At 41.2% G+C, this 202,459-nt stretch overlaps 2 protein-coding genes across 3 annotated transcripts; both read right to left on the bottom strand.

Moving 5' to 3' along the window:
- Window positions 1-26,260: 26,260 nt before the first annotated feature.
- On the bottom strand, window positions 26,261-82,544 carry STON1 (stonin 1). The gene is made up of 4 exons (XM_019970123.2): window positions 82,391-82,544; window positions 41,498-43,465; window positions 31,474-31,676; window positions 26,261-29,287 (listed from the first exon to the last, which is right to left on the bottom strand). The coding sequence occupies exons 2-4, from the start codon at window positions 43,416-43,418 to the stop codon at window positions 29,213-29,215; spliced, it is 2,199 nt and encodes a 732-aa protein (XP_019825682.1). The 5' UTR covers window positions 43,419-43,465; window positions 82,391-82,544; the 3' UTR covers window positions 26,261-29,212.
- A 6,819-nt stretch (window positions 82,545-89,363) lies between these two features.
- Window positions 89,364-167,061, bottom strand: PPP1R21 (protein phosphatase 1 regulatory subunit 21). Of its 2 annotated transcripts, none has more exons than XM_070798615.1 (22): window positions 166,862-167,061; window positions 154,071-154,139; window positions 150,870-151,016; window positions 143,923-144,024; window positions 142,502-142,666; window positions 141,883-141,941; window positions 140,608-140,702; window positions 137,930-137,982; window positions 137,301-137,450; window positions 134,860-134,961; window positions 134,684-134,772; window positions 132,030-132,166; window positions 122,312-122,404; window positions 118,155-118,282; window positions 114,311-114,463; window positions 111,567-111,659; window positions 104,765-105,007; window positions 102,488-102,520; window positions 101,225-101,341; window positions 98,910-99,008; window positions 97,745-97,873; window positions 89,364-95,327 (listed from the first exon to the last, which is right to left on the bottom strand). In XM_070798615.1, the coding sequence occupies exons 1-22, from the start codon at window positions 166,916-166,918 to the stop codon at window positions 95,298-95,300; spliced, it is 2,343 nt and encodes a 780-aa protein (XP_070654716.1). In that variant the 5' UTR covers window positions 166,919-167,061; the 3' UTR covers window positions 89,364-95,297. The 2 variants fall into 2 exon arrangements, with proteins under 2 accessions (XP_070654716.1, XP_070654717.1); XM_070798616.1 differs by lacking the exon at window positions 166,862-167,061 and adding an exon at window positions 166,539-166,822.
- Window positions 167,062-202,459: the final 35,398 nt, after the last annotated feature.

The raw sequence follows: 202,459 nt of genomic DNA, 5'->3' as shown, positions 1-202,459 counted from the left end.
TTCCTGAGTCTGAAACTCCAGAGGTGAGGATCTAGCCTTCTGTAAGTTTAACGTTCTCTCCAGGTGATTCTGATGGGCACTTAAATAAGACTTGGTGTCCCAAAACTAAGATTCTCAACTTTGTCTGCACACTGAAATCACCTGCAGATTATTAAAGGTTTGGCACCTGGGTCTCTCCCCCAGAGAATCTGATTCTATCTTATGCAGCCAAGGTGGAGAACCACTGCTAAAATAAAGTCAGCATCCCAATACCACCCAGCTCCTTTCCTCCTCAGGCAGAAATCACAGTCTCTTGACCTATAACAATTCCCTCCTTCCCTTGAAGGGTAAAGCATCCAGGGGCACAGCTTGCCTGGGGCTGAGGGCAGATGTAAGGACAGATAACCTGGAGGGTTAGATAACGCAAGAAGTCATCTTATTGCCAGTACTCTGTCTTTCAAAGAAGCCTTTCTGTCCTATCAGATAAGTCCTGACCTAACCAGAAGACTTAAATTAGTTAATGATTAAAAATCCTATCAGGTTTAAAATTGAGTATTTGTGCATGTAAATTCTGGAGAAGGAAATGGCAACCCACTCCAGTGTTCTTGCCTGGAGAATCCCAGGGACGGGGGAGCCTGGTGGGCTGCCGTCTATGGGGTCACACAGAGCCGGACACGACTGAAGTGACTTAGCAGCAGCAGCAGCATGTAAATTCAGTAGAGCTACTTATGCCCAACCATTCTGTATTTGCTTTGCCTGGGTCAGGTACCTTATGGTTGATGAGTTTCAAGAAGCTGATTTATATGAAGCTCTTTAGAAGATTTTCCTATATTGAAAACTATCTGAAATTTCTTTTTCAAAAAGTCAAGAATTTTATGTAATAATTTTTAATGATTGTGTCTCTACCTGGCAATTTACCACCAAAATTATTCAAAGTGACATCTTATACCTAAAACAGAAAAGCTAGAAACAGTTATTGATTCCTGCTGATATAAAAATATCCAATTAAATTATCCAACCTGGGAAATAAGCTGCAAGGTCTCGTTTATCATCTTTTTCATAGTCAAATTTTAAAACTTGATTCCTAAATGCATAGAATTGGTAATCACTTAACTTTCTGTGATAGCATACTGTTTTATATTCGGGCTTCCCTGATGATTCAGCAGGTAAAGAATCTGCCTACCATGCAAGAGGCTTCGTTATTTGTTCTATCCTTCTCAGATGAACATATGTACTTTTGAAATTAAATGTGGACCTTGGTACTCATCAGTTCAGTTTAGTCATTCAGTCGTGTCCGACTCTTTAAAACCCCATGTACCACAGCACGCCAGGCCTCCCTGTCCATCACCAACTCCCAGAGTTTACCCAAATTCATGTCCATTGAGTCAGTGATGCCATCCAACCATCTCATCCTCTGTCATCCCTTTCTCCTCCTGCCTTCAATATTTCCCAGCATCAGGGTCTTTTCCAAGTGGTCAGTTCTTCACATCAGGTGGCCAAAGTACTGGAGTTTCAGCTTCAGCATCAGTCCTTCCAATGAACACTCGGGACTAATCTCCTTTAGAACAGACTGGTTGGATCTCCTTACAGCCCAAGGGACTCTCAAGAGTCCTCTCCAACACCACAGTTCGAAACCATCAATTCTTTGGTGCTGAGCTTTCTTTATAATCCAACTCTCACATCCATACATGATTACTGGAAAAACCATAGCCTTAACTAGATGGACCTTTGTTGACAAAGTAATGTCTCTGTTTTTTATTATGCTGTCTAGGTTGGTGATAACTTTCCTTCCAAGGAGTGTCTTTTCATTTCATGGCTACAGTAACCATCTACAGTAATTTTGGAGCCCGAAAAAACAAAGTCTGTCACTGTTTCCAATGTTTCCCCATCTATTTGCCATGAAGTGATGGGAATGGATGCCATAATCTTAGTTTTCTGAATGTTGAGCTTTAAGCCAACTTTTTCACTCTCCTCTTTCACTTTCATCAAGAGACTTTTTAGTTCCTCTTCACTTTCTGCCATAAGGGTGGTGTCATCTGCATATCTGAGGTTATTGATGTTTCTCCTGGCAATCTTGATTCCAGCTTGTGTTTCTTCCAGCCCAGTGTTTCTCATGATGTACTCTGCATATAAGTTAAATAAGCAGGGTGACAATATACAGTCTTGATGTACTCCTTTTCCTATTTGGAACCAGTCTGTTGTTCCATGTTCAGTTCTAACTGTTGCTTCCTGACCTGCATATAGGTTTCTCAAGAGGCAGGTCAGCTGGTCTGGTATTCCCATCTCTTGAAGAATTTTCCAGTTTATTGTGATCCACACAGTCAAAGGCTTTGGCATAGTCAAGAAAGCAGAAATAGATGTTTTTCTGGAACTCTCTTGCTTTTTCCATGATCCAGCAGATATTGGCAATTTGATCTCTGGTTCCTCTGCCTTTTCTAAAACCAGCTTGAACATCAGGAAGTTCACGGTTCACGTACTGCTGAAGCCTGGCTTGGAGAATTTTGAGCATTACTTTACTAGTGTGTGAGATGAGTTCAATTGTGCAGTAGTTTGAGCATTCTTTGGCATCGCCTTTCTTTGGGATTGGAATGAAAACTGACCTTTTCCAGTCCTGTGGTCACTGCTGAGTTTTCCAAATTTGCTGGCATATTGAGTGGAGCACTTTCACAGCATCATCTTTCAGGATTTGAAAGAGCTCCACTGGAATTCCATCACCTCCACTAGCTTTGTTCATAGTGATGCTTCCTAAGGCCCACTTGACTTCACATTCCAGGATGTCTGGCTCTAGGTGAGTGAGCACACCATCATGATTATCTGGGTCATGAAGATCTTTTTTGTACAGTTCTTCTGTGTATTCTTGCCACCTCTTCTTAGTATCTTTTGCTTCTGTTAGGTCCATACCATTTCTGTCCTTTATCAAGCCCATCTTTGCATGAAATGTTCCCTTGGTATCTCTAATTTTCTTGAAGAGATCTCTAGTCGTTCCCATTCTATTGTTTTCCTCTATTTCTTTGCACTGATCACTGAGGAAGGCTTTCTTATCTCTCCTTGCTATTCTTTGGAACTCTGCATTCAAATGGGTATATCTTTCCTTTTCTCCTTTGCTTTTTGCTTCCCTTCTTTTCACAGATATTTGTAAGGCCTCGTCATACAACCATTTTGCCTTTGCATTTCTTTTTCTTGGGGATGGTCTTGATCCCTGTCTCCTGTACAATGTCATGAACCTCCGTCCATAGTTCATCAGTCCCTCTATCAGATATAGTCTCTTAAATATATTTGTCACTTCCACTGTATAATCGTAAGCAATTTGAAGTTGGTAATGGACAGGGAGACCTGGCGTGCCGCGGTTCATGGGGTCGCAAAGAGTCGGACACAACTGAGTGACTGAAGTGAACTGAACTGATACCTGAATGGTCTAGTGATTTTCTCTACTTTCTTCAATTTAAGTCTGATTTTGGCAATAAGGAGTTCATGCTCTGAGCCACAGTCTTGTTCCCGGTCTTGTTTTTGCTGACTGTATAGAGCATCTCCATCTTTGGCTGCAAAGAATATAATCAGTCTGATTTTGGTATTGACCATCTGGTGATGTCCATGTGTAGGGTCTTCTCTTGTGTTGTTGGAAGAGGGTGTTTGCTATGACCAGTACATTCTCTTGGCAAAACTCTATTAGCGTTTGCCCTGCTCCATTCTGTACTCCAAGGCCAAATTTGCCTGTTACTCCAGGTGTTTCTTGACTTCCTACTTTTGCATTCAAGTCCCCTATAATGAAAAGGACATATTTTTTTTTTTTTTTTTTTGACATTCAGAACATGTCCTGGCACATATCCAGGAGCTCCAACATCAAATTTGTGAGCCTACAAACTACTGTGTATAAAATAAATAGGCTACAAGGATATGTTGTATAGTATAGGGAACATAGCCAATACATAATAATATTTATAAGTGGAATATAATCTACAAAATTGTGAATCACCATGTTGTACACCTGAAATACTGTAAATAATCTACACCTCAATTTAAAAATTAATTAAAAAAAAACTTGTGAGAGATGCTCCTGATTTTATTAGCACCCTTGTCCAGTAACAAAAGATCAGAGCTTGCCAAGCCAGCAGAACTGGCTTAGTTGATGAAACAATACAATTCTCTAATAACTGCAAGAAAAAGCTTGTGCTATGAAGGCTTCCAGTGCAGAAGAAACAACCTTACATTAAGTAAAAATGAACACACGCAGGACAAAGACTCCTCTCTCCCCAGAACCAGGTCAAAGAACTAAAGCCATTTAACATCTGTGTTTCACAAGGGTAATACTGGAAGTCTACCCGCACTACTTGGTCAGGCCACTTAACAGCCTGAGCAGAGAAATCTTTAGATTTCGTACTCTGGTGCCCTTCATACTCATAAGAATTCCCTTAATAATTCTGCCCAACTCCCATTGTCTAACAGACCCTTCTCTAAAGGTTCGCTGATTATTCAATGAAGAAGACTGCAAAGGACACCAATTCAGCCTCAGGAAAGAATTGAGTCCTAATTTTTCTTTTAGAGAAATTCTTATTGTTCTTTAATAGTTGCTAAACACCTATCTAGAGAAAATAGTCTAATACAGACTACAGCTACTTTTGAAGTCATTTAAAAATAATCACTAGTTAGGGACTACCTTGGTGGTCCAGTGGTTAAGAATTTGCCTTGCAATACAGAGGACGCAAGTTCAATCCCTGGTTGAGGAACTAAGATCCCATTTGTCAAGGAGCAACTAAGCTCATGTGACACAGCTAGAGAATCTGTGCTAGATTCTGTGTAGTGCAATTAAGACCCGATGCAATCAACTAAATACATATTTAAAAAATCACTAATTAAAAAAAAAAAGCTCAACACACACACACATATATATTAAATATAGTTACAAGCAAAAAGGACTGCATGTGGCTTTATTGGCCCAACAGGAGGGGATCACCAAGCAGTCAACTGAGACACTTGACAAAATACAAATTTCCAGATCCACCCCACCTCTGCTGAACCAGAATCTGCATATAGGATTCATAAACGTGCAAGGTAAACAAGCCACCCCAGGCGATGATGCTCACTGTGAACTTACTTACAGATCTTTTAAAATGATAACATGTTAAAAGAAACAGGAATTCAGGCAATTTCAGGGAAGAACTGAAAAACAGATCCTAAGATCTGCTGCTAAAGTTGTCTCTCTACTGGTTTTAATTTCACTCAAATCCTATTCAACTCTATTACATAAGGCACCAAAAACAGGGCAGAAGGAATTACTCTGTGGCTTTAGGAAGCTCCACCAAGTCTGGTTTCCCGCCTTCTGCCCACTTGGAATGTCAGCCTTCCCTTCTGATTACCTGCTTAATCCCTGCTTATCTCAATGCCTCCCCACACCCATGTATTCAAGGGCTATCAATCTAAAGACCACCAGGAAGAACAAATACAATCACTCCACCACTAGCACAGGATGAGGCATCGCTCTCCACTGTTCATCTTTGATTCATCTTGTAAGCCATCAGGCAGTTGCCATCACTTTGGGTAGCAGAGAATCAAAGAAGTTCGAGAGTTTGCCCTTAACACGCTTTGGGCTTTAAGCTTAACTAATATTTCAAAGGACAAAACTGACTCAATTGTGTAGAACCCATTTTCAGGCTTGAATTTACAGAAGAGATGTGTAGTGGTGTGGGCTTGCTGTAAAGTGTCTTGAAAAAGTCTAGAAATAATCTAGAAACACTTTTGGATTGACTTAACTAAAGTTATCAAACAGTTTAGAGGAATAATTCTCAAAGATACAAGAAGTAGGGCTGTCTGTCACTTTGGTATTAAGAATGCAGAAGTTAATTGGTGGATCTACTCTAATTCCCAACTCAGATCACCTATGAAAAGACAGCACAAAGCGAAGGCACCCACAGCTAATACTAAAGCCATTGCTTACTAGAAATTCGTTCAGATAAACAAGAAGTCAACCTTAAGGCTCTGAATGAGGTGGTCTCTTCAACTCAGGTGCTCATTAAATTACCTGACAGTGGGCAGGGTGGAACAACAGAACAATGATTAGCATTTGTGTCTCCTAGCAAGGTTAAACAGAGAAGGCAATGGCACTCCACTCCAGTACTTTTGCCTAGAAAATCCCATGGACGGAGAAGCTTGGTAAGCTGCAGTCCATGGGGTCGATAGAGTCAGACACGACTGAGCAACTTCCCTTTCACTTTTCACTTTCATGCATTGGAGAAGGAAATGGCAACCCACTCCAGTGTTCTTACCTGGAGAATCCCAGGGACGGGGGAGCCTGGTGGGCTGCCATCTATGGGGTGGCACAGAGTCGGACACACTGAAGCGACTTAGCAGCAGCAGCAGCAAGGTTAAAAAGTTTTCTCAGAAAAGTGAATTACACCTGAATTTGAGAATCAAAGTAGTAGGCACTATTTTTGCCTTCTAAAGTCTACCTTAATAGCGAAGGAAAAACAGCACCATTAAGCTGTAGGCTAATCTGGAAAGTTCAGGCAGATGCTAGCAATGCTGTCAGATTGAAAGACTTCTTGGTATTCTGGCTATACTGCTTACATCTCAGGAAGTTTCCACTGCTTGGTCTGTTGAGCTTTGTTATAAAGGTTGAAAGCCTTCTAAGGGCTTCCAATATACAGGTTTCTAGGATCCTCAGGTCCAACAGGAAAGTAAACAAAACAATAATGACCACTACAATTAGGTTGCCTTGTCAATTCAAAAACTTTCTGAGTTTCTTTCCCCAGAGGTTTAAGAGAAAAACTAAATTCAAATGTAAATTCCAAAGGCAGTTTCAAACTGTAGAGTTAGCAGCTATGGAATGAGCTAATTATAGTATCTCCTATTCTGCCAAAACACTATCCAGAACTTGCTTCATTTCCCAAGAGGTTTCCTTTCCCTGTTCCCTGGTGGTGGAAGGAACTCAAAAAGGACATACTTTTTGGATGTTAGTTCTAAAAGGTCTTGTAGGTCTTCATAGAACCATTCAACTTAGCTCCTTATAAAAAGTGACTATGTTGAACTGTTACTTCTTAGTATATTTAGTAGACTCAGGTTGCAGAGAGGTTATGTAACTTTAGCAGAGAGATGTCAGTAACTTTCCATTTGCCCCTGAGGGTCTGTTTGCCTGGTCACTAGACTGAGATGTAGTTTCTTCCCAACAGTAGACAATGGCTTTTAGAGAAGGTATACTTTAACATGGAAACTTACATTACCATATGTAGAATAGATAGCCAATGGGAATTTGCTGTATGGGTCAGGAAACTCAAACTGGTGCTCTATATCAATTTAGAGGGGTTGGATGGGGTGGGAGATGGGAGGGAGGCTCAAAAGGGAGGGGATATATGGATACCTATGGCTGATTCATGTAGACATTTGACAGAAAATAACAAAATTCTGTAGAGCAATTATCCTTCAATTAAAAAAATTTTTTTAAAGAAAGAAAAGAAAAAAAATAGAGGAGGTATACTTTAACCTACATTCCAGGTGAATCCAGGCTGCAAATCTGCTCTGAACCTGTGATAGCCAGCTTCCAAGATGGCCCCCAGAATTCCTTACTTCCTGGTATTCACGACCTTGTGTTTGCCCCTCCCACACTGTACCATGGTTTGTCTGGGTGACCCATAGAATAAAGCAGAAGTAATGACGTGTCACTTCTAAGATTATGTTATAAATGACTATGGCTTCCATCTATGGCTTCAGATTACTCACTTGGGAGAAGATAGCTGTCATGTTGTGAGGATAGTCAAACATTCAACCTGTGGAGAGGTCCATGTGGTAAAGAACCAAGACTCCAGTCCACAGCCAGCAGGGATCAGAAGCCTGTAGACAATCACAAAAGTAAGCTTGGGAATTGATCCCTCCCCATATGGGCTCTCAGATGACTGCGGCCCTGACTGATAGCCTGTCTGTATCCATTTGAGCAACTCTGAACGAGAAACACCCTCTAGGCATCTCCCAGATTCCCAATCCTCTGAAACTGTGCGAGATAATAAGTATTTGTCATTTAAGCAGTTAATATTGGGGATAATTTGTTACACAAAATGGGATAACTAATACAGGCCCCATTCTCGGATTGAACTGTGACTAGTGAAGACTTGGTTTTTTCTCATTGTAATCTCAGCATTTAAAGTTTCTTGAATATCCTCATCAGTCACAAGAGCATTTGAAAAGTATGTAAAGGAATCTGTACAGGCTGATATTTGATAGTGTTGACCCCAGGTTATCATCAAACAAGCAGACTGTTGTAGTCATGTAATGATCACATTTCTTTTGTCAATTTTTCAAACTCAGAAGGGAAGTGTGGTGCATACACAAAACACTTTTGATGCTAAAATTTAAATTTCCAGATCCCAAAGTCTCAGTGAGGCAATTTTACAGTGACTCTTTTTTATGTTAGTAAATAGAGAATAAAAAAGGAATGCTGAGCTTTGGTCCTTCTTTGAGTATGTAGTTCTTTGAAATTACACCTGTGGCAAAGCATAAAGCTCCTCCCCAATTGCCCATCACAGTTCAAAGCATCAGATTTTCATTTCCTCCTGCTTTGTTTAGAAGCTATAATATCTATTTAATATATCATTTGTAATCAACACTGGTTTTACAACATTTAAGCAAATCTTAATAATCAGATTAATTTCTCTGCCTTCTGTATGTTCTTATTACTTTTGCCTGGAGGTTTCAGTGATATTATTATAAAAGTAAAGAAATAATTTCTCTTTGCTTATTGTGAGAAAAGGCCATATCTATGAAGTCCTTTCTCTGAATAAGAATGTTTTTTAAAATGTATTTTAGAGACAGCCCATTATCTTTTACATATTAAATTTTATAGTCAAACACAGGGCATTTCAGTAACTCTAGATTCTAAATAATATATTTATCAGTAATGAAAAATACAAGTTAGTCTATGAGCATATGGCTTAAGGCAGCAAATATTTATAATTAGTTTCTGAACATTTTTTATGCAATGCAGTAAACCCAGCAGTATTGTGTTTCTCTGCTTCTGTTTCATCCTTCACATCATTCAGGAAATGAAAATTCAGATAATCACTGCCTTACCTTGTAACTTTGAAATGTTTGAAATGTTAGTAGTTCTGATTTATACTTTGCACTTTTATGACATTTTCCATTTTCTAATACAACTGTAAAATCAACTTACATTATTGGAACATCAGATACAATTCCACCATGCAGAATCCCTCCCCCAACCTCAACAGGAATTCAGCTAAAATGACCCTGTGACACAGTTCTATGGCCAACTGGTGACCTTATCACATGGTGGAACACTGTTCATGATCACATTACAACCTATTTTTTAAATGTTTATCTCATCTACTTAGCACAGCAGTATAGTGTTACAGTTAAGCACAAAGACTGGAGCCAGACTGAGTGGGTTCAAATCCCAGCTTTGCCCATTTATAGCAATGTAAACTGTGGTGTTTACATTTGAACTGTGGTGTTGGAGAAGATTCTTGAGTCCTTTGGACTGCAAGGAGATCCAACCAGTCCATCCTAAAGGAAATCAGTCCTGAATATTCATTGGAAGGACTGATGCTGAAGTTGAAACTCCAATACTTTGAGCACCTGATGGGAAAAACCGACTCATTGGAAAAGATCCTGATGCTAGGAAAGATTGAAGGTGGGAGGAGAAGGGGATGACAGAAGATGAGATGGTTGAATGGCATCACTGATGTGATGGATATGAGTTTGAGTAAGCTCCAGGAGTTGGTGATGGATGGGGAAGCCTGGCGTGCTGCAGTCCATGGGGTCACAAAAGTAGGACACGACTGAGCAACTGAACTGAACTGAACTGAGCATGTAAACTTGTGCAAATTTATTTGCTTCCCTTGTGGCTCAGATAGTAAAGAATCTGCCTGCAATGCTGGAGACATGGGTTCGATCCCTGGTTCAGGAAGATCCCCTGGAGAAGGGAATGGCTACCCACTCCAGTATTCTTGCCTGGAGAATTCCATGGACAGAGGAGCCTGGTGCATTATAGTCCATGGGGTCACATAAGACTGAGCGGCTAACACATTAATATTGAAGAGATGTACACATTGTGTACGTATGAAAATTAGTGACTATAATTAACTCATGGAAAGTGTGAAGGATGTCTCCAAACACAATTTTCTCTGTGGCTACTTTTCAACATTCATCAGGGTCTTGATAAGAATTCAGTAATTTCCAAGTTAACAAATGATTTCATTTTCATTACTTTAATCACAATATGTATAATCAAATATGAACATGAAATGTTAGCAAGAATAATGTCTGTCTCCAGTGAATTTTCCAACCTAAATTTCTACTTAGAGAAGACAGAAGTAAAAACTAATACATTGAACTTAAGGCTATGACCTGGAAAGAACCAACCAGCTTTGTTCCCACAATAACTGTACTTATCTTCTTTCATAATTGGTCTCATTTTATAAGGTGTAATGGTAGGATCTTAAATATTCTATGTTATCATAGGTGCTTCAAATATCAGGAGAGGCAGGGACAACATGAATTAGACACACTCCTGCCTGTTCTTTCTACTGTGCTATGCTGTGCTTAGTCGCTCAGTTGTGTCTGACTCTTTGTGACCCCATGGACTGTAGCCTTCGAGGCTCCTCTGTCCATTGGGATTCTCCAGGCGAGAATACTGGAGTGGGTTGCCATGCCCTCCTCCAGGGGATCTTCCCAACCCAGGGATTGAACCCAGGTCTCCTGCATGCAGGTGGATTCTTTACCAGCTGAGCCACCAGGGTAGCCCAAGAGTACTACCAAGTACAGCTTTAAAAAAGTACAGTTTAAAAAAACTCTGGATATTACACATAAAAGATGGAGAGAAGAGCACAGACCAGTTAGGAACCTCACACCCCAAAGAATGCACAGCAATAAATTCCCTTGTTTTCTTTTTACCTTGTCTATAACAGACTGGGTACTGCTGAAGCTGGCAATTCAGAGACATCAAAGGTCACAGACAAAAAAGAATAAAAAGTCTTTTTATACAGCCAAGGGCCAGAAAAATGGGCAGCAAGACAGAAAACTCTTATTAGACAAAAACTGCTCTACTTCACGGAGAAGGCAATGGCACCCCACTGGGATGGCCTGGAAAATCCCATGGATGGAGGAGCCTGGTAGGCTGCAGTCCAAGTGATCGCTAAACTGAGTGACTTCACTTTCACTTTTCACTTTCATGCATTGGAGAAAGAAATGGCAACCCACTCTAGTGTTCTTGCCTGGAGAATCCCAGGGATGGGGGAGCCTCGTGGGCTGCCGTATATGGGAGTCGCACAGAGTCAGACATGACTAAAGTGACTGAGCAGCAGCAGCAGCAGCAGCTCTACTTCAAACACCAAAGAAAAAAACTGACCCCAATTCACCCCTGTCAGCAAAGGCAGAGTAGAGTTTAGACTTCCACTCTTGCCCAGCTGCACTGAGGTGCAGCCCTCCCCATGATGTCACTGGAGGCCACGTGGGTTGCTTGGACTTGTCCCCCTACCCAACTATAATGAGTCATCCCCACCAACCACTAAGGTGGTGTCAAAGAAAACCAAGACTTTCATTCCTGCTAGGTGACAGTGAAACCTCCCTCTGAAGTGTCGGTAGAGGCCACCTAAGAAGGAGTTACAAGATTCCCCTCCCTGTGTCAACCAGCATGATGTCAGTGGAAGCCAAATGGGGAGCCTGAACATCCACTCTATCCAGCAGTCACTAGGAGATCCTCCTCCCCTAGGCTGTCAGCAGAGACTGAGCCAGAAAACAGGACCCTTCACTTCTACCTGCTACAGCAAGTGGGCACTTTCACCTTCCTCCACTGGCCCTGTGTCAGAGGAGACCTGCTAAGACAGAAGATTTAAATAAGATCCAGAGTCTAATAATGACCAAAATGTCCAGGATATAATTGAAAATCAGTTGTCATACCAATAACCAGGAAAATCTCTACTTAAATGAGAAAAGACAATCGACACCAACACAGAGATGACTTAAGATGTTGGAATTATCTGACGAGGACCCTAGAAGCAGCCTTCATAAAACTGCTTTGATGAGAAATTAAGCAAGTAATTTAAAGAGTGATTTAAACAAAAGTGGAAAATCTCAGCAAAAAACTAGATATAAGGAAGAACCAAATGGATATTTTGTAAATGAAAATACAATGACCAAAATAAAAGATTCAATGGATAGGTTTATTATGGGTTAAAATATGTTCTTCCCAAAAGGTATTTGAAGTCCTAACTCATTGCACCTCAGAATGTGACTGTATTTGGAAATAGAGTCATTGCAAATATAATTAGTTAAGATTGAGATCAGACTGGAGTAGGATGAGCCCCTAATCCAGTGTGTTGTTGTTGTTTAGTTGCTAAGTCGTGTCCAACTCTTTTGTGACCCCATAGCCTGTAGCCTGCAGCGTGCCAGGCTCCTCTGTCCATGGCATTTCCCAGGCAAGAATACTGGAATGAGGTGCCATCTCCTTCTCCAGGGGATCTTCCTGAACCAGGAATCGAACCTGCGTCTCCTGCATTGGCAGGCAGTTTCTTTACCACTGAGCCACCAGGGAAGCCCAATCCAATATGACTGATGCACTTATAAGAAAAGGACAAAGATACACAAAGAAGACAGCCATGTGACCACAGACAGAGATTGGAGTGATGCATCTTACAAGCCAAGCAACACCAAGGATAACTGGCAAACACCAGAAGCTAAAAGAAACATGGAAGAAATTCTCCCCTACAAGTTTCAGAGGCGGTATGGCTTTATCAACACATTGATTTCAAACTTCTGCTACTGCTGCTGCTAAGTTGCTTCAGTCGTATCCGACTCTGTGCGACCCCATAGATGGCAGCCCACCAGGCTCCCCGTCCCTGGGATTCTCCAGGCAAGAACACTGGAGTGGGTTGCCATTTCCTTCTCCAATGCATGAAAGTGAAAAGTGAAAGTGAAGTCGCTCAGTCGTGTCCAACTCCTAGCAACCCCATGGACTGCAGCCTACCAGGCTCCTCCATCCATGGGATTTTCCAGGCAAGAGTACTGGAGTGGGGTGCCATTGCCTTCTCCATTCAAACTTCTAGCCAAACTTTAAACTTAGGCCAATATATTTCTGTTATTTTTTAAGTTGCCCAGGTTATGGTAGTTTGTTATGGCAGCCCTGGTAAATATAGGGCTCAACAGCAGAATGAAGATGAGAAAGGAAAGACTCAATGAACTTGAAAAAAGAACAGTAGAAATAACCCAATTTGAATAATAGAAATGGTCAATTCAAATGCAAGTGGATTTCTTTATTAATTAAAAAAAGTTTAATAGTACTAAAATACATATAACATGAAATTTACTACCTTAAAGTTTTTTTAAATTTATTTATTTTTAGCTGAAAGATAATTGCTTTATAGTATTGCATTGGTTTCTACCAAATATCAACATGAATCAGAGATAGCTTTCCCCATGTCCCCTCCCACTTGAATCTCCCTCCCACGTCCCTCCCCACCCCAACCCTCTAGGTTGTTTTCAAGCCCCAGTTTGAATTCCCTAAGTCATACAGAAAATTCCCATTGGCTATCTATTTACATATGGTAATGTATGTTTCCATGTTGCTGTCTCCATACCTCCCACTCTCTCCTTCTTCCCCCACCAGCTGTGTCCATAAATCTCTTCTCAATGTCTGTGTCTCCATTGCTGCTTTGCAAATAGTTCATCAGTACCATCTTTCTAGATTCCATATATATGTGTTCAGTTCAGTTCAGTCGCTCAGTCATGTCTGACTCTTTGCAACCCCATGAATTGCAGCACGCCAGGCCTCCCTGTCCATCACCAACTCCCGGAGTTCACCCAAACTCATGTTCATAGAGTCGGTGATGCCATCCAGCCATCTCATCCTCTGTCATCCCCTTCTCCTCCTGCCCCTAATCCCTCCCAGCATCAGAGTCTTTTCCAATGAGTCAACTCTTCGCATGAGGTGGCCAAAGTACTGGAGTTTCAGCTTTAGCATCAGTCCTTCCAAAGAACACCCAGGACTGATCTCCTTTAGGATGGACTGGTTGGATCTCCTTGCAGTCCAAGGGACTCTCAAGAGTCTTCTCCAACACCACAGTTCAAAAGCATCAATTCTTCGGCGCTCAGCTTTCTTCACAGTCCAACTCTCACATCCATAACGACCACTGGAAAAACCATAGCCTTGACTAGACGGACCTTTGTTGGCAAAGTGTCTCTGCTTTTGAATATGCTATCTAGGTTGGTCATAACTTTCCTTCCAAGGAGTAAGTGTCTTTTAATTTCATGGCTGCAGTCACCATCTGCAGCGATTTTGGAGCCCAAAAAAATAAAGTCTGACACTGTTTCCACTGTTTCCCCATCTATTTCCCATGAAGTGATGGGACCAGATGCCATGATCTTCGTTTTCTGAATGTTGAGCTTTAAGCCGCCTTTTCACTCTCCTCTTTCACTTTCATGTGTTAGTATACGATAACTGCTTTTCTCTAACTCACTTCACTCTGTATAATAGGCTCTAGGTTCATCAACCTCATTAGGACTGACTCAAATGCATTCCTTTTTAGGGCTGAGTAACATTCAATTGAATATATGTACCACAGCTTCTTTATCCATTCATCTGATGATGGACATCTAGGTTGCTTCCATCTTCTAGCTATTGTAAATAGAGCTGCAATGAACTTTGGGTTACATGTGTCTTTTTCAGTTTTGGTTTCCTCAGGATATATGCTTAGTAGTGGGATTGCTGGGTCATATGGTAGTTTCACTGTCAATGGATTTTTTAAGAGAAACCACTGAGGCCAAAAGGAAGTGGCCTGGGAGAAAAGTGCTAAAAGAACTGTCAACTCAGAATCCCGTCAAAGTGTTGAAAGTGTTAGTCATTCAGTTGTGTCTGACTCTTTGTGACCCCATGGACTGTAGCCCACCAGGCTTCTCTGTCCATGGGGATTCTCCAGGCAAGAATACTTGAGTGGGTAGCCATTCCCTACTCCAGGGAATCTTCCCAACCCAGGGATCAGATGTTCTGCATTTCAGGCAGATTCTTTACTGTCTGAGCCACCAGGCATCCCATACCCAGGGGTAATACTCTTTGCGGGGAAAACAAGGAAGATTAAAATATTCTCAGATTAAAGAAAACTAAGACTACTTCTTACCAGCAAAACCACCATAAAGGGATGGCTAAAGGAAGTTTTTTAATAGAACAGAAATGATAAAAGGAGGAATATCAGGAAGATAGAACAATGAAAAGTAAAAGCATGAATAAATATAGTAGACTCTCCTTTTGAGTTTGCTGGTATGTTTGACAGTTGAAGCAAAAATTGTAATATTGCTTCATGTGGTTCTCAAATCCTATCATCAGTTCACTGGAACTGATAAAAATGTAGAAGATGATAAATTATACATATATGATACATAGAGCAACCACTAGAAAAAGATACACAAAGAAATATACCCCCAAATACTATTTTTTGTGTGTGTGCTCAGATGCTCATTCATGAAATAAATCAAAATGGAATTCTTAAAAAAATGTATAAAAGTAATCAGTGGGAAGGCAGAAAAAAAAGAAAGAACAGAGGAAACAAACAAAAAACAAAAAGGCACAAACCAGTGCTGGGAAGAATGTGAAAAAAGTATAAAATAGTACAACTATTTTGGAAAACAGTTTGGCAGTTTCTTGAAAAGTTAAAATATAAATTCCACTTATACCCAAGAGAAATGAAACATATATTGACACAAATACTTGAACATGAATGTGTGTAGCAGAGCTATTGATGACAGTGGGAAAGTGGGGAAAACCCAAAAGTCCACCAAGGGATGAATGGGTAAATAAAATGTGGTACAGTCATACAATGGAATACTATTTGACAATAAAAAGAAATAAACTACTGACACATGCATGAACCTGGATAATCAGAGCAGATGAACCTTAAAGTACTAAGTTAAAGAAGCTAGAGACAAAATGCCTATATTGTAAAATTCCATTTATATGAAATATCCAGAAAAGGCAAATACATAAAGACAGAAAATAAGATTAGTGGTTTCCTGGGACTGGGATCAGAACAAAGAGTAACTGAAAATGAGCTTAAGGGATTTTGGGGGATACGGAAAAGTTCTAAAATAATTGATTGTGGTGATGGTGGTGTAATTTTGTAAATATACCAAAAACCATGGAGCTGTAGAATTTAAACAGGTATATTTTATCATTTATAAATTAATCCTCAGCAAAACTTTTGAAAGATATTGGGGGGGGCGGGGTCCTTCTTTAGATTGGCCCTGTTTAATAGTAAAAAGTACAGCTTCTTTGAAAATATACAGAAGAATAAATCCCTACTCAAAGTAGTTAAAGTCTCTCACTTTTTAATGAAATAGGCTACTGTAGACTCACCGCCCACCCCACCCCCCCATTTCCCTTTCTGATCTCATTTCCTGTTATACTCCTAACTCATTTCATCCTACTCATGTCTCTTGCATCAAGCCATTTGTCCCCTTCTGGGGTAAGCTTCTCTTCTTTAAGTCTTCTCTTAAATAGCACCTTTTCAGTAAAAGTGTTAGTGATTCAGTCGTGCCTAACTCTTTGGGACTCCATGGACTATAGCCTGCCAGGCTCCTCTGTCCATGGAATTCTCCAGGCTAGAATACTGGCGTGGATAGCCATTCCTTTCTCCAGGGGATCTTCCAAACCAGGGGTCAAACCTGGGTCTCCTGCATTGCAGGCAGATTCTTTACTGTCTTTTCTTAAATGTCACCTTTTCAATGAAGCCCATCCTGAATACCTTCTAAACTAGCAATTTCCATCCCCATACTCCCATATCTTCTATCCCTGTTTATTTTTATTCTGTAGACATTAATTCCTTTAACTACTATATAATTTATTCATTATGTTTAGTGTTTATTGTCATTAGGATATAAATTCCAGGAGGAAAGCAATCTCTCTTTCATTCTCTCTTATACCTAGAATTGTGCCTGGCTCATACTCAGCCCTCAAAAAGTGCTGAATAAAAGAATGAATTAAATTACACTTAAAACTGAAGGCTGGGGACTTCCCTGGTGAGGACCTATATTTTTACATTGTGGTATTGATAAAATACACATAAAATTTGCCATCTTAACATTGTTAATGTGCAGTTCAGTGGCATTAAGTACATTCACATTGCTGGGCAGCCATCACCACCCTCCATCTCCATAACTGTTTTCATCTTGTCAAAGTGAAACTCTTTACCCTTAAAATAATAACCCCTTATTTTAATTTAAGGTTATATCTTATCCTTATATGGACAGGTCAAAGAAATTAAGTATCTGGTCTTGTTTCCAGTGCAGGAAAATACCTTCTCCAGCTACAGAATGGTTCCAAAATTCTTCTAACAAAAGACAGATACTCTTATTTCATAACCAGAAATTACCTTATAAGATATTCAGTATTAAATAAGAAAACCAGATCCGCAGCACACAGTAGGTGCTAGAAGTCTAAAGGTTCTTGTTGACTTTCCGCAGCTTTCACAAACAACTTTATGTCAAATTTTAAAATAAACATTTAAATCTTTCCAATCCCCTGAAGATACGTGTGTTTATTAAGAAAAAGTATATTTGTAATTAGAAGTGTGATAGATTTTGAATTTCTTGAGGACTGAGGCTATGTATTATTCATCCTTATATGCGTCCTGAGTTCCTAACATAGTACCTCCAATATGAAAGGCATGTATTAAATGTTACTGATTTAAATTTATTGTTAAATTTCTAGCTTGTTTGTAAGAGAAAATTAGGGACTAAAATCTATCTATGCTTAGGAGAAGTAGTACATTGATCTGGGGCTTCCCTGGTGGTTCAGTGGTAAAGAACCCACCTGCTAATGCTGAAGACACAGGTTCCATTCGTGGGTCAGGAAGATCCCCTGGAGGAGGGAACGGCAAGTCACTCCAATATTCTTCCCTGGAGAATCCCATGGACAGAGGAGCCTAGTGGGCTACAGTCCATAGAGTCACAAAGAGTCACACACGACTGAAGCAACTATGCATGCCAGCAAGCAGTACATTGATCTAAATTTGACCTATCATTCATTCATTCATTCAAAATTTAGGTCCTATGCCTTGGCTAAGCTTATGTGCAGCTGCCATTGATATCACCATCACCTACCACCACCCCTGTATTTGGGTCTCTTCCCCGAGAATGGGAAATCATGTGGACAGAGCCACACCCCAGTGAAAATCTCAGCTGGGGAAGAGGAAGAGAAATACATAAACTTTTACAATATAATGGGCCTACGTACTAAAAATTATTTATGAGGAGCAACTAACCTGAATGGGAGGAGTCAGGGGAGGCTTCCTGGAGTAGGACATCTAAACTTAGATCTGTGGAATGAATAAGGGACAAAGGAAGGGGGCAAGGAAGGATGTTCCAGCGGTAGGGCACTGTAAGCCAAAGCTCGGGGTGCAGAAGGAACGTGGTAGGTTTGTGGAAATGAGAGTAGTTCCAATGTTTGGCTGGAGGATAGACAGCAGGGGAAGTCTTGGCAAAGCTAAGGTTGGCTGGTAAATAAGGCCAGTTCACATGTTCTCCACTGACTGCAGCGTGGAGGTAGATTGTAAGACCACAGGAAGCAGAGAAGCTGTTATAAGTCTGCGAGGGTAAGGAAGAATGAGCCGCTCTGTTTGAAAAGCCTGCAGCGGGACCAATGTCCCTGGGAAGGAACAAGATCTAAGTTACCGATATATAGCCTTTCCTGGCACTCAATCATATAAAGCTAAGAGGAAGAGAGGGGGAAGACTCCAAGGGATTTTAGGGGGAAGGGATGGAGCATTTACTATGAGGGAAAAGGCAATAAAAAGAAGGCGATGAATATCATCCAGTTCAGTTTAACCCAAGGCCACTTCTGGCCCCAGTGTGAGTTTAATATAGAATTTGTCTTTTACCACAATGAATACTTAGCAAAGCCTTTGAAAAGTGTTTCAGTGTCTCAGATAATCCACTGGAGAGGCAGGTTCTTGGCATTTAACAATGCCACCATTCAGAGTTGCTCTTTCCTTGTCCTTTTCCAGGCACTTGATTCAGAGATGCTCTTTCCTTGTCCTTTTCCAGGCACTTGAGGACCTTTGGATGGAATTCTCTCTGAGCAGCGTGAAAAAAATCCAAACAAAACCCTACAGAAAAGGACAAGCACTGCAACTGGGAGCCATCTCCCACTCCCATGCAGCCACTCACAGGTCTGCAGTATCTGTCTCAGAGATGAGAAGCAGAAAGAGGCTAAATTCTACAATGATCACAATTGGGATTCCTAAATCAGAACATTTCTCTGTTAGGGGCTTCCCTGCTGGCTCAGCTGGTAAAGAATCCACCTGCAATGCAGCAGACCTGGGTTCGATCCCTGGGTTGGGAAGATCCACTGGAGAAGAGAATGGCTACCCACTCCATTATTCAGTCCGTAGGGTCACAAAGAGTCAGACATGACTGAGTGACTTTCACATTACAAAAATGTCCCCATTTGGGTCAGTATCATTGATATTCAGTCATTAATACCAGTAAAATGCAAATAAAGTGAAGGACATGACCAAAGTACTCAAGAAAATAAAATTGAAGTCAGTCATAAAAGGTCTTTAAAGGGAATTCATAAGACACCCACCCTCTGTAGGAGGGTGGAAACTCTCTGAATCCAATTCCATTTCTGTAAAAGAAACTAAGAAATAATACCTTGGATATAGGGGCCTGCCTGCAGCTGCATCCATAAACTCTGCCTTGCTTACAATTGCAATGGGTGAACTGTTCACGCTCTTACCTAAATCAGCCCTCTGCTGGCTGATCTCATCCCCTCTGGTCTACTCAGAGATATGGCCTGAGCAATTTTCTCCCTCTCTTCTTCTGCATCATCAGTTTTCCTTTCACTACTGGATCACTGCGAGCCTGCAGGGACACATATCCACCATCCGAGGTACACCAAGGATGGGGGAGAGAGTAGTCAGTCCTGGGTGCAGGCAATAACGGCAGACACCGTGTGGAGAAAATTGAAATACATAAGGAACGAGGAATGCATTTGAGTCAGTTCTAACGAGGCAGATGCACCCAGAGCCTATTATACAGAATGAAGTGAGTCGGAAAGAGAAAAGCAAATACAGTATATTAACATATATACATGGAATCCAGAAAGATGGCTACTGATGAACCTATTTACAGGGCAACAATGGAGACGCAGACATGGACAAGACGTGTGGACACAGTGGGGGAAGAAGAGGGTGGGACGAATTTAGAGAGTGGCACTGAAACATACACATTACAATATGTAAAATGGATAATCAGTGGGAATGCGCTGTACGACACAGAGCTCAAACCTGGTGCTCTGTGACAACCTAGAGAGGTGGGATGGGGTGGAGGGTGGGAGGGAGGGGCCATATATATACCTAAGGCTGATTCATGTTGATGTACGGCAGAAACCAATACAATATTGGAAATTAATTATCCTCCAATTAAAAGTAAATAATTATAAAAATACATGAGGAAATTGACTAAAAGTCTGCCTTTTTTTTCAGGGGCGGGGGGTGGTTTCTGCTGCAGAGGAAGCGCAGGCCCCTACTCATGACTGCCAGAGAATTCCCATAAAAATCTGCTTTCTATTATCACCGTGTGCTGACAATTCTAAGCAATGTCTGAGCTAAAATGCCCCCTCTCCAACTTTATTGGCAGGTGTGTCGCCCAGTCGTGTCCAACTCTTTGTGACCCCACAGACTGTAGCCTGCCAGGCTCCTCTGTCCATGGAATTTTTCCAGGCAAGGATACTGGAGTGGGTTGCCATTTCCTTCTCTAAGGGATCTTCCCAACCCAATTGCTACAATTACTGTTGAGTTTTAATAATGCACATGTAAGCTTCAAATCACCCCCTCCAGTGTTCTTGCCTGGAGAATCCCAGGGACGGGGGAGCCTGGTGGGCTGCCTATGGGGTCGCACAGAGTCAGACATGACTGAAGCGACTTAGCAGCAGTAGCAGCAGCAAGCTTCAAATCGGCACATTTTAATTTCTTAGCAATAAACAGTATTCTACACAGAAGTTAATTTAGAAAACTCCCTGTTATACAGTTGGACACTGGACACATGTGGACTTCAATATCTATATTCATTTTGGAATCCACACTGGTCCAGAATCATTCAAACTTGCTTCAGGCACTATTCTTATCCCCAGCCCCTTCAGTACTATGTACTCCCGGGTTTGAACCATAGACTCAAAATAAACAATGATCATAAAGATGAAGAAACAGAATTTGAGTTACTGCAATTTTGTCATTCTGTGTGACCACTTGGAGTTGCTATTTGTGTCTTTAAAAGTGTGCAATGAATGGCAAAAGGTAATAATTTTGCTTAGTAAGTTTTGTTTGGTTGTATACATGAAATACTGTATTTGAATACTAATATCTTTAAAATTGGCATTCTATTTTAATCGGTTTTAAAACTAAAGAATCAATAAAATTAAAATTACATCAGTAGTTACTTAAATTGTACTTTTTGCAAATGTTTTATTAAAATTCACTTCGTTACTAGAAAACTACAAAGTATTATTATATCAGAAAACCATAACAAAGAATCAAAGTACAAACTCTTATATAAAAACTACTAAATAAATAGTTGTGTATATTCCATTTTCTAGGAACTTGGAGGAGTCTGTAGGTATTCACAAGTTTACAATTATTCTAAATTTCATAATAAAATCTAAAATGAGATATCCAACCTGAAATGACATTGACCAGTAAAGTTCAATCAAGAATATTTAAAAGCAAAACAAGAGGTGATCAAAGCAATGGCTGAATTTATCTTGAAGTATGAATATATAACATTTTAACACCATACATACAGTTAATGAAAAACTGAAGAAATGGGCACATCCAAAGAGGGAAACATAAGATTCAGATGACATGGGATTGAAAGATGATAAGGAATCATTTTCTGTAAGTGTTGACAATGAGAAAAAGAGGAGGGAATTTTAGTAGTAGTCAACATCACTAAGATTTAAAAAATAACAACAAAGAAGACACATTAGTAAAGACCAACACCAAGACAGGTTTCAAGGGTGGAAGCGTGTAAGATCTCATCCTTACCAGCTACTGCCCCAAAGTTCATATCTGCAGCCAAGCTCCCCCCAAAAACCATCTACTCACTGTTTCCACATGCACCTGAGTTGTCTGTCAAGTTCACCAATGTCCTCCATGTTGCTAGATTCAGTGGTCAATTCTTTGTCCTCATCCAATCAGCAGCATGAGGCAACTGATGACACTTACTCTAGCAAGCTGCTCCTCCCCAGTCTCCTTAATTGGATCAACCACTTTCCTGACCTTGGAACTTTGGAGAATCCGAAGGTTCAGTCCTCAGACCATTTCTACTCTATATTCACTCCTAGGTAATTTCATATAGTCTCACATCTCTAAAAGTCATATTCCAAGCCCAGCCTTCTGTCCTTCCTTATACATCCAATTGTTGCTTACGGTCTCCATTTGAATGTCTAACAGGCATCTCAGAGTTAACACATCCAAACCCGAATTTCTGATCTTTCTCCCCAAACTTTCTCCTACAATAGTCTTCCCCTTCTCCATAAAAGACAGATCCATCTTACAGCTGCTCAGGCCAAAATTCTGGGAGTTATTTTTGGTTCTCTTCTTTCCCTCACTTAGGGAATTTGACCCAACCCATCAGCAAACACTATTAACTGTATTTCAAACATGTTTTCCCATCACAACTCAGAGTCACCTTTACTTCTCACCCGGGTTACTGCAGTAACCTCCTAACTGTTCTGCTTCTCTCATTGCTCTGCTTCCATTCCAAGGAACCATCTGAACACGTAACTCAGTTTATGTCACTCATCTGCACAAAGCCTCCTAGTGGTTTGCATTTCACTCAGCATAAAATTCAAAGTCCTTCCCATAACCCACAAAGCCTTGCTGATTTGCTTTCCCTCACCTACCCACAGTCTCTCTGATTCCTCCCCCAATCATCCTCCTTGCTCACTCTGCCCTGGCCACATTATAGCCACCTGCCTCCTTGGTGTTCCTCTGATAAGTTAAGTACACCTTTACTGCAGCACCTTTACACTAGGAGTTCCCTCTGCTGGATACACTCTTCTCGCTTCTTTCAGGTCTGCTAGAATGTCATCTCATCAGACAGGACCTTCCTGACCAACCTATCTGAAAGGGCATTCTCAGCTACTCTCTCGGTTTTTATCTCCTACATAGCAATGACCACAGCCTGATAACAATTTATTGTCTTACTTCCCCCACTATTATATATCCTCTACAAGAACAAGAATTTACAGTTTTTATTACTGTTTATCCCCAGTGCCTAGAAAAATGCAGTTACCTAGTAGAAATGCAATAAACATTAGAATCGGCAAGACAATTAATGGGATCCGTGGCCACACAGCATTTCGAGGCGATTCAAAGTCACCACTTAAGGCACCCAATGTCTTAAACAAGCCTTCTGCACTTCAGGGTGTGGAAGACAGGTTTAAGAAGGCCTCATGTGTTTAACCACATTCATAGACCTATTCATGCTCCACAACTTTTAGAAACACATTGTTTCAACAGGCTTTATAAGGGAATGATATCATCTACCCAGAAAGATTTCTGAGAGAAAAACAGAACCCATCTTGAAAAGACAATGATCATTCCTAATTTCGGAGGGCTGAACAGGGTAAAGGCTTGAGTCGAGGTGGCATGGAATATTCTCCTGAAAGCAAATATTTGTTTGTTCTTCCCTCAGAACCTGAAAGTACAATTCTGGGCTGGAGCTCTTTAGAGATCACATCAATCTTGATACATGTACCTGAAAGCTCAGAAGCCAAACATGATGGATTCATTACAATATGTTACACATTTTTTTAAAGTAAGCAGATTTAGAGTTTATTAATTCTCATTTTAAAAAAGTTTTTTTCAAATGTGTTAAGAAAGAAGACTTTTTTTTTGTCTCCTTAGTACTGAGAAATGTTTAGTGATAAATATGGTACTTAAATTTTCAGGATGTGTAAAATTGTATTCAACAGCATTTTTAGACAAGGCATTAAGAATACTTTAAAGTGTTTGTCTATTGCATTAATTTTAATCATACTCCACTGGATTCACAATGCTTTGAAATGCTTTACAAAATGGCCCCAGGATCTTTTATTAATCATAATATATACAAACACCACCAAATCAAAATACTGTTTCTCATTCTGACTAGCAGCGGCTTGCCTGAGAGTGCCCTCTTCTGTTTCAAGAGTATACCACAACTTACATTACAGAGAATTCACAGCAATTCTAGAGCACAAAAATGGGCTTTTCAGGAAAATGTCGACACACATAATTGTGTTATTTAAATGTGCTATCCTCCCACCTGAGGTTTTCACACCTCTTCTGGAGCAGATAGGTGTGGTGAAGATGAGGGAAACGCTGCAGTCTCTGAAGTGTAACTGTGATTTGCACTTCTTCCCTAGGCAGTAGCATAGAAATGAACTTTAATCTTTTAAAACATGGGGCAACTCGTCTAATCCATTTTCCTTACAGACAGGACATGATTTTAAGGCACTGTATCACCTGGAGCTTTAACCCAGGGTATTTTTTGTAACTCATCCTTTTGCTTTCTGACTACCAATTCTATCTTGCTTTAAAAATTGACAAATTCATATTTAGATGCCAGTTCTAAGTAGGAACTCATTAACATAATTATAAGAAAAATCTTATTTCATATAAACTGGGGAAACATGAAGGTAATTAGGTTTAGCACCATGAAATTGCCATCAAGAAAGGTTACATACTGTCAGCGTCATATGGCTCAATCAAATACACCCAGCCCTGTCCTTCAGGACTCTGCTGCTGCCAAGTTGCTTCAGTCATGACTCTGTGCGACCCCACAGACGGCAGCCCACCAGGCTCCCCCATCCCTGGGATTCTCCAGGCAAGAACACTGGAGTGGGTAGGTAAGGGCAAAAAATGGTCTTGGGAGTGGAGGAGCTGCTGAGAATGGGGAGGGGCTGGGACAGACGCAAGAAAATGCATTGGAACCACTATGCAACTACGCAGAGAAGGCAGGAGAGTCCAGGTGGAGTTGAAACAAAACAGGAAAGAAATGACTGATGGAATCTGAGGAATTCTGTTACAAATATGATCAGTTTATGTCACTGAATCTTTTTATTGTTCCTGTGGAACAAGAGTCAAGCCCTGTTAATTCCAGGAGTGGCTAAAACAGTTCCCAATGATCCAGCCTCTACGATGGTTTATTTCCTGATGCAATTTTGAAATTTAACTGCAACGGCTAGATAAAAATTGAATTTCAACACAGGCAGCTTGCTCATACAAAGAGCAGGTGGAGAGTTTCTTAGGTTGGTTTTCATTAGAACTGATTTATCTTCGTATCTTTAATACTCCATAAACATACAACTTACCTGAAATAGATTCTGTACAATTGGATAAAAGTAGTTTTCTAAACTTAAAAAAATCACTTTGAAAGCACATCATTTCTCTAATACTAGTTGCCAAAGTTTGAAAATTGCTTAGAATTCTCCTGTGGACAAAGTTCGTCCAGTTATTGGGAAAAATTGTGAAAGACTTTGTAAAGTGTCTTAACTAGTTCATTTATCCAAATTATCAACAGATTCTATGGTCCTTGAGTTATTTCCCAACTCTGTAAGTTTTAGAAAACTGATAATAACATATAAATTAACTGTGTGGGGGTAGAGGAAATTATTACTAATATTGCCCTATGGACCAATCCATTCTGCATCAGTTTGTAAATTCATTTCAGAATTCCTTATTTCCTGTACATGTCTCTGCTCTTTTGAATTTTTCTTAGAACCACTTGTAACAAACATCTTAACAGTAAAACTTGGGCACACACTCATATCATTTCTTCATGAGATAATGATTATATCCTCTTTCAAAAATAATTCTTTAACATCACAAATTGTACTTTGATGGTGATATTTTCCAGGATGTGTCAAAACACCATGTACACTAACTCCTTAATAGTGAAGCAGTATACATTTGTCTGGGGGCTTCCCAGGTGGCTCAGCAGTAAAGAATTCACCTCCCAATGCAGGAAAGGAGATATGGGTTCAATCGCTAGGTCGGAAAGATCCCCTGAAGAAGGAAGTGGCAACCCACTCCAGTATTCCTGCCTGGAGAATCCCGTGGACAGAGAAGCCTGGCAGGCTACAGTCCACGAGGTAGCAAAGAGTTATATACAACTGAGCATATACACATGTAAGCATGCATTTGTCTGACAGAGTCAATTGTTTAAGGTTATTGAAATGGATTTCATACCTTAAAAAAACAGCCCCAGACCTTGCAAAAGAAGATATAAGTCCATTGCATATCAAGAATCATTTGAAATACATCTTTAATTTTTAAAAAATCAATATGCAATCTACAAAATACTTTGTTACATGATTATTAAGGCTCAATATGTTTTATATTTGTATTGACGACATAAAATCATATTTTGAGTAAGATATAATAATACTTAGTCATTATTAAGGAAGGCCTCCTGACCGAATTTATAAGAGAAAAAGGTCTATATCAAAACACAAACCCAGAATGAAGGGAACTAAAACCCTACAATTACCTAACACAGAAATCAGGTCAAAATGCCAGCCTTTATTTATGTTAAGGAGGGCTTTTTTTTTTTCCATTCTTTTTAAATGGATAAACTATTTCTAGTCCCATTAAAAAAAAAGGAAATGTCCTTAAATTCAGATTTGTACAACTGATCAGGTAACCATCAAGCCATGGAATTCATTTACAGAGTTAATACGATCCTTTGACTGGTAAGGCAACTAGACCAGACCAATTAGAGCAGAGCAACCCATCCCAAACTGGCCAACTGCTTGGAAGTCTGCCATTGAGTCAATTATACAAAAGACCCCTAATGGGTCAAGCTCATAAAGCATTGATCTAAATAAATTACCTAAATTAAAATGCTAGTAAGGAGTAGTTCCTCCTTCATTCACTTCCTTCCTCCCTTCCTGACCTTAAAAGAAGGAGTTTTTGTCATTGTTGTTTTGAAGATCATCATTTACTTTCTGGAAAAGGAGATTCTACTTTTTAATTTGTAAGTCTAAGTGGACTCTACCTGATTTTTCACTTAGAGCACCAAGATCACATTTGACCTTCTGCCACAGCTCAGGTCAGAAGAACTGTATTAAAAATTCTCTCCACCCAACAAAGAATGTTAATTTAATGCTAAGTAATGAATATTTAAGGACCCTAATAGATGTGCAAATGAACAATTATGCTGCAGAACCCTGCTGTTCCTACCATCACCCTTTGCATTGCCACAAAAACTCAACTTGGGCTTCAGTCAGCTTTTTGTTATTATTTTCAGCACTGAATCTTGAGATGCGTCTGAAGGCTGGAGGGCTGGTGAATAAATGACTCCAGCAGTGAGGTGCCGGCACATGCTGGCAACCTGGAAAGCCTGAGGGGTGATTAATTGGACCCTATGCTGAAATTACTTTGAGGTGTAAATATTCATTAAGTTCATCCGAATAAGACTCTGAGTTCTTTATGGGCAGGATGCCATAAAACAGATCTGAAAGGACCAGCAGTAATTAACTCAGTTACCGTCCCTGGGACCATGGAGCAGCACCAAGTTCAGCCTGCCTCCATATTTGCTCTGAGCAGATTGAAGTCATTCCAGAATGTGCCACACCAGGTGAGTCAGGATGGTAGAATTTTTTTTATATGATGCACACACAGATTTGCTCTCGTATATATCTATAGCGAGTCTCAAGCATGTGATATTATGAGCAACACATCAAGTGAAGTTAAAAAGAGCAATACCAATTCATTTTAACAGTCAACTTTTGCATTCTTTGCCTTTACAGTAAAATAATGAAAAGCAGTAAATCTGCTGATTGATACAAACCATCATAAATGTTTGTTTTAATTTGCATTTTGAACAGATTAAAATGAATGTAATATAACATTAAATAAAATGTATGAGGGCCAACAGATAATGTTGTTTGGAAGAATACTGTCATATCAGTTTTGACTCAAAACAAATCCGGTAAATAGAGAAAAATATCTCCTAATCATATTTAAGGATCAACATAAATTGAAGGTGTATTAATATCATGTTTTTTTCCATGTTTTTCCTACTAAAAAAATATCTAGAACATAGATTTCCTAAATTTAAAAGTCTGACTTTTCACTGTAAACACTTAAAGGAAGTTATAAACAGAATTATAATTGCTAATGCCATTGACTTTTTTCATTAAAAAACAAACAAACATTTATCTGACTTTGAAAAATAGAAATATCACTTGTTAGAAATGTAGACAAAATAATCTAGTATCTTTCACTTTGCTCATCTTTTAAAGAAAATCACTCTAAATTAAGCAGAATTAGCATAAATAGCATGTTAGCAGGACTAGCATAAAATAATCATGATTCAGACTTCTACTTAAGAGGGGCTTGTGTTAATTACAAATAATACTTTATCAAAATACATTCTTAGAGTCTACACTTTTGAGAAGCAATATTCATGGACTATGAAAATTCATTTTTAACATACATTAATATTTTAACTAGTGTCCATACTAGGATTTCATTCTGAAAGGAATCTCTCCAAGCAAAAGGCAGTATGTCTCAGTGACTTGTACTAAAATATGCATAGTAACAGAACTAGTGTCTTTGCCGCACATATCAGCACACAAATACATTTTGAAAATAATAATACCACGGGGGAAAGAGAGGTACCAAATACAGCTGATGATTACTCACCAATGTGATAACAAGACAGGAAGATAAATAATTCAGAATCAGAGAGAGTTCCACATCTCCATTTTAGCCTGTGGTTTCCACATCATTCTACAATAGCCACGTTTCAGAGAAGAGCAAGAGGGAAAATTAAGTACTTTGGTTTATGTCTCCTTCAACTGCCTTCTCCTCTAGCACAGGTGCTAACTTAATAAGAAGAGATGGGGCTGGAGGATAATAAACATGGCATCAACCCAGAGTGGAAAACAATCAGCCCCCAAGTAATCAAAAATGCTTTGGCCAGTGGCTGTGAGGTCACACACTGGAGAAGAGTGCCTTTGAGTTCTACTAGGAAATAAAAATATCACAAAAATTCAAGACACATTTTAGATCAAACCCCTGGGGCACAAACATATCAAAAGCATAAAGGATAGCTGGTTCGCTTGCAGGTCTAAACTCCCCTAAACACGGCCAGTGGGTCTGTCATTCCCACTGCACAGCAGTAGAGGACTTGGTGTGGCTTCTGTCAATTATGTATTTGCAAAGTGGGTCATCATCACTGACTCCTGCTACTCCTACTGAGTTACACAGTCACCAGCTTTATCCGGGTCTTCTCCATCGATTTTAATCCACTTCTTTTCTATTTCAACCTGTTGCGCAAAAGCAAAACAGGAGGAAGCATTAATGAATGCAACATGGCATAACACTTCAGTTCTGTTTTGTAAACCAGCAAGCACTGTAGCTACCTCATCCTCTGCACACAAACACAGCCCCTCCACCCTGCCATGCCCGTTCCCAAGTGAGGCACAGTGCTCTCCTTCTGGACAAGTCTCCTAAATCCTTCCCTCTAGGGTCAAATCTTGAAGAGGACAAAGGTTCTTCTCAAACACAGGTGTACACAGAATACACATACTGATAAGACATTTACAAATCTAGCTAGACATGTGATCAGTTATATCCCCCAAGTATCATACATCCAGCTTCGGGCCTCCCTGAGCTTCAGAGTACACCCAAAATCATCCCTCTAACTAAAACAAACTAGTTTACAATAGTAACCCATCTGGGCCAAACCATCCACCTGTCCCTCACCTCTGTCATCTCACCCTTTCAAACGTTATCTCCTCACAGAGTCCCTCCGGGACCACTCTAGATGAGGAAGCCCTCTATCCCTCTCTATCCTGTGACCTTCTTTTATTCTCTTCTTAGAGTTTGTCAATACTTCAAATTATGGTACTTTTTGACTGATTACTTTTTGTTCTGTCACTAGAAGGTAGGCTTTACGAGGACAGGGACTTCACCTTTGTGTCTCAGCATCTACAGCAGCAGATGGCACTTTGAAACTGCTCAATAAATACTTGTTAAATGGAAGATAACATTTTGAAACCGACTGCCATTAAAGCTAAAGAGACTTTGGTATATAACTCTGAGTGGTCCTCTACAAACTATGTGAAATTGGCGCATCCCAGGAACGGCAGATGGTATGAAGTCTCCATGTGCACTCGACACACATTTCAGTCACACGTAACACTTAGATGCCTAGTGTTACAGGTCAGCTTCCCTAAGAAGCAGATGCTGAGATGGAGACTGGGGTGCAGAAAGTTTACTGTGGAGAGCTCCTGGGGTCAACACCTGACTGACACAGAAAGGGGAGGGGAGAGAAAGGGAGAAGGAGGGGAGGGAGGTGAGGGGAGGGAAAGGGGCAGAACAGGAAGGGAGAGAGGTTAGCCTACAAAGCAGTCACAGTAAAGGTTTTAGCCAATCCCCAGAGAGGGATGAAGCTAGGATGGCCCTGCAGGGTTATTGAAACTTGAGGCAGAAGGGCATTTAGACCCCTGATCCACCAGTCATTGGACACAGGCTGCCCCAGGAAGGAGATGTGACCTGGAGAGTGGCATATTGCATCATCCAGGGCAATTCCCAGCTGCCAAATCAGTCCTTCGGTTTTGAAGGGACGCACAGAATAGCACCCACTCATCATTGGTTTTACCAATACAGAAAACATTACTGGACCCGAACATACAGGCTTCTGAACAGACAGTCCAAAATAAAGAAAATTTCAGACTTAGATTACTATATTATAGAACCGCTAGTTGGTGCTAATGATATCATATAATCACACCATTTCAAGATACTATGGGAAATGTGTGACAGAGGTTATTTCTGTAACTACTAACTTTGAAGCTGAGAAGGAAAAGCAAGCTTAGGAACAAGTGCAAGTGTACATCACTCTCTAATTCAACCGGCTTAAGAATGCAGATGAGCTGATGGTGAACATTTAAAATTGTGGTGACACAGTAACTCAGCATTTCCCCAAACAGTGCACCACAAAATACTATTACAGAAGATACTGATAGGTGTTTTACAGGAGACAAGACTCCATAATTGGCAAGTAGGGAGAGACTGAGCTAAGTTTAGTAAGTTTCTTTACTGCAGGACTTCCTTGTTCAACATTAAGTGGATAGCATTCCCCAACTTATTTTTTTCTTAGATCATTATATGGGACATATGTCCCATAGAACACATCTTGGGAAATGTTATTCTGATAAAACCTTTATTACAAATATGCTTCTGAAATGTAAACTTATTTTTAATGCCCTGTTTTTCATTGAGATCTGAGTTAAGTACATGGCACTGTCCTCAGGTTCCTAATGTTCTCTAGAACTGAGGGGAAGAACTAGGCTCACTGGTGACCATCAAGTTTCCACAACTGGGCTCTTTTCTAGGTCTAATACATACATACACAGGAAGTTACTTAAGAGGGCAAACAAGAATCTAAAGCCAAATCAGGTCACAGCTTCAAAAGTCCAATCCTAACCCCAAGGGCTTTGGGATGTACCTGGATGTTGTAGCAAGCCCGATGATGAATGTGTTTTTGAGGCTGGACATCACTCTCCACCCCCAGAGACCTGACCTCTGTCCTTGAAGCAGTGGTATCAAGGATCCCAAACTGAATAGTAGCAAATGGATACCAATCGGAGGGAATTTCTTGGTCTGATCCAAGTTCTAGTTTGTAAGACAAACAATGGGGATGATCAGGACCTTGAAGAAAAAAAATCAAAAGGTCAGTCAAAGCATTTCAATGGGCAGTGCACATTTCTCATGAGTGTAAAAGGCACGCATCTCTCTCTTTAATAAACATTTCCATTAGCACTCTGGCTGTGAATTCCATTGAATTACATTTCTTCAAAATTCACAATCTTGCACTAATTGGGGAGGGGGGAATCTAACTGCATTTTTTAAAGTACTAGCTTTAAAGTAAGTGCAATTTATCATTATATAGTTACATATGTTAACTCCCAAAATATTTTCAAGTAGAAGTAGGCTGTTTCTTCTTTCAAAAAGAAAGTTAAATATTTCATTTAATTATTCAAATAAAACAATGACCAACAACAGTGACAAAAAATTCAGAGTTATATCAAGTTCATACGTACAAAAAAATATCTTCATGACCCAGATATTCACGATGGTGTGATCTCTCACCTAGAGATAGACATCCTGGAATGTGAAGTCAAGTGGGCCTTAGGAAGCGTCACTACGAACAAAGCTAGTGGAGGTGATGGAATTCCAGTTGAGCGCTTTCAAATCCTGAAAGATGATGCTGTGAAAGTGCTCCACTCAATATGCCAGCAAATTTGGAAAACTCAGCAGTGGCCACAGGACTGGAAAAGGTCAGTTTCATTCCAATCCCAAAGAAAGGCAATGCCAAAGAATGCTCAAACTACCACACAATTGCACTCATCTCACATGCTAGTAAGGTAATGCTTAAAATTCTCCAAGCCAGGCTTCAACGATATGTGAACCGTGAACTTCCAGATGTTCAAGCTGGTTTTAGAAAAGGCAGAGGAACCAGAGATCAAATTGCCAACATCTGCTGGATCATCGAAAAAGCAAGAGAGTTCCAGAAAAACATCTATTTCTGCTTTATTGACTATGCCAAAGCCTTTGACTGTGTGGATCACAATAAACTGGAAAATTCTGAAAGAGATGGGAATACCAGACCAGCTGACCTGCCTCTTGAGAAACCTATATGCAGGTCAGGAAGCAACAATTAGAACTGGACATGGAACCAGCAGACTGGTTCCAAATAGGAAAAGGAGTATGTCAAGGCTGTATATATTGTCACCCTGCTTATTTAACTTATATGCAGAGTACATCATGAGAAACGCTGGGCTGGACGAAGCACAAGCTGGAATCAAGATTGCCGGGAGAAATATCAATAACCTCAGATATGCAGATGACACCACCCTTATGGCAGAAAGCGAAGAAGAACTAAAGAGCCTCTTGATGAAAGTGAAAGAGGAGAGAGAAAAAGTTGGCTTAAAGCTCCACATTCAGAAAACTAAGATCATGGCATCTGGTCCCATCACTTCATAGCAAATAGATGGGGAAACAGTGGAAACAGTGACTGACTTTATTTTGGGGGGCTCTAAAATCACTGCAGATAGTGACTGCAGCCATGAACTTAAAAGACGCTTGCTCCTTAGAAGGAAAGTTATGACCAACCTAGATGGCATATTGAAAAGCAGAGACATTACTTTGTCAACAAAGGTCCGTCTAGTCAAGGTTATGGTTTTTCCAGTAGTCATGTATGGATTTGAGAGTTGGACTGTGAAGAAAGCTGAGCGCCAAAGAATTGATGCTTTTGAACTGTGGTGTTGGAGAAGACTCTTGAGAGTCCCTTAGACTGCAAGGAGATCCAACCAGTCCATCCTAAAGGAGATCAGTCCTGGGTGTTCATTGGAAGGACTAATGTTGAAGCTGAAACTCCAACTTTGGCTACCTGATGCAAAGAGCTGACTCATTTGAAAAGACCCTGATGCTGGGAAAGATTGAGGGCAGGAGGAGAAGGGGACAACAGAGGATGAGATGGTTGGATGGCATCACTGACTCAATGGACATGAGTTTGGGTGGACTCTGAGAGTTAGTGATGGACAGGGAGGCCTGGCATGCTGCAATTCATGGGGTCACAAAGAGTTGGACACAACTAAGCGACTGAACCGAACATATGTGAGTGCCTTCTATTGAGTGATTCTAATTCAGAATAATAGAATAACATAAGCATGCTAAGTTTTTTAAATTAAAAGATGAGTAATATTTAAATTAAGCATCATTGTTGGGCTACAATGCACATAAGACATATTTAAAAAGAAAACTTTCTGTTAAGTAGACTAAGATAATAATTCTTAATATTTTCTTACCATTCTATTTATTGATAATGCAAAGGAAAATTTCAGAGTAAATTAGGTCACTTTATAAAGAATTATGGTTTTTTTAAAGTTCAACTTAGTGAATTTTTTCTTGCATTTCAGAAAAGATTCTAAGCCAAGGATTCTTTTTTTTAGTGGGACATTATTTTTGAGTACATTAATTCCCACTTACCCTCCTCAAAGCTTTGACTGGAACAAATGTACAGTGTGGAGATGGGCATACTGACTTTCAATGTTTCCACGATTTTTTTCTTCACTTAGTTTGCTTTGCCATGTATTGAGCATCTAACTCTATACCAAACCAGACTCTCTGCCAGACCTTAGGATATCAGATATACACAAAAACTTTTAAGAGGGGTTATATACTGTGTGTTTATGTATGTATGTTACAGCGAAGTTAAAAATATTTTCAATGTAATCACTGCAGTAACTCTATGAATGTTCCATGATTCTGTTCCACCAGTCCACAGTGCCTGCATATTCCATGTAGCTGCGTGTGCTAAGTCGCTCTAGTCATGTCTGACTCTGTGTGACCCTATGGACAGCAGCCCACCAGGCTCCTCTGTCCATGAGGTTCTCCAGGCAAGCATACTAGAGTGCATTCCCATTTCCTCCTCCAGGGGATCTTCCCAACCCAGGGACCGAACGCTCGTTTCTTACGTCTCCTGCATTGGCATATTCCATCTACATATTCCTTGTAGCTACCTTTACTTATGCAAGAGATAACAATAATTTCAAAAGCCAGATTAAATTACTGTACCACTGACATGACGCAAGAAAGAACATTTCTATCAAAAGATAGCTTTAGGCACAAAAACAAGAATTTAAAGGATTTCACTTAATTCTTAAAAGATAAATTGCCTTTCATGCCTTACAACTGCTTCTTATAGAGAGACTAATAGCACTGTAAGGCTATAAAAGCCCTTGAGACGTCACCCATCAACAGATGCTGATTAGCGTCTCCACCACTCGTAGGGCAAGACAACAGCGGCCCCAGAGTTGCCTTACACTATCCAGATCACTGTAGTCAAGTGATAACTTTATTAACACACACACACACACACCCAGGGGAGATTCCACAATCCATTAGCTTTTCTAGCCTTCTGTCTACAGGATACAGTAAGTTTATTTAAACTTAATTCAGGCACTCTTGAGTCCTTTATGGCATGGTGGTTAAGCACATAAGCACTGACTCAGGATGCCCACGATCAGATCCCAGCTCTGCTACTTGAAAGATGTGTGAGACCCTTCGCAAGTTATTTGATTGCTGCGAGCCTCAGTTTCCCCATCTGAAAATGGGTGTGATGATGGTAACAGTATGAACCGTATGGGATTGCTGTGAGGACTAAAGAAGCCAGCTGGCACACACAGCTGTAGAGCCGTACCATGCACTTAGTTACTCAGTCATGTCCAACTCTTTGAGACCCCACGGACTTTAGCCTGCCAGGCTCCTCTGTCCATAGGGATTCTCCAGGCAAGAATACTGGAGTGGGCTGCCATGCCCTCCTCCAGGGGATCTTCCCAACCCAGGGATTGAAACCAGGTCTCTGCATTGCAGGCGGATTCTTTACCCTCTTGAGAGTTGTACTGATAGAAGTGCAAAGTGCTCTTTGATTATAAATTCAATATTATCATTTAATGACTGTAATTCTGCTAATGAAAGGACTGTGAATTCTACACTTTTAGAGCTGAAAATAATACTAAAGATTATCTAATTTGATACATTTTAAAGAAAAATTCTTTCGGAATTTTGCAATGAAAATAACCCAACTTTAAGACCTAGTAGTCCAAAAATAGGTTTAGGAAAAAAACCTTTCTATCCACTTTTCTAAAAAAAAAAAAAGAAGAAGAAGAAGAAGGTTTAAAGATAACATTTTTCTGACATATTTTTTCTTGGCTTTTAAAACTCTAAATACTCTACAATGTTTAGTAACTCACACTCCCTTTGAACTTTGATATCCATAAAGAAAAGTATCATGTCTATCCTTAGCGCAAGTCTGGCACATTTGGAGCTGAAAGGCTATTTGTGGAATTTACAAAAGAATAACTAATAGAGGAAAATCATGTTCTTTATCTCAGTACTGACCACCAGGGGGCACTCTCAGGCTTTGGTAATCAGTCTCACCGCTTTCTAAGGACTATGCATACAAATCACAAAATCTGTTCAGGTCTAGTAGATATCCAGTCCTTCTTGAAGCAAAATATTTTACATCTGAAACGGAATTGGTGAGAGTTGGAGGGAATGAATGGTAGGAGGGTGACACCAGTGGAGGAGGAGAGAAAAACCAATGTACTGAAGAGACAGCAAAGAAAAAAGTAATAGCAGGATATATTTTAAAATTGGTAAAACCAGGAGAGTGGAGATAGACGTATGTTAAGTGACCCTCCGTCATTCTCACCTCTCTCTCTAATCCTATGCTGCCATATGCACCCTCTATGGCTAACAAGGTTTTCCTGTCTTCATTCTCTCCCCCTCCTTTCTCCGTTTTCCTCTCTCTCCCTCCCCCTCTTTATCCACCGCCTTCTCCTCCTCCTCTTTGTCTTTCCCACCCCCAGCAAAATCTGTGCTCAAGAAAAGTCCTCTGTTGTCATTTACACCTTAGCCTGAATGAACTATCTGGGGCCAACCTTTGTTTAAAATGAAAGGCTCACTCACTGTTAAAGGTATATTAAGCACTGGCATGATGGCAGAAAAGACATTTAAGGAGCCAACATCCCACCTCCCCTAAAATCACGAGTGATTTCACCAACAGGAAAAGTCAATACTGATCTCACAAATCCCCAAGAAAGGGGCATTTTTTTTTTAATTTGTTTTTAATGAGTACAAGTAATTCGTATAGTCTTTTTAGTTTCCATTTTTCTAATTTTTTTTTCCCTAACAGTGTAGGTTTTTCAGAAGCTAGCTTGAAAGGGTAACGTTTTAAAGAACTTCTTTTAAAATCCTCTCTTCTCTAAATACCCAAGTGATTTTTAAAGTCGTATAGAAACATCAAGATGCATTCTAAGTCCTTGCTCCTCTGCATGAGGCCCATGGCCAGCGGACTTGGCATCACTGGAGCATGTGTGGGAGACACAGTATGGGGAGCCCCACCTGCCAAATCAGAGTCCACGTTCTAACAAGGCGATTCATGTGCACGCCAACACTTGAGAAGCACTGCCTCAGGATAAAGCCTTCCTCTCTACTCTAGCCTTACTCTTTCTATGCTTCTCAAGAAAAAAGTGGCAGGAAGCCTCTTAATCTTTGCATTACCACCCCTATCACCCCTGTGGTGGAGAAGCCTCCGTGACAAGTCCATGTGACCCCAGAAGTGTCCAGACCCAGCCTGGCTCAGAGCCCCCCCTTCCCCCAGACTCCACTGGTCACAGCTTCACTGCCTTCTCAATGGGCCTCCTCTTGGTGCACAGGCCTGATCTGAATGAAGCAGCTTTCATCCCAAGGGATTTATTTGGTCAGTGAGTTCTCACTATGTAGTTGGCTGGAATGCTGGTAAAACATCTATCTGCATGAGCCTCGTGCTAGGACAGTCCTCTACAAGAATTCCCAAAGGCCAGGACCAAGTCCAGAGAGCCTCTCTGGGAATGCATTCTTCTAATTGTCCTCAGTGAGCACAACTGCTGGTAAATGCAGATGGGAGGGTAGTACGGGAGCTCTAAAAGACACAGGATGCAGAGAGCAGGGAGGACTGATGCCTAGGAGGCCAGGACAGTTCTCCCAGGAGAGCTACCAGGCCAGCAGCGTGGAAGAGCCTCTCACAAGCACCAATACCTGGGCTTCAGGCCTGGAGTCTGCTTGGTGGGGATGAGGCCTATATGTGCTATTTTAAATATTATAACTCTAATGATTCTAAGGACTCTAACATGCAGCCAGGGCTGGAAGCAGATTTTAAAAGGAGTGAGGAGAGGCTATCTTAGCTAATGGCACCAGTGCCCATCTTTTTGTAAAAGCCATAGGCCCTGAACTCCTCCCAGCCCCTCCCTTCCCCCCGAGCCCACAGACCGCCCATCACTGTCTCGGGGTCACCCTTCACCTTTGTCTCAGTTCTCCCACTGCCCCTTCTTGTCTTATTCAGTCCCTCTCCCTTCTACCAGCCTCCCGTTACTTTAATCTACTTCTGAATCTCTCCTCCACAATGTACGCCTGACTTTCTAAAACAAGGTGTGCACAAATGTGCCTGAAAACATTCCAGAGGCCCTGTTGACAATCCCCACACCCCACAGCGTGGCTCACAACACTCTTCGCATCCTGGTTTCCTCTCCAACTCTCCCCTCAGTCCTGAAACTCAGGTAAGATCCCCCCATGGACGCGCCTGTGTTTCTGCTGTTTCTGTCTTGATGGAATCCCACTGATTCTTACAGGCCAAGCTGAAGCATCCCCTCTCCAGCAGAGCCTTCCCTACCCGCCCCCCCGCAGCTGATCGCCCCTTCCTCTGGGGTCCCCACCAGGTATGTAGTACACGCCTGCAAGAGAAGAAGTACAGTGCCATCGTGCCTTTGGATAGCTGCTTCTGCGTCTGCCTCACCCATCAGACATCTGTTTCCAGAAAGCAGGGAACATGTTTCTATCTGTGTCCCCCGAGCACCCAGCACAGAGCCTGTACCTACAGGAAATTTCGTGGGTGTTGGTGCAACAGATGCGTGAATGAGAGAGCCATCCCATTAAATTCTTGTTGAATGGATTGATTACCTATACCATTAATTCTGAGAAAATGCAGTATTCTGAACAGGATCATTTTTACAAGAAGCTTTATATATGTTGTTCCCCTTCTAAAATCAGAAAAGAATGATTTGCATGGGTTCTCAGGTTGAAAAAGAAATGTGGTTGCCCCGGCGGGTCTAGGCTGCACCAAGACAGAGCAGCTGGAGTGGGCTCCCTGCACACCTTGCCCGCCCTGAGCCCAGCCAGACAAGCCAGCAGGCTGAACCCTCAGTGCTCCTCTCTCAGAGGCATAATCATTCTTCACATCTGTGCAAAAGCTACACTTGACCTTCTGTTCTGGGTCCAGTGACCATCTCTAGGACTAAAGGAGAACAACAGGAGTCGGGTTATCACCCAGACCTCAGGGGACATCTCTGGGGACCGAGGAGATTACAGCCAGCGTTCCAGCCTGCCTCCCCATCTTTCCCTTTGTATTTAGCAAAATAAAAGTCACAAATAACTTTGAGAGCAGATCCCTTGGAATCACATACTCAAAACCTGACAATTTGTTTCCCTGGGAGGAAGATAATCTGAGAATAATTTTAACTTGTTCCTCATTATCAAGATGGCAGGAAACAGGCCCTAAATGGATCCTATCATGGAAGACAATCCCATCATGTTAAGAGTTGCCCAGGAGGTGCCCTTAGAGGCCACACCTGTGAGCATACTACCCCATCACTGCCTCCCCCCGCCTGCCTGGGCTCTCCTGGCTATTCCTTGGAACTAGGAAGTAACTACGAGCTACTGCGAGTCCAGAGAACACTGTGGAGGGGAACTGGGCATAAAAGGAGAAAAGCAAGTTCTGTCAGAAAGGGCTACTGAGCAGGGGCTTCCCTTCAGCACAGGGGCCTGGGACTTGTCAGCCACGAGCTGTGTCTCTCACCTGCCAGGCCCTCTCCATAATTCAAGCTGCAGTTAGTTGAGAGATGCTACACATTACGTTCACCTGGGCCCCTACCCAAGACATTCTGATTTAACTGGCATACAGTAGAGCCTGAATGGGCTTCTCTTGTGACTCAGTGGTAAAGAATCCTCCTGCCAATGCAGGAGACACGGGTTTGATTCCTGGGTGGGAAAAATTCCCTGGAGGAGGAAATGGCAACCCATTCCAGAATGCCTGCCTGGGAAATCACATGGACAGAGGAGCCTGGCAGGCTACAGTCCATGGGGTTGCAAAGAGTCACACATGACTGAGCATAGCACAGCAGGCTATTCTAACAGATAGCCCGTTTTGAAAAATGGGCTTTTTTGCTGGAGGTCTACCCCAAATAAAAACGCTTCCTCTGAAGTCTACAGCATGGAGGTCCTACGATGAAATTAAATTTCCCTGAAGGACTAGTCCAGCTGAGAGCTAGTTGAAAGTAGGAAACAATCTTACTTCTCTTGAGCCCCAGCACCTGATGTGGCACTTGGAATACAAAAAGTACTCAATAAAGGTTGGCTTAAATGATGAATGCATCAACTCAAATGCTCCAAACCTGCCCCCAACTTCGTTCCAAAGCCCAGTGTTCTGCTAGAAATAACTGAACTAAAACAGGGAGCAGCCCTAATTTCAAATTTTGCTTTTTTACTTTATGACGCTACACCCACACTAACATACTGTGCCTGCATGCTAAGTCGCTTGTCATATCCGACTCCATGCGACCCTATGGACTGTAGCCGGCCATGTTCCTCTGTTCAAGAGATTCTCCAGGCAAGAATACTGGAGTGAGTTGCCATGCCCTCCTCCAGGGGATCTTCCCAACCTAGAGATCAAACCCAGATCTCTTATGTCTCCTGCATTGGTAGGTGGGTTCTTTACCACTAGTGCCACCTGGGAAGCCCTCACTAACTCACTGCTGCTGCTGCTGCTGCTGCTGCTGCTGCTAAGTAGCTTTAGTCGTGTCCGACTCTGCTCGACCCCATAGACGGCAGCCCACCAGACTCCCCTGTCCCTGGGATTCTCCAGGCAAGAACAATGGAGTGGGTTGTCATTTCCTTCTCCAATCACTAACTCACTACTTTAAAATAAATGCAATGCTAGAACTGTCTGTTCAAATTTCTAAACTTCTAGATTCACTGTTTTCTTTGCAAAATAAAAAAAGTAACTGTTTCAATGCTTAATTAAAATTAAAACAACTTGTCAAGATGGTCAAATTGGTCAATTCAGCAAAAGAAATTAACTTGGGTAAAGATAAAAGGCAGTCTTATTTCAAAGTAAAAGTGAAACTGTAAGTCCTAAGTCGTGTTGACTCTTTGTGACCCCATGGATTGACTATACAGTCCATGGAATTCTCCAAGCCAGAATACTAGAGTGGGAGCCTTTCCTTCTCCAAGGGATCTTCCCAACCCAGGGATTGAACCCAGGTCTCCCACATTGCAGGTGGATTCTTTACCACCTAAGCCACAAGGGAAGCCAAAGAATACTGGAGTGGGTTAGCCTATCCCTTCTCCAGCGGATCTTCCTGACCCAGGAATCAAACCGGGGTCTCCTGCTTTGCAGGCGGATTCTTTACCAACTGAGCTATCACTTGAAACAAGGAGGAAGTCTTGGTACTGGCTGAGAATATAAAAGGTTCAGGTATATTCAAGGATGACAGATCTTAAAAGGTTAATTAGGAATCTAAGCTATATGAACAATAATTTTAATATCTGAGGTTGATGTGAAGAGATCCAACTAGAAATTTTCCCTCAGTATCACTATCCATAATAAAATCCTAGCTTCAGATGGTAGTTCTTACGCTATTAAAAAAAAAAAAATTCAGTTAAACTTATCTGGTAGAAATAGGTATAAAGGGACAAAATAAGTCAGTTGTTTGACTAAATGTTCCATCTCCCACCCACTGATGCACTGATGTAATAAGCATGGCCTTAGCTAACTGACATCATCTGCCTCAGTCTGGTTTCAACCCAAGGAGAAGGGTGAAAACATTTAAGAGATTTCGTATGAAAATCAGCTTAGTGTGTTGAATATTTACTTGAATTTTTATCAGGAAGCCGGTCTATCTTCCATACCACAGCCCGGTAGGCACTCTCATATTTTGCAGACCCCACCGTGACCTGTATGACAGGTTCAGATTCAAGTTCGTGTAAACTCCCCAGACACGCCCGGCGGTTCATTTTGGCTTTCAGGGACTTCTGCCTCTGGAGGTTCATGGTCCAGAGGGCCTTGATCCACTGAGACGGGACAGGAAAGTGTATCATTATGTTGTCACAGGACCTCAAGGAACCGGCATGGGATGGTCTCTGGACCAACGGGGCCATGTTGACAAAGGCCTGAAGCTCCACATACGCCCCCTGGACAACCACAACCGACTTCAGGGAAAAGGGAAGATCTTCCCCGCTGTGCGAAGTTTTGAAACGCATCAGCTCAAACCTGCAGGCATCCAGAGGTACAAACTTAATGATTCTTGATTGCTCAAATTCTTGTGCTTTCACACACTTATGAAAATGATAGTCAAGAATATCAATCCCCTTCTTTTCTGGATCTTTCTCAAAATAGCGTTCATTTCGCTTCTGTAGCTCATGGTCATTCAAGGTTAAAAAGCATTCAGTGTTGCCATTCACAAAGCAGAGGCAAGAGATTTGAGTTATCACAGCGCTTTCAACCAATTTTCCTTCTTCTTTAGTGATTTTACCCCAAAAATTGTCCACAATTTCCAGGAAAATTTCTTGCTCCTCATAGTTTTTCTTTGGTTTTGAAACAGCTGGCAGCCTTATCAGCTCCTCCTCCACAGTGGTCAGAAAGTCGAGGAAGTCATGGTACTCTGTGGACCCCAACTTCAGCATTTGTTCTATGTCTGGTTCATGAACTACTTCTGTCTTAGAATGATATTTCCTTTTTTCTGTGTAAGACACATGTTCAATCTTCACAGTATGGATTTTTCCTGCCATACTAAAGTTCTCAACTTTGGGTTCAGAAAGCCTGCAGTATGGATCGAGCTGTAACTCTTTAAATGGTTTTTCTAACCCCTTCTCATAATACATTTGTAAAATTCCTCCAGGTAAGACTTTTAGAAAAATTGGCCCCCACTGACGGGAAGACATCATGTTCTTCTTCTCTGGAATTCTCATCATGAAAGACCATCCAGCTTTTGGCTGACTCCTGAAGAGCATGTGGGGGACAAAGGAAGAGGCAGGGTCTTCAGCATACAGACACTGCATAGACAAATTTCCAAATGAGTCTTGGTTCTCAGCTGATTGGAGATATTCAAGCTTCTCACAGATGTAGTTGAGTGAACATTGATTTAAGCCTTTTTGATCCACAGGCACCTCTTTGTCTCTTGATGGGAAGATCTTTCTGCTTCCTGGAGGGTCAAAGGTGAGCTGGGAAGCACTGCCTTCATCTTTCCAAAACGGACTTGAAAAGGCACAGTCCTCCCGAAAATACTGAAATTGGGGAGTATCACTTTGGAACCCTTCAGCCTGGTGAGGGCTCATTTCATCTGCAAGACCCACTTTGGAGGCTGGATGTATACATGAGTGGTCGCTGGGTAAGGAAGCTTGGGAGAAACAGGTTGGCTTAGTAGCCAATGAGGAAGAACCTGTTGCTGTTGTAAGTGGACTGTTTGAAGATGATTCTGGAATAGGATAAAGCACATGAGTCCCTGCTTTGGGGATGCCAGGAAAACCTGGGAAGTCTTTGGTAGGTGTAGAAAGAGGAGAGTTACTTGGAGGTCCTGGACTGAAGTAAAAGTCTATGATGGGAGAGGAGAGAGGGGTGCTGCTGGTAGAGGAAGATCCACTGGGAAATTCCTTAGCGCCAGAAAGGTTCAGTTTAAGTCCATTTGGCCGACAAATGCCTTGATTCTCCAGAGGGAAATTCTTTGACTTTTGAGAAGACTGAAAAGTGGGGTCATCATCAAATGTGACCCAGTTGCCTGGGTTCGTGGAACACATCTTTGGGATCAGACTGTGGTCTTGCCAATGAATCAGATATGTTGTCTCTGTTAAAGGAGAAAGAGAAAATAATATAAAATGAGGGGGAAAAAATTCGAGTTACTAGAGGTCTTCATTCTGAGAAATACTTGGATTTTAAAATATCCAGATTTATAGATTAACTGAGTTTAAAGAAATGCTTGAAACAGTACAGTTTGATGGCTGAATGGATTAAAAAAAAACAAGATCTAAATGTACATGGTTTATAAGAGACCCACTTTAGATTTAAAAAATACACAGGCTGAAAGTGAAAAGATGGAAAAAGATATTCTATGGAAACAGAAACCAAAAGAGAGCAGGGGTGGCCATACTAATAGGGCAAAATAGACTTCAGGTCAAAACCTGTCACAAAAGCCAAAAAAGGGCATTATATAATGAAAAAAAGGTCAGCTCACCAGGAAGATATTACAAGTACATATAAACCCAACAACAACACACCCAAATATATGAAGCAAACATTAAAAAACTGAAGGGAGAAAAAGACAGCAACACAATAATAGTAACAGATTTCAATACTTCCATTTCAATAATGGATAGAACAACCAGATAGAAGATCAATAAAGACATGCTGCTGCTGCTGCTGCTGCTGCTGCTGCTGCTGCTGCTGCTGCTGCGTTGCTTCAGTAAAGACATAGAGGACTTGAACAACACTGTAGACCAAATGAACCTGACAGCTATATATACAAAATATTCCACATAATAGCATCAGAATACACATTCTTCTCAGACACACACATAACATTCTTCAGGATAGATCAGTTAGTTTACAAAAAAAGCCTCAACAAATTTAAAAAGATTGAAACCATATCAATTATCTTTTCCAATCACAACAGAATGAAACTGGAAAAAAAAAAAAACTGGAAAATTCACAAGCAAGCAGAAATTAAGCGATACACTTTGAACAATCAAGGAGTCAAAGAAGAAACTGAAAAGGAAATTAGAAAATAAGATAAGACAAATGAAAATACAACATACCAAAACTTATGGGATGCAGCAAAAGCAGTACTAAGAGGGGAGTTTACAATGATAAACACTTACATTAAAAAAGAAAAGTGAAAGTAATAGCTGCTCAGTTTTATCTGACTCTTTGTGACCCCATGAACTGTACTCCACCAGGCTCCTCTGTTCATGGAATTCTCCAGGCAAGAATACTGGAGTGGGTAGCCATTCTCTTCTCCAGGGATTAAAAAGAAGAAAAATCTCAAATAAATAACATGTTATATCTCAAGAAACTGGATGAGAAAACAAACTAAGCCCAAAGTTAGCAGAAGAAAGGAAAGAATAAATGTTAGAGCAGAAATAAATGAAACAGGGAACAAAAAAGTTTTAAAAATCAATGAACCAAGTGCTGATATTTTTGAAAAGATCAACGTTGACAAACTTTTAACTAGACTGAGAAAAAAAGAGAAAATAATCAAATCAGAAATCAAAGAGGAAAAAGAATAAATACACGTATAACTGAATTACTTTGCTGTACATCTGAAACTAACACAACAATGTTAATCAACTATACTCCAAAAATAATTTTTTTTAATAGTTAATCAATCCAAGAGGAGACATCACAGAAATAAAAACTTATTATAAGGGACTGTGTGTGTGTGCTCAGTCGTGTCCCACTCTGCAATCCCATGGACTGTAGCCCACCAGGCTCCCCTGTCCACGTAATTTTCCAGGCAAGAATACTGGAATGGGTTGCCATTTCCTACTCCAGGAGATCTCACGGACCCAGGGACTGAATCTGGGTCTCTTGCATCTCCTGCACTGGTAGGCAGTCTTTACCGCTGTGCCACCTGGGAAGTCCCTGTAAGGGACTACTACTATGAGCAATTCAGTTCAGTTCAGTTCAGTTCAGTCGCTCAGTCGTGTCCGACTCTTTGCGACCCCATGAATCGCAGCACGCCAGGCCTCCCTGTCCATCACCAACTACCGGAGTTCACTCAGACTCACGTCCATCGAGTCGGTGATGCCATCCAGCCATCTCATGCCAACAAAGTGGATAACCTAGAAGAAATGGGTAAATTCCTAGAAACATTCATCTACTAAGACTGAATCATAAAGAAATAGAAAATATGAACAGCCTATAATTAGTATGGAATTGAAACAGTAGTCAAAACCTTCTCCCAAAAGTAAAGCTCAGACACACATGGCTTCTCTTAAGAATTCTACCATTTAAAGAATTAGCAGCAACCCTTCTCAAACTCTTCCAAAAACTGAAGATGAGGGAAGACTTCCAAAATCACTTTATGAGGCCAGCATTATTCTTATACCAAAGCCAAAGATACTATAAGAAAACTAGAAGCCAAAAAAATCCTCAACAAAATACTAGCAAATCAAATTAAATAGCAGGTTAAAAGGATCATACACCATTATCAAGTGGGATTTATCCCTGGGATGCAAGAATAGTTCAACAAATGAAAATCAATCAATATGATATACCATATTAACAGAACAAAGAATGAATATCATATGATCATCTCAGTAGATGCAGAAAAAACATTTTACAAAACTCAATATCTTTTCATAATAAGAAATCACATAATAAACTAGGAGTTGAAGGAAATTACCTCAACACAATAAAGGCCACAAATGAAAAGCCCACGACTAATATATTCAATGGGAAAAAACTAAAAGTTTTTCCTCTAATGTTAGAAACAAAGCAAGAATGTCCACTCTTACCACTTCTATTCAACACAGTACTAGAACTCCTAACCAGAGCAATCAGGCAAGAAAAAGAAATAAAAGGCATCCAAATCAGAAAGCAAAGAGATACACTGTGTCTGTTTTTAGATGTTATGATCTTACATGTAGAAAACTCTAAAGATTACATTCACACACATACACACACAAACTTAGAATAAATGAATTCAGCAAAGTTGCAGGATACAAGAGCAACATACAAAATCAGCTGCATTTCCATACACAAACAATTAACAACCCAAAAATAAAACTGATAAAAATAATTTCATTTACAACAGCACAAAAAAACTTTAGGAATAAACTTAACTAAAGAGGCAAAAGACTTGTACACTGAAATCCACAAAGCATTATTGCAGAAAGAAACTAAAGAGACTCAAATAAATAGAAAGACACCCTATGTTCACAGATTGGAAGATTTAATTAATATTGTTAAGATGTCCATACCACCCAAGTGACCTAAGGATTTAATGCAAAATCCCAATGACCTTTTTTGCAGAAATTAAAAAAAAAAAAAAAGCAATCATAAAGTTTTTATGGAATCTCAAAGGCCTTTGAATAGCCAAAACAATCTTGAGAAAGATAAACAAAGTTGAAGGCTCCACACCTCCTGACATCAAAACATATACAAAGCTTCGGTAATCAAAGCAATATGGTACTGGTATAAAAACCAACAGACCAACAGAACAGAATCTAAAGCTCCCAAGTAAACTGATACATATATGGTCAAATGATCCTCTTTAAGGGTGCCAAGATAATACAATGGGAAAAGAACTGTCTCTTCAACAAATTGTGTGGGGAAAACTGGATATCCATAGGAAAGGAATTGATCCTCGTCCAAGCAAAAATAAAGCTCCTTGTTGGACCCTTATTCTACACCATATAGGAAATCAACTAAAAACGAATTAAAGACCTAAACACAAGTCCCTGAAGCTATAAAACTCCTGGAAGAAAATATAGGGAAAAAGCCTCATGACATTGGTCTCGGTAATGATTTCTTGCGTATGACACCAAAAAGAAAATAAAAGTGAAAAAAGACAAGTAAGACCACATCAAACTAAAAAGCTTCTGTACAACAAAACAAATAATCAACAGAGCGAAAAGGTTAATATATGGAATGGGAGAAAATATTTGCAATCTTACATGTGATGAGGAGTTTAATATCCAAAACATGTAAGGAACTCCTCCAACTTGATAGCAAAAAACAAACTAGTAATCCAATTTAAAAACGGGCAACATACTTCAATAGATACTTCTTCAAACAAGATATATAAATGGACAACAGGTATATAAAAGGTACCCAACATCACTAAATAGCCAGGGAGAGGCAAATCAAAGCCACAATAAGATCACCTTACACTTGGTAGGATGGCCATTACCAAAACAAAGAAAAATAACAGATGACAAAAACCCACACACTAAACACACAAAAAACAACAAATGTTGGCAAGGATGTGGAGAAGTTAGAACCCCTGTGCATTTCTGGTGGATTGTAAAATGCAAAACAGAAGTTCTCAAAATTAAAAAAAAAAAAAACAAAAAACAAAACTACCATATGATCCAGCAATCTTACTTCTGTGTATTTATTCAAAAGAATTGGAAATGGGCCCTCAGGTTCATGCACTCCCACATTCATTACAGCATATTCACAATAGAGGTGATAACAACCTAAATGTCCATCATCTGATGAATGGATTTTAAAAGTGTGGTATATACTTACAGTGGAATATTATTCAGCCTTAAGAAGAAGGAAATTCAGACACATGCTGACATGGATGAGCCTTAAGGATATAGTGTTGAGTGAAATAGGCCAATCACAAAAATACAAACATTGTATGATTCCACTTATGTGAGGCATCTCAGTTAGTAACAGGAAAGAGAATGGCGGTTACCTGGGGCACCAGGGAGAGGAAAAAGGGGTGTTTCTGCTCAATGGGTACAGAATTTTAGTCATTCAAGATGAACACGTTATAGAGATCTGTTGTCCAACAACGTGCAATAGTTAACAATACTGCACTGTACACTTAGATTTTTGATAAAAGATTTTAAGTGTTAATTTGTTAAGTTTTTAACTATGATTTTAAAAACTGCAACACCTTTGAATTCAAAAAGTCTTTATCTGAATGACTACTATGTAGTTAGACCTTGTCAGTGCTGTAGAAAATACAGGAGAATATAAAAACCCAATTTATAATGAACTATAACCCACTGACAGCTCCAAAGGTTTATAGTTTACAGCACTTTCAACTTCACAGTCTCATTTATCAAAATAACCTTGGGAGGTATACATCATTATTCCCATTTCATAGTTGAGATTGCTTGGATTTAGACTCATTGCCTGAAGTCACCCAACTGGTAAGAGACAGAACTAGGATTCTTTTTTTTTAATAATAGACTTATTGACATATAATTCACATACACAAAATGACAATTTACTGATGTTTCATTCAGCGATATCCAGAGTTGAATGAATGCTCTAATTCCAGAGCATTCTTATCAATTTAAAAATAAACTATGAGCAATCACTCCCCATTCCCCTCCTCCCCCAGGCCCTGGCAATCTACTTTCTTTTCCTATGAATTTGCCCAGTCTGGACATTTCGTCTCAATAGAATCTACAGCATGTGGCCTTTTGTGTCTGGCTTCTTTCACTCTGCATAATGTTTTCATTCAAAGTTCATCCATGTCATGGCATGTTTCAGAACTTCATTCCTTTTTGTAGCTGAGTAATAGTTCATCATGAGAATATCCCACATTTTGTTTATCCACTTATCGGTTGAGGGACATTTGGTTTGCTTCTATTTTTTGGCTATTATAAATAATCCTGCTATGAACATTCGTGTAGAAGCTTTAGTGTGATCATTTCTATATGCCTAAGCTTAGAAAGAATCAGAATTTGAACACGGGTCACCTCATCCTGATCTAGTACAGCAAAAATTATTCAAAGTATTCTAATGGTATCAGAGGAGAGAGGCATATAGGCCCCAGCATGGAACTAGGGGCTGAGTACCCAAATGCTGGTCACTGCTCTGCCACTCACAAACTTGTGTGTTAAGCCACTCCAGACATTCAGTGATTAGAGAAGAATAATCTATGAGGTCATTTCCAACTCTACAATAATGCTATGGTGGTTGACATCCAACTAAATTTTTTTTTAAGCAGAAGGTGTGTTACCACTGGGATTTTTGACCAAACTTCCAAACTGACAGAAAATAAAACTCTGATATGAAAAATATCAAAATCTGTTGGAGCAAAGCCCATGAGAAAGGCACATTTTTCTCCTTGTGCAGTCTGCTTCCTCATCTCTCCTTGTGGATAATGAAGGCTCAACCAATGCGATCATTCAAGCTTGGAAAAGAGCCAACACAAAGAGAGGAAGGGCCAGGGGCTCCACTGGGGACAGGCCCGCTCAGTGTTGTCATTTGCTAAATCTACACATTCTCAAGGGCACAGAAACACCCGGAGCAGCAGCAGCCAGGCCAGCTGGCTCTCTCTGGAGAGCATTCATTGTCACTGGCCTTGGGCTAAAGTTGCCATAAAGCACTTTCCCTCCGAAGCACGAACAGCAGTGTTTCCATGGGATGCAGCCAGGAGGCTCAGACGGAGGATATCGGCAACAATATCTCTTGATCCATCCCATCCAATGTTCTTCAGAAGGAATCCAGCCAAAATAATTCTTCATATAGGGTGAGAGTTTGGGTAAATATTTGCTTTAGTTGGGTTTATTAGAAATAAATAAAAAGAGAACACCAAGGGAAAAAATAGCTCAGCTTCAGACTGAACTCTATTTCTAACCTACACCAAACATTTTACTTCATTCATTTTCCATTGGGAGCTTCCACAAATTGAAGGTGATACTGGTTTCATCAGAGTTTTTGCTTATTATGGCAGGGGGTGGCGGGGGGGAGTGACTTCCATAAGCTAAATAAAGAAATCAGTCTCATTACTTTTTAAGTGACCCTTGAACTTCTTAAAAGCACACCTTGCCAAAAAATCTACCTTGAAGGCAAAATCTTTGCAAAGTGCTCTCTTAGCCCTCTGTAGGACTATTCCACAAGGAGGAACACAGCGAATATAATTTAAGTTTAATTCAACCAAACAGAATTGTGCCCAACAGGAACCCAACCTTTCATCCCTGTTGAAAAGAGCACTCAGATGGGCTCTGAGGTTCTGGCTCCCTGTGGTCCAGGACAGGTTTGCTTCCCACCTGCTCCTCTTTCTCCTCTTCTGTATCCCTCCACACCCTTCCTTATCAGTCCTTTCTACCTTTTGCCCTTTTCCTCTCTATATGACCTCATCTTTCTATTTTAGTGACAAAGTTCTAGTTCTCCACCCCAGGCAGTTTTGCTAAAGTCAACAACTAACCTGAATTCCATCCAGCACTTACCTTCTCTCCTGACCCATCCCCACTACCAGCAGGGAAAGGGGGCCACATCTTGTCCACAGCGCTGTCCAAGGCCCAGGGAGGGATGAGAAAGCTCAGAGTGGAGAGATCTAGAATGTATCTTCTTTTAATCATCTGCAACTTCTCCCCATCCAATGCCTTGGATTCAAGGCATTGGAATCCAAAAGTATTCAAGCAATAACACCTATTTAACCTCAGTATTTTTCTTCCTGACTTGCAAATGGAATAGGATCTAAATCTATGTCTCCCAGAGGGTCCAAGTTCTACCACTCCAGAGCCCTTTTAAGAGCAACATCTCAGCATCTCAGGGAAGGAGAGGGAAGCCTGGTATGCTGCAGTCCGTGGGGTTGCAAAGAGTCGGACATGACTGAGCAACTGAACAACAAAAAGTAACTGCTTTACAAAGTTGTGTTAGTTCTGCTGTACAACAAAGTATACAGCTACACGTAAATATGTGAATCAGCTATACATATATTCCCTCCCTCCTGAATCCCCCTCCTATCCCGCCCCTCTACCCTCTAGGTCATCATAGAGCACCAAGCTGAGCTCCCTGCACTATAGCTTCCCACTAGCTATCTATTTCACACATGGTAGTGTATATATGTCAACCCTACTCTCCTGATTCATCCCACTCTCCCCTTCCCACCATGCCCACATATCTACTCTGAGTCTCTATTCCTATCCTTCTAGTAGAAAAATGGTACAACATCTCATTTAAACTTTACAACAATCCCAAGATGACCAAAGCATTGGAGAGCCTTCTCCAAAGTCAAGATCTGGTTAGTGGAGAGCTGGGAATCCAGGACTCTGTGCACCAAGTCCCAGCTGCCTTCCTCTGAAGCAAAGATTCCCCTGGTTTGACTGCCTGGCTTTCTCCTCAGCATTCCATCCCACCCCACACGCCCTGATCCTTTCAGAGATCTGTTTTTCAGTCAATCTGGATTATCCTGAAATTCCTAGAAGACAATTCCAACCAAACTTCAGCAAACAGGGTAAGACACCAAGACTCCAAACGAGGCACAGATAGAAAAGGAAAATGCATCATGGTGAAAATTTCTAGCAGTCAGTCTCTGAGGTTTAAAGGTTTCCAGGGGAGCATGTTTGCTTCCTCTTTATTAGGGAACTATTAAGACTATTCTTTTCAGCTGCTTATTTTCAAAGCAGCATCAGAGTCCAGTGAACTTAAGAACAAATTAAAAGCCAATGCACATGCTTACTCACGCTGGGAACAGCAAGGTTGTAGGTAGGACAGTGGTTTTCAACCTCTTACCTCAACACATGGGGCAGGTGGACTCAGAAACCTAGCACACTCCCTTGGCTGTACCAGGCATTTAACAAGCTCTCAAAATGTCTAGGGAAGCCCTAAAATTATTAATTATCAGCACCATGATAAGTGTTAGGTCAGCAAAGGAGGGCCTCAGGCCACAACAAAAATGAAAAAAGCTGTATTTACATATAATTCTCGTACCCAACCCCTTCTTCCACCAAAGAAATTATACCAGGAGAAAGACAAATGTTATATGCTATCACATCTCTTAAAAAGTAATACAAATGAACTTATTTACAAAACAGAAACAGACTCACAGATACAGAAAACAAACTTAGAGTTACGAAAGGGTGAGGGAGGGAGAAACTGGGAGTATGGGATTAACAGATGCACACCAACATATTAAAATAGAACAAATAGTAGAAAAGAATTTACTGTATAGCACAGGGAACTATATTCAGTATCTTGTAAAAAACTATAATAGAAAAGAATCGAAAATATATAGAGATATATACACATATATGTGTAATTGCATTACTTTGCTATATTCCTGAAGCTAACACAATATTGTAAATCAACAATACTTCAGCTAAAAAAAATAAAAATTAAGAAGTCATACTGGAATTCTTATAAAAGTATTACGGAGATCCATAAAGTAAATCTCTACAATGCCCTCCCCAGTTCAAAGAAACACTGAATTTAGAGTTAGGCAGAAATGGGAGGTATTCTGTTCAATTAACTGCACCAAAAACATTTATCAAGTACCTAGTAAGTCTCCTTGGTCTCATGATCTCCTAAGGACTGTATGTAAATAATCTTATTTAATCCTTGAACACCATGAGGAGTTGATATAATAATATAATACAAATGTATATGGGATTCCCTGGTGGCTCAGCAGTGCAGAATCTGCTTGCAATGAAGGAGACACAGGTTCCATCTCTGAGTCAGGAAGATCCCCTGGAGAAGAAAATGGTAACCCACTATAGTATTCTTGCCTGGAGAATTCCATGGATAGAGGAGCCTGGTGGGCTAGAGTCCAAGGGGTTGCGAAGAGTCACACATGACTTAGCGACTGCTGGGGCTGCTGCTGCTAAGTCGCTTCAGTCGTGTCCAACTCTATGCGACCCCATAGACGGCAACCCACCAAGCTCCTCCGTCCCTGGGATTCTCCAGGCAAGAACACTGGAGTGGGTTGCCATTTCCTTCTCCAATGCATGAAAGTGAAAAGTGAAGTGAAGTCGCTCAGTCGTGCCCGACTCTTAGCGACCCCATGGACTGCAGCCTACCAGGCTCCTCTGTCCATGGGATTTTCCAGGCAAGAGTACTGGGGTGGGGTGCCATTGCCTTCTCCGGACTTAGCGACTAAACCACCACAAAATTATACATGTATATATATAATATTACCGTTTTTTTAGAAAAGGAAAACAAGCCTCAGAGAGGTTAAGCTACTTGCCGAAAGTCACCCAGCCAGGAAGAGGCAGACCTGAACTGTGACCTGGGCTGTCTGATTCCAAAGTCTATGCCTGATAGCATCCACCAGCCCAGAGATCCAAGGACTTGCCAGTGTCACCCTGTCCCTCTTCACTAAGGAGAAAGTTCTAGGTCAGGAGCTACCACTTCCTGGAGCCTGGAACTCTCTGACCTGAAGGATGCTGTTCTCACCTGAGAAGAGCCTGTTTCTCCACAAAGTGCATCCCAAGTGACTGCCCCGGGACATCAGGCTGTGGGAAAGACAAACTCTGAAACAGCTGTTCTAGACAAAAACAGCTGAGGAGCAATTTGGGTCAAATCTGAGAGCAGCTTTCACAACTCACTCTGCTCTACTTCTGGTCCCTTTCTGACTGCCTCAACTGGACATCCCACTCTTGGTGATGCAGACTGTTCAGACTTGCTGCCCAACACGTACACTGAGGTCCACCCTCTCCTCTGGTGACCATCTTGGTTCACTAAGTCCCCGCATTCATCCCTCCTCTCATGCCAGCCCCAACCCCTCTAGTCTCAAGGGTCTACTTCTGTGTTCTTGCCTGTTTTCCTTCGCTTTTCTTCAGAAACTATTGAAGTCAAGTGTAAATACAAACTTCTACCTTTCACTGCAGATGGTCAAACAAAACCAGATTAGCGGCACTTGGTTATTGAATCAGCACTCCAGGGGGTATGCAGCTGTACCCTCTGTCGAATGTCAGTGGGTCACCTGTGAAGGCCACCACCCTCCAGGACTATCTCTAGGGTCTGGCTTCTCTGTCTCTGCCAGGTGCTGAAGAGGTACCCAGCAGAGCTCAGGGAAGCGACCCCAGCACCTAGCAGTAGCCTCCTGCGCTCAGCCCCGCCCAAGCTGTCCTAGTCCGGCTGACTCCTACTCAAGCCCCATGAACACATCAGGACCCTAAGCAATGCCCTCGCCTCTGCAGGAGGTTGAATCTAGTCCTTTATGCCAGTGACTTCTTTGCTCTACAGCAATGCTGCATAATCAAGAGAAAGAATGTCTTCATGTCAATTTCTGTGTGGTTTCATTGGCTGCCTCCCAAATAAGGAATTCTTTCATTCTCCACAATGTCTGACTCCCCAACTGCAATAATGGAACCAGGCTGGAGCTGTGTTTGAAATAAAACAGTCTCCCTCTTGTTTTGTGTGGCTGGAGGTCTGCAATCTAGTTACTCTCTTTGCATTGGGGATTTACATCCCAGAAACAAAGCCAAAATCAGGGACAGCCCAGGGTGCAAAATGCATCTGTGAAGAATCTCTTTAAAAGTGTTTAAGAAAGAATTTAACAGAATTAAATTCTGTTCTTAAAAGAATTTTCTATGGAAGTGTTTACACTCTCAGCTTAAGTCACAGGAAAGGTGTCCACTGCATGTATTGAATATATTACTAGTACGTATGTTCTGCAGCCCATAATACTTAATCACAAACACATGCGGCATTTAGTTCAGCTGTGTGACAGGAAATACCATTTGTAAAATATTAAACTGCAGCAATATGTATCTGTGTCTTTCAATATTATCCATGCTGGCTCCCTTTCTACATGTGGATGGTGGTTGTAAGGTTAAAACCTAAAAACCTGGGACCCACAACCCAAGACTCAGTCACTCTGTACAAGTGGTTCTCAACTACAGGGATTTAGTTTTCCAAGGCACATGTGGCATTTTCTGAAGACATCTTCGGTCTTTATAACTAGGGAATGGGCAGGGGCTGCTGTCATTTAGTGAGAAGACGCTGTTCACAGATCCTCTAATGCACAGGACAGCCCCAAAGCAAAGAATTATCCAGCCCAACGTATCAATAGCACCGAGGATGAGAAATCCTGCCCTGTACTGAGGCCAGTGAGCTGAGTGTGGTGAGCAGGGTATCTACTCTCCCACATATGTCTACCTTATGGACAGTGAATCAGGGGCTTCAGTTCGGGGTCTGCCTGAGGTGGCACATCTGGAAAACAGTGCTGTCAGAACTGAACCCTGTGTTGGGCTCTAAATCTCCTGCTCTTTCTACTACATCACACTGTCTACCAGAGCAGGAATCGGGATAAGAGAGAGAGATTTACAACAGCCAAGACATCGAAGCAACCTAAGTATCTACTGGCAGATAAATAGATAAAGATATGGTACATACACACAATCCAATACTACTCAGCCCAAAAAAAGAAATGATATGCCACTTGCAGCAACAGGGAGGGACCCAGACACTATCATACCAAGCGAAGTCAAAGACAGATATCATATGACGTCACTTATATGTATAAGCTAAAAAATGACACGGATTTATTTACAAAACAGAAATAAACTTAGACATAGAAAACAAACTTAGAGTTATCAAAGGGAGAATGGGGGGGAAAGGGACAAATTAGGAGTTTGAGAGCAGTAGATACAAACTACTATATATAAAATAAACAAGGTTCTACTTTATAGCATAGGGAACTATATTCAATATCTTTCAATAAACTATAACAGCAAAGAAAAATAAATAACAGTGATATACACTCAGTTCAAAAAATAAAACAGTACAAAAATGCATAAAGAAAAGTTAATTCTTTTCCATTTATTTTCACTCCACTATTGTAATTCGGTGAAAAGCACAATACGTATCTTTCCACACTGTTTCCATGTTCATACACATATAAACACACATATATATACACATATGGAAGTTTCATTTTAGAACCATACTATACATGCTCGCTTTTTAAAATATCTGCTTAGTAGCAATATTGTGGGAAATTCCCTGGCAGTTGGTTAAGACTCTGCTTTTACTGTCCAAGGCCTAGGTTCGATCCCTGGTTTGGAAACCAAGATCCCACAAGATGTGCAGTACAGTAAAAAAAAAAACAAAAACAAAAACAGACATTCCTCTAGTTCAATAAATATAGATCTAACTTTAAAAAAAAAAAAAAAAACAGGAGGGCAATAAAGGGATATTTTAAAAGAATACTTGACAGGACTTGGACACCAAATGTGACCTAGAAAACAGGGGAATGGGGAAGTCTGACATCAAGAAGTAGAGACACAGGAGAGGCCAGAAGAGGAGCTGAGTTGCACACATTGGTGAGGCCTGAGGCAGATCCAAAAGGAAACACCTAGCAAGGAGCTAGAAACCCGGACAGTTCCTGGAGAGAAAACAGGGGACCAGACATGTAGATCTAAGGGTCTTTCTTGGATAGACGAGAGCTGAACGCAGGAGAGAAAGAGAGAGGCCCCGGGGTGCCCGAGGCTGAGTACTGGGTCACCTTATTGGAAGAAGAAAATAAAAGGAAAAAGGAAGATGCACCCAAAAGGCAAAAAAGCAGGAGGTGCAGGGACCCCCAAGGCAGAAAGTGTGTCTTCATGGGACCCTTGAAGGGCTGCAGGAGGCAGTATAATAGAGACAGACAATCTCTGTGATTAGGTCCAGGGTGACCGGGTAGGGCTGAGGCCAGGCTGCCAGTTAGGAAGCAAAGGGAGCATGAGTGCTGGGGGCCCATGGGCAGAGGCTGGGCTCTATCTTGACCACCTTCCCCATCTCAGTTCCTGGGTTTCTGCGGGCTGTGTTGTTTCCCTCGTGGACTGATTCCTGGCAGCCTGCCTCTTCATACCCTACCTACCTTCTGGGCTCAGGAACACAAAAAGGCCCAAGGCCTCCCACTCTCGGAAAAATCCAGCCCACCCCTGGCCATGGGGAGGCGGCAGACAAGTGAGCCCTCGAGCCTCTGAGGGCCTGTAAACAAGGCCTGCTTTCAGGGCTGCCTTCTGGTATTTATATGGCTGTGGGTCCCCCAGTGGGAAGAGCCAGGCTTATGAGCAAGGGTATTATCTTCATAGGGCCACCAGGGCAGGGCTGGGTGTGGGACCCCATGGTTATTAGATGGCCCCTCCTGGATTTGGATTCTGAGTTCTGAAAAAGATGTGGGCTAAAGTTAGCTGCAAGGGGCCTGGCTCAGATCACACATCTTAAACATGCAAATCTCCTCCTTCCCCTCTTCCCTGCAGGCTCAGTGGACCTCCTGAAGATAAGCAGAAAGTCCTGGAAGTTTAAAGAGCTACAAAAAGGATCTCTCTCTGGAATTCAGTATTTAGTGGTGGAAAACCCAAAGTCAATCACTTTACTATGAAACTTGGTCAAGTAATTTATCTTAATTACCATGTAATTGCTTTTTTAGTGGTTTGAAAGGAGGCAGGAGCTATATTGCCCAGAAAGGCTGTTTAATGCTTTTAAATGTGACTCCTACCCCCACATTCATCTCACTGCATTCAGACTGGAATCATCTTTATGAGAAGTAAAGAACCATCATCTAACAAAACTGATGCAGGATCTTGATCCTTGGATGCTGGGCTTTGGGGAGCATCTGCCAAATGTTCTGGTACAAATTCTCGTCCCACACATCCCCTGATCATTCATTCAGCTAAGAGGTTAATGGGCCTTCTGAGTGCTGGATCCTGGGAGAAGCACCCTGCATACCACAGGTTAAGACCTGAGTCCCTGGTCATCTGGTTGGGAAAGAAAGGTTTAGTAGTTAAGAGAGATTGTAAATCCCAGTCCTGCCACTGACTTCTGTGTGACCTCGAGCCTCAGTGACATTGATCATCAGCTCCCCTAGGTCTAAAACAGGGATAATAACAGTTAACCTTTAGGTCGGAGAAGGCAATGGCACCCCACTCCAGTACTCTTGCCTGGAGAATCCCATGGACGGACGAGCCTGGTAGGCTGCAGTCCATGGGGTCGCTATGAGTTGGACACGACTGTGCGACTTCACTTTCACTTTTCACTTTCATGCATTGGAGAAGGAAATGGCAACCCACCCCAGTGTTCTTGCCTGGAGAATCCCAGGGACAGAGGAGCCTGGTGGGCTGCCATCTCTGGGGTCGCACAGAGTCGGACACAACTGAAGCGACTTGGCAGCAGCAGGGGCTAAACTGCATCCACCCCAAATTCATTCCTAAACCCCAGGACCTCCAAATGTGACTGTATTTGGAGACAGGGCCTTTACAAAGGTGACTAAGTTAAAGTTAGGGTTAAACCCTGGGGCAATCTGAATGGTGTCCTTTAAAGAAAAGATTAGGACGTGGACTACCCAGATAGGTGATCCAGCGGTTGGGAAACTGCCTGCCAATGCAGGGGACACAGTCCCATCACTGGCCCAGGAAGATTCCACACGCCCTGGGGCAATTTACCCTGTGAGCCACAACTACTGAGCCCACGTGACCTAGTGCCCCTGTTCTGAAATGAAAGAGGCCACTGCAACAAGAAGCCCACGTACCACAACTGCAGAGTAACCCCTGATCACTGAAACTAGAGAAAGCCCATGCACAGGAAGGAAGATCCAGCACAGCTAAAAGTAAACAAACAACATTTTTTAAAGATTTTTTCAAAGGAAAGATTAGGATACATGACACCAGAGATTCAAACACACAAAGAAAAAAGTCATGTGAGGACACAGACAGTAACCATCCACAAGCCAAGGAGAGGAGCCTCAGACGAAACCCAACCTGCAGACCCCATGACCTTTGACTTCCAACCTCTGGAACTCTGGGAAATACCTTTCTGTTGTTGGTGCCACCCAGTTGTATAGTATTCTGTTATGGCAGGTGGGACAAACCAAGACAGGGTTCTTGCACATACTAAATAAAGTAACATCTCTAAAACGGTAGGTGCATGGGGGAAAAACATACGTAGAGGCTGTTATGACTACAGACTGCTGCTCCTAATGTAACCTGTGGTGACTCCTCACAACGGACCACCCCACCATGTTCTCTGTCTCTTGTCTATACAAAGGCTGTACTCTCCCAGACCTCCCCAGAGTCACAAAAGACTGGTTCAAGAATTAATGACTGAGAAAACATGAATATGTACTGATGAATGTAGCAGTTGGGCCAGGAGAACCAGTAACATTTTAAACAGTAAATCATTCATATGGCAGTCACAGAATCTCTAGTTCCTCCCTGAAGTACCTGATGCACACTTCCTGAGTTGTTTTACAGATGCTAAAACCCCTACCAAATGGAAGAAGTAATTACTTGATGACCATGAGTACATGGTCCCCAGAGAGCCCCTATAGAGCCTGAGGATTGATAATGGGAACCCCTGTGAACTGTCCTAATACTTCACCCCATCCACCAAAGAGAGAATTGTGTAAGAGCTGATCACATGTCTTATGACTTCCTCCCCTCAGCTTGCAACTTAAAAATGCTTCCCTGAAACCCATCAGGGCGTTCAGGCCTTTAGAGCATGAGCCACCCTGTTCTCGTTGTATGGCCCTTTCAATAAACCTTTCTCCATTCCAAATTCTAATGTTTCGGTTTATTTGGCTTCACTGTGCATTGGGCACATAAACTTGGGTTCAGCAACACTAAGGTGCTTATAACCTGGAAGGAAAGACCAGAGAAAGCCACTTCAAGTAACAGGCAGCATCTGTTCATCCTCCTGCACTAACGCAGACCAGGAGGTTCAGAGAAGAAAGTCTTAGCTCAGGGTCAAGAGGCTTCCCTCGGAGGGGGCATCTGCTTAGGCAGAGATGTGGGGTGGCAGATCAGACAGCGGTGATCATACCCATCTGCCCACGTGCCTGTGTATTTGGGTCCCACACCAGCTGACACCAGCATAAGAGAATTTCTCCTGCCTGACTGCATTCACTCCACTACGCAGACAGAAAATCCAGTTATACACACCCTGATCATTACTATGGCAGGTCTCCTCTCTGGCCACCCAAACTGGGGCACAAGCCATGGAGATGACCTCAGAGGTGAACAGGGCTGTGTTTGTTCTCCAATCAAATGTATTTTGGTTTATCCATGGCTACTCTGAGGCCGTTACTGACCACGAAGCTCACCTGGCAACGCCCACATCAGTGGGAATACAGAGGCAGGAAGAACTGACTGACAGAGGGCAAAGTATGTTTGCTTCAAGTCTCGCAACTGCCAGGAATTCCTTAAATGTACATGTGTATAAATATACAAAACTTAAGCAATTCTAAGAATAGGGAGAGATTTTTAAAAATCATTTAGTAAGGTCCTATTTACAAACCAAGCATAGATCATCACCAATTACCCTTGCTCTTAGTCTCAAATGCAGATATCACACACAAAAATAGTATTTGTGTCTCTAAGTCCACAGGGAGTACATGCAAAATATTCATGAATCTTAGCACATTATAAAGGCCATTAAAGGCTAAATGAAGAATTTTGCACTTTGAGCGAAGTATGATCAGAAATGTATAAGTGGCTGTGAACGAATGGATTTACCAACTGACACTTTGAGCAATGGGAGTTGCTTATATTTAAACTTAAGGATCTCTAACCTAAGGCAGTTGAGCTTCTAGCAGAGTGACTGCCTTCATCCTAACTTTGAGTCTTCATTTAAATAAGTAACTTATTTAACTTATATGCAGAGTACATCATGCGAAATGCTGGAATGGATGAAGCACAAACTGGAATGAAGATTGCCAGGAGAGGTATCAATCACTTCATATATGCATATGACACCATCCTCATGGCAGAAAGTGGAGAAGAACTAAAGAGCCTCTTGATGAAAGTGAAACAGGAGAGTGAAAAAGTTGGCTTAAAACTCAACATTCAGAAAACTAAGATCATGGCATCTGGTCCCATCACTTTACGGCAAATAGATGGGAAAACAATGAAAACAGTGACAGACTTTTATTTGGGGGGGGGGGCCTCCAAAATCACTGCAGATGGTGACTGCAGCCATGAAATTAAAAGACACTTGCTCTTTGGAAGAAAAGTTATGACCAACCTAGACAGCATATTAGAAAGCAGAGACATTACTTTGCCAACAAAGGTCCATCTAGTCAAAGCTACGGTTTTTCCAGTAGTTACGTACAGATGTGAGAGTTGAACAATAAAGAAAGCTGAGGGCTGAAGAACTAATGCTTTTGAACTGTGGTGTTGAAGAAGACCCTTGAGAGTCCCTTGGACAGCAAGGAGATCCAACCAGTCCATCCTAAAGGAGATCAGTCTTGAATATTCATTGGAAGCACTGATGCTGAAGCTGAAACTCCAATACTTTGGCCACCTGATGTGAAGAACTGACTCATTAGAAAAGACCCTGATGCTGGCAAAGATTAAAGGTGGGAGGAGAAGGAGACAACAGAGGATGAGATGGTTGGATGGCATCGCCAACTCAATGGACATGAGTTTGCATAAACTCCGGAAGTTGGTGATGGACAGGGAGGCCTGACATGCTGCAGTCCATGGGGTTGCAAAGAGTTGGACACAACTAAGTGACTGAACTGAACTGAATTGAACTTCCAGCCTCCTCACAAAGTGCCCCGGGTGTCCCTGCAGAGACCTGCCCAATGAAGTCCACATGCTCCAGTCAGAACCAGCCAGCAAGGGGCTCACCCAGCCTCTATGATGCTGGTTCTCCAGTGGACATCACCATCTCTGTTCTCCTGCTATACCCACCTCTCCACCAGACCCTTGTACTACTGCTCACAGTCCCCACAGCTGCTTGCCCAGCCGGGGAGCCAGGAGGCCAGTGTTTGGGAGGCTCTGTTCCTCTCTGCTCTGTAAGTTAAAACAAGTCACTGCTAGCAAGTGGTTTCCAAGGGCCCTTTAAACTCTTAACAATCTACAAAGATGAATTCTCCTAAAAAGAGGTCCACAGAGAAGTATGTGCCTCTCTACCAAGAATGTGTCTTCCTACCAAAATGTCTTAGGACTCCTGCAACTACACTTCAGGCTGGAAGTTTTCCAAAAATGGCCACAATAATGTCTCCCGTCTAATGTCCTTCTGAAAGGTCACTCTGTCCCTCCCCCAATGGAAGGAGGGTTCTTTCCCCTCTCCCTGAACCTGGGTGGGTCTTTCACTCCTCTAACCAATTCCATGTGGCAGAAGTGACAATGCTGGGCCTGAGCTGACCCAGAGGCTGCCATTTCCTGCTTGCTGGAGCCCTGAGGCACCACATAAGAATCCCAGGCTACGGAGAAGCCACACTGAGACACCATCTAGACATCAGCCACTCGAGTTTTCAGTGATTCTAGTCCCAGTCACCATCTGGCCACAACAACATGACAGAAAAATCCACCAGCTGAGCCCAGTCAACCCACAAACCAGGAGAGAGAACACTAAATCGTGGTTTTAAGCCTTTACATTTTTTATGTGGTAAGATACATATAGACAAAATTAGCCCTTTTAATCATTTTTAAGTGTACAGTTCTATGACATTAACTATATCCACATTGCTGAGCAACCACCATCCATCTGCAGAATGTTTTCATCTTCACAAACTGAAACTCTGTACCCATTAAACACTAACTCCCCATCCCCCCACATGGTTGCCCCTGGCAACCACTATACTTTCTGCTTCTATGAGTCTGATAAATCTATGTACCTCACATAGTGGAATCATATAGTATTTGTCCTTGTGTCACGAAAGGCTTATTTCACTTAGCCTTATGCCTTCAAGGTTAACTCATGTTGAAGCATGTGCCAGAACTTCCTTTCAAAGGCTGAAAAACATTCCATTGTACATGTATACCACATTCTGTTTATCCATTCATCCATCGATGAAAACCTCTATGCTTTAGAGTGGTTTTCTGCAACTACAGATAATTGGAGCAAGGACAATGCAGCCCTAGGACAGCAGAGCAAGGCTCCCAAGGAAGATGCTGAGGCCTGAAGAATGTGGCAGAAACAAAGAGCACCAGGGCACTAACCCCCTAGAGTAGGTGATTAGCCAGGAATCCAGACTGGCATTTCCAATAGCACTTGTCAGCATGGGCTGGGCACCTCATGGAGTCTCGATTTTAGGTGGGAGCAATCACAGGCTAAGGACTTGGCAGGATCTTATCTGGGGCTGGGTTCCTTGCCCTGACACAGGCTGATAGGCCAAATAAATGTTTGGTGAATGAGTGAAGAATGTACCTGACGCTGAAGCCAGGTTCTGACTCATCCCAGTTTCTTATAGGTTCCTGTAGGGCAAGAACTGTGCCAAGGAAAGCACAGTAGAACAGCTGCTTCTAGGTGGAAAGGAAAGAGGGTGAGGAGATGGGCAGGTGGGAAGATAGGACAGAACGACCTTCTGACAGGGGGAAAATTCATAGCCAGGCCCCAGGCTTCCCAGGAAGCTGAGTCTCCATCGAAGCATCCACCCTGATCTAGGTAGCCTTAGCAGGGGCTTCACCATCTGGAATCAGCCTTGCTCAGTTTGTTGTGCCCAATTTCCAGGGCTCAAGGCACCTTTACAGGGGCAGGCACAGGACTTAGAAAGGCTCAGCTCATGGTCAAAGTATAGGCCACAGGGGTAGGGAAGGGGACGTAAGCTGTGAGCTGAGTTGCATATTCTGGCCCTGGGAGCTTGGGAGTAGGGACCTTCCTTTACTGTAGGAGGACCCAGACTGCTGGCACAGTGACCCCAGCCCACTCACCCACAACCACTTTACCAAGGAAAGCAGCCTATTCTTCCTGTAGCATTTGGCCACTCAACTAGGGCGTCTGACACTAGGGCAGGATGAACTAGAACATGAATGCTAATTCCAAATCTAAGAAGATGACTTGTACCTGACTTGAACAGGGACTGCCATCCCTATAAATGCCCACATAAAGAATTTAAAGGGCTCAAATTGCATTTCAACTTTGCATTTAGGTTTTCCAGCCTCTCAAGATAAAATGAAACCTTGGTTAATAACCACAAAGGTGTTTTTCTCTATTTCTCTTCAAGCATACTAGAACTTTGAACGTTAGGAACTGCTTACCATGTGCAAAGCAGTTGTAAGTACTGTACCAGTAACAGAACTCAGAATACGTGGATTTGGGACTTGGCTCAGTTTCTAAGCAACTGTGGTGCTAAGTTACTTCAGTCGTGTCCAACTCTGTACAACCCAATGGACTATAGCCCACCAGGCTCCTCTGTCCATGGGGATTCTCCAGGCAAGAATACTGAAGTAAGTTGCCCTGCCCTCTTCCAGGGGATCTCCCCACCCCAGGGGTCAAACCCATGTCTCTTGCATTGGCAGGTGGGTTCTTTACCACTAGCACCACCTGAGAAGCTCCAAGTCACTGTAGGAATTTGAGCAAACCAGTGACCCTCTTGGACCTCAGTTTCCTAATTCATGAACAGAGGAAAAGACTATGTATCCCCATAGTTTGTTTATGTGCATTAATAAGAATAAACCTATGTGAGATATACAGAGATATACAGAAAAATATAGACATAAACACACACATATATGGGGTCTTCATAAGAAAAGCCATAACTATGTAAGAGATTTACTCATGTTTAGTAGGTGCTTGCTGATACCTGCTGAATAAATGGCAGAATAAAGCAAGGTTGCAACAAGACTCACATATGGTGTAAGCAGATAGTCCTTCACACTTTGGAATTGTCAGCACATTGACCAGATCCTAGAAAGCCACCTCTTTCCCTATGTCTCAACAACTGACACCCTAGCCTGTATGCTTCCTCCCAGCAGGCCTTATGACCTCCCAATCCACTTGGATGGACGTGGCCTGATCTCCAGGGCCAGAGTCTGCCCCCAGCCCCTTCCTCAGACCCCCGGGCCCAGATCTTACCTCCAAACATAGCATGAGCTATTTCTTATGCCAATTGAAAAACCCAGATCCCTAGGTTGCCATTACGGTCTCTACTGCCTTTGGTACTACATAGAAACAAATCACACCCTTTCTCTGATTTTCCAGGAGCATAAACATGAGGAAAATTCGTGGACCAGGAACGAGGGTGTCTGCTCAGAGCCTCCTCCCCACATCTTAGGCCTGGACTCCACCTGTGACCTTTACCTGCAAAGTAAGACTCACAGGTGGTCTCCCACCTCAAGGGACTTTGAGAAGCATCACATACCTGAAAATTTCTTTGAAAAAAACATGAAGCACTCCACAAGCTCTTTGGCTCTGGTCATGCTTAGTTTATTTCAGTGTGTTTGCAGACTATGAGTCTCTAGAGGCCCGAGATTAGTTCCCGGGTAAATTTCTTTTGGTACAGTGACCACACACACAGAAAAATCTGAAGCTCTTTGTGACTCCAGTGCTATTAGCAAATGCACTGTGATCTCTGGACAGTGGCTGGGGCTGGGACAGAAGTCAGGAAGCCCGGTTCCAGTAAATTAAGCGCATCACTTAACCTCTCTGGGCATTTTTCCTCATATGCACAATGGAGCTGACAAGCCATCCACATTCCTATTCACTAGGATACCAGGAGGCCAAAGAATTTGAAAAGGAAAACACTGCACAAATAGAAATGCCATAGTATACAGCAGGCATGGAGAGCTGAGAAAGAAGAGATGAAAAAGAAAGGGGAAGACAAACACCAGAAAGATAAAGCATCTAGGGCGAAATGTGAGGCTCTTGAGATGGCAAGGATGGAGTCCCGTGGAAGAGCCCAGTAAAGAAAGTTTCCCCCAAGCCTGAGATGAGAAGGTTAACCACAGAGACATCTGAAATGCATCTCTGGGTGGAAGGAAATGAAGTCTGTGCATTGTTTGAGGTGGTACAGGATACACCAGAAGCCGAGGCTCGCTGCTGCTCACTCTTACAGCTCAACACAGAGCGAAAAGGTAGATGAGAACTTAAGAGGCCTCCTACCTTTTATAATTGAGGAATGTCACCAGAGAGGTCCTGGCCAGGCCACATCCTGGCACAAGAGGTCCCATCCAGGGTGCTCATTTTAAGGAGGACATTCAAAAACGATCAGGCCAAAAGCTGGTCACCCACTAATAGGGATAGGGTGTGCTGAGACCAGGTCACAAAAAGAAGGGCTACGAAATCTGAAAGTGTCTCCCTAAATAAGACCTGGAGAAGACACAAAAAGCAAAGAGCTCTTAAAATCAGAAGAAAAAAAAAACAACAACTTTAAACATCTTCTAGTCCGATCTTCAGAAAAGAGAAATCTCTAGTACCACATCTCTGCTGAGGAATTATGCAGCTGCTGTGGAAACTTGCAGTAATGGAGACCTTATTACTTTATAAGTGAGTTCATCACATTATCATTTGGACAGAATTAAACTCTTCTCTCTCCTATTAACTCTAAATTAACCTCCTCCTGGCTTCCACTGATGCTCTGAGAGGGACACAGACTAAGTTTAAATACTTCTTCACCTACTCATTCTTCAAACAACTGAGGACAGCTGGTCTTGATGACCTCTACTAGGTTGTCCCACAGCCTCTCCAGCCAGGGGCACATTTTTAGCACACCCCTGAAAGCATGTCATTCAGCCTGTCAGTACTTCTTTCCTGGTTATCTCCAGCCAGCTGTGATCTCAGACTGCCATCGGACACTGACGGCTGCCCCTGCTTTGCTTAGGGCATCTCATCCCAGCCAGGAATGCTAGCTCTGTGTTGGCTTTACAACTAGGTTTTTTTCCTTCTGCCACTGGCCACCTCGTGGTCTCAGCTCCCTACCCAGTACCCAGGGCTTGTCATGAACATGTTCCACGATAAGGCCAAAAAATGTGAGTCCCAAATTCATGCCACTTAATGGAAAGCAACTGGTCATTTGATTTAGGCCTTCCAATAAAGACTGAATCTAGACTGTGCAATCGGCATTAAGTATCTTTTCTAACAACTCATTTGACAGATGAGGAAATATAGGCCCAACAAGGCAAAGTGATGCACTCATAGTCAAAAAGATGAACGTGAATTCTAATCTTTGGTTTTCCAGGCCTATGTTCTTTCTACTGCAATTGAGAGGAAGTGAGGCCACAGTGCAGCTCAGAGTACATTTTGGAGCAAATTTTCCATAATGTGTATCTGCATTCATTCTTTCTTTGATTCAACAGACATTTAGTGAGCACCTATGATGTACTCTGTAAATATCCCAGTAAGATCTGAAGTAAGCTTCCAAGGGCTTTACATCTCAGTGTGTGTGTACACAATGGTGTATGTGAATGAGTTCATTCTTTCATGCATGCACATATTCACTGAACAATATGATAACTAAGCACCCTTAACACTATGCTGCGTGCTGGTACAAGTAAAACAGTCACAGTACATTGCCCCAGGGCAGTCTCTGTCCAGCAGGGACAATTCTCAAATGTCTTGTCAATGTGATAAAGCCCAGTACAGGGTGTTACGGTATTTAATTAAGCCAGATGCTTCATTAAGATTGGTGCCAGAGATGGTGGCAGTGTCCATAACTGTGGTAGGAGGAATAAAGCTGCCGGTACTGGTGGTTTGAAAAGGCCTTAGGAAGAGTGGGGCTTCTGAACTGGGTCTTGAAGGAGGCTATGAATTTATCAGGCAGAACAGAACAGAGAGAGGTGAGGGTGTGTGCAAAGATGGAGAGGCAAGAGAGGACCTCATCCCATAGGTAGGTGGGCATGGCTGGGGTCAGGAGTTAATGTGGGTGATAGCGCAAAACAGGCAGGTAGGGAGTAAGGTACAAAAGCCCCACTGTATCATACTAAGGAGCTTGATTCTATCCTAAAGGCAACAGGATTCAGTGAAAGAATTGAGAGAGAATAAACAGGATCAGGTAAGAATTTTAGAAAGAAAGTTCTGACAGTAGAGGATGGACTGGAAGGTGTTGGGGCCAGAGACAGGGAAACCAGACAGGAAGCTATTGGCAGGAATCCAGGTCGAACCTGAGGGTTCCTGCCTACACACACATAATTTTAAAGGCTGAAACATTAGAAGATAGAAGAGACTGTTTTCATGTACATCTCTCTTGGCCACCAAAACTTTGCAGAACCACAGCACCTTCATCATTCTCCATAATGATGTGGTGACCCCAGAAGAGTGATGTCGGCCACAGCATCACCACCAATCCTGGTGTGTAGGAGCCTCCAAGAGAAGTAACTTATGGCTGCATGCATCAGCCACATCTACCAAAAGGGGGTGGGGATGGACCAGCCCTAAACAAAGTCAAATGAGGGTCCTAGAAGGAGGAGTAGGTCAGGTTAGAGGAATGCAACAAATCAGAAACAAGACAAACAAAAGTTCCAAGAGGGAAGGGGTTAAAGGAACCTCTCCATGGGAACAGGGAATGAAGAACAGAGAGGAGGAAATCAATACAAGAGCCAGCACCTGTCTCATCCGGTCTCCACAGGCAGGATGCAGTTCAGGGAGCCCACTCAGCCCCCTTGTGGGAATCTGGGAAAGGTGTCCCCTTTTTAGACCAACAAGAAGGCCACAAGCAGCAGCGCCTGCAGCCCTGTTCCCACCCTCAGCTGGTGAGAGCCTGCATGTGCACAGATGGGCACGCTGAACAGATAAGCAGGAACATCTGGGTGGAGAAGGGATCGTGCGGGGGGATGAGGCAGATCTTGACAAGCCGGGAGCTGTTTGAGTAGCTAAACCCCATCAGGTGCAGTACAGAGCCATCCTCACTGGGAGTTGAGTCAAAGATGAATGAGAAGAAGGTGAAAAACCTAAATAATTTCCTTCCTTATGAGGAAAAAAATGCTCATCTAGGCAAGTCTGAGCCTTCTTGGAGTTGGAAGATTCTGAGATGATCACCAAGTTTCTGTGCTAAGTCACTTCAGTTGTGTCTGACTTTGTGTGACCCCATGGACTACATGTAGCCTACCAGGCTCCTCTGTCCATGGAATTCTCCAGGCAAGAATACTAGAGTGGGTTGCCATTTCCTTCTCCAGAGGATCTTCCCAACCCTGGGATAGAACTTGCGTCTCTTATATCTCCTGCATTGGCAGGCAGTTACCACTAGTGCCACCTGGCAAGTCCTAGGAAAGTCCAATTGCTATTCCCCATGACCCCGGAAAATTTTTCTGAAAATCAGAACATCAGACCATTCCTGTGCTACTTAGAAAGAGCCCAACTAGTCACCTTCCAGTGAAGCCACGACGAGCAGCAGCACCAGGGATTTTCACAAAATTGATGGGGTTCTGCTTTAAGCCACAGACTAGCAACAGGCCTGGAGCTGCACAGATTAAAACATTTCTCTATGTTTGCATTAATGCTAAACTGAGGCCAACAAAAGCAACATTTGTCGCATCAATTACCATCTTCCACAGCCTCCAAGTTGGCCCTGAATATAAGTTACCATGAACTAGTGGGAAAAAGCCTTCAGAGGGGTGAAGAGAGGCCAATATGTCAGCCCCAACTCTGAATTTCTGGGCCACGGCTGTTTTAAATTAGATTCTCAGTGCTGCTTTCACCAGAGTCTTGGCTTAGCTCTGCAATGGAAAAGTTATTTTTGTGCTCTGAGCCACAAATATTTATATGGAAGCATATTCATAATTCCAATTATGTTGTTTTCATGATGCTCTTTTCTTCTACTTAAAAACAATCATAGCTATCATGATTATTATTTCTGATAAGACATATAAAAAAGCTCTGGGCCAAGTACAGATTCCACAGGACCCAGATAAATGATTGCAAACAGGCAACAATCATTTATAAGATTTTATATCTTATAAAATCCTTAAGAAATAATTTCGGTCCATCTATACACTGTGATGGCCTTCTTCTTTGTCCCTACTCCTCAATCACTCAGGGCCTTCATGATCTCTCTTGGGAAAACCTAGTCCCAGAAGTAGTTCTGATATTTATTCCTTATGTATGCTCTCTGAAGTCTTTGCATTTAAAATGTTATATTCAAAAATGAGATGAAGGGTTTTTATCTCTTTAAAGAACAGGAACACCAACAAGTAAAGGACAGAGATATTTCTGGTTAAGAGGGGCATAAGTCTTGGGTAGTAACATAGTTATTCTATAAAATGGTTGATCTAGGACTTCCCTGGTGGTCCAGCGCCTTAGACTCTGTGTTCTCAAGCAGGGTTTGATGCTTGATTAGGGAACCAGATCCCATGTGCAGCACAACTAAAGATCCTGCATGCCACAATGAAGATGGAAGATCCTACATGCCACAACTAAGATCCAATGTAGGCAAATACATGAATAAATAAAAATAATTTTTTAAAAAACCTAACCCCATTCCCTGCTACCCTACTACATAAATGTATATATATTTTTTAATAGGCTGGGCTATGAAGAGGTGGTATAGATGTAGAATAAAAATGGTGGAAATTCATCCAAGAGAAATCTAAACTGATTACCAAGAAAACACAATATATTAAGAGATGTAGCCATGGCCTCTGCCCAGAGGTCTCTGATCAGAACTACTGAAGCACAATCCTGGTTCAGTAGAACCAGTTCAGAAGGGAGATGATGGGAGGAGACTAACATGTGTGAGCATTAACATATCCCAAGTGCTTGGCCCATATTATTTCTTGTTTATCTCACTTAATCTTCAGAACCACTTTTTGAGGTAGGGTTTATTATCACCGTTTTAAGGAAAAGGAAACTTAGCCTCAGAGAAGCTAAGTACTCGCCCAAAGCAAGTTACTTTAGATAAGTTACTTAACATCTATGGTCTGAATGTTTGGGTGTCTCGGAGTTGGTGATGGACAGGGAGGCCTGGCATGCTGCAATTCATGAGGTCGCAAACAGTCGGACACAACTGAGCGACTGAACTGAACTGAACTGAACATTCATGTCAAAACCCTAACCTCCAAGATGATGGTATTAGGAGGTGGGGCCTTTGGGAGGTGTTTAGGTCACCAAAGTGGAGTCCTCATGATGAGCATTCTTATAAAAAAAGTCCTAAAGAGCAAGCTCACCCTTTCCACCATGTGATCACACAGACAGACGTTGGCTGTCTGCAAATTAACAATATTGAGAGTTTCAGGTGCACAGCAGAGCTACTCAGCCATACATATATATCTATCCGTTTTCCCCCACCTCCCCTCCCATCCTTGTTGGTTATCCATTTTAAATATAGCAGTATTTAATCTATTTTTTTAATGTAGTAATATTTGTCATTACAGTTTTGTTCACTGTTTTGAAGTGTTTGGATTGAAGGGGTAATTCAGGGAATTCTGCTCAACGTTATGTGGCAGCCTGGATGGGAGGGGAGGCGGGAGAAAATGCATATGTATGGATGAGCAGCTCTGCCACGCACCTGAAGCTATCACAACATTGTCAATTTGCTATACTCTAATAAGAAATAAAAAGTTTAAAAAAGAGATGAAAGAGAAATCTCCAGATAACAGAAATAAAGAGGGAAGTCAAAGTGGACCAAATAGTCGGAGCTGAAGCCAAGGGGCTTATGGAACAATCCAGACCAGTTAGAAGCCTGAATGGCTAGGGGCTGAGAGTTTAATGGCATGCGTGCAGTGAGGGGAGTCCTGTAATGGCCACCTGATGTCAGGAGCTGTCGCTGACACACTTACATAAAGCTGAAGTCAAAAACACCTGCTTCATAAGTGAAACAGTTCTAGAAGAACATTACTTGTCAATCTGAGGAAACCACAAGAAAGCTTGTCATGTGCTTGAGCAAAGAGTAGAAAATGAATGACCTTAAAAAAATCTGAAATCCACACTTACACCACAATGCAAGGACAAGTTTAAATGCATACTTTCAGGCTGTACAAGGTCTCTAGGCCAACATTAACAAAAAGGTAAATTTGGGAATGGGCAAATCCCAGATTAGACCAGCAGAAGCAAATGTCAAATTGCTTTATAAGGATATGCTAGCAATCCTGAGGTAGGTAGGATTTCTATGAAAAACAACTCTTGATGAAGATGTAACACACAAGAGAAAATAAATCATTTTTAAAAATTCAAAAGCAGAAATAACAAATAATCTAAAAATTTGCTTAAAATATTGAAACATAGAAAAAGGGCTAAAAATAAAAAAATTAAAAGGCAAAGAGATAATATTTTTAAAAACCAGTAGATACTAAGTACCAAATAGAAATTCTAGAAATAAAAACATATAGACATTAAATTTCAAGAAAGAAACAATGGGTGGATTGAACAATAGACCAAACGCAGTTAAAAAAATTAATAAACTAGAAAATGGAACTGAAAAAATTACTCAGAATAAGGTTAAGATAAAGAGATACAGTTAATCCTTAGGCAATATGGGTTTGAACTGTGAAGTCCACTTATACGCAGATTTGTTTTCAATAGTAAACACTACATTGTCCTCAGTTGGTTGAATCCAAGGGATGTGAAATCATGGATTTAGAGGAACTGCGGATATAAAAGAACTGCGTCTATGAAGGGCCAACTGTAAGTTAAACACAGATTTTCAATTTCACAGAGGGTCAGTACTTCTAATGCAAATTGTTCAAGGGTCAACTATAGTTAAGAAAGGAAAACTTCAGATGAAGAAAACATAGAAGGTAAAATTAGAAGGTTCAACACTCACCTAATGGGTATTTCAGGGAAGACTGGAGGTATAAGGGACTCAAAATCAGAGTACGGACTTTTGTCTCTTATGTTCATTTCTATATCTCTAGAACTTGAAAGCATTCCTGATACATGATAAGTGCTCACTAATTATTTTAAAATAAATTTGTAGAGGAAATAAGTGAGAAACCTTTAGATATAAAAACAGAGGCGTGACTTCAGATTAATAAGCATTCAGAATTCCAGGTAGAATACACAGAAACAGATTATATCTGGACACATAATGAAAGGGCACAACATGAGAGACAAAAAAGATAAGACTGAAAGGCTCCAAGAGAGAAAACAGATTACCTGCAAAAGGATGGCCAAAAAGAGACTTTTCATAAGGAACAATTGAGACAAAAAGACAGTGGAGTAATATTACAAAATGCGCAGGGCAAAATATCTACTTAGAATTCTATACCTTGACAAATTATTTCAAGAGGGACATGAATAAAGACATTTTCAAAACAATACCAAAGCTACCCACAAGATTGGCATATTACAACTCTAGACTTCAGCAGCAGCAGCAGACCTTCAGTGAAAAAATTATCAGTATGAAGAAAATGAATACAGGAGAAAGGAATGGTATGCAAGAGGCAATGTTGAAATAAGAAACTGGTAAAGTCAGGAGGGAGGGGGAGGGAGACTCAAGAGGGAGGGTATATGTGTATAATTATGGTTAGTTCACCTTGTTGTACAGTAGAAGCCAACACAACATTGTAAAGCATTATCCTCCAATTTAAAACAATAAAATAAAATCACACCAATGAAAAAAAGAAATGGGTGAAGTTAAATAAATTTTCACTATAAAAAAGGAAAAAAAGTAGGAATAACAATGATAACCAATTTCAGGAATGGGGAGAGGACCATAAATGATGTGGGATTAAACCAGTAGACCACAATAACCAGAAGATGGGAAGAGAGGCCGGTCAGATTTAAAGGCATCTAAGGCCACTGTACTGATGAGAGGAAATACAGAAATCAACTTCAGACTTTGTTAAATGGACACAATGTTAAAAATTTAAGAAATACAAGTAGAATTTTGTCTTTCAAAACAGTTGACAGAAGTAGAAATATACAAAACTTGACCAATCCAAAGAAAACTATGAAAAGAAGTATAAAAGAAGCAACCAAAAAATGCTAAATGGGAAAAACAAAAACTTAAGATGGCAGAACGAGGCCAAATGTATATTGATTAAAAAGAATGTAAAAGTTTACATTCTATTATTAAAAAGATTTCCAGGCTATCATAAAAAAAAAAAAAAATGAAGCAACACATAAAAACTATTTCTAAGATTAACAGTTAAGGCAAAATTATAGACAGAAGTTAATATAAAAGGACATATAAGACATAAAAAAATAATAACCAAGAGAAAGTAGGTACACCAACATTAATATCAGACAAAATAGAATTTCTGCCAAAAGCATCAATAAACATAACAAAGAACTGTACATAACATAATAAATTCACCCTGAAGAAATAACAATCATCAATTTGCATAAACATTAATGGATTACAAGGAAAAACTGACAAATCCACAGAGTGGAAGATTTTAACATTCCTTTCTCTGAGACTGAAGAGAACTCAGAAAACAGGCAAAAAAAAACCAGGAAGAACATGCGAAATTTGAAAAATACACTTAATAAATACACTTGATGCAGAATGCTGCATCCACCAAGCAGGGAATATATTTTTCTTTTAAACCATACATGATATATTTGGAAAAACTGTTCATGTAACTGGACACAAAGGATGGCTACTATACAAACCATGCTGTCTTTTCATGATGCAACTAGATTAGAAGTCAACAATAATTTAAACAAAGTTAAAAAAAAGGTTTTTTTTAAGTTGAAAATGGAAAATTAAATCCATACGTTCAAAAGAAAATTTAAAATGTACAAAAAATTTAGAGCCAAGTGATATTGAATGTACACATACCAAAACCTGCATGATGTGGCTAAAGCAATATGTAGAGCTAACTTTATAGCTTTAAAATACATGTTTGTTTGGTTTTTTTGCCATGCCAGTGGCTTGCGGGATCTCAGTTCTCTGCCCAGGGATTGAACTTGGCAGTCAGTCCAAGTTCAAGTCCTAACCACTTGAAAGCGCCACTAGCCTACCAGGGAATTCCATAAAATGGATGCATTGAAAACAAAAAATAAAAGAGCTAGGAGTCAACTTAAGTAGCTAGAAATGGAAAGAAGAAATAATACAAATAAGAGGAAATAAAAAGACATGAAAAATGAAAAGTATAGATAAGGAAGAAGCTGGTTATATCAAAAGATTAATTAAACATCTATATTAGCTTTTGAGATGGCACAAATAAACAGTATTAAGAACTAAGAAAGAAATATATCTTAAAACAGTCAACATTTAGAAAACAATAAAAGAAAATTACAAATAAATTTATGCTAGTAAATTTGAGAACACATGAAATGGATCATCTAAACAAATTATCAAAACTGAATCAAAAAGAAATAGATCAAACTTATCAAAATCATTTATGAAACTGAATTGTCAAAAACTTGACACACATACCCTGGCTAAGCAGTTATTTTACAATGAATTTTACCAAACTTTTAAGAAACAAGCCATCTTTACCTCTCACAAACTGCTTAAGAAAAATATATATGAAAAAGTTTCCCAACTTATTTCATGGAGCTAATATAAACTTGATACCAAACAATGTAAGAACAATGTTTTTTAAAAAAGAAAATTATAGACAATTGTTTCACTTAATAAACAATTGCAAAAATCTAAATAGGATACTAGCAAATGATATTCCATAGAATAAAAGAATATATCTGTATGTGTGTGTGTGTGTGTATATCTCTCTCTCTCTCTCTCTCAAAGTCATGGCATCATCGACTCAATGGACATGAATTTGAGCAGACTCCAGGAGCTAGAAAAGGACAGAGAAACCTGGTGTGCTGCATGCAGTTCATGGGGTCACAGAGAGTCATATATAACTGAGAGACTGAACAAAAAATCTCAAAGTAATTAAATATATTCATACTATCACATTATAATATGAAGAAAGAAAATTATATTACCTCATATAATTTACACAAAACATTAAGGCATTACATAAAATCAACACTCAGTCATGATAAAGTGTGTAAGTTGTTAAAAAAGTATCTATTGAAACCTTAAGCAAACTTCATGATTAATGGAGAAACATTAAGAGCACTCATTAAGGACAGTAAGAAGACAAGGGTGCTCACTGTCACTGTTACCATTAAATGCTGTCCTGGAGGGTCTACCCAATCCAGCAAGACAATAAAAAGATATGGTCAAAAGAAAAAAAACAAATCATTATTATTCTGTGATTGTCTACCTAGAAAATTCAAGAATACCTGCATAAGAAACAATCAGAGACTTCAACTGGGATGATCAATACAAGATCAAAATTCAAAAATCAGGAATGTTTCTATGGGACAGGAAATAACCAATTTTAAAGTATAATTCAAAAAAGATATCATTTATAATACACACTAAACCGATCAGAAATAGGAAATAGATAAAACAAAATCTGTGTAAAAACATTTACACATTTACAGAGGAAGTCACCTGAATAAAAGAAGAAGATGAATATTATAAAGGTATCAGTTCTCTTGAATAAAAATTAAATGAAATCAATAAAAATCCCAACATGATTTTCTGTGTTCAATGAGACAAACTAATATTTATATGAACTATTATAGTCCAAGAAAGCCAAGAAATACTGAAAAAATACAAAAGTAACTGTTCAGTTCAGTTCAGTAAGTAGCTCAGTCATGTCCGACTCTTTATGACCCCATGAATCGCAGCACGCCAGGCCTCCCTGTCCGTCACCAACTCCCGGAGTTCACTCAGACTCAGGTCCATTGAGTCAGTGAGGCCATCCAGTCATCTCATCCTCTGTCGTCCCCTTCTCCTCCTGCCCCCAATCCCTCCCAGCATCAGAGTCTTTTCCAATGAGTCAACTCTTCGCATGAGGCGGCCAAAGTACTGGGGTTTCAGCTTCAGCATCATTCCCTCCAAAGAAATCCCAGGGCTGATCTCCTTCAGAATGGACTGGTTGGATCTCCTTGCAGTCCAAGGGACTCTCAAGAGTCTTCTCCAACACCACACAGTTCAAAAGCATCAATTCTTTGGCACTCAGCTTTCTTCACAGTCCAACTCTCACATCCATACATGACTACTGGAAAAACCATAGCCTTGCCTAGACAGATCTTTGTTGGCAAAGTATTGTCTCTGCTTTTGAATATGTTATCTAGGTTGGTCATAACTTTCCTTCCAAGCAGTAAGCGTCTTTTAATTTCATGGCTGCAGTCACCATCTGCAGTGATTTTGGAGCCCCAAAAAATAAAATCTGACACTGTTTCCACTGTTTCGCCATCTATTTCCCATGAAGTGATGGGACCAGATGCCCTGATCTTTGTTTTCTGAATGTTGAGCTTTAAGCCAGCTTTTTCACTCTCCACTTTCACTTTCATCAAGAGGCTTTTGAGTTCCTCTTCACTTTCTGCCATAAGGGTGCTGTCATCTGCATATCTGAGGTGATTGATATTTCTCCCGGTAATCTTGATTCCAGCTTGTGCTTCTTCCAGCCCAGCATTTCTCATGATGTACTCTGCACAGAAGTTAAATAAGCAGGGTGACAATATACAGCCTTGACGTACTCCTTTTCCTATTTGGAACCAGTCTGCTGTTCCATGTCCAGTTTTAACTGTTGCTTCCTGACCTGCATATAGGTTTCTCAAGAGGCAGGTTAGCTGGTCTGGTATTCCCATCTCTTTCAGAATTTTCCACAGTTGATTGTGATCTACACAGTGAAAGGCTTTGGCATAGTCAATAAAGCAGAAATAGATGTTTTTCTGGAACTCTCTTGCTTTTTTGGTGATCCAGCAGATGTTGGCAATTTGATCTCTGGTTCCTCTGCCTTTTCTAAAACCAGCTTGAACATCAGGAAGTTCACGGTTCACATATTGCTGAAGCCTGACTTGGAGAATTTTGAGCATTACTTTACTAGTGTGTGAGATGAGTTCAATTGTGCAGTAGTGTGAGCATTCTTTGGCATTGCCTTTCTTTGGGATTGGAATGAAAACTGACCTTTTCTAGTCCTGTGGCCACTGCTGAGTTTTCCAAATTTGCTGGCATATTGAGTGGAGCACTTTCACAGCATCATCTTTCAGGATTTGAAAGCGCTCCACTGGAATTCCATCACCTCCACTAGCTTTGTTTTTAGTGATGCTTTCTAAAGCCCACTTGACTTCACATTCCAGGATGTCTGGCTCTAGGTGAGTGATCACACCATCATGATTATCTTGGTCATGAAGATCTTTTTGTACGGTTCTTCTGTGTATTCTTGCCACCTCTTCTTAATATCTTCTGCTTCTGTTAGGTCCATACCATTTCTGTCCTTTATCGAGCCCGTCTTTGCATGAAATGTTCCCTTGGTATCTCTAATTTTCTTGAAGAGATCTCTAGTCTTTCCCATTCTGTTGTTTTCCTCTATTAATAGCTAACAACTATTGTGTGCTTCCATATATGGCAGGCACGATTCTAACATTCTGCATACATTATCCTTAAAGTGAATACTATTATCTATTTTATAGACAAGGGAGACTGAGAGAAATTAGGAAACGTGCCCAAGGTTACTTGGTATTCTTAGGAGTAGCAACAGACAAGACAATGGTGTCATATATTCCAAATTCTGAAAGAAAATAATTGTGAGTCAAGAATTCCACACTCAGTCAAACTTTCATTTGTATGAGCAAAATAAAGATACTTTAAGGAATATAAATATTTTTAAGTTTATTAAAGACTTTCCATGAAAGAACATCTTAATTTCCATTGACATGAACTTAGAAGGAAGGAGTGGGTTACCAGAAATACAGAACAAAACAATATAAAGTAGATGAGAAAAGTGGAACTAAGTATCCATAGGTAACAGAAGGTATACAATAATGTTATTAGTTATTCAAAGTGCAGGCCATGAAGTCTGATGCCTATGCTACAACGAAGGCCACTAAGTGGGCTCTGTGCTTCTTTCTGGCCAAATCAGAAATTGAAAACATCAATGAAAGGGTTCACAGCATCCACAAGACAAAACAGACAAGTTGTTCACAAGAACTATTCCTAGCACTGAGACCACAAGGACATTTCTCCAGTGCTCAAATGGATACAAGATCTGGGACTTGTCCATCTTGGTCCAAGTATGATAATTTGGGAAAGAGTTCCTTGACTCTTACAATATTTTTTCAACAAGAAAATGATATAGAAGCCATCAGCCTGTCAGAAATCTCTTCCTGGAAAAATAAAGGAGTGAAAGCCTCCTACATAAGGTGTGCTATTTGAACAACTAGGTATTTTAGAAAAGCCCATCTTCAGGTACATTCCAGGAAGAGGATAGTAAGGTGACCTCTGGGAGCCTGGCTGCCTGTGAGGGACCATGATGATTCAGGATGTGGGCTTCTTTCCCAGAGCTATCCCCCAGAGTATTTCCATCTCCACTAAACCAGTTCATCTGCCAGTGCAAGGGAGCATTACCAGGCTTCCAAAAAATAGTTCTTTATTGTGTTTTCACAGTAATAAACATCAAGAAGCAATCCCAACATTCCATATAACACAAAGATAAATGGAAATCTGGCATCTGTCTCTGGGCCTTCCTACCCATCTTGCTCCCCTGACAATGCCAAGAAAAATGAATGCCAATCATTAATTTGTCAATTTTTAAAAATCCTGCCTTCTACCAGGCAGCATAGACATAATTTGCTGATTTTTAAAAATCCTGCCTTCTATCAGGACTGCTCTAGAATTCCATGGGGTTCCTGGATTCCCAGGCTGTTCAGAAAGCCTCAGAGGAATTCTGGATTATTTATCATAGATACATCTGGCTTCCAAGGGAAAATGAGAGACCCCAGGCTAAGTCAGGAGCAACTCCCAAAGACTTCCAAGACAAGCTATAGTGGGAAGTGGATGGGAGACAGGGGTATTTTCCAATTAATCAAAATATCAGTTCTTACTAAACCACAAATTATTTTGCCTTCCTTTTCTATTTTTTTCTTATAATTAAGATAACAATAATAATACAACAGTGACAGAGATTAAGACTTTGGTCACTGACCCGATTTCAAGATTTGATTCTAGCACATAGTGGCTATGCAACCTTGGCAAGTTTCCCCCCAGAATCTAGTTTCTGAGTCTTATATCATGAGAATAACAGTACTTACCTCAAAGCATTAATATGAAATACCATATGCATGCGCTTCATACTCAATAAATGTTAGCTATTACTATTGCAAAACAGTGGAGAAACACAGGCAAGCACAAAGAAAATCAAAAGTACCTGTAATCCCACCATCCATTTCCATGCATACCATTCCAGTATTTTGGGGGTGTATTTTCAGAGTGAGATACAAAGCTTTCATAACTTGAAATAAAATTTCTTTCAAAATTTAACAAAATACCCTGAGCATGTTAATATAATTTGGTATCCTTGTACACATGATTTTAAAACGTCACATCATATTCCTTTAGGTTATTTTTCTTAAATAAGAAGTAAAAATAACCCCTTCCCTTCTTCCTCCTCTGCAATTTCCACACTCCATCTATCTCCAACTCATCTGGTCAGTCAGATGACAAGTGGCTGCTTTCTATAGGCTAACTGGGGATGTAGCCTTCATCTTGCCATCCAGACCACCTGCTCCTTCAGTCTGGGACATGTTGCCAGCCTTCATTATATCCCCATCATTCAGAGCAGCCTCTCTGGGGCTGCACAACAAACAGTCGTAAACAATGGCAAACCACTCAGTTCAACAAGATTTCGTGAGTTGGTACAAAAGTTGAAGAAGGCAGAAAGGTGATTTCTCTCCAAACAGTATCAGGTTGACTTCTGGGGCATTAAATACACTATTAAAAATTCTCAGGAAGAGGAAGAAACTGAAGATTATTATCTAAGTGCATTGTTTTTAAGTACCAGGGTCAAACAAGTTCAAAACTTTCAAGGGTTTTCTTTTTGAATGGAAGTCACAATGCTTCCTTACCAATGACATTTTGAAATCACAGTAAAACCTTACTAATTCATACTAATGGGGAACTACCGCACTCAATCAGCACAGAAAAATGAATTACACCCTTTTCAAAACCAGTTTCTTCCTAATGAAATTCATTTTTTAAATCTTTCTGAATAGCTCAATACTAACCTGTTTTGATAGGTTGTTCTGAATCTGATCTAATACATTTGTTACAATCACATTTATTATCTGTACAGAAACAGGAATGGCTGAAGTTCTTGAGAAGTGCCTTCTCTCTAAAAACAATAAAAGTTCAACAGTCCCTACAGTCCTGTTTGTACAGTTCATTCCTTAGGAAAGCTTTTTCTTCTTGGTCTTGTGGTAGCAAACCCCAGCTCAGGCTGTTTCCCTCTCAGCCCCACGGCTCCAGTTCCAAGTGGGCAGAAGTTAGTAATATCAACCCAGATCAATCCCTTAAAAAAAATCTGAAAACCTCCGAATTCCAGGCTTGACCAGACCCATCTTAGAATTAACAAGTTCCCTTCTAAGCACCCAGAGAACTGAGCCTGTCATGGAAACACTGATTCAACCCTAATGAGAACAGACATAAAAACCACACAAATGAACTAAACATTCCTCTACCCGATCAGAGTCAAGTTGAAGCCAACAGCCTGAGGATTAAAAGAGGCGAGGTTGTTTTTCCTCTTTGAGGTCCTGCTCATTTTCACCTCTTCCATTGCCTTGTTTCCACAACTCCTGTTTATGAGAAGTTGGGAGCGGGACGCAGGGGAGGGAAGAAAAATGCAGGGTGAGTAGCCAGGCTGGGGAATGCCAACAGACAGTGTGGTTTTTGTCAGGCAAATTAAAACTTCTAGCCTGGGGGACGCTGTAAGAGTTTGTTTGGGGTAGTCTGAAAATAAGCGCCAGTGAACTCTCATCTCCCACTAAAACAGTCTAAGTACAGAATAAAGCCTTTACTTTCCAAAGACCAGGTTCTGCACAATATTTTTAGCAAGTACTCTTTTTCTCTATTTTCTTGTTTTATTATTTCTCCCGTTTCTTTCAGAAGTAGAAAGGTTAATTAAATGAAGTTATTATTGGGAGAAAAAAAACAGAGAGGTTAAAAAAAACAAAGGTGCCCAACAGAAACAGGAAAATTCCAAGAAGGAATATATTTTAATTTCCCTTTGGACATGCAACGCACAGTGTGCGGGGCCAGGGGACCCAAAATCAAACTCCAGTTAGTTTTTACTGCAGAAATTCTTCAAGCAAGAGTGAAGACCCCCGTGGCTGTGACTCCCTGGCCTGGGTAATCGCCTTCTGGGGCTGGAGGGGCCACTAGGCTGGCGCTACCAGCCTGTGGGCCAGGAGCCTCCCAGGGAAAGGTTAGGGGGCGGGGGGCGGCGGGGGAGAGAGTAGCTGCACCAGTAACAGGAGCCAGGAAAAAGAAAAGTGAGAGTTCTGGGGTTGGGGGGACGCTGAGCCCCTGGAGGGGTGGAGGACGGGGGCTGGTGACCGTGCGCTGAGAGGCTGCGACCGCACGGGTTTGTTTGGATGAACACCGTCCCTCCCTCCTCCCCCCCCACGCCCCCAGAAAGGAGTCGAGATTCTTTTCTTTGCTGCTTAAGTTTTCTTTCTCTTGAGAGCCGAACCTAGGTGTCCGCAGCCGCCTCAGAGCTGAGGTGCGGAGGGGAAGCCGGGTGGGGCCCAGTCAGTGCCGGCCCTGCGCTCTGGGGACAGCGAGAGCCGTGGCAGAGAGGAGAGGCACCCAGCGGGGCGCCGGACCAGCGCGGGAGATGCCCGCGTCCCGCGGCGCCGACTGCGCCCCCACTCCCAGCTCCCCGTCCTCAAACTTTCCGGGTAAACCGGGGCTAACCCGCCAGGGAGAGGGAGCTCCCCGTGCCTCCCTGTCGGTCCCCTGGGGGAGGTCACTCACCCGCAGCGCGGCTGGGGTTCCGACTCTGGCAGCGGCCATCCACCTCGGAGGGAGGAGCAGGAGGAGGAGGGAGTAGACAGAGGAGAAGGGCGAAGGGGGCGGCCGGGGCGGGGAGGGAGGCCCCCGAGCGGCCGGAGCGGAGGGGCGGGGGCGTGGCCACTCCGCCGACGCTCTCCCGCCCCGCCCCCTGCTCCGCCCCGCCCCCTGCTCCGCCCCGCTTCTCTCCTCACTCCTTTCCCGCCCTGGATCCCCCTAAGTTTTTCTCCATTCTCTTCCCCCAACCCGTCCCCGTATCTTTCTTCCAAGTCTCCAGCTCCCCACAAGTCGGGGAGAAGATGCTCCCTCCATCAAACGTGGGACGGGGTGCGAGAAGGTGTGTGAGTTACCTTTAGAAGTCCCTGGAAGCAGAAGCATGGAGCCCTTGGCTGTCTGAAACTATCCCTCGCCCTCTAGGATCTTGTCCTACATCTAGGATCTAGGATCTTGACCTTTGGGGTCGTGGGATGATTGGGGCTGGACATGAGGGGTTGGGGAGGGCGGCGGTGGGAGACAGGTGAGGTGACTTGGGGGTCATGCTTTCCACGTTGCTTCATTGCGCTTTGGGCTTTTGTTTTCTCTTGTGATTAGAACTGAAGATTTTTTTGCCGTCTTAAAAATTTTAAGTATAACTGATTTATGATGTTATTTTAGTTTCAGGTATATGGCATAGTGATTCAGTATTTTTACAGATTATACCCCATTAAAAGTTATTAGAAAATAATTTCTGTAATTTCCTGTGGAATACAGTATAACCTTGTTGCTTATCTATTTTTTACATAGTAGTTTGTCTCTTAATCCCACACCTTTAATTTACCCCTCCCTTCCCCCTTCCTCTCTGGTAATCACTAATTTGTTTTCATGAGTCTGTTTCTGATTTGCTATCTACATTCCTTTGCATTATTCTATAGATTCAACATGTAAGTGATATCATATAGTATTTGTCATTTTCTGACATTTCACTGTGTAAAATATTCCCTAGGTCCATCCATATTGCTGCAAATGGCAGATTTTCATTCTTATGTGTATACACTCACACATATGTTGTTGCTTTTCAGTCACTAAGTTGTGTCTGACACTGCAGCCCCATGAACTGCAGCATGCCAGGCTTCCCTGACCTTCACTATCTGCCAGAGTTTGCTCAGATTCATGTCCAGTGATTCAGTGATGCCATACAACCATCTCATCCCCTGTTGCTCCCTTCTCCTGACTTCAGTCTTTCCCAGCATCAGGGGCTTTTCCAATGAGTCAGTTCTTTGCATCAGGTGGCCAAAGTATAGGCCTTCTGATGAATATTCAGTGTTGATTTCCTTTAGGATTGACTGGTTTGTTCTCCCTGCAGTCCAAGGGATTCTCAAGAGTTTTCTCCAGCACTACAATTCAAAAGCATCAATTCTTCGGCATTCAGCCTTCTTTATGAGCCAACTCTCAGATCTGTACATGACTACTGGAAAAACCATAACTTTGACTATACGGACCTTTGTCGGCAAAGTGGTGTCTCCGCTTTTCAGTACACTGTCTAGGTTTGTCATAGTCTTCTTTCAAGGAGCAAGCATCTTTTAATTTTGTGGATACAGTCACTGTCCACAGTGATTTTGGAACCTAAGAAAATAAAATATGCCACTGTTTCCATTTTTTCCCCATCTATCTGGCAGAAGTGAGGGGATGATGACATCATCTTAGTTTTTGAATGTTAAGTTTGAAGCCAGTTTTTTCATTCTCCTTTCACCCTCATCAAGAGACTCTTTAGTTCCTCTTCACTTTCTGCCATTAAGAGTGGTATCATCTGCATATCTGAGGTTGCTGATATTTCTCCCTGCAATCTTGATTTCAGCTTGAGATTCATCCAGCCCAGCATTTCACATGATGTACTCCGCATAGAAGTTAAATAAGCAGGGTGACAAGATACAACCTGGATGTACTCCTTTCTCAATTTGGAACCAGTCCATTGTTCCATGTCCAGGTCTAACTGTTGCTTCTTGTCCTGCATAAAGGTTTCTCAGGAGGCACGTAAAGGTGGTCTGGTATTCCCATCTAACAATTTTTCAGTTTGTTGTGATCTTCACAGTCAAAGGCTTTAGTGTAGTCTGTATATTTATATCTCACCATATCTTTTTTATCCATTCGTCTGTTGATGGATACTGGGTTGCATCCATATCTTGACTAAGAATTATTTTTTAAGCCTCTGTTGAATGCCTCCTTCTTTTCCCCTAAGGTGAGACTAACCCTATTCAGAGGCTAAGATGGAACCCCACCTTCCAGGGCGCATCAATAGGCCCATTAAGAGAAAGAAGAGGACAGAGATGCCTAGTGAAGGGCCAGGCTGTATGGATGCAGCAGGAGGCCCCCTGCAGAATGTAGAAGAGGAGAGCTGTCCTCCGAGGAAAGGTTAGAGGCTGACATTTAGTCCCTGATCCATCAGTTGCAAGCAGATGACTCTGGGCAAGTCACTTGACATCTGAATCTCTTCCACAAGTGTAGCTACCTCGCTGGAAAAAGAAGGTTCACTGAAGAGACACCCAAATCCAGGATGGGAGACTTGGGTGGACTTTGAACAGGCTCAGAAGGCGAGAAAAGAGGGCATTCCAGGCCCTGGGATACGGACCTTTGGAGGCTGGCAAGACTGGAAATCTTAGGAAAGGTGGGATATGTTTGGATGAGAAGGTGGAACTATATATAAAGAAGGAAATGGGAAATTTGTGAAAGTTCTTAAGCAAAGGAATATTTTTATATATGTGTATATATACATATACATATATATAAAAATACAATTCACTTTTGTATCCCTAGAGCCTGGCACCCAGTAGGCACTCAGTAAATCTTTCCCCTCTGGGAAGAGAGGGCTTGGGTCCAAGGAGAGGAGTTAGGAGGCCCTAGTGAGTATCTTGACTTGAAGTGCAGTGCCTGGATGATAGACAGGAAATGAGGGAATTCTGATTGAACACTTCCTTGTGTTTGCACAGCAGTGTGATTTTCTTTTTAATGCTGTTTAAAGTGTAGTCTTGTGTTTGACCTTGGAATTCCTTGGTGAAATGGAAAAGACAATCAGTATCCTATTCAACCAGTAGCCAGTGGTTAGAACCTGTGTGAGGGCTTTGAGGAAGGAAGGAAATATTCAGAGAGGGCACAGGAGTACCTCAAGTCACACAGCTGGGATCTGTTTAGGAAACATTTAGTTTCAGATCAAATTTCTAACTGTGCTTAAGCTTAAGACACCCTAGGCAAACAGAAAAAGACATCAGGTCCTCCTTATAGTCCCTGTCCTCCAGCTACCATCCCTGTGATGATCAAGGGTTGAGGGAGAAAAAGGAGTCTAAAACATAGGAAGTCAAATGATTGGTAACTTTTCAGAGACTCTTCTATGGAATTAGACAGGTACTGGGCCCAAGCCAGCTATAGTACCGAGACAGGTACTGGGCCCAAGCCTTCTGGTAAGGAGCTGAGCAAAGTGCAGAACAAGGACAAAGGAAGAGGGAGGCAGAAGAAAAGAAAAGAGATGTTAACAGACCTGGGAAAAGTTACATGATGGCAATACAAAGCATAAAAAAACATGATAAAATATCATCATCCCTTTTGAATGCAAGAAAACTTCTGAGGGGAAGAGTGGGGATATGAAACAAGATTAAATAAGGAAGCTAAATGAAGAATTGATGCTTTCAAACCATGGTGTTGGGGAAGACTCTTGAGAGTCCCTTGGACTGCAAGGAGATCCAACCAGTCCATTCTGAAGGAGATCAGTCCTGGGTGTTCTTTGGAAGGAATGATGCTGAAGCTGAAACTCCAGTACTTTGGCCACCTCATGCGAAGAGTTGACTCACTGGAAAAGACTCTGATGCTGGGAGGGATTGGGGGCAGGAGGAGAAGGGGACGACAGAGGATGAGATGGCTGGATGGCATCACCAACTCGATGGACGTGAGTTTGAGTAAAATCCGGGAGTTGATGATGGACAGGGAGGCTTGGCGTGCTGCTATTCATGGGGTCGCAAAGAGTCGGACACGACTGAGCGACTGAACTGAACTGATGATTATTTCATGATCTGAGAAAAGATAATCTTAAGTATAAACAAGAGATGTCTTGACTCCAGGCATTCTGGCTGAAATCCCAAACTGAAATAACTGTGTCTAGCCACTGGGCCATCCAAAAGGCCAGCCCATCACAGAAAATGCCACAGGTAACTACAGAAAGGAAAGAACACATTGGACAAACCAGTAATTACCACTGGCTTAAACAGAGCCCTGAGTTCACCTTTTAAATTCCATCTTCTTTTTAATTCCAAGCATTATGATCTTGATTAGTAGGTAGCCCACCCAGTGAAAGAAATCTTTTTTGGAAACTTTGACACTTTTGCAAAGCAAACAGGCCCATAATCTTCTAAAGGCCAAATGCAGTTGACTGAAAACCATTTATCTTTTGCAAGGGACAAGCCCTCCTATTCTGTGTGACTCAGCATGGCCCCAAAGGTTGCCATTTTCACGAATGCAGATTTATTTCTTATAATACTTTCACCTATTTTCAAAGGACTCTTTCTGGCAGTGTCCGTTTGTATCAAAATCTGGTGGTAAACAGCTCAGTCTGGCCTAACTAGCCAGGCGACCACAGCTGTTCATGGCCAGCTGTGACCTCATTTTCCTCCAGTTCCTGTCCTTTTCTTTGCTCTTCAGTAAAGAGACCCTCAGGCTATATCATTCTTTTCATTAGCAGGTTTCCCTTTCCTGGCAGCCTTTTATAGAACCCATTTAGAATTTCCACACTCTTTAACAGTCCCCAAATTGTCTATTAGAGAAGGCGATGGCACCCCACTCCAGTACTCTTGCCTGGAAAATCCCATGGACGGAGGAGCCTGGTAGGCTGCAGTCCTTGGGGTCTCAAAGAGTCAGACATGACTGAGCGACTTCACTTTCACTTTTCACTTTCATGCATTGGAGAAGGAAATGGCAACCCACTCCAGTGTTCTTGCCTGGAGAATCCCAGGGACAGGGGAGCCTGGTGGGCTGCCCTCTATGGGGTTGCACAGAGTCGGACACGACTGAAGCGACTTAGCAGCAGCAGCAAGTTGTCTATAAATATGATCTAGAAGGTTAACTTGGAATTCCTCAAATCTCGAATTAGCTGAAGCTGTCAGGATCAATATAAATTCAAACCAGCTTTTGGAAATGCCCAATGTGAAAAGGGACTTTATTGGAAAGTGAGGACTTCAGATCTAGGACAATCTTAGCCCAAAATGCTTGATAAGAACATCCCTCTCTAAAAACTTTACAACAGTCTGTTTATATTACAACATTCATTTAAGATAAAGCCTTGTGGAAGACTGTATTAAACAAAAAATTAACCAGTGATGGCTTCAACAGCAGTGAAAAAGAAACAGGAAAAAAATAAAAACACACACCATTTTAGGTACATGATACATTCTGAACTGATGTTTTTAAACAACTTTATCCATGAGGAAACTAAAATACTCTTTCAAAAGCAATTTCCAGAGATAAATAAAAAGCGTACATCCTCACTGAGAATGCCAAATGAAATCAGTAATACATAGAGAAACGATCACTTAATCAACTCAGAATGGCCTGAGACTGGCTATCCTTTGTTTTGGAGATAGGACACCCCTAGGTATGGCTTGAGCTACAGTTGTGTATAGTACCTTGGCCTGCTTCCTAACATGTATCCAATTAGCATTAACTGAACACCTACTGTGTACAAGGCATTCTGCTAAGCACTGTCAGGGAGTCAGAATAAGGCACAGTCCCTGCTTCATGGCACCTGTAGTTGTGGAGGGAGACGGCATACGTGAAAATGACAACATGAGATGTGTCGACAACACAGCAGAAGAGGAAATATAGGAAAGCTGAAAAATTCAGAAATGTTTTTTCAATACGTTCTGAAAATTCCATCTCTTCCAGGAAGCAATGAATGATTAAAGTCCTTTTTCTTTTTTTTGCTCCTATGTGAACTTCAGCCAACTGAGTCCCTACTCTGCCTGGACTCTCTCATTTTTCACTTTCCATGTTTTAAGGGAAAATATTCTTCAGCCTCTAAGTGAGATAGTAAGCAACGTTGTTTTTTTTGTTGTTGTTAGTTAACTGAACCATGTTTTTTCTATTCTTGGACCTATGAGGTGTCACCACCCAGCTATCCCACTGGCGTTTGGGGAGCAGCGGGCCACTGAAGGAACAGAGATCATTTAAAACAATACAAAGGATTTAAGTGGGGGAGGTGCCTATTGAGGGGCCTAAACCTACAAGCCAGACAATAATAGCCTTCAGCATGTTTCTACCCAGGAGTCAATTCTTCTGATCCTCTCTTTACAAAAACAGTTATTCTAATCCTGCTCTATGACCTTTTCTTTCAAAGATTTGGAAGAAATGTAATGGGTTTTCCTGCTCTAATGCGCTGATTGCCAGTTAGTTTCCTATTTTGGAGCTAATTACCAAACTGCTTAAAAATGTATAGCACAGGCAAAAGTTACTGACAAGCTTTCCATTTATCACCACAGTGTCTGAGAAAGTGGCCCTTAGCTGAGAACAGAAGCTTCTCTTCTGTCCCAAGACAGCCTATTCCTTGTCAGTGTGGCCCTGCCAGATGGTTCCTTAGCCTTCATCAACCAAGTTGCTATCTCCAGCCTTTTAAGAGCTGGGAACAACTTCCAGGGTCAATGCTGCATAGAACAAAACTATAAACTGCTCATTCTTCTGTCTGAGGGTTTTTATGATGAAGAAAGCTTCAATTCATGATCATTTGGAGAGAGCCTTTTGCTCCAACATTGTTGGTGGCTTTCTCAGCTAATTGGTTCCTCATTTTGTTTTTTTCTCTCACATTTTTGTTTGGAAATAGTGCAGATGAATTTTTGTTTTGTTTTAGTGGCTAATGAACTTGGAAAATGGTTGTGTTGCTAAAAAGTATCTGTTAGCATAAGTGATGGAGTTAAGTCTTCCCAAAAGCAGTGGAGAATCCAGTTTTATTTATCAGCTTTGAAAAGTGAACAGTATTGCTTATAACAAGCATAGTAGGGGGTGGTATGTTAAATGACCTAACAAAATACATGCTATTTATCACAGTTGCTCAAGCTGAACCTGGAGCGTCTTCTCCCTTCACCCAGGCCTGCTATAGAACAGAATGTGAACAGTGCCCCCTGGAGTTGTGCAGCCAGCAAACCTACACCCCTCTCCCTGCTACTTCATATTAAAGAGCCTCTTTTTCTCACTTGGAATTTCTTATAATCCCAATTTTTACTGAAAACATGTATCATATATATGCATGAAAAAAGAACAGGAATAAACAAAAATATTAATAGCTGAATCTCCAAAAAGATGTGTATTCAACACTTTTCCTCATTTTCCAAATTTTCCACAATAAGCATATAGTATCTAATGAAGAAAAAGTCAGAAATATTGTTTCAGTAAGTTCTGAAAATTCCATCATCTCCAGGAAGCAATGAATGATTAAAGTCCTTTTTATTTGCTCCTATGTGAACTTCAGTCAACTGAGTCCCTATCTGTGCCTGGACTGAGAATTCTCTCTCATCTTTCACTTTCCATGTTTTAAGAGGCCTAGACAGAACAGATGATTCTTTGAGAGGGCACAGCAATGGCAAGTAGAAACAAAAGACGCTCACTGGAAAGGCTTGTGGAGAGAGTTATTTTAAGAGGAGACACAATGCCCAGGATGATAAGGGAGGAAGATCCCAAGAGAGTAGCAGTACCGCTGGCCTAGAGATCAACCAGGATAGCCTGGCACAGATCAAAGGACTCTCGGAGCGATTTCTTCCTTTCCTTCCTTTTTCTGGCTGCACCACATAGCTTGTGGGATCTTAGTTCTCAGAACAGGGATCAAACCCAGAACCCCAGCATTGAGAGCACGGAGTTCTAACCCTTGGACAGCCAGGGAATTCCCTAGGAGAGACTTCTTGAAGAAGATAAATTTAGCTAAACACCCAGTTGAATCTGATCACACTGAGATAAGAATTATGCACCTGGGCACCTGGGAGAGAATTTAGGAATAAATTAGTGATAAGCACCATGGAAGACAGATACAGTTATTAACTCCAGGGAAAACAAAAAAAGTTGTACAAGAAAGGAAAAGGCATCACAGTACATTACATGACTCAGTTACCAACAGCATTTAAATGATCATATTAAAATATACATGGAGCATCGATCTAATCAAAATGTTGATATAACTAGTCTGAAAGAGACAACACGAAAACAGAAAGCGTGTATATGTATGTGAACAGTAGGGAAAGGGAGGCAGATGAAACAGAGACAAATCCTCATCTTCTAACTGGGAAATCAACTGACACTGCCTAACAGGAAAAGTGAAAGTAGCATGTCATTTGGAAATAGGGAGCTGGATCTAGACAGTGAGTGAAAGTGCTTTTCTCTGGGGAGCATGAAATGAGGGTGAAAATCAGGAGACTGTCTCTTTTGCCTTGTTTTCTCTTTGTAATAAGTACTGTTTTTAAATATTTATTTGGCTGTGCCAGGTCTTAGTTTCAGCATGCAGGATCTTTAGCTGTGGCACTCAGACTCTTGGCTGCAACATGTGGGATCTAGTTCCTGACCAGGGATCAAACTGGGGTCCCTGCATTGGGAGCAAAGAGTCTTGGACCACCAGGGACATTCCTGTAATAAGTATTTTAGAACAGCTTGACGCAAATCGAGTTTATAATTTTGGTAAAAATACAGACATTTAATCAAGGAAGCAGCAGCCTCTATGTTTTCTCTCTCACTTGCCGCCTTGTCTGAGACAAGCCCAGGGCAAGACAGGACATATGGCAGTTTGTAATTGTGCGTTTACAGGATCACTGTTGCTTCACTAGCAGACTGTAAGCTCTCAAGGGCACCCAGCAGACTGCCTTGCTTATCACAGTCTCATCTGCACCAAGCACTCAGCAGGCACTGGGTGAGGCAGATTAAGAAGTTAGCACTCTCATCTTTACAAAAGATACGCATGACTCAAGTGTTCACAGGGGAAAGGGTCCAATGTCTGGGACTTGCCTTAAAACACTCCCAGAAAAGAAGCCATGTGGAAAAAAAGATGAAACAAGATTAACAAAATGTTTGTAAGAAGTGATGGAGACAAAAGGGTTCATACTAATCTCTAGTTTTGTGGTTACTAAATTCCTTTAAAAAAAAATAACAACAAAGTTTGTACAGAAAGTGGATTATAAGGGGCAGACTCATGGCATAAATTTATTAAATTCAGAATTTGGTAGCTGGGAAGGTTTATGTAACAAGGAATATGTAAATAAAAATAGGGGTCAGAGAAGAAAAAAAATGGTATCAAAGGCAAACCTTGTACCCAGCCCCATTAGCTCAAGAAGCTAAATAAATGCTGAAAGAAGGGGTAGGAATACTTACTGAAGACATGGAAAGGGAAAGTTGCATTAAGTACAGGAGTTACTGAGAAATTTAGTATTTTATCCTCCAAATATAAAGTACTTGTAGGAAGAGAACTGCATGTCCTCAATTCAAAAGGCTCATACTACAGTAGTGAATAAGCCAGGCTCTGGAATCAGACAAGCCTGGATCTGAATCCCAGCCCCACATGGACTAGCTGTGTGATATGGACAAACTGCTTACCCTCTCTAAGCCTTCGTTTTCTAACTGTAAAACAGGGACAGTATTAGCACCAATGAGATACAGTTATGGGAAGTTTAAAAGAAATAAGTCTTTACCGTGCCTGACTTAAATAAATGGTTACCCAGTGGTGGTCATTATATACTTTGCCAAGAGACTCCGCCTAAAGAACAAAGATCTTAGCAATTAAGTTAAAAAGGGACAATTTTACCAGGAAACCAACTGCACCCTCTACAGTCCTGCCCTGTTGCTCAGACCTAGGAAACCTCCCAGAGGCACTGACCCCTACACAAAGGTCAAGCCTTCCACAGGGACTGCCAGCAGGTCTGTGGGACCAGGCACCATGCTGGGCGATAGGGACCGCTGGTCTGGGAGCTCTGGCAGCTCTCAGTTGGGGAGAGATACAAGTCCCGGCCACCAAAGCAAAGAAGGACAACCCAAGATTCACATTTTCTCTATGAGAAAAGCAGGCCCATCTCTCAGGAGAAGTGACACTCTTCCTGACCCAGAGGTCTGAGGATTTTCATAAAGGTAGATAGAGACTTGGAGAAGGGATTGGCAACCCACTCCAGTACTCTTGCCTGGAAAATCCCATGGACAGAGGAGACTGGTAGGCTACAGTCCATGGGGTCTCAAAGAGTCCGACACAACTGAGCGACTTTACTTTCACTGCTGCTGCTGCTGCTGCTGCTAAGTCGCTTTAGTCATGTCCGACTCTGTGCGACCCTACAGACGGCAGCCCACCAGGCTCCCCTGTCCCTGGGATTCTCCAGGCAAGAACACTGGAGGGATTGCCATTTCCTTCTACAGAGACTATAGCAAGGGGGCAGGGGCAGGGGCAGGTGGAGGGGGGAGCGCTTGGAAGAGAATAAGGAAAAAGTGAGTGACAGTTAGTATACATGTCTCACATGTACACACTACAGCCAGAGCGCAATGAGGGGCCACTGTGAAGGCTTTCTTTCCATCCAGGAGATGGGCTCTGCAGAAATGTGCTAAGTGGAGAGAGAGATGTCTGAAGAACAGGAAGACGAGTGAGTCATCCAGGCAGCAGGGAGCCAGGGCTCAATTTAAGGCATCAGATAAGAAGTTAGAGCCGAGATATGTGAAAAGGCAGGAAGGTTCAGCAAGACAAGGTAAAAAACGAGATACGTGAGGTGAGGAGGAAGTCAAGGTGACTCCCAGATGTTCAGCTTAACTCATAGCCAGGTAGAAGCAAGATGCTACTCCCTCGATCTTCCCTTGCACTCAGGTGCATTCAGGTCAGAATCCCTGGCTTCCCCTTTGACTGACTCTTCTTTCTCTCACACTCCACGTTCCTGCCCAGGCAGCATTCCTTTGACAAACATTCACTGAATGCCAGGCAGTGTTTTAGGTACAGGGAAGACAACAGTGAGCAAACCAGACCAAAAACCTGCCCTTATGAAACTGTATCCTCTAAAGGGGAGAAACAGGCAATAAACAAGATTAATAAGCAAAACATATTGTACGTTAGATTATGGTAAGTATTAGGAGTAAAAGCAGAGAAGAGTAACAGAACTATAAAGAGTAATAGAAGTATAGAGAGGAAAGAGTTGGGATTTCAGCAATTCCTATCTACTCTCTTCAAAACAAATCCAGAAATAGCCTTCACACAACTTCCACTGCCATCAGCATGGTCCAGGCCACCATCATCTCTCAACAGCCTCCTGCTACTGAACAGCCTCCTAACTCTTCTGTTTACTTCCATCCTTGCTCCCCTACAATCGATTTTCAGCCAAGCAACCCATGATTCCATTAAAGCATAAGCCAGATGACATCACTCCTTAGTTCCAAACCCTCCAAAGGAGGAAGAGAAATGGACGAGAAATTCAGAACGCAGGGTCACAGAACACTGAGGGTCTAGCAGGGGTTGGAAACTCTAGGTTTACGGTGGAGCTAAGCAACATGGTGCTTGGGGGCTTAGGCGCAGCTACAGTGAACACTGCTGGTTCAGGTGACAGAGAATGAAAATGAACAGATCACACAAAACAGAAAGGGCCAAGGGGCTAGGGGAAATGGGACCGAGCTGGACTCACCCAGAGATCCCTGAGGCAGGATTCAAATACTTCCATTACTGTGAAGACTGGGCACAACGGCCAGTCTGTCTCTACAGCAGGCAGCCAAGAACAGGGGGCCAAGGAGTTGGCCTTTGTGCTGAGCACAGAGGGAAGCGGTGCTGAGCACTGAGGTGAAACAGAGTGCATTCTGGAGGGTGACTAGCAACTGCCCAGTGAAGAGGCTCAAAGGAGATGAAGCTGCAGGCAGGGAGGTGGGAAAGGAGGGGCTTCAGTCTGGGGATGTAGACATGGAGTGAAATGGGCATGTGCAGGAGACTCCGAGGAAAAGAGAAACTAACTAAAGACTTGGGGAGGGAGGTGCTGGGAGAGACACCTCTGAAATGTACACTAAAATGACACAATGTTTATGAAATAAACCAATAGGAGCCTGAAAGGGCTTAGCAACCTTGCCTGAAGTATAGTTACAAGTACCTTGAGAGGTACTCAAAGCCTTAATAAAGGATTAACTGTACAATTATTCCAATTTGAAGGATTAGAAAGATTATATCTAAATCAACTGGGATTTGGTAATTCTGTGAAGCCTACTTTAGTACGTTTCAGTTTCCTTCATCAGATTCTCAGAAGACTGAAAGTTTGATATATGTATGGATTTATTGACATCAATTTCCTTAAGCTATTATTCCAACACAGAGAAGGTACTGAAGAGCCGAAGACAATGATAATAAACCACAAGATCTGGAGTTTTCAAGGCCCAGTCCCTCCAGAACAGAGAAAGAGAGACAGAGAGAATGAATAAGTCTTCAAAAGGAATTGGAGACTGTTTTCAATTATAGCGAGAAGTAATGACAGTTTGACAATGTAAGCATTTTATCCAGAAACATATATCTATTCCATAGATACCAAATTGATTACCATATCATAGAGTTTGAAAATATACAAAATATTTGTTGTTCTTACATACTGAAATTAAAACCTAATTTTAAAAAGTGCACAGTAAAAACAGCATAAGGAAACCTACAATATCCACGGTATGTGTATTGTTTTCCATTTTACTGTCAACATCAAATTCTGTATTTGCCTTACTGATTACAAATATATTTTAAATATTTCAAGGCCATTTACAACACTGACTACTTCACTAGGCCCAACAACACTCCAGCTTCCTGAAGGCGGCCAGCACTGGACGTGGAGGGTCGGCCCCGCAGCTCCGCTCAGCAGTAGCAGCTCTGGAAAGAAGTCGCCAACCCGCTATCCGTAAACTATCGACTCTTGTTCTTTTTAGAATTTCCCTGTGCAAAGAAAAATATCAACAATAAGAATGCCAACTTCTAGAAAAATCATCCACACAGTTTAGAGACCAAGCTGTCTGGAAGCCATAGTTCACTGTGGAAAACTTTAGCTTCCAAGAAGGAGAAGAGCTGATAACCTTCCATCGCTAACTTTTATTTAGGAATCACAGAGCAGTTTGTTACTTTTCACTCTCCCCACTTTTCTCCATCTACCTTATTTCCCTGGTGTCTGAGCACAGGTAATAAAGAAAAGAAAGCATATCTTGGATTTATCAAACCTCATATATTCATTTTGTTTCAAAGACAAGGTACTTTATGATTTCATAAAGCTGAATAAAATATTTTAGCCTAAACTTGTTCCTTTGCTGTTAAAATGAACACCTTTTAAAAGGTCTTAATAAGAACTTATTTTTAATATGTGCCAACTAACATCTCAGTGGCAAAGATAATCTCAGGATAAAAGGAAGCTCAGATACCAGCTGAGAGCAACTTGGAAAATGTCTTAATTCCCGATTCCCTCATATACAGAGATTTGGACTTTCCAGTTTTATGTAACTTTTCTTTTTTCTGGAGAAGTTCACTTTTAGGGAAAGCATTCTAATTTAATTCCTACATTTAACTATTGCATATAAATGTGGGAAATGGTTACAAAACACAGACATTCAGAGCAAGATAACAGCAAACAAATGGCTTCAGGATGTTTACTTGGTATCCAATGGAGACCACGTCAACTCAGCTGTCTGATGCTATAGCAATTTAAATGACTAATAAATGGGGGGTGGTGTGGGGGGGACAAAATATAGGGACCACAGAAAGATCAAAGAAAGGTTAACAACAGAAACTAGAAAGTAAAGAAGGATCGCTAACTCTATGCTTTATTAATCACAGATATTCTAAGGACTAGATTAAAAATTTCCAAGAGGGCTTAAAAATTTCCTCACTTCCAAAGTGACTGCAATACAATTAATTACCTTTGGGACAATGAGCTTTGCTAGCTCACCAAGCTCCTCTGTCATTGGAATTCTCCAGACAAGAATACTGGAGTGGGTTGCCATTCACTTCTCCAGGGGATCTTCCAGACCCAGGGATCGAACCCAGGTCTCCTGATTGCCACCAGGGAAGCGCCTATCCCCAACATTAACCCTCCTCAATTCAGAACCAAATGCCCTCTGCAGCTCTGAGGTCTGAAAACTTTCCCTATAATGACTGCTACTTTTCTTCAAATGTTAGGTGCTAGAAGCAGGCTTTTTCCTGCTACTCCCACTAACGCATGTGCTTTCTACATGAGTCAGCTATTGCCCTGATGGAATACCAAGAGGCCAAAAGGGTTAAGGAGGCATTCTTCAAAAGGACCAATACCCTACCCTTTACCTACAAGCCCAAGTTTCCCCAAGCACCAGTAACCAGAGAACCCTAATCAGCACCACATAGGCCAGTCACAACCATCACAAAATGTCCCAGAAAAGCATCACAAACATTCTCCGAAGCAGCCAGAGGCCAATCAATACCACCAAACTACACTGAGAAACAAAATTCTGTAAGGCAAATTCTAGTGCATTAACATGATACACTTCCAAGGAGACATCAACTGAGCGGGATGCAGCTCTGCACCACCACTGGCAGATGCGAAAATGTTCATCTCTATGTCCTTCCCAGGGCCAGCACGCAACAGGAACTCAGCACATACCTGCAAGATCAGTGAGGGGCAGCGTGGACTGTAAAGAGCACAGGCTGGACACAGCAGATCCAAGCTGCTGGTGGCAGGGTGTTGTCTGAGTTATCAAAATATGCCAAGCATCTGAGATCATGCATGAAACCAGCTCTCTGGCCTCTTGAAGCCTACCTCTCATGGTAAGAGTGTGTGTGTGTGTGTGTGTGTGTATAATGATACAACAAAGATACATGATACATGGATATGCCCTTCAACACAAAAACACTACCCATATCTACTGACCCCAGCCTGGACAAGCAGAGGCTTTATTGGAAATGAAATTTAAGAAGTCTTTGGAATTAAAAGGACAAAATAGCCCTTGGTTATATGGATATGTTATGAGAATAAATTTGCTAAGAAGGTTACTTTTCAATGAGACCGTTTTAGATTCATATAAATAAAAGAGTAATCCCCATCATAAACCCTCTTAAGAGTGCTCCTAACTAACACAACAGTAGCAGAATTGCCCCAAATACCAAAAAGCAAGCAACACAGAGTTAGGACCTGGAGGTCAGACCTTCTCTCAACTTGTAACTCAATCAAACAATCTTCATTTTACTTTCGGATAAGAGGACAAGTGAAATGATTTATAAACACTTCAAATCTCTTAATCCTTTGCTCCTGAAACACTCAACAATGAAGTACCTTACATGAAACACATTAAATATTAACTATTACTCCTCAGAGAGGCCCGTCCCTCCCCTACCTTACTGGACATCTTTAGTGTGTCAATCTCCTCTCTTTGTTTAGATAGCGTCTCGTTCATGCTGCACAGGTGGTCGCTCATCATACTTAACTGATCCTCATAACTCCTCTTGGTAGTTGTCAGCTCATCCTGAATGGCCAGGGAAAAAAGAAAAGAGAAAGCAAAACTCCACCAGTTATACCACTTGAAAGTTCTTTTAATTTAAGAAAAAAAAAAAAATGTTGGAAAAGCAACCTATCAAGATGACCTATCTGATCAATTAAGAAGCAGGTTAAGCCACAGGTCTAACAAGAGAACAAGTACAAATGGGGAAGAAGTTTTTCTCAACCTTCAAAATGGGTTCTGAATTTCTTTGCAGAAATGAGTTTCCTTCTATGCCAGGTATAAAAGTGTCACAAAAAAAAAAACAAAAAACAAAAAAAACAAGAGGGCTTCATGCTCTTTCCCTCAGGTTTTCCTGAGCCTCTGGTGAGGCGGAGAAGGTGGTCTCTAGCACATTCCCACCATCCCACACTCGATGGGGATCCCACAGCCCTCTGGGCATGACTCTCCCTAGAAAAAGCACCTTCCTCTCTCCTCTCATCTCTCAGGCTCTCTTTGGCCTTTTAACATCTAATCTTGTGATTCTAGAAAATCTATATATGAATCTGAAACCAGAAGGAAGTGTGTATTGCTGTTAATGAGTTATTTCTTTGCCTGTAGCATGTTTATATTTACTAAAGGCTTCTGGAAACAAGGCTGTAAAACAAAGCAGTGAGTAAGAAGGAATATTATGAAGCCCTATCTTTCAGTTTATGTCAGTTTTATGAATCAATAAAGAGAAGGAATTGAGTCATATGAAGAAAATAAACTTCCAGCCAGCCATGACAGGGATTATCAACTGGGAGGAAGAGAAAAAGGAAGGACTATGGATAAATAAGTATTATTTAAAGAAATGCTGACTACAAAACTATTTATAATTAAAATCAAACTAGAGAAACAAATAATACAACCACTTCTTGCCTGCCATAAATGAGCTGTAACTTGAAAATGAGCTAGAAATAAAATGGTAAGAAAAGTATTATATCTAGAGGTCAAATGTCACCATTTTAGAAGGGAAATGCTGATTTTTCAGCCTAAGAACTTTCAATGAAAAAACACACTGTGTAGGTAACGTGAAACTCACCTGAAGTCGGCTAATGCTCTGACTGGCTACTTTCATCTCTTCTGTCAGTGCCTCTTTAGACTTTTCAGCCAAGGCCAGCCTTTTAGAGAGTGCTCGGCACTGCGAAATCAGAAAACACACCATAATCTCAGGAAGCATTTCCCCAGACCGAATTTACTTCAGGGAAGGTAACTAGAAAACAATCCCCAGGACCACACTTCCTCCCTTCATCCCACAAACATCTGCTGAATCTCCATCCATAGGCCCTCTGCCACACCCTGGAGCACATGTAAGAAATGTGAGTGGGCCTCACTCACGTCAGTTTAATGAGGGAAAAACATCTACTAACCCAAGTTCATCAGTATTTCTTTCCAAACTCTAGCCTGATGACCACAGGTTACAAAAAGTATAAGAAGTTTTCTATATTTACCCAAGATTCATGTTCACTGGATGAGAAAGGAAGTGGTTATTTCAAAAGTGATCAATGGCATCAAGCAGTATGAATTCTAAGATACTTTTCTTCTTGTGTTTTAAGCCCTTTATTGGAGACCATATCATAGGAACCAAAAGATCTTTACAGCCTCACTCTGTCGATGAGGGGAAAAAAAAGTGAGAGCGGTTTAAAGACCCCAGTTGGCTTTTATTTTTTGGGGGGCGCGGGGGCGGGGGGGTGCAGTCTACTAAACTGAGGCTATCTGGAGACAGTACATGAAGAAGAAAAAAGAAAAATTCTATTTCATGCTATTGTTAAAAGAAGGCGTGCCATTAAAAGGATCACTAAATTTTCTGATAAACCACGAGGTTGACACGGAGAATCTGTTGAGACACATTTGAATGCTGTGTCAACATCAAATGCTCAGACTGACCATTCCAGTAAAGTCATATTGAGGGTCACCACTTCCTGTTTACAGACAAGGAAAAACTAGAACAATTTTAAAATTCCTGTATCACAATTGTGCTAAAAGAATTTACTAAGATAAGCAAATCTCTTGGAAATCCTCAGAAATTCCCCAGTTACTTATTTCATTCCTCATAAGAGAATTTCAGGCAAGTTCAGCCAACCAAATCAACCACTCTCTATTAATTACACATTTATGTGCTCAGCCATTGAACCAGAGAAAGAGGGAGAGAGCTCTGCAAAACACAGGCCCTTGTGAGGAGGACAATCAACTCTGGGAGAGTAACTCAGAAGGTAGTTAGGGATCCAAAGCAGGACAAGATGATGTTCTGTGCCACATGGTTCAAACAGTAGGGTACTACAGCATCCAACTTGCTGTCCTCATTTTTCTACAATCCAACAGTTATCACTACTGATCATCTTCTCAAACAGGTATGCAACACTAAGCTATGCATATCATTTATTTCACCAAGAAGAGAGAAGCAAAGCCTCTCTTAACTTCTAGCACCTGGCTTCCTATCAACCTCCCTGTCTCTGCAGAACAGGAGAAAATCACAAAGTCACATTCTAGTAAAGGGTTTGATCTTTCCTTTGTCAATTTCCTTAACAGTTTAAAGGATTATACATCTCTGTCTGACATCTACAACTAACATTTTAAGAAAAAGTTTCTAATCAGAGACCTTACATGTATCCTTATATGTTGAGCAATTTCCATTCTATCTTATAATTTGTTTCTCACTTCTTGGTATCTGTAATTTCTTCTTTCATTTTCTCCTCTTCATCAAGGAATTTGTATAATTTTATTATCTTGCATAACCTTTTTCTAATCCTCTTAAGAAAATGAATTATATGGTGATGGAAGAATAAAATGTAACAAAAAGCAACATTTTATATTTTTTAAAAGTTGAAAAAGGTTACATTTTGCATTTTATCATTTATAAAAACTCATTACCACAAGTTGTCATTTAGTAACTAAAGAGTATACTAAAGAGAAACAAAGACATACTTTGCTTTGAATTCCCCTAAACGAAAATTCCTTCACCTATGAATGTTACCAGCTTATAACTCTCTAAAACAAGGAATCTATAATAATAATGTTCAAAACATGTTATATAACCCTAAGAAAGTCTACCGATAAAGATTTTTGGTTGGTGTGTGGACCAACCTACATGAACTCTAACCAAATCCACACTGCAGACACACTGACTCTGATCTCTCTTTTGTGGTGAACAGCAGGAGGAAATGGCAACCCACTCCAGTGTTCTTGCCTGGAGAATCCCAGGGATGGGGGAGCCTGGTGGGCTGCCGTCTCTGGGGTCACACAGAGTCAGACACGACTGAAGCGACTTAGCAGCAGCAGCAGCAGGAGGCCAAGACAGTGACCTAATTGCTGAAGAGGTTAGGAAAATCCACCTGATCCGATTGACTCTCCACTCACCTCAGCATAAAAGTGCACTGACTTGCTGTCAGCTAGCTGCAGCTGAGACGTCAGTTCCACTATCCTTGTCATGTAGTGATTTCTGATTAAGTCTTCCCGAGACTCCACATCTGGAGCCTAAAGAGAGCACACGTAACTGAGTGAATAAATGCCAGTGGGATGAAGCCGTTCTGAGAGGGAAAAAAAAAGATTACTATCACTTTAGCCAAATAAAAAGACGACGACATTTCCTACATTTTCATTTGAAATTTGATGGGAAATCATAGTTTTCCCACCTTTTGGAAAAACTTTAAACAAGACAGAAGCTTTTATTCAGCTCCCTGCCCATCTCACAGTGAAGGTGTGGCTTCAAGAGAAGAAAGCAGAAGTGAAGTCTTGGGAGGCCCCCCAGCCATGAGGCCATGTCTCTCAGTTAGGTGCCACATATCTAACTTTCAAAATCTCTATCTGCCTGTCTCCTATGTCTTCCACTAACTAGAGAACAGGGAGAAGGGGAGCATTTATTGGCATTCCTAAAAATATGAACATTCTTTTCCCCCACATTATCTTAAGATAGCTCTAATGCTTCTAAACATACTAACGAATTAAACTATTTCTATAATGAACAATTTATGGCCCTTGTCCCAGACTAGTTTTCTAATTACACTAGCATTGGCACCTACTCAGTTGAGTTTAGAAATATATGCGTAAGTTCAAGATTACCTGAAGTATAAGGCCAATAAGGAAACCAAAGAATCTACCAACCTACTTGAACTATGTTTGCCAGTTCACCATTCTGACTGTTAGGCTGAATGACTTCAGTGTTCTTTTAATGATTATTTGTAAGTTTACACTTGCAGTATTTCAAAACGAAAAGGTGCAAACCTATTTGACAGGCCAAATCTGACCTGGAGTCAGTCACTTGAGGGCTGGAAAGAACTACAAGCCCATTGATGGTCAAGCCCCTGAAAAGCCTTGCTCTGCCAGCTGGCCCACTGGAAGGTAATGGCTCGCAGCCTCCAGCCACATACCAGCAAGCTGATGGCCGAGCTCATGCCACACCCTGTCAAACTGCCAAGTCAAGTCATTCAAGAAGACAATTACAGAAACAGGCTGTGATTTGTTGGTGACAGTTAACACTGACCCAAGAGAAAAGCAACATGGATCCACATTGACTAGAATTGTCAGAAATGTATTAGATGAAGCTGACTTTTGCTGGACTTTGTCAACAAACATGTGGCCAGATATTTACTAACAAACAACTTGATGTTAAGCACATATTACCTCACTGTCAGATGTCCTGGTTAAAATTCCAATCTAGAACACAAGGGAGAAAAAGCTTTAGAACAGACTGTTTATACTTTAAACACAACAGCTTAAACCCTTGTAATATTTTTTTCTCTTCTCATTGTTCACATTGTTCACATTGTTTGAAAGCACACTAAGGAGAATTCCTTGGTGGGCCAGTGGTTAGGACTTGGTGTTTTCACTGCTGTGGGCCCAGTTTCAATCCCTGGTTGAGGAACTAACATCTCATAAGCCCTGTGGTGTTGCCAAAAAATAAAATGAAACAAGCAACATTGAAATAAATAAAACAAAAGCACACTAACAGTGGAATTCTGGAAGATCACCCTTCACCCTATCACCCTATCAATCACCCTATCAATCATTTTTTGATACAAATCATCTTTCAACACAAGCTGGCCCTTCAGATATATAACCACATTCATGATTTCTGTCATACGGCAATAATGGATATGACCATCACTATCTCCTCTATCCAAACGCTGTTAGCCATTTTTACTGAAACCCAACAAATGGTCTGAGAAGAAAGACAGGGAGAACAGATTTTAACTCTGAGTCATTTCTACGCTTATTTCCAAAGCAGGCAAGAAGACCTAAAGATAGTTTCATGGTTTCATGGTGACCCTAATAACTAAACATTTTCTCACTGCTGTGGGCATTTTCTCATATGCTGCTGATAAAGAGTATAAACTAATACAGCCCTTTAGAAAATAATTTAGCAATAAAGATCATGAAAACATTCAGTCTGATCTGATCAATGAGACGGACTCTGAAGGGAAGTCCACAGATAAGTACTGGCAATGTTGCACTTCCCCAAACGGTACCTAAACTGATGCCAGAATTCTGTTCTGTTGGTGAAATGTCCTGCTAGGCAGCCACCCTCCCTGTCAGGGGCAGAGGGCAACACCTGTGGCTAGGATTCAACCTCGCCATCGGGCTTCTAGGATCCTCCAGTGAGCATACTGGCCGTTCAGCTCACTGCTCTGGGAAGTTTGGTGTGCTTTCCACTTTTCTAAGAATTTTAATTCTTTTTTCCTCTCCTATATTTTATTATGAAAATAGGTAAATACATAGTAAATTTGGGCAAAAAAGGATAATAAACACCTGTGCACCCACAATGTATTTATACATTTATTGACGTATTATCAATACAATTATCAATACATTGATACATTTGATAATGAACAATGTTACATTTACTTTATTTACCTGTGTGTGTACATTTTCTGAAGTATCTGAAAGTAAGCTGCAAATATGATGATATCTTACTCTAAGTACTTTGGCATTTACCTCCAAAAAATAAAGATATTCTCCTAAATAATCAGAGTATCATTATCACATCTAAGAAAACTAACAATAATTCCAGGTTTCTGACACTGTTAAGGTGCAGTGAGGTCTGTATACATCTTGAAAATAAAAGTTAACTTGTATATGTTACTATTAAGTATGCTCTGAATCAGACAGAAGGTAGATGTGAAAGGGACCAGGACTTGCTCTTCAATAGCATCAGAAGCTATAAGGGGAATCGCACGCCTTAGGACAGGGCCATCAGCAAGTACCACGGCTCCCCTCAAGTTTCTCAAGAAAAAATGCTTACAAAAATACATTTAATGAGTTCCTTCTAATTTGAGGGTCTTTTTTCCCTTCCTTTCCTGATTTCTCATTTTTCTAGATTTTTAGTTATTTTTTTACGGTGGGCAAAATACTATAATCAGAAATTTTTTCTCCATATAACTCTGAATTCTGTAATTCCAGTAGAGATGTTTCCTTACCTTCTAAATCACTGCAATTAAATATAAGAAATACAAAACTGCAAAATAACTTGTCACTATATTGCCTTAGGAAGTCTAACTGTATTAATATGTAAATCATAAAGCTTTATATTACCTAGGAATATACCATACTATTGGTTTTAAAACGTATTTATGGTCATTTCTATAAAAAGTTAGGCATTTACTCCTTTGTCAGAAACATAAGCCCCATATCACAAACATTTCAATGGAAGAACAGAATCATCATAACTTGACTTAGTGTATCTTCACCAGAAACACAGCCCTTACCATGGGGAACTGTAGCAGGTAAAATCAAAGAGAATTGAATAAAGTTGTGTTTTGAAGGGAGCATCCTGCTCACCAACCTGAGTTTTCCAGAGCACATGGATTATTCCTGTTATAAATTCCTGTAATTTACATGGTAAACTCCGAACACTCAGGTGGATCCCCACTAGTTACCATTATAAAAAAAAAAGACACTTACCTCACTGGCACTGTGGACGGGTTCTGGCACAGCCTTAGCGGACGCTTCTTCCTGGCCCGTAGCAGTCGCCACAGCAGCCTTTTCCTGGGCCACCCCTACCACCTGCCCACTACTTGTACTCTTCAGTTTATCTGCAATTCGCTGGTTTTCTTTCTCCAGCTTGATTTTAGCTAACTGTGCTTCCAACATCCAATGTTCCTTTTCCTGCTCCAGTTTAGAAATCTTCTCCAAACTCTGCTGAACCTTGAAAGCAACAGAGAATTCTGAACCTTAGAGGATGATGTGGACAAAACTTAGTGGCCAAAAAAACACTTTATGAAATGCAAACCAAAACTACTTCACAGGTGTGAGAACAAAGCCACTTGATACAGGAAAATTTTTATTTTTCAGTTTTAGAAGATGCAAAAGGCACAACCATAAATTGAGAAATTCAACAAGAATAAAATTTTTTAAAAATTTTATTCATCACAAGGTATAAATAAAGAGTAAAAAGAAGCATGTATCCAAAGGAGGACTAATATCCAGAAAATATAAAGAACTTCTGTAAATCAATGACAAAAAGACAGACAACCCAACAGAGAAACAGCAGAAAAAAAGACTTGAATATGCACTTGAATAATACCATAAACATAAAAAAGAAGGTATTCAATGTCACTATTTATCAAAGAAAAGCAATTTAAGACCACCCAAATGACTAAAATGAAAGACAGGAAATACAAAGACGGACATATTTATGGAGCAATTGGAACTATCACACAGTGCCGGGAGAGGTGGAATTCGGGATGAACACTTTGAAAACAGTTTGGCAGGATTTTTGAAAATTGAACTTATATCCTGTGCATCATGCTAAGTTGCCTCAGCTGTGTCCGACTCTTTTCAACCCTATGGACTGTAGACCACCAGGCTCCTCCATCCATGGGATTCTCCAGGCAAGAATACTGGAGTGAGTTGACATGCCCTCCTCTAGAGGATCTTCCTGACCCAGGCATCGAATCTGAGTCTCTTCTGTCTCCTGCAATGGCAGGTGGGTTCTTTACCAGTAGCACCATGTGGACTCAGCAATTCCACTTCTAAATATATGCCCAACAGAAAAATATGCATGTTTATCAAAAAACAGGTATATGATGCCCATAGCAGCCCTATGATAACTAAACACTTGAAAATACTCATAAGCTATTGTTGTTCAGTCACTCAGTCATGCTGCGACCCCATGGACTGCAGCATGCCAGGCTTCCTCGTCCATCACCATCTCCCAGAGCTTGCTCAAACTCATGTCCATTGAGTCAGTGATGCCATCCAACCATCTCATCCTCTGTTGTCCCCTTTTCCTCCTGCCTTCTATCTTTCCCAGCATTAGGGACTTAGTCTGCTCTTTGCATCAGGTAGCCAAAGTATTGGAGCTTCAGTTTCAATCAGTCCCTCCAATGAATATTCAGGACTGATTTCCTTTAGGATGGACTGGCTGGATCTCCTTACAGTCCAAGGGACTCTCAAGAGTCTCCCCTAACACCACAGTTCAAAAGCATCAATTCTTTGGCACTCAGCTTTCTTTATGGTCCAACTTTTACATCCATACATGACTACTGGAAAAACCAAAGCTTTGATGAGACAGACCTTTGTTGACAAAGAAATGTCTCTGCTTTTTAATATGCTGTCTAGGTTGGTCATACCTCTCTTTCCAAGGAGTAAGCGTCTTTTAATTTCATGGCTGCAGTCACCATCTACAGTGATTTTGGAGCCCCCCAAAAAATAAAGTCTGACACTGTTTCCCCATCTATTTGCCATGAAGTGATGGGACCAGATGCCATGATCTTAGTTTTCTGAATGATGAGTTTTAAACCAACTTTTTCACTCTCCTCTTTCACTTTCATCAAGAAGCTCTTTAGTTCTTCGCTTTCTGCCGTAAGAGTGTTGTCATCTGCATATCTAAGGTTATTGATACTTCTCCCGGCAATCTTGATTCCAGCTTGTGCTACATCCAGCCCAGCATTTTTCATGATGTACTCTGCATAGAAGTTAAATAAGCAGGGTGACAATATACAATCTTGACACAGTCCTTTCCCAATTTGGTACTAGTCTGTTGTTCCATGTTCTAACTGCTGCTTCCTGTCCTGCATACAGGTTTCTCAGGAGGCAGGTAAGGTGGCTTCATATTCCTATCTCTTTAAATATTTTCCACAGTTTGCTGTGATCCACATTCAAAGGCTTTGGCATAGTCAATGAAGCAGAAGTAGATGCTTTTCTGGAATTCTCTTGCTTTTTCTATGACCTAATGTATGTTGGCAGTTTGATATCTGGTTCCTCTGCCTTTTCTAGAACCAGCTTGAACATGCGGAAGTTCTCGGTTCACGTACCATTGAAGCCTGGCTTGGAGAATTTTGACCATTACTTTGCTAGCGTGTGAAATGAGTGCAATTGTACGGTAGTTTGAACATTCTCTGGCATTGTCTTTCTTTGGGACTGGAATAAAAACGGACCTTTTCCATAAGCTATAAGAATGGATAAATTATGTAATTCACACAGTAGAATACTCAACATGAATGAAAATGGACCAAACACAACAACATGTAACATGGATGGAATATCACATACATAATGTTGAACAAAAGAAGCCAGATCTGAAAGAGATGCAGCATAGTTCTCTTTTAATATAAAGTTCAGTATCATGTAACAAAACAAAGAATGCAGGATTATAGTTATCTTTGGAAAAGAGGAGAGCAGCAACTGGAGAGGGGCATGAGGGAGGTTTCTGGGGTCCCAGCAATATTTTTTTAAATACATTTCTTCATGTAAGATTATATCTTTTCCAAAACTTTCATCTAGCTACTGGTTAAAGTGTTTACTTGTGAAAATTCACTGGAATATATTAATAATTTATATACTTTTCTTTATGTTGTACTTAAATAAGGAGTTTTTAAAAAGCTAATTCTCAAGGCAAATGAAAGCTTGAGAATTAAATAAAAATAAAAGCGATCTTTCAGTGAATTCCAAATGCTTTACCAAATGATTGAACAATTACCACGTAGCAGACACTGTTCATATATTTTCCTGCCGGTATCCCACGGAAGCCTCCTAACAGTCCTACAATTCTCACTTTTCAAAGAGGAGACCTGAAGTTCCAGGAGCTGAATCCTTGCTAAGCTAAAGGCTGAGCCAGGATTGGGGACCTCACATGTCTGGTTCATTAGTCTGATTCTTTTCACCATGTTACACTGCCTCCTACTGGCTCAATTCAATTAATCCTTATGAGACCCTACAGGGTAGATCAGATCAGATCAGATCAGTCGCTCAGTCGTGTCCGACTATTTGCGACCCCATGAATCAACCCCATGAATCGCAGCACGCCAGGCCTCCCTGTCCATCACCAACTCCCGGAGTTCACTCAGACTCACGTCCATCGAGTCAGTGATGCCATCCAGCCATCTCATCCTCTGTCGTCCCCTTCTCCTCTTGCCCCCAATCCCTCCCAGCATCAGAGTCTTTTCCAATGAGTCAACTCTTCGCATGAGGTGGCCAAAGTACTGGGGTTTCAGCTTTAGCATCATTCCTTCCAAAGAAATCCCAGGGCTGATCTCCTTCAGAATGGACTGGTTGGATCTCCTTGCAGTCCAAGGGACTCTCAAGAGTCTTCTCCAATACCACACTTCAGAAGCATCAATTCTTCGGTGCTCAGCCTTCTTCACAATCCAACTCTCACATCCATATATAACCACAGGAAAAACCATAGCCTTGACTAGACGAACCTTTGTTGGCAAAGGAATGTCTCTGCTTTTGAATATGCTATCTAGGTTGGTCATAACTTTCCTTCCAAGGAGTAAGCATCTTTTAATTTCATGGCTGCAGTCACCATCTGCAGTGATTTTGGAGCCCAGAAAAATAAAGTCTGACACTGTTTCCACTGTTTCCCCATCTATTTGCCATGAAGTGATGGGACCGGATGCCATGATCTTCGTTTTCTGAATGTTGAGCTTTAAGCCAACTTTTTCACTCTCCACTTTCACTTTCATCAAGAGACTTTTTAGTTCCTCTTCCCTTTCTGCCATGAGGGTGGTGTCATCTGCATATCTGGGATTATTGATATTTCTCCCAGCAATCTTGATTCCAGTTTGTGTTTCTTCCAGTCCAGCATTTCTCATGATGTACTCTGCACAGAAGTTAAATAAACAGGGTGACAATATACAGCCTTGACGTACTCCCTTTCCTATCTGGAACCAGCCTGTTGTTCCATGTCCAGTTCTAACTGTTGCTTCCTGACCTGCATACAAATTTCTCAAGAGGCAGATCAGGTGGTCTGGTATTCCCATCTCTTTCAGAATTTTCCACAGTTTATTGTGATCCACACAGTCAAAGGCTTTGGCATAGTCAATAAAGCAGAAATAGATGTTTTTCTGGAACTCTCTTGCTTTTTCCATGATCCAGTGGATGTTGGCAATTTGATCTCTGGTTCCTCTGCCTTTTCTAAAACCAGCTTGAACATCAGGAAGTTCACGGTTCACATATTGTTGAAGCCTGGCTTGGAGAATTTTAAGCATTACTTTACTAGCGAGTGAGATGAGTGCAATTGTGTGGTAGTTTGAGCATTCTTTGGCATTGCCTTTCTTTGGGATTGGAATGAAAACTGATCTTTTCCAGTCCTGTGGCCACTGCTGAGTTTTCCAAATTTGCTGGCATGTTGAGTGCAGCACTTTCACAGCATCATCTTTCAGGACCTGGAACAGCTCCACTGGAATTCCATCACCTCCACTAGCTTTGTTCGTAGTGATGCTTTCTAAGGCCCACTTGACTTCACGTTCCAGGATGTCTGGCTCTACGTCAGTGATCACACCATCATGATTATCTGGGTCATGAAAATCTTTTTTGTACAGTTCTTCTGTGTATTCTTGCCACCTCTTCTTAATATCTTCTGCTTCTGTTAGGTCCATACCATTTCTGTCCTTTATCGAGCCCATCTTTGTATGAAATGTTCCTTTGGTATCTCTGGTGTTCTTGAAGAGATTCCCTAGTCTTTCCCATTCTGTTGCTTTCCTCTATTTCTTTGCATTGATCGCTGAAGAAGGCTTTCTTATCTCTTCTTGCTATTCTTTGGAACTCTGCATTCAGAACTCTGCATTCAGATGCTTTTCACTTCTCTTCTTTTCACAGCTATTTGTAAGGCCTCCCCAGACAGCCATTTGGCTTTTTTGCACTTCTTTTCCTCGGGGATGGTCTTGATCCCTGTCTCCTGTACAATGTCACAAACCTCATTCCATAGTTCATCAGGCACTCTATCTATCAGATCTAGGCCCTTAAATCTATTTCTCACTTCCACTGTATAATCATAAGGGATTTGATTTAGGTCATACCTGAATGGTCTAGTGGTTTTCCCTACTTTCTTCAATTTAAGTCTGAATTTGGCAATAAGGAGTTCATGGTCTGAGCCACAGTCAGCTCCTGGTCTTGTTTTTGCTGACTGTATAGAGCTTCTCCATCTTTGGCTGCAAAGAATATAATCAGTCTGATTTCGGTGTTGACCATCTGGTGATGTCCATGTATAGAGTCTTCTCTTGTGTTGTTCGAAGAGGGTGTTTATTATGACGAGTGCATTTTCTTGGCAAAACTCTATTAGTCTTTGCCCTGCTTCATTCTGTATTTCAAGGCCAAATTTGCCTGTTACCCCAGGTGTTTCTTGACTTCCTACTTTTGCATTCCAGTCCCCTATAATGAAAAGGACATCTTTTTGGGGTGTTAGTTCTAAAAGGTCTTGTAGGTCTTCATAGAACCGTTCAACTTCAGCTTCTTCAGCATTACTGGTTGGGGCATAGACTTGGATTACTGTGATATTGAATGGTTTGCCTTGGAAACGAACAGAGATCATTCTGTCGTTTTTGAGATTGCATCCAAGTACCGCATTTAGGACCCTTTTGTTCTCAGTTTAGACAGGCAGGTGTGAGACTGGAGTTCTTATCAGATTAGCCTGCAGCTGGTCTGTGCCAGAGTGGGAAAAGCAATAGCTCTGATGTCAGACCATTCTGCCACTTATTAGTTATTAATCCTTTGGATAAAAACTTCTTAATTGCTTCAAGCCTTAACCTTCCTCACATAAAATAAGACAAAAATCCAAAATAAATTAAGATACTCCACATTTCACTGTCTCAGGAATTTTGTTTTTTAGGAATTATTATGTGGATTAAATTTTCAGTTTCAACATCCTCTCGGATTAATGTTGAAAAGATAAGTGATACATATCCAAAAATGAAAACAAGGTCAGCTTAGGCAAAACACTCTCACATAAATCTGTGCCCTCTTTATAAGAAATATTTCTAAAACTAAAAGCAAGCCTGGTAAAGTAAATAAATTTAAAGTAAATAAACTGCTGGCAAATGCTAAACTGGTGTCAGATTGTACCAACTTCTGAAAAAACCAGTACTGCCTACCTCCACCTACCTCCAAATTCAACTGACCAATACAGTACTGGAAATTTTTCATTCCTGCTCCTTTAAGAAATAAAAATAACTCACTGACTCTCTAGCCTTCTCCACTTTTTGCCTTATTACTTCAGACATTTAAATCTAGCCTAAATTATTAATCAGCATGGCAAAAGTATACTGATATTTCTTTATTGGCAATTTTAACACCAACTGAATCAGGATGACTTAGAGTATCAACAAGTGTTTTTCAATGAATTACGCTTATGGTACATGTGTTAATTTTAGACGTTTACTTACATAGCCTTTTAAATCTCTCAATGTATGTTAAAAACCTTCCACAGGGGATTTAACGTTCATCATCTTTAGCAAGCATCATGATTTTCCCAACGCCATACCTGTTGCGCAAGGCCTTCTCGACTTTCAGTAGAGCTGAGAAGGACCCGGCGGTTTGCCAGAGCTTCTTCATAAGGCACAGATTCCAAGAGGGGCTATGGAGAAAGCATCATAAGAATTAAAGAAAAAAGCGGCATGATTTCCCTGACCTTACAAATAAAAGTGCTAAATGAAGTTTAATAATCAAATTCAGGTGTGTGTCTATACAGACTAGTTCCTTTAATACATGTGAAAAAGAAACTTAAAAAAACAAACAATGAAGGGGAACATGTCATACCAGTTATAAGCAACACTGTCTAAAATCATAGGACTTACACCAAAATAGACAGATAAAAGAATGACACAGAAAATCTAGAAACAGATAAAAGCACATACAAAAATGTATTATGTGACAAATGTTGCATTTTTACATCAATTGAGAAAAGATAAACTGGATAAATCATGCAAGGACAACCAGCTAATAATTCAGAAAATTTAGACCCTGATTTCATACTGTATATCAAAATAAATAAATTCAAGATGGGTTGAAGATTTCAATCTAAAAAGTTTAGACCACAAAAATACTGGAAGAAAAAAACAGGTGCCCTGGAGTAGGAAATGACAACCCACCCCAGTATTCTAGCCTGGAAAATTCCATGGACAGAGAAGCCTGGCGGGCTACAGGGCACAGCGTCATAAAGAGCTGGACATGACTGAATCACTGAGCGCACACACACGTGTGCATATAAAATATTCAAGAGTGATCAAAATGATTAATATAATTTATGTTTATGTCTAAAGAAAACTCTTTTGGTAATTATAAAATAAAAAATCTAAATATTAAAGAAAAAAAAAATACAGGTGAACACATCTATAATGTTGAAAAGTACCCTGACTTTCCAAGATTGCCCTGAGAATCATCACCATAAAGGAAAAAGAATGGCTTGATGATAAAAAAAATTGAAACTTCTAAACTTTGAAAAATTACTGCAGCAAACTGAGGGGAAAATATTTCCAACATAAACAAAGGACTAGAATCCTTAACACAAAGAGAGCTCTTTTCAAACCTAATTAGGAACATTTATTTAAAAATAGGTGAACAATTTAAGCAGGAACTGATAGAATAATATAAACAGTAATTTATGAAAGGACGTTCCATTTCAATAATAAGCAGAGAAATGCAAGTTAAAACAATAACAAGAAAGCTCTTATCTCTGAGATTGACAAATGAAATTTACGGGTTAGATTTATACCTCTATTGCTGGTAAATTATAAACAGGTAACCTTCTCGAAGTGTAGACAGGAAAAAAACATCAAAATGTGAAACATTTACACACTCTGAACAAACAATTCCATCTTTAGGAATTAATAATTAAAACATTTAGGTCACCTTATACGTTACTAGGAGTATACAACTGCCCTTAAAGGTAATCTGGCAGTAAATATTAAAATTTAAAATAGGCAAATCACATCATCAGAATGTTCCACCTCTCAGTATTCCACACATACGCCCAAGGAGGCATTTACAAAGTTATCCATTGAAGTATAATTCTAACAGTGAAAAACTGGAATCAATCTAAATGCCCTCCGAAAGGAGAATACCTAAATGAACCATGGAACGTTTACATTATAGAATTCCATGCTGTGTTTAAAATGAATATAGTAGCCATCATATGTATTGATATAGATCTCTAAAACTTACTTTAAATGAAGAAAGCTACACAATGAAACATGCATACAAGTTTTTTTTTAAAAAACAAATTTAGAAAAGTCTTTATATTATGTATAGTTCAAAATTTATACAGATGAGTATAAATATTCCAAAAGAGTCTGGAAAGTTACACATCAAACTGATAACTACAACTACCACTGAAAAGGAACTGGAATTAGGAATTGTAATTTACCTATAATGTTGTCATGTAATTTTATGCATTATGTGTAACTAAAAGTTAAAAAGAAATGAGAAGGTAAAAACAAATACACAAAGTTCCATGTGCAAGAATATGCCATGTAGTGTTGCATGTAACAGTGAAAAATAGGAAGCAACCTAAAACTCCATGAGCAATGATGGCTTGGCTTAACTAAATTATTACACATTTACAGAGTGAAATACTATATATAAAATACTAGATGCATTAAAATGATAGCAATTTATAAGTATAGATACATATTTTTGATACATAAAAATATCCACAATGCATTAAAAGGAAAAAAAACAATTCTAAAACAGTGTATGTATCCAGAATTACTGCTTTTATAGTGTGTGTGCACATGCATGAATGTATATACTTTAAAATTTTAGGGAGCTAGAGATATACTGTAACAAAGTTAACAGTAGCTACCTTTGGATGGTGAAATTTGATGTACCATAATTTTCTTCTTGTACAGAAATATTTCTTCTGATTTCTTTTTGTAATGATCATGTATTTGCATTATATTGAGAAAAAATTATAAATGTACTTCAATTTTTTTGTTTTTTCTACAAACTTAAGATTTCCTGAAGTTTGACACTTATTGGCTGCCTGGCTGTCTCACCCTAAACTCTGTCAGGCGCTGGAAACGGAAATCTAACACAGCCTAAGAGGTGAGGTTTGGGTCTCCGTCATATCCTACTTTCCAAAGTCCTTCCACCCTTGTAACACCCACCAAGCACCTGCTCCTCAAAATTGAATAAAGCATAAATATCAACTGTGGGGAAACTACTTCCATTCTCTGGAATTATTTCAGATTTTCCCTCTGATTTAAATGTTAACAGGAGTTCACAAACCTTTCTCAAAGCCTTCATATAGGCAGCAGCTTTTTTCTTATACTGCAGCATGCATTCGGCTGAAAGAGGACTGATGAATCCACTCCCTGTCTTGGGCCCATAGCTCAGGGAAGCAATGAAGTAGTCCACGTTGTTGCTGAAGAAAGATGCAATCTAAACCAAGCGTGACAAGAAGATCGATTTTGTTTTCCAATAATATATTTAAAATATATATCTAACAGTTTTCAGAGCAAAGTTAAGGATACTGAGAATGCAAATGAAAGTTCAACACATGCTCAAAAGCCCACATTTACTTATTTGAAGAGAATACTTAGGCAATGATTTATAATAAACACAACATCAGTTTAAATTTTCAGTCCAGACTGGTGACGTGTGTATTCTACTGTTTCTGAAAACCAAGGCTGGTTCTGATTTATTCTGTAGACAATGTTTATGAGCTGTTTACCTCACCAAATCTGCGCCTGTGCTCCAAACATGTATGTTTGGGTTTATACATTCCATTTGCATCTTAACTTTGACTGTTTCATACTCCAACACAAGAAATGACACAAGCATCTTGAATATATAATTTCTACTTAAATTTCACTCTGTAAATCTCAATCTGTGCATTACAAATAAAATAGGAAAGAAATTGACTGAAAATTCAGTACACCCTTGTCATTTACAGATTTAACACTTGCTTACAACAACAAAGATCCATGACTGTATTTTTTCTGAGCCATGATTTTGAATCTACAGTCTATACAAAATGGTGTTATAAATTAAAACGTCTAAGAAAGTTATTAGCCAGAAAAATTAAAGTCTTGGATACATTCAGGAGTATTCAATTTCAATAAATAAGAACAAGTGACTTGTGAAACAAGAGTATTTTACCTTGGCAAACACTGCTCAAAAAGTAAGCACTCACTAATGGTCTAAAAGGTTATCTTTTTCATCAATATTTTACTATATCAAATGAAATTCTATGTTAGGTAGTATTTAGAAAAATCAAAACTCTAAAAATCTTGAGTTGTATATTCCATTTACATGACATAGACGAGACATACCTAGAAGCTGCATTTAGGTCGTGGCAGTATATAGTAAAGTTTACTTTCTTTCCTCTCTAGTATTTCTGTATTCCCCAGGTGTTCTTTAATATGCATATGTTATACCTTCCTAGCGGGTTTTTTAAAAATTACAAATGATAAAATTTAGTTTAATCAAATCACATTAGCTAAGTATTCAGCTGCCACCAACTAATACTTAATTCAGATAATTATTTTAGTTAAAAACCATTTTAATAAAAATTTCTGAGTGAAGATCAAAACCTTTCCTTGAGACAACTGTTAAGGTTTCAGGCAAAGTAAATCTAAAATAAACTATGAAGTATTCAGGAATTTAACATTCCAGAGTTCTCATTAAAAAGTGACAAATACAAAGACTCCTGTAAAATGTCAATATTCTCTTTTTTTCAGAATTTTCCTTAATTGAATCAAAGTTAAAATCATCATCAGAAAGTTTCCAGAATGCGTGTAGATGAAAGTGTTACAGAGGAGGCAGTAAGGATAATCTGGCTAAGGAGTCCTGTAGGCACTGATATGAGTTGACAGAATCTCATAACACCCTTTAACTACAGCCCTAAACAAGAGCAAACTGTCACGAAGACCAGTCTGACTTTGGGAAAGATAACACTGAATATCTAATATAATCTATGATCATTTCTGATTAACTTAAACCACTTGAAAAAAGTATGCTCCCTCCTACTAAGGTCAACCTGTCAGAAAAATAATGGTATATAACACAGATAGAGATTAGCATTTTCTTGAGAAATTATGTTGGATCTGTTGAAATAAATGGGCTAAGATAGTCCTGAATACAGCCCTTTCAGTTTTATATGTATGGGTAGTTCTCAGAGAAATCTTAGTCACTAAAGGCTTTGATGACAGGCACATGAACATGTCTTCCCTGAGAACTCAGTTGGTAAAGAATCTGCCTGCAATGCAGGAGGCCCCAGTATGATTCCTGGGTTGGGAAGATCCACTGGAGAAGGGACAGGCTACCCACTCCAGTATTCTTGGGCTTCTCTTATGGCTCAGCTGGTAAAGAATCCGCCTGCAACCCTCCTACACAGTTGGTGGGAATGCAAACTAGTAGAGCCACTATGGAGAACAGTATGGAGATTCCTTAAAAAACTGGAAATAGAACTGCCATATGACCCAGCAATCCCACTGCTGGGCACACACACCGAGGAAACCAGAATTGAAAGAGACACTTGTTACCCCAGTGTTCATTGCAGCACTGTTTATAATAGCCAGGACATGGAAGCAACCTAGATGTCCATCAGCAGATGAATGGATAAGAAAGCTGTGGTACATATACACAATGGAGTATTACTCGGCCATTAAAAAGAATACATTTGAATCAGTTCTAAGGAGGTGGATGAAACTGGAGCCTATTATACAGAGTGAAGTAAGCCAGAAAGAAAAACACCAATACAGTAATACTAATGCATATATATGGAATTTAGAAAGATGGTAATGATAACCCTATATGCGAGACAGCAAAAGAGACACAGATGTATAGAACAGTCTTTTAGACTCTGTGGGAGAGGGCGAGGGTGGGATGATATGGGAGAATGGCATTGAAACATGTAAATTATCACGTGTGAAATGAATCGCCAGTCTGGGTTTGATGCATGATACAGGGTGCTCGGGGCTGGTGCACTGGGATGACCCAGAGGAATGGGATGGGGAGGGAGGTGGGAGGGGGGTTCAGGAGGGGGAACACATGTACACCCATGGCAGATTCATGTCAATGTATGGCAAAACCAATACAATATTTAAAGTAAAAAAATAAATTAATTAAAAAAAAAAAAAAGAATCAACACCAAAAAAAAAAAAAAGAATCCACCTGCAATGTGGGAGACCCGGGTTCGATCCCTGGGTTGGGAAGATCCCCTGGAGAAGGGAAAGGCTACCCCACTCTAGAATTCTGGCCTGGAGAATTCCATGGACTATATATAGTTCATGGGGTCACAAAGAGTCAGAAACAACTAAGCAACTTTGACTTACATTAACGTGCAATTAGAATATGACATCTACTGAAAGCAGTTAGCCCACATAGAACAATTTTTAACGAAACTGCACTCCGGTCAGTTTATGACAATAATTAAGTACTTAATGATCCAAATGATCATTATCTAATATTAAGAATTCAATGAGAAGACGTGTTGAAGTCACCTTAAAAGTACGAATTAAGGTACAAAACCACAAAGGTACAAACAAAAATCTTGGTGGAGAAAAAACAAAATATAATAAAAGTCTTATAAATCTTTTTCTATACCCCAATTTCTGTACAGCAGACCTTGAATATACATCAGGATCCATAGTGAGACCACCTGGTATCTAAAACATCAACAGTGAGTGACCCACTTACTCATCACAAACATTTAACAGCATTCCGTATTGTGTCACATATTAGGTAGGAAGGAGGAAAAGGGAGACAACTTTATTTTACCAAAAAGGCTGATAATCTAAAATCGTTTTACAGATTAATTTTTCTACTATGTCAATCAATAAAAAAAAAAAAGAGATGCCAGTCCAGGTTCGATGCATGATACTGGATGCTTGGGGCTAGAGCACTGGGACGACCCAGAGGGATGGTATGGGGAGGGAAGAGGGAGGAGGGTTCAGGATGGGGAACACATGTATACCTGTGGCGGATTCATTTTGATATTTGGCAAAACTAATACAATTATGTAAAGTTTAAAAATAAAATAAAATTAAAAAAATAAATAAAATAAAATCTAGAATTAAAAAAAAAAAAGAATTTAATTTAACGTCAATATAAACCAGAGAAAAATTACCTTTCCTGCTCCATTTGTCAATGCCACTACTGATGACAGGATGCAGTCATTAGTTGTTATGAGCTTCTGGGTTGTTGTTGGAAGTTCAAGCTCTATTGTAGCCTTTTGACTATAATGTTTGGAAATATCTATGAATCCAATTAAATGAAAACTCATCAGTATCTATATACAAGTTGGATACAGTCAACCAACCCGTTGACCTCTCATTTCTATGCTTACAAATTTACAAAACAAGTCTGACAAAAGACGGTCCCAAATATCATAATTGGGCTGAATCTCAATTAGGTTTCAAGTCCACATGCAAAGAATAGAGAGCACTGAGGGTCTCTTAACACCATCCTGGGGTCACTATTATGGCCTAGAGCATGTAGGTCTCAGTCTCTTTCATTTGAGAGTCAGTCCTTATTCTTGTGCTGCGTAAATGACCCTAACCAGTATTTACCAGTTAAAAACTTTGTTTTGACAGTCTAGTAGGCACAAATGAGAATTTTTATTGTGCTTATATAAACAAACCATGAGGCTGGAAAAGAACAGCCAACATAGGCATGGTGATCCACAGTCCTTATTGGATCTTAACCAGTTTGCCAGAACATACTTTAACAATAAGAAAGGTCTGCACAGCCAAATAAGGATTGAACACTGCAATGTCTGGCTTCACATTCTACTGCCTCCAGTCCAAGAAAATTACAACAAAGGCCTGTGGTTCTAAAAGCATAGAAGAGAGGCTTAGACAGAAACATGTAGAGAGAAACAGCAGTAGGTAAAACTCGCCAAACAGCTAAACTTGGGGTTTTCTGGGTCTCTGAGAAATAAAATAATTTCATCCTGAAAATAAGGGGGAACAGAATTAGCAAGACAACATTGATTTGTGAGGAAGGACAACTATATTTGTAAATAATAAAGAGCTTACAATACAGCCTCCTCTGAATTTTTATTTCTTTATTTTTTTGAATTTTTAGACTACTTCAGTTACAACAGCATTATCACTACCAACAAAGCGAAAAATAGATCACAAGACATGGAAATTAATTGTTATAGCAGGCATGTATACGAAGACCTTCATTTATTCAGAATCAAGAAATTTAGTTGATTTTAGACTATAGATAAATAAGAGGAAATAAGACTATTTAGAAATAAGAGATTTAACGTGGTATAACCATGATATTTCAGCACAATTTAAATTTATTTATTAAAGACTAGAAAGATTTAACGTGGTATGATCATAATATTTTTAGCATAAAATCACTGTTTTATGAAATTTCTTTTTCTAAAATTTAAAGCTAAGAAATTGTGTTATTTATATACATTGTATGTATATATACAAATATATGTAAACTGTTACATACAAAAGCTTTTAGGATAGGCTTAGATTTATAAAAAATTTACAGAGTTTCCAGATACCCTTAGCCAGTTTTCACTATGGTTAACATCCTATGTTAATATGGTACAGCTGTCACAGTGAAGAAACCAACTAATTGGTACATTACTATTATGTCTAATATATTTTAAAAAATAAATGATTATCTTCTATAAATTCATAAGACAGCCAAGTGAATAAAAATTCAGTTGGAATGCTGGACATTTTTGGTATACTGAACTTGCTAGCTCCCAAAGTAGACATCATCTTTCTACACACCACAGAAAGTTTTACTCAATATTTTACTGTCTGTATACAATGCTATAATACAACTGGGCTGGCAGGCAATCTTGGCTGACTGTATAGGTAATTAAAATACTTATAAAAGATGTATAATACTAAGAACCCTCCCATGGCTTCTAGTGGATCAAAGCTACTGTAGTTTGACTATAATAATTCTCCCCATTCAACTGTTTACTCTTTATTTATTGAATCTAAATATTTTAATTATTTAGGATGTTCCTTGACGTTAAATTTTAACTTCAAAAAGAACAAGGAAATCATGTGACCTAGACTAGAGATTTATTTTTGTTTAATGTTTCCTATCAGTCTACCTGCTTTAGACTTGAGACTAAAGATCAAACAATTCTCACTTGTTAAAAGATTAATTCACTCCCATTTTAATTCCTTGTAGGACACACATTTTTATAAATCTCTCTCTCTCACTTTTTATATTAGGACCAGCCTGCCTGCTTGCTTGCCTGCCTTCCTTCCTTTTTCCCAACTTGGACCAAGCAATTATGCAAGGCAAAGGATCAAGGGAAAAGATTTGAAATAAGAGCTCTCTTAAAAACAAAGTTTATTCTGTTAATGCCAGTTAATGCTGACTCTGAGAGATATGAGAGATACACAACACTCTTCCAACTAGGTAAGAAGACAGATTTGAACTGTAAACCTATCAGCAAGAGCCCATAATCTGCTTGCCAACCATTCTTCATGTTTCCCAATATTTTAAATTTATATTATGTACACTTTCAAGAACAGAAACAAGCAGAGGCACAAAGAGGGCTTAGGGGGCCTCTGATCCTCCCATAATCTCCACCAGCTCTTGACAAATGGTAACAGCAGCATCCTTTGATTTGGACCACTCAGCATCTAATGCCACATATGAACAAAAGCACCTTCAGAAAACTTAGAAACACATTATTATTATTTATAGAAATATAAATAAAATCAAGATTTTTCAATGTAAATAAAGCTTTAAGATCCTTCTCAATGGATAGCCCCCCTCCATGGCTCTAGCCCCTCCTTTATCAAAATTCTAGAGAAAATACTAGTAGGAACAAATCATAATATTAGCACAGGAAAACTTAGGAAACAAAACCAAAGAATCTGTAGTCACAGAGCAGTTTGTGGTTTCAATGGCCTAGTTCTGGAATAGAAGACTGTGGTTAAGTCTGAGCTCCCCAAATCAAAAGCTGCACGGGAAAAAAGTTCTAGTCCCTTGGGCTTTCTATGGACCAGACTAGGTTCTGCAGCGTTGGGACTCATTATCGTTACCTGCCACCAAATCTGTCTATGCAAGCTGTGATTTCTGCAACCAGAGCTAGCTCCAGAAGTACAGCGACTTCTACAGTTCCTTATAATTGAAGACAAGCCTCAAAAAGGACCATTCTCAAGACTAAGGCGGTATTAGGTAATACTACTGGGACTAAGATAGATTCCCAGCAACACAGGTTATGTGTCAGTTTATAGAAGGGCCCCCAATATACACATTTTATATATGCAATCCGACAAAATCTTAAGTTTTTAAAATATATTTTCTGTGAAACCATTAACTGGTCACTAACCATACATTAAATACCACAGTGAAAAATCTAGGTACCTGGGCTACTTCCAAAGGTGGTGGTTTAGTCACTACGTCATGTCTGTCTCTTGCGACCCCATGGACTGTACCCTGCCAGGCTCCTCTGTCCATGGGATTCTCCAGGCAAGAATACTGGAGTGGGTTGCCATTTCCTTCTCCAGGGGATCTCCCCAAAACAGGAATCGAACCCAGGTCTCTTGCATTGCAAGTGGATTCTTTACCTACTGAGCTACAAGGGAAGCTCTACTTCCAATAGTCCTTAATAACTGCTCTGCCCTCTCTTTCTGCTCCTACTCCAATAGCCACCAAAAGGAAAAGAGAGAGGGGAAAGAAACCAAAAGCCATGCAGAGATATAAATTAAAAAGTCAGGACTCAGAATCATATGCTAAGAAGCAAAAGAAATGCCTTTCGACAAGCGTATTCTTAGGAGCACACGGCAAGCAAAAACTGATGAAAGTTTAAAAACAGACCTTCAGTCTGTAAGTTTCTCCTGAACAAAACAGGATTTATAATGGGTACTCTCAACAAAAAAATGCACAGGAGGGTGGAAAACCAGTACATTATTTCCAGGAACTTTACACCTTTGTTTCCTCAGTCCCTTCATGCTTGGGCTCTAACAAGTGCGGTATTTTGCTAAATGCCTCTGAATAGCATGTCTGACTTGATAAAATTCATACACCTCCCTTAAATCAGTATAATGTATTTTTGGCTCAAGTTCTGCACACAAGGGTTTCTCATCAGTACTTTGTTTACCTTCAGGAAAGAAGCAGATGGAAAAAGCAGAAGGCAGTAAGCTGTGTACTTTAACGTAAGCCAAATGCTACTAAGCCTTTATCTAGGGTCTATTAGCCTTGGCAGTATTTGTTTAAATCTCATTCAGGCAGATCTCAGAAAAGGGACGAAGCTTCTTTATGTTCTTTTTCAAGTCTCACCTTTCATGACATCATGGAATCCATGCAGAGCAGCACCAACATTTGTTAACACACAACTGTAGTTTGTCCGAAGGAGTCCATCTGGCTCTGTACCTAGGAAACCAAGATCACAGACCTAAGCACTGTCCCAGAGGACTTCACCCAAAACACTGAGCCCACCATCTTCTCTCCACCCTTGGGAAGAGAATCAGTATCACTTGTGACATGTTGAACATAATGGCTCTCAAAATTCCTGCAGACACATGCAGACAGAATGGTGATGATTACAGACACCTAAACTGATCTGGAGCGACAGCGGTGCAGCACTGGAGCGACTGTGAGGAGATACTTCACGTCCAGGGGCAGAGATATAATGGCCATCGGAGGTAAATCCATCCATCCCAGTCCATTTTAGTTCGCTGATTCCTAAAATGTCGACGTTCACTCTTGCCATCTCCTACTTGACCACTTCCAATTTGCCTTGATTCATGGACCTCACAAAGAAGATCCCTATGCAATATTGCTCTTTACAGCATTGGACTTTGCTTCTACCACCAGTCACATCCACAACTGGGTGTTGCTGTGGTTCCGTCTCTTCATTCTTTCTGGAGTTATTTCTCCACTAATCTCCAGTAGCATATTGGGCACCTACTGACGTGGGGAGTTCATCTATCAGTGTCCTATCTTTTTGCCTTTTCATACTGTTTATGGGGTTCTCTAGGCAAGAATACTGGAGAAGGCGATGGCACCCCACTCCAGTACTCTTGCCTGGAAAATCCCATGGACGGAGGAGCCTGGTGGGCTGCAGTCCATGAGGTTGCTAAGAGTTGGACATGACTGAGGGGCTTCACTTTCACTTTTCACTTTCATGCATTGGAGAAGGAAATGGCAACCCACTCCAGTGTTCTTGCCTGGAGAATCCCAGGGATGGGGGAGCCTGGTGGGCTGCAGTCTGTGGGGTCGCACAGAGTTGGACATGACTGAAGCGACTTAGCAGCAGCAGGCAAGAATACTGGAGTGGTTTGCCATTCCCTTCTCCAGTGACCCACATTTTGTCAGAATTCTCCACCACGACCCGTACATGGCATAGTTTCATAGTTTCATTGATTCAGACAAGACTGTGGTCCATGTGATCAGATTGGTTAGTTTTCTATGATTGTGGTTTTCAGTCTGTCTGCCCTCTGATAGAGAAGGATAAGAGGCTTATGGAAGCTTCCTGATAGGAGAGACTGACTGAGGGGAAACTGGGTCCTGTTCTGATGGGCAGGGCCATGCTCAGTAAATCTTTAATCCAATCTTCTGTTGATGGGTGGGGCTGTGTTCCCTCCCTGTTATTTACCTGGGTGCAAACTATGTTAGAGGTAATGAAGATAATGGTGACCTCTTTCAAAAGGTCCTTTGCAGGAACTGCTACACTCAGTGCCCCTAACCCTGCAGCAGGCACCGCCAACCACTGCCGACCCATGCCTTCACCAGAGACTCTTGGATTCTCCTGGGCAAGTCTGGGTCAGTCTCTTGTGGGGTCACTGCTCCTTTCTCCTTGGTCCTGGTGCACACAAGGTTTTGTTTGTGCCCTCCAAGAGTCTATTTCCCAGTCCTGTGTAAGTTCTGGCAGCTCTATGGTGGGGTTAATGGTGACATCCTCCAAGAGGGCTTATGCCATACCCAAGTCTGCTGCACCCAGAGCTCCTGCCCCTGTGGCAGTCCACTGCTGATCTGTACCTCCACAGGAGACGCACAAACACAGTTCTGCCTCAGTCTCTGTGTGGTTTCTGGGTCCTGGTGCACACAAGGCTTGTTTGAGCCCTCTGAGCATCTCTGGCGGGAATGGGGTTTGATTGTAAATGTGAACTCACCCCTCCTACCGTCTTGCCGGGGCTTCCCCTTTGCTCTTGTACGTGGGGTATCTTCTCACAGCTGCTCCAATGCTGTGCAGCCACAGCTCCAGCACCTACTGTCTTGCTGAGGCTTCTCTGACCTTGGACGTGGAGTATCTCATGAGTGAGAGTGAAAAAGTTGGCTTAAAGCTCAACATTCAGAAAACTAAGATCATGACATCTGGTCCCATCACTTCATGGCCAGTGGATGGGGAAACAATGCAAACAGTGACAGACTTTATTTTTTGGGCTCCCAAATTAATGCAAATGGTGACTGAAGTCATGAAATTAAAAGACACTTACTCCTTGGAAGAAAAGTTATGACCAAACTAGACAGCATATTAAAAAGCAGGGACATTACTTTGCCAACAGAAGTCCATCTTGTCAAAGCTATGGTTTTTCCAATAATCATGTATGGATGCAAGAGTTGGACTATAAAGAAAGCTGAGCTCCAACTGAGCTCCAAAGAATTGATGCTTTTGAACTGTGCTGTTGGAGAAGACTCTTGAGAATCCCCTGGACTGCAAGGAGATCCAACCAGTCAATCCTAAAGGAAATCAGTCCTGAATATTCATTGGAAGGACTGATGCTGAAGCTGAAACTCCAATACTCTGGCCACCTGATGTAAAGAACTGACTCACTGGAAAAGACCCTGATGCTGGGAAAGATTGAAGGCGGGAGGAGAAGGGGACGACAGAGGAAGAGATGGATGAATGGCATCACCAACTCAATGGACGTGAGTTTAAGTAAACTCCGGGAGTTGTTGATAGACAGGAAGGCCTGGCATGCTGTGGTCCATGGGGTCGCAAAGAGTCGGACACAACTGAGTGACTGAACTAAAGGGCAGAGAAGCCCCAGCAAGATGGTAGGAGGGGCGAAATCGTGTTTAGAATCAAACCCCACACCTGCCAGAGATGCTCAGAGGGTTCAAATAAGCCCTGTGCATACCAGGACACAGAGACCACACAGAGACTGAGACAGAACTGTGTTTGAATGTCCCCTGAGGAGGTACGGGGTCAGCACTGGACTGCTACAGGGGCAGAGGTTCTGGGTGCAGCAGACTTGGGTATGGCATAAGCCCTCTTGGAGGAGGTCGCCATTAACCATAGAGCTGCCAGAACTTACACAGGACTGGGAAATAGACTCTTGGAGGGCACAAACAAAACCTTGTGTGCACCAGGACCAAGGAGAAAGGAGCAGTGACCCCACAAGAGACTGACCCAGACTTCCCCGGGGATGTCCAGGGGTCTCCAATGGAGGTGTGGATCAGTGGTGGCCTGCTGCAGGGTTAGGGGCACTGAGTGCAGCAGTGCCTGCATGGGACCTTTTGAAGGAGGTCACCATTATCTTCATTACCTCCACCAGAGTCTGGCATCAGGTTAAACAACAGGGAGGGAACACAGCCCCACTCATAAACAGAAAATTGGATTAAAGATTTACTGAGCGTGGCCCTGCCCATCAGAACAAGACCCAGTTTCTTCCTCAGTCTCTCCCATCAGGAAGATTCCATAAGCCTCATATCCCTTCTCTATCAGAGGGCAGACAGACTGAAAACCACAATCACAGAAAACTAACCAATCTGATAACATGGACCACAGTCTTGTCTAAATCAATGAAACTATGAGCCATGGTGTCTAGGGCCACCCAAGATGGACGGGTCATAGTGGAGAGTTCTGACAAAATGTGGGTCACTGGAGAAGAGAATGGCAAACTACTTCAGTATTCTTGCCTAGAGAACCCCATAAACAGTATGAAAAGGCAAAAAGACAGGACACTGAAAGATGAACTCCCCAGGTTGTTTGATGCCCAATATGCTACTGGAGATCAGTGGAGAAATAACTCCAGAAAGAAGAAAGAGACGGAGCCAAAGCAAAAACGACACCCAGTTGTGGATGTGACTGGTGGTAGAAGCAAAGTCCAATGCTGTAAAGAGCAATATTGCATAGGAATATAGAATGTTAGGTCCACAGAGTTAGTGTTAGTTGCTCAGTGGTGTCCGACTCATTGTGACCCCACGGACTATAGCCCACCAGTCTCCTCTGTCCATGGGATTTTCCAGGCAAGAATACTGGAGTGGATTGCCATCCCCTTCTCCAGAGGATCTTCCTGACCCAGGAATCAAACCATGGTCTCCTGCATTGCAGGAGAACTCTTAACCCTTTGAGCTACAGGGAAGATCTGTTAGGTCCATGAATCAAGGCAAATTGGAAGTGGTCAAAGAGGAGATGGCAAGAGTGAACATTAACATTTTAGGAAACAGCAAACTAAAATGGACTGGAATGGATTAATTTAATTCAGATGACCATTATATCTACTACTGTGGGCAAGATCCCTCAGAGGAAATGGAGTAGCCATCATAGTCAACAAAAGAGTCTGAAATGCAGTTCTTGGATGCAATCTAAAAAATGACAGAATGATCTCTGTTCGTTTCTAAGGCAAACCATTCAATATCACAGTAATCCAAGTTTACACCCCAACCAGTAATGCTGAAGAAGTTGAAGTTGAACAGTTCTACAAAGACCAAGAAAACCTTCTAGAACTAACATCCAAAAAAGATGTCCTTTTCATTATAGGGGACTGGAATTCAAAAGTAAGAGTGAAGAAATACCTGGAGTAACAGGCCAATTTGGCCTTGGAGTACAGAATGAAGCAGGGCAAAGTCTAATAGAGCTTTGTCAAGAGAATGCACTGGTCATAGTAAACACTTTTCCAACAACACAAGAGAAGACTCTACACATGGACATCACCAGATGGTCAATACTGAAATCAGACTGATTATATTCTTTGCAGCCAAAGATGGAGAAGCTCTATACGGTCAACAAAAACAAGACCAAGAGATGAATGTGGCTCAGATCATGAACTCCTTATTGCCAAATTCAAACTTAGATTGAAGAAAGTAGGGAAAACCACTAGACCATTCAGGTATAACCTAAATCAAATCCCTTAAGATTATACAGTGGAAGTGACAAATAGATTCAAGGGATTAGATCTGATAGGCAGAGTGCCTGAAGAACTATGGATGGAGGTTCATGACATTGTGCAAGAGGCAGTGATCAAGACCATTACCAAGAAAAAGAAATGCAAAATGGCAAAATGGTCATCTGAGGACAACCAAATAGCTGTGAAAAGAAGAGAAGCCAAAGGCAAAGGAGAAAAGGAAAGATATACCCATTTGAATGCAGTTCCAAATAACAGCAAGGAGAGATAAGAAAGCCTTCCTCACTGATCAATGCAAAGAAATAGAGGAAAACAATAGAATGGGAAAGACTAGAAATCTCTTCAAGAAAATTAGAGATACCAAGAGAACATTTCATGCAAAGGTGTGCACAATAAAGGACAGAAATGGTATGGACCTAACAGAAGCAGAAGATATTAAGAAGAGGTGGCAAGAATACACAGAACTCCTCGTACAAAAAAGATCTTCATGACCCAGATAATCACGATGGTGTGACCACTCACCTAGAGCCAGACACCCTGGAATGCAAAGTCAAGTGCGCAAAGCTAGTGGGGGTGATGGAATTCTAATTGAGCTATTTCAAATCCTAAAAGATGATGCTGTAAAAGTGCTGCAGTCAATATGTCAGCAAATTGGAAAACTCAGTAGTGGCCACAGGACTGGAAAAGGTCAGTTTTCATTCCAGTCCCAAAGAAAGGCAATGCCAAAGAATGCTCAAAGTACTGCACAACTGCACTCATCTTACATTCTAGCAAAGTAATGCTCAAAATCCTCCAAGCCAGGCTTCAACAGTACATGAACTGTGAACTTCCAGGGATTTAGAAAACGCAGAGGAACCAGAGATCAAATTGCCCACATCTGTTGGATCACTGAAAAAGCAAAAGAGTTCCAGAAAAACATCTGCTTTATTGACTACACCAAAGCCTTTGACTGTGTGGATCACAACAAACTGTGGAAAATTCTTAAAGAGATGGGAATCAGGCACCACCTGACGTGCCTCTTGAGAAATCTGTATGCAGGTCAAGAAGCAATGGTTAGAACTGGACATGGAACAACAGACTAGTTCCAAATCAGGAAAGGAGTATGTCCAGGCTGCATATTGTCATCCTACTTATTTAACTTCCATGCAGAGTACAGCATGAGAAATACTGGACTGAATAAAGCATGAGCTGGAATCAAGATTGCTGAGAGAAATATCAATAATCTCAGATATGCAGATGACACCACCCTTATGGCAGAAAGCAAAGAAGAACTAAGAGCCTCTTGATGAAAGTCAAAGAGGAAAGTAAAGTTGGCTTAAAACTCAACATTCAGAAAACTAAGATCATGGCATCTGATCCCATCACTTCATGGCAGATAGATGGGGAAACAATGGAAACAGTGACAAACTTTATTTTGGGGGCTCAAAAAGCACTGAATATCCTGATTGCAGCCATGAAATTAAAAGACGCTTGCTCCTTGGAAGAAAAGTTATGACCAACCTAGATAGCATATTAGAAAGCAGAGACATTATTTTGCCAACAAAGGTCTGTCTCGTCAAAGCTTTGGTTTTTCCAGTAGTCATGTATGGATGTGAGAGTTGGACTATAAAGAAACCTGAATATCAAAGAACTGATGCTTCTGAACTGTAGTTTTGGAGAAGACTCTTGAGAGTCCCCTGGACAGCAAAGGGATCCAACCAGTCCATCTTAAAGGAAATCCATCCTGAATATTCACTGGAAGGACTGATGCTGAAGCTGAAACTCCAATACTCTGGCCACCTGATGTGAAGAACTGACTCATTTGAAAAGACCCTGATGCTGGGAAAGATTGAAGGTGGGAGGAGGAGACAACAGAGGGCGAGATGGTTGCATGGCATCACCGACTCAATGGACAAAAGTTTGAGTAAGCTCCAGGAATTGGTGATGGACAGGAAGGCCTGGTGTGCTGTAGTCTACGGGGTCGCAAAGCGTCTGACACAACTGAGCGACTGAACTAAACTGAACTGAAATGGATTTGGATCCCCCATGTCCACAGTTAGTAATGGTTAAGAATCAAAATTAAACTGCAGGATTATGTCTTTCATGATCTCTATGAAATGAAACGTCTTTGTGAATTTCACCTGTTACTACAGAACACATTTCTCATTTTGTTCTTTTCCCTACATATTACTGTTTGCTGAACATCACTAAAAACACTGTTATTCAAACATCATAATTCTAATTCCAGCATGACAGCATAAGCAAGCTCCTCATATCCACTCTCCAGCCCAACTGATGAAAATTATTTAATAACAACCACTTAAAACTCTGGAAATTATCTTAAGGGCATCCAGCTAATGAAGAAACAGTTACTCAAGAAAATCTGTATCAATTCAGTGACAACAACAACAATCTGTGGTATCTGAACCAGAACCCACTCCCTACCCCTGGCCAGTCAGTGAGCTAGCAATCCCAGTACAGAGAGTGCAGCAAAGAACACCAGACTCCCTCGCCCCTAATTCAGTAGAGAGCCTCATTCCTAATCCTGCTCTCAGCTCCCTGTTGCTGAGGCTAAATTCTAGTTAAGTATGACTCAGGGGTGGGGGTTCTCTTCTTTCACCCAGCCCTGACTTGTGGGATGCTGAGAATCTGTGGCCATGAACACCCTGGCTCCAGCTCAGTAAAAGGAGTTCCTCGCTGAAAGAGGCAAGTAGAAGCGACTGGGGGCTGCTACCCTCTCCATGGAGTACTCCGCTATACCTACAGGGATGTCACTCTAAGAGAAGTATATCATTGTCCTCACCCCCAGCACAGAACTATGGCTCAGGGCTTTAACCCAAGGGAGAAAGAGTTATTTAAACAGAAAACTCTGAATCTCTTCCCAAAGGAATTGACTTTATTCACAACAGACTACGGATAAGTTCAAGCCCAAGGGTACCCTCAAAAATAATGGCACCTGTGCTGAAGGTAATTAGGAGGAAATTGGTAGGTTCATTAGAGATATAGGGTAAACAGACAAGGATGATCAATCAATTCTTAACAAGGGTGCCGAGACCATTCAATATGGAAGAAACAGTCTTTTCAATAAATGGTACTGAGACAACTGGACAGTCATATGCAAAAGATGAAGCTGGACCTTTACCTCACACTATATACAAAAATTAACTCAAAATGGACCAAAGACCTAATGTAAGAACTAAAAGTATAAAACAAAAGAAAACCTAAGGGTGGGCAAGAATCCCTTAGAAGAAATGGAGTAGCCCTCATGGTCAACAAAAGAGTCCAAAATGCAGTACTTGCATGCAATCTCAAAAATGACAGAATGATCTCAGTTCATTTTCAAGACAAACCATTCAGCATCCCAGTAAACCCATGTCTATGCCCAAACCACTAATGCCAAAGAAGCTGAACGGTTCTATGAAGACCTACAAGACCTTCTAGAACTAACACCAAAAAAAGATGTTCTTTTCTTCATAGAGGACTGGAATGCAAAAGTAAGAAGTCAAGAGACATCTGGAGTAACAAGCCAAGTTTGGCCTTGGAGTACAAAATGATACCTGAAATAAGAGGCAAACTTGGCCTTGGAATACGGAATGAAGCAGGGCAAAGGCTTAACAGAATTTTGCCAAGAGAATGCACTGGTCATAGCAAACACCCTCTTCCAACAATGCAAGAGAGGACTCTAAACATGGACATCATCAGATGGTCAATACTAAAATCAGATTGATTATATTCTTTGCAGCCAAACATGGAGAAGATCTATACAGTCAGCAAAAGCAAGACCTAGAGCTGACTATGGCTCAGATCATCAGCTTCTTGTAGTAAAATTCAGGCTCAAATTGAAGAAAGCAGGAAAAACCACCAGGCCATTCAGGTATGACCTAAATCAATACACAGTAGAGATGATGAACAGATTCAAGGGATTAGATCTGGTCAACAGAGTGCCTGAAGAACTATGGAAGGAAGTTTGCAACATTGTACATGAGGTGGTGACCAAAAGGATCCCCAAGAAAAAGAACACAAGCAGGAAAAATGGTTGTCTGAGGAGGCCTTACAAATAGTTGAGAAAAGAAGAGGAACAAAAAGCAAAGTAGAAAGGGAAAGATATAACCAACTGAGTGCAGAGTTCCAAAGCATAGCAAGGAGAGATAGAAGAGCCTTCTAAGCAATGGCGAACGTATACATCGTATTAAAAACCACAGCTATTACTTTGCCAACAAAGGTCTGTATAGTCAAAGCTATGGTTTTTCCAGTAGTCATGTACGGATGTGAGAGCTGAATCATAAAGAAGGTTCAGCACCAAAGCATTGATGCTTTCGAACCATAGTGCTGGAGAAGACTCTTGAGAGTTCTCTGGACAGCCAGGAGATCAAACCAGTCAATAATAAAGGAAATCAACACTGAATATTCACTGGAAGGACTGATGCTGAAGCTGAACCTCCAATCTGAACCTCCAATACTTTGGCCACCTGATGTGAAGAGCTGACCCCCTGGAAAAGACACTGATGCTGGGCAAGATTGAGGGCAAGAGGAGAAGGGGGAGACCGAGGATAAGACAGTTGGATGGCATCATCGACTCAATGGACATGAGTTTGAGCAACCTCTGGGAGATAGGATAGGGAAGCCTGGAGTGCTGCAGTCCATGGGGTCACAATATGACTGAGTGACTGAACAACAAGTCTTAGTCACTAGACCACCAGGGAAGTCCCTGTACATTCTTAATTTAACTCATTTACCTTCATTTTATAAGTGGGAAAACAGAAGCAGAAAAGTAAAGCGATTTGCCCAAGGCCATAAATGTATAAAGGGCTGCAGGATATGAATCCAAGTTTTTCTGGTCCCAGATCCTAGGCTCTTCTCACTCAAACATGCCAAACAGCCTCCCTTCTCCAACTTTTTGTACTCTAAGTTCTTCACATTGAACCATGAGTAACAAAGACACTTACTTGGCAAGGCAAGAAGGGCAATGTAAGTCTGCAGCTTCTCAAACACAGCTGTCATCTTTTTCATGTCCTGGGACAGCTCTAGATTCCTGGCTCGTAATGCGGACGTGCAAAGGGAAGCTTCACATTCTTCTTCTAGGCTAGGAATGGGCAGAGTTTATAAAAGTGAGCATCCCAAATGATTTTCAATCAGCTATAAGAAACTACCTAAATTGTCAAACATCTATATCCAAAGAGAGAATGAACCAAAAAAAGAAACTTGAGCTCACTGACAAGGTTCCATTTTGTTATATCATCATGTACACACTGGCTTCCTCCAATGCCAATGAAGCAAAAGACGACTAAATGGAAGAAAAGGTGCTCACTGTCTTCCATCCTGAGAGCAGCACAAAAATGCTTCCTTCAAAATATTTTCAGGAGAAAAATACTTCATAGCTGAATTTCTAAAGAGAATTAAATAGGAACTGGGAGAGAGAATCAGTAAGAAACCTTTTTCAGTGAGTTGTTTAGTCACTAACTCATGTCCGACTCTTTGTGACCCCATAAACTGTAGCTCGCTAGGTTCCTCTGTAGTGGGATTTCCCAGGCAAGAATACTGTTGTGGGTTGTCATTTCCTTCTCCAGGGGATCTTCCTGACCCACGGATTGAACCCGTCTCCTGTATTAGCAGGCGGATTCTTTATCACTGAGCCACCAGGGAAGTGTATGTAATTTCAAAAGTCAGACAGATTGGAAAAACCAATCTATAAGCGCAATATAAAAGTAATTCCTTAACATTCATAAAAATATAACCATTTTCCATTTTAAATGGTGCTTGGGAAAACTTAATTATAAGGTTAAAAACTATGTAGACTCTTAAGAGTACTTATTAAAATGTGCAATAATCAAGTAAAATGCTTTTTACACAAAGCTAGAAAAGTTATTAGCACAAGAATGATATGCTTGTGATGTGATATCAAGAATCACATCCATTCCCTTGACCTTGACACTTCTGCTCTATTTATTTATAGCAGACAGCTTCATTCAATACTAAACCCATTTATTACTAATGAACATGTTATCTTGCCAACTAGAGTGGTATTTAAACCAATGGCAAAAAAATTGCCTAAAATACATGAAAATCTGATAAGGTAGGGCTGAAAGCGTATGCGACAGAACATTCCCAAGAATAGGAATCTTAGATCAAGAAAGGACTTACCCAGCGTTTCTAAAAATGTAATAGTGAAAAAATAAATTAAGATAAAATAAAAATGCATTAACTCTTTCAAGTAGTAAACACCACTTTTACAATGGTTCTTACAATCTTTTAAACATAAGCCGAATCAATAAGGTATATTCAATTCAGTGTTAAACTTTCAGAGTCAATTTTCAGAAAAACTTCAATTATACTGAACTAAAACATTTAAGGATCTGAAGGAAACTATAATTCACAATTATGAGCTCATAATTCCCTGAGCCCTAAAATTCTGTCATGTGCACAAATCACAGAATTCAGTTACTAAAATACCTTGTTAGGTTAGAATTAGGAAATAAGATGGTTCTTAACATACATAAATTTTTTAATAACAAAATTTCATATTTTTGAAAAGCTAAACCTACTACTTTAGTTTATAAGGACTAAAAAACTACAATTACTTGTATATTTTCAGTATCTATAAGCTTTTCATCTATGTTTTTCCTAAACCTTGTTTTGCAATCTACTATAATACCTATGGGCTTCCCAGGTAGCTCAGCAGTAAAGAATCTGCCTGGCAATGCAGGAGACAGGTTCAATCCCTGGGTCGGGAAGATGCCCTAGAGAAGGAATGGCAACATACTCCAGCATTCTTGCCTAGAGAATCCCCAAGGACAGAGGAGCCTGTCAGGCTACAGTCCACAGGGTTGCAAAAAGTCAGCCATGATTTAGGGAATAAACAACAACAATAATAATACATATCAATAATAGTACATATATGTTCTTATTTCTCTTATTTCCAGTTGCATTATTCTTCGCCTTTTTTAAAGACTAGATCTCAGGATTAAAAGATTTAGATGAATTAGGAGTCTTTGTAGTTTTACATCAAAAGTATCAAAATATACAATCAGTAGTCTCAAATTTCCAGTTATATAAATTATTTTCTCTTGCCTTTTCAGGAATGTTTAAGATGCAATATTTAAGGTTACTAAATGACTCATCCTATGAGGGCTGGAGGATGTACAGTTTTTATTTTATAACTTAAATCACCAATAGTAAAAACAGCATACTATTTAAAAGAAACCTAAGGATTACAGATTCAAATATAGAGGTTAACTATTATTACCCCCATCTAGACGTTTTCAGTAAAAGGGTAACAATACCCAAAACTATTTCCTTTAATAAATGTGTCATTCACAATCACTAAAAATACTGGTTCATGTTGCATTACATGGTTATTGCACTGATCACAGTTCAAAACTATTGAAGAAACTCTAGCTGAGAAACTACAATTCAGTTTTCTTAAATATAAGTTTGTGCTGCTCAAGCCATGATTTTCCTTTTTCACAAACATCCAAATTGGTTGTAGTGCAAAAAGGTCAGGCAGAGCTCAAGAGGCACAAGTTGTTACTTTATTAACTCCAGCACAGCTCAGATGACACCTCACAATTCCCCAAGCTCCCTGGCCCAGAACAGTAAGTACCTTTTTAATTGATAAGGAAGAATCTTCCTAAGAAAACATATGTAAGAGGTTAAATGCTCTGAAAAAGTTTTCAATTTCACAGTTGTCTCCTGGAAAAGAAAAACAATTTCAAGATTAATAATTTTGTTTGATAAAGAAGCACTCCCACTTCCAGAAGTAAAGCAGAAGTAAATTACCAGGACGGTTACAGTATCCTCAGTAATACTTTCAAATAAATGAAGCATTCCTTCCTCAAGAGGGCGGACGTAAGATGCATTTTCATGAAGATACTGTGAGAACTAAATAGGAGAAGAATTCTGAGTTAAGTCACTGGAAAATAAAGGATATCAAAACATCTGTAAATGGACCCACTGAGTTATAAACCTTAATACTTTTGCAAACTTTTTTTTGGGAAATTTGACTTTTACACAAAGTTCCCTCTAACAATCTCAGATACTAAACCCAAGTGCCCATTCCATGGCAAAGTGACAAACCAGCAGACGGATGATATAATTAACAACTGGGCATGAGGCAAGTGGGGAGGGGATACTATTAACAACACACCACCAATAGGCCTTCTTTCCGAAACAACCACTTCTTCATTAGGGATGCAAGTTAATATTAAAAAAAAAAAAGATTTGATATTTGAGTCAAAACTGTAGGACAGATTTTTCTGTTTACATAAATCGCTGTAGATGGTGATTGCAGCCGTGAAATTAAAAGACGCTTACTCCTTGGAAGGAAAGTTATGACCAGCCTAGATAGCATATTTAAAAGCAGAGACATTACTTTACCAACAAAGGTCCGTCTAGTCAAGGCTATGGTTTTTCCAGTGGTCATGTATGGATGCGAGAGTTGGACTGTGAAGAAAGCTGAGCGCTGAAGAATTGATGCTTTTGAACTGTGGTGTTGGAGAAGACTCTTTAGAGTCTCTTGGACTACAAGGAGATCCAACCAGTCCATTCTAAAGGAGATCAGTCCTGGGTATTCTTTGGAAGGACTGATGTTAAAGCTGAAACTCCAGTACTTTGGCCACCTCGTGAGAAGAGTTGACTCATTGGAAAAGACTCTGATGCTGGGAGGGATTGGGGGCAAGAGGAGAAGGGGACGACAGAGGATGAGATGGCTTGATGGCATCACCGACTCGATGGGCGTGAGTTTGAGTGAACTCCGGGAGTTGGTGATGGACAGGGAGGCCTGGCGTGCTGCAATTCATGGGGTTGCAAAGAGTTGGACACAACTGAGCAACTGAACTGAACTGACCTCATTTTTTAAAAACAAGACTTTTGAGTACAGCTTATATTCATTGCATAAAATGTTCAAGGTTAACACATTCTAGGAATGTAGCTATCATCAAAATGAGACTATAAAAACTTTTATAACTGTCATGGATACTGTAATACTCATGAAGAACTAATTCAGTATGAAGAACAGATTCAGAAAAAGATCCCCCAAGCTTTGAGACAATTGAGAAACAAGAAGTTAATTTTTCACATGTGAAATATCTCAGCTTTTTAAATATTGTATAATGGCTCAAATTTTGAGTTCTGTGTATACAAATGTAAAGTCTCATTTTGCAGAAATGTGATTCAACTAGTCCAACTGCAAGCTACACAGACATATGGCCCTAGGAAACTCAGTCTCTCTGGGCTATAAAATAAGTTGAACTCTAAGCTCAGGTATAAAAGTCTACTTTATGATTTTATGAACAAGTCTAAATGCTTTGGTCATCTTTTAACAAATGGTTACTGAATCTTCAATAATAGAGGCTTAACGGAAAAGTCACAGAGGGTCTCTCAGAGATAAAAGTACCAAAGGTAAAATACTGAGAAAAATATGAATTCTTCAGAGTAATGAAATATTTCCATTATGATTAACATATTTGATTCTCACCATGTGAGCATAACATGGTAACAAGCTAAGTAAAATAATGGTGGGAATTCCCTGGCAGTCCAGTGGTTAAAACGCAATGCTTTCACTGCTGGGGCCCAGGTTCAGTTCCTAGCTGGGAAACTAAGATCCCACATGCTGCATGGTATGGCCAAAAAAGGCCCCAAAAACAAAAAAATAAAAATAAAATAATGGACAAAGAACCAGGGCGGGGAAAATGCTTTTATATTATAGGAAGCATAAAAGAAAATATAACTGCCTTAAAATGCTACAGGTCCATTTTCCTTACCCAAGTCATCTGAAAGCTTTTTCCCATGGTGATATTAAAGAGCATTTCAAACTTTAATTTTTATGAACTTCAAAAGGTTTGTGGTGAAAAGTTTTATAGGGAAAAAACACCTACCCCACTTCTCTCCTCCTATGCAAACCATGCTCATTTTTCAAAGCCTAGTCAAATCACCAGAGTCTTCCAGACACTACCACCAACAGCAGTCTCCCCTCCTTGATGACGTCATATTCACTTACTGCCCTGACCACTTATTCACACTTAGGTCTTCTAACATATCCCTCACTATTCCATTTCATAAGAATCTCCATGTTTACCCTGTTTCTTGACGATAAAGACTATGACTTAGAGTTTCTCCCCACATCCTCTATAGTACTTGGCTGAAACACAGAACTAGTCTAATAAGTAGCAAGTCTCCAGATTTGTTCAGGGCAGACAAAAGGTATCCTGAGTTAAACGTACCTTCTGATTCAATGGAGATATTGTGTCAATGGCAGAATCAATAGGAAAAATCTGAATCCTCTGTTCTGTATAGGTGTGAAAGTTCAGAAGAGCCTTGACAAGATCTTGAACAAAAGCCAGGGCCTGCCCAGCGATATCCCGCATCTTCAGCTTTAAAATGAGAAAGATACAGTTAAAGTCAACTATCAGGTTATTACACCCAAACAACTTTATTAAGTCTGCTTTTGGAGAAAACATTTGAACTCTAAAATAATTATGCCTTAAATTCATTTGTTCCCACTTATATTTTAATACTACCATCTAAGTAAAGTAGAAAGCCATCCATATTGGCTAATATACCTCTTCTACTTAACCTAAAGTGCAAAGCCCACCAACCTAAAAGAAATGTATGACAAAAATCAGTGCATCCCACAATTCAGTTTTAATGTTATAAGACAAGAGACAGCAAAAATCTGTATTATTTACAAATTCAAAAAATAGCGTGTTCCACAATTTTTTTAAATGTATGAGAAAAGAAAGTAAAAGTTAAATGCAATGATTTGGTGCACTAAACAGAGACCCAAACAACTAACTGGTGTTTCTGAAAAGTTTGACATATACATTACTGAAAATAAAAACTTCATCTTTACCTGATGTCTCCTATTGTGGACTGGAACATTCAGAGCATTATACTGGCTATATTCTACAAAACAAAAATGGATGTACATTAAGTCACTTTTACATTTACAGAAAAAGAGCTTAACTAAGAAATAATAAATGCTCACCCATTTGCCAGCTCGTCTCCACTCAGCCCCTTCCCTTCCTGACCACTGGGGTGCACTCTACACAGGCCTCTTTGTACTCTATAACCCTCATTCCCAACAGAGGGGCTCATCCATCCCAACTGGGTCAACATCAGCTTCTCTCCCCAGCTCTAGACTTTTATTTACAAATGTGCACACCAGCAGGTAAAGAGATGCACACCAATCGGTTAGACTATTAAGCCACATCCAAGTTAACCTCCTCATCTCTCCCATAAACCTGCTCCCCATCTGCCTCTCTGATCTCTGTCAACCGCACCACGTCTTTTCCCCACACTGCCTGCTCTCTCTGCCTTGCCTCCTTGCGTCTCCTGACATCTCAGGCTCCAGCCCCCATCCCAGCACACCAGGACTATCACCACAACAGCATCAGTCTCCTTCACCCATTCCAGTGTAGTCTATACTCTGTTGCCAGATTAACCAAGTGAGTGCACAAATCTCATCAAGACATTTCCAGGGCTTCCCTGGTGGCTCAGTGGTAAAGAATCCGCCTGCCAATGCAGGAGACACAGGTTCGATCCCTAATCTGGAAGAATCCCACGTGCCTCGGAGCTACTGAGCCTGTGCTCTAGAGCCTGGGAGAAGCAACTAAGCCCGTGTGCCGCAGCTACTGCAGCCTGTGCACCCTAGAGCCTGTGCTCTGCAACAAGAGAAGCCCCTGCAATGAGAAGCCCTCATAGCGCAACTAGAGAGTAACCCCCACTTGCCACAACTAGAGAAAAGCACACGCAGCAGTAAAGACCGAGCACAGCCAAATATAAATAAATAATTTTCTTTAAAAAGGGACATTTCTAAAATCTTCTCCAACAACCTACTGCCTTGTGAATGAAATCCCAAGTCCTCTGCCCAGAACTTGAGGGTCCAGTCCCACCCACCCTTTCAGAACTTACCTATCATTGGCTTCCACATCCCATCCACTCTAGCCTCCAGTCATACTTAACTAATTACTACCACCAGGCCCTGACAGCACCTTTATCCTACATACCACACTCAATGCAATTCCCTCCCTGGTTCTCCCTCACCTCTCTGACCAATAAAACCTACTTTCACATCCTGGCCCAGCCCAAAGCCCACTTCTTCCAGAAGGTTTCCCCAAACAATCCCACCAGCAATAATCACCCTTCCTCTGAAACCCCAAGAAGTTCTTCATGGAATAAGTTAGCTTATATTTCATATATTTCTCTATCTTATTTTCCCCCTACTGGACTATAAATTCCTTGAGGGTAGAGATTTTTGTCTTATACATTTTTGCATATCCTATGCAAAATTTAGATCTTCAGCAAATAATCTCTAAATATTTCAGAACTAAAAGTAGTAACTCTACTTGTGAAATGATAAAGACCTAAAATAGGGTGACAACTAGTACTGGAAAAGAAAGGATAAACCCAAAGAGATTCAGACGGAAATGATTAGAATGTGATGACTAAGGATTAAGGAGCAAATGAAACGTCAAGGAAAGCAAATTCAAGTCTAGTGGATCAAAGTATGCTGATACTATTTACATTAATGTAGAAAGCAGTAACAGGTGTTGTTTTCAGAGGAATTTAGGTTTTTGATATGATAATGACATATGCTGATTTCAGTTTTAGAACAAACTGCTATTTTTGTCTTTTCTTCCCTCTTTTTTTAGGTCTTTCCTAAGAAAAATTGAGAAGTCAAAAATTAATTTCAATCATATAATTGTAAAAAAGAAAATGTATACCACATTGAATTTAAGTTTCAAACCGTTTTCTTTGTCTTTAAGATTTTGACTTAATACTTGGGCTTCCCTGGTAGTTCAGAAAGTAAGAATCTGCTTGTAGTGCAGGAGACCTGGGTTTGATCCCTGGGTCAGGAAGATTACCCTGGAGAAGGGAATGGCTACCCCCTCCAGTATTCTTGCCTGGTGAGTTCAATGGACAGAGGAGCCTGGTGGGCTACAGTCCATGGGGTTGAAAAGAGTCGAACACGACAAAGTGACTAACACTTTCAAACACATACACAGAAGTCAATTTTTTTTTAAAGTTCTCTTTGGTGCTCTTGGTTATGTAAATTACCAGAGCCTTCCCAGGATGAGGGGGAAGCAGGCATACCCAAGTCAGCTCCGGAACTAGCGCTGCGCATTGTCCAAAGGGCAGGAGATATCTGACAGAGAAGATTCACCTCCCACCCATCCCCTTACTCCTCTTCCACCTTGCCGTCCATTGTGATCAGCATTTCTTGTACAAGTATTCAGGTACTTTATGTGCACAGGCTGGTTTTCACGTTGGGATATGTTAAATACATGCAATTGAAAAATGTAGCTTTGGGCTTTTTCCAAGAAGACTAGCTTCAGAATAGTTATGTGACAACTTAAAATCTCCCTATGAGACATGAGGGTGAAAGCTGATCAAAAGGACAAAAAGAAAGCAACCCTCTGTTGGGCGAGAGAGGTTTTCAGCCAAGTACATTAGAAACTATTTTAATAAGATGGCTATCCTAAAGAAGTTCAGAGTTGCAAATAATGGAAAACTATACATAATACCTACTTGTATCATTAAAAGGTACTTTCTCACTGATGATTGATAAAGATTCTTCTAATCTACTTGACAAATCTTCATGAAGATTCTTTAACTGTAACTGACTGAAAGAAAAAATACAAAACCATATGATCAACATTTGCATGTTACCTCAATAGCTGGTATCAGGCTTTCAGACTGACAGGCTTATCTGACATCTGTATACCCTTGGTAGTAGAGAGTTGTTTAAAAAAAAAATGAAGATAAGAAAAATACTAAGTCTTGATTTTAAAGCCCTTGAGACTCCTGCTGAATAACTGGAAGTTGCAAAGAATTTATCACAGTCCCACTATCTTATACAATTTTAAGTTTATTTCCCCAAGCTCAAAATCATCTTAGAGCCATTTCAAACTTATAGATTTTTCTCTTTATAACACAAGTATTTGTTCAAGTATAACAGTAAAATTTTTTAAAGTATTATAGCAGATTTTTACCTTGAGCTCAAAATCTGATCATTTTTGGTTTTGATTCAATTAAGATTATAGGTACATCATGCATTTTCAGTACAACTAAATTGAAGAACTTCACTTGATTGATCCTATCAAAACCTAAAATATGTCATTTATCAAATAAATGTTGGCACATGCTCTTACCATCCAGAGATAAGTAATATTTTAACAGATAAATATCTCCACATTAGATTACACAACCTCATTTTATTTAAAAGGTACCATTTTATTAAAATGTTGGGCTTCCCTGGTGGCTCAGCAGTAAAGAATCTGCCTACATGCAGGAGACATAGGACATGTGAGTTCAATCCCTGAGTCAGGAAGATCCCCTGGAGAAGGAAATGGCAAACCACTCCAGTATTCTCGCCTGGGAAATCCCATGGATGGAGGAGCCTGGCGAGCTACAGTCCCTGGGGTCTCTAAGAGTCAGACACGACTTAGCAACTAAACATTAAAAGGCTGACACCACGATCAACAGTCAGTTTTCCTGCCTTGGACTATGAGAAGACCGTCTCTTTAGAGTAGTCTGCCCCAGAAAGCACCCAGTCCTCAGTGCAGGTGCCCCAGAATGGTATCTGCCACGCCAGAACATCTGCAGGCTGAGGACTGCTGCACAAGCCACTCTGCCAAGAATTTTTAAGGTCCCAGAGATAAAAGAACTGAAAAGGCCCCTAGAAATGACCTACTTCTGTCTCACTGCAAACGTGAGAAAATTGAGACAGAGAAGCTGCTAAACCAAAATTCAGGTCTTCTGATTCTCACTTTAGGGCCCCTTGGAATTCACATTTCCACATACCATTCTTCTGTCCGAAGTCGACATTCCTTGGCCTCCTTTTCTAGAGTCTGAGATTTTACCTAAATTTTAGAAGGAAAAGAAAAGCATAGCACAGGGAACTCTACTCAATGGTCTGTAATAACTTATATGGGGAAAAAAATCTGAAAAAGAATGACTATATGTATATGTATAACTGAATCACTTTGCTGAACACTTGAAACTAAGACAACATTGTATATCAACTATATTCCAATAAAATTTTTAAAAATAAAAAATAAACTATGCCAAACTATATTCCTTGGCTTTCCATTTTGAAATCCTGGAAGTGGTGAAAAATTTTTTCTACTCTTTTTTCTTTTTGGTTTTCCCCTATAAATTTTATATAGCTATTCATTTGAAACTGTGTTCTGTTTGCTAGAAATGTGGTATGACAACCACTATTAGCCAAAATTATATGCATATCTGTCCGTGAGAAAAAAAGAAAAGCAGATGAATCAGGCCACGGATGACAACACGCTGAGTAGACACTGTAGGCTGCAGTCCTGCCTTGAGTGCCTAACTTCTGTTCTCCAAAGCAGGCAGACGATTTACAAAAGCCCAGACTATTTCTGAACAAGCTCTCACCAACAGCGGGGCTTACCTCTAGTTTAGCCTTGTCGTTCTGCAGTTTCTCGATGGTCTCCATGTACTTCCGCGTCAGGCCATCGACCACGGCCTGGTGCTGAGCCGCCTCCATTTCCAGAGTGGACAGCCGACTCCTCAGCTCTGCTTCCACGTGCTTGTGCTGCTCATCAGCTTCAAAAAACTGAAAAGAAAAGATCACGTCTTCTTCTCAGAACCTCCTCATACACACAAATGAAGAGCAAACAATGGCAGTGACTGATCATTGAGTGACTTCCATAAGGTTCCATATGCTCAGTGTGCGAAACTGCACAGGCAAGAGCTCAGTGGATCCTCACAGTAGGTCAGAGGCGGTGTTACTTGCAGACCCTCCTTTACAGATGGGGAACCTGAAGCTTCAAGGGGCTACCTAACTATCAACTGTTTCACAGGCACAAACAGACTTCAAAGCCTACATTTCTTCCCCAACCTATCTCATGGACTTCTATTTCAACCTACCTCTGGCACACGGAGAACTAACTCAACTGACCAGTTGAGCACAACTCTTGCTATACTGTTATGCGAACTTCTACAATTAAATAATCAAAATTCAAACAGATGTTACTCCTGTATAACATACTCCTGCGTAATGTAAAGCTCCTTTCCTTAATGAGAATCCTAGCCTATCCCTTCTCCAACAGATCTTCCTGACTCAGGAAATGAACCAGGATCTCCTGCATTGCAGGTGGATTCTTTACCAACCGAGCCATCAGGGAAGCCCAATGAGAATTCAACAGTAATTAAGAATTATGACTACTTCACCCAAAATTCATGAGGTCAAAAGTTCATTTTGTAAACATTTTCAAACACTAAGAATGAAAATTTATTTTCCACTGTTTGATTATGCTCACCATTTCACACAAGAAAAAACAGGAGGCAGAGTTGAATACACTATACTATGACTCTTAAAATATGCTGACTGTTTTGGAGTAGACATTGATTACTCAACATTCCATAAATATCTGAAGCCGTGCCATGAGTGAGGCCGTTCTGAGGCTGGGCAGAAAAAGTGACATGGTCTGTACCCTAGTGAGACCTTACAGACTAAAAGGGAAACAGACAAAAACCAACTGTCACAAATTAAAATGATAAGCCCCATCTAAATAATCCATCTAAACATGTCCTATATAAAAGGAAGAGTCCCCATTATACTTCTGTATCACTAACATATAAAGCTATTCAGCTGTTCTCTGAACAAGTGCATATTCAAAGCACACATCCGTATTACAATGTGAGATCTTAGAAACGAATGAACGACAGTGACGTACATACCCACCAACCACAGGAAACGTTAAAACACCTACCCATATACAAAATACTCTATCCTGGGTTGTTTTTTCCACATTCCAGATCATACAACCCATTTTTTAACTCATACGGAAAAATAGAAGATTTTCTCACTTGTATATGCAACCGTTCATTCTCTTCTATCTTCTTTTGCAGGTCTTCATCAAAGACACTCTTCTGCTCTTGACTCAACTGAGAAGAAGATTCTCCACTTTTCTGATGGAAAGAATAAGTTATGTCCACATAACTGTCACCCTTTAGAGAAACATTCTAAGGTACACAGATTTTCTATCACCTTAGTAGCTTGTCTCTTCTATGTGTTCACGGCTGTCAAACAATCCTGCAAAAGGTATACAGTCCATCATTTAACTTTTCCTATGTGATATAAGTTGGAAATGCAAATACTGCAATGAGCAGAAAAGCTTAAAAGAGAGAGGAAAAAAAGAACAGATAAGGCTCACTATTCTTTGCAGATGAATTTGAGAGTAGTTGTGCTGGAAGACAGAGTAGATCCAGAAAGTCAGCAACATAAATATGTTAATAAGTATCATTTTAACAATTGATCTCCCGGTTTAAAAAATGACAGTTTTAGCAATTCCATGAGTCTGAGCTGTTAAACTCCTTTAAAGAATTAACAGCATTCACAAAACTACATTTATACAAAAGTTCACATACATTTCTAATTTTAAAAAATACAGCCTATTATTACAGAGTGAAGTAAGCCAGAAAGAAAAACACCAATACAGTATACTAACGCATATATATGGAATTTAGAAAGATGCTAACAATAAGCCTGTGTACGAGATAGCAAAAGAAACACTGATGTATAGAACAGTCTTATGGACTCTGCTGCAGAGGGAGAGGGTGGGAAGATTTGGGAGAATGGCATTGAAACATGTACAATATCATGTATGAAATGAGTTCCCAGTCCAGGTTCAATGCATGATACTGGATGCTTGGGGCTAGTGCACTGGGACGACCCAGAGGGATGGTATGGGGAGGGAGGAGGGAGGAGGGTTCAGGATGGGGAACACATGTATACCTGTGGCGGATTCATTTTGATATTTGGCAAAACTAATACATTTGTAAAGTTTAAAAATAAAATAAAATAAAAATACAAGATAAAGCTATTACAAATAAATAGAAGGAAAAAAGCACAAAACTACCAAAAATACATTCCTTTTGCCCTTGTATCAATATTAACTTTTTCTACATAGAAGAATAGCACTATTTAAGAGCCAATAATGAACATTTGTTTTCATGGAATACACACAGAGATGACACTATTCAAGGGACAGCCTAACAATGAAACTGTTCAGACATCAGTCACCACCCTCCTCTGCCTTTCTTGTACTTCACTCCTCACTTAAAATGAAGTCACTTACTGATCCAACGTGAACCCACGATTAGAAAGCCCTCTGAAAATGGAGCAGCTATGTAATAAACAAATACATAAACACCAAATGTGAACACAAGATATACATTCACACAAGGAACACTGCTGAATGACATATTCTGGTTGTTCAGTAATTCCAAATTTGGAAAGTTTTTATTAAAACTAATTCAGAAGTAATTACACCTAAATCTACTGAAACAGCCCTGAGAGAGGATCTCATTAACCTGGGGATGAAATACAGATGGCTATTTCCCCTCCCCAAGCGTCTTCCAGAATTTCCACAGCATGTGTATTTTGACAAAGTTTTCCAAGTGATTCGGATACATATCTGTTTTGTACTCTCTGTTCCAATTTCAAGATAAAAAGGAAGTAGTCAAACAGGAGATGGCAAGAGTGAACATTGACATTTTAGTAGTCAGTGAACTAAAATGGACTGGAATGGGTCAATTTAACTCAGACGACCATTATATCTACTACTGTGGGCAAGAATCCCTTAAAAGAAATGGAGTAGCCATAGTTAACAAGAGTCCGAATCAAAAACGACAGAATGATCTCTGTTCGTTTCCAAGGCAAACCATTCAGTATCAGGGTAATCCAAGTCTAGGCCCCAACCACTAATGCTGAAGAAGCTGAAAGTTGAACGGTTCTATGAAAACCTTCAAGACCTTCTAGAACTAACACCCAAAAAAGATGTCCTTTTCATTATAGGGGACTGGAATGCAAAAGTAGGAAGTCAAGAGATACCTAGAGTAAGAGGCAAATTTGGTCTTGGAGTACAGAATGAAGCAGGGTAAAGGCTAACAGAGTTTTGCCAAGAGAACACGCTGGTCATAGCAAACAGCCTCTGCCAATGACACTCCCATTCTACATATGGACATCGCCAGATGGTCAATACTGAAATCAGACTGATTATATTCTTTGCAGTCAAAGATGGAGAAACTCTATATAGTCAGCAAAAACAAGACTGGGAGATGACTGTGGCTCAGATGATGAACTCCTTATTGCCAATATCAGACTTAAATTGAATAAAGTAGGGAAAACCACTAGACCATTCAGTTCAGTTCAGTTCAGTCGTTCAGTCGTATCCGACTCTTTGCAATCCCCATGAATTGCAGCACACCAGGCCTCCCTGTCCATCACCAACTCCCGGAGTTCACTCAAACTCATGTCCATCGAGTCAGTGATGCCATCCAGCCATCACATCTTCTGTTGTCCCCTTCTCCTCAATCCCTTGACCCCAATCCTTCCCAGCATCAGAGTCTTTTCCAATGAGTCAACTCTTCGCATGAGGTAGCCTAAGTATTGAAGTTTCAGCTTTAACATCAAGCCTTCCAAAGAACACCCAGGACTGATCTCCTTTAGAATGGACTGGTTGGATCTCCTTGCAGTCCAAGGGACTCTCAAGAGTCTTCTCCAACACCACAGTTCAAAAGCATCAATTCTTCGGCGCTCAGCTTTTATCACAGTCCAATTCTCACATCCATACATGACCACTGGAAAAACCATAGCTTTGACCAGACGGACCTTTGTTGGCAAAGTAATGTCTCTGCTTTTTAATATGCTATCTAGGTTGGTCATAACTTTCCTTCCAAGGAGTATGCGTCCTTTAATTTCATGGCTGCAATCACCATCTGCAGTGATTTTGGAGCCCAAAAAAATAAAGTCTGACACTGTTTCCATTGTTTCCGCATCTACTTCCCATGAAGTGATGGGACCAGATGCCATGATCTTAGTTTTCTGAATGTTGAGCTTTATAACCTAAATCAAATCCCTTACGATTATAGAGTGGAAGTGACAAATAGATACAAGGAATTAGATCTGATAGACAGAGTGCCTGAAAAACTATGGACAGATGTTCGTGACACTGTATAGGAGGCAATGATCAAGATCATCCCCAAGAAAAAGAAATGCAAAAAGGCAAAATAGTTGTCTGAGGAGGCCTTACAAATAGCTGAGAAGAGAAGCTAAAGGCAAAGAAAAAAAGGAAAGATATACCCATTTGAATGCACAGTTCCAAAGAACAGCAAGGAGAGATAAGAAAGCCTTCCTCACTGATCAATGCAAAGAAATAGAGGAAAAGAATAGAATGGGAAAGACTAGAGACCTTTTCAAGTAAATTAGAGACACCAAGGGCACATTTCATGCAAAGATGGGCACAGTAAAGGACAGAAATGGTATGGACCTAACAGAAGCAGAAGATATTAAGAAGAGGTGGCAGGAATACACAGAAGAACTATACAAAAAAGATCTTCACAACCCAGATAACAATGATGGTGTGACCACTTATCTAGAGCCAGACATCCTGGAATGTGAAGTCAAGTGGGCCTTAGGAAGCATCACTATGAACAAAGCTAGTGGAGGTGATGGAATTCCAGTCGAGCAATTTCAAATCCTAAAAGATGATGCTGTTAAAGTGCTGCCCTCAACATGTCAGCAAATTTAGAAAACATGTGACAAAATTAGCAACATGTCAGTGGCCACAGGACTGGAACAGGTCAGTTTTCATTCCAATCCCAAAGAAAGGCAATGCCAAAGAATGCTCAAACTACTGCACAACTGCACTCATCTCACACGCTAGTAAAGTAATGCTCAGAATTCTCCAATCCAGGCTTCAGCAATACGTGAACTGTGAACTTCCTGATGTTCAAGCTGGTTTTAGAAAAGGCAGAGGAACCACAGATCAAAGTGCCAACATCTGCTGGATCATTGAAAAAGCAAGAGAGTTCCAGAAAAACATCTATTTCTGCTTTATTAACTATGCCAAAGCCTTTGACTGTGTGGATCATAATAAACTGTGGAAAATTCTGAAGGAGATGGGAATACTGGAACACGTGACCTGTCTCTTGAGAAATCTGTATGCAGGTCAGGAATCAATAATTAGAACTGGACATGGAACAACAGACTAGTTCCAAATCAGGAAAGGAGTATGTCAAGGCTGCATACTGTCACCCTGTTTATTTAACTTCTATGCAGAGTACATTGTGAGAAATGCAGGACTGGATAAAGCACAAGCTGGAATCAAGATTGCCGGGAGAAATATCAATAAATTCAGATATGCAGATGACACCACCCTTGTGGCAGAAAGCAAAGAACCAAAGAGCCTCTTGAGGAAAGTGAAAGAGGAGAGTGAAGTTGGCTTAAAACTCAACATTCAGAAAACTAAGATCATGGCATCTGGTCTCATCACTTCATGGCAGATAGATGGGGAAACAATAGAAACAGTGAGAGACTTTATTTTCTTGGGCTCCAAAATCACTGCAGATGGTAACTGCAGCCATGAAATTAAAAGATGCTTACTTCTTGGAAGAAAAGCTATGACCAACCTAGATAGCATATTAAAAAGCAGAGACATTACTTTGCCAGCAAAGGTCTGTCTAGTCACAGCTATGGTTTTTCTAGTAGTCATGTATGGATGTGAGAGTTGGACTATAAAGAAAGCTGAATGCTGAAGAATTGATGCTTTTCAACTGTTGTGTTGGAGAAGATTCTCAAGCGTCTATTGCACTGCAAGGCGATCCAACCAGTCCATCCTGAAGGAAATCCGTCCTGAATATTCATTGGAAGGACTGATGCTGAAGCTGAAACTGCAATACTTTGGCTTCCTGATATGAAAAACTGACTCACTTGAAAAGACCCTGATGCTGGGAAAGATTGAAGGCAGGCAGAGAAGGGTATGACAGAGAATGCGATGGTTGGATGGCATCACCAACTCAATGGACATGAGTTTGAGTAAGCTTCAGGAGTTGGTGATGGACAGGGAAGCCTGGCGTGCAGTAGTTCATGGAGTCACAAAGAGTCAGACACAACTGAGTGACTAAACTGAACTGTTCCCCACTTACCTGAAAAATTACCACTCTGGAGAATTCTTCCAGGAGGGGAAATGAGACATAATTATGTCACCATGGCCATCATATCCACATACAGTCCTGGGTACTTTACATGATTCATTTAATCCTGACAACAAACCTGAAAGTCTTTCCCACAACTGAGGCTGCAAGGCTAAAAAACTTGCCTAAGGTCATAGACCTACAAATGGAAGACAAAGAATTCAAATCTGGGCTCAGCTCCAAAGTCTGCACTCTTTCCTCCCCACACACTGCTTCAGAGTTACTGTGAACCTTCTTCCCTCCAACCATTTGTCATCATTGCCTCAGTCCACACATTTTTGGGGTGCTGTCCAAGACTTTTAAAGACTCAGTCCCTAGCTTCTGCCCTTGAAAAAAGAAGCAACTTCTTAACCACAGTATGATCAAAAGTATCAGATCATCCATCTTAGATCAATCAGAATCTCACCTCACTATATAAAACCAGAAGGGAAAGAAATTTATATTTACACCTGGGGACTTAAAGAGAAACATTGTGTTTAAAGGTAAAGCTTAGCACACTCCAGTATCGGGCATGACCTGAAGTCGAAGCAGGAGGGGTGGGTAGGTGACCTCCATGGAGCTTCATGTAGTGAAGAGAATGAGTAAGACGAGCATCAGACAGAAGAGTAAAAGCCAAGAGACTGAAAAAACACAGACCACCAGGGCACTACTCATTCCTCCTGCTCTGATCCACTGTTCGACCAGGGTCCCATCAGGCCTTTGCCTCCTTCCTGAGTAGGCCAGAGATATCAACTGAACAGCCTTCCCACAGCAGTGTCCCACTCCAGGTGGCCAGGCAGGAGTACCAGACCAGTGTTTTCTCCTGGGATATTGACACAGCAGCCAAGTTTATTGGCTTTGGGGCTGCCACGGTTGGTGTGGCTGGCTCAGGGCTGGCACTGGAGCACTGTTTGGCAGCTTGATCATTGGCTATGCCAGGAACCCATCTCTGAAGCAGCAGCTCTTCTCCTAGGCTCTTTTGGGCTTTGCCTTGTCTGAGGCTGTGGAGCTCCTCTGTTTAACGGTTGCCTTTCTCATCATCTTTGCCATGTGAACCTCCACGGAGGTCACCTACCCATCCCTGCTGCTCCAGGCCATGCCTGGTGGTGGAATGTGCTAAGCTTTACCATTAAACACAACGTTTCTCTAAAATAACAAACAAACAAACAAACAAAACACACACAAACTGAACTCCTAACAATAAAAACAAAGAAAATACATCTGCAGCAAACTTATAAGCCTCATGTATGAGTACTTCAACTGCCACTTCCATAGACAGTGCTTCATGTGGACAGCGCTTCTCATTCTATCTGCCCTACCTTGAGTTAAATGGCAGCTTAGTATAACTAAAAAAAAACAGTAATTTTGACCAATGTGAGATATACTATTCATTTTTCTTAGCCACTAAATCAACTATGTGCATGCTGATTTCTCATAAACTCTTGAAAACTCATTTCCATGTGAAAATGGCTCTAATGCTCCGCGGTCCATGGGATTTTCCAGGCAAGAATACTGGAGTGGGCTGCCATTTCCTTCTCCAGGGGATCTTCCCAACCCAGGGATCGAACCCGGGTCTCCTGCATTGCAGACAGATGCTTTACCATCTGAACCACTAGGGAAGCCCAATAAATACTTAGTATACATTAATAATAAATGTTTGCTTTCTGGACCCAATAACCAGGTGTAATAAACAGACCTTTAGAGTATTTGGAGGCGAGGTCTTCTGCTAAAACCAGGGTGGCCTGGAGATGTCGGCACCTAATGGCAAGGTCCCCCTACCTTGTTTTGACTTGACCTACCTTGTTTTTCTTGCCTCGGGGTTCACTTAGAGCCAGTTCATCTTGAAGGAGCTCGACCCTTTTGGCAAGCTGCAGATTTCGGAATGTCAAACTGTCCATTTCCTGCTGCAGTTTCCTCAGTGATTGATCCTTCATTTTCAGCTGTTCCTACATCAATGTGAAAACAGACCATTCCTTGTAATTTAGTCTTAACATTTAAAAACAATGAAAAAAAATTTTTTTGTTTCACCAAAATATAATCAAAACCTCTTTCTTTAAGGAATTAAAGTTATATGTTTATCATTCTAGTTCCTATGTTTTTTTAGCTCTGTTTGGTGACAATTTCATTTTCTGGTCCAATCAAGCAAATTTAAAAATAAAGCTAAAGAGTATACTACTGAAGTAACATTGATCAACTTAAATATCCACAACAACACGCTTTTATATAATGTTGTTATTCATGTGTTTGGTGGTGAGGAGTCACAAAGTCTGAGGCTACAATTTTATAAATTTGAAATTTTAATGAGAACCTCAGACTCACTGATGATGCCCTTCAGGTAAGCAAGAATGGAAGAAATATATTTGTATTCACTTTTTCCTATAAATTCTCCTTGAATTTAAGTCAGTCAAAATGAAGTCTTTTCAATACTCTTTAACTTTAAATTATTCTGATCTGTCAAAGACAAAAATCAAATCAAACAAAAAATCTTTGTTATTATCCTAACAAAGAATATTCTCAGTTCACTTTAAAGTGAAAATAGGAACAAAATCTAAAATGTAAACAACACGTCTTCTACTGACCACGCTGTACTGTGTATATCACAACAAGGTAAGAAAATGGGAAACGAGAAATATTTAGTTTCACTCTATTTTTAAAAATAATATTATTCTAACTATATTTTCCTTACGACATTCTGGTAACTTTGTGTTCACTCGTAATCAAACACAAACGGCTATACACTACCATAAACTGAAAGATCTGTACATTTACTTTACCTTCATTGAGAAACCACTATAAAGCTAAGAGAGGTCAAGTTTTAATGAACAGGGGATTTTTTTAATTGGAGGATAATTGCTTTACAATGTTGTGGTGGTCTCTGCCATACATCAACTGAATCAGTCATAAGTGCATATATATCCCGTCCCCCTTAAGCCTCCCTCTCCCACTCCATTCCCCGCTCCCGGTTGTCAGTAGAGCACCAGGCTGGGCTCCCTGTGTTTTAGAGCAGCTTCCTGCTAGTTACCTATTCTACACGTGATAGTGTATATATATGTCAATGCTACTTTCCCAATTTTGAATAGTGGATTTTGAAACAGCAACCTAAAAACGAGAGCCTAGTTCTGCAATCTGCTGACATTATTTGCATGTTGAGGGCATAGCTAGAGGGGTAGAATATGTTTTCATTAAAGAGAAAAAAAATTTCCTTTTTTATTTTTTGTTTACTAAGTCCTTAATGTTTGCTTGAAGTTCAATGGTAAACATAGGCCCAGCCCATGTCCAAATTATTTTATATTTCAATTTAAGGAAACTCAAATCAATAAATGCTCATTGCATCTAATAACTCACTGAAGATACAAATCTAATATAATCAAAATGCTGACTGTAATGCACAGTTCAATTAAAAGTAATCTCTTTACATCCTTATAATTAATTAATCACTAGGTGACTAATATTCCCCATTAACCAATCATTGATTTCGGAAGACATCCATCCCAATCTCTCTATAAATCCTAGTTCCTGCAATGACAGTGATGACAGTGGCATGTGCCCGCACAGGGTCGTTGTGAAAACTGAGAACACGGGTGCAAGGTGCTGAGTGCAATGCCTGCCTGACACACGGCGAGCATTCAGTGAGAGGGCCTGCTGTCACCATCACCACCACAGCTGCTACCAGCATTAATCAGACACAATCAGCCACAGGAGGGTGTGAAACACCAGTGCGGGCGACTAAGATGAGTTCGGAAATACTTTCTCCAGGGGTAGGTTTTAGACATCATAAGGAAATAGATAATGATCAATTTCTTCAGTGATTTAAACAAAACAGTAACTTAGCTAACAAATTCTGACTATTTATCATCTCAGCTTAAGTGCAGAGAGCGTAGGGTAAGGTACTCTGACCCATCTCAGCCCCGAGTCTGTGCAACAACACCCAAGGAGGGAGCTCTCCTCAAGAGACAGAGGGGACTAGAGAAGGGTCCAACACTAGCCAAGTGAAAGGACTCATCTCACGATCCTGGTGACTGTTCGTGTGTCACTGGTCGCGGGCTACTCCAGAAAGACAGAAAAGTAAAGGGACTCCTAAGCCCTTTTTTCTGAAGAGGGAGCAAGGGAGGCAGTGAAAGAATGAGGCAGGCAGTGTATTTTACTGAAACTTGGCCAAGAAGGAATCCATATCCTAGAATCAATTTATCCAATTAAGAATATCACTAAGCAGTATCTGTGCCTCCCTGGTGGCTCAGATGGTAAAGAATTTCCCTGTAATGTGGGAGATCTAGGTTTGATCCCTGGGTCGGAAAGATTCCCCTGGAGAAGGGAACTGTAACCCACTCCAGTATTCTTGCCTGGAGAATCCCATGGACAGAGGAGTGTGGCAGGCTATATAGTCCCTGGGGTCACAAAGAGCTGGCCATGACTGAACAACTAACACTTTCAAGCAGTATTTATTACATGTCTGCTAAAATGAGGTAGAAACAAATTCTTCTTCTCCCATCATATTTCTCCTCTCAATTAAAGGTGCTGATGGATCACTCAGTCATCATTAACACAGGTTATTACTATTAAACAGCTCAACCCAAAGCAAGATTAATGCACTAAATGATTCACACTTTCAGACCCATTTATCAGGGGACAATCTGCTGAATGCTAGGGATATAAACATGAGTATGACCCAGTCCCTGCAGAGTGCTGTCAGATCAAGCCAGATAAGAAGCCCCATTTGTCCTGATGAGTTTAGCTATGAAAGAAGCTGGGTATGAGAGAAATGCATTAGATGCAGTCCCATAAGACATTTTTGTAATCTCCAGCTAAGAAGTCAAAGCACATCACATTCATACCTAAATGAGTAAGAAAGTTAAACACACAAAAAAAAATTCGATTACCCTCCCCTATCCCTAGTGAATCAGTGTCAGAGTTGGGAATTTAACCCACAAAATGGGCTGAATCCCCTGCTGTAAGCTTCACTAAACACTAATCTAACTCTCACAACACAAACAGTAGCCTACCTTCAAAGCAGCAGAATTCGCTTGTTCATCCACGACACCTTTCTTCAAGACCTGATTCTGAGCCCGAAGCTGAAAACAGAGGAAGTAATAATTAATTTTTAATATAAAGCAACCACTTACAGCAAGGAAATCACTTACCATCACTTTATAGGAATCTGTACACTGAGTAACTTTCAGCTCACATACAAATGAGCCCTCAAGAGGAAAGCAGAGACAACCAGCGTGCCATTCTACAAATAAAGACATAGAGGCTGAGATGCCCAATGACATAAAACTAAACAATGCAAAATTAAGACTAAAATCCAGGTCTCTTGACCTCCCATGTACATGGTTCTTTCCATGAAACCAATCACCTCCCTAAATAAAAACTATACAATAAAAAAATATATATATACAATAGGGTATTAAGTATGCCATTTTCCTTATAACTCTGACATACCATTCACCTGTAAAATACATACAACTGGACTAAGTATGGAATAAGAATTCTACAGAGAACCAAACTATAGGGCATCAACACACCCAGCAGGATACTGTGCCTAATATTAGCCATGCAACTATCACTCACTTCAGCCTCAGGAAGGGAGGACTTACAATCAGGCATCAGCAGAAGCAGTGTACAAAAGCAACTGAGAAGCAAGTTTAATTCAGAAATTAATAACAATAGCAGCTAGCATTTGAATGCTCATTCCTAAATACTTTACATGTAATGTACTACCTCATCAATCCTCACAACCCGATGAAACAGGTGCTATAATTACCACCACTTCACACGTGAGCAAACTAAGGTACAGAGAAGGTAAGTGGCAATGCTGAGAATCAGACTCCAGTAGTTCTGACTCCAGGCATAATGCCGTTTAGACAATACTGGCTATTGTTTTATAAAGCTAAATATAAATGAGAACAGTAGTAGGCTGGTGAGATGGAAGAAGTTTTGGGGGAGGCAGGACTTGGGTTTCTTTTGTAGTTAACTTTTTTAAGTTGGGGTCGATCTTTATCTTAAAATATACAAAGCAAAATTATACAGCTTGATGAATTTTTATTCATGGTTACATCTGTATCACCATCACCAGCAGGGATTTGAAAGATAAATCTTCTGCAGCAATCCCCTTCTGCAACTATCAACAAGCACAACACAGAGCACGTGCGTACAAATACACCAGCGCAGCGTAGCTGACACCAAAGGGTTACACACACACAGTCTCAGGACTCAGTATAAAGACCATGAAAGACCAGGTTCTTCTCTGAGAAACTAAATGAATGGGGTGATTTTATCCATGAGCTTAAAAAAAATATATCTATTTCTAATTCTGTGCAGCTCACATCTCTGTCTTGAAAACAGAAATGACCCTTTTCTGTGCCAAAAGAATAGGAATATTTGAATGCTAAACTTTAAACTGAGCATTTGACACTCAAGGGAAAACTGAACTAAGATTCTAAGAAAAACAGGAACACTGCAGGATATACAGTTTGAGCAAGACAGACTAAAAAGATGAGCTGCTTCTGTTTTTAGAAAGTTAGAGATCAGGGTTCACTACCACAAAAGAAGATCCAAATTTTGCTCTGTCTCGTCCTAGACAATATAAACTAGAGATACTCACTTAATCTTTTGTTATATGGACTACAAAGTGGGGCAATACACCTACCCTATCTTCATTCTTCTGAGGTTGTCGTGAGAATCAGATAAGAAAAGATATGTCAAAGCACTTTCTAAATGATAACATGCTCCACAAATAGTAACAGAGCTCTTATTAAGAGAGTAGAATCAAAGGGACAACAGATACACTTCTAGTTTGCCATATGACCAGGAGCTAACTGTGGTTCAGATCATCAGATCCTGAAAGAAGATGCTGTTAAAGTGCTGCACTCAATATGCCAGCAAATTTGGAAAACTCAGCAGTGGCCACAGGACTGGAAAAGGTCTGTTTTCATTCCAATCCCAAAGAAAGGCAATGCCAAAGAATGTTCAAACTACAGCACAATTGTACTCATTTCACATGCTAGCCAGGTAATGCTCAAAATCTTTCAAGCTAGGCTTCAATAGTACATGAACCAATAACTTCTAGATGTACAACAAGGATTTAGACAATGCAGAGGAACCAGAGATCAAATTGCCAACAACTGTTGCACCATAGAAAAAGCAAGAGAATTTTAAAAAAAATCTACTTCTGCTTCATTGACTATGCTAAAACCTTTGACTGTGTGGATTACAATGAACTGTGGAAAATTCTTAGAGATGAAATTAACAGACCATGTTACCTGCCTCCTGAGAAACCTGTATTGCAGGTCAAGAAGCAACAGCTAGAACCAGACATGGAACAACAGACTGGTTCAAAACTGGGAAAGGAGTACGTCAAGGCTATATATATTTAACTTATATGCAGAGTACATCATCATAGGCCTTCCCTTGTAGATTAGTCTGTAAAGAATCTGCCTGCAATGCAGGAGACCAAGGTTTGATTCCTGGGTCAGGAAGATTCCTCTGGAGAAGGAACTGGCAACCTACTCCAGCATTCTTGCCTGGAGAATCCCCTTGGACAGAGGAGCATGGCAGGCTACAGTGCATGGGGTTGCAAGAGTTGTACAAGATTTAGTGATTAAACCTCCACATCATGCAAAATGCCAGGCTGGATGAAGCCCAAGCTGCAATCAAGATTGCCAGAAATATCAATAACCTCAGATATGAAGATGATACCGCCCTAATGGCAGAAAGCAAAAAGAAACTAAAGAGCCTCTTGATAAAGGTGAAAGAGGAGAGTGAAAATGCTGGCTTAAAACTCAACATTCCAAAAACTAAGATCATGACATCCAGTTCCATCACTTCAAGGCAAATTGATGGGGAAAAAGTGGAAACAGTAACAGACTTCATTTTCTTGGGCTCCAAAATCACTGTGGACAGTAACTCCAGCCATGAAATTAAAAGACACTTGCTCTTTAGAAGAGAAGCTATGACAAACCTAGACAGTGGACTAAAAAGCAGAGAAATCACTTTGCCTACAAAAGTCCATATAGTCATAGCTATGGTTTTTCCAGTAGTCACATATGGATGTGACAGTTGGACCATAAAGAAGGCTGAGTGCTGAAGAATTGATGCTTTCAAACTGTGGTGTTGGAGAAGACTTTTGACGGTCCCTTGGACAATAAAGAGATCAAACCAGTCCATCCTAAAGGAAATCAACCCTGCATATTCATTGGAAGGACTGATACTGAAGCTCTAATACTTTGGCCACCTGATGCGAAGAGCCAACTCACTGGAAAAGACTCTGATGCTGGGAAAGACTGAAGGCAGGAGAAGAGGGTGACAGAGAATGAGACGGTTGGTTGACATCATCAACTCAATGGACAAAGGTTTGAGCAAACTCTGGGAGATAGTGAAGGAAAGGGAAGTCTGGCGTGCTGCAGTCCGTGGAGTCACAAAGAACTAGACATGACTGAGTGACTAAACAAAACAAAGGGACTATGCTAATGATATAGGGGAGAAAGAAGTAAAAGAAATGGTCCCTATTTCAAAAAGTTTACAATTTAAAGGGAAGAGAAAAGATAATCATAAAAGCATTTCCTGCTTTAAAAAATGTGGACATTAAATTTTCTAGAACAGGAGTTATCAAACTAAGGTCGTCGTGAAGTCACTCAGTCATGTCCGACTCTTCGTGACCCCATGGACTGTAGCCCACCAGGCTCCTCCATCCAAGGAATTTTCTAGGCAAGAGTACTGGAGTGGGTTGCCATTTCCTTCTCCAATCAAACTAAAGTACCTGGGCCAAACTGGACAGCTACCTATTTTAAAGTTTTGCAGGAACACAGCCAAACTCATTACTGATGAATTGTCTATGATTGCTTTTGAGTTATAGTGACAGAAATGAGTAGATACAATGGAAACCATATGGCCTCAAGCCTATCTGCTCTAGAAGTACAAAAGAGAGATTAAACCACTACTTTAGTACTGACTTCCAACACATGGTATACTACCCTTTAAGCAATCTCAATATATTTTTTGGATAACGTGTAACCTAGGTAACAGAATTCAATAAATATTTTCAAACTCATATAGCCAAAGGACAGCAGTATTACTTGAGGGTTTAGGTTTCATTTCGTACCCCCATTCTAACTTTGATCTATGATCATCTTCTTTGTGCGGTCTTTAGAACCTCTGACTGACTGCCTCAAAGACTAGGGATGAAGTCTGAAATTTGCTGAACTGATAATTTTCTGTAGGACCAGAACTGCAAACATTTTTAAAACAAGCAAACAGGAAAACCTCACCTGTAATTCCTAAGGCACACTTAGAAGCTATTTAAAGCAAACTGAACAGCCTACTTTGTCAAAAAAAGCAAAATTAAATTTTTCAAATCACTACTGTTTGGAAGTTAATCTGATCATAAAGAAAAATGATTTTGATTTTCCTTTGGAAAATACTGTTGGCTGAATTGATAACAATTCAAACACAGTGTTCCAGTGGTACCACTCAACAGAAAAATGCAGCTTTTAGAAATATTTATCTAAAATCCCCTTCTACTATTTGGTAGGTAGAAAAGGATGAGTTCGGCCGAGCTCTCCACTGCCTTGTTAATTACACTTGGCATTTAGCATCTTCCTGCATTTCAGCCACTGTCACATCTCTGCATTACTGACCAGCATCTTGTCAAATGCAGATACTGCTATAACCAGTCTGGTCTTTCAGAATCTTATCTTTCTCCTCACCAGCATTCACCACAGTGGGAAGGCAAATGCAGTGTTTGTCTTAGAAACAGTTACAGGTGGTCACTAATGCCTCTAGGAGACGAGTGTGGAGACTCCAGTGGACGTGGACGTAACTGAGAAACAACTGCCCTGAAGTCTCCATTAGGACAAGGAAATTCTCCAGGAGATGATACAGCCTATTTCCAGCAGCTGTGCCATGCACTACTGTTCCATTCAGTAGAGAAACAGTCCTCTGAATCCCAACTCAGAAACCCTCCTGGTCTTTTCAAACTCATTTTTCATGGTCTTGTGATCTTCTGACTAGCTTTACCTTGACTCAAAAACACAGCATTTTCTCATGTTGACCAACCAAACCCCAACTGTTCTTCTAGAACCTACTTTCTACTCTGATCCTACTTCCAAAAATTTTTCCCAATCATTCTCTATAGTGCCCCTATAGAGACAGAGACAATGCCCTCAGAGACAATGCCCTCAGTTTCCTGGGCACTTACTAGTAACAGGACATCACTTATAAAAGTATTCAGTCTTTATAGTACATTTTACATTCACTAATTTATGTATGATTTCTACACTCATGTCCCATCTGCCAATTAAACTATCCTTCACAGTAGAAACTACAGTATAATCCCTTATATCTCCTGCCTACAATGAAAGATCAATAATATGGACAGAGAAAGCATTTGATAAATGTTTAATTATCACATTAAATGCTATAAAGCAGGGGTCCCCAACCCCCAGGCCACCTTCCACAACTGATAACTGGCCTGTTAGGAACCAGGCCTGAAGAAGGCAATGGCACCCCACTCCAGTACTCTTGCCTGGAAAATCCCATGGACGCAGGAGCCTGGTAGGCTGCAGTCCATGGGGTCGCTAAGAGTCGGACACAACTGAGCGACTTTACTTTCACTTTTCACTTTCACGCATTGGAGAAGGAAATGGCAACCCACTCCAGTGTTCTTGCCTGGAGAATCCCAGGGACAGGGGAGCCTGATGGGCTGCCGTCTCTGGGGTCGCACAGAGTCGAACACGACTGAAGCGATTTAGCAGCAGCAGCAGCAGCAGGAACCAGGCCACACAGCAGGGAGTGAGCTGCATGCGAGGGAGTGAAGTTGTGGGTATATTTACAGCTGTTGCCCATTGCCCTCCCAACACCCCCAGATGGGACCATCTAGTTGTAGGAAAACAAGTTCTGGGCTCCCACTGATTCTGCATTACGGTGAGCTATATAATTACTTCATTATATATCACAATGTAATAATAATAGAAACAAAGTGCACAATAGATGTAATATGCTTGAATCATCCTGAGACCACCCCTCCCCTCTGCCAGTCTGTGGAAAACCTGTCTTCCACAAAATTGATCCCTGGTACCAAAAAGGTTGAGGACCACTAATGTAACTATAAGGTGTCTAAATGTAACCCTTCGTAGGGACTTTCCTGGTGGCTCAGTGGTCAAGAACCTACCCACTAGTGCAGGAGACACAGGTTCAAACCCTGGTCAAGGAACTAAGATCCCGCATGCCGTGGGGGCAACTAAGCCATGGGTGCTGCAATTAGAGAGAAGCCCTCATGCTGCAAGAAGAGCCTGCATGCTGCAACTAAGACCCAACACAGCCAAAAATAAACAATAAATGCAATGCATTCTACAAGAGACCATCATTACTTCAACAGTCCCTCTTTAAAGCCCTTCTCCAAACGATTTGAACCTCATGGTCCTATTGGACACCCAGCACCTTCAAAAGTCCTGAGCCTACCTCTCTGACAACCAGTGCACGGACTACTCTGTGTGACTCTGCTTCTGGATCAGCCCGGCTTCAGTCAGACTTACCACAAAGCTGTTTCTCCAGGGACACAGAGAGTGGGGTGAGTCACCTACGATCTCTCTCATGCCGCTCTGCCAATGTGTGGTAGAATAACTGGCCCAAGATTAGAGATTTACTATGTTCTATCACAAACTACTAGAAGAGTTTGTGGGGAAAGAGATGAATAGCTTATATGCTATTTCTCATCTAATCCTCAGCAAGACTGTGTTCACTCTTACATAACTGCTTCCATACAATGGGCCTTCTGACGTTTATACATGTTTTCATGCGTGCTCAGTCCAGCTCTTTGTGACCCCATGGACTATAGCCTGCCAGGCCTCTCTGTCCATGGAATTTTTCAGGCAAGAATACCGGAGTGGGTTGCCATTTCCTCCTCCGGGGGATCTCCCTGACCTAGGCATCAAACCTGCATTTCCTGCATTGGCAGGCAGGTTCTTTATCACAGTGCCATCTGGGAAGCCCTTATACATGTTTTACAACCCTATAAAACACATCTTTAGACATCTAGCTTTTCTCTATTACAAAATAATGTATGCAGCAGACAACCTGAAGCCCATTCCTAAGCCTCACCAAAAACCCTGATTTCAGAATACTTAAGTCACCAGCAGACCAGTTTCAGTGTCTCTAGCCTGGATGAGCCTTTAAAAAACTCCCAGTTGTAACATTTTAGGTATTCTACAGCTGTGGGAATACCACTCAGTCTTTCTCTCCACCTACTAACTTGCTCCTCGCCCTGGAAAAGCATAAAGTAACTGTGGGCTACATACTGTGTACTAAAGGTTGAGATCCTTTTGTCACTGAGTTGGGAAGAAAACCTCCTTTCAGACCTGCCTTCAAACAAAACTCTTTCTCTTGTCCCTACTGAATTTCCCTGCGTGTAGGGAAATTCAGTAGGACAAAACCCCCACCCCAACTCTGCAGTCTGCCTCATCAGTGACTGCTTGGCAATTCAGCTGAATTAAGAGTAGGATACCCCTTGACTCTCTAAGGCCTTGCTATTCAAAGTGTGGTCTAGGGACAGCTGTAGCAGGATCACCTGGGAGCAGAATCTAGGCCCCACCCCAGACCTACTGAACCAGAATCTGCAGTTTAACATGGTGCTTCCCTGATGGCTCAGATGGTAAAGAATCTGCCTGCAATGCAAGAGACCCAGGTTCAATCCCTGGGTCAGAAAGATTCCCTGGAGAAGGGCATGGCAACCCACAGCAGTATTCTTACCTGGAGGATTTCATGGACAGAGGAGCCTAGTGAGCTACAGTCCATGGAATGGCAAAGAATCAGACATGACTGAGTGACTACCCCTTTCACCTCTCAGGTGAGTCACACGGATATTTACGTTTGCGATGCCCTGATCTAGGGGCTAACCTAGCACAGTTCAGCAAGGTGGTCCATAGCCACATGTTCCTATTAAAACTTAAATTACTGGGACTTCCCTGGTGATCCAGTGGATGGAAATCCACCTTCCAGTGCAAGGGACATGGGTTCAATCCCTGGTTGGGGAACTGGGATCCCCCATGCCACAATTAGAGAAAAGCCTATGAGGTGCAAAGAGGAGCCTGCGTGCTGCAACTAAGATCTGATGCAATCAAAAATAAAATAAAAAATAAACTTAAATGACTTAAATAAAATCCAAAATTCAGTTCCTCAGCTGAGCTAGCCACGTCTCAAGTACTCAACAGCCCCACGTGCTAGTGGATTCCCTACCAGACAGCAAACATGCAGAACATTTTCATTCTCCTGGAAAGCTCCAGTGCACAGCACCTTTAGTAGTGAACCCAATACACTAGGGTAGAAAAAAACTGATACTCCATTTTACTTTAGTCCAGCTCCTGAGTCTTACTTCTTTTACAAGAGGAAGCAATCAGATTCAGCCAAGCTCTGCTGTCTGGTAAGCAAAACTGATCCTTTCCTAAAATGAGCACATCTAAGAGTACCAATCTAAAAAGTTTCCAAAGGCAATCTCCTTCATAACTACAAGAAGCATCAATTGCAAGGTAAACCATTAGAGAAATAGGATCCAGCTTTCCCACTGGTTTTTACAGCTTTGAAAAGAGCTTTAAAAAGATTACCTTTATCTGAGCAAAAGCTACTAAACTGACACCATTTCTTGGTGGTTCTCAAACTCTGGTGTGCACGCAAATCACTGGAGAGGTTTGTTACAACACAGATTCCCAGGTCTGACCACCAGTTTCAGATTCAGTAAATCCAGGGTAGATGCACCCCATTCCCAACACTGATGCTGCTGATCCCAGGGCTACGCTTTGAACCACTGACCCAGGATACCACAAACAATGGAAAGATGGTTAGATTTGACACTTGTTTCCACACGGACATTGTGTCAGGCAAGAATGCAGAAGCCTGTGCAGAGAAAGCAGACTGAAATCAAATGGGTCAGGACTGTGTGCCCTCAGCCTCTTTTCCAGAAAGATACACACCAAGTAAGAAATGGTCTCTGGTTCTTAAGTCAACAGTGTAGTCAAAATGAGGCCCTGATTAACTCTCCCTCACATCTCAAAGAGGCAGCCTCCAACTATTACCTATTAACTTCATAAATCTCTGAAAACCAGCTTCTAACCCCTTCCCCGCCCCAAAACTGTTAAACCAGAAATTTTAAAAGCCTACAATGATTGCCTAATTGCCCAAACCACTAATGTCTTAACCTCCACTTTAACTGGCCTTTCCATACACTTTATGTTTTAGCAACCTGTCTGCCTCAGAAATTGTCATCTGCTTCAGCCTCCATGGTTCATCTTTTATCTAACGAAACTCTCAGTCTCTTTTAATGGAAGCTCCTCAGACTGATTTTGCTCTTTCTCAGGGGCAAAAAAGATTATGACAGAAGTTATAAAGGGAGAAATGGGCCCCTTCCTGGCACACAGACTGAGATCTGCATTAAATAAGAACAAGAAGATTCTGCAAGTGTCATTGGTTGAGGGATCATGCTTGCTGCTCTCTTGATATTTAGGCCTCCTTCTATAGCTTAAAAGGACATCATTTTTCTTTGTATCCTAAATAAGGAAAAAGGGAGACAAAACTGAAATTCAACATCAGCCCACAAACAAAGCTAACAAAAAGGTAAAATACCCCCTTCCATAGGCACAGGGCTGAAGGTAGCATGCATACTGCTTGCTGGGTCACTCACTTGAGTCTGACTCTTGTAACCCCATTGACTGCAGCTCACCAGGCTCCTCTGTCCATGGGATTCTCCAGGAAAGAATACTGGAGTGGGTAGCCATTCCCTTCTCCAGGGGAATCTTCCTGATGCAAGGATCAAACTGCGTCTCCTGCATTGCAGGTGGATTCTTTACCCCTAAGTTAGTAGGCTTAGCTGGTAGCACAAATCTTATCTAGAAATTGCTTGGCACTAGAATCAACAGGGAACAAAAATCACATGAAATCTTTTGACCAATCCCTGTTCTCACATTCTGAAATTTCCATCACATGCAGTTAAAAGGATGAAAAATGGTCTGGCCCAACAGGGAGACAACTTCAAGGCTGGCAGACCCCCTACAGTACCCTTAGCATCTCCTACTGTCCCAGCCTTCCCACAGGTGTTCCCCAAAGAATCTACCTAAAGTGATTAACTCTCCAAGTTCAACTATCATGTTTAGGGGAATTATTTTAAAAGTTCTGGCCTTTGTCCTGACTTTCAGCCAGTCTGCCTCCACTAGAAATTTTCGACAATGACCCCAACATTACTTCAACCTACTATGTGAATCAGATGGCCTCAGCATGCCTTCCAACCATAATATTATGATTACATCTAACCTTCACTGCAAACTGGCGTGCCTTCTGACCCACCCTCCTCTGCCAGTTGGCAGCGGTGTTCTGTCAGAGCAGTCCATGCGTTAATTTCAGGGTCAACTCTCAGTCTTCCCTCATTCATCACGTCCCACAGAATGAATGAGACACAAGGATGAGTGCCCTGACACTTCCATCCATATTCTTCATAAGTTTGCAGCTGCGTGCAAAGCAGGCACTCAAAAAACAGATAAGCTAAACCATACTTGTCAACCATAATTCCTAAATTTAAGCCTTTTCCATCTAAACAGTCACAAATTTTATTTAATCCTATGTAACTCTCCCTGATACTATTCAAAAAGCCTGCAGTCTGGTCTCCTTTTCTCCAGTCTTTCCCCATTTCAGTCCATCTTCCTCATAGCTACCAGTTATCTTTCTAAAAGCAATGTCACTCTCCCATTTGAAAACCTTTAGTGTCTATTCCATTTATTCAAAATTCAAATTTCTTACTTGACATCCACAACTCTTCATGATCGGGTCCAAATTATCCCTCCAACCATACTTCACCACTCTCTGTCATGTATCTGACCGTGTCTTCATGTCAGCAGAGACTGTCTCCTTTGCCTGGAATACTACCATCCATCATTTCCTCCCTATCCGCTACTCCCCAGTCTGAGTAACTTCTACTCTTACCTGCCATTTCTTCTGTGCGCCCACTGGTCTAACACTTGTCGTCTTGTATTAATTTTATGTACAACATTTGAATATTCTATTAAAGGGTTCTCCTTAAGGTGGAACTCTGCCTCACTCAATGAGGCCTGGGACTGTTCACAGGTGGCATATAACTGTTTGCTAAACAAAAGAGCTTACATAGCCAAAAGAATAAAATCTTTTCAAAGTTTCCACTACTTTTGGGAGGCTGTTATTTCAGCAGTGTGGTCACTGCTCAAAATATTTCTGGAACTCTCTTCTGCCATTTGGAATTGCCTTCTGAGCTTGTTTACTATCTGGAAAAGAAAATCAATCCCCTTACTTTATACTCATGAAACATTTTCACCCCAAAATAGGAAAGCCAAGTGTCTGGACTGCCATCCTCTACCCACCACACTTCATCACATGGATTTGTTCCAAATAATTTCTGGACCTTTCAAACAAACAAAAAATGCCTTCAGAGAATAAAAACTTGCCATCGCTAACATCTTGCCAGAGGCTCTTAGAGACAAATTCAAATGGAAATGCAGAAGTTTTGCCAATGGTCGTGCTTAGATGCTCAGTCTGTCCTACTCTTTGCGACCCCTTGGGCTGTAGCCCACCAGGCTCCTCTGTCCATGGGGATTCTCCAGGGAAGAATACTGGAGTGGTTTGCCATGCCCTCCTCCAGGGGATCTTCCCAACCCAGGCCTCCCACTTTGCAGGTGGATTCTTTACCTTCTGAGCTACTGGGGAAGCTCTTGCCAATAGTAGCACCACTGGAATAACAGTATCTCAAAAGGCTTCCATGTGATTGTGAGGACTTAAATGTGTATGTTTAGGCACAGGTTTTATTTTTCACAAAACAATGCATTTCACCTTGGTGCATATCCGTTATATGAAATTTTTTAAAGCGTGTCTCAGTTTCTCCAAAGTAAAAAAGAGTCTAAGCTTCCCCATGCTCCCTTGAATGCCAAGATCACCGAAAACCAAGTTTAATGACTACTGAATCTATTTCCAAAGATGCAAGATTCTGCTTTTAGAACTTCATTAGAATATTCTTGAGGCAGAACCACACTACACAGAAAAGCAGCACCGCCCTTTTCCAAGAAAAGGGTCCCATCAGTTAAAAGACTGATGCCATAAATATGACAAAGGGAAAGGTCACTATTTTGCTTAATTCAACATGTTCTGAGCATCTTCTGGGTGCTCTGCCCCACTCCAGGTGACCCAAGAAAAAGAGAAAAGGACACAGCCCTAGCACTCCAGCTTTCAAAATCATTTTCAGACAACGTCTTTCCAAAGCACTGAATCCATTCGTAACCACCTATCTCTGGTGAAGTAGTTTACACGCATGACTCTATTTACACTTCAGATTTAATTGTGGGGGGTGGGGGGGAGGCAGATAAATCTCTTTATCCTCACATCATTCCTGTGGGAAAGGAGAAAGCTTGATCCTTCCCATCGCCGGGCTGGGAAAATTGAGGAAGCAGCAGGAAAGCGATGGTCCTCACCTTTCCCTGCCCCTCCCGACCAGCACCAGAGGCGGAAGCCAGGATTTCTGACATCCCTGTCCATGCCCGCTAGTTCAGTGAGAAGGAAGAATCAAACTCCTGCTCCTTCCCGCAGAAACGCACACCGACCAGACACCGCCCGGCCCCATCTCCTGGGAACTGCAGGTGGAAGCGCGGTAATGGTGGATACAGAAGGCGGAGGAGACAGGAGGGGCGCGCTCGCATGCCCCCTCCGCCTTCTCCCTCTGTCCCGACAAGTCGCTGCCAAGGCAACCCGAGGCCGCAGGACCGGGGACCCCCTACTCCCCGCATACGACGGGTACCTTAGAGTACTCCTGAGCCAGCTTCTGGTACTTCCCCTGCAACTCTGCCGAGGCCATGGCCTCCCCCGCCCTGTCCAGGCCAGACTGCCCAGGCCACTCAGCCCCACCCCCCGCCCCCAACCCCAGACACGCTGCCGGGTATGGCTCCACCAGCTCCTGCCCGCTCTGCCACCGCCGCCGCGCCTCCTCCTCCACTTCCGGGTTCTCCGGGTGAGAGGAAGGAGGAGTGGGGCCAGGGGTGGAGCGACCACCGTGGGCGGGGCGACGTCTGACATCACCGCCCCACCCTCCCGCGCCCGAGCACGTACGCGCGCAGAATCTCTGGCGCCCGTGGGCTCTGCCTCTGGAGGGGGCAAGGGGCGCCATCTTGACGCATGGTCCAAGATGGCGACCCAGAACAGGGAAGGAGAGCATTAAAAGGGGAAGAAAATGATAAGAGCCCACAGAATGGGCGGGGGACGGCGGAGAGGGGCGGTGGTGCGAAGAATCGAGGACCGGAAGAAGAAACATTCTAAGCGCATCAAGAATTCTGGTCGAACACACTGTCCCCCCCCACTGGTTCCCATGGCAACTGTCTGTCGTTTGATGGTTACATCTTTCAGAAGGTGCTCGGAGAGAAAGACCTCTGTATTCCGCTACCTGCTATCCGGATATGGTAGCACCGGACATGGCCTGCATTATAAACTTTCCCCCAATTTTATAACGCGCGCTACTTCACCCTGTTCTGCTCCAGACAAACCTTTGTCTTATATTTTGACGTTGAGATGTCTTTGTGTCCATTCTCTACCCATTCCACCCGCCCAGCCCTGCCCCCACACTGGCACTGCATCAGAGCGTTTTCTCAGAGAATTGGGTAAAAAGCTTTTAGGAAATTTCAGGGAATGATCCCTGCCACGCAAGCAGATAGGGTGGACGTTAACGACATGTAACTGGACAATTGAAGCAAATAGTAGTCTGCCTGAAATACTTTATGCCGCTTTGCTCATTAAATATGTTTTGAGGACGTATTATATGTTAGATATTCTAAGCATTGCATTTATTGCAACATTGAAATGTTCATAGAGGAATAAATAATTTAGGATACTTGGTTGCCATAAATTACAGCACTGCAGTTTAACAAAACTAATAACCTAGATCTGTATATATCTGCATGAATCTCTATCAACATGACAAAACACTGTTTGTAAAAAGCAAATTGCAGTATACTACAGCATGAAAAGATACATTTGAAGAATATAAAGCAACATTTGTGCTGCTCATGGACACATGAACATGTACTAAAAATAGAGAAACAAGAACTGGAAGGATACACATCTAATTCTGGCTTGTGATTGCCTCTAGTGAGAAAACGAAGAAAGGGGAATGAAAAAGAACAAAGAAGCATAAATTTTATTTTTATTTAATTTTTTCAAGTGAATGTGACTGGAAGTTAACATTTATTATCCAGGTAATAGGAAAAGGGATGTTAGTTATATTGTTATTTTAGAACGTTTGATATTTTCCATGATTAAAAAAACACCTCCTATTTTCCTGTTTGACATTCGACTCTGAGTATGCCTGGAATTTTAAAGTGAAAGCATAAGCTGGTATATGCACTTTTCAGCCACTGTAATGTAAGGAAAGGATTACAAACTTTTAAAAATGTTGTTTATACTTTTCAGTTGACAGCCAAGCCCTACTATCCAGCAAACTTGCAGAATTTTTTAAATTATTATTATTAGTTTTCCATGGCACCACCAAGCGGCAGAATTAAATATTGTTAAGTGTATTTCTGTAGTTTGTACTGTAATGGAAGTTTCAATTATTTAAAAATAAAATGCTATTTCAGAACTAACATTCCAAAGAAAGAATATGCAACTTTGGTTAGAGAGCCTATGTACTGACCTGAGAAATTTATATTTCCACTGCTTAATCTAGCCGTTCTGTCAGTTGCAAAAAAATTGTTTTCAAATCCCGACTGCTAAATCGAGCACATTGCAGAATCTCTTCCTCAAAAGACACCATTAAGTGACTGAAAAGGCATTTGCAATATATATATCAAACAAAGGTGTCCCTTATCCAGATATATAAAGAGCTCTTACAAATCAATAAGAAAAAAGACCAGCAACCAGATAGAAAAATGAGCAAGGGACTTCCAACAGGCAATTCACAAAGGAAAATACACAAATGGGCCATTAAACGTGCAAAGGGGTGTTAAGTTTCATTAGCAACCAGGAGGAAGTGAAATTAAAACCACAGTGAAATGCCATACACACCCACACAAACGGCTAATATTTAAAAGATTGAGAAGAGTGAATGAGAATATAAAATGAGAAACTGTCATAACATATTGATGAGAGCCTTCCCTAGTGGTGCAATGGGTAGGAATCCACCTGCCAGTGCAGGGGACATGGGTTAGATCCCTTGTCTGGGAAGATCCCATATGCCATGAAGCAACTAATCCCATGTGCCAACTACTGAAGCCCATGGTCTAGGGCCTGTAAGCTGCAGCTACTGAGCCCACATGCTGCAGCTACTGCAGCTTTGAGCCTGTGCTGTACACTATGAGAAGCCACCACCACGACAAGATTACCCACCTCAACTAGAGGGCAGCCCCCACTCTCCACAACCAGGGAAAGCCCATGCGCAGCAATGAAGACCCAACACCCCCCAAAAATAAAATAAAAATTTAAATGTTGGTAGGAATATAACCTGGAAGAGACACTTAGGAAAGAGCTTGGTATTATCCACTCACCTGAAAAGATACATATTCAGGATCCAACAATTCTTCTCATGTATATACTCAAAACATGTGTGCATGTATTCACCAAGAATATTCATAGCAGTATTATTCATAATAGCCAAAAAAGCTTATCAATGAATAGTTACTAGAAATAATTGTATATTGGTATCATGGAATACTAAATAGCAATGAAAAAAAGCTGAACTACAACTACAATTAACTACTGGATGAATCTCAAAAAATAATACAGAACAAGAGAAACCAAATTTCCCCCAAAATATACTATATAACTTCATTTATATATCATTCAAAAATGGCAGAATTCAACTATAAGATTCAGGATGCATGCCTAAGTATTAAAACTAGAAAGAAAATTAAGAGTGATAGCCATAAAAGTCGGGAGCTTTACTGTTTTCGGGTGGAAGAGGATGATAAGTACTGGAAGAGGCCGTGAGATGGGCTTCAGGTAGTATTGGCAATGTTCTATTTATGTGTGATAGTTACAAAGGTGTTAACTTTGTGTTAATTCCTCATGAGGTACATTTTTTGTGTGTGCACCTTTTTTGTATGGGTGTTACATTTCACAATAACAAAATTTTAGAATTTTTCTGTTAACTCATATGCTTGCCAGTGATGGTTCTCAACTTCTAACCATGATATACTTGTAGGGAGTGGCATAAATGAAGATCACTTGGAATTACTACAAATATGCAAACACTGTGATGATTGTTAAAACATTTAACAGCATACTGTTTTAGAAATTTTTTTCAGTTGCAGGTGTCAGGAACTGACTCAAACTATCTTGGCTCCAAAGGAGTACTTTCCTAGAAGTATGTGTGGGTAGCTCAGAGAACAGCAGGAAGAAAACAGGAGCTGCAGAGCTCAAGTTCAGAGTTGTTGGCCATTAGTTCAGTGTTAGTGAATCAACAATATATATTAAGTAAGTTGCCTTTAAATAGAAACACACCGAAAACTAGGTTATATGTTGTTTGGTTGACAAAAGTGTGACCAGAGGCTGTCATGATCCTATCCCTGTGTTTTCCCTAGGAGCCATGCTCTTCACTAATTCAGTGGATGTGATGATTTTATAGAGTACTACTCTGCAAATAAAGGGAATCAGTTATGTATACATTGAGAGCAGTGTGGAACTTCCTTTGGTCATATGGACAATGACCAGACTTGACACTGGGTTAGTTAGATGATATTGTCAGTCTCTGAGTAAACATCATTTCATGGTACAGTAGAGTCATGCGTTCTCTGTCCTTGCATACATCTGAAAATCAAGAACTTCCTTCAAGCTTCAAAGCTCCACCCATTCTGCTTCAAAACCTGCTATGCGCAGCAGCTCTTAGAGTGACACTGGGAGCTCAGCTACCCCCACTAGCACCTCCCCATACAGTCATTCCAAAAGCTAAGTAAAGATTTTCTCTGGCCTGGTTTCACATTCCTGCGGCCAGTCACCACACATAATTATTGAGGTAATGGACAACAAAGAGTGTTTATATGAGTGGACATAAGGAAAGGATTAAAGAAAGCAATTTATGAATCTTTTATGATGACGTATTGTCTTTGTTAATATTTATTATGTTAATCCAGTCAGAAAATGTATGTCATGCTACACAGGGAAATTTTAAAAAGTGGGGAGGGAATAAGAAAAGAAAAGAACTTTCCTTCTCACGAGTCTTCCTGAGCAGTTAGCACCAAAGTTTGTATTTTGTAAAGAGTAATCAGTGAGGTGAAATCTGAAGATTTGTAACTTTGAGGAGCTCTACTAAAAATCAGAATTCTGGGCTTGAAATTTTGTAACTTTTTCATTTGACCAAACTCTTACGCTTTGCCTATTTCCGTCACAGCAAGAAAGAAGAATAACCGAATTAGCGCAGAGCCCTGACGCATCTTGCCCAAGTCACATGAAACACACTGACAGAGCAAAACTGGAACCAAGTCCTTCAACCTTCACTGCAGAATGTATTTTTGTCCCTTAGGTTAAGTGTCCACATGTAGGAAACCCTTAATATTTAGTTCAAATAAAGTGAATGAGTCCTAGATTAGGTGTCAGGTTGCCAAAGGGTACGTCGTGTTCCTTGGTATTTATCTGGACTTGTACCTTCATAAAACAGATACCTTTAGAGCTGTCTAAAGGGAAGGGGTGGGGCTGGTCTACCCAGAGGTCTCTCACTTAACCCAAGGGCAAGGTCCAGGAGGTAGGGGATGTGCAGGTGGGAAGTAGTAACATTTTACTGCTCAGACCTCATGTCTCACACCCCTGTTCCACTCTGTGCTTTTGCTTCATAATTGTTTTTTTCCCTCTGGTTTTCTCTGTCGCCAGTCTTACTGGAGGAAATGGTCACATACAACATCCAGATTTATATACATTAACCTGTTAGGTTTTCTAAAGTTTATAACTTTATTCTATATGTATTTATGTAGCCTTGCATTTGTAGAAAGAAGACTGTTATTCACTATTTTCTTCCCAAGCCAATTCATTGTCCACTGTTTCTTACCTCCATTGCTACCATCTCTTGTCTAGATGCCTTAAAAAACCTTCCAACTGGTCACCCTTCTTCCATCCTTGCCCTGCTGAAATCTTTCCTCCACAGAGCATGCAGTGTGATATTCTGAAGCATAACATTCTTATTAAAACCTTCAAGAACCCACAGAGCACTGGGAACAAAGTCCATATTCCTTACCATGCTACTAAGGCTTTACATACTCTAGTTGCTGTGACCTCCCCACTTCATGTTCCAAAAGGGCAAAGAGCCGAGTCTTGAGCCTTCCTAAGGTCTAGGTTCTAGAATTTGTACCTCACCGCTGCCACATCCTATTGATCAAAGCAAATCACATGGCCAGATCATCAGTCTGGTTGACTAGATTGAAGGGACTGGAGAAATACACACTGCCTCTTGATAGAAGGAGGAGGAAGGTCAATTGTAAAGAGTATGAACAAAGAGAAGCCTGATTCACTGAGGGCCTTATATTAGAACAATCTATGAAGGGATGGTGCTAAAGCTGAAACTCTAGTACTTTGGCCACCTCATGCGAAGAGTTGACTCATCGGAAAAGACTCTGATGCTGGGAGGGATTGGGGGGAGGAGGAGAAGGCAACGACAGAGGATGAGATGGCTGGATGGCATCACCAACTCGATGGACGTGAGTCTGAGTGAACTCCGGGAGTTGGTGATAGACAGGGAGGCCTGGTGTGCTGCAATTCATGGGGTTGCAAAGAGTCAGACACAACTGAGCGACTAAACTGACTGACTGACCACCCCTCACCTCGTATACTTTCTGTTCCTCAAAAACTTTATACCTGTTTTTTTTTCCAGTGGCACTCCAGAATTTCTCTGTAGGGAGAATTTAGAAGGCTAAATCTAGTTGGAATAGGAGACACGTAGAGATGAGTTTGGATAGTGAACCCACTGTACTTATTCAGGATGGTTCAAGGGAGCTAAACCCCAGATACCGCCAGCCCTTCCTTAGTGCTGCTGCTCATTATATTTAGCCTGGCCTTTCCCAGAACTGAGTACAGTTGCATCCTTCTCAACATTCAGGTGCTAGCCCACACACTGCCAATTAAGAGAGATATTTCTTGAGCACCTACTTAGATATTTCCCTTTCCCATCTCTCTCTGCTCTGTTTTATTGTCACCATAAAACTTATTGCCATTTGAAATTACCGGAGGCAAATTAGCAGCTTTCATGAAATCCTCCATGTATCTCACCTTTTAGGACTCTAAGCAACTTCTCCAGAAGGGTTTGGGGGCCCTGTCTATGCAGAACTAGTTGCAGACATAACATTCTAGGTTAGACAGAAAAATGGCCTCTCAAAGATATCCATGTTCTAGTCTTTGGCATTTATATTGTATGTATACATAAATTATACAGACAATTACATAAATTATATAAATTCAGTTACATAAATTAAGGTTACACATGAAATTAAGTTTGCTAATCAGCTTTCCAAAGAGAGAACCAAAGAGATGGGAGCATGAAAAGGAATCAGCCCAACGTTGCTGACTTTGAGGATGGAGAAGGAGTCCACAAAGCCAAGGAATGCAGGTGGTCTCTAGAAGCTGGTGAAAGCAAGAAAAAGGATTCTCCCCTAGAGATCACAGCCTCCAAAAGGACCACAGCCCTGCCAAGAGATTGATTTTAGCTCAGTGAGACCCCTTTCTGACTAATAACCTCCAAAACTGTGAGATGACAAATTTCTGTTATTTTCAACCACTAAGTTTGGAGACGGAGAAGGCAATGGCACCCCACTCCAGTACTCTTGCCTAGAAAATCCCATGGATGGAGCAGCCTGGTAGGCTGCAGTCCATGGGGTTGCTAGGAGTCAGACACGACTGAGCGACTTCACTTTCACTTTTCACTTTCATGCATTGGAGAAGGAAATGGCAACCCACTCCAGTGTTCTTGCCTGGAGAATCCCAGGGACGGGGGAACCTGCTGTACTGCCGTCTCTGGGGTCACACAGAGTCGGACACTACTGAATCGACTTAGCAGCAGCAGCAGCAAGTTTGGAGAAATGTAATACACCATTAACAGAAAACTAAATAACCTGCATAATTGAGGTAACTCATAGTGCTACTCCCAGCTCCTTCCTTCTACTGTGACCCAAGGTCATTGATCATCCATGGGTCAGAGTCATCCCACCCACCTTGTTTCCAGTTCCCAGCCACATGCTGTGTATGACCATGGCTACCCTGCAGTATTGTGACAGGTAAATCTGTGGTGCATGGAAGCAGGCTCCTACTAGCTTGAGAGAGCCATTTGTTAAATTTTCAGGAGTTGTGCAAATAAGTTATTGAACACAGCCATCACTGAAGATTAAACTATATGAGTGTTAAATAAGTTATATTACAAACATAAATACTCTAAATTCATCACTTTCTTATTTCACTATATTTGCTATATGTAACTATTATCTAAGCTCTTGGAATTATTTACTTTTACTGTATCTATACAATACTATACAGTGATGTGCTATGCCTATCTTTGCAACTCTGCATTCAGTGACATCATGTTGGTAGCTTGAAACTGGCCATGATGGAGGATTTACACTGTGGAAATAGGCAGATGCTACAAATAGGGGTTCCCTCCACTCCACAGTTGGTTACAATTTGCCACCTGTGTATAGGACAAAGGATACCTAACTTTGGAGTGTTCCCTACAGCTTCGGGGTGCTCTTTTTATTTTTCACAACAAAGACTGTAAACATCTGTGTGAGGCAAGACCCAGGAACTACTGAAGGAAAACTCAACTGTTAGGCTGCTGAGGTCTCACAGAGTCTGGGTCTAATTCATCTTTATTTTCCTAATGCAGTGAGCACTCAAGAAAAGACTCCTGGGGACTTCCCTGGTGGTCCAGCAGTTAAGAATCTGCCTTGCAATGCAGGGGACATGGGTTCAGGAAACTAAGATCCTATATGCCACAGAGCAACAAGTCCCGCACGCTACAACTATTGAAGCCCATGCTCAGAATAACTAGCACTCTTATTTTTCCATAATTAATAGATTATCATTGTTCGATAATTAACTTAAATCAATAGGAAATGTTTCATAAACATTAATAGCTACTATCATTACAATGTTAGTAGCTACTATTATTAAGCAAGAGACTTCCCTGGTGGCTCAGACAGTAAAGCGTATGCCTACAATGCAGGAGACCCGGGTTCAATCCCTGGGTCTGGAAGAGCTCCTGGACAAGGAAATGGCAACCCACTCCAGTATTCTTGCCTGGAAAATCCAACGGATGGTGTTACTTTTAGCTCACAATCTATCCAAGTCCACTGATACATCAATGTTCTTCTATATTAGGGACATGTTTTCTTAAAGCCAGGTGAGCAAATTCTTACATTTGCATTTTGAATAGTACTTAATTATAAGAGCTTTTCTTGCCTTAGCCTTTTAAAAAGTTTCTAACAATTGGAGCTGAGAAAGCTGAACAGCTACATGTAAAATGAAATTAGAACATTCCCTCATACCATACATAAAAATAAATTAAAATGGTTTAAAGATCTAAATGTAAGACATGACACCATGAAACTCCTAGAAGAGAACATAACTGAAACAGTCTAACATAAATCATGGCAATATTTTCTTAGGTCAGTATATATAAAACTATAACGCATCCATAAAAACAGAATGAAATCCTACCTTTTTCAGTAATGTGGATAGACCTAAATAATATTCTGCTTAGTGATATATGTTAGTGAAAGACAAATATAAGCGATATCACTCATATGTGAAATCTAAAAACTAATACAAATGAATACACATACAAAATAGAAGCAGAGTAACAGATATAGAAAACAAATTTATGGTTACCAATAAGGAGAGGGAAAGGTGGAGGGAGAAATCACGGGTATGGAATTAACAGATACAAACTACTATACATAAAATAGATAAGCAATAAAAATTTATAGCACAGAGAATCTAAGATCATGGCATCCTGTCCCATCTGTATACCACAGCAAATCTAAGATCATGGCATCCGATCCCATCACTTCAGGGCAAATAGATGGGGAAACAATGGAAACAGTGAAAGACCTTATTTTGGGGGGCTTCAAAATCACTACAGATGGTGACTGCAGCCATGAAATTAAAAGACGCATGCTCCTTGGAAGAAAAGCTATGACCGACCTAGACAGTATAGTAAAAAGCAGAGACATTACTTTGCCAGCAAAGGTCCATCTAGTCAAAGCTTTGGTTTTTCCAGTAGTCATGTATGGATGTGAGAGTTAGACTATAAAGAAAGCTGAGCGCTGAAGAAATGATGCTTTTGAACTGTGGTGTTGGAGAAGACTCTTGACAGTCCCTTGGACTGCAAGGAAATCCAACCAGTCAATCTTAAAGGAAATCAGTCCTGAATATTCATTGGAAGGACTGATGCTGAAGCTGAAACTCCAATACTTTGGCCACCTGATGCAAAGAACTGACTCATTTGAAAAGACCTTGATGCTGGGAAAGATTGAAGGCGGGAGAAGAAGGGGAAAACAGAGGATGAGATAGTTGGATGGCATCACCGACTCGATGGACATGAGTTTGAGTAAGCTCTTGGAGTTGGTGATGGACAGGGAAGTCTGGCGTGCTGCAGTCCATGGGGTCTCAAAGAGTGGACACGACTGAGCGACTGAACTGAACTGAACTGACGCCCAATTAATTATTCTAGCATAGGTTTCTGCCTGGTATAATCTCATGTTGCCAGCAGGGGGCGCGCCCTCACCGAATTTGTCTAGAAAAGATAAAAATCAGATGACAGTCCGAGTGGCTGGTTGTGTCTTTGCGCACGAACTATGTATGGCCAGTGTTTGTAGTTGTTTAGGCACGTCTCTAGTGACCTCATCCCACTATACCTGATTCTTTTTGAGGAAACAAGTGGCCTGTTTGAACAGAACAGGCAAGGCAAATTAGTAACTGGAAAATTACTAAGTCATTCTGCAGAATGCATTGGGACATCCGGTATTCCCTTGAGGCTTAGAGTTAGGGCGTGGACCCTTCCTCCTCACCTGATGGCTGGGAAAGGAGACAAGCCACCCCTCTCCACAAGGCGCAGACCCTCCTTTGTTCTGGGTAGGCTGGCCTTTGTGGACAGGGCTTCCGTGAGAAGACGGGGGGCCTCTCTGGCAGCCTCCTGAGCCAGGAGATACAGCCTTAGGAAGCCTCTGTGCTGGAGAAGAGCCCGGAGAGGTGGTGCCGTGTGTTCTACAAACCCCGGAAGCAGATTCTCCAGCACATCCTAGGCCCTCCCGTTCCTTTCAGCCACGTTCCAAGAGACCACGGGATTCAAGGCCACATTCCTGCCCCTTGTGCAAGGCCCCAGAAGACAAGGGGCTTGAGGGAGAGGATGAGAAAAGGAGGGCCGACTCTCTCTCAACTGCAGGCCTTCCCAACACAGCCATCAGCAGAGGGGTGCTCCTGATGAGAAGAGGAATCCGTGTCGGAATTACATTCTGGTCACCACTCACTTATACCTTCATGGGTTCATTGAGGGGGTTCCCCAAGTGGCACTAGTGGCAAAGAATCCGCCTGCCAATGCAGGAAACGCAAGAGATACAGGTTCAATTCCTGGGTCAGGAAGAGTCCCTGGAACAGGAAATGGCAACCCACTCTAGTTCACTGATATTAGTGGGAGTGGTGTGTGCCAGGCACTGGGATAGGTGTTGGAAGTACCTCAAAGAGCCCACCAACAGCCATCTGCTGGGGGAAGCAGATCATAAAATCATAAGGAAACAGCATAAGCTCTTCAGTTCAGTTCAGTTGTTCAGTTGTGTCTGACTCTTTGTGACCCCGTGGACTGCAGCGCACCAGGCATCTCTGTCCATCACCAACTCCTGGAGTTTACTCAAACTTATGCCCATTGAGTCGATGATGCCATCCAATCATCTCATGTTCTGTTGTCCCCTTCTCCTCCCACCTTCAATCTTTCCCAGCATCAGGGTCTTTTCGAGTGAGTCAGTTCTTCACATCAGGTGGCCAAAGTATTGGAGTTTCAGCTTCAGCATCAGTCCTTCCAATGAATATTCAGGACTGATTTCCTTTAAGATTGACTGATTGGATTTCCTTGCAGTCCAAGGGACTCTCAAGAGTCTTCTCCAACACCACATTTCAAAAGCATTAATTCTTTAGCGCTCAGCTTACTTTATAGTCCAACTCTTACATGACCACTAGAAAAACCATAGCTTTGATTAGACGGATCTTTGTTGTCTCTGCTTTTTAATATGCTATCTAGGTTGGTCATAACTTTTCTTCCAAGGAGTAAGAGTCTTTTAATTTCATAGTTACAGTCACCATCTGCAGTGATTTTGGAGCCCCCCAAAATAAAGTCTGTCACTGTTTCCACTGTTTCCCCATTTATTTGCCATGAAGTGATGGGACCAGATGCCATGATCTTAGTTTTCTGAATGTTGAGTTTTAAGCCACACATATTATACAATGAGGCTCTGAACTAACACAGAGAGAAAAAATTTGGACCTTTTGTGAATGGAGATGAGGAAAGTACTGAGATTAGGGAAGGTTTACAGAGGAGGTGGGCAACTGGAGATTCAGTCAGCCGGTCAGCCAGAAAATGCTTACTGAGGGTCTCGTGTGTCGGACACTGTTTTGGATACTGGGATGCACGAGGAAAAAAATAGTCCCCAACCCATACTCTTGTGGAGGTGGCATTGTGGTGGGAGATGCAGAGCATGTGTAAATATTAGTAAACATAATCAGTACCTCCAGGTTAGAATGGAAGGAACACAGGGCAGCTCGGTGGAGTTTATGGTGAGAGGGTCAGGTGAGCTTCACCAAGAAAGCGAGATTTGAGCAAGGACTTCCAGAAGAGCAGGAATAAGCCCCCCTTCCCCTGGGTCTCTGCGGGGAGTGTTTCAAGCACGGGGAGCAGGCAGGGCCAGTCCCTGGAAGTGAGAGTGTCTTGGAAGGCTAGGAGGCCCATGTGCCTGGAGCAAAGCGGAGGAACTTGGAGAAGGAATCGGTTTCCAGGGGGACTTGCAGGCAGTTGTGACAAGTTCGACTTTTACTCTGAGAGAAATGGGTCACCATTGGAGCAATTGTGTGCTGGTAAATTGAGTCTCAAAAAAAGAAACTTTTTTTTTTTTTTTAAGCATCTGCCAACTTCTGTGGTATAAATACTCCCACCGTGGCTTATTCTAAGCTACCAATGTGACACCAGTGAACACAGTACAGAAGGTATATCAGGGTGCCTTCTCACCAGCTGGGACCAGCTCCTCCAGCCCACCATTGCCTTGGAGGGTTTTGAGAAAAGTGTGACACGATCTGACTTGTGTCTTAAGAAGGTCACTCTGGCTGCTGTATTGAGAGCACCCATGGGTGGGCGGGAGCGCAAAGGCCAAAGCAGGGGGCCACGTTGGAAGCTGGTGCCAAGATCAAGCTGAGAGAGGACAGCAGAGACCGTGAGTCCTGGACAGATTGTGGGTGTATTCCGAAGGAGGTATATTGAAATCCACCTGGTTTCTTGGTGGACTGGATGTGGGATGTGAGAGAAAGAAAGCAACACAGGATGGCGCTGAGGTTTAGTGGAAGGTTTGGGGGTGATGAGAGGAAAAGCATTCCAGGCACAGGGAACAGACTGTGAGAGTCCTGTTGTGAGCACATGTTGCATTTGGGGAAACAAAAAACAAGGAAGGGGTGTGGTTAGTGAGCCAGTTATATGCGCAGAGGCTGTGGTCGGGGCTGAACAGAAGACTGCCCCCCACCAGAGAGAGCAGGACTCAGGCTGTAGCCAGGGCAGAGCCCCTAATGGGATTTTAGCAGAGAAGCATGTGCCTAGGTTCATAAGAAGAAGAAATAACTAAAGAATCCAGACGTAGTGAGATCAGTTAGGAGGCTGTAGCATTGATCAGCACAGCACAGAGCTGGCATTTCACCTGGACGGTGGTGGTGAGGCTGGAGGGAGGAGGAGGAAGAGGAGGGAGGGCCTGGTACGAGTCCCAAAGCCATCCTTGCATGTGGACCACAGAGCACCGTGGGCATGTCGTACCTGTTTGTTCAGTAAGTTAACTGATCAGCTGATTGACGTGAGTCTTACCTTTACAAACCTCCTCCCATTCCCCCACTTATCTCCCAACCAAAGATATCTTTTCCAGAGGACAAATGAATTTATTATATTAGAAATGTAGCTTAAATGCACATGCCTCTCTGAGGGGGCTGGGAAATTCTCAGCGTCAATCCAAGGGGTGACTGCGTGGGTATGCCTTAGGCCGTACAAGGCAGGTTGCACACTCAACTGGGTATGAATATATACCTATTGGTTGGCCATGATTCACTCTACCACATCATTGACAGAACACAGAGCCCTTCCTTAGACCAAGCCCTTGTTTCCAGAAGGGACAAGAGGCCAGGAGTATTGGGTGAGGACAGAATGTGTAGACAGAACAAGAGACTGTAACTTTACCTGCTTGTTTGCTGTTGAAAATTCACGTGGCCAGGGTTATCTGTAACACCCACATCTTCACCTGACATCACACCTTAGATAAGGTGTGTGTGATGGGAGGAGAAAGAACAGGTCAGGACTCGGTGGCTGACTCAACAACACAAGACAAACTGGCCTGAAAGTTCTGAAAGTTGCGCCTTAACAAGGCTGTGTAGGATCATCCCAAGGTGTCATTTTTTTATAGCACTGTAAAAGCCTCGTCATCAGCAATCTGGTCCATCTATCTGGGAGGAAGCTGACTTTTCCCACCCCACAGATAGCTTCTCCTCCATGCACAGGGCACATGAGTATCCCTTCCACAAGGCATGTACCCCTTCCACAACATGTGCAGCTACAGGCCTGTAGACTGTTCTGGACAGATCAGCAGCCCAAAGCCTGCCTGCTCCACAAAACCAGTGATTACTTCCTCAGTGACAGTCGGGGTTGTTTTTCAGTAAGCTTCATTTTTGTAGTTAGCCTGCAAGTATGAATTCAGCACTAGACTCCCAGAGGCTCTCAGGGGTACTTACTCTTCTCAGACAATGACCTGCACCCGAGAAAGGAAAGAGTGGATGCCACCTTTCATGCTCAGACTGTGAGGAGTGTATCTATTGTCTCTACTAGAGTTGGGTTCTCTGAAGAGGACCGGAAGAGTGTGCATGTGTGTGTGTGTATGTTTCTGTATGCACACATGCCCGAATGCAGGTGTGTATCTATTTTTGAGAGAATAAACATATTGTTGTTTTTGTTGTCATTTAGTCGCTAAGTTTTGTCTGACTCTTTGTGACTCCATGGACTGTAGCCCGCCAGGCTCCTCTGTCCATGGGATTTCCCAGGCAAGGATACTGAAGTGGGTTGCCATTTCCTACTCCAGCGGATCTTCCCAACCCAGGGATCGAATTTGTGTCCCCTGTTTGGCAGGTGGATTCTGCACCACTGAGCCACCTCGGAAGCCCATAAACATGTTAATAACTATATTATCAATTATTATCAACTATGTTATTAACTATTAATAACTATGTTACTCTATGTTATATTCCCATTGGGCACCAATAACTTAATACTCTCATTGAATCTTTACAACCCTGTGAGGAAAATGTTAATAGAACCTCTGATGAATAAATCTGTTACAAGCTAGTCTTGGGAATGACATAAGACTTTCTGATACATTTTCTCTTTGGAGATGTTTGAAGATTTTTACAGCAAGGTCAATTTTTTTCCCACTTAACCACTTTTATAGGACTACACTGCCTGTAATTCAGGTTAAGTTATACATGATAACCAAGTTTAATAAGAAAAACAATAATGTATTTCAGGATTTCAACATTTTTAATGAGTGGTACTTTATTCGTGAACAGTTCTAAGTCAAGTGATTTTATTAAATGAAAATGCTCACTTAAGTAACTGTTAGATCATGAAGAATAAATCTTGAGCCAAAATAATAATAATATTCATGACAAATGTGTATTCAGTGTGCTTTGATAACTTGCTCTAAACATTTCCTTAAGGACACAAGTTGTTAAGTGCCTCAGTTGCTATACTGATACTCCAAAAAGTAAAGAGACTTGCTCGAGGTCACACAAGCTCAGTCTCTGGCTGCCCTTTGTCTGCCTCTGGCTGGACAGAGAAAGCCATGAGTGAAATACAGGTGTCTCTGCTCTCCATGTGGGCACAAGTTGGGGGCTGGGATCCTTTCCATTCAGGTTGGAAATCCCCAGGAAACAGTCATCATAAACCAATCGTAGGCCAAAAGCAAAAGAGGATACATCTTTCAAAAGAAGATGCTATTCCAGAGCTCACACTGGTGACATCACTGACTGATCCTTACTTCCTTTCTGGACCTGAGAGCATTTCAAAACAAAGGGTTTTCTAAGGATGAAGATTCTAAAATGTACCTGGAAAAGAGCCCCGGACAGTCCTGGGGTGGTCATCAGGCAAACATCACTCATCCCATCCTTAGAAATGATGACACCTTTGCCTGCATTTGGGTTCTGTCGTCCTGGCAATGTCATCTCTGAACAGTTCCTCTTCCAGACACCCCCAAAGAAGATGGTCGAAGGGTGGAGTCAGGAGTTTTGATCAAGATATAGCCTAGCCTAAAGTGCAAGGTGGTTAGGATGTATCTGGGGAAAAGGTAAAGATTTTCACTGCCCTGAAAAAAATGCTTAAATTTGTTGGTTTTATATCCATTTTTACTCCTATAAGGTTCGAAGAAGCAGGCATAGCCCCTGGCATGGCCCTACCCACAGAGGAGGCAATCAAGCCACAGTTGTGATTAGATGGAATGAAGTGACATGACTTTAAGGATATCATAACATTTTTTTCCTCAATTGTTTTCGCAGGTGAGGAAACAGACCCAGAAAGGTTAAGCTACTTGCCCAAAGCAGCTTAACCCCCTAGCCCAGTCCCAGAGCTTCTGAGCATCATCTGCTGCAGGAAGATTCCACTGACCTGCAGTATACACAGGGGTCTCCCAACCTCGCCTTGCCCGGGCCAGGCTGCATAGGAGACACCGCCACTCTGTGTCTCCCTCCTTGGCACGAGATGAAATCAGGTGGTCCCATTCTTCCTGTTCCACTCTGCCAAGTTTATCTGAACACATTTCCTCTCCACAAAGCCAACTCGCCAATTATCTGCTCCAATTAAGGCGTGTGAGATGTGGTTAATTCAGTCACTCCAGTAGGGTGACCAGGGTGAACAGGGGGCTGGCCATGCTGGCTGCAAGTCCCCCGATGCCCCTGGCCGTGCTGCTTCCCCTGGCATTCTTCCTACCCCCAGATGGCCTCTGTGGTTTCTTCCCCTCCCCGCTCCTTCCTTTCTGAGTCCCTGGAGTTCCAGAACTGTGCCTTGCCCTGGCTCCTCCCCTATCAATGGACAGTTCTGTCCTAATTTTGTGTCCTCTGATAAACTAACATGTATAGAGTTGTCAGTGGTAAATGGCATGGTAATACTTAAAGAATTACCATAAAAAACAGTAATACTTAGAGTCTCTCACAAATAAGTAACTCTCTAATGACATTGCACATGAGGCATCTTCCGTATTTATGTCCAAAGCCAGCCTTGTGACCAATGAATGTAAAAATCATGCCTGTTTTGCTTTGGCATACAAACCCCAAACACTCAGCTCTCTAAGGCCAGTCCTTCCTGCCTCTTAGCATGAAAACAAAGAAGGCAGACAAAGGCTGAACGTGTATTAGTCTGATCAGTTAGGACAATGGACACAAGGTCAAGTTCAATACCTTCCTCCCTTTTATGAAATAAATACTATGACCCTGAGATGAAATGTATAAAATAATATAACCTACGTATACACGTGCAGTGCTGGGCTCAGTCACTCAGTCATGTACAATGCTTTGTGACTCCATGGACTGTAGCCCATCAGGCTCCTCTGTCTATGGTATTTTCTCTGCAAGAATACTGGAGTGGGTTACCATTTCCTCCTCCAGGGAATCTCCTCCAGGGTTCTTCTGGGGATCGAACCCTCATCTCTTGCATTGGCAGACGGATTCTGCACCACTGAGCTACCTGGGAAGCCCCTATCTACATAAGCCCCTACCTTCTCAAAAATAAAACCAACATATTGCCTTGACTGGAAAGATTCAAAGGAGAAATAAGACAGAGATAATTTCTAATAAAGTAATACATATTTCAATATGGAAATGCTTGGGCCCAACTATCTTAGAAGATAAGATGAAGGAGTCAAATGTAATTATTCATACATTCACCATAAATGGGACAACTATAAATGTAGATCAATTCAATAATTGTATCATGTTGCATACAGCTAGTGCTGTAAACAAATCCTAGTAAACTTCCAAAAACCAAAGTACCAGATTACTTTGCTTCATGTGGCAGCTGCATTCTTGGAAAATTAAGTGTCTCTGAAACCATGCAAATATACATTTTATTTATGTGTAAAATGTAGTTAAGTTTGAGGCACAGGTAGTTATAAATACTATCGTTGTTGTCATTTTAAAGCTACATGAGCATCTGAGACAGGACATCCCTTGGCTCTTATCCACCATTTTATTGTATTACAAGTAGTGTGATTTATTGTGACAACAAAAAAAATACAACCACCTCCCCAAAATTCCCAAATGCTCCTGGGGTAGTACTGTGCCCTTCACTCAATAGCAAGTCATTCTATTAGCAATTACAATTAGCCTCTACTAACAGACTCGAGAGACAATATTTTTCTCTCAGGTAAAACAAATCTGGAAGCAGCAGTCTTGGGCTGATTTTTTCCAAGTCTCCTATCTTTTCTTTTCCAACATTCCTAGTACTGATTTCCATCCTTAAGTTCATGGTCACAGAATGGCTGCTGGAACCCCAGCTACTGTATCTATGATTTAGTTAAGATAAAGAAAGAAGGGGAAAAGTCAGGAAGAGCAAAACCATGTAGTAAATGAATAAGTCTCCTTTAGAAATGTTTCTAGAAGTCTCTCCCAACAACTACCTTTATATCTCATTAGCTACCCCTGTCCTCAAAGAGGCCTACAAATGTAATTAGGCACTTTGCTGTCTCTAATAATAATCAGTTCCATAGTGAAGAAGCCGGAGTGAATGGACATTGGGTAGGCAGCCAGTCGTCTCTACCATATTACTTCACCCACTGATAATGTTCAGAGATCCTGCCAAAACCCCAAAAGCAGATGTAAGACACAGGTGCTAAGAAGGGCATGCAGTCTTTTGGGTTGCTTAGCTCAGGACCTCAAGCTTATGTGGGCTTCAATATTTGTATGCTATTCCCTGCACAGGAGCAATGTGACACTTCATCACAGTGATCGATTCTGACTAGATCCTGGCACTGAACAAATCTGGGTCAGCAGACGGATCTGAGAAGGGGTTCAAAACTCAAAATCTGCCTGAGTGTCTACTGTGAGAATTCAAGATGACAATGGTTGAGCTTCTCACATCTGGCATTAGCCATTCAAATGCACGTGTGTGCTTCCAGATGTTGGGCCAGCCCCTCTAAATTTTCCTAGGGGAGTTTTGTTCAGGCTCACAAACATGCACTGCATCTACTCATTTTTCCTGCTGTGTGACAGGGATGCAAGATAAAACCAACAAAATTGCTTCCCTGAAAAGCTTATACTCTGGGTGTGGAGGGAGAAGGCAGGGAAGGAAGGTTAGGGGGAGCAGAGAGGGTTGAAGTGGTCCGTGCTGTGGAAAGGCATGTCCTGGGTATTGTGTGTCCGCAGCAGCCAGCACCATGCCATTCCTAGTGGGTGCTCAATAAATAGTTGTCGGTACTTCCCAGGTGGTCCAGTGGCTAAGACTCCACGCTCCCAATGCAGGGTACCCTGGTTCGATCCCTGGTCAGGGAACTAGATCCCACTTGCTACAGTTAAAAAGATCCTGCTCCAGGGCAGCCAAATAAATAATAAAAGAAAATAAATAGTTAGCTGTATTTTTTATTTCAAATTCTTCTCCGTGATACTTGGAGAGGAATCTGTTCTCTTCGGAGACTTCCTGGGCTGAGGAGTTATTCATCACAGCTGAATTGCTTTGTTTTCCCTTCCACTTCATTCAGTCAGCTATGTCCTAGAAAAAGTTCCCAAAATATAGCTTAAATTTTCAAACTTGCAGAAAGCCTTCTTGGTTGAAACCATGCCAAAGCTTTTCGAACTGGGAAATATCAGTGATATGCAAAGATAATAAAAATAATCTCGTGCTTGGAAATTTCTAATTCTTCCATAGCCTCAGAATCCCTCCAGAGGGCAATTTGGCAACAGTTTTCAAAGTTTTAGTAAAACATTCATATCTTTTGACTCAGCAATTCTAAGAACTTAAACCAAGAAAGTAATGAAGGATATAGAGGAAGATCCAAAAATAAGGATGTTTATTAGAGTTTGGTCTATTGTTGTGAAAGATGATAGATGTGGTTGCTTCCAATGTTTTCTAACCAATAATAGATCAATGAATAAATATAGTGCATTTCATACAACACAGTATAGCCACTTGAAATGATTCATTTAACAATTGTGTATTGATTACCTGTTGTGTGCCAGTCACTATTGTAGATAGAAGGACATAAGTGAATAGAACAGACGATGTGGATCTCAACATTCTGGTAATGTGCCATGATTGTGTTTATTAACATGAAAATAGATTGCTAAATTTAAAAGGCAATATAGCACATGGAACTCTACTCAGTATTATGTGTCAGCCTGGATGCAAGGGGAGTGTGGGGGGAGAATGGATACATGTATATATATGGCTGAGTCCCTTCACTGTTCACAGAAACTGTCACAACATTATTAACCCAATAGAAAATAAAAAGTTTAAGGTTTGGAAAAAAAAATTTTTTTAAAGCGGGTTAGAATGTAAGTATTCTTATTATGAAGAAAAATAATAGTTAACACTCATATAGTTTTTATTATGTGCCAAAATTATGCTATTATGTGCCAAACATCAAACATTTAATTTACATAAGAACCCAGTATGATCCAATACTTGTTTAAAAGTATTTTTTTTTTTACTGTTTGTTATTATTTTGTTGTTAAGATGGCCACAAATGTGATAATACAGTAACTGTTTTCTTTCCCCCACATTTACTTCAAACCTATTTTCTGGATTTGTCCTTTTCCTGCCTGTGGATGAAGTCTCAGGCAGGTTACAAAGCTTTTTTGGTGCCTTTCAGTCAGATGGGCAGTCTTAATTCAGTAACTTGAATGTGCAGTTCAATCTGAACTTTTAAAGGGAATCTTCTCTTCCAGGTCAGCCTGCTGTGAGCTTGGATGCCTGAGAGGCTGCATGCTGCCATCTTCTCTCTCATAGCTCCCTGGCCTCCCTTCAGTTCCCGCCCCTCCAAGGCTGGGGCCTTGGGATGCGACTGGGGGAAGGGCAGTCTCCTCTGGCATGCTTGTCTAGGTCCATCATTGATTTCTGTAAGTGTGGCACAAGCACCTTTGCGGCCTCTTTCTCTGGCAGATGCCTTTGCAGGTTGCTCCCAGGATTCATTGTTGAGGAGGCAGCCTCTTGTCCAGGTGGAAGCTTTCAGTTCTTCCTTCCACCCACGGAGTGTTCAGTCATCTCCTTCCACTAACCCTCTCTCTTGGACTCTCTGCCGTCCCACTCAGGCTTCCTCTTATGTAGTTGTCCCTTTTTCATCTTTTTGACTGAGACACCGGGCAGGCAGGATCTTAGTTCCCTGAACAGGGATCTCCCGTGTCCCCTGCAGGGGAAGCTTGGAGTCTTAACCACTGGGCTATCAGGGAACTCCTCGTGGTCTCCTTTTGAAAAAAGGCAGGCTAGATCCCTCCTCAGATCCACACAGCACTGGCAAAGCTCACACATCTTGGCTTGCCAGCATGAAGCACAGTCCTTCCCTCTCCTTGCTGTTGTTTCAGTCTTAGGTCCAGCCAGCCGCTCATCTGTGGGCTTCTCTTGTCGAAAGGCAGACACCAGTCCCCAAGCTCTAGAAGGATGTGTCTAGCTCTCTAAGTGGGTCTTAGAAGGCCCTCTCACTTGGCTTTGAAGGAGGAAATGTACTTCTCTTCCTGCTGGGGGAGGCTTTCCATGAAATTTTCCCTCACTACTCCAATTCTTACTTTTTAGGCTGATGGGGTGATTGCTCAGTCCTGGCAGAACCTGTTTCATAATCTCTCAGTTTACCCTTGCATAGAAGTCATAGCACCTTAACTTGAATATTTAGGATGTGGGATCTTTGGACACCTATTGTATTTTTATCAACCTTTAGGGCATCAGCCGAAAGTGAACAGAAAGAGTCACATTTTAACCTTCTGCTAATATATGTGTGTGTATACACACACACACATATCTGAAGGTTTCATTTTAAAATGCTTTCAGTTCTCTTCGGGTCACAGAATTATTTTTCTCTTTTTGTTTATCTGTACTTTATACTTTGAACATGAGAAGAAAATGACATTTTAAAAGTTTTTATTAAAGTATAGTTGATTTACAATGCGGCGAACTGACATGCCCCAGACATGGCTGCTGCCGGCGGGCAGCCTGCTGGGGCAACGAGCCGCTGCGGCCAGTGAGGAGCCCAGCGTCGAGGGCATCGCCCACCTTTCTCATCCCCCTCACTTGCCCACCCCGCCCGAGAGACTGAGAGGAAACGTGGAGACCCCACTGCACAGATGGTCCTGATCCCTGGAGAGACGGTGGCTGCTGCCCAACTTGAAAAATGGCGGAGTAGAAGGACGTGTTTAAAATTCTCCAAGTCAGGCAATAGTCCGTGAACGATGAACTTCCAGATATTCAAGCTGGATTTAGAAAAGGCAGAGGAACCAGAGATCAAATTGCCAACATCCGTTGGATTATCAAAAAAGCAAGAGAGTTCCAGGAAAAAATCTACTTCTGCTTTATTGACTACAGCAAAGCCTTTGACTGTGTGGATCACAACAAACTGTGGAAAATTCTGAAAGAGATGGGAATACCAGACCACCTGACCTGCCTCCTGAGAATTCTGTATGCAGGTCAAGAAGCAACCGTTAGAATTGGACATGGAAAAACAGATTGGTTCTGAATAGGGAAAGGAGTCTGTCAAGGCTGTATATTGTCACCCTGCTTATATATGTCGGAGAAGGCAATGGCACCCCACTCCAGTACTCTTGCCTGGAAAATCCCATGGGCGGAGGAGCCTGGTGGGCTGCAGTCCATGGGGTCGCTAAGAGTTGGACACGACTGAGCGACTTCACTTTCAATTTTCACTTTTCACTTTCATGCATTGGAGAAGGAAATGGCAACCCACTCCAGTGTTCTTGCCTGGAGAATCCCAGGGATGGGGGAGCCTGGTGGGCTGCCGTCTCTGGGGTCGCACAGAGTTGGACACGACTGAAGCGACTTAGCAGCAGCAGCAGCAGCTTATATACGTAGAGTACATCATGCGAAATGCTGGGCTGGATGAAGCTCAAGCTGGAATCACGATTTCTGGGAGAAATATCCAGAACCTCAGATATCCAGATGGCACCACCTTTATAGCAGAAAGTGAAGAAGAACTGAAGAGCCTCTTGATGAAAGTGAAAGAGGAGAGTGAAAAAGTTGGCTTAAAGCTCAACATTCAGAAAACGAAGATCATAGCATCTGGTCCCATCACTTCATGGCAAATAAATGGGGAAACAGTGGAAACAGTGAAAGACTTTATTTTGGGGGGCTCCAAAATCACTGCAGATGGTAACTGCAACCATGAAATTAAAAGACACTTACTCCTTGGAAGAAAAGCTATGACCAACCTAGACAGCATATTAAAAAGCAGAGACATTACTTTGCCAACAAAGGTCCGTCTAGTCAAAGCTATGGTTTTTCCAGTAGTCATGTATGGATATGGGAGCTGGACTATAAAGAAAGCTGAGCACAGAAGAATTGATGCTTTTGAACTATGGTGCTTGGAGAAGACTCTTGAGAGTCCCTTGGACTATAAGGAGATCAAACCAGTCCATCTTAAAGGAAATCAGTCCTGAATATTTATTGGAAGGACTGGTGCTGAAGGTGAAACTCCAATAGTTTGGCCCCTGATTCGAAGAATTGACTCATTGGAAAAGATCCTGATGCTGGGAAAGATCGAAGGTGGGAGGAGAAGGGGACGACTGAGCATGAGATGGCTGGATGGCATCATCACCTCGATGGACATGAGTTTGAGTAAGCTCTGGGAGTTGGTGATGGACAGGGAAGCCTGGCGTGCTATAGTCCATGGGGTCACAAAGAGTCGGACACAACTGAGCAATTGAACTGAACTGATTTACAATGTGTTAATTTCTTCTGTGCCACAAAATGATTGTTATATTTTTTCAAATTTTTTTTCATATTCTTTTCCATTATGGTTGTCACAGGATATTGAATAGATTCCCTGTGCTATACAGTAGGATCTAATTGTTTATCCATTCTATATATAATAGTTCACCTCTGCTAATTCCAGACTCCCGTTCCTTCCCCCCTCTGCCCTCTCTTTTCCCTGGCAACCACAAGTCTGTTCTCTACATCTGTGAATTTGCATCCCATCAGTTTTAGTACTTTGGATTTCATTTTATGCATTTATTTTTCTATTTTTCTTACAAATTTCACTTTTTTTTCCCCAAATTTCCCTTTTAAGAGTGTTTAGTTGACCAGACTCAAATTAATGAAACTGGAAAATATTCTATATTTGATCCACCCAGCAATACCCTTTAGACAGTGTTCCACACTCCCTTGGGATTGGTTTGCACAATAAGTGCTACTTTAGATATCCATTTGCTGCTTTAAATTGCTCTCAGGGTTTCAAAGGCCCTTGTGTTCACTGGTTCACATGGCTATAGTCTGCTACTCTTTACTAAAATACAGGCAAATCTCCCATGAATAAGAGCTTTAAAAATTTAAAAGCACTTTTTAATTTATATTCTTTTATTTGACCCTTTTATTCTTGCAACAATAGAGCACCTGCACATGTGATAGTCACTTCAGTTGTATCCAACTGTAGCCTACCACGCTCTTGTGTCCATGGGGATTCTCGAGGCAAGAATACTGAAGTGGGTTGCCATGCCCTCCTCCAGGGGATCTTCCCAACCCAGGAATCAAACCCACATCTCTTACATCTCCTGCATTGGCAGGCAGATTCTTTTCCACTGGCACCACCTGGGAAGCCCTGTAGAGCACCTGCCATAAGCCAGATAGTGCACCAATCCCTAGAGACACAGAACTCTCAAGACAGTTTTGGTATTTGTGGCCTTGATGAGCCTGTTTACTTCTGAATTGGACCTGAGTTTATTTTCTTAACCTCTGTGTAGTCTTCAAATATATGAGCACCAACACATTGAGGACAGATTTAACAATACTACGTAAGGCATAGAACAAGTCAGTAGAAAATGAACTTTGCCTCCTGCATGATTACAATCTAAATTCGTCTCTACACTGACCTAGTCATAAGGAAACTTGGTCACTTTTAATTAGATATATGAATTGGTTAGTTATTTGAGTCTCAATTTCCTGAATTAAAAAATGCATATTATACTAGTTAACTTCTAAGTTTTCTTACAATGCTAATGAATTACATATAATTGTATTGGGTCCCCCAAGTGAATACCATTAATTAATTATGCAAAGATATATGTTCATTCACTAAGTGCCAGGCACTGCAAGAGAAAACATGGTACCAACTGTCCTCATGAAACACATTAAGTGTCTGCTAATTCATTTACTATCTGACTAAAACAATAACAATAAAGATTTCTGTTCTTTAAACCTTCACATATGGTCAATTAATCTTCCACAAAGGAAGCAAGAATATACAATGGGGAAAAGACAGTCTCTTCAGCAAGGGGTGTTGGGCGAATTGGACAGCTGCATGTAAATCAATGAAGTTAGAACACACCCTCAGAGCATACACAAAAATAAATTCCAAATGGCTTAAAAGTTTAAATGTAAGACATGACACCATAATGCTCCTAGAAGAGAACGCAGGCAAAAAATTCTCTGATATAAATTATATCAAGGTTTTCTTAGTTCAAGACAATAGAAATAAAAGCAAAAATAAACAAATGGGACCTAATCAAACCTATAAGCATTTGTATTTTTGTTTTGTTTATGGTTTCCTTTGCTACCATAAACAAAACAAAAATACAGCATATGGACTAGGAGAAAATACTTGCAAATGATGTGACTGACAAGGGATCAATTTACAAAATATACAAACAGCTCATATAACTCAATAACAAAAACCACAAACAACCCAATCGAAAAATGGACAGAAGACCTAAATAGACATTTCTCCAGAGAAGACAGGAGACGGGTGGCCCATAGGCCCATGAAAAGATGCACAGAATCACTAATTATTAGAGAAATGCAAATCAAGACTACAATGAAGTACCACCTCATACCAATCAGAATGGCCAACATGAAAAAGTCTGCAAATGACAAATACAGGAGAAAATATGGAGAAAAGGGAATCCTCCGACACTGTTGGTGGGAATGCAAATTGGTGCAGCCACTATGGAAAACAGTATGGAGGTTTCTCAAAAAACTAGAAAATAGAGCTACCATATGATCCAGCAATCCCACTCCTGGGCATATATCTGGACAAAACTATAATTCAAAATATGTTCACAGAAACACCATTTGTAATAGCCAAGACACGGGAACGTCTCAAACAACCTAAACGTCCATCGACAGATAAAGAAGATGGTGTGTGTGTGTGTGTGTGTGTGTGTGTGTGTATACACACACAATGGAATATATTTACTAAGCCATAAAAAAGAATGGAAAAAATGCCATTTGCAGCTACATGGATGAACCCAAAGATTATCATACTAAGTGAAGTAAGTCAGAAAGAAAAAGAGAAAGGCCATGTGATGTCACTTATCTGTGGAATCTAAAAGACAATACAAATGAACTTATCTATGAAACAAAAATAGACTCAGAGACATAGAGAACAGCCCAGGGGGAAGCGGGTAGGGGAGGGTTGGATTGGGAGTTTAGAATTAGCAGATGCAAACTATTACATATAGAATGAATAAACAACAAAGTCCTATTGCACAGTGCAGGAAACTATTAATGTATTCAATATCCTGTAATAAACCATAATGAAAAAGTATATATATATATGTATAACTGAATCACTTTACTGTATAGCAGAAATGATAACACTGTAAATCATACAACACTGTAAATCAACTCTGCTGCTGCTGCTGCTAAGTCGCTTCAGTCGTGTCCGACTCTGTGCGACCCCACAGACGGCAGCCCACCAGGCTCTCCTGTCCCTGGGATTCTCCAGGCAAGAACACTGGAGTGGGTTGCCGTTTCCTTCTCCAAAAAGATTTCTCTTCCTAAGGAAATCATTATACTGTATAAAGGGGGCGGGGTGGGGGGGGCAGAAAAAATGTTAAACAACTAGAGCTCTCAAATTAACAAAAGATTAGTTTCATGAGAGAAATTAAAAAAGAATTTGCTTGTCTGGGAAGCAGTCTGAACAAGATGATTCTGGAAATCTAGTTTGGAAGCAATACCACCAGTTCACATGTGGGTCTGTCAAGCCCTATGCTGAATTCTCTAGCAGAGTCAAGTGCAAAAGAGGAGCGACAGTCTTGAAGAACTTTCTGTTTGGAGAAATAAGATATACTTGCAAAGTCCCCCACCCAAGAACTCAGAGAGCAACTCTGTGCACATCAGGAAAAAGTACCACTCCAGGCAGACAAATTACAAAATGGCTCCCCCACAGGGCAACAAATCAGATAAAGACTCATTTCTTGAGAATACTTCAACAAGAGTGTGTGCGGACACATGGAAGCTAGGCTGATTTTAGCTCCACTCATTCCCTGGGTTTTGTGTTGGGCACTGACCACACACCTGTGTGACAGCCTGGCTTACAGTGAGCAAGAGAGTATAAAGTCTGAAGACACCAAGGAGATAATCATATGAGTTAAATCATGACCCCTGGGGAAAAAATTCCAAATTTACCAGTCTTTTTAAACCAAGTAAGGTCCTTGGTCTAAATAGGAAGTTTCCTCTCATTGCCCTTAGAGACACAGCTTTAAAAAAAAAGCTGTCATATTCTTATTAGGCCTTTTGTCCAGAGATCATTGCCATATCAGCAACAAGAAGCCCTGACAGCGTGAGGGTTAAGTGTTTGAAAATTCTCTTCCACTGAAGGCTGATCTTGTTGCCTAGTGACTGCTGCGTTGCTTGCTGCTGTCACTCACCTTGTCTCCAGAGAATTATCCCCCACTCTCATAAGGAAGGTTATGATTGGACAAAGCTGACATCATAGCCCAGAGAGGAACGGCGTCTCTTTGTCAAGACAGCACCAATGAGATAACTCAAGAGTTGGTGGCCAAGGGTTTTGGTTCCTTTGTTTTGTTTCTTTAATATAGAGCCAACAAATTGGACGAAACATTTTCCTCTTTTCTTGCCGAGCCAATTTTGCAGGTGTTAGTAGTGAATTTTTACCCATAAAGATATTCCTTGATAGTGTATAGATTATCTTCCCATCCATTTAACCAACACTGTCCCCCCATGAAGTCTTTTCTCCCCCATGCACTTGGTCAGCACTTGAAAAGCTGAACAGATTACAGGCAGAAAATGAGTACCCGGGAGCTCATTATCACACCATTGGTTGCAGTGTGGAATTTCACACAAGGCAGAGTCTTCTGGGTGCTTATCTGAAAAGTACCTGAAGAAGTTTCAAAGCATCAGTTTCAAGGACAGCCCTGTAATACTCCTTCAGCGCACATACACCAGACACCAAAAAAGTTTTTTGAAAGTCGATTAAACTTGAAAGCACACCTACTTTTAAAATCAAGCAGTTGGAAAACTCTCACACATTTTAGATAATAAACAAACATAAGTTCTTTGATCACTTTTAAAAATTTACATCACGCATTTGCACTGCTTTGAAAATCAAGCTTGATAAGTCTTTGTTTTTTGCACTGACTTGAGCTATGTGTGTACTCCTGAATATTTCAGCCATTGAAGACATTAGCTATATGACTGGAGTGTCGGTTGCAGATTCATTATGCCAGACTGCTATATTAAATCATCTGTTAAATGTGTTCTTTTCTTGGTAAATATTTGGTATATAGCATAGTCACAGCTGTTATAATTGGATAATTACTTCCAATTAATGCTCTATTTCGAAAGTTGCAATTCCATATAAAGCTTAGAGTTAAGCTGTAACAAAGGCAAGCCTCTCCTGGGGAAACAGAGAGTGAGAATTCCTTTCTGTAATTCTCCTGGAAAGCAATTAGAGAGAGAGTACTAATAAATTATATATGGTCCTGCTTTTACCTGCACTGATAAAGAATCTGTAGTGTGTCAGCTAAAATGTGTAAATACACGACTGCCTCTCCCAAGAGCTGTCTGCAAGTATTTGAAGATTGCAATTTCTTATTTGAATAATCAACATTTTTCTTAGAGTGAATTAAAGCTGACCATACATTCCTGGGGAGAATTTATTTAAAAGAAGGGAGAGAGAGTATTTACACAGAATCAGGTTACAAGGAAACACTTCATCTCAGAATTATCATCAAACAATATAAATTCAGGAAAAACCAATTTCATTTGTAATATAATTTTCTCTAAGAATTCAGATTGGTGTGTAAGTGCAAGCAGAAAGTGGGTGGGAGTTCTTGTAAGTGAAATCTTAACAGATCTGAGGAGCAGAGTCTGCTGCAACACAGTTCTTGCTCATTTGACCAGAAAGATAACAAATGTCTGGGTTCTTAGAGTGTTAATTAATGTCTTAGTTCTTAGAGTTTCTTTGCTTGGAAACAATAGTGAGTTAGGTGTTGCAAAAACCCCTCAGACAGGCTGATTCTAAGATTATTCTTCTCTATTCCCTTAATGCCATAAAAAATGTGGATGGTTTAGAACCAATTACACTTAAATCTAGTAAATATATATTTTAATAGACTTTGCAGTAATGTAGCCTGACCTTTATACTAATGAGAAGAAGTAATATTTTTACCCATGAAACTTATTCATAAGATACTGTAATATATGTAGCAGTTTAGAGAAATACCACTTCTTTCTTAACTGCGTAGATTTTATACCCCCTGAATATTCATTGGAAGGACTGATGCTGAAGCTGAAGCTCCTATACTTTGGCCACTTGATGCAAACAGCCAACTCACTGGAAAAGACCCTGATGCTGGGCAAGACTGAAGGCAGGAGGAGAAGGGGATGACAGAGAATGAAATGGTTGGATGGCATCACTGACTCAATGGACATGAATTTGAGCAAACTCCAGCAGATGTGGCAGACAGGGAAGCCTGGCATGCTGCAGTCCATGGGGTCACAAAGAGTCAGGAGCAACTGAACAATAAGGTTATGTACATTTCTTGGTTTTGGAGTTATTTTAGCTGGAAGGGTAACTGTAAAAGGTGATAGTGTAGAGATGTCCTGTTTGTCAGAGATATTTGATTAATAATTTTTTAATTTGTATTGTATTAAAAATTTGCTATGGACACTCTCCAAATCTCAAGGTGTGGTAGCCATCCTTAGAAAATGCAATTTGATTCCACTGCTTCTAGATCTTGGATTCTAAGTTCTTACCATGGTAGCCCCAGAACTCTGTTAAGACCTGGCCCCTGGGACCTAAATACTTTGCAGGCCTCACCTCCTACCAGTCTTTCCTTTGTAAGGGACGCTCCAGGCAAATAGCTATTCTTCTTGCTAATGCTGTAAAAACATCAAAGAGCTGCAGCCTCTAATTTAGCCTTCACTGTTCCTTTCCTCCGGAGACTTGTGTGTGTCACTCCTGCACAGCGTTCTAATCTCTGCTTAGAGCCACCTAGGTAAGAGGTCCTCCCCATCTAAAAGGTGGCCTGCAAGTCCTGGACTTGCCTAGCTTCAAGACTGAAGAGCTCTGAGTCAGCAACAGATACCACTGGTTTAATAGATGGGGAGGTTACCTGTCTGAAACAAGGTCCTGGAGCGACTTCCCACTGTGTGCGGCAGGTGACTAGCTGGACATGGTGGAATTCTTCGCTCCCGGTGGAAGGGTGAGGTTACCAGTTACGGGGTAACTGACATCATGTTGACGCACTGGTTACCAGGGAAACTAGCCAAGGGGCATGCTCCTCTTGCCCCTTTGATAAGCTATCCTAGTGGAGATAATCTGATCTGATGGTTAGAACAATCACTAGCCGTGATTGCAGGGGCCGGGGGCAAGTATGTAGGAAGGTCAGTCATGTGACTGGGGCAGGTGAAGCAGGCACTCGTCAAGCAGCAGGATGTACAAGGGAGCAGGAGAATAGCCATCTTAAGGGGCCTGATCATACAGCAATTGTCACCTTGCCCCTTCCTTACCTGTTTTTCTTCATAGCACTTATCACTTTCAGTATTTTATTTCAAGTTTTTATTTTGCTAGTCTCCTCCCACTAGAATGTAAGCTCCATGAGGGCAGAGAGACTTTCATCTGTTTTGCTTACTGCCAAACCATGAGGCCTAGGCAAAGGTTTGTTGAATAAATGAAGAAAAGGCCAAGCATTCTTCTTGTGTGTGATTAGTTCTGTAAACTGGAGGCGGTAAAACCTGCCAGTTAAAGCACAAGTTTAGGAACTACTGCTGCTACTAAGTCGCTTCAGTTGTGTCCGACTCTGTGTGACCCCATAGACGGCAGCCCACCAGACTCCCCCGTCCCTGGGATTCTCCACTGGAGTGGGGTGCCATTTCCTTCTCCAGTTCATGAAAGTGAAAAGTGAAAGTGAAGTCGCTCAGTCGTGTCCAACTCTTTGCGACCCCATGGGCTGTAGCCCACCAGGCTCCTTGGCTTCCCAGGTGGCTCTGTTGTAAAGAATCTGCCTGCCAATGCAGAAGATACAGGAAATACAGGTTCGATCCCTAAGTCGGGAAGATCCCCTGGAGGAGGAAATGGAAACCCACTCCAGTATTCTTGCCTGGAGAATCCCACTGGACAGAGCCTGGCGGGCTACAGTTCATGGGGTCACAGAAGAGTTGGACGCAACTTAGCGACTGAACACAGCAACAACAACATTAACCTCGTGATGTGATGTAAGAATTAAATGAAATAAGCTATCTAAATGTTTGATTTAGTAGTTGCCAAGTCTGTCAAGCAGAAAATAGTAAGTAGTTGTAACATTTCAGGTAATACCCTTCATAGATTACTAAATCAGATTCAGGTAGCTCTTAAAAAAAATTAAAAAGCCATTGAACTCCCAGCAAGTGATTTTCCATACCCACCCAACCCTCCCCAGAGAATATCTTTCTCTCCAATCTATCTCATATTCTGTAGGGGAGCCACCTGTCTGATTTGAAGGGTTTTTATTCAACTCTCAGCTCTGAAGCTGTTGAATTTAACTTCTCATTTGCTCCTTACTAACAAATTTTTATTAGCTCCCTTACTCTGCAGTTCAAATAGGACAACTTATTTTTGGTTTGCAAAAAAGAAATTAGAATGTCAAGGAGCTTTTCTCTTGACACTGTATGTTTCTTAGCTCTCACTCCACCCACCCTGCCTGCCTGCCAGTCGGAGGTATATGGATCTACTTTCTTTCACTATAGATTCCATTGCTATTGTTCAGTCGTGAAGTCGTGTCGGACTCTTTGGCACTCCGTGGACTGTAGCCCACCAGGCTTCTCTGTCCGTGGAGTTCTGCAGGAAAGAACACTGGAATGGGTTGCCATTTCTTTCTCCAGGGGGTCTTCCTGGACCAGAGACTGAAGTCACATCTCCTGCGTTGGCAGGTGGATTCTTTACCACTGAGCCACCAAGGAAGCCAATTACTTTTTTCTAAAGTTCCATGTAAATGGAATCACATAGTGTGAATTCTTTTGAGACTATTTTCATCTACACTGTTACTAATATCAGCAGTTTGTTTCTTTTTATTTCTGGGTAGTGCTCTATTGCAGGAACTCATACTATATAAATATTTACCTATTGATGGACATTTGCATTGTTTCCCATTTTTGGAGCTATTTTGAATATGACTGCTATGCAAGCTTACTGCCATGAATATTTAGGAAAAAATCTTTTATTTCTCTTGGGGGGAACACCTAAGAACAAAATTTCTGAGTGTTACAGGCTAAACTGGGCCCCCCTCCCAAATTCTTATCTTGAAGCACTAACCCCTAGTACCTCAGAATGACTGTATTTGGACATAGGGTCTTTACAAAGGGAATTAACCTAAAACGAGACCATTGGAGATGGGTCCTAACCCAATCTGACTGGTGTCCTTGTGAAATGAAATTTGGACAAAAAGGGAGAGCCAGGGATTCAAGTGCAAGGAGGAAAGGCCACGTGGGGTACAGTGAGAAGGCAGCATCTGCAGGCCAAGGAGAGGGGCCTCAGAAGGAACCACACCTCGCTCTTGGACTTCCTGCCCACACCTTGATCTTGGACTTCCTGCCTCCAGAATTGTAAGAAAATAAAATTTTGTTTCTAAGCCATCCAGTCAGTGGCATTTTATTGTAGCAAACAGCCCTAGCCGACTAGTACACTGGGCTATATAAGTGTATATTGAACTTTATGAGAAACTGCCAAACTGTTTTTCAAAGCCAAACTGTTTTTCAAAGTGTTTGTGCCGTTATATACTCCTGCCAGCAACTACGAAATTTATACTGGTTTTGTATTTTTAAATACACTTGGTGTTGTCCATCCTTCTAATTTTAGACCTTCTATTGGATGTGTAGCAGTATCTCATTGGGGTTTTAGTATGCATTTCTCTTATAGCTAATGAGGTTGAGCATGTTTCCATGGTCTTATTGGCTGTTCATATGTATCTTTGGTTAACAGTCTGTTCAAATCTTTACCCATTCTTTACTCTATGTCTCTTTAATATTAGGTTGTAGGAGCTTCTTATATATCCTGAATACAATCCTTTGTCAGATATGCTTGTTGTATCTTCTCCCAGTGTGTTGTTTGCCGTTCCATTTCCTTAATGGTGTCTTTTGGAGAGCAAGTTTTCAATTTTGATGATCAGCCGACTTAGCAGAGCAGAGCAGCAGAGTTTATAAACCTTTTGTCCTCTTGTGGTTTGTATGTTCTAAATCTTTGCTTGTTCTGAGAGGTCAAAAAAGTTTTCTGTTTTAAAAAAACACTTCTAAATTTTACACTGTTAGCTTTAACATTTAGGTCAGTAATACTGATTTTAATAGATTTTCATGTATGGTGAGAGATGAGTTGAGATTCACCATTTTCTACGTGTATATCCAACTGTCCAGCACGATTTGTTAAAAAACAATTATCCTTAGTCCTTTCAGCACCTTTGTCAAAAATCAACTGCCCCCTGGATGGGAAGGGAGTCTGGGGGAGAATGGATACGTGTGTAAGTACAGCTGAGTCCCTCCACCGTTGACGTGAAACTATCACAGCATTGTTAATTGGCTTTCCTTGTTTCGCTCAGTCGTGTCCGACTCTCTGTGACCCCATGGACTGTAGCCCGCCATGCCCCCGTCCATGGGATTCTCCAGACAAGAATACTGGAATGGGTATACCCCAATACAAAATAAAATGTTTTTATAAAAAAACCAACTGCCTCTATATATGTGGATTTTGTTTCTGGACTATCCTGTTTCACTGAAATATATTAAAGCATACTCTTTATTATCATACCTTTAAAATCAGGTAGTATAAGCCATTCAACTTTTTAAAATGCATTTGGCTATTCTAAGTTATTTACATTTCCATATATTTTTAAAATCAGCTTTCCATTTGCCTCAAAAAAGCCTACTAGATTTTGACTGGTATTGAATTGAATGTATATTGAATGTATAGGTGAATTTGGAGAGAACTGACATTGACATCGTAACAATATTTAAGTCTTTGGATCCATAAACACAGTGAATCTATCCACTTATTTAGATGTCCTTAGCTCTCTCAACTTGGCTTTATAGTTTTTATTGCACAGGTCTTGCACATGTCATTACATTTGCTCCTTCATTTCTTGCATACTAATGTAAATAGTATTTTTAAAAACTTCATTTTCCAAAATTTTGTTGCTACTATATTGAAATACAATTGATTTTTATCAATCACTGGACCTAGTATCCTGAGAGCTTGCTCAATTATTAGTTCTAGTAGCCTTTTGCAGATTCTTTAGGAATTTTTACATCTACAATCATGTTGTCTGTACAAAGCTGGCTTCATTTCTTCCTTTCCGAACACTATGCCCTTTATCCCACCTTCTTCTTCCTCCCCCTTATTTCTTCACCTTACCAAACTGGCAGAGGTCTAGTAAAATATAGTAGTATGAGAGGGGACATGCTTGGCTTATGCATAATTAGAGGGGACATGGTTAGCCTCTCACTGTTCAATATGATGTTAGTGGTAAATTTTTCACAGATGCCTTTTATCAGACCCAAGAATGTCAAGAACTGTTAAGGATGGGACTTTCATGGTGATCCAGGGGTTGAGTCCACCTGCCAATGCAGGGGACATGGGTTCCATCCCTGGTCCAGGAAGATTCCAAATACTGCAGGGCAACTAAGCTCGTGCGCCACAGCTAGCGAGTCCGTGACCTGCAACTACTGAACCTTCGGGACCTGTAGCCCGTGCTTCCAGAGAAGCCCGTACACTGCAACTAGAGTAGACCCCACTCGTTGCAACTAGAAAAAGCCCACACACAGCAATCAAGACCTAGCACAACCAAAAATAAATGGGAAAAAAAAGAATGGATTATTAAAAAAAAAACACACACACAACTGTGAAGGATGTGAGCTTTTACAGTACTTTCACGTCAACAAGCTTGTTTGCTACAGTTTCATGGAAGCTGGCAGAAAACATGGCTCCTGGGTCAGAGACAAAGGAATTTACTACTCACAGCAAGCAACATGAGCTTCACGCTCAGGGTTTGGGTCTGTTTTCCCATGGGGATGTGCAGAGCAGCCCAGTTGAATGCTGCTTAGGAAACCCTAATATTTTATAAAGGCTGCAAGCAAATGTGTCTGACTTTGCCCCAGAGGGAGCCATAATCTTTATTATACTGGACTGCAAACAAACCTGTCCTCCATTCTGAAGAAAGACACTTTATTTTCCAGTTATTTACCATACATATATTCTTGAAAATAAAGTCTACAAGAAAATACTGCAATGCCTCTGCTTGCAAGACATGCAAAAGTGTGACACACCCTACTTCACCCCCATTAGGATGATTTAGGATGACTATTATAAAGGGAGAGAGGGAGAAAGGAAGAAAAGAACAAGTCCTGGAAAGGATATGGAGAAACTGGAACATTTGCACATTGCTGTGGCAATGTGCAGCTGCTTTAGAAAACTTTATTGTGGTTCCACAAACACACAAAAAAACCCCAAAACTGAACACAGAATTATCGTTATCATCTGGTAATTTTACTTCTAGGTGTCTACCCAAAAGAACTGAAAGTAGGGATTTAAACAGATACTTGTACACCAATGTTCACAGCCCCGTTATGTACAAGACCCAAAGGACAGAAACAACTGAAATGTTTATCAATAGATGAATAGGTAAGCAAAAGAAAAAAAGAAGAACAAACAAAACCCAAAGTCAGTAGAAAAAAAGAAATAAAGATCATAGC

This window comes from Bos indicus, chromosome 11, assembly GCF_029378745.1.
Source record: "Bos indicus isolate NIAB-ARS_2022 breed Sahiwal x Tharparkar chromosome 11, NIAB-ARS_B.indTharparkar_mat_pri_1.0, whole genome shotgun sequence".
NCBI classification, from domain to species: Eukaryota; Metazoa; Chordata; class Mammalia; order Artiodactyla; family Bovidae; genus Bos; species Bos indicus.
Note: the sequence above shows the minus strand (reverse complement) of the source record. Positions and strands in the feature narration are given on the sequence as shown.

What these genes read in the sequence shown, in the direction of transcription:
- PPP1R21 (XM_070798615.1), bottom strand. Translation starts at nt 166,918, where the DNA reads ATGGCCTCGGCAGAGTTGCAGGGGAAGTACCAGAAGCTGGCTCAGGAG. An exon ending in CGACTTCGGACAGAAGAATG is followed by an intron (nt 140,703 to 141,882) that starts GTATGTGGAAAT and finishes TTTTTCTTTCAG; the next exon opens with TCAGTTACAGTTAAAGAATC. An exon ending in ATTCCATGATGTCATGAAAG is followed by an intron (nt 118,283 to 122,311) that starts GTGAGACTTGAA and finishes TTGGATTCATAG; the next exon opens with ATATTTCCAAACATTATAGT.
- STON1 (XM_019970123.2), bottom strand. Translation starts at nt 43,418, where the DNA reads ATGTGTTCCACGAACCCAGGCAACTGGGTCACATTTGATGATGACCCC. An exon ending in GCTTCCTGATAAAAATTCAA is followed by an intron (nt 31,677 to 41,497) that starts GTAAATATTCAA and finishes TTTTTCTTCAAG; the next exon opens with GTCCTGATCATCCCCATTGT. An exon ending in GGGCTTGCTACAACATCCAG is followed by an intron (nt 29,288 to 31,473) that starts GTACATCCCAAA and finishes TTTGCGCAACAG; the next exon opens with GTTGAAATAGAAAAGAAGTG.